The 255,488-nt window shown below is 36.1% G+C and overlaps 7 protein-coding genes, 1 long non-coding RNA gene and 156 other non-coding genes across 164 annotated transcripts; 3 read left to right on the top strand and 161 right to left on the bottom strand.

Annotated features, from left to right (window-relative positions):
• Window positions 1-46,904: 46,904 nt before the first annotated feature.
• Window positions 46,905-58,057, bottom strand: LOC100375249 (armadillo-like helical domain containing protein 1). Its single transcript, XM_002741362.4, has 11 exons — window positions 57,614-58,057; window positions 55,393-55,461; window positions 54,595-54,761; window positions 53,415-53,611; window positions 52,848-52,932; window positions 52,489-52,608; window positions 51,684-51,756; window positions 51,379-51,508; window positions 50,762-50,839; window positions 49,547-49,628; window positions 46,905-48,558 (listed from the first exon to the last, which is right to left on the bottom strand). The coding sequence occupies exons 1-11, from the start codon at window positions 57,817-57,819 to the stop codon at window positions 48,539-48,541; spliced, it is 1,227 nt and encodes a 408-aa protein (XP_002741408.1). The 5' UTR covers window positions 57,820-58,057; the 3' UTR covers window positions 46,905-48,538.
• A 274-nt stretch (window positions 58,058-58,331) lies between these two features.
• LOC100376297 (transmembrane protein 53-like) lies at window positions 58,332-60,479 on the top strand. Its single transcript, XM_002741368.4, has one exon. It carries the CDS (start codon window positions 58,345-58,347, stop codon window positions 59,224-59,226), a length of 882 nt encoding a protein of 293 aa, XP_002741414.1. The 5' UTR covers window positions 58,332-58,344; the 3' UTR covers window positions 59,227-60,479.
• Window positions 60,480-63,588: 3,109 nt separating this feature from the next.
• Window positions 63,589-77,309, bottom strand: LOC102805183 (sodium-coupled neutral amino acid transporter 7-like). The gene is made up of 7 exons (XM_085503795.1): window positions 76,862-77,309; window positions 74,338-74,536; window positions 69,650-69,788; window positions 67,127-67,277; window positions 65,807-66,069; window positions 64,704-64,903; window positions 63,589-64,060 (listed from the first exon to the last, which is right to left on the bottom strand). Exons 1-7 carry the CDS (start codon window positions 77,144-77,146, stop codon window positions 63,870-63,872), a joined length of 1,428 nt encoding a protein of 475 aa, XP_085359921.1. The 5' UTR covers window positions 77,147-77,309; the 3' UTR covers window positions 63,589-63,869.
• A 3,063-nt stretch (window positions 77,310-80,372) lies between these two features.
• LOC102805301 (HAUS augmin-like complex subunit 8) lies at window positions 80,373-129,766 on the bottom strand. The gene is made up of 18 exons (XM_085504044.1): window positions 129,685-129,766; window positions 126,815-126,921; window positions 125,276-125,372; window positions 124,945-125,074; window positions 123,899-124,065; window positions 122,063-122,217; window positions 118,161-118,302; window positions 117,230-117,288; window positions 114,268-114,365; window positions 112,862-113,003; window positions 107,863-107,940; window positions 104,684-104,745; window positions 101,009-101,092; window positions 100,278-100,316; window positions 99,489-99,608; window positions 96,172-96,313; window positions 81,723-81,873; window positions 80,373-80,926 (listed from the first exon to the last, which is right to left on the bottom strand). The coding sequence occupies exons 1-18, from the start codon at window positions 129,744-129,746 to the stop codon at window positions 80,788-80,790; spliced, it is 1,974 nt and encodes a 657-aa protein (XP_085360170.1). The 5' UTR covers window positions 129,747-129,766; the 3' UTR covers window positions 80,373-80,787.
• Window positions 129,767-136,103: 6,337 nt separating this feature from the next.
• TRNAR-CCU (transfer RNA arginine (anticodon CCU)) lies at window positions 136,104-136,187 on the bottom strand. The gene is given in 2 exon segments: window positions 136,104-136,139; window positions 136,151-136,187. It is a non-coding gene; the product is annotated as a tRNA-Arg (tRNA).
• Window positions 136,188-136,323: 136 nt separating this feature from the next.
• On the bottom strand, window positions 136,324-136,407 carry TRNAR-CCU (transfer RNA arginine (anticodon CCU)). Its single transcript is given in 2 exon segments — window positions 136,324-136,359; window positions 136,371-136,407. It is a non-coding gene; the product is annotated as a tRNA-Arg (tRNA).
• Window positions 136,408-137,219: 812 nt separating this feature from the next.
• On the bottom strand, window positions 137,220-137,303 carry TRNAR-CCU (transfer RNA arginine (anticodon CCU)). Its single transcript is given in 2 exon segments — window positions 137,220-137,255; window positions 137,267-137,303. It is a non-coding gene; the product is annotated as a tRNA-Arg (tRNA).
• Window positions 137,304-137,439: 136 nt separating this feature from the next.
• TRNAR-CCU (transfer RNA arginine (anticodon CCU)) lies at window positions 137,440-137,523 on the bottom strand. Its single transcript is given in 2 exon segments — window positions 137,440-137,475; window positions 137,487-137,523. It is a non-coding gene; the product is annotated as a tRNA-Arg (tRNA).
• Window positions 137,524-137,659: 136 nt separating this feature from the next.
• TRNAR-CCU (transfer RNA arginine (anticodon CCU)) lies at window positions 137,660-137,743 on the bottom strand. Its single transcript is given in 2 exon segments — window positions 137,660-137,695; window positions 137,707-137,743. It is a non-coding gene; the product is annotated as a tRNA-Arg (tRNA).
• Window positions 137,744-138,555: 812 nt separating this feature from the next.
• On the bottom strand, window positions 138,556-138,639 carry TRNAR-CCU (transfer RNA arginine (anticodon CCU)). Its single transcript is given in 2 exon segments — window positions 138,556-138,591; window positions 138,603-138,639. It is a non-coding gene; the product is annotated as a tRNA-Arg (tRNA).
• A 136-nt stretch (window positions 138,640-138,775) lies between these two features.
• Window positions 138,776-138,859, bottom strand: TRNAR-CCU (transfer RNA arginine (anticodon CCU)). Its single transcript is given in 2 exon segments — window positions 138,776-138,811; window positions 138,823-138,859. It is a non-coding gene; the product is annotated as a tRNA-Arg (tRNA).
• Window positions 138,860-138,995: 136 nt separating this feature from the next.
• Window positions 138,996-139,079, bottom strand: TRNAR-CCU (transfer RNA arginine (anticodon CCU)). Its single transcript is given in 2 exon segments — window positions 138,996-139,031; window positions 139,043-139,079. It is a non-coding gene; the product is annotated as a tRNA-Arg (tRNA).
• Window positions 139,080-139,451: 372 nt separating this feature from the next.
• Window positions 139,452-139,535, bottom strand: TRNAR-CCU (transfer RNA arginine (anticodon CCU)). The gene is given in 2 exon segments: window positions 139,452-139,487; window positions 139,499-139,535. It is a non-coding gene; the product is annotated as a tRNA-Arg (tRNA).
• Window positions 139,536-139,671: 136 nt separating this feature from the next.
• On the bottom strand, window positions 139,672-139,755 carry TRNAR-CCU (transfer RNA arginine (anticodon CCU)). The gene is given in 2 exon segments: window positions 139,672-139,707; window positions 139,719-139,755. It is a non-coding gene; the product is annotated as a tRNA-Arg (tRNA).
• Window positions 139,756-139,891: 136 nt separating this feature from the next.
• TRNAR-CCU (transfer RNA arginine (anticodon CCU)) lies at window positions 139,892-139,975 on the bottom strand. Its single transcript is given in 2 exon segments — window positions 139,892-139,927; window positions 139,939-139,975. It is a non-coding gene; the product is annotated as a tRNA-Arg (tRNA).
• Window positions 139,976-140,111: 136 nt separating this feature from the next.
• Window positions 140,112-140,195, bottom strand: TRNAR-CCU (transfer RNA arginine (anticodon CCU)). The gene is given in 2 exon segments: window positions 140,112-140,147; window positions 140,159-140,195. It is a non-coding gene; the product is annotated as a tRNA-Arg (tRNA).
• A 371-nt stretch (window positions 140,196-140,566) lies between these two features.
• TRNAR-CCU (transfer RNA arginine (anticodon CCU)) lies at window positions 140,567-140,650 on the bottom strand. The gene is given in 2 exon segments: window positions 140,567-140,602; window positions 140,614-140,650. It is a non-coding gene; the product is annotated as a tRNA-Arg (tRNA).
• An 811-nt stretch (window positions 140,651-141,461) lies between these two features.
• Window positions 141,462-141,545, bottom strand: TRNAR-CCU (transfer RNA arginine (anticodon CCU)). The gene is given in 2 exon segments: window positions 141,462-141,497; window positions 141,509-141,545. It is a non-coding gene; the product is annotated as a tRNA-Arg (tRNA).
• A 1,047-nt stretch (window positions 141,546-142,592) lies between these two features.
• Window positions 142,593-142,676, bottom strand: TRNAR-CCU (transfer RNA arginine (anticodon CCU)). The gene is given in 2 exon segments: window positions 142,593-142,628; window positions 142,640-142,676. It is a non-coding gene; the product is annotated as a tRNA-Arg (tRNA).
• Window positions 142,677-143,269: 593 nt separating this feature from the next.
• Window positions 143,270-143,353, bottom strand: TRNAR-CCU (transfer RNA arginine (anticodon CCU)). The gene is given in 2 exon segments: window positions 143,270-143,305; window positions 143,317-143,353. It is a non-coding gene; the product is annotated as a tRNA-Arg (tRNA).
• Window positions 143,354-143,723: 370 nt separating this feature from the next.
• Window positions 143,724-143,807, bottom strand: TRNAR-CCU (transfer RNA arginine (anticodon CCU)). The gene is given in 2 exon segments: window positions 143,724-143,759; window positions 143,771-143,807. It is a non-coding gene; the product is annotated as a tRNA-Arg (tRNA).
• Window positions 143,808-144,399: 592 nt separating this feature from the next.
• On the bottom strand, window positions 144,400-144,483 carry TRNAR-CCU (transfer RNA arginine (anticodon CCU)). The gene is given in 2 exon segments: window positions 144,400-144,435; window positions 144,447-144,483. It is a non-coding gene; the product is annotated as a tRNA-Arg (tRNA).
• A 356-nt stretch (window positions 144,484-144,839) lies between these two features.
• TRNAR-CCU (transfer RNA arginine (anticodon CCU)) lies at window positions 144,840-144,923 on the bottom strand. Its single transcript is given in 2 exon segments — window positions 144,840-144,875; window positions 144,887-144,923. It is a non-coding gene; the product is annotated as a tRNA-Arg (tRNA).
• A 591-nt stretch (window positions 144,924-145,514) lies between these two features.
• TRNAR-CCU (transfer RNA arginine (anticodon CCU)) lies at window positions 145,515-145,598 on the bottom strand. The gene is given in 2 exon segments: window positions 145,515-145,550; window positions 145,562-145,598. It is a non-coding gene; the product is annotated as a tRNA-Arg (tRNA).
• A 593-nt stretch (window positions 145,599-146,191) lies between these two features.
• On the bottom strand, window positions 146,192-146,275 carry TRNAR-CCU (transfer RNA arginine (anticodon CCU)). Its single transcript is given in 2 exon segments — window positions 146,192-146,227; window positions 146,239-146,275. It is a non-coding gene; the product is annotated as a tRNA-Arg (tRNA).
• Window positions 146,276-146,866: 591 nt separating this feature from the next.
• TRNAR-CCU (transfer RNA arginine (anticodon CCU)) lies at window positions 146,867-146,949 on the bottom strand. Its single transcript is given in 2 exon segments — window positions 146,867-146,901; window positions 146,913-146,949. It is a non-coding gene; the product is annotated as a tRNA-Arg (tRNA).
• A 136-nt stretch (window positions 146,950-147,085) lies between these two features.
• Window positions 147,086-147,169, bottom strand: TRNAR-CCU (transfer RNA arginine (anticodon CCU)). The gene is given in 2 exon segments: window positions 147,086-147,121; window positions 147,133-147,169. It is a non-coding gene; the product is annotated as a tRNA-Arg (tRNA).
• A 136-nt stretch (window positions 147,170-147,305) lies between these two features.
• On the bottom strand, window positions 147,306-147,389 carry TRNAS-ACU (transfer RNA serine (anticodon ACU)). The gene is given in 2 exon segments: window positions 147,306-147,341; window positions 147,353-147,389. It is a non-coding gene; the product is annotated as a tRNA-Ser (tRNA).
• A 371-nt stretch (window positions 147,390-147,760) lies between these two features.
• TRNAR-CCU (transfer RNA arginine (anticodon CCU)) lies at window positions 147,761-147,844 on the bottom strand. The gene is given in 2 exon segments: window positions 147,761-147,796; window positions 147,808-147,844. It is a non-coding gene; the product is annotated as a tRNA-Arg (tRNA).
• Window positions 147,845-148,389: 545 nt separating this feature from the next.
• On the bottom strand, window positions 148,390-148,473 carry TRNAR-CCU (transfer RNA arginine (anticodon CCU)). The gene is given in 2 exon segments: window positions 148,390-148,425; window positions 148,437-148,473. It is a non-coding gene; the product is annotated as a tRNA-Arg (tRNA).
• Window positions 148,474-148,609: 136 nt separating this feature from the next.
• TRNAR-CCU (transfer RNA arginine (anticodon CCU)) lies at window positions 148,610-148,693 on the bottom strand. The gene is given in 2 exon segments: window positions 148,610-148,645; window positions 148,657-148,693. It is a non-coding gene; the product is annotated as a tRNA-Arg (tRNA).
• A 136-nt stretch (window positions 148,694-148,829) lies between these two features.
• Window positions 148,830-148,913, bottom strand: TRNAS-ACU (transfer RNA serine (anticodon ACU)). Its single transcript is given in 2 exon segments — window positions 148,830-148,865; window positions 148,877-148,913. It is a non-coding gene; the product is annotated as a tRNA-Ser (tRNA).
• Window positions 148,914-149,284: 371 nt separating this feature from the next.
• Window positions 149,285-149,368, bottom strand: TRNAR-CCU (transfer RNA arginine (anticodon CCU)). Its single transcript is given in 2 exon segments — window positions 149,285-149,320; window positions 149,332-149,368. It is a non-coding gene; the product is annotated as a tRNA-Arg (tRNA).
• A 356-nt stretch (window positions 149,369-149,724) lies between these two features.
• TRNAR-CCU (transfer RNA arginine (anticodon CCU)) lies at window positions 149,725-149,807 on the bottom strand. The gene is given in 2 exon segments: window positions 149,725-149,759; window positions 149,771-149,807. It is a non-coding gene; the product is annotated as a tRNA-Arg (tRNA).
• Window positions 149,808-149,943: 136 nt separating this feature from the next.
• Window positions 149,944-150,027, bottom strand: TRNAR-CCU (transfer RNA arginine (anticodon CCU)). The gene is given in 2 exon segments: window positions 149,944-149,979; window positions 149,991-150,027. It is a non-coding gene; the product is annotated as a tRNA-Arg (tRNA).
• Window positions 150,028-150,163: 136 nt separating this feature from the next.
• Window positions 150,164-150,247, bottom strand: TRNAS-ACU (transfer RNA arginine (anticodon CCU)). The gene is given in 2 exon segments: window positions 150,164-150,199; window positions 150,211-150,247. It is a non-coding gene; the product is annotated as a tRNA-Ser (tRNA).
• Window positions 150,248-150,618: 371 nt separating this feature from the next.
• On the bottom strand, window positions 150,619-150,702 carry TRNAR-CCU (transfer RNA lysine (anticodon CUU)). The gene is given in 2 exon segments: window positions 150,619-150,654; window positions 150,666-150,702. It is a non-coding gene; the product is annotated as a tRNA-Arg (tRNA).
• A 525-nt stretch (window positions 150,703-151,227) lies between these two features.
• Window positions 151,228-151,311, bottom strand: TRNAR-CCU (transfer RNA arginine (anticodon CCU)). Its single transcript is given in 2 exon segments — window positions 151,228-151,263; window positions 151,275-151,311. It is a non-coding gene; the product is annotated as a tRNA-Arg (tRNA).
• Window positions 151,312-151,887: 576 nt separating this feature from the next.
• Window positions 151,888-151,971, bottom strand: TRNAR-CCU (transfer RNA arginine (anticodon CCU)). The gene is given in 2 exon segments: window positions 151,888-151,923; window positions 151,935-151,971. It is a non-coding gene; the product is annotated as a tRNA-Arg (tRNA).
• Window positions 151,972-152,342: 371 nt separating this feature from the next.
• TRNAW-CCA (transfer RNA tryptophan (anticodon CCA)) lies at window positions 152,343-152,426 on the bottom strand. Its single transcript is given in 2 exon segments — window positions 152,343-152,378; window positions 152,390-152,426. It is a non-coding gene; the product is annotated as a tRNA-Trp (tRNA).
• A 136-nt stretch (window positions 152,427-152,562) lies between these two features.
• On the bottom strand, window positions 152,563-152,646 carry TRNAR-CCU (transfer RNA arginine (anticodon CCU)). The gene is given in 2 exon segments: window positions 152,563-152,598; window positions 152,610-152,646. It is a non-coding gene; the product is annotated as a tRNA-Arg (tRNA).
• Window positions 152,647-153,239: 593 nt separating this feature from the next.
• TRNAR-CCU (transfer RNA arginine (anticodon CCU)) lies at window positions 153,240-153,323 on the bottom strand. The gene is given in 2 exon segments: window positions 153,240-153,275; window positions 153,287-153,323. It is a non-coding gene; the product is annotated as a tRNA-Arg (tRNA).
• Window positions 153,324-153,694: 371 nt separating this feature from the next.
• TRNAR-CCU (transfer RNA arginine (anticodon CCU)) lies at window positions 153,695-153,778 on the bottom strand. The gene is given in 2 exon segments: window positions 153,695-153,730; window positions 153,742-153,778. It is a non-coding gene; the product is annotated as a tRNA-Arg (tRNA).
• Window positions 153,779-153,913: 135 nt separating this feature from the next.
• TRNAR-CCU (transfer RNA arginine (anticodon CCU)) lies at window positions 153,914-153,997 on the bottom strand. The gene is given in 2 exon segments: window positions 153,914-153,949; window positions 153,961-153,997. It is a non-coding gene; the product is annotated as a tRNA-Arg (tRNA).
• Window positions 153,998-154,353: 356 nt separating this feature from the next.
• TRNAR-CCU (transfer RNA serine (anticodon ACU)) lies at window positions 154,354-154,437 on the bottom strand. The gene is given in 2 exon segments: window positions 154,354-154,389; window positions 154,401-154,437. It is a non-coding gene; the product is annotated as a tRNA-Arg (tRNA).
• A 592-nt stretch (window positions 154,438-155,029) lies between these two features.
• On the bottom strand, window positions 155,030-155,113 carry TRNAR-CCU (transfer RNA arginine (anticodon CCU)). The gene is given in 2 exon segments: window positions 155,030-155,065; window positions 155,077-155,113. It is a non-coding gene; the product is annotated as a tRNA-Arg (tRNA).
• A 372-nt stretch (window positions 155,114-155,485) lies between these two features.
• On the bottom strand, window positions 155,486-155,569 carry TRNAR-CCU (transfer RNA arginine (anticodon CCU)). Its single transcript is given in 2 exon segments — window positions 155,486-155,521; window positions 155,533-155,569. It is a non-coding gene; the product is annotated as a tRNA-Arg (tRNA).
• A 136-nt stretch (window positions 155,570-155,705) lies between these two features.
• TRNAR-CCU (transfer RNA arginine (anticodon CCU)) lies at window positions 155,706-155,789 on the bottom strand. Its single transcript is given in 2 exon segments — window positions 155,706-155,741; window positions 155,753-155,789. It is a non-coding gene; the product is annotated as a tRNA-Arg (tRNA).
• A 1,015-nt stretch (window positions 155,790-156,804) lies between these two features.
• On the bottom strand, window positions 156,805-156,888 carry TRNAR-CCU (transfer RNA arginine (anticodon CCU)). The gene is given in 2 exon segments: window positions 156,805-156,840; window positions 156,852-156,888. It is a non-coding gene; the product is annotated as a tRNA-Arg (tRNA).
• Window positions 156,889-157,260: 372 nt separating this feature from the next.
• TRNAR-CCU (transfer RNA arginine (anticodon CCU)) lies at window positions 157,261-157,344 on the bottom strand. Its single transcript is given in 2 exon segments — window positions 157,261-157,296; window positions 157,308-157,344. It is a non-coding gene; the product is annotated as a tRNA-Arg (tRNA).
• Window positions 157,345-157,480: 136 nt separating this feature from the next.
• On the bottom strand, window positions 157,481-157,564 carry TRNAR-CCU (transfer RNA arginine (anticodon CCU)). The gene is given in 2 exon segments: window positions 157,481-157,516; window positions 157,528-157,564. It is a non-coding gene; the product is annotated as a tRNA-Arg (tRNA).
• Window positions 157,565-157,936: 372 nt separating this feature from the next.
• On the bottom strand, window positions 157,937-158,020 carry TRNAR-CCU (transfer RNA arginine (anticodon CCU)). Its single transcript is given in 2 exon segments — window positions 157,937-157,972; window positions 157,984-158,020. It is a non-coding gene; the product is annotated as a tRNA-Arg (tRNA).
• A 136-nt stretch (window positions 158,021-158,156) lies between these two features.
• On the bottom strand, window positions 158,157-158,240 carry TRNAR-CCU (transfer RNA arginine (anticodon CCU)). Its single transcript is given in 2 exon segments — window positions 158,157-158,192; window positions 158,204-158,240. It is a non-coding gene; the product is annotated as a tRNA-Arg (tRNA).
• Window positions 158,241-158,839: 599 nt separating this feature from the next.
• TRNAR-CCU (transfer RNA arginine (anticodon CCU)) lies at window positions 158,840-158,923 on the bottom strand. The gene is given in 2 exon segments: window positions 158,840-158,875; window positions 158,887-158,923. It is a non-coding gene; the product is annotated as a tRNA-Arg (tRNA).
• A 136-nt stretch (window positions 158,924-159,059) lies between these two features.
• Window positions 159,060-159,143, bottom strand: TRNAR-CCU (transfer RNA arginine (anticodon CCU)). The gene is given in 2 exon segments: window positions 159,060-159,095; window positions 159,107-159,143. It is a non-coding gene; the product is annotated as a tRNA-Arg (tRNA).
• A 1,001-nt stretch (window positions 159,144-160,144) lies between these two features.
• TRNAR-CCU (transfer RNA arginine (anticodon CCU)) lies at window positions 160,145-160,228 on the bottom strand. Its single transcript is given in 2 exon segments — window positions 160,145-160,180; window positions 160,192-160,228. It is a non-coding gene; the product is annotated as a tRNA-Arg (tRNA).
• Window positions 160,229-161,041: 813 nt separating this feature from the next.
• Window positions 161,042-161,125, bottom strand: TRNAR-CCU (transfer RNA arginine (anticodon CCU)). Its single transcript is given in 2 exon segments — window positions 161,042-161,077; window positions 161,089-161,125. It is a non-coding gene; the product is annotated as a tRNA-Arg (tRNA).
• A 1,494-nt stretch (window positions 161,126-162,619) lies between these two features.
• Window positions 162,620-162,703, bottom strand: TRNAR-CCU (transfer RNA arginine (anticodon CCU)). Its single transcript is given in 2 exon segments — window positions 162,620-162,655; window positions 162,667-162,703. It is a non-coding gene; the product is annotated as a tRNA-Arg (tRNA).
• An 812-nt stretch (window positions 162,704-163,515) lies between these two features.
• TRNAR-CCU (transfer RNA arginine (anticodon CCU)) lies at window positions 163,516-163,599 on the bottom strand. The gene is given in 2 exon segments: window positions 163,516-163,551; window positions 163,563-163,599. It is a non-coding gene; the product is annotated as a tRNA-Arg (tRNA).
• Window positions 163,600-163,977: 378 nt separating this feature from the next.
• Window positions 163,978-164,061, bottom strand: TRNAR-CCU (transfer RNA arginine (anticodon CCU)). Its single transcript is given in 2 exon segments — window positions 163,978-164,013; window positions 164,025-164,061. It is a non-coding gene; the product is annotated as a tRNA-Arg (tRNA).
• A 136-nt stretch (window positions 164,062-164,197) lies between these two features.
• TRNAR-CCU (transfer RNA arginine (anticodon CCU)) lies at window positions 164,198-164,281 on the bottom strand. Its single transcript is given in 2 exon segments — window positions 164,198-164,233; window positions 164,245-164,281. It is a non-coding gene; the product is annotated as a tRNA-Arg (tRNA).
• Window positions 164,282-164,417: 136 nt separating this feature from the next.
• On the bottom strand, window positions 164,418-164,501 carry TRNAR-CCU (transfer RNA arginine (anticodon CCU)). Its single transcript is given in 2 exon segments — window positions 164,418-164,453; window positions 164,465-164,501. It is a non-coding gene; the product is annotated as a tRNA-Arg (tRNA).
• Window positions 164,502-165,092: 591 nt separating this feature from the next.
• On the bottom strand, window positions 165,093-165,176 carry TRNAR-CCU (transfer RNA arginine (anticodon CCU)). Its single transcript is given in 2 exon segments — window positions 165,093-165,128; window positions 165,140-165,176. It is a non-coding gene; the product is annotated as a tRNA-Arg (tRNA).
• An 818-nt stretch (window positions 165,177-165,994) lies between these two features.
• Window positions 165,995-166,078, bottom strand: TRNAR-CCU (transfer RNA arginine (anticodon CCU)). The gene is given in 2 exon segments: window positions 165,995-166,030; window positions 166,042-166,078. It is a non-coding gene; the product is annotated as a tRNA-Arg (tRNA).
• An 812-nt stretch (window positions 166,079-166,890) lies between these two features.
• Window positions 166,891-166,974, bottom strand: TRNAR-CCU (transfer RNA arginine (anticodon CCU)). Its single transcript is given in 2 exon segments — window positions 166,891-166,926; window positions 166,938-166,974. It is a non-coding gene; the product is annotated as a tRNA-Arg (tRNA).
• A 378-nt stretch (window positions 166,975-167,352) lies between these two features.
• On the bottom strand, window positions 167,353-167,436 carry TRNAR-CCU (transfer RNA arginine (anticodon CCU)). The gene is given in 2 exon segments: window positions 167,353-167,388; window positions 167,400-167,436. It is a non-coding gene; the product is annotated as a tRNA-Arg (tRNA).
• Window positions 167,437-167,572: 136 nt separating this feature from the next.
• On the bottom strand, window positions 167,573-167,656 carry TRNAR-CCU (transfer RNA arginine (anticodon CCU)). Its single transcript is given in 2 exon segments — window positions 167,573-167,608; window positions 167,620-167,656. It is a non-coding gene; the product is annotated as a tRNA-Arg (tRNA).
• A 136-nt stretch (window positions 167,657-167,792) lies between these two features.
• Window positions 167,793-167,876, bottom strand: TRNAR-CCU (transfer RNA arginine (anticodon CCU)). Its single transcript is given in 2 exon segments — window positions 167,793-167,828; window positions 167,840-167,876. It is a non-coding gene; the product is annotated as a tRNA-Arg (tRNA).
• A 137-nt stretch (window positions 167,877-168,013) lies between these two features.
• TRNAR-CCU (transfer RNA arginine (anticodon CCU)) lies at window positions 168,014-168,097 on the bottom strand. The gene is given in 2 exon segments: window positions 168,014-168,049; window positions 168,061-168,097. It is a non-coding gene; the product is annotated as a tRNA-Arg (tRNA).
• An 812-nt stretch (window positions 168,098-168,909) lies between these two features.
• On the bottom strand, window positions 168,910-168,993 carry TRNAR-CCU (transfer RNA arginine (anticodon CCU)). The gene is given in 2 exon segments: window positions 168,910-168,945; window positions 168,957-168,993. It is a non-coding gene; the product is annotated as a tRNA-Arg (tRNA).
• Window positions 168,994-169,371: 378 nt separating this feature from the next.
• Window positions 169,372-169,455, bottom strand: TRNAR-CCU (transfer RNA arginine (anticodon CCU)). The gene is given in 2 exon segments: window positions 169,372-169,407; window positions 169,419-169,455. It is a non-coding gene; the product is annotated as a tRNA-Arg (tRNA).
• A 136-nt stretch (window positions 169,456-169,591) lies between these two features.
• TRNAR-CCU (transfer RNA arginine (anticodon CCU)) lies at window positions 169,592-169,675 on the bottom strand. The gene is given in 2 exon segments: window positions 169,592-169,627; window positions 169,639-169,675. It is a non-coding gene; the product is annotated as a tRNA-Arg (tRNA).
• Window positions 169,676-169,811: 136 nt separating this feature from the next.
• On the bottom strand, window positions 169,812-169,895 carry TRNAR-CCU (transfer RNA arginine (anticodon CCU)). Its single transcript is given in 2 exon segments — window positions 169,812-169,847; window positions 169,859-169,895. It is a non-coding gene; the product is annotated as a tRNA-Arg (tRNA).
• Window positions 169,896-170,266: 371 nt separating this feature from the next.
• Window positions 170,267-170,350, bottom strand: TRNAR-CCU (transfer RNA arginine (anticodon CCU)). The gene is given in 2 exon segments: window positions 170,267-170,302; window positions 170,314-170,350. It is a non-coding gene; the product is annotated as a tRNA-Arg (tRNA).
• A 1,069-nt stretch (window positions 170,351-171,419) lies between these two features.
• TRNAR-CCU (transfer RNA arginine (anticodon CCU)) lies at window positions 171,420-171,503 on the bottom strand. Its single transcript is given in 2 exon segments — window positions 171,420-171,455; window positions 171,467-171,503. It is a non-coding gene; the product is annotated as a tRNA-Arg (tRNA).
• Window positions 171,504-173,488: 1,985 nt separating this feature from the next.
• Window positions 173,489-173,572, bottom strand: TRNAR-CCU (transfer RNA arginine (anticodon CCU)). The gene is given in 2 exon segments: window positions 173,489-173,524; window positions 173,536-173,572. It is a non-coding gene; the product is annotated as a tRNA-Arg (tRNA).
• A 136-nt stretch (window positions 173,573-173,708) lies between these two features.
• On the bottom strand, window positions 173,709-173,792 carry TRNAR-CCU (transfer RNA arginine (anticodon CCU)). Its single transcript is given in 2 exon segments — window positions 173,709-173,744; window positions 173,756-173,792. It is a non-coding gene; the product is annotated as a tRNA-Arg (tRNA).
• A 592-nt stretch (window positions 173,793-174,384) lies between these two features.
• On the bottom strand, window positions 174,385-174,468 carry TRNAR-CCU (transfer RNA arginine (anticodon CCU)). Its single transcript is given in 2 exon segments — window positions 174,385-174,420; window positions 174,432-174,468. It is a non-coding gene; the product is annotated as a tRNA-Arg (tRNA).
• A 593-nt stretch (window positions 174,469-175,061) lies between these two features.
• Window positions 175,062-175,145, bottom strand: TRNAR-CCU (transfer RNA arginine (anticodon CCU)). The gene is given in 2 exon segments: window positions 175,062-175,097; window positions 175,109-175,145. It is a non-coding gene; the product is annotated as a tRNA-Arg (tRNA).
• Window positions 175,146-175,517: 372 nt separating this feature from the next.
• Window positions 175,518-175,601, bottom strand: TRNAR-CCU (transfer RNA arginine (anticodon CCU)). Its single transcript is given in 2 exon segments — window positions 175,518-175,553; window positions 175,565-175,601. It is a non-coding gene; the product is annotated as a tRNA-Arg (tRNA).
• Window positions 175,602-175,737: 136 nt separating this feature from the next.
• On the bottom strand, window positions 175,738-175,821 carry TRNAR-CCU (transfer RNA arginine (anticodon CCU)). Its single transcript is given in 2 exon segments — window positions 175,738-175,773; window positions 175,785-175,821. It is a non-coding gene; the product is annotated as a tRNA-Arg (tRNA).
• Window positions 175,822-175,957: 136 nt separating this feature from the next.
• On the bottom strand, window positions 175,958-176,041 carry TRNAR-CCU (transfer RNA arginine (anticodon CCU)). Its single transcript is given in 2 exon segments — window positions 175,958-175,993; window positions 176,005-176,041. It is a non-coding gene; the product is annotated as a tRNA-Arg (tRNA).
• Window positions 176,042-176,418: 377 nt separating this feature from the next.
• TRNAR-CCU (transfer RNA arginine (anticodon CCU)) lies at window positions 176,419-176,502 on the bottom strand. Its single transcript is given in 2 exon segments — window positions 176,419-176,454; window positions 176,466-176,502. It is a non-coding gene; the product is annotated as a tRNA-Arg (tRNA).
• Window positions 176,503-177,093: 591 nt separating this feature from the next.
• On the bottom strand, window positions 177,094-177,177 carry TRNAR-CCU (transfer RNA arginine (anticodon CCU)). The gene is given in 2 exon segments: window positions 177,094-177,129; window positions 177,141-177,177. It is a non-coding gene; the product is annotated as a tRNA-Arg (tRNA).
• A 136-nt stretch (window positions 177,178-177,313) lies between these two features.
• On the bottom strand, window positions 177,314-177,397 carry TRNAR-CCU (transfer RNA arginine (anticodon CCU)). The gene is given in 2 exon segments: window positions 177,314-177,349; window positions 177,361-177,397. It is a non-coding gene; the product is annotated as a tRNA-Arg (tRNA).
• A 1,487-nt stretch (window positions 177,398-178,884) lies between these two features.
• TRNAR-CCU (transfer RNA arginine (anticodon CCU)) lies at window positions 178,885-178,968 on the bottom strand. Its single transcript is given in 2 exon segments — window positions 178,885-178,920; window positions 178,932-178,968. It is a non-coding gene; the product is annotated as a tRNA-Arg (tRNA).
• Window positions 178,969-179,777: 809 nt separating this feature from the next.
• TRNAR-CCU (transfer RNA arginine (anticodon CCU)) lies at window positions 179,778-179,861 on the bottom strand. Its single transcript is given in 2 exon segments — window positions 179,778-179,813; window positions 179,825-179,861. It is a non-coding gene; the product is annotated as a tRNA-Arg (tRNA).
• A 372-nt stretch (window positions 179,862-180,233) lies between these two features.
• TRNAR-CCU (transfer RNA arginine (anticodon CCU)) lies at window positions 180,234-180,317 on the bottom strand. The gene is given in 2 exon segments: window positions 180,234-180,269; window positions 180,281-180,317. It is a non-coding gene; the product is annotated as a tRNA-Arg (tRNA).
• Window positions 180,318-180,453: 136 nt separating this feature from the next.
• Window positions 180,454-180,537, bottom strand: TRNAR-CCU (transfer RNA arginine (anticodon CCU)). Its single transcript is given in 2 exon segments — window positions 180,454-180,489; window positions 180,501-180,537. It is a non-coding gene; the product is annotated as a tRNA-Arg (tRNA).
• A 372-nt stretch (window positions 180,538-180,909) lies between these two features.
• TRNAR-CCU (transfer RNA arginine (anticodon CCU)) lies at window positions 180,910-180,993 on the bottom strand. Its single transcript is given in 2 exon segments — window positions 180,910-180,945; window positions 180,957-180,993. It is a non-coding gene; the product is annotated as a tRNA-Arg (tRNA).
• A 136-nt stretch (window positions 180,994-181,129) lies between these two features.
• On the bottom strand, window positions 181,130-181,213 carry TRNAR-CCU (transfer RNA arginine (anticodon CCU)). Its single transcript is given in 2 exon segments — window positions 181,130-181,165; window positions 181,177-181,213. It is a non-coding gene; the product is annotated as a tRNA-Arg (tRNA).
• Window positions 181,214-181,812: 599 nt separating this feature from the next.
• On the bottom strand, window positions 181,813-181,896 carry TRNAR-CCU (transfer RNA arginine (anticodon CCU)). The gene is given in 2 exon segments: window positions 181,813-181,848; window positions 181,860-181,896. It is a non-coding gene; the product is annotated as a tRNA-Arg (tRNA).
• A 136-nt stretch (window positions 181,897-182,032) lies between these two features.
• On the bottom strand, window positions 182,033-182,116 carry TRNAR-CCU (transfer RNA arginine (anticodon CCU)). The gene is given in 2 exon segments: window positions 182,033-182,068; window positions 182,080-182,116. It is a non-coding gene; the product is annotated as a tRNA-Arg (tRNA).
• Window positions 182,117-182,487: 371 nt separating this feature from the next.
• TRNAR-CCU (transfer RNA arginine (anticodon CCU)) lies at window positions 182,488-182,571 on the bottom strand. Its single transcript is given in 2 exon segments — window positions 182,488-182,523; window positions 182,535-182,571. It is a non-coding gene; the product is annotated as a tRNA-Arg (tRNA).
• A 354-nt stretch (window positions 182,572-182,925) lies between these two features.
• On the bottom strand, window positions 182,926-183,009 carry TRNAR-CCU (transfer RNA arginine (anticodon CCU)). The gene is given in 2 exon segments: window positions 182,926-182,961; window positions 182,973-183,009. It is a non-coding gene; the product is annotated as a tRNA-Arg (tRNA).
• Window positions 183,010-183,381: 372 nt separating this feature from the next.
• On the bottom strand, window positions 183,382-183,465 carry TRNAR-CCU (transfer RNA arginine (anticodon CCU)). Its single transcript is given in 2 exon segments — window positions 183,382-183,417; window positions 183,429-183,465. It is a non-coding gene; the product is annotated as a tRNA-Arg (tRNA).
• Window positions 183,466-183,601: 136 nt separating this feature from the next.
• TRNAR-CCU (transfer RNA arginine (anticodon CCU)) lies at window positions 183,602-183,685 on the bottom strand. Its single transcript is given in 2 exon segments — window positions 183,602-183,637; window positions 183,649-183,685. It is a non-coding gene; the product is annotated as a tRNA-Arg (tRNA).
• Window positions 183,686-184,057: 372 nt separating this feature from the next.
• Window positions 184,058-184,141, bottom strand: TRNAR-CCU (transfer RNA arginine (anticodon CCU)). Its single transcript is given in 2 exon segments — window positions 184,058-184,093; window positions 184,105-184,141. It is a non-coding gene; the product is annotated as a tRNA-Arg (tRNA).
• Window positions 184,142-184,277: 136 nt separating this feature from the next.
• Window positions 184,278-184,361, bottom strand: TRNAR-CCU (transfer RNA arginine (anticodon CCU)). The gene is given in 2 exon segments: window positions 184,278-184,313; window positions 184,325-184,361. It is a non-coding gene; the product is annotated as a tRNA-Arg (tRNA).
• Window positions 184,362-184,960: 599 nt separating this feature from the next.
• TRNAR-CCU (transfer RNA arginine (anticodon CCU)) lies at window positions 184,961-185,044 on the bottom strand. Its single transcript is given in 2 exon segments — window positions 184,961-184,996; window positions 185,008-185,044. It is a non-coding gene; the product is annotated as a tRNA-Arg (tRNA).
• Window positions 185,045-185,180: 136 nt separating this feature from the next.
• On the bottom strand, window positions 185,181-185,264 carry TRNAR-CCU (transfer RNA arginine (anticodon CCU)). The gene is given in 2 exon segments: window positions 185,181-185,216; window positions 185,228-185,264. It is a non-coding gene; the product is annotated as a tRNA-Arg (tRNA).
• A 371-nt stretch (window positions 185,265-185,635) lies between these two features.
• On the bottom strand, window positions 185,636-185,719 carry TRNAR-CCU (transfer RNA arginine (anticodon CCU)). The gene is given in 2 exon segments: window positions 185,636-185,671; window positions 185,683-185,719. It is a non-coding gene; the product is annotated as a tRNA-Arg (tRNA).
• Window positions 185,720-185,856: 137 nt separating this feature from the next.
• Window positions 185,857-185,940, bottom strand: TRNAR-CCU (transfer RNA arginine (anticodon CCU)). The gene is given in 2 exon segments: window positions 185,857-185,892; window positions 185,904-185,940. It is a non-coding gene; the product is annotated as a tRNA-Arg (tRNA).
• A 372-nt stretch (window positions 185,941-186,312) lies between these two features.
• On the bottom strand, window positions 186,313-186,396 carry TRNAR-CCU (transfer RNA arginine (anticodon CCU)). The gene is given in 2 exon segments: window positions 186,313-186,348; window positions 186,360-186,396. It is a non-coding gene; the product is annotated as a tRNA-Arg (tRNA).
• Window positions 186,397-187,434: 1,038 nt separating this feature from the next.
• TRNAR-CCU (transfer RNA arginine (anticodon CCU)) lies at window positions 187,435-187,518 on the bottom strand. The gene is given in 2 exon segments: window positions 187,435-187,470; window positions 187,482-187,518. It is a non-coding gene; the product is annotated as a tRNA-Arg (tRNA).
• A 1,489-nt stretch (window positions 187,519-189,007) lies between these two features.
• Window positions 189,008-189,091, bottom strand: TRNAR-CCU (transfer RNA arginine (anticodon CCU)). Its single transcript is given in 2 exon segments — window positions 189,008-189,043; window positions 189,055-189,091. It is a non-coding gene; the product is annotated as a tRNA-Arg (tRNA).
• Window positions 189,092-189,469: 378 nt separating this feature from the next.
• On the bottom strand, window positions 189,470-189,553 carry TRNAR-CCU (transfer RNA arginine (anticodon CCU)). The gene is given in 2 exon segments: window positions 189,470-189,505; window positions 189,517-189,553. It is a non-coding gene; the product is annotated as a tRNA-Arg (tRNA).
• Window positions 189,554-189,689: 136 nt separating this feature from the next.
• Window positions 189,690-189,773, bottom strand: TRNAR-CCU (transfer RNA arginine (anticodon CCU)). Its single transcript is given in 2 exon segments — window positions 189,690-189,725; window positions 189,737-189,773. It is a non-coding gene; the product is annotated as a tRNA-Arg (tRNA).
• Window positions 189,774-189,909: 136 nt separating this feature from the next.
• On the bottom strand, window positions 189,910-189,993 carry TRNAR-CCU (transfer RNA arginine (anticodon CCU)). Its single transcript is given in 2 exon segments — window positions 189,910-189,945; window positions 189,957-189,993. It is a non-coding gene; the product is annotated as a tRNA-Arg (tRNA).
• Window positions 189,994-190,584: 591 nt separating this feature from the next.
• TRNAR-CCU (transfer RNA arginine (anticodon CCU)) lies at window positions 190,585-190,668 on the bottom strand. Its single transcript is given in 2 exon segments — window positions 190,585-190,620; window positions 190,632-190,668. It is a non-coding gene; the product is annotated as a tRNA-Arg (tRNA).
• Window positions 190,669-191,486: 818 nt separating this feature from the next.
• Window positions 191,487-191,570, bottom strand: TRNAR-CCU (transfer RNA arginine (anticodon CCU)). The gene is given in 2 exon segments: window positions 191,487-191,522; window positions 191,534-191,570. It is a non-coding gene; the product is annotated as a tRNA-Arg (tRNA).
• Window positions 191,571-192,382: 812 nt separating this feature from the next.
• On the bottom strand, window positions 192,383-192,466 carry TRNAR-CCU (transfer RNA arginine (anticodon CCU)). Its single transcript is given in 2 exon segments — window positions 192,383-192,418; window positions 192,430-192,466. It is a non-coding gene; the product is annotated as a tRNA-Arg (tRNA).
• Window positions 192,467-192,844: 378 nt separating this feature from the next.
• TRNAR-CCU (transfer RNA arginine (anticodon CCU)) lies at window positions 192,845-192,928 on the bottom strand. The gene is given in 2 exon segments: window positions 192,845-192,880; window positions 192,892-192,928. It is a non-coding gene; the product is annotated as a tRNA-Arg (tRNA).
• A 136-nt stretch (window positions 192,929-193,064) lies between these two features.
• Window positions 193,065-193,148, bottom strand: TRNAR-CCU (transfer RNA arginine (anticodon CCU)). The gene is given in 2 exon segments: window positions 193,065-193,100; window positions 193,112-193,148. It is a non-coding gene; the product is annotated as a tRNA-Arg (tRNA).
• A 136-nt stretch (window positions 193,149-193,284) lies between these two features.
• TRNAR-CCU (transfer RNA arginine (anticodon CCU)) lies at window positions 193,285-193,368 on the bottom strand. The gene is given in 2 exon segments: window positions 193,285-193,320; window positions 193,332-193,368. It is a non-coding gene; the product is annotated as a tRNA-Arg (tRNA).
• A 137-nt stretch (window positions 193,369-193,505) lies between these two features.
• Window positions 193,506-193,589, bottom strand: TRNAR-CCU (transfer RNA arginine (anticodon CCU)). The gene is given in 2 exon segments: window positions 193,506-193,541; window positions 193,553-193,589. It is a non-coding gene; the product is annotated as a tRNA-Arg (tRNA).
• A 136-nt stretch (window positions 193,590-193,725) lies between these two features.
• Window positions 193,726-193,809, bottom strand: TRNAR-CCU (transfer RNA arginine (anticodon CCU)). Its single transcript is given in 2 exon segments — window positions 193,726-193,761; window positions 193,773-193,809. It is a non-coding gene; the product is annotated as a tRNA-Arg (tRNA).
• Window positions 193,810-194,400: 591 nt separating this feature from the next.
• Window positions 194,401-194,484, bottom strand: TRNAR-CCU (transfer RNA arginine (anticodon CCU)). The gene is given in 2 exon segments: window positions 194,401-194,436; window positions 194,448-194,484. It is a non-coding gene; the product is annotated as a tRNA-Arg (tRNA).
• Window positions 194,485-195,977: 1,493 nt separating this feature from the next.
• On the bottom strand, window positions 195,978-196,061 carry TRNAR-CCU (transfer RNA arginine (anticodon CCU)). The gene is given in 2 exon segments: window positions 195,978-196,013; window positions 196,025-196,061. It is a non-coding gene; the product is annotated as a tRNA-Arg (tRNA).
• A 378-nt stretch (window positions 196,062-196,439) lies between these two features.
• On the bottom strand, window positions 196,440-196,523 carry TRNAR-CCU (transfer RNA arginine (anticodon CCU)). Its single transcript is given in 2 exon segments — window positions 196,440-196,475; window positions 196,487-196,523. It is a non-coding gene; the product is annotated as a tRNA-Arg (tRNA).
• A 136-nt stretch (window positions 196,524-196,659) lies between these two features.
• Window positions 196,660-196,743, bottom strand: TRNAR-CCU (transfer RNA arginine (anticodon CCU)). The gene is given in 2 exon segments: window positions 196,660-196,695; window positions 196,707-196,743. It is a non-coding gene; the product is annotated as a tRNA-Arg (tRNA).
• A 136-nt stretch (window positions 196,744-196,879) lies between these two features.
• Window positions 196,880-196,963, bottom strand: TRNAR-CCU (transfer RNA arginine (anticodon CCU)). The gene is given in 2 exon segments: window positions 196,880-196,915; window positions 196,927-196,963. It is a non-coding gene; the product is annotated as a tRNA-Arg (tRNA).
• Window positions 196,964-197,100: 137 nt separating this feature from the next.
• On the bottom strand, window positions 197,101-197,184 carry TRNAR-CCU (transfer RNA arginine (anticodon CCU)). Its single transcript is given in 2 exon segments — window positions 197,101-197,136; window positions 197,148-197,184. It is a non-coding gene; the product is annotated as a tRNA-Arg (tRNA).
• An 812-nt stretch (window positions 197,185-197,996) lies between these two features.
• TRNAR-CCU (transfer RNA arginine (anticodon CCU)) lies at window positions 197,997-198,080 on the bottom strand. The gene is given in 2 exon segments: window positions 197,997-198,032; window positions 198,044-198,080. It is a non-coding gene; the product is annotated as a tRNA-Arg (tRNA).
• A 378-nt stretch (window positions 198,081-198,458) lies between these two features.
• Window positions 198,459-198,542, bottom strand: TRNAR-CCU (transfer RNA arginine (anticodon CCU)). Its single transcript is given in 2 exon segments — window positions 198,459-198,494; window positions 198,506-198,542. It is a non-coding gene; the product is annotated as a tRNA-Arg (tRNA).
• Window positions 198,543-198,678: 136 nt separating this feature from the next.
• Window positions 198,679-198,762, bottom strand: TRNAR-CCU (transfer RNA arginine (anticodon CCU)). The gene is given in 2 exon segments: window positions 198,679-198,714; window positions 198,726-198,762. It is a non-coding gene; the product is annotated as a tRNA-Arg (tRNA).
• Window positions 198,763-198,898: 136 nt separating this feature from the next.
• TRNAR-CCU (transfer RNA arginine (anticodon CCU)) lies at window positions 198,899-198,982 on the bottom strand. The gene is given in 2 exon segments: window positions 198,899-198,934; window positions 198,946-198,982. It is a non-coding gene; the product is annotated as a tRNA-Arg (tRNA).
• A 592-nt stretch (window positions 198,983-199,574) lies between these two features.
• TRNAR-CCU (transfer RNA arginine (anticodon CCU)) lies at window positions 199,575-199,658 on the bottom strand. The gene is given in 2 exon segments: window positions 199,575-199,610; window positions 199,622-199,658. It is a non-coding gene; the product is annotated as a tRNA-Arg (tRNA).
• Window positions 199,659-200,036: 378 nt separating this feature from the next.
• Window positions 200,037-200,120, bottom strand: TRNAR-CCU (transfer RNA arginine (anticodon CCU)). The gene is given in 2 exon segments: window positions 200,037-200,072; window positions 200,084-200,120. It is a non-coding gene; the product is annotated as a tRNA-Arg (tRNA).
• Window positions 200,121-200,256: 136 nt separating this feature from the next.
• TRNAR-CCU (transfer RNA arginine (anticodon CCU)) lies at window positions 200,257-200,340 on the bottom strand. The gene is given in 2 exon segments: window positions 200,257-200,292; window positions 200,304-200,340. It is a non-coding gene; the product is annotated as a tRNA-Arg (tRNA).
• A 136-nt stretch (window positions 200,341-200,476) lies between these two features.
• On the bottom strand, window positions 200,477-200,560 carry TRNAR-CCU (transfer RNA arginine (anticodon CCU)). Its single transcript is given in 2 exon segments — window positions 200,477-200,512; window positions 200,524-200,560. It is a non-coding gene; the product is annotated as a tRNA-Arg (tRNA).
• Window positions 200,561-201,151: 591 nt separating this feature from the next.
• Window positions 201,152-201,235, bottom strand: TRNAR-CCU (transfer RNA arginine (anticodon CCU)). The gene is given in 2 exon segments: window positions 201,152-201,187; window positions 201,199-201,235. It is a non-coding gene; the product is annotated as a tRNA-Arg (tRNA).
• A 357-nt stretch (window positions 201,236-201,592) lies between these two features.
• TRNAR-CCU (transfer RNA arginine (anticodon CCU)) lies at window positions 201,593-201,676 on the bottom strand. The gene is given in 2 exon segments: window positions 201,593-201,628; window positions 201,640-201,676. It is a non-coding gene; the product is annotated as a tRNA-Arg (tRNA).
• Window positions 201,677-202,267: 591 nt separating this feature from the next.
• On the bottom strand, window positions 202,268-202,351 carry TRNAR-CCU (transfer RNA arginine (anticodon CCU)). The gene is given in 2 exon segments: window positions 202,268-202,303; window positions 202,315-202,351. It is a non-coding gene; the product is annotated as a tRNA-Arg (tRNA).
• A 357-nt stretch (window positions 202,352-202,708) lies between these two features.
• On the bottom strand, window positions 202,709-202,792 carry TRNAR-CCU (transfer RNA arginine (anticodon CCU)). Its single transcript is given in 2 exon segments — window positions 202,709-202,744; window positions 202,756-202,792. It is a non-coding gene; the product is annotated as a tRNA-Arg (tRNA).
• A 592-nt stretch (window positions 202,793-203,384) lies between these two features.
• Window positions 203,385-203,468, bottom strand: TRNAR-CCU (transfer RNA arginine (anticodon CCU)). The gene is given in 2 exon segments: window positions 203,385-203,420; window positions 203,432-203,468. It is a non-coding gene; the product is annotated as a tRNA-Arg (tRNA).
• Window positions 203,469-203,605: 137 nt separating this feature from the next.
• TRNAR-CCU (transfer RNA arginine (anticodon CCU)) lies at window positions 203,606-203,689 on the bottom strand. The gene is given in 2 exon segments: window positions 203,606-203,641; window positions 203,653-203,689. It is a non-coding gene; the product is annotated as a tRNA-Arg (tRNA).
• A 136-nt stretch (window positions 203,690-203,825) lies between these two features.
• TRNAR-CCU (transfer RNA arginine (anticodon CCU)) lies at window positions 203,826-203,909 on the bottom strand. Its single transcript is given in 2 exon segments — window positions 203,826-203,861; window positions 203,873-203,909. It is a non-coding gene; the product is annotated as a tRNA-Arg (tRNA).
• A 137-nt stretch (window positions 203,910-204,046) lies between these two features.
• Window positions 204,047-204,130, bottom strand: TRNAR-CCU (transfer RNA arginine (anticodon CCU)). Its single transcript is given in 2 exon segments — window positions 204,047-204,082; window positions 204,094-204,130. It is a non-coding gene; the product is annotated as a tRNA-Arg (tRNA).
• A 136-nt stretch (window positions 204,131-204,266) lies between these two features.
• TRNAR-CCU (transfer RNA arginine (anticodon CCU)) lies at window positions 204,267-204,350 on the bottom strand. The gene is given in 2 exon segments: window positions 204,267-204,302; window positions 204,314-204,350. It is a non-coding gene; the product is annotated as a tRNA-Arg (tRNA).
• A 371-nt stretch (window positions 204,351-204,721) lies between these two features.
• On the bottom strand, window positions 204,722-204,805 carry TRNAR-CCU (transfer RNA arginine (anticodon CCU)). The gene is given in 2 exon segments: window positions 204,722-204,757; window positions 204,769-204,805. It is a non-coding gene; the product is annotated as a tRNA-Arg (tRNA).
• Window positions 204,806-205,874: 1,069 nt separating this feature from the next.
• Window positions 205,875-205,958, bottom strand: TRNAR-CCU (transfer RNA arginine (anticodon CCU)). The gene is given in 2 exon segments: window positions 205,875-205,910; window positions 205,922-205,958. It is a non-coding gene; the product is annotated as a tRNA-Arg (tRNA).
• Window positions 205,959-207,941: 1,983 nt separating this feature from the next.
• On the bottom strand, window positions 207,942-208,025 carry TRNAR-CCU (transfer RNA arginine (anticodon CCU)). The gene is given in 2 exon segments: window positions 207,942-207,977; window positions 207,989-208,025. It is a non-coding gene; the product is annotated as a tRNA-Arg (tRNA).
• A 136-nt stretch (window positions 208,026-208,161) lies between these two features.
• Window positions 208,162-208,245, bottom strand: TRNAR-CCU (transfer RNA arginine (anticodon CCU)). Its single transcript is given in 2 exon segments — window positions 208,162-208,197; window positions 208,209-208,245. It is a non-coding gene; the product is annotated as a tRNA-Arg (tRNA).
• A 592-nt stretch (window positions 208,246-208,837) lies between these two features.
• On the bottom strand, window positions 208,838-208,921 carry TRNAR-CCU (transfer RNA arginine (anticodon CCU)). Its single transcript is given in 2 exon segments — window positions 208,838-208,873; window positions 208,885-208,921. It is a non-coding gene; the product is annotated as a tRNA-Arg (tRNA).
• Window positions 208,922-209,293: 372 nt separating this feature from the next.
• TRNAR-CCU (transfer RNA arginine (anticodon CCU)) lies at window positions 209,294-209,377 on the bottom strand. The gene is given in 2 exon segments: window positions 209,294-209,329; window positions 209,341-209,377. It is a non-coding gene; the product is annotated as a tRNA-Arg (tRNA).
• A 137-nt stretch (window positions 209,378-209,514) lies between these two features.
• Window positions 209,515-209,598, bottom strand: TRNAR-CCU (transfer RNA arginine (anticodon CCU)). Its single transcript is given in 2 exon segments — window positions 209,515-209,550; window positions 209,562-209,598. It is a non-coding gene; the product is annotated as a tRNA-Arg (tRNA).
• A 372-nt stretch (window positions 209,599-209,970) lies between these two features.
• Window positions 209,971-210,054, bottom strand: TRNAR-CCU (transfer RNA arginine (anticodon CCU)). Its single transcript is given in 2 exon segments — window positions 209,971-210,006; window positions 210,018-210,054. It is a non-coding gene; the product is annotated as a tRNA-Arg (tRNA).
• Window positions 210,055-210,190: 136 nt separating this feature from the next.
• TRNAR-CCU (transfer RNA arginine (anticodon CCU)) lies at window positions 210,191-210,274 on the bottom strand. The gene is given in 2 exon segments: window positions 210,191-210,226; window positions 210,238-210,274. It is a non-coding gene; the product is annotated as a tRNA-Arg (tRNA).
• Window positions 210,275-210,651: 377 nt separating this feature from the next.
• Window positions 210,652-210,735, bottom strand: TRNAR-CCU (transfer RNA arginine (anticodon CCU)). The gene is given in 2 exon segments: window positions 210,652-210,687; window positions 210,699-210,735. It is a non-coding gene; the product is annotated as a tRNA-Arg (tRNA).
• A 591-nt stretch (window positions 210,736-211,326) lies between these two features.
• TRNAR-CCU (transfer RNA arginine (anticodon CCU)) lies at window positions 211,327-211,410 on the bottom strand. Its single transcript is given in 2 exon segments — window positions 211,327-211,362; window positions 211,374-211,410. It is a non-coding gene; the product is annotated as a tRNA-Arg (tRNA).
• A 136-nt stretch (window positions 211,411-211,546) lies between these two features.
• Window positions 211,547-211,630, bottom strand: TRNAR-CCU (transfer RNA arginine (anticodon CCU)). Its single transcript is given in 2 exon segments — window positions 211,547-211,582; window positions 211,594-211,630. It is a non-coding gene; the product is annotated as a tRNA-Arg (tRNA).
• Window positions 211,631-213,115: 1,485 nt separating this feature from the next.
• On the bottom strand, window positions 213,116-213,199 carry TRNAR-CCU (transfer RNA arginine (anticodon CCU)). Its single transcript is given in 2 exon segments — window positions 213,116-213,151; window positions 213,163-213,199. It is a non-coding gene; the product is annotated as a tRNA-Arg (tRNA).
• Window positions 213,200-213,791: 592 nt separating this feature from the next.
• Window positions 213,792-213,875, bottom strand: TRNAR-CCU (transfer RNA arginine (anticodon CCU)). Its single transcript is given in 2 exon segments — window positions 213,792-213,827; window positions 213,839-213,875. It is a non-coding gene; the product is annotated as a tRNA-Arg (tRNA).
• A 137-nt stretch (window positions 213,876-214,012) lies between these two features.
• On the bottom strand, window positions 214,013-214,096 carry TRNAR-CCU (transfer RNA arginine (anticodon CCU)). Its single transcript is given in 2 exon segments — window positions 214,013-214,048; window positions 214,060-214,096. It is a non-coding gene; the product is annotated as a tRNA-Arg (tRNA).
• An 810-nt stretch (window positions 214,097-214,906) lies between these two features.
• On the bottom strand, window positions 214,907-214,990 carry TRNAR-CCU (transfer RNA arginine (anticodon CCU)). Its single transcript is given in 2 exon segments — window positions 214,907-214,942; window positions 214,954-214,990. It is a non-coding gene; the product is annotated as a tRNA-Arg (tRNA).
• Window positions 214,991-215,583: 593 nt separating this feature from the next.
• TRNAR-CCU (transfer RNA arginine (anticodon CCU)) lies at window positions 215,584-215,667 on the bottom strand. The gene is given in 2 exon segments: window positions 215,584-215,619; window positions 215,631-215,667. It is a non-coding gene; the product is annotated as a tRNA-Arg (tRNA).
• A 136-nt stretch (window positions 215,668-215,803) lies between these two features.
• On the bottom strand, window positions 215,804-215,887 carry TRNAR-CCU (transfer RNA arginine (anticodon CCU)). Its single transcript is given in 2 exon segments — window positions 215,804-215,839; window positions 215,851-215,887. It is a non-coding gene; the product is annotated as a tRNA-Arg (tRNA).
• An 813-nt stretch (window positions 215,888-216,700) lies between these two features.
• Window positions 216,701-216,784, bottom strand: TRNAR-CCU (transfer RNA arginine (anticodon CCU)). Its single transcript is given in 2 exon segments — window positions 216,701-216,736; window positions 216,748-216,784. It is a non-coding gene; the product is annotated as a tRNA-Arg (tRNA).
• A 591-nt stretch (window positions 216,785-217,375) lies between these two features.
• On the bottom strand, window positions 217,376-217,459 carry TRNAR-CCU (transfer RNA arginine (anticodon CCU)). Its single transcript is given in 2 exon segments — window positions 217,376-217,411; window positions 217,423-217,459. It is a non-coding gene; the product is annotated as a tRNA-Arg (tRNA).
• A 4,381-nt stretch (window positions 217,460-221,840) lies between these two features.
• On the top strand, window positions 221,841-231,733 carry LOC102805410 (uncharacterized). Its single transcript, XM_085504043.1, has 2 exons — window positions 221,841-223,753; window positions 230,109-231,733. The coding sequence occupies exons 1-2, from the start codon at window positions 222,078-222,080 to the stop codon at window positions 231,202-231,204; spliced, it is 2,772 nt and encodes a 923-aa protein (XP_085360169.1). The 5' UTR covers window positions 221,841-222,077; the 3' UTR covers window positions 231,205-231,733.
• Window positions 227,041-229,394, top strand: LOC146739022 (uncharacterized). The gene is made up of 2 exons (XR_014930415.1): window positions 227,041-227,128; window positions 229,128-229,394. It is a non-coding gene; the product is annotated as an uncharacterized LOC146739022 (long non-coding RNA).
• Window positions 231,734-235,149: 3,416 nt separating the features above from the next.
• LOC144342849 (tyrosine-protein kinase SRK3-like) lies at window positions 235,150-246,894 on the bottom strand. Its single transcript, XM_078005718.2, is given in 7 exon segments — window positions 235,150-236,255; window positions 236,768-236,905; window positions 237,023-237,237; window positions 237,368-237,451; window positions 237,675-237,859; window positions 238,364-238,512; window positions 246,881-246,894. Coding segments are annotated over 7 exon segments (1,212 nt in total). The 3' UTR covers window positions 235,150-235,828.
• LOC100376602 (chitinase-like protein 3) lies at window positions 238,650-246,723 on the bottom strand. The gene is made up of 10 exons (XM_085503532.1): window positions 246,696-246,723; window positions 244,442-244,499; window positions 243,960-244,153; window positions 242,676-242,933; window positions 242,360-242,484; window positions 241,814-241,937; window positions 241,452-241,634; window positions 241,100-241,219; window positions 239,760-240,087; window positions 238,650-238,921 (listed from the first exon to the last, which is right to left on the bottom strand). Exons 2-10 carry the CDS (start codon window positions 244,497-244,499, stop codon window positions 238,650-238,652), a joined length of 1,662 nt encoding a protein of 553 aa, XP_085359658.1. The 5' UTR covers window positions 246,696-246,723.
• Window positions 246,895-255,488: the final 8,594 nt, after the last annotated feature.

Below are 255,488 nucleotides of genomic sequence, written 5' to 3'. Positions count from 1 at the left end.
AAGTGTTGAAATGCATCCTGGGTAAAACGTGAAGTCACACACACTGACAGAATATGTTGTGTAGTGTCCTCTCCGGTATTTTATAAAATAACTTGTTACATTTAAATGTTTTATTCAGGCTGTGAAAAACAAAACAAAAAAATTAAAGCTTAAATTTGTTTTTGGCTATTGATGTTTGGTCGGCTCTGGTGGTTATATCGTACCCGCATATGCCGCTGTTCAGCATTTGGAAGGTGCTGTCAGATCCAGGTACCTAAAAAATTACAAAAGCACATGGCAATAGACATGGTGTATTTTATGCGCTCAAAAACCAATTCTGAGATTTTCTTTGAGCTGTATTGTTTTTCTGGGTTTTTTATTCTGACGTTTGTTATTTCACTCAAATTCCACTTGGTAAGGACAGTGACCGTTAGTCCGTGTCATGTCGAACAAATTACCGGGCACTAAGATCAGAGATTATATTACAGAGTCGGACCACATATAACTGAACTGTTATTCATAGCTATTTTAAAAACAACTTTCGAGTCAAGGACGTGGATCGAAAAACCTCGCAAAGGAATATGATCCCGAAGCTCGTAGTTTATACATACTTGGTCACAAGACCTATTTTTGTCGAGGGAGGGTAGTTTACTCACAGTAATAAATATGCCTTCGCGAGACTAGAAAGAAGTAGGTGACTTTGCGTTTTTTTTCTGTCGCTAAAAAGTTAACGTACATCGTCGCTAGGTTAAGAAATTGGAGTTGTTGATCTACGTATATCCGATTTGCACATGCGCAGTATTTGTTTATAAATATAAATACATCGGGAAGAAAAGGACAACACGTTTCTATTTTAAGCTGGTGTTGTTCCTTTTAATGTTGTTTTCATCCAGTGAACCGTAGCGAGTCGCATGATTCTGGAGGTAGAATTACGAACGATTGTATGCAGATTAGGCTGGGGGAAGGGTAGCTGATGAATTACTGTTTATAAACACGCCATAGTATTTGATTTTGCAAATTCTGTTGCCACAAGTTGACTGGCCCAACTGTCGTCAGAATTTGTTGAAAAATAAGTTTGAAATCAAGATCATGTTTTTTTTTAAGTTCACAGTGACCGTAACTGTTCATGACCGACTCGAAGTTTGTCGGGTCAGTGAGCTGGGACGGGTGTGTCCAGGGCTGGTAACGAGAACGTTGCGGTATCAGCATATATTAATCGGCTTAGTGTATCTTTTCGAATGTTTTTAACTAGAAAACAGGGGTTCTAGATTTCAAGTGCCACATCGTGCTGTACATTCTGGAACAACGCACACTATACGATCGTTTAATAGCTCAACATATTTGGTATACTGCTAGGAGTTATCGAGATGAACAACGGCAGTGATGTGCAAACCAGATGCCGGGTCATGCAACTGACACCGCGTGTACAATATCTTATGCGAGTGGTTGCTGTGTCACTAATTTCCGTAGCACAGTAGTTGCTTGTATGTAGAGGTGAACAAGTATAGATATGTAATATTCGACATGATTTATTGAATATGTTAACATAAATTGTGTATATTTATTAATTGACCTATGATTTTTTGTAAATGATGATATATTCGCTATAATATTGTATATTGGCCTTGTAGACATAATGTATGAATGTTCTGATTTTAACCAAGATTACGGCATAAGACAGTGTCCAAAGTACGGCAAGTCTTTAATGCAGAGACTGAGCCGGGAGTGCAAAGCGGCAACCTGTTTGTCCCGGTGCGAGAGACGTTGCATATGCCTCCAACAGAATACGAGTATTTTTTAATTGACTAACAATGTGAATTTGAAAAAAATCTAATTCGCTCATCGACGTGTAAACAGTTCCCTTCTAGAGAACTCAGGTCAGCGTGACCTTAGCAGTCTCGGACTAGGACTAAATTTATTGCATGTACTTATGTGGGGCATCGTAACTCATATATGGGAAATTTCCATTTTTACGATTGCTAGTGTTTTCTGCGATTGATAGCGTACCATGAGCACATTTGTTAGAATATTCCCCAAAGTGGTATTTTAAGAAAGAAAAAAAAGAAAAAAGAATGGAATTATCACAGAAGCCTGAGGTCGACGACACACACACACTACGTACATACCCGTGGAAGGAGTGATTTTCACACATTTTCAACAACAGCCCTTATCAAATGTTTAAATCGCCGTGCACATGTCCAGGTTATAGTGTACATACTTTTGTGCTGGCATGCTCGGCCCAATTAAACATCGTGAGACACAATTTGAATTAACACTACCCCGCTGACATGTATGTTGCTGTAAATCTCATACATGAGTTAGAGAGAATTGACGGATCAGTATCCCATCATGATTGTTTTGAGCTGCATTCAACCCGAATAGCACAGTGACAAGTTCGCCCCCAAACAAAACGATCCAGTGAAGCTATAAATTAAGTCGATTTCGAAATAGGATTATCCGATCCTTTGGGCACCTATGCTAGCGTTCAAGCGATTTCTGTCAGAATTGTCTAGTGAGGTACTTGCTGTTTATTTAAGACATGTACGATATTAGTATTGTCACTACCCCCCCCCCCACCCCGTGATCTCACCGGTCACCCTCTGCCGGTTCTAATATAACCACATAACGAATGTCCATGTTGCTATGGCAACCCATTAAAACTTGTCCCTTCAATTACAATGTTTTAATAGTCGTACGATTGAACACACCAAAACCCATCTAATTTACATACAATGCTGTTACTTTCGCCATGACTACACAATACATTGTAAACGTTCTTTTTCCCACATGCACTTGAATCGCATTTGAAGGTCAGATTAACTGCACAATAGTTAAAAAAACATTTTGAATAAGGCTATGCATACAAATCGCTTCTACATATATTATGTGTACACATTTCAGTGATCCCTATGCTCAACTTATTAAAGATAATTCAATATTAAATACAAGAATGTGCCTTGCGATTGGTTCGGCGTTGAATTGCATTGTGAATGTTGGAAAATCATTTACTGCAATTAATTCACTACTATGAAAAATATCGCATTTCTTTTATTTAAATTTTCAGAAAAACAAGACGGACTTGTAATAATGTATATGGCGATGATTCGTATAATATATTACTTATATAATATTAATATGTGCATAATTATTCTCTCTTGTGATCTCACGTTTTCCATTAACTAATCATTATCTCAATTTTTTTGCTGACTCAGTTCCCTTTTCTGATCAACGTAACCTCCAGTATTACTACGCACATAAAGCCAAATAAACAAATAAATAAATACTGCCCTGAATAATGTGAGAATGTAAAAGTTAATTTAAAGTTGCATACGGCGTATTAATAAAAAAATGGCATAAGGTGTTACGGGCGCGCTGTGTTTTAATAACTATGGGCCTGTAAAAGTTTCTTGACCTGAGATATGACCTCATGACACGAGCACGTATGAAGGTTTTGTGGGTGCACCATTTTTTATTTCAGTATTTTAAATCATTTAACACTATTCACAAGTTTTCACTCATGTGTATTATATTCATTGAATTCGCATATTTAGTCACGTGATTGATAAACACACAAGGGCGGAATAAACGTGTTAACAACTTTAAAAACTTTAATTACAGTATCTTTAATTTTTAAAAGTTTAGTTAATTTAACTAATTTTTTAAAGTAAGTACAAAATGTATGAATTATAAATACAAATCAAAATGTTTAATGTTAATTGTTTTCGTCTCATAATAAAGGCACGTACAAATTTCAGGAAATTATAAAGAGACACTAAATTTACTGCGCGTTTATTAGAACACAAAGAAAAACAACAACACCACACTGAAAAGGAGCCATACTTAAAACGAGCCGTCCCTTATCATAAAACTATTTTTAATTAATGTAACTTAGACATATACGTGTGTGATGGTCCTCTTCTATGATTGAGTCCGGTAGTGGACGGTTCTATGTGCTGTTGTACATTAAAGACACAGAAAGACGCTTCATTTTGTGTTCCAGCTACATTATTTTGATAATACTTATTATATGAATGAATCCTTTCCAATACCCAATAGTAAAATTTGTAGACTGGTGTGTTCTTCTGTGTTGATTAGATAACGTGCATTGAATCAACGTCCTCGACATTTAGTGTAAAACACCACAATCTATTTAATTTAATTTCTTGAATATACATCTCATTTTTTGTTCGCTCTTTTTGTGTGTGAGTAGGTAGTAGAGCCTAACATTGATTTAAGATGGCCATGTTTGAGAAGAACTCAAATATGTCACAAATACACGCACGGGTACAGGTAATTAGACAACATGACAAATACTCGTAATTTAGTATGAAACAAATTTATGACATGATTTATTAAATGAACTATTTGAATACTTTGAACTACTCGGCTGTAGCATGAATCGGTACGACTGTGTCCCTACCAAGGACAGTGAGTCATTCATACGATGTCGACCGTCATACAGAGTGTCTTGGCTATAATAACACTATAATAGTTGGCCGAATTAGACAACATTATAGATAAAATATTGTACATTTCTTACAAAGCGTGTCCCCACCTCCAGAGGAAACAGATGCACGAACAACCAAACCAGGTGTCATATACACATTTACACAGAAACACTGTGTAAATTGGATGGCGTCCGAATCTCAGTATTTCTTTCTTTTTAGTAAAAATATTGTCATTCTCTTTACTTTTACATATTTGATATATCATGTTACAAGGACGAAGAACGTGAATTAAGTATGGGAAATTGACCAATAAAATATCATAGGGTATTTTACCATAGTTTTCTCAATATCTCAAAATTGTACTTAGAGACATATGGTGAAATAAGACATACAGTGCCTGGCAGGATATTGTTTTAAGTATTAAACAATTGTCAATACAATTTTAATGAGTTTTTGTGTTTTTATTAGGATCTGTGGAAACCGCGCTAAGAAGTAATATTATTTTACCAATTGTCTAAGAAGAAAAAAAGGTTTGTAAATTGTTCACTATTTAATACTAAAACAAATAATTGTAGATAGGTTTGGGGACGAACCATTGGCAAATATATATGAGCTAAAATATTCGCCCATGTAAAAAGGAGCAGCATTATACCTTAGGTGATAGCCAGTGATATGCCGTGACGACTCGGTTATGGTGTTCTTCCAAACTCCGCCATAATTTAAATACACAAACCGATCACTAATCAAATAATGAATTCCTGCTGGGTCAATGGCCAGTTAGGTACATTGTCTACAGGTGTGTAGATACACAGCAACAGTAAGGGATGGACCAATAGAAAATACAGAAGAAGTGATAGCAGAAATGGGAAACAAATTAACAGGAAAAAACATGCATGGATCAATAACAGAAAAAAAACTATTTACACCTAAATCTCTGGGATGCAATATTTGACACAGTGGAAAAACATTTCAATAAATTCATCAGAAATAGTCTAAGTGAAGAAAAATTTACTTGTACAGTTTTCCTGCTATTGATCCCCGGGTTTCTAATGGTCCACCCCTGACAGTGTTCAGTGTCATGGGGTATATACTGAGCATAGGTTGCTGACAATTTACGAAAACTAAGGCTGAGAAAAAAATATATCTCTGTTTCTCGTTTCTCGTTATTATTTTGAACTATGCGCCTCGGACTTTTTTCTCCTTCTAAAGCATTCCAAAATGCGCTTGTACTCGTACTTGTCTCAAATTTCCCCTATTTTAGCTCAGTATTCAAAAAACAAAAAAAATCTTCTCGCCGACTCATTTTAAAATTGCTATGGAACGAGCGAGAAACAGAGATTTTTCCTGGCCTAAATAAACTAGTGCTCTTGAATCATGAAAAGACATTTTTTGATGAGAAAAACATTATAAATATAATCAACTCACGCAAATATGTAGTCTATATAAATTAAGTTATAATACATGATTTTTGGCGAAATTATGTAAAAGGAGATGCATCCACCCAGAGGGCAACATGTACGCACACATACAAATGCTTGTATATTGAATATCAAAATATATGAGCAAAATGGAAATCTTTGTCAAAATGATGTCTACATAACATATTGGCTGCTACCACAATGATTATAACACGTTGTCCACATTTTAACACAATCCCCACAATATACCAAAGTATGAAACTGTCAAATGCATATGTATGTAAGCTGGTACAATTCTGCCGTCCATATCTAAGTGAGTATATCAGGTTATTCATAGATGTGAGGCATGCAGTCATCGGAGTCGAATATTTTAGAATAAAATTGTGTCACAGTCTCTGTCCTGAGCTGTAATCTTATTCATCGATCTGGTCATGCCTTATCGTGACGCCATTTGTGAAGCACTGCAATAAATCTTGATCATTGCAAGTCCATTGTGTTAGCTCTGATTGACACATGAGACCCCGTGACCTCTGTGATAACCATTTGACCCGCAAATCAGTTGAAAATGGTAAAAACAAGATCACAAGCCCTTGAAGGAAATAAATGTGAGGTTTTCGAGTACGTGTTTTTTTAATTGTCAAAATGACATCACTAAGACTTTTAATGAGCTATCACGGATTTTATTCGTAGTTTAAAACTTTATAATTTTGTTGGGATGTATATATGCAATAATATCTGAGATCGTGTAAACCATCGTCTCTCAAGCAATTTGCTGGTAGCAAAATTATTTGTTCTCATTGTTCTAGAATCGACTGCGATTACCGCTGGTTTGTATTGTAAATTTATGCTAGGATACCATGGAAACCAAACAAGGAGTAAGATTATAGAACATGACGCGAGTTGCAATAATATGATATGGTATGTGTGATTCATAACACATTGAGTTGTCTTTTTTACGCCAAAGTTTGTCCTCATTCCAGGTTGGGACCTGGTCCGCTTTATAAAGTATCTCTAAAATAGATTTGATTAAAATACATTTTGACGGATTCATAGCCAATATAAAGTATGTATAAAATCATAGTTTTAAATATTTTCAGTGTTGTTACAAGATGGATTCCTTGAGTACATGCTGCAGCAGGCATGTGTCCTCGAAAACACAATCATATTTTTTTTATTATCAGTTTTATGGATATTTATGCACCATTGTTTTCTAAAATTTGACATTGCTTTTGTAGAAGTATATAAAGGAATGGTAATAAATTATAAGGCAATGTCTGTCTCAATGTACTATGTAATCGCCAAGGGAATTCCTGTTTTCCCGTATTTTCTTTTTTTTTTAATTTGGAACATTTAGATTTGTGAAAACATGGACTCTCAGTGATTACAGTAAGTTTTGCTATTCAACTCACATTAAAAATTTGCGAGAATCGTGTATAGGAATAGTCAATTATATTTTAGTTAGCAAAACCAATATTATACAAAGTAAAGCTCTATAATTGTAAATTTCTACGCAATAGCGATCAAACCTTCTAAAAATATTGATTCAACTGGCATTAGAGTGTTATAGTGAAATGACGAGTATAGTCTGAGAGATTTCATCCTATCGAATATAAGCACATGTAAATATGTTTAAAGTTTAGTTGCAATCGACTGATTTCTGTGGACCGGTCCTCAAGGTGACGACAAGGGAAACACAACAACAAAAAATATATAGTTTTCAATGTTTGATTGTGTAACATTATACTGCATTTCGTCTTTATATTAAATCAAAATGTACTGTGTATGGTGCATTGTATGTTTATTTCCACACTGATAAGGTTGTTTCACATAAAAAAAGGCGTTGAATATATTAGGTACGCGATGCACCATCTTGTAAAAAAACAACAACAGTCATTATCCATTGCATTGCTCAATTATTTGGAGACAATCTACCACCGTGTGGTAAAATAACAGTCCTCGTATATCATATATTTATATAAATAAAGTATGATAGCTATTAAATAGATTTTATAGTGAATCAGATGTTTTCTCCCAACTAAATAGGACGAAACTTTTCAACATAGATAAAAACTGTAATTACCTTGAAATAGTTCCGGGTGTCAATAACACAAATCAGGAAACTATAAAAACTGTGAACAGAATCCCAAAAAACCCAGTTGTCTTAAAAACACTGCACCCACACAAGACATGCAATTAACTACATTATTATCATTGTTAAAATAAAATAATTAAACCATGAGTATATTTTCATTATACACATTTAGTAAAAACCAATTAGCAAAATATTAATAATGTGTTGTAAATTAGCTGGCGAGAGAAACAGCCTCAGAAAATAAACAACTAAAACACAAAATTGTAAAATGTAATAACGGTTAGCCAGTTAGTCAAAATCATCCAAACAAAATTTGATTTACAAATGACAAAAAAGAATCACAAATACAACATCTAAAACTGGTTATGATTAAACTTAAAGGCTACCGGAAATGTAAAAACAATTTCAAACTTAAAAACATGTCATATAACAATAAACATGAAGGTCAAGTTTTGTCTGAGTAATCGACACATAATAATAGTTGACTATATGTAATTGAGAAGGGTACAAACAGATATGTGTTCAGAAACTGGAAGGTAAAAAACTGTTATACCATTATTTGAATAACAACCAAATAAATTACTGAAAAAACTGTTTTTTTTAATATCCTTTATTTTATGAATTTGAAGATTAAAATTGAGTATGGATTTGTATTTATCTGTTTTTTATTTTACATATTCTCGGGGCGGACATCTTGGCGTTTCATCGCCTGGAAACCATCACGGGAACAAGGGTAGAAAACTGTACTTTGTGTTAGTTATTGAGATTCTCTTTAACAGTGTAACAAGGTTTTCCTTGCGTGTGCGGCATATATAAATCTGGTTGTTCAGGATTACTTCAAAATTGAGTTTGTGGTTTGACCAGCATTGAATTCGTAGATATTTTGTAAACCTATCACATATACCCGTAATAGAATGGGTAGATATTTTGTAAATGTACCACATATACCCGTAATAGAATGAGTAGATATTTTGTCAATCTACCACATATACCCGTAATAGAATGAGTAGATATTTGTAAATATACCACATATACCCGTAATAGAATAGGTAGATATTTTGTAAATCTACTACATATACCCGTAATAGAATGGGTAGATATGTTGTAAATCTGCCACATATACCCGTAGTAGAATGGGTAGATATTTTGTAAATCTACTACATATACCCGTAGTAGAATGGGTAGATATGTTGTATATCTGCCAGATATACCGCAAAAGAATGGGTAGATGTATTGTAAATCTGCCACATATACTGGTAATAGAATAGGTAAATATTTTGTAAATTTACCACATATACTGGTAATAGAATAGGTAGATATTCTGTAAATATACCACATATACTGGTAATAGAATATGTAGATATTTTGTAAATATACCACATATACTGGTAATACAATGGGTAGATATTTTGTAAATCTACCACATATACTGGTAATAGAATAGTAGATGTTTTGTAAATCTACCACATATACTGCTAATAGAATAGGTAGATATTCTGTAAATATACCACATATACTGGTAATAGAATAGGTAGATATTCTGTAAATATACCACATATACTGGTAATAGAATAGGTAGATATTTTGTAAATCTACCACATATACATGTAATAGAATGAGTAGATATTTGTAAATATACCACATATACCCGTAATAGAATAGGTAGATAATTTGTAAATCTACTACATATACGCGTAATAGAATGGGTAGATATGTTGTAAATCTGCCACATATACCCGTAGCAGAATGGGTAGATATTTTGTAAATCTACTACATATACCCGTAGTAGAATGGGTAGATATGTTGTATATCTGCCAGATATACCGCAATAGAATGGGTAGATGTATTGTAAATCTGCGCATATACTGGTAATAGAATAGGTAGATATTTTGTAAATTTACCACATATACTGGTAATAGAATAGGTAGATATTCTGTAAATATACCACATATACTGGTAATAGAATATGTAGATATTTTGTAAATCTACCACATATACTGGTAATACAATGGGTAGATATTTTGTAAATCTACCACATATACTGGTAATAGAATAGGTAGATATTTTGTAAATATACCACATATACTGGTAATAGAATAGGTAGATATTTTGTAAATCTACCACATATACTGGTAATAGAATGGGTAGATATTTTGTAAATCTACCACATATACTGGTAATAGAATAGGTAGATATTTTGTAAATCTACCACATATACTGGTAATAGAATAGGTAAATATTCTGTAAATCTACCACATATACTGGTAATAGAATAGATAGATATTTTGTAAATCTACCACATATACTGGTAATAGAATGGGTAGATATTTTGTAAATCTACCACATATACCCGTAATAGAATGAGTAGATATTTGTAAATATACCACATATACCCGTAATAGAATAGGTAGATATTTTGTAAATATACTACATATACCCGTAGTAGAATGGGTAGATATGTTGTATATCTGCCAGATATACTGGTAATAGAATAGGTAGATATTTTGTAAATTTACCACATATACTGGTAATAGAATAGGTAGATATTCTGTAAATATACCACATATACTGGTAATAGAATATGAAGATATTTTGTAAATATACCACATATACCGGTAATACAATGGGTAGATATTTTGTAAATCTACCACATATACTGGTAATAGAATAGGTAGATATTTTGTAAATATACCACATATACTGGTAATAGAATAGGTAGATATTTTGTAAATCTACCACACATACTGGTAATAGAATAGGTAGATATTTTGTAAATCTACCACATATACTGGTAATTGAATAGATAGATATTTTGTAAATCTACCACATATACTGGTAATAGAATAGGTAGATATTTTGTAAATCTGCCACATATACTGGTAATAGAATAGGTAGATATTCTGTAAATCTACCACATATACTGGTAATAGAATAGGTAGATATTTTGTAAATCTGTCACATATACTGGTAATAGAATAGGTAGATATTTTGTAAATCTACCACATATACTGGTAATAGAATAGGTAGATATTTTGTAAATCTACCACATACACTGGTAATAGAATAGGTACATATTTTGTAAATCTACCACATATACTGGTAATAGAATAGGTAGATATTTTGTAAATCTACCACATATACTGGTAATTGAATAGATAGATATTTTGTAAATCTACCACATATACTGGTAATAGAATAGGTAGATATTTTGTAAATCTGCCACATATACTGGTAATAGAATGGGTAGATATTTTGTAAATCTGCCACATATACCCGTAATAGAATGGGTAGATATTTGTAAATCTACCACATATACTGGTAATAGAGTGTGTAGATATTTTGTAAATCTACCACATATACTGGTCATAGAATAGGTAGATATTTTGTAAATCTACCATATATACCCGCAATAGAATGGGTAGATATGTTGTAAATCTACCACATATACCCGTAGTAGAATGGGTAGATATTTTGTAAATCTACTACTATACCCGTAATAGAATGGGTAAATATTTTGTAAATCTACCACGTATACTGCTAATAGAATAGGTAGATATTTTGTAAATATACCACATATACTGGTAATAGAATATGAAGATATTTTGTAAATATACCACATATAATGGTAATACAATGGGTAGATATTTTGTAAATCTACCACATATACTGGTAATAGAATAGGTAGATATTTTGTAAATATACCACATATACTGGTAATAGAATAGGTAGATATTTTGTAAATCTACCACACATACTGGTAATAGAATAGGTAGATATTTTGTAAATCTACCACATATACTGGTAATTGAATAGATAGATATTTTGTAAATCTACCACATATACTGGTAATAGAATAGGTAGATATTTTGTAAATCTGCCACATATACTGGTAATAGAATAGGTAGATATTCTGTAAATCTACCACATATACTGGTAATAGAATAGGTAGATATTTTGTAAATCTGTCACATATACTGGTAATAGAATAGGTAGATATTTTGTAAATCTACCACATATACTGGTAATAGAATAGGCAGATATTTTGTAAATCTACCACATACACTGGTAATAGAATAGGTACATATTTTGTAAATCTACCACATATACTGGTAATAGAATAGGTAGATATTTTGTAAATCTACCACATATACTGGTAATTGAATAGATAGATATTTTGTAAATCTACCACATATACTGGTAATAGAATAGGTAGATATTTTGTAAATCTGCCACATATACTGGTAATAGAATGGGTAGATATTTTGTAAATCTGCCACATATACCCGTAATAGAATGGGTAGATATTTTGTAAATCTACCACATATACTGGTAATAGAGTGTGTAGATATTTTGTAAATCTACCACATATACTGGTAATAGAATAGGTAGATATTTTGTAAATCTACCACATATACCCGTAATAGAATGGGTAGATATTTTGCAAATCTATCACATATACCCGTAGTAGAATTGGTTGATATGTTGTATATCTGCCATATATACCCGCAATATAATAGGTAGATATATTGTAAATCTGCCATTTATACCCGCAATAGAATGGGTAGATATGTTGTAAATCTACCACATATACCCGTAGTAGAATGGGTAGATATTTTGTAAATCTACTACTATACCCGTAATAGAATGGGTAAATATTTTGTAAATCTACCACGTATACTGCTAATAGAATAGGTAGATATTTTGTAAATATACCACATATATCCGCGAGAGGGTTGGTAGATATCTTGTAAATATACCATGTATACTGGTAATAAAATGGGTAGATATTTTGTAAATCTATCACATATACTGGTATTAGAATGGGTATAGATATTCTGTAAATATACCACATATACCCGTAATAGAATGGGTAAATATTTTGTAAATCTAACACGTATACTGGTAATAGAATAGGTAGATATTTTGTAAATATACCACATATACCCGTAATAGAATAGGTAAATATTTTGTAAATCTACCACGTATATTGGTAATAGATTAGGTAGATATTTTGTAAATATACCACATATACCCGTAATAGAATAGGTAGATATTCTGTAAATATACCACATATACCCGTAATAGAATGTGTAAATATTTTGTAAATCTACCACGTATACTGGTAATAGAATAGGTAGATATTTTGTAAATATACCACATATACTGGTAATAGAATAGGTATATATTTTGAAAATCTACCACATATACTGGTAATAGAATAGGTAGATATTCTGTAAATATACCACATATACTGGCAATAGAATAGAATATGTAGATATTTTGTAAATCTACCACATATGCTGGTAATAGAATAGGTAGATATTCTGTAAATATACCACATATACTGGTAATAGAGTAGGTAGATATTTTGTAAATCTATCACATATACTGGTAATAGAATAGGTAGATATTTTGTAAATCTACCACATATACTGGTAATAGAATAGGTAGATATTTTGTAAATCTACCACATATACTGGTAATAGAATGAGCAGATATGTTGTAAATCTACCACATATGCCCGTAGTAGAATGGGTAGATATTTTGTAATTCTACTACTATACCCGCAATAGAAAGGGTAGATATTTTGTAATATACCACATATATCCGCGAGAGGGTTGGTAGATATTTTGTAAATATACCACGTGTACTGGTAATAAAATGGGTAGATGTTTTGTAACTCTGCCATATATACTGGTAATATAATAGGTAGATATTTTGTAAATCTACCACATATACTGGTAATAGAATAGGTAGATATCTTGTAAATATACCACGTATACTGGTAATAAAATGGGTAGATATTTTGTAAATCTACTACTATACCCGTAATAGAATGGGTAAATATTTTGTAAATCTACCACGTATACTGGTAATAGAATAGGTAGATATTTTGTAAATATACCACATATATCCGCAAGAGGGTTGGTAGATATCGTGTAAATATACCACGTATACTGGTAATAAAATGGGTAGATATTTTGTAAATCTATCACATATACTGGTATTAGAATGGGTATAGATATTCTGTAAATATACCACATATACTGGTAATAGAGTAGGTAGATATTTTGTAAATCTACCACGTATACTGGTAATAGAATAGGTAGATATTTTGTAAATATACCACATATACCCGTAATAGAATAGGTAGATATTTTGTAAATCTACCACATACACTGGTAATAGAATAGGTACATATTTTGTAAATCTACCACATATACTGGTAATAGAATAGGTAGATATTTTGTAAATCTACCACATATACTGGTAATTGAATAGATAGATATTTTGTAAATCTACCACATATACTGGTAATAGAATAGGTAGATATTTTGTAAATCTGCCACATATACTGGTAATAGAATGGGTAGATATTTTGTAAATCTGCCACATATACCCGTAATAGAATGGGTAGATATTTTGTAAATCTACCACATATACTGGTAATAGAGTGTGTAGATATTTTGTAAATCTACCACATATACTGGTAATAGAATAGGTAGATATTTTGTAAATCTACCACATATACCCGTAATAGAATGGGTAGATATTTTGCAAATCTATCACATATACCCGTAGTAGAATTGGTTGATATGTTGTATATCTGCCATATATACCCGCAATATAATAGGTAGATATATTGTAAATCTGCCATATATACCCGCAATAGAATGGGTAGATATGTTGTAAATCTACCACATATACCCGTAGTAGAATGGGTAGATATTTTGTAAATCTACTACTATACCCGTAATAGAATGGGTAAATATTTTGTAAATCTACCACGTATACTGTTAATAGAATAGGTAGATATTTTGTAAATATACCACATATATCCGCGAGAGGGTTGGTAGATATCTTGTAAATATACCATGTATACTGGTAATAAAATGGGTAGATATTTTGTAAATCTATCACATATACTGGTATTAGAATGGGTATAGATATTCTGTAAATATACCACATATACCCGTAATAGAATGGGTAAATATTTTGTAAATCTACCACGTATACTGGTAATAGAATAGGTAGATATTTTGTAAATATACCACATATACCCGTAATAGAATAGGTAAATATTTTGTAAATCTACCACGTATATTGGTAATAGATTAGGTAGATATTTTGTAAATATACCACATATACCCGTAATAGAATAGGTAGATATTCTGTAAATATACCACATATACCCGTAATAGAATGTGTAAATATTTTGTAAATCTACCACGTATACTGGTAATAGAATAGGTAGATATTTTGTAAATATACCACATATACTGGTAATAGAATAGGTATATATTTTGTAAATCTACCACATATACTGGTAATAGAATAGGTAGATATTCTGTAAATATACCACATATACTGGCAATAGAATAGAATATGTAGATATTTTGTAAATCTACCACATATGCTGGTAATAGAATAGGTAGATATTCTGTAAATATACCACATATACTGGTAATAGAGTAGGTAGATATTTTGTAAATCTATCACATATACTGGTAATAGAATAGGTAGATATTTTGTAAATCTACCACATATACTGGTAATAGAATAGGTAGATATTTTGTAAATCTACCACATATACTGGTAATAGAATGAGCAGATATGTTGTAAATCTACCACATATGCCCGTAGTAGAATGGGTAGATATTTTGTAATTCTACTACTATACCCGCAATAGAAAGGGTAGATATTTTGTAATATACCACATATATCCGCGAGAGGGTTGGTAGATATTTTGTAAATATACCACGTGTACTGGTAATAAAATGGGTAGATGTTTTGTAACTCTGCCATATATACTGGTAATATAATAGGTAGATATTTTGTAAATCTACCACATATACTGGTAATAGAATAGGTAGATATCTTGTAAATATACCACGTATACTGGTAATAAAATGGGTAGATATTTTGTAAATCTACTACTATACCCGTAATAGAATGGGTAAATATTTTGTAAATCTACCACGTATACTGGTAATATAATAGGTAGATATTTTGTAAATATACCACATATATCCGCAAGAGGGTTGGTAGATATCGTGTAAATATACCACGTATACTGGTAATAAAATGGGTAGATATTTTGTAAATCTATCACATATACTGGTATTAGAATGGGTATAGATATTCTGTAAATATACCACATATACTGGTAATAGAGTAGGTAGATATTTTGTAAATCTTCCACGTATACTGGTAATAGAATAGGTAGATATTTTGTAAATATACCACATATACCCGTAATAGAATAGGTAGATATTCTGTAAATATACCACATATACCCGTAATAGAATGTGTAAATATTTTGTAAATCTACCACGTATACTGGTAATAGAATAGGTAGATATTTTGTAAATCTACCACATATACTGGTAATAGAATAGGTAGATATTCTGTAAATATACCACATATACTGGTAATAGAATAGAATAGGTAGATATTTTGTAAATCTACCACATATGCTGGTAATAGAATAGGTAGATATTCTGTAAATATACCACATATACTGGTAAGAGAGTAGGTAGATATTTTGTAAATCTATCACATATACTGGTAATAGAATAGGTAGATATTTTGTAAATCTACCACATATACTGGTAATAGAATAGGTAGATATTTTGTAAATCTACCACATATACTGGTAATAGAATGAGCAGATATGTTGTAAATCTACCACATATGCCCGTAGTAGAATGGGTAGATATTTTGTAATTCTACTACTATACCCGCAATAGAAAGGGTAGATATTTTGTAATATACCACATATATCCGCGAGAGGGCTGGTAGATATTTTGTAAATATACCACGTGTACTGGTAATAAAATGGCTAGATGTTTTGTAACTCTGCCATATATACTGGTAATATAATAGGTAGATATTTTGTAAATCTACCACATATACTGGTAATAGAATAGGTAGATATCTTGTAAATATACCACGTATACTGGTAATAAAATGGGTAGATATTTTGTAAATCTACTACTATACCCGTAATAGAATGGGTAAATATTTTGTAAATCTACCACGTATACTGGTAATAGAATAGGTAGATATTTTGTAAATATACCACATATATCCGCAAGAGGGTTGGTAGATATCGTGTAAATATACCACGTATACTGGTAATAAAATGGGTAGATATTTTGTAAATCTATCACATATACTGGTATTAGAATGGGTATAGATATTCTGTAAATATACCACATATACTGGTAATAGAGTAGGTAGATATTTTGTAAATCTACCACATATACTGGTGATAGAATAGGTAGATATTTTGTAAATATACCACATATACCCGTAATAGAATAGGTAGATATTCTGTAAATATACCACATATACCCGTAATAGAATGTGTAAATATTTTGTAAATCTACCACGTATACTGGTAATAGAATAGGTAGATATTTTGTAAATCTACCACATATACTGGTAATAGAATAGGTAGATATTCTGTAAATATACCACATATACTGGTAATAGAATATAATAGGTAGATATTTTGTAAATCTACCACATATGCTGGTAATAGAATAGGTAGATATTCTGTAAATATACCACATATACTGGTAAGAGAGTAGGTAGATATTTTGTAAATCTATCACATATACTGGTAATAGAATAGGTAGATATTTTGTAAATATACCACATATACTGGTAATAGAATAGGTAGATATTTTGTAAATCTACCACATATACTGGTAATAGAATGAGCAGATATGTTGTAAATCTACCACATATGCCCGTAGTAGAATGGGTAGATATTTTGTAATTCTACTACTCTACCCGCAATAGAAAGGGTAGATATTTTGTAATATACCACATATATCCGCGAGAGGGCTGGTAGATATTTTGTAAATATACCACGTGTACTGGTAATAAAATGGCTAGATGTTTTGTAACTCTGCCATATATACTGGTAATAGAATAGGTAGATATTTTGTAAATCTACCACATATACTGGTAATGGAATAGGTAGATATCTTGTAAATATACCACGTATACTGGTAATAAAATGGGTAGATATTTTGTAAATATATCACATATACTGTTATTAGAATGGGTATAGATATTCTGTAAATATACCACATATACCCGTAATAGAATGGGTAAATATTTTGTAAATCTACCACGTATACTGGTAATAGAATAGGTATATATTCTGTAAATATAGCACATATACTGGTAATGGAATAGGTAGATATTTTGTAAATCTACCACATGTACTGGTAATAGAATAGGTAGATGTTTTGTAAATCTACCACATATACTGATTATAGAATAGGTAGATATTCTGTAAATATACCACGTATACTGGTAATAGAATAGGTAGATATTTTGTAAATATACCACTTATACCCGTAATAGAATGGGAAAATATTTTGTAAATCTACCACGTATACTGGTAATAGAATAGGTAGATATTTTGTAAATATACCACATATACCCGTAATAGAATAGGTAAATATTTTGTAAATCTACCACGTATATTGGTAATAGATTAGGTAGATATTTTGTAAATATACCACATATACCCGTAATAGAATAGGTAGATATTCTGTAAATATACCACATATACCCGTAATAGAATGTGTAAATATTTTGTAAATCTACCACGTATACTGGTAATAGAATAGGTAGATATTTTGTAAATATACCACATATACTGGTAATAGAATAGGTAGATATTTTGTAAATCTACCACATATACTGGTAATAGAATAGGTAGATATTCTGTAAATATACCACATATACTGGTAATAGAATAGAATAGGTAGATATTTTGTAAATCTACCACATATGCTGGTAATAGAATAGGTAGATATTCTGTAAATATACCACATATACTGGTAATAGAGTAGGTAGATATTTTGTAAATCTATCACATATAGTGGTAATAGAATAGGTAGATATTTTGTAAATCTACCACATATACTGGTAATAGAATAGGTAGATATTTTGTAAATCTACCACATATACTGGTAATAGAATGAGCAGATATGTTGTAAATCTACCACATATGCCCGTAGTAGAATGGGTAGATATTTTGTAATTCTACTACTATACCCGCAATAGAAAGGGTAGATATTTTGTAATATACCACATATATCCGCGAGAGGGTTGGTAGATATTTTGTAAATATACCACGTGTACTGGTAATAAAATGGGTAGATGTTTTGTAACTCTGCCATATATACTGGTAATATAATAGGTAGATATTTTGTAAATCTACCACATATACTGGTAATAGAATAGGTAGATATTGTGTAAATCTACCACATATACTGGTAATAGAATAGGTAGATATTTTGTAAATCTACCACATATACTGGTAATAGAATCGGTAGATATTTTGTAAATCTACCACATATACTGGTAATAGAATGGGTAGATATTCTGTAAATATACCACATATACTGGCAATAGAATAGAATATGTAGATATTTTGTAAATCTACCACATATGCTGGTAATAGAATAGGTAGATATTCTGTAAATATACCACATATACTGGTAATAGAGTAGGTAGATATTTTGTAAATCTATCACATATACTGGTAATAGAATAGGTAGATATTTTGTAAATCTACCACATATACTGGTAATAGAATAGGTAGATATTTTGTAAATCTACCACATATACTGGTAATAGAATGAGCAGATATGTTGTAAATCTACCACATATGCCCGTAGTAGAATGGGTAGATATTTTGTAATTCTACTACTATACCCGCAATAGAAAGGGTAGATATTTTGTAATATACCACATATATCCGCGAGAGGGTTGGTAGATATTTTGTAAATATACCACGTGTACTGGTAATAAAATGGGTAGATGTTTTGTAACTCTGCCATATATACTGGTAATATAATAGGTAGATATTTTGTAAATCTACCACATATACTGGTAATAGAATAGGTAGATATCTTGTAAATATACCACGTATACTGGTAATAAAATGGGTAGATATTTTGTAAATCTACTACTATACCCGTAATAGAATGGGTAAATATTTTGTAAATCTACCACGTATACTGGTAATAGAATAGGTAGATATTTTGTAAATATACCACATATATCCGCAAGAGGGTTGGTAGATATCGTGTAAATATACCACGTATACTGGTAATAAAATGGGTAGATATTTTGTAAATCTATCACATATACTGGTATTAGAATGGGTATAGATATTCTGTAAATATACCACATATACTGGTAATAGAGTAGGTAGATATTTTGTAAATCTACCACGTATACTGGTAATAGAATAGGTAGATATTTTGTAAATATACCACATATACTGGTAATAGAATAGGTAGATATTTTGTAAATCTACCACATATACTGGTAATAGAATAGGTAGATATTTTGTAAATCTACCACATATACTGGTAATTGAATAGATAGATATTTTGTAAATCTACCACATATACTGGTAATAGAATAGGTAGATATTTTGTAAATCTGCCACATATACTGGTAATAGAATGGGTAGATATTTTGTAAATCTGCCACATATACCCGTAATAGAATGGGTAGATATTTTGTAAATCTACCACATATACTGGTAATAGAGTGTGTAGATATTTTGTAAATCTACCACATATACTGGTAATAGAATAGGTAGATATTTTGTAAATCTACCACATATACCCGTAATAGAATGGGTAGATATTTTGCAAATCTATCACATATACCCGTAGTAGAATTGGTTGATATGTTGTATATCTGCCATATATACCCGCAATATAATAGGTAGATATATTGTAAATCTGCCATATATACCCGCAATAGAATGGGTAGATATGTTGTAAATCTACCACATATACCCGTAGTAGAATGGGTAGATATTTTGTAAATCTACTACTATACCCGTAATAGAATGGGTAAATATTTTGTAAATCTACCACGTATACTGCTAATAGAATAGGTAGATATTTTGTAAATATACCACATATATCCGCGAGAGGGTTGGTAGATATCTTGTAAATATACCATGTATACTGGTAATAAAATGGGTAGATATTTTGTAAATCTATCACATATACTGGTATTAGAATGGGTATAGATATTCTGTAAATATACCACATATACCCGTAATAGAATGGGTAAATATTTTGTAAATCTACCACGTATACTGGTAATAGAATAGGTAGATATTTTGTAAATATACCACATATACCCGTAATAGAATAGGTAAATATTTTGTAAATCTACCACGTATATTGGTAATAGATTAGGTAGATATTTTGTAAATATACCACATATACCCGTAATAGAATAGGTAGATATTCTGTAAATATACCACATATACCCGTAATAGAATGTGTAAATATTTTGTAAATCTACCACGTATACTGGTAATAGAATAGGTAGATATTTTGTAAATATACCACATATACTGGTAATAGAATAGGTATATATTTTGTAAATCTACCACATATACTGGTAATAGAATAGGTAGATATTCTGTAAATATACCACATATACTGGCAATAGAATAGAATATGTAGATATTTTGTAAATCTACCACATATGCTGGTAATAGAATAGGTAGATATTCTGTAAATATACCACATATACTGGTAATAGAGTAGGTAGATATTTTGTAAATCTATCACATATACTGGTAATAGAATAGGTAGATATTTTGTAAATCTACCACATATACTGGTAATAGAATAGGTAGATATTTTGTAAATCTACCACATATACTGGTAATAGAATGAGCAGATATGTTGTAAATCTACCACATATGCCCGTAGTAGAATGGGTAGATATTTTGTAATTCTACTACTATACCCGCAATAGAAAGGGTAGATATTATGTAATATACCACATATATCCGCGAGAGGGCTGGTAGATATTTTGTAAATATACCACGTGTACTGGTAATAAAATGGCTAGATGTTTTGTAACTCTGCCATATATACTGGTAATATAATAGGTAGATATTTTGTAAATCTACCACATATACTGGTAATAGAATAGGTAGATATCTTGTAAATATACCACGTATACTGGTAATAAAATGGGTAGATATTTTGTAAATCTACTACTATACCCGTAATAGAATGGGTAAATATTTTGTAAATCTACCACGTATACTGGTAATAGAATAGGTAGATATTTTGTAAATATACCACATATATCCGCAAGAGGGTTGGTAGATATCGTGTAAATATACCACGTATACTGGTAATAAAATGGGTAGATATTTTGTAAATCTATCACATATACTGGTATTAGAATGGGTATAGATATTCTGTAAATATACCACATATACTGGTAATAGAGTAGGTAGATATTTTGTAAATCTACCACGTATACTGGTAATAGAATAGGTAGATATTTTGTAAATATACCACATATACCCGTAATAGAATAGGTAGATATTCTGTAAATATACCACATATACCCGTAATAGAATGTGTAAATATTTTGTAAATCTACCACGTATACTGGTAATAGAATAGGTAGATATTTTGTAAATCTACCACATATACTGGTAATAGAATAGGTAGATATTCTGTAAATATACCACATATACTGGTAATAGAATAGAATAGGTAGATATTTTGTAAATCTACCACATATGCTGGTAATAGAATAGGTAGATATTCTGTAAATATACCACATATACTGGTAAGAGAGTAGGTAGATATTTTGTAAATCTATCACATATACTGGTAATAGAATAGTTAGATATTTTGTAAATCTACCACATATACTGGTAATAGAATAGGTAGATATTTTGTAAATCTACCACATATACTGGTAATAGAATAGGTAGATATTCTGTAAATATACCACATATACTGGTAAGAGAGTAGGTAGATATTTTGTAAATCTATCACATATACTGGTAATAGAATAGGTAGATATTTTGTAAATATACCACATATACTGGTAATAGAATAGGTAGATATTTTGTAAATCTACCACATATACTGGTAATAGAATGAGCAGATATGTTGTAAATCTACCACATATGCCCGTAGTAGAATGGGTAGATATTTTGTAATTCTACTACTCTACCCGCAATAGAAAGGGTAGATATTTTGTAATATACCACATATATCCGCGAGAGGGCTGGTAGATATTTTGTAAATATACCACGTGTACTGGTAATAAAATGGCTAGATGTTTTGTAACTCTGCCATATATACTGGTAATAGAATAGGTAGATATTTTGTAAATCTACCACATATACTGGTAATGGAATAGGTAGATATCTTGTAAATATACCACGTATACTGGTAATAAAATGGGTAGATATTTTGTAAATATATCACATATACTGTTATTAGAATGGGTATAGATATTCTGTAAATATACCACATATACCCGTAATAGAATGGGTAAATATTTTGTAAATCTACCACGTATACTGGTAATAGAATAGGTATATATTCTGTAAATATAGCACATATACTGGTAATGGAATAGGTAGATATTTTGTAAATCTACCACATGTACTGGTAATAGAATAGGTAGATGTTTTGTAAATCTACCACATATACTGATTATAGAATAGGTAGATATTCTGTAAATATACCACGTATACTGGTAATAGAATAGGTAGATATTTTGTAAATATACCACTTATACCCGTAATAGAATGGGAAAATATTTTGTAAATCTACCACGTATACTGGTAATAGAATAGGTAGATATTTTGTAAATATACCACATATACCCGTAATAGAATAGGTAAATATTTTGTAAATCTACCACGTATATTGGTAATAGATTAGGTAGATATTTTGTAAATATACCACATATACCCGTAATAGAATAGGTAGATATTCTGTAAATATACCACATATACCCGTAATAGAATGTGTAAATATTTTGTAAATCTACCACGTATACTGGTAATAGAATAGGTAGATATTTTGTAAATATACCACATATACTGGTAATAGAATAGGTAGATATTTTGTAAATCTACCACATATACTGGTAATAGAATAGGTAGATATTCTGTAAATATACCACATATACTGGTAATAGAATAGAATAGGTAGATATTTTGTAAATCTACCACATATGCTGGTAATAGAATAGGTAGATATTCTGTAAATATACCACATATACTGGTAATAGAGTAGGTAGATATTTTGTAAATCTATCACATATAGTGGTAATAGAATAGGTAGATATTTTGTAAATCTACCACATATACTGGTAATAGAATAGGTAGATATTTTGTAAATCTACCACATATTCTGGTAATAGAATGAGCAGATATGTTGTAAATCTACCACATATGCCCGTAGTAGAATGGGTAGATATTTTGTAATTCTACTACTATACCCGCAATAGAAAGGGTAGATATTTTGTAATATACCACATATATCCGCGAGAGGGTTGGTAGATATTTTGTAAATATACCACGTGTACTGGTAATAAAATGGGTAGATGTTTTGTAACTCTGCCATATATACTGGTAATATAATAGGTAGATATTTTGTAAATCTACCACATATACTGGTAATAGAATAGGTAGATATCTTGTAAATATACCACATATACCCGTAATAGAATAGGTAGATATTCTGTAAATATACCACATATACCCGTAATAGAATGTGTAAATATTTTGTAAATCTACCACGTATACTGGTAATAGAATAGGTAGATATTTTGTAAATCTACCACATATACTGGTAATAGAATAGGTAGATATTCTGTAAATATACCACATATACTGGTAATAGAATAGAATAGAATAGGTAGATATTTTGTAAATCTACCACATATGCTGGTAATAGAATAGGTAGATATTCTGTAAATATACCACATATACTGGTAATAGAGTAGGTAGATATTTTGTAAATCTACCACATATACTGGTAATAGAATGAGCAGATATGTTGTAAATCTACCACATATGCCCGTAGTAGAATGGGTAGATATTTTGTAATTCTACTACAATACCCGCAATAGAAAGGGTAGATATTTTGTAATATACCACATATATACGCGAGAGGGTTGGTAGATATTTTGTAAATATACCACGTGTACTGGTAATAAAATGGGGAGATGTTTTGTAATTCTGCCATATATACTGGTAATATAATAGGTAGATATTTTGTAAATCTACCACATATACTGGTAATAGAATAGGTAGATGTTTTGTAAATCTACCACATATACTGGTAATAGAATAGGTAGATGTTTTGTAAATCTACCACATATACTGGTAATAGAATAGGTAGATATTCTGTAAATATACCACATATACTGGTAATAGAATAGGTAGATATTTTGTAAATCTACCACATATACTGGTAATAGAATAGGTAGATATTTTGTAAATATACCACATATACCCGTAATAGAATAGGTAGATATTCTGTAAATATACCACATATACCCGTAATAGAATGTGTAAATATTTTGTAAATCTACCACGTATACTGGTAATAGAATAGGTAGATATTTTGTAAATCTACCACATATACTGGTAATAGAATAGGTAGATATTCTGTAAATATACCACATATACTGGTAATAGAATAGAATAGGTAGATATTTTGTAAATCTACCACATATGCTGGTAATAGAATAGGTAGATATTCTGTAAATATACCACATATACTGGTAAGAGAGTAGGTAGATATTTTGTAAATCTATCACATATACTGGTAATAGAATAGGTAGATATTTGGTAAATCTACCACATATACTGGTAATAGAATAGGTAGATATTTTGTAAATCTACCACATATACTGGTAATAGAATGAGCAGATATGTTGTAAATCTACCACATATGCCCGTAGTAGAATGGGTAGATATTTTGTAATTCTACTACTATACCCGCAATAGAATGGGTAGATATTTTGTAATATACCACATATATCCGCGAGAGGGCTGGTAGATATTTTGTAAATATACCACGTGTACTGGTAATAAAATGGCTAGATGTTTTGTAACTCTGCCATATATACTGGTAATAGAATAGGTAGATATTTTGTAAATCTACCACATATACTGGTAATGGAATAGGTAGATATCTTGTAAATATACCACGTATACTGGTAATAAAATGGGTAGATATTTTGTAAATATATCACATATACTGTTATTAGAATGGGTATAGATATTCTGTAAATATACCACATATACCCGTAATAGAATGGGTAAATATTTTGTAAATCTACCACGTATACAGGTAATAGAATAGGTATATATTCTGTAAATATAGCACATAAACTGGTAATGGAATAGGTAGATATTTTGTAAATCTACCACATGTACTGGTAATAGAATAGGTAGATGTTTTGTAAATCTACCACATATACTGATTATAGAATAGGTAGATATTCTGTAAATATACCACGTATACTGGTAATAGAATAGGTAGATATTTTGTAAATATACCACATATACCCGTAATAGAATGGGTAAATATTTTGTAAATCTACCACGTATACTGGTAATAGAATAGGTAGATATTTTGTAAATATACCACATATACCCGTAATAGAATAGGTAAATATTTTGTAAATCTACCACGTATATTGGTAATAGATTAGGTAGATATTTTGTAAATATACCACATATACCCGTAATAGAATAGGTAGATATTCTGTAAATATACCACATATACCCGTAATAGAATGTGTAAATATTTTGTAAATCTACCACGTATACTGGTAATAGAATAGGTAGATATTTTGTAAATATACCACATATACTGGTAATAGAATAGGTAGATATTTTGTAAATCTACCACATATACTGGCAATAGAATAGGTAGATATTCTGTAAATATACCACATATACTGGTAATAGAATAGAATAGGTAGATATTTTGTAAAGCTACCACATATGCTGGTAATAGAATAGGTAGATATTCTGTAAATATACCACATATACTGGTAATAGAGTAGGTAGATATTTTGTAAATCTATCACATATAGTGGTAATAGAATAGGTAGATATTTTGTAAATCTACCACATATACTGGTAATAGAATAGGTAGATATTTTGTAAATCTACCACATATACTGGTAATAGAATGAGCAGATATGTTGTAAATCTACCACATATGCCCGTAGTAGAATGGGTAGATATTTTGTAATTCTACTACTATACCCGCAATAGAAAGGGTAGATATTTTGTAATATACCACATATATCCGCGAGAGGGTTGGTAGATATTTTGTAAATATACCACGTGTACTGGTAATAAAATGGGTAGATGTTTTGTAACTCTGCCATATATACTGGTAATATAATAGGTAGATATTTTGTAAATCTACCACATATACTGGTAATAGCATAGGTAGATATCTTGTAAATATACCACGTATACTGGTAATAAAATGGGTAGATATTTTGTAAATCTACTACTATACCCGTAATAGAATGGGTAAATATTTTGTAAATCTACCACGTATACTGGTAATAGAATAGGTAGATATTTTGTAAATATACCACATATATCCGCGAGAGGGTTGGTAGATATCGTGTAAATATACCACGTATACTGGTAATAAAATGGGTAGATATTTTGTAAATCTATCACATATACTGGTATTAGAATGGGTATAGATATTCTGTAAATCTACCACGTATACTGGTAATAGAATAGGTAGATATTTTGTAAATATACCGCATATACCCGTAATAGAATAGGTAGATATTCTGTAAATATACCACATATACCCGTAATAGAATGTGTAAATATTTTGTAAATCTACCACGTATACTGGTAATAGAATAGGTAGATATTTTGTAAATCTACCACATATACTGGTAATAGAATAGGTAGATATTCTGTAAATATACCACATATAATGGTAATAGAATAGGATAGGTAGATATTTTGTAAATCTACCACATATACTGGTAATAGAGTAGGTAGATATTTTGTAAATCTATCACATATACTGGTAATAGAATAGGTAGATATTTTGTAAATCAACCACATATACTGGTAATAAAATAGGTAGATATTTTGTAAATCTACCACATATACTGGTAATAGAATGAGCAGATATGTTGTAAATCTACCACATATGCCCGTAGTAGAATGGGTAGATATTTTGTAATTCTACTACTATACCCGCAATAGAAAGGGTAGATATTTTGTAATATACCACATATATCCGCGAGAGGGTTGGTAGATATTTTGTAAATATACCACGTGTACTGGTAATAAAATGGGTAGATGTTTTGTAACTCTGCCATATATACTGGTAATAGAATAGGTAGATGTTTTGTAAATCTACCACATATACTGGTAATAGAATAGGTAGATATTCTGTAAATATACCACATATACTGGTAATAGAATAGGTAGATATTTTGTAAATCTACCACATATACTGGTAATAGAGTGTGTAGATATTATGTAAATCTACCACAAATACTGGTAATAGAATAGGTAGATATTTTGTAAATCTACCACATATACTGGTAATAGAATAGGTAGATATTTTGTAAATCTACCACATATACTGGTAATAGAATAGGTAGATATTCCGTAAATATACCACATGTACTGGTAATAGAATAGGTAGATATTTTGTAAATCTACCACATATACTGGTAATAGAATAGGTAGATATTCTGTAAATATACCACATATACTGGTAATAGAATAGGTAGATATTTTGTAAATCTACCACATATACTGGTAATAGAGTGTGTAGGTATTTTGTAAATCTACCACATATACTGGTAATAGAATAGGTAGATATTTTGTAAATCTACCACATATACTGGTAATAGAATAGGTAGATGTTTTGTAAATCCAGCACATATACTGGTAATAGAATAGGTAGATATTCCGTAAATATACCACATGTACTGGTAATAGAATAGGTAGATATTTTGTAAATCTACCACATATACTGGTAATAGAATAGGTAGATATTTTGTAAATCTACCACATATACTGGTAATAGAATAGGTAGATGATTTGTAAATCTACCACATATACTGGTAATAGAATAGGTAGATGTTTTGTAAATCTACCACATATACTGGTAATAGAATAGGTAGATATTCTGTAAATATACCACATATACTGGTAATAGAATAGGTAAATATTTTGTAAATCTACCACATATACTGGTAATAGAGTGTGTAGATATTTTGTAAATCTACCACATATACTGGTAATAGAATAGGTAGATATTTTGTAAATCTACCACATATACTGGTAATAGAATAGGTAGATGTTTTGTAAATCTACCACATATACTGGTAATAGAATAGGTAGATATTCCGTAAATATACCACATGTACTGGTAATAGAATAGGTAGATATTTTGTAAATCTACCACATATACTGGTAATAGAGTGTGTAGATATTTTGTAAATCTACCACATATACTGGTGATAGAATAGGTAGATATTTTGTAAATCTACCACATATACTGGTAATAGAATAGGTAGATATTTAGTAAATCTACCACATATACTGGTAATAGAATAGGTAGATATTTTGTAAATCTACTACATATACTGGTAATAGAATGGGTAGATATTTTGTAAATCTACCACGTATACTGGTAACAGAATGGGTAGATATTTTGTAAATCTACCACATATACTGGTAATAGAGTGTGTAGATATTTTGTAAATCTACCACATATACTGGTAATAGAATAGGTAGATATTTTGTAAATCTACTACATATACTGGTAATAGAATGGGTAGCTATTCTGTAAATCTACCACATATACTGGTAATAGAATAGGTAGATGTTTTGTAAATCTACCACATATACTGGTAATAGAATAGGTAGATGTTTTGTAAATCTACCACATATACTGGTAATAGAATAGGTAGATATTCTGTAAATATACCACATATGCTGGTAATAGAATAGGTAGATATTTTGTAAATCTACCACATATACTGGTAATAGAGTGTGTAGATATTTTGTAAATCTACCACATATACTGGTAATAGAATAGGTAGATATTTTGTAAATCTACCACATATACTGGTAATAGAATAGGTAGATATTTTGTAAATCTACCACATATACTGGTAATAGAATAGGTAGATATTTTGTAAATCTACCACATATACTGGTAATAGAGTGTGTAGGTATTTTGTAAATCTACCACATATACTGGTAATAGAGTGTGTAGATATTTTGTAAATCTACCACATATACTGGTAATAGAATAGGTAGATATTTTGTAAATCTACCACATATACTGGTAATAGAATAGGTAGATGTTTTGTAAATCTACCACATATACTGGTAATAGAATAGGTAGATATTCCGTAAATATACCACATGTACTGGTAATAGAATAGGTAGATATTTTGTAAATCTACCACATATACTGGTAATAGAGTGTGTAGATATTTTGTAAATCTACCACATATACTGGTGATAGAATAGGTAGATATTTTGTAAATCTACCACATATACTGGTAATAGAATAGGTAGATATTTAGTAAATCTACCACATATACTGGTAATAGAATAGGTAGATATTTTGTAAATCTAATACATATACTGGTAATAGAATGGGTAGATATTATGTAAATCTACCACGTATACTGGTAACAGAATGGGTAGATATTTTGTAAATCTACCACATATACTGGTAATAGAGTGTGTAGATATTTTGTAAATCTACCACATATACTGGTAATAGAATAGGTAGATATTTTGTAAATCTACTACATATACTGGTAATAGAATGAGTAGCTATTCTGTAAATCTACCACATATACTGGTAATAGAATAGGTAGATGTTTTGTAAATCTACCACATATACTGGTAATAGAATAGGTAGATGTTTTGTAAATCTACCACATATGCTGGTTATAGAATAGGTAGATATTCTGTAAATATACCACATATGCTGGTAATAGAATAGGTAGATATTTTGTAAATCTACCACATATACTGGTAATAGAGTGTGTAGATATTTTGTAAATCTACCACATATACTGGTAATAGAATAGGTAGATATTTTGTAAATCTACCACATATACTGGTAATAGAATAGGTAGATGTTTTGTAAATCTACCACATATACTGGTAATTGAATATGTAGATATTCCGTAAATATACCACATGTACTGGTAATAGAATAGGTAGATATTTTGTAAATCTACCACATATACTGGTAATAGAATAGGTAGATATTCTGTAAATATACCACATATACTGGTAATAGAATAGGTAGATATTTTGTAAATCTACCACATATACTGGTAATAGAATAGGTAGATATTTTGTAAATCTACCACATGTACTGGTAATAGAATAGGTAGATGTTTTGTAAATCTACCACATATACTGGTAATAGAATAGGTAGATGTTTTGTAAATCTACCACATATACTGGTAATAGAATAGGTAGCTATTCTGTAAATCTACCACATATACTGGTAATAGAATAGGTAGATGTTTTGTAAATCTACCACATATACTGGTAATAGAATAGGTAGATGTTTTGTAAATCTACCACATATACTGGTAATAGAATAGGTAGATATTCTGTAAATATTCCACATATGCTGGTAATAGAATAGGTAGATATTTTGTAAATCTACCACATATACTGGTAATAGAGTGTGTAGATATTTTGTAAATCTACCACATATACTGGTAATAGAATAGGTAGATATTTTGTAAATCTACCACATATACTTGTAATAGAATAGGTAGATATTTTGTAAATCTACCACATATACTGGTAATAGAATAGGTAGATATTTTGTAAATCTACCACATATACTGGTAATAGAATAGGTAGATATTTTGTAAATCTACCACATATACTGGTAATAGAATAGGTAGATATTTTGTAAATCTACCACATATACTGGTAATAGAGTGTGTAGGTATTTTGTAAATCTACCACATATACTGGTAATAGAGTGTGTAGATATTTTGTAAATCTACCACATATACTGGTAATAGAATAGGTAGATATTTTGTAAATCTACCACATATACTGGTAATAGAATAGGTAGATGTTTTGTAAATCTACCACATATACTGGTAATAGAATAGGTAGATATTCCGTAAATATACCACATGTACTGGTAATAGAATAGGTAGATATTTTGTAAATCTACCACATATACTGGTAATAGAGTGTGTAGATATTTTGTAAATCTACCACATATACTGGTGATAGAATAGGTAGATATTTTGTAAATCTACCACATATACTGGTAATAGAATAGGTAGATATTTAGTAAATCTACCACATATACTGGTAATAGAATAGGTAGATATTTTGTAAATCTAATACATATACTGGTAATAGAATGGGTAGATATTATGTAAATCTACCACGTATACTGGTAACAGAATGGGTAGATATTTTGTAAATCTACCACATATACTGGTAATAGAGTGTGTAGATATTTTGTAAATCTACCACATATACTGGTAATAGAATAGGTAGATATTTTGTAAATCTACTACATATACTGGTAATAGAATGAGTAGCTATTCTGTAAATCTACCACATATACTGGTAATAGAATAGGTAGATGTTTTGTAAATCTACCACATATACTGGTAATAGAATAGGTAGATGTTTTGTAAATCTACCACATATGCTGGTTATAGAATAGGTAGATATTCTGTAAATATACCACATATGCTGGTAATAGAATAGGTAGATATTTTGTAAATCTACCACATATACTGGTAATAGAGTGTGTAGATATTTTGTAAATCTACCACATATACTGGTAATAGAATAGGTAGATATTTTGTAAATCTACCACATATACTGGTAATAGAATAGGTAGATGTTTTGTAAATCTACCACATATACTGGTAATTGAATATGTAGATATTCCGTAAATATACCACATGTACTGGTAATAGAATAGGTAGATATTTTGTAAATCTACCACATATACTGGTAATAGAATAGGTAGATATTCTGTAAATATACCACATATACTGGTAATAGAATAGGTAGATATTTTGTAAATCTACCACATATACTGGTAATAGAATAGGTAGATATTTTGTAAATCTACCACATGTACTGGTAATAGAATAGGTAGATGTTTTGTAAATCTACCACATATACTGGTAATAGAATAGGTAGATGTTTTGTAAATCTACCACATATACTGGTAATAGAATAGGTAGCTATTCTGTAAATCTACCACATATACTGGTAATAGAATAGGTAGATGTTTTGTAAATCTACCACATATACTGGTAATAGAATAGGTAGATGTTTTGTAAATCTACCACATATACTGGTAATAGAATAGGTAGATATTCTGTAAATATTCCACATATGCTGGTAATAGAATAGGTAGATATTTTGTAAATCTACCACATATACTGGTAATAGAGTGTGTAGATATTTTGTAAATCTACCACATATACTGGTAATAGAATAGGTAGATATTTTGTAAATCTACCACATATACTTGTAATAGAATAGGTAGATATTTTGTAAATCTACCACATATACTGGTAATAGAATAGGTAGATATTCTGTAAATATACCACATATACTGGTAATAGAATAGGTAGATATTTTGTAAATCTACCACATATACTGGTAATAGAGTGTGTAGGTATTTTGTAAATCTACCACATATACTGGTAATAGAATAGGTAGATATTTTGTAAATCTACCACATATACTTGTAATAGAATAGGTAGATGTTTTGTAAATCTACCACATATACTGGTAATAGAATAGGTAGATATTCTGTAAATATACCACATATACTGGTAATAGAATAGGTAGATATTTTGTAAATCTACCACATATACTGGTAATAGAGTGTGTAGATATTTTGTAAATCTACCACATATAGTGGTAATAGAATAGGTAGATATTTTGTAAATCTACCACATATACTGGTAATAGAATAGGTAGATGTTTTGTAAATCTACCACATATACTGGTAATAGAATAGGTAGATATTCCGTAAATATACCACATGTACTGGTAATAGAATAGGTAGATATTTTGTAAATCTACCACATATACTGGTAATAGAGTGTGTAGATATTTTGTAAATCTACCACATATACTGGTAATAGAATAGGTAGATTTTTTGTAAATCTACCACATATACTGGTAATAGAATAGGTAGATATTTAGTAAATCTATCACATATACTGGTAATAGAATAGGTATATATTTTGTAAATCTACTACATATACTGGTAATAGAATGGGTAGATATTTTGTAAATCTACCACGTATACTGGTAACAGAATAGGTAGATATTTTGTAAATCTACCACATATACTGTTAATAGAATAGGTAGATATTTTGTAAATCTACCACATATACTGGTAATAGAATAGGTAGATATTCCGTAAATATACCACATGTACTGGTAATAGAATAGGTAGATATTCTGTAAATATACCACATATACTGGTAATAGAATAGGTAGATATTTTGTAAATCTACCACATATACTGGTAATAGAATAGGTAGATGTTTTGTAAATCTACCACATATACTGGTAATAGAATAGTAGATGTTTTGTAAATCTACCACATATACTGGTAATAGAATAGGTAGATATTCTGTAAATATACCACATATACTGGTAATAGAATGGGTAGATATTTTGTAAATCTACCACATATACTGGTAATAGAGTGTGTAGATATTTTGTAAATCTACCACATATACTGGTAATAGAATAGGTAGATATTTTGTAAATCTACCACATATACTGGTAATAGAATAGGTAGATGTTTTGTAAATCTACCACATATACTGGTAATAGAATAGGTAGATATTCCGTAAATATACCACATGTACTGGTAATAGAATAGGTAGATATTTTGTAAATCTACCACATATACTGGTAATAGAGTGTGTAGATATTTTGTAAATCTACCACATATACTGGTAATAGAATAGGTAGATATTTTGTAAATCAACCACATATACTGGTAATAGAATAGATAGATATTTAGTAAATCTACCAAATATACTGGTAATAGAATAGGTAGATATTTTGTAAATCTACTACATATACTGGTAATAGAATGGGTAGATATTTTGTAAATCTACCACGTATACTGGTAACAGAATGGGTAGATATTTTGTAAATGTACCACATATACTGGTAATAGAGTGTGTAGATATTTTGTAAATCTACCACATATACTGGTAATAGAATAGGTAGATATTTTGTAAATCTACTACATATACTGGTAATAGAATGGGTAGCTATTCTGTAAATCTACCACATATACTGGTAATAGAATAGGTAGATGTTTTGTAAATCTACCACATATACTGGTAATAGAATAGGTAGATGTTTTGTAAATCTACCACATATACTGGTAATAGAATAGGTAGATATTCTGTAAATATACCACATATACTGGTAATAGAATAGGTAGATATTTTGTAAATCTACCACATATACTGGTAATAGAGTGTGTAGATATTTTGTAAATCTACCACAAATACTGGTAATAGAATAGGTAGATATTTTGTAAATCTACCACATATACTGGTAATAGAATAGGTAGATGTTTTGTAAATCTACCACATATACTGGTAATAGAATAGGTAGATATTCCGTAAATATACCACATGTACTGGTAATAGAATAGGTAGATATTTTGTAAATCTACCACATATACTGGTAATAGAATAGGTAGATATTCTGTAAATATACCACATATACTGGTAATAGAATAGGTAGATATTTTGTAAATCTACCACATATACTGGTAATAGAGTGTGTAGGTATTTTGTAAATCTACCACATATACTGGTAATAGAATAGGTAGATATTTTGTAAATCTACCACATATACTGGTAATAGAATAGGTAGATGTTTTGTAAATCTACCACATATACTGGTAATAGAATAGGTAGATATTCCGTAATTATACCACATGTACTGGTAATAGAATAGGTAGATATTTTGTAAATCTACCACATATACTGGTAATAGAATAGGTAGATATTTTGTAAATCTACCACATATACTGGTAATAGAATAGGTAGATGTTTTCTAAATCTACCACATATACTGGTAATAGAATAGGTAGATGTTTTGTAAATCTACCACATATACTGGTAATAGAATAGGTAGATATTCTGTAAATATACCACATATACTGGTAATAGAATAGGTAGATATTTTGTAAATCTACCACATATACTGGTAATAGAGTGTGTAGATATTTTGTAAATCTACCACATATACTGGTAATAGAATATGTAGATATTTTGTAAATCTACCACATATACTGGTGATAGAATAGGTAGATATTTTGTAAATCTACCACATATACTGGTAATAGAATAGGTAGATATTTAGTAAATCTACCACATATACTGGTAATAGAATAGGTAGATATTTTGTAAATCTACTACATATACTGGTAATAGAATGGGTAGATATTTTGTAAATCTACCACGTATACTGGTAACAGAATGGGTAGATATTTTGTAAATCTACCACATATACTGGTAATAGAGTGTGTAGATATTTTGCAAATCTACCACATATACTGGTAATAGAATAGGTAGATATTTTGTAAATCTACTACATATACTGGTAATATAATGGGTAGCTATTCTGTAAATCTACCACATATACTGGTAACAGAATAGGTAGATATTTTGTTAATCTACCACATATACTGGTAATAGAGTGTGTAGATATTTTGTAAATCTACCACATATACTGGTAATAGAATAGGTAGATATTTTGTAAATCTACTACATATACTGGTAATAGAATGGGTAGCTATTCTGTAAATCTACCACATATACTGGTAATAGAATAGGTAGATGTTTTGTAAATCTACCACATATACTGGTAATAGAATAGGTAGTTGTTTTGTAAATCTACCACATATACTGGTAATAGAATAGGTAGATATTCTGTAAATATACCACATATACTGGTAATAGAATAGGTAGATATTTTGTAAATCTACCACATATACTGGTAATAGAGTGTGTAGATATTTTGTAAATCTACCACATATACTGGTAATAGAATAGGTAGATATTTTGTAAATCTACCACATATACTGGCAATAGAATAGGTAGATGTTTTGTAAATCTACCACATATACTGGTAATAGAATAGGTAGATATTCCGTAAATATACCACATGTACTGGTAATAGAATAGGTAGATATTTTGTAAATCTACCACATATACTGGTAATAGAATAGGTAGATATTCTGTAAATATACCACATATACTGGTAATAGAATAGGTAGATATTTTGTAAATCTACCACATATACTGGTAATAGAGTGTGTAGGTATTTTGTAAATCTACCACATATACTGGTAATAGAATAGGTAGATATTTTGTAAATCTACCACATATACTGGTAATAGAGTGTGTAGATATTTTGTAAATCTACCACATATAGTGGTAATAGAATAGGTAGATATTTTGTAAATCTACCACATATACTGGTAATAGAATAGGTAGATGTTTTGCAAATCTACCACATATACTGGTAATAGAATAGGTAGATATTCCGTAAATATACCACATGTACTGGTAATAGAATAGGTAGATATTTTGTAAATCTACCACATATACTGGTAATAGAGTGTGTAGATATTTTGTAAATCTACCACATATACTGGTAATAGAATAGGTAGATATTTTGTAAATCTACCACATATACTGGTAATAGAATAGGTAGATATTTAGTAAATCTATCACATATACTGGTAATAGAATAGGTAGATATTTTGTAAATCTACTACATATACTGGTAATAGAATGGGTAGATATTTTGTAAATCTACCACGTATACTGGTAACAGAATAGGTAGATATTTTGTAAATCTACCACATATACTGGTAATAGAAGAGGTAGATGTTTTGTAAATCTACCACATATACTGGTAATAGAATAGGTAGATATTCTGTAAATATACCACATATACTGGTAATAGAATAGGTAGATATTTTGTAAATCTACCACATATACTGGTAATAGAGTGTGTAGATGTTTTGTAAATCTACCACATATACTGGTAATAGAATAGGTAGATATTCTGTAAATATACGACATATACTGGTAATAGAATAGGTAGATATTTTGTAAATCTACCACATATACTGGTAATAGAGTGTGTAGATATTTTGTAAATCTACCACATATACTGGTAATAGAATAGGTAGATATTTTGTAAATCTACCACATATACTGGTAATAGAATAGGTAGATGTTTTGTAAATCTACCACATATACTGGTAATAGAATAGGTAGATATTCCGTAAATATACCACATGTACTGGTAATAGAATAGGTAGATATTTTGTAAATCTACCACATATACTGGTAATAGAATAGGTAGATATTCTGTAAATATACCATATATACTGGTAATAGAATAGGTAGATATTTTGTAAATCTACCACATATACTGGTAATAGAGTGTGTAGACATTTTGTAAATCTACCACATATACTGGTAATAGAATAGGTAGTTATTTTGTAAATCTACCACATATACTGGTAATAGAATAGGTAGATGTTTTGTAAATCTACCACATATACTGGTAATAGAATAGGTAGATGTTTTGTAAATCTACCACATATACTGGTAATAGAATAGGTAGATATTCTGTAAATATACCACATATACTGGTAATAGAATAGGTAGATATTTTGTAAATCTACCACATATACTGGTAATAGAGTGTGTAGATATTTTGTAAATCTACCACATATACTGGTAATAGAATAGGTAGATATTTTGTAAATCTACCACATATACTGGTAATAGAATAGGTAGATGTTTTGTAAATCTACCACATATGCTGGTAATAGAATAGGTAGATATTCCGTAAATATACCACATGTACTGGTAATAGAATAGGTAGATATTTTGTAAATCTACCACATATACTGGTAATAGAGTGTGTAGATATTTTGTAAATCTACCACATATACTGGTAATAGAATAGGTAGATATTTTGTAAATCTACCACATATACTGGTAATAGAATAGGTAGATGTTTTGTAAATCTACCACATATACTGGTAATAGAATAGGTAGATATTCCGTAAATATACCACATGTACTGGTAATAGAATAGGTAGATATTTTGTAAATCTACCACATATACTGGTAATAGAATAGGTAGATATTCTGTAAATATACCACATATACTGGTAATAGAATGGGTAGATATTTTGTAAATCTACCACATATACTGGTGATAGAGTGTGTAGATATTTTGTAAATCTACCACATATACTGGTAATAGAATAGGTAGATATTTTGTAAATCTACCACATATACTGGTAATAGAATAGGTAGATGTTTTGTAAATCTACCACATATACTGGTAATAGAATAGGTAGATATTCCGTAAATATACCACATGTACTGGTAATAGAATAGGTAGATATTTTGTAAATCTACCACATATACTGGTAATAGAATAGGTAGATATTCTGTAAATATACCACATATACTGGTAATAGAATAGGTAGATATTTTGTAAATCTACCACATATACTGGTAATAGAGTGTGTAGGTATTTTGTAAATCTACCACATATACTGGTAATAGAATAGGTAGATATTTTGTAAATCTACCACATATACTGGTAATAGAATAGGTAGATGTTTTGTAAATCTACCACATATACTGGTAATAGAATAGGTAGATATTCCGTAAATATACCACATGTACTGGTAGTAGAATAGGTAGATATTTTGTAAATCTACCACATATACTGGTAATAGAATAGGTAGATATTTTGTAAATCTACAACATATACTGGTAATAGAATAGGTAGATATTTTGTAAATCTGCCACATATACTGGTAATAGAATAGGTAGATATTTTGTAAATCTACTACATATACTGGTAATAGAATGGGTAGATATTTTGTAAATCTACCACGTATACTGGTAACAGAATAGGTAGATTTTTTGTAAATCTACCACATATACTGGTAATAGAGTGTGTAGATATTTTGTAAATCTACCACATATACTGGTAATAGAATAGGTAGATATTTTGTAAATCTACCACATATCCTGGTAATAGAATCGGTAGATATTTTATAAATCTACCACATATACTGGTAATAGAATAGGTAGATATTTTGTAAATCTACCACATATACTGGTAATAGAATAGGTAGATATTTTGCAAATCTACCACATATACTTGTAATAGAATAGGTAGATATTTTGTAAATCTACCACATATACTGGTAATAAAATCGGTAGATATTTTGTAAATCTACCACATATACTGGTAATAGAATTGGTAGATATTGTGTAAATCTACCACATATACTGGTAATAGAATAGGTAGATATTTTGTAAATCTACCACATATACTGGTAATAGAATCGGTAGATATTTTGTAAATCTACCACATATACTGGTAATAGAATAGGTAGATATTTTGTAAATCTACTACATATACTGGTAATAGAATAGGTAGATATTTTGTAAATCTACCACATATACTGGTAATAGAATAGGTAGATATTTTGTAAATCTACCACATATACTGGTAATAGAATAGGTAGATATTTTGTAAATCTACCACATATACTGGTAATAGAATGGGTAGATATTTTGTAAATCTACCACATATACTGGTAATAGAATTGGTAGATATTGTGTAAATCTACCACATATACTGGTAATAGAATAGGTAGATATTTTGTAAATCTACCACATATACTGGTAATAGAATCGGTAGATATTTTGTAAATCTACCACCTATACTGGTAATAGAATAGGTAGATATTTTGTAAATCTACCACATATACTGGTAATAGAATAGGTAGATATTTTGTAAATCTACCACATATACTTGTAATAGAATAGGTAGATATTTTGTAAATCTACCACATATACTGGTAATAGAATAGGTAGATATTTTGTAAATCGGCCACGTATACTGGTAATAGAATAGGTAGATATTTTGTAAAGTTACCACATATACTAGTAATAGAATAGGTAGATATTTTGTAAAGCTACCACATATACTTTTAATAGAATAGGTAGATATTTTGTAAATCAACCACATATACTGGTAATAGAATAGGTAGATATTTTGTAAATCTACCACATATACTGGTAATAGAAAGATGTTATTTCTGTCCATCCTGTAGTACGCATGCTAAGTTATTTTTCCTATACATGTATCACGTGACATCGGTGGGAATAGTGCCATATTGTGTGTGCGTTTGTTAAATGTTAGAATAGTGTTTGTCGATTCGAGTGAGGGCACCTGATATTTTGACCAAATTCAAGAATAACAACTTATTAATCATGCTATGTGCCAGTCATTGTGATGTATATGTGTCCATCAAGCATTCCTGCCAAAATACTGACAGATAGAATCAGAATTGATGAGGGTCTATCGTGATTACAAAAGATTAATTATCGTCAAGACTACAAATAAGTGTGATAAATTCGATGTACATCTGTATCTTGTGACGATTTCTGCCAAAAACTGTCCATCACAAGATTTTGGTCTCGTCAGTCAATTCATTAGTCTGTGTTTACAGCTGAACGTGTGTGGCGGCGAAGGACAATAAACATTACCGGTTTAATTAGTGTGCAGAATTACTGGGGATATTCAACAAATTGGCTGTTGTAACTTAATTGTGACTTCAATGGTCTGTAGAATACTTATCTAATAAAAGTAAAATAAGTAAGATGTATATTTAGTGTTCATTATTTGGTAATTCCGATTAATTTTGGATGAGACGTACTAGTTTTCCGTTAATACAGAAGTTGTCGTGTTACAGTGCTTCTCCTGCAAAAGTGCATCTGTGATAGGCAAGCCGTAATCTTTATTATAGTTTGATGATGAAAATAACGAAGCCCACTGCCTCCATATTATATGTCTGTACTACATGTGGTTATATCGTGATTGCATTCGAGTAATTGAAATTACGATGTCAAAAGGTATCCACTGCATGTTGAATATCTGGCGAGTTATCGTTGTAGTGTGAATAACACACACGCACTGACACGGACACATTGTGTTTTTGTCCAATGTAAGATACAATAGTCGGGACCCCCTTTTCAAGATCACATTTTTTTCAACCGTTATTTCTAGAGTAGTTAATTAAATTATACAGATATCCGGATAATAATATAACAGATCAGTACTTTGTGTTAAATTAGGGGAAAATTTCCCAATGATATTGCGAGTATCTGAAAATGACTCGGTAGTGAGATTTTGACTACTGTGTGTATAGAAAAAAAATCAGAAAAGGACATTAGTTTAATTTCATACAATCTTAAATCTTAAAAAACAAAAGACATATCTTCTGTACCACAGTGTGTCATACTAAACACGTGAGGCTATAGTTGAGGTCAAGGTATCGCGAGAGACTACACCGTGAAAGCACGTTATCTTGTCTCATTGATTGACACATATCGATTATATTTATATCTATTGATAGGCAAACCACAGTGACTACATTGTGATAAATCGATGATAAGTTCAAAATCTAAATGCTTTTCAGTACGACGTAAATGACAATGGGCGAAGTTTCCAGAATTTATCATTATTCGTCCTGAACTGAGCATGGGTACGTATACTAAACATGGATTTCTATAAAAGATTCTAAATACGTACAAACATTTGCAAAAATTAACCCATTCTCAAATTACAAAAACATCAAAATCAAACCCTATGTGCGAAGGAATTCCCCGTGAATTCGAAACGGTGTGTATTCACCTAAGAGATTAACCGGGCTCACCGGGAAATTCATATACACGTAAAAATTAAGACATAAATATTTTAAAATGTTCCTTTTTTTTCTTTATCTTATTATTTTTAGAAAAAATATACCCTTATTTTGTTTTGTTTTCCGATTTTAATAATCCGAAACATCTTTAATACGTGCATCTGTTCGAAAACCATGTTGCAGCTTGCGTACCGAGTTCAAGGGACCTTCCCGGGTACTGTTGATTCGGTATCTTTGCTATAAACGCTAAAAACTGGGCCTCGCATGTTCGAATACAAGTAATGTGCATCCAGAGAGCTTCACAACTATGTACCGTTGTGTCAAGTCAATACGCTACCCCTGTATCCCATGCAGTTTCAACCGACTAGTGGTTTAACTTCGTTTAGCGTGAACATACATGATATTGTCGATCCATGTTTGGTGTGCGATCTCACGAATTAGTTTAACTTGAGCCTTCAGCCACTGTGCTGCGGTGGTCGTGTAGTGATTTAATTTATTTCGGGAGGAGGGGGGGGGGGTAATCGACGCATGTTATAGTTTACTATGATTTCAAAATGGAGGCTTTCAGTGGTACTAATCGGTACACTCACGCTGTATAGACACAAGTAAGAATACAATATACACTCGAGGATCGACTTTGCCGCAATTTCGGTATGTTATATATGTTAGCGTGGATGGTGATTTTCGTCGTCGTATGAACCAAAGTTACAAGAAACTCCAACGCCACAGCTGTAATAATTACACATACCCCTTCTATATCGACAGGCGCAGTGCACCGCAGACTACAGACAGTCACATATCAGTAGACACTCAGTCAATCATCTTATCGTGTTGCATTTATTCACAGTGTCAAGTCGAGGAATGACCTCGAACCATGATCAATCTAGGATGTTCCTTTGTGTTTTATAAACCAACGGAAATAGGGTACTACAAGCAGAGTTCCTCTATCATGAAGGACTGTGGGAATGGTATTCTTTGAAATTACGGTTTTCAATAAGCCAGCACCTGATTCATCCCATGAATGTTACAAATTTTGATTTCAGAATCATGGTTATTTCAATAAATCAGAAAAAAATGTTTATGATAGTCCCCGAGGCTAACAGAAATACGAAATGAACCGGTATCAATGACAGTTTTATTGAACATACAGCGTTGTAGTTCGTTACATTCGTAATGCCATGACTTTTGCATGTCAGTGCTTTAACCACATATCTCCTCACGATAACGCTATCTTATCAAGGCCGCATGTAGATGCTGAGTCTACTCACTCAAATAGTTTACTTAGACGCACACTGACGTGACCGCAAAGTGATATTGATCAACGAGAGCTGTCAAAGTCTGAACAGTGTGATAACTGCATCGCACTGGACAGCGCCAACACCGCCACAGCAATATGCAAATTCGTGGGAAGCCCCATACGTGACAGGTGAAATATAGTACAGAGAAATGTAAAAAGCATATAAGCGTGATAGAGAACGAGAGAGGGAGTGGCGTGGGAATTTTTTGTTAATTTATTTGCCAAAAGCATTGTTATTTGCACTTTGTGAGTTCTTTCGCTATGCGTAAAGTGAAAAGAAAAATATTACTGATTTTGCCATCCGTTTCTATATTTAGCGTTGCTATATTATCTGTATGTCGAATGGGAGGGGTACTTGTGCAGTAAGTCTAGCAGTATTGGACACGTGATGAAGGGCGTTCATTTTCACCACTTGTGTGACAACGGGGACAACTGTTTAAAATGATAAAATATATAATGAGAATACGAAAAGTTGCAACGAAACACTGCGAGTTTGTGTTAAACGAACTTTGTGTTGTACTTCTAAACCCAGCGGTCATTAAAACATACACCAATATCAGTTCCCGCAGCTTTAAATAATGTGAGAAACAGGACACCAAGAAACAATACAGCTCGAAAACGTTTTTGCCAGAATAAACAAAACTGGTTTACACATATTTACAGTCTTTCTGTATATTTTTACAATATATTGTGATAATTGTTCAATACTGAAACCAATAAATTTAATTTGAACTGTGGTCAGATTCACATTCAATTTGTCACGTAGAGCTTGACATTTGACATTAGAAGTTTGCTTTGGAAGTGGAATTCCACCCACAGGGATATATCTTTTGCACAATTCACGTTAACAAAATACTCTCTTGCAAAAATTGCAGCTAATATTGAATTTGAAATAATATTGTCATTTGAAAATTTCTCATTATAGAACTGTACATTCCACCTCAATGCGGAGACGACACCAATATCGTCTCGTGCTCAGAGATGATAAGAATTTGCTGACATCAAACATTAGTGGGGCAAAAGCTGCAGACAGGAATTAAATTTGAACAATAGACCATTTTGGGATAAGGTCAATGTTCACGTGCACAATTCGTGAAGTGCGTTAAAAAATGACAATTTGTGAGTTTCAAGTGCGCGTGATATTTTGTTCGATTACATTAGCACCATTCTCGAAGCGTCAACTGAACTCCCTGACTGACTCTGGAAGGGACTAATTCTCAGGGCTAATTCTGGTCCCTTAACTACGCCACCAACGGCAGAAATCGATCAAGGCTTACGCCTTTCGTTTACCCATTATTGTCTGATTTATTCAAATCGCGTTACTAAAAGCCGAACGTTTACCAGAAAGCACTTAGTTTTATATCAAATAAAGACTTGGAGAATTATTTTAGTTGTTTTGTAACAACCAACTACGATATATAGCAAGTGACACCGAAACTCGCAATTGGTCTATTTGCAATTTCTACAGAAAATTATTTCGCATTAACGGGAAATTATATTTCAATCCAGAAAAAAAAAACTTCGTTCACCTCTAGCTTGACATCACATGTCTATTTCGTCGTCATGTTATTCGGTTGCATGGTTTCAAACGAGTATACAAAGAACACACTGTATTGACTACAGAGCGACCCTTGACCGATGATATTCCAGATAGCATTCGACGGGAAATCTAACAAGATCGTAGGAACCCCCTAAAATTTGAAGCTGTGTATGAATTTTGCTATTTATTTTCTGGACGTTTAATTCAGGATTCATCCCTGGGGAAGGATGATATTCAGAATAAATTCCCGAAATAATTTAGGCTTTCAAGTTGTGGTTCCTTCGTACTGTGCTAGACAAGAGGTTTTGTTCATTTTAGACAATTACACCAGTAAAAAAATAAGATGTATTAAAACATTATTTTATATTTTTAGTTGCTGAAAATGTTGAACACAGACCTTGCCCGATACGAGAACCGACAATACAATCAGTCACAACCTTTGCCTTCTGAGACAGTCAAGTTCAAGCCCAGAGTGACAATTGCCGTGGGTTCACATCAATGTCATCTGGTCGTTCAGATAGTTCTATTATCTCACATTGTCACGGTCACATGCAAAGAGTGGACGCGGTCAATACACTTTTCACACAGGGATTTCCCGACATGTTGTCAGTAAGACATCCCCCGTGACTGCAGGAAGTCTGAAAATTTGCCGTAAACGATCTATTTTTTTTTTTATTTTGAGCCTCAGTTTCATGAATTCCGATTAATTTTCAACTAAAAATGGCCACCACTTACGATCACATAGACATTGATTTATTTAATGGGATTTTTTTGCTCAGCAAAACATTAACAATCTGTAAAGCTTTTAAATTTCTTACAATTTTCACAATTTAGTCGCACCAATTGTCAGTATTACGGTCAATTCTATCATATACCATAACAAACAGAAACAGCCAATTGTGGTTATTCCTTTTATGTAGCCTTAGTTAAAAATCCTCTACCAAATTCACCCCGGGGGGGGGGTCACCCTATATTAAAACCTTACACCATGTGCATTCTTGCTAAAGAATAATATGCCCTTAGGGCTGGCAGTATATTGGCAAATCATACCCCCTATTGCGGACGCAATGTGAATTTAGTACCCCCTAGAACAGACGAATTGAAGAAAAACATCCTGCCCTCTATTGCAAGCATTCTCTGTCACTTTTTTTGCATTCAAGTGGAGTGTGATCAACTCAAACAAGCTACTTATGGTTGCTGTGTATGCAACTGCTGTTGGTGTCATTATTTGTTTTATGGGTTCGCCAATTCGGGGCCTAGGGTGGTGTATGGGAGTGGTTGTTGCGAGAAGGGGCCTACAGCGGGCGCAGCAGCCCTTTGAGTTTAGTCCTGGGGGCCTATTGCAGACATAAGCAATTTAAAGGGGGCCTATTTACCTCCAGCGCAGGCCCGCTTTAGAAGGTGAAAGACACACAAAATAATGCAACTTTGTGGTTGGAATACAATCAGAATAATCATATTTTATTAAAACTGAATGGCCATGTTTATTTTATTGATACGAGATTGTAACAATTTTTATAAGACATGCTCATACATAAACAAAGGCTGTTTGTTTCCTTCTTCTTAAATAAGGTTGATCTGACACAACCGCAGACTTTTTGACCAAAGGTACTCACATTTATTTATTGCTAAATCTAGTTACAGACAGACGCAATTAATTTAAATTCATTTGCTAATACAGTACCTTGTACATTACAAGCACGGTTTACTTATATTCAATATTTCATATTTATTTATTATACTTTGAAACATACACGTTATTAGTATATACATGTAGTTATAAATACACTGTGCTTACAATGTACAAGTTATGTTACATAGATTTATGAGTAAAGACCATTTGTGTCCAAAAATAACGTCAGATCAGCCTTGTTATTAAAGAATACATATAAAATTTGAACATAATCAGTCAAGGAATGTCAGAGATATGGTCCTAGAACCGCTTTCATTAAAACAAAATGGCCACCAGTCAGCCATTTTGAGAAAGATGATGTGCATCAAAGAGCCATAGTGTTTACTGTACGTACCAAGTTTGAACAAAATCCATCCAAAAATGACCAAGATTCAGTTCCGGAATGCTTATTTTTGAGCACAAAATGGCCACCATTCAGCCATTTTTAAACATCATTAAACTGATACATCAGTATATCTATGACATGATGTATAAATGAATATTTAAAATTTGAACACAACCAGTCAAAGTCTATCAGAGATATGTCACTCGATCCGCCTTCATCAAAACAAAATGGCCGCCAGTTGGCCATTTAAAATCCGATCTGAAAAAAATTTGAACAAAATCCATCTGTAACCACCAGAGATTCAATTTTCGAATGCCACAATTGCTTGATTTTGATGACTTTTCAGCAAGCATGTCTAAAATATAGGTCTGGGAGAATGAACGCATGCATTTCATAAGTCTGTTTTCAGAAAATGTTATTGAAATAAAAATTTTTTTTACAAGTACTGTACACAACAATGCTGTGTTATTTTAATCAACAATTATTAACATACATGTATTTTATACAGTTGATTTAATAGTTATAACGTTCTTTACAATAAAAAAAGGCATGTTGAGTTTCCACTAACAGTATATATTGTAAATATTTATAGCTTCATTGGTTAATACTACCGGTATATTGTTTTCCTTGTATCCACTTGTTTTGGCAAACAGGAAGAAGATAACATTATGAAAGGTTACACAATATTTTTCAATTGAAATATGAAACACACACTTATTTAATACACAATATGTTTTTCTGATGTTTAATTATCTTTCTTGGGGCAATGACTGTTTTGTCCGATATACAATATTTGCTTTAAAACTTTCCATTGATGGTAAAAGTGACATCATCTGTAATAGTAAAATCCAACTCAGGAACTGGAAAGGCTTAGTGGAGAACCAGGTATCATGAGCAATTTAACAAATACAGATGATATTTGTGTCAAAACAATTCATTGGTACATCCAGTCTTCTTAAAACCAATTTCTAGCTCAACACGAAGGGAATTATCTATACTGGCATCCTTGAATTTGAGTAGATAATTAATGTGATCACACATCTTTACTCTACTGTCTCTACAACTATAAAGAAAAAAAAGAATCAAATGGTTTTACTTATATAAATTGTTCAATACAATGTTTCACTGCATAACAATTCTACTAGCTGATAAACATGTTTATTGCTAATTGCATTCTCATCAGGTAAACAAAGCAATAACCCCTGTATTTGTAAAAAAATACACCATGTGTGTGCATTCAGTATAATACACTTTAAGTAATATACATTGTATTGTTGAACACATGAGATTATTCCTGACTTTGTATTGTGGTCTTGGGACTATTATGTGAATTTTGGATAACCTGAATTTGCATGAACTGCAATTTTTTCTTTTAATAATTTTCAGTGTCTGAATGCTTCAGTTCCCAATTTTTTTTTCATGTGTTCAATATATTTGCTAATACATTTGAGTAGTGTTTCAACACACATGAAGACTCACTTCACTCAACAAAGCATGAACCACCATATATTTTCTGCATACTAAAATATTTCACATAATAGCCCCATGGGACAAATGCAGCTTTAAGAATGATCTCAAGACTGGAATTTTAACTTAGATGCAAACAATCATTACAGAGGACCAACAAGCCCCACATACATCATTCCTATAAGTGGCACACTCTAGAGACAGATTAGCATTTGATGTCATCATAAAATCCAGTATATTTTGACTTATAGAGACAATAACATTTTTGATTACATTTTTTCACTGGAGGTTAATTTAATTTCAATACGAAAAGTTTGCATTGTGGCTCACAGTATTACTCTCTTGTGGTTCTCAAGATGATAAAACAGTTATGCCTAGATTTTACCAACATAAAGAGTTATCGGCCACAGAGTGGCTGTTATTGGCTGAAGCTAAACTGAACATTCCTTTCTATTGTTGGATAACAACAGATCAACACTACAGTAGCAATTCTTTTCATCCATTTACACGGCATAAACATATTACCGCTGGATAGTGCGACTTATATCAACAGTGTATCAGCAATAAGAATTGATTTGACTTACTTCCTGGGATGTTGACCTTATTTGACCTCAACACATCAGCCTGCACTGCATCCATACTGAGGTACAGGGCTTCAGGATTGGTCTGCAATATCAAACAGTAGGAATAATGATTAACAGCAAGAGGCGGGCATTCTCAAAAGTGTGAAAATATCAAAAAACAACAATAATCATGGACAATAGACAGTTAACAATGCTATTATTATTCACTAGTATCACAATTTTATGTACCTAGTTTGAAATTTATTTTTATTTGATCTCATGCACGATTCAGATCAGCTTCCAGAATGGTGAAAATGTGTGATTTTGAGTCCTTTTTGGCCTTAAAATGGCTGCCAATGGGCAATTTTCGATCATATCATGAAACAAATGCATGTGTAATGTATATGTCCAATATGATGTATAATATATGTGTGAAGTATCAACTTTATTGGTCAAGACATGTCAAATACATGAATCAAAAACTTCAGTCTTTTTTGGCAATCTTGAATCAGATCATGAAACAAATGTATATGTATATGTCTGATATAATGTCTGATACATGCGAGAAGTTTTAACTTGATCAGCCCAAGCAAGTGTGATATATGGCGAAATATGAAAGGATGGATGAACACACACACACACACACGTACAGGCCAATCCATAAGTCCCTGTTTTCAGACTTCATTCGAACGGGGACTAATAAAGGATGGGCTTATACACAGGAAAGTATGGTATGAGAAGTCCCTTGAAATTGTGCTTATATGACTATATCACATAAAATATACAAAATAATTCATAATTTTCATATTATTTTGTATATAAACACAGTAAAAGATAATTGCGCTACAATCTTTTCATTGCGGTATAATTGTACAAACAAACTGAATATATGATTGACCTAAACTTTGTGTTTTATGGGTAAGTAATTAATTAACTAGCCTATTAGACTAGCAGTCAGAGTGTTTCTACTAGACCTACCAATAATTCACTAGCCTCAGACTATAGAATTTGTGGAAATGTTCGCACAGCCGACAGACACTAGTAAATACTGTAAACCATTTTTAATTTAACAAGAGACAATTTTTCGTGAGTCAGTGAAAATTCCTCGTATGATCAGGAGTATTGGTGACTTTCACAAAATTGTCTTCACGAATGGCATAAAATTATATATAGCAGTGAAAATTGAATGGTTTACAGTAATCAACAATATACATGTAGAAAAAAGATGATACTTACAATAAACATTTGATATAATGATTCACCCATAGCATCTCGTGCGTGTTCATCAACAAGTGGAAAGGTGGTCGATAAATACTGTAACCAATCAAAACATTGATTACATTGGTGTCCATAAATTGCTACAGCGCCACCTTCAGTCAAATACAGCACTTACATTAGATCTTTGTCACCAAGGGTGTACTTAAGGAAAGACCAGTTTTATACTATGCTATACTATAATTGTGATTAGGGGCTAATGGCCATATATAATATGTAATTGGAAATGTCATAAATTTGCATTTTTGAACTGGTTACTATGGTGAAATTATTTCTTTATGCCTCAAAATTGGGCTTGGTGTCATCATAGACCCTCTAACAGAGGGTCTATGGTGTCATGGGATTAAAAAGCCATATATAATTATTTGTATAAACTTGTAATATTGTTCTAACATTTCAAGAAATTGACATTTAAATGAATGAGATTGCAGTGTGGTAATAGTTTTACATTATATACAATAGTTCTCTCCCATAATGCATTGCATATATATACAATAACATGCTCAGTAGTACAAAATTTGAACAAGGCTCAAGCTCACCTAAATGATGAAACTAACATATCCTTGTTATATTCTTACCTCTAATGTAATACTTGCTTGTCTTTGACTATCGGCATGGTCCTCATTACCCATAGCTATCATTAAATTATGCACGACTCGTAGTTGTATCATTTTCTCTGCTATTTCATCATATTCTCTAGCAAGGATACTGTAATAAACATAAGTCAAGTCACTAAAGTTAATTAAAGATGGGATTTTTTTTAATCCAAGATGTTTTTGAAAATAGTACCAATAGCAATGACAACACCATCCAAAGAAAACATAATATGTATATATGTTGACATTTGACATGACATGTGGCTGTAAATGACTTTCTTTCTTACCCAATGACTTTAGCAGAGGCAGCTTGTTGGACAAACACTGGTAGAGGGCGCTTTAGTTCAGGTGCATCAGGATCTATCAAGACAATACACAGATACCAATTTTACAACCATATAAACTATTTGTTGAACAAAACTATGTTATTGCTATTTTCAATCCAAAATAAATGTCATTTTCATTTTTTTTTTACAGTGATAGGGATAGTAGCACATAATCTGTGATAGTCTGAAATACACCTAAGAGGGCGCTACACAAGGTTTTGGCCAGTTTGGCCAATGCACTTATTCACCATACAAACCAACCGAGTTACTGTTTCCATTTTTGGCTACTTTTTCAATTAACTTTTCAATTACTGCTTTTGTAAAATGATTATCCTACTCAAAAGCTTAGTCCAATCCCTGCATCACCACTTTTTTTATATGTGTGACCATGCAACAATTGCAAATAGACTGCAACATGAAATAAAGTTTTTGTTTGTCCAACAGTCAGTTAAACAAATAAGCAGCATGTCGATTTATATAGCTCAGTTGTTTCATGCATAATGAGAAAGATGTATCAAATCAACTTAACTATTTTTAAGACAACAAAAATATTCATTAAAATGAGAAAAAGAATTATCAACGCTAATGGAATTAATCTGATTAAATCAAATTAATCTAGCAATGGTCCATTAAAGGTACTTACAATATAAAATATTAAATCAGTGGGGGCTGGTGTTTTTCAAAACATGTAAAAAAGAACAATATACAATGCATGTTGACTTCACTTGGTTAAATATTTTACTCAAAAACAAGAAAGACTGGTTACCATCAAGTATCTCTGGTCTTCTCAACATATCTTCTCTAGCTGGTACCAATACTTGTACCAATCCTCTCAATAACTGGTCCTGCACATCATACTTCATTAGATCTTTAATTAATTCAATTGCTAAGAAAACAATGAATAGGAGAATGGTTTATAATTTAACAATAAACACATTGACTCATAAACTCCTGTACAATGCTGAAATTTTCACTGAAAATACTTGAATCTAATAGATATGAAAAACGAATCTGTTTGCTGGATTTTATTTTCACTGAGTTATACCTTCACTGAAAATAAAGTATTGTACAGTATTGGGGAGGGCTATAGTTACCATGGTGACCGGAGGATGAAATCTACCTTACCTTCATATTGTACTTCTAGATGTAGAGTTCTCAATAAATTCAGCACTGGTTCCACAATGCTCGGATTGGCCTGTCCAACAATTGGCTGTGATAATAACAGGTTTATATAGTAAATATTTACTCACAGTCAAAATATTTTACTAAAAATTATGTCATTTTTGGTACCAATGCAAACCAATTATTATTCTGATAAATTCATCATCATTTAAAAAAAGGTTGACAGACAAATACGTGTTTGTATGTACTGTAGTCTCAAATTACCAATACTACAAGTATATGCATTTCGATTCACTACATGAATATGAAAAAGTATCATGATCTTCCACTTTTGAACATTGTCTTCCCTCTCTGTTCAAACTGGCTAAGAAAAGTTGGTAACTCGGTGTGACAAAAATCTAGTACAAGTCAAGAATGATAACACTGGAAGCCCACCATGTAGTGTTAATTTCTTAACATGGATCATAACCTGGTCCATCTGGGATCACTGTTGGATGTGTTTAGGCATAATAGCATAACCTATGGTGGCCACAGTATTTCCATACAAGCGTGTACTGACTGCACATTTACCTGCACTATCCTGAGTGTTTGTGATGCCATTTGTTGTGCTTTTGGTGATGTGGATGGTAACAACGCAATAAGACCTTTGTATACTTGTACTTCGTACTTAGGATTGCCTTGTGCCAACATCTGTAATAAATTCCTAGCACAGTCTTGTGTTTCTTCTGACTTTGATCTAGCGAGGCATTCTGCCACTGCTCTGATACCTAGAATAGAATAGAAATGACAGCTATTCTACAGTTATTGGATTTTTCTAACCCAATTTTGTGTTACTCTAAAAAAAAATGTTTTCAATGAAATTAATGCCAAACAATGGTACTGAAACTGATAAATAACATTAAACGCTATTCAAAAATTTCTGATTTCATTCAACTGAAACCGTCCAGCATTTTGATTGGCTATGACTTGATCTATGAAGTCAAATGACACAGTTTCAGGTCAACTCTTGCATTTTAGTCTGAATTAATGATGATGATTGTTTTTGTTTCCTAATTGAGTTTTTGTTCAAATTTGTATTTGTATTATTGAAGTGTGTAGATTCAGAATAATTCACCTTAGTTGTGAATACCCCCAATAATTTCTTGCAAATTGTGTATATTAATACCATTGAATATGCAACACAATAGTCTAAAAATACAAATAAATATAAGAATTTTGTTCTAGCTCAATAAAATGGAATGGTTCTCAGTGAAAGCAATGAACAAACTGTAGAACAGTGATTCACATTCTCACTGAAACAACAGCATTTTGCTGTTTTTTTTTTTTTTAAATTTCCAAAATTTTGTTCAATCACTTAGACAAAGGGTCAATATGTTTTGTGTTTAATTACTTTTCGAACCCACAATAAAGCAAGTAATTATAAATGTCACATGATGCTAGTTGCCCATTTGGACAATACCGTTATGTGTCCTAGGCTAACTTTGAGACAACAGAATTTCTGTAAAAGCATAAATATTTGCAAGTATTTATTGTCATTAAATTGATAATTGAAGCAAATTCACTGGATTTTACTGATTTCTCATTTCTATTGTAATTTGACATGTTCGTGCAGATTTAATTTGAGTGGATTTCAGTTATCAGCGAAATTAGCAAAATTAAAACCAATTGAAACTGAATGTGTTTATAGCAATGAAAGTAGACAGTAGAAGCTACCCTATACTGACTCAGTACATCCATGATGAAAACATACCATAACTTTCACAAATGAGTTCCTTGTATTTCCTTCCAGCATTGCCAATACACTGTAGTAGTCTCAAAGCCTGAGTCTTGTCTTCCTCCTTGGCTTGTTTTAACCCTAAGATTTCAAGTACTGTTAACACGCCACCAACCTCTAAAAATTCGGCTAAGAACTTGTGACTGAAAGAATGAGATTATATACAATAAAAAAAAGGTTACTGTGAGTTAGACTCAGTTGCAAAAATATACCATAAATATATTTATAGTTGCAAAGAGAATCTTGTTTTCATTATTATTATTAGTAATATCTTGCCAGAATCATCGTGAGTGAAGTTGAAGATTGCACTGTTTTGGGTAATAAAAAGACGAATGAAACTTATAATTTGACCACAGAGGGAGCTCTATAGTGCTTCTAAAGCCTATCCTCGGGGGCGGACATCCGGGCATTTTCACCGCTTGGCAACCCTGGCGGTGAAAACAAAGGCCAAAAACACGCAGAAAACGGTACTTTGGGATGGTGGTTGAGACTCCCCTAACAGTATAACAAGATTAGCCCTACGTGTGTAACATATATAAATTTGGTTGTTCAGGATTACTTCAAAGTTAGTTTGTGTTGTTTTCTCAAATTTTCACCGGCTCGACCGGCGTTCTACAGCAGCGCAAAAAGAGCCCATAGAAATGCATGTACAGTGGTGCACGTCTTAGCATCGTGGAACGTCTTGTGACGTAGCTCCGCCCCCGAGGATATCGATACACACTTTCTATGAATGGTTAAGACTTTGCTGATGTATTTGTTGTGATATTAACTTACCCACTTGATGATGACAAGAATATAGTGAGAGCTTTGAGCTGCAAATTAAGACATGTACCAACCATGTATCTGAGAGATACAGTTAAAGAAAGTAATAATACATAACAATTCAAAACGTAATAAATCATTTCATTTAGTTGATATTTAATGACAGCATGCATCGTGATTAAAATTACATTCAAAAACAAAAAGCCCATAGGTTTGTTGTTTAAATTATTAATGAGTACCGTTAAATCCCTATTAGAAACTGCATCCCTAATAGAAGTCACATCCATTCTTTTTGAACGATTGAAAATAAAAATTCATCATTTCTCATATGTGTAGATGCTCTAATAGAAACCACATCCCTTCTGTTGTATTGTAACCATGGTATTAGAAGCCCGCTCAAGCCATAGCCGCTAATACAGATTTTACAGTAGTCATTGTAATTGCAGCAAATATTACGAAGGTTGGCAATGTATGTAAGGTGTATAAGGCACTGAATAAGAAAGCTTTTATTCATATTAAAGATATGATACCTTTACAGCAAGTCTCAGAAGTATTGGGGCAGCCAATTTGCAAACTCGCTAGCAAATTGGCTAACTGCTTTGGTTTTGACTAAACGGTTGGCTTTCCAATCTCACTAGCGCCGGCTTGTGATCGCGTCCGCTCTTGGCGAGTCTATATTGCATTAGGGGATAGCCTGGTACATGTCTGGTTTCCCCTGAATGATTTGAGCCTGAAACTGGTCACAGTCAGCTGGCATACAAGTGATGATATGATAATACGATTAATCCACCAATATTCATTATATGAGGGTAACCACCCTGAACACTGCATGAAACTAAATAGATATGTTGAGAAACAGTTTCCTACAAATCAGGGAGCAAAATAACAAACTTTCACACTCAAATGGTCCATTGGGGTAACAATAAGCCAACCGCTGGAAAAATCGACCTCATTCGTCGTTTTTGTGTACACAAAGAGCATAGAACACTTTCCCTGGTATATTTCAAAGCGAAATCGCCACCCAACTGTAAGGCCGTCGCTGATTAGCTCCTAAAGTATGAGGATAGTCCCCTACTGTTACATACATTCGTCTTAAGTGGGCGACGCCAGCGAGATTCGAAAGCCAACCGTTTAGTCAAAACCAAAGCAGTTAGCCAATTCGCTAGCGAGTTTGCAAATTGGCTGCCCCAATACTTCTGAGACTTGCTGTAGAAAAAAATAAAAGTGCATTCATTTACATAGCGTGCTTCTAGAATGTGGAATCAGCTTGATGTAGGCATCAAATCAGCTGACAACCTTAATACTTTTAAAAGAAAGATTTGCCTATTTTGATTGCAATTGTAAATAATAATTTGTCAAGCATGAATAATATTTTTTTCTTTCATTCTAGTTTTGGTTATTTCATAATTTGTGATGTAAATGATAATTACTTCTCATGAGCGATTTTGGCTGTTCCAATTTCATTTGGAATGATGGAGCGAGTGCTTTGCGGAGTGCCTCTCCATCGCCAATTGCCTCATTTGGATTTGAATGAGAATGACTTTAAATAAAAAAAGTTTGAATGGGTGTATAAATATTACAAGGTTATCAAGAGTGTGCTACAAAGTATGCATGACAGCATTATGGTGATCGTATCATGTTTGACAATAAAAATTGTATTGCGGTGCACAAATTTTGCATTTACTAACAGGATTGTTTCCTGATAAGAACAAAGTTAATGTTTGAGTCAGAGTGTGACGTATATACTCTGGGATGTGTTCAATGTTGATGACAGAGTTTATCTTTAATAAATGAAATTTGTAATTAGTGCAAGTATTTTTAGAAAAAATAAAAGAAGAGCATCACAGAACTTAATGAACGCTTGGAGTGGCAAACAGTAATTAGCAAGATGATTATCATCTATTCAAAAACGAAAAATTTGCAAATAACAAAAAAAAAAAAAAAGCAAAAGTGGCTGTGACAAACACAAACTAGTTGATTGACAGGCCTATCATTTGTATCATAATGTCTTGAGATTTTCAGGCCGTATTGCAATTCTTGTGAATTCTAGTTGCATAGACCCTCATTTTCTTAATCCTAAATTTATTCCATCTACCGGTACCACTCACTCCCAAGCAGTGTAATTTGAAAAAAACAAAAAGAAACATTGCCATCTTCGCATGTGAGTAAATAACCCAGACATGTGAAAGTAAGAAAATAAAGTGTACACAACATTATGCTACTCAGAGGATACGTTAACCGGAGCCATGCTGTCAGCCGAGCTAAAAACAAACTGGCGGCCTGTGCAAACTCAGCTTCTAACTCGGGTGCTGTTTTGTTCGTGTTCTGGGACACAAAGTTTGATAATATCTGCCCTCTTACGGATTTTGAACCTTTGTCCCATTGCTGTAAAAGTGACATTACTTTGGTAACTGCTGTTTGTTGTTTAGCACTTGCCATGGTTCTGGTTTTATCGAACAATTTCTGATAGAAACAGTATCATGTGGATAAGCAGGTTTTGCACAGGATCCTGGTGACAGCAAACACCTACAACAGCAGATTCATTCTGATCCTATCATTCCCAGCGGTGTCAAATCGGTATACATGTATTCCATCGATCAGCTATATTCATAAATTGTAACCAATCCAGGCAATGACATATGCAGCAAAATAATGTCGAAAATTAGTTTGTTATGGATTGTTGCTACCGTAATCAGTTAGCATGCGCGAGCTCTTGCATTGTGGGTCTGTTTTTGGGCCAAACCATTGTATAAAGGTGAGGATGTTATATTTACACTATACAATTTCATTGCAGAGTATCTATTTGGGTACTCTGTCATTTTTACCAAATTATCTTAAAGAAATTATAGTTCTTTTTTCTCTCCTGATATTTAATCTACAAAAATGTTAATGACAACTAGATGATAGGTAATTTTATAGACACCTATAAGTGAATGGTTAGTTCTTACAGAGACAGCGTTCAAAATGGCGGACGAGGACCTAGAATTTCATGTTATTTTCCCACCTGCGCTTTCTCCCGAAGAGAGGCCCAAAGCGGAAGATAGCATCTACCTGGACGACAACAAGGAACCTGTCGTAATACTACTGGGATGGACAGGCTGTCAGAACAAACATCTTGCGAAATACAGCGCAATTTATCAACAGCGACGACTGACAACAATTCGCTACACACTACCGATAGAAAATGAGTTTTTGCGACAACATAAAGTCAAGGAGATTGCTGTTAAACTTCTGGAATTGTTGGTTGATCTCGGACTAGAGAATAACATTATATTCTTCCATGTATTCAGCAACGCTGGTGTGTTTCTTTATCACAGCATAACTGAGGTTCTTAATTCTCCTATTGAGCTTCATGATTCGTCACACACAGATCAGACATTTAACCGGCTGGTGGCAGGCATGCAAGTCGGCGGGGTTGTTTTTGATAGTTCTCCTACCACAGCAACCTCCTTGACCGCTGGCAAGTTGATTGCATCTGGGGCACCATATAACACGTTTATAAGATACACATTCGCGTTCTTTTACGCGATAGGGATGTGGTTTTTGGTGTTATTGGCATTCTGCATTCCTGTGCTCGCGCGGTGTATCGCTCCATACTCCACCTTTTACACCTCTTTGCAAAATGAGAGAGGGCGCTACCCTCAACTGTTCCTCTACTCAAAAGCTGACAGTATAGTGGATTTCAAAGACATCGAACGATTTGCAGAGCTGCGTAAGAAAATGGGTGTCCCTGTCCGAAAAGTCTGCTGGGAAGACTCTGCACATTGTTGCCACCTTGTGAGCCACCGAGAAGAGTACATAAACCAATGCGTCCAATTCATCAATGACTGCTTGAAAATGAACTAAAGCAGACACTGTAAAACATTAGGAAAGAGTTCCTTTTGTACCTACACCCCTAAATCTACCTCTACCCACAGCACTTACCAATTTAATTGTATATGCTCCTCCTAGGAACACTTATAGTTATCTATAATGGGCATTTCCAATTGAATGGGGGGGGGGGCACTTCGGGTGAGCCGGAGGGGTGTGTGAGTGTTTTCCTCTTTTAAATATACATGTAGCTGCTTGGTTATAATGTAATGTACACAGTACTGTTTGACTGCCCCAAATAATGGTATAGATCAATGACAGAAGTTGAAAATGAATATCAGTGTTCTTCCCAGGTACAAAAAAAATATAAATATTCAAGTATAACTAATTTGCGATATGTATTTTGTTACAATAGTAATAATTAACATATCTTCCATTGTTCCTTGAAAGTTCATAAATGGCAAAACTGCATTGCTTGGGCAGAACACTTAGTTACCATACGACTTGTTATTTTGTTGAAATTGTTTGACCAAATGCTACTTCTGAACTTCTAAATCCATGCAAACAACTGATAAAGCAGTAAAACCATTTTGTCTATGTATTCATTAAAATGAAAAAATTTAAATTCCTATGCAGAATATGCGCTGTTAACAGCACTCAAGTTGCCGTCCTCCTGAAATTTATTGACAGAACAGTTTTTTTATACAGAAGTACAAAATTATTAATTATTTTTTAAAAAGAAACTCATATTTTCAAAATTTGATATCAGAATTATGATCATTTGTGTAGTTGTGAATCTATGTAATAATTGCAGCAAACAATACTTTCGTGCTGTGTCAAGTTTTTATGTTCCATTCAAAATATAATACTGTCATGTTTTTAGCTAAAATCTGGACATTATAGAAACATTGAATTATTTACAAATTTGTATAAAAAATAGCTAAAATTGAATGATCAAAGTCTAAATAGAGTAGTTGATTATCAATCTATCTTACTGAATTACAGTGAACATGCGTTGCTTGCTTTGGACCTATATGCTAGCCATGTACTGGTTTGTTTGCAGAGGCTGTAGATAAATAACAAAAATGGATACACACAAGCATAATTTCACTCTAAATCAGTGTACACATTTGATTGTACTTAAACTGTGAAAGTAGTTAATGAAAGTTTGTATATATGGTATGTAGTTCAACCCTTTTGCTTATACGTGTGCTTTTTGTCACAAATTTACATATTTTCATGTTAATATTATGCAGTGTATTGTCTCGAAATAAACGAAAATGACCAAAGATGTGTGATTCACTTCAACCACTGTCAGGAAGACTGCTGCAGCAATCTCAACCACGTTTGTGTAATTTCTGGGAATGGCTCATTGTCCATATCTTTGGGGTCCACCAGAAAAACCATTTGTTTGATCAACTGTTTTTTGCCTCCTGTTTGTGCTTTGTACAGACAGAAGGCAGAAACAGTGATGTTGTACAGATGTCTGTCAGTCAAATCCTGTTACAACCGTATCTAAAGAACCAATGGGTGAATTGGGATGTATTTTTGTACAGATACTATGTGATGAACTCCAGACTCTGTACATACTAATTAACTCCTTTGTTGATATTCTAGTAGCTCCAAGTAAATTACAACTGCGTATATACACATTCTTTTGTAGTTGAATGTCCAGCTACTTGAAGCAGTTGGCACCTGCGCACGAGTCAGATGGCGTGTCAAGCGTCTACCCATGTGCCTTTGCGTATTTAGGTGCATTATCGTTAGGGACTCAATTCCCGCATGTACACAGGTGAAGACCCTCTCGCTTTAATTTTTTGAATTGATCAATACAGCAGCATGTGCATGCCAAGACAGAAACGGTTACATGTACAGAAAATGTCACATTATTGAATTCACTTCAAACAAGATTCTGGGAATTTACAAGCATCTCTAGTGTAAGTTGGACAAAGACAAGACAGTGATTACAAACTTTAACTGTCTTGTTAGTTTGATACCCTTAATTGGGTTAAAAGATTTTTATACCACTGTCACGTGACCCATTGTTCCGATCGTAAGTTTATTTTATGCAGATTGTAAACCGCTACGGTTGTTTTCCTTTACAGCGTGTCAATCACAAGAGTTGTATTCATATCTAAATGTTACAGGTAAGTATACACAACTTGTAAACCGACAATGCCTCAGCTACATAATCAATATATATTTTATGAACTGCTATTGTAAATCATACCTTGCAATTGCAGAGCCTCTTACAACTGACCTATTGCAGATTTCAATTGAGGTATTTGATAATTACTGTTATTCTAATAATACTTGGGTTATATGCCATGCTGGAAATTCCCCATAAACATGTGATCTCCACTGGTAAATAGAACGCAATATTTAACCAATAATATCAACGGTCTCATTGCAATGATATACAACGAGCATTCAAAGCATTAGTGCAATGGTGCTTAGATTATAGATCTAAAAGACGCTCAATACTTTTGTAGAGACGATGTTTTGGGTAGAGAACCATCAATGTACAAAGAACATGCATCAGATTGAATTGTTTTTCAAAATATGAACATGGCTCTGCTTAAGCTGCTGTGGAACACTGGTGGGAGAGTCGGTAATAACAGCTAAACAGAAGTAAAGTAGCACAAACTGAACTATAAGACAATCCTGAACAACCAAATTGATATATGTTGTACATGTAGGAAAGTTTCGACCATTCATTTGTTTCCACCGGTTGTGGTTGCCAAGTGGTGAAAATGTTCATATATTCACTCCCGGTGCTTACTATGGTATTTTTTGTATGAAATTTTGCTTTAACATGAATTCCTATTGTAAATAACTCCAAAACTGCTCATTTTTACAAGTATTCAGACTAGTTTTCTCCAAAGAAATATTTTGATTTTGATAAAAAATCCTATTTAACAGGCTGAATACTGTAAAATGACTAATTTTCACTGGGTTTAAATTTCATTGATTTGCCATTTCGAGCATTTTCAGTGGGTTTTAAATTCACGGTTTCGTCATTTAGATAATGTGTTCTATGCTAAGTTTTACATATTCACTGGGTTTTAGTGCATTTTCCAGTCAGCGAAATAAGCTAAATTAAAACTCAGTGAACAAGTCATTGAAAATGACACAGTCCCCGTTAAGTTCTTTTTGTGCTCGTCATATTAAAGCGGAGGAGTTGTCGCGAGAGTGTCCTTGAAACTTGAGTTCCAAGTGGCGTATACAACAGATTGTTTATTTACATCAAAACACGCGTTTTGTGTCATAGTAATATGGCCAAAATAAAAACAGCCGTTATTCAGCCATCTTTGATCTGATTATGAAACACACTGATATGTATGATGTATGTTCCAAATACGAATGAAAATGGTACATAAATTGTGGAAATATAGTAGTAAGGCCAAAAAGTCAGATGACTTTCAATCGGCCATCCTTGACCAGATTTTGAAACAAATTGTCATGGACATGCATCCTAACATGTATAAAGTACATGTATGTGCCAAATTTGAATGAAAACTGACAGAGCACGTCCAAGATACCGCATAAAAAAACAAAAACAAGATGGCTGCCAGTCGACCATCTTTCATCCAATTGTAAAATAAATCATCATGGACATGTATCCGAACATGTAGTACCAAGTTTGAATGAAAACTGACAAAGCATGTCCAAAATACAACATTTTCAAAAAACAAGATGGCTGCCAATCGGCCATTTTGAATCGAATCGCTAAACCACTGCATGTGCATATGTCCCACATAAAGTACTAGGCACATGCAAAGAATGAACGGAATCAGTCCAAAGGATTATGAGATACGACTCCGAACGGACGCACGGACACATGGACACATAATTACCCCTTTTACAGTACCTACAAACGACTTTAAACAATCACTGTCCCAATTCTTCAACAGATTTATTTCAACACTTGGCAAACACTTTCATAGAGTGAAAGTTAACTAGAAAAATAACTAAAACTAAAATAATGTAAATGACATTTGTAAAAATTAATATAATAAAGAAAAATACAAAAATTATCAGTAATATAAATGAAACACAGTATGGTTGTATGGGATTTGTTAAACCTGTTACCCCCCATTCATGTACATACGCCATCTACAGCAAGTTATGTGACCGTTTAGAGAGAAATTTCATGCCACAAGTTATCATGTACAACTGTTAGCACACAATAACCACAAAAATAGTGATTTTTTTCAATCATTTACAATTGGCTGCTATGGTAAAAACGTTTCATCATATCTCAAATTTTGGTCAAGTACATGTGGCAAAAACAAATCATATGTATTATTACCCATATATATATATATATATATATATATATATATATATATATATATATATATAAGATGGGTAAGGTTGTTTTGAATTACTGGAAAATTCATTGTACGTACTATTTATTTTTTTATGAAATAATGCTTCCATATTTTTCACACAGTATTTCTCTGAAAAAATATTTAATAATGGGGTAAAAAGCCCCAGAATTGATGACTTGTGTCTAAACCAATAATTATATAACATTTTCGAAGCATGATTTGTTTTCAATCAAATATGTTGAATACCCCAGGACGATAATATCTCATATGCTTTAAAATGTATACAATATGCAAATAAAATAAAATTCTTGAATTTCTATCCATTCGTCGTGAACGGTGATGTTACTATGGACACTGTGATGCTGCTTTAGCTCCAGGATAAGTACCATGGACATCATTGAGTATTGCCATACTAAGACTTTCACCGAAAACAAAGGCCCCGAACACTGTATATACAACACCTAATGCCAGTAGACAGTTATTCCTCTGCTTAGTTTTGGCTTTGCCTTGAAGACCGCATTGTATAAAACATAGACCTGTAAATAAATATACAACTATTTTTAGTGTTTTCTGGTCCTTCATGATTGATGCTTACATGGAGCCAATTATTATTGCATTATCTGCTGAAGCTGCCCCCCCCCCCCCATGATTCATTTAAGTTATCTATGGAGCCATGCAACAGACGATGTGTTTAACCTGTGAACTTTTTTTCCTGCCCCAAATTTTGTTGCAATATTTTAGAGATTGTTTCTACAATTTCTTTGTTAATTGCTAATTGTCTACATATTTAGATCACATTATGCAGCTATATTTTGTAAAGATTGCAAAGAACTAATGTTAATTTTAGCATTCACAAGGTTAAACATCTTTTCATTATACATCATGTCATAGATATACTCGTGTATTGGTTTGACGATCTGATTCAAAATGGCCGAATGGTGGCCAAAGCAGCAAGGACATAAAATGTTTATTATTCTATTTATTATGGCATTAAAATTGCTAAATTAAAATCATTCAAATTCATGCAGCCAATTTATCCCTATTTTTTGTTTAAAAAATTGTAACAAACATTTTTACTCAATCCTAGGGTGAAAAGCAAATTTTTTGTCATTGACAATTTCTGTAACGACATGAAATAAAGAAAGTTTGTTTACAAAAGATGCTAGCTCTAATACATACCTGGAAAAAACAACATAAAAGCAGCAGCAAATGCACCAGCAACAGATATGACCATGCCAATACTAGGAATGAATAGTGCAACTACTAATGTAACACTAAACCATAAGATGGTAGCTGAAAGTCGAAAGTATTTCTCTTTGTACATTATGATGTACGTCAATACGCCACCACAGTCCTTCAACATGCCTTGTAAAGCAGCTCTGTAATAAAATTAAACATTACATCTGTGTGTAATTTATATTGATAAATCCAATTATGCTTGTAACAAAGATGTTAGCATCAGATAGAGATTCTCTTAATTAATCTTTTAATTAATGAGGTCAAATAAAAATATTCAACTATTTGGAACCAAATATGAATAAATGAGTTTTAATGACACGCAATCACTATATTTCAGTGAGATTTGCACAAAACTGTATGGCTAAAATAGGAGGATTTTTACTTTAAACATCATTAAACACAGGACTTGTTAACTGATCGGCATGCTAGATCGAAAAAAAACCTACCCAACCTGTTTTGAGATATAATTAAATGATTGTATATAGTGACTGCTTATTTCTGATCACTTTTCTCAATTCTGGGATAATTGTGTTGTTTTGTGTCTTTAATGAAATATGTTAATTTGGTGATGTCAACTTATCCAGACAGTACTTTGATAGTTTAGCTGTTATGTGTTATAACACATGAGTCAGCTTTCAATGTGGAGATGTTGACCTTCATACGTGATGCATAATACAGGCTATTAAAGTAAAGTATTAAAGCCATTTTTTTTTTCATTAAAGCTAGTGAACCTTCAGTACTCGTTACTTCAGAACAAAGCAGAAAGGTCAGGAAAGAATATATATTTCATAATTTTTTTTTAGCAATTTTTACAAATTTGTTCTGAGAGTGACATTTTGCATATTTGAAAAGGATGAATGCAACTTTCAATTATTCAAAATCCCAATTCAAACACAAATAACATCAATAACAACAAAACAACATTTTAAGAGAGTGAATCTAAGCTACATGTTACATATACGTGAACCAAATCACTGACTCAAGTGTCCTAGATATGACTAGTCATATACTGCACAGAAGTAGAATTGATTCCAGGAACATACCTCGCACAGAAGTGTAGTATTGGATATACTGTCAATAACGATATGGTTATCATAATTCTGGCTACAGTCACTCTGATATCATTGTATCCATATGATAACAGTATATCACTGTTCACAGAATCACCAAATGTGAGGTAACCATAAATACCAATGACTGCATAAAGAGTAAATATCACAGCCATGCTTGGAATTACTACTTTTGCATACTGACCAACGGTTTTCTTCTTCAGTGTGCAGTATATTGGAACAGAGCTCAAATGACACTGAAAACAAAAATATTTAATAATGAGTAAACATTAGATTTGTGCAAAGCTTGGTGAAAACTATAACTGGTGTGATTAAAAAAATATGCCGATAATTTTCACCCCTCCCCTAAATGTCACACATCCTGGTACTTGCAGGGAAGGGGCAAAAAAAGCACCTTCGATATCTCAAACTACTCAGCAAAAAATTCAGATTTGCTAATTACAAGCAATTAGCGCAAAAATATATTGTCAGGTAATCAAATTAACTATATTTTGACATTTTGGGAGATTGTGGCATTCTAATAATGCATGCATCAACACATCTAAGTGTTGCCGGAGTGTGGTATTGGGAGTATGAAATCAAAACAAGCAGCTGGTCGGCTGAGATAGCGGAGCTGTTAGCAATGCACATTTCAATTAAAGAACAGAAGATATCATTAGAAAATGAACAATATGTATAGTATCAAAGCAATGGGACTTGCTGTTTTCAACAAGGAGTCAAAAATATCACTTTTCACCAACAATGACAAAAATAATCATCAAAATTAGATAAAATCTGAAAGAGGTCCACACATGTAGTACCTATATATGTACAATGTAATATCAAAGCAATTGGACTTGCGGTTTTTTACAAGAAGTCGAAAATATCACTTTTACCAAAAATATTCACCAAATTTAGAGAATTAAAGATATCACTGCAAAATGAACAAATCTGAGTGAAGTCCACATGTAGTACCTATATACATGTATGTAATATCAAAGCAATTGCACTTGCGGTTTTTAACAAGAAGTAGAAAATGTCCCTTTTTACCAAAAATGACAAAAATATTCACCAAAATTAGAGAATTGAAGATATCAACATGAAATGAACAAATCTAAGAGAGGTCTACCCAAGGTACATATACACCAAGTATCAAAGCATTCAGGCTAGTAGTTTTCAAGAAAAAGTTGAAAAAGTAAAACACTGATGACGACAACGACGACGACGGACAAACACTCATATAATAAGCTCCGCTCGACAAAGTCGACAGCGGAGCTAAAAATATCACACGATGAATATAAAATACAGTCCTACCTGGAATGAGAAGCATATGACAGGTACAGCGATAAAGACGTCCATCCAGGACGATGGTTCCGTAGTGATTGGACCTGGCTGTATGTCTGCAGTGTAATACTGTACAACCACTATTCCTACTACATAGAGATTGGCCAATGCACCAAAAAAACTGAAATAAAAATTTTGATATATCAGGTACTGTAAACTACTTTATTTTAGCTGGAATTAATTTTCGCTGAAATGACTTTTTGGGTGTTTTGCATGGAACTTATTTTCACAGATCTGACAAGTTGAATAAGTTGTAAAATATAGGAAAAAAAGTATATTTGCAGAATTTTATTTTCACTCCTTCAGCGAAAATGAATTCAAAGCGAAAATTAAAAGTATTTTACAGTATGGTGGTTGATATCATATAAATCTGATCAAAATAAACGTTTATGGAAACAATTGTAAACGCAGAGTGAGCACCTTCATACAGGAAAGAACTGGACAATGGAAACTGATAAAACAGATAACAGTGAGAAGGCATAAACATGTAATCAGAAAGAAGTATGTTGGACCAAAGAAAGACTGGAGCGGATACCACACAATGGGGAAAAAGGGTAGACCTGAATTGGCATACAAGAATGGTGTAGAAGATTTAATTGGAATCAGCTGCACAGAGCAATTGGAGATCAACAGCATTCTGTTATGTACTATGTGTGATGAACTATGGGGAGAATTAACTATTACTGTAGAATACTTTATTTTTGCTTGGAATTTATTTTCGCTATTTTCGCTGAAGGGATGATTCTGTGAAAATAAAATCCAGCGAATATATCTTTTTTCCTATATTTGACATTAAGCTCATCAAAAATCAGTGAAAATAAATTCCATACAAAACGCCTAAAAAGCCTTTTCAGCGAAAATTAATTCCAGCGAAAATAAAGTATTCCACAGTATATAAACTAACTACAGTGGTGGGTCTTGGCTACCCAATTATGTCGAATCACATTTTCAATTTTGACATCAAATTTAGAATACATGAACATGAACTTGAGGGATTACAAAAATAATCAAAGAAAGCTTAGAAAGAACTCCCATGTGCTGAGAGTATTGAAGACACATTAAAAATTACTTATACTTGAGATATTGATGGAATAGCTGAAAACTAATTATGCAAATCAGGTAACGGATATGAAGAGATTTGAGTGTAAAACTAATAAGGCCTGCGTAATGTAATATCTAGTATGTACCAAGTTTTATTAAAATGTGATTAGAACAAAAAAACTATGAATTATTATTAGAGAATTAATATGAAAAAATTTCAACCCAAAATTAATCAGACCTGTCTATAGTTCTAGAGCATTTATGTACCAAATTTTATTCAAATGTGATGATCAGTAATTGAGATATCAGTGTTAATTATTTTAATTAGGTGATTAATAAGCATAAATATTTACCAAAAACTAATTGTGTCTCTGCATAGTCCTAGGTTCATTAAAATGTGATGATGAATACTCTATAAAAGTTTCATTAAAATCCAATTAGTGGTTCTTTATATATCAGTGGAACATTCATGGGAAAAATTAACTAATTATGCAAATTGGGTAATTCATATCCACAATTATTTACCCTAAAACTAATCAGGTCTCTGCATAGTCCTAGAGGATCTATGTAGCAAGTCTCATTAAAATATGATGATCAGTACTTGAGTTATCAGGCAAAAAGCTGAAATAACTAATTATGCTAATAAGGTGATTAATATGCACAAATATTTACCCCCAAACTAATCAGGTCTCTGCACAGTCTTTAAGTAACTATGTACTGATATTACCCTAAAAACTATCAGGTCTGTGCAGTGTCATATGACATCTATGTACCAAGTTTCATTGAAAGGTGATGATTACTACTTGAAATATCAAAAGCTGAAAATTAATTAATTATGCAAATTAGGTAATTAATATGTACTAGTATTACCCTAAAAATATCAGGTCTGCGTAGTGTCATGTACCAAGTTTTATTGAAATGTGATGATTAGTACTCGAGATATCAGTGGAAAAGCCAAAAATTGATTAATCATTATGCAAATTAGATAATTAATATTGTATAGATTTTTACCCAAAACTAATCAAATCTGTGCACTAGTTCAGAGCATCTATGTGCCAAGTTTCATCAAAATCCAATGGGTGGTTCTTTAGATATCAGTGGAACAATCATGGAACAGCTAAAAATCAGCTAATTATCATGCAAATTAGGTAATCAAATCTGCGCATTGGCCCAGAGCATCTATGCACCAAGTTTCATAAAAAATCAATGTATGGTTCTTGAGTTATCGGTGGAACAGACACACCAACTGCAAAGACTCCCTTTTTGTGCTTCGCACACGAGAGTCAAAAATTAAGTTTGATTTGGTGATTACTGTCATCACGACAGCCATGTTCTGCATAAGTGGGAATTCAACTTTAACAACCAAATGCTGCAACATTCTTGATAAAAGAGAAATATGCCTATCATCCAAAACAAGGTTTATTTACCCACACAAGACACTCAAGCACTTACCTGGAATATTTAAGGAATTCCATTTTAGCAGGAATGCACAGTGGTAATATAAAGAGAATTGATGTCACTGATATTGTTAATCTTCTCTGTAAATACCAATGGTTACAAAAATATTCAACATCTGAAATGAGGATCATCACTGAAAAACAACATAAAAATTAATAATAAACAATAAAATATTTACCCATCTTTTAGCCAGCCACCTGTCTACCCATCCTTTAGCCTGCCAACTGTCCACCTATTTCTTTGCCAGCCACATGTCTGCCCATTATTAGCCAGTTACCTGTCTACCCGTATTTTAACCAGTCACCTGGCTACCTGAATTTTAACCTGCCAGCTCTTTTCTACCCGTCTTTCAACCAGCCACCTGTCTACCCATCTTCTAGCCAGTAACCTGTCTGCTTGTCTTCCAGCCAGCCACCTGTCTACCCATCCACCAGTTTACCCATCCTTTAGCCAGCCAACTGTCCACCCATTTCTTAGCCAGCCATATGTGTACCCTTTTTCAGCCAGCCACATGTCTATCCATATTTTAACCAGCCACTTGGCTACCAGAATTTCAACCAGCCAGCTCTTTTCTCCCCATCTTCTAGCCAGTCACCTGTCTACCCATCTTCTAGCCAGTAACCTGTCTGCTTGTCTTCCAGCCAGCCACCTGTCTACCCATCCACCAGTTTACCCATCCTTTAGCCAGCCAACTGTCCACCCATTTCTTAGCCAGCCACATGTCTACCCTTTTTCAGCCAGCCACATGTCCATCCATATTTTAACTAGCCACTTGGCTACCATAATTTTAACCAGCCAGCTCTTTTCTCCCCATCTTCTAGCCAGTCACCTGTCTACTCGTCTTCCAGCCAGCCACCTGTCTACCCATCTTTTAGCCAGCCACCTGTGTGCTCTCATGTCCCAAATAAACATACCCCATAACAAATCTTCAAAATCTAATAAACATACCTCTCGGAAAATTTCAAAAATGACCGGTAAATTGTTCCCTTGCACCTAAAATGTGCTCTTACTGGTGTATATGCAAACTTTTCATTCTCCTTGTAATTAAGAATATAAATTGACAACAAATGATGCATTTCTAGCAAAACACTTTATTAGGTACTTTGCTACACGGAGTGTTGGACCACTGTTGTTTAGCAAGGCTATGAATTGTACCTTTGGTGACAAATTTTGAAAGTTTTGGATTTTGGTTTTTGCCATTTCAAATAAGACATTTCTTTTGGGGGTATGTCTTTTGCATGACATCATTAGGTGATACTCATCTTCTACTTCGTTCTGATCACAAAGATTGCATAATCTATTTGCAAGGGGTATTTCTTTATGTCTGCCAATCTCAATTTTCAAGTTATGGTCACTGAGGCAGAATTTAGTTAAATTTTCACGCATCTCAATATTTTGCAGGGTAACAAGGTAGGTTTCAAAAGCAAAATTGGTTTTTAATTCTCTATGTTCTTAAATACGAAACCTGTAACAAACCTGGTTGGGAAACTTTCCAGCTAATCAGCCACAGTACAATGGTGACGTATTGTGCGAAATTGTTTTAAGAACAAAACTTTTCTTGATTTTTGTGCCACCGTGCGTCGATAAATATGCACAGGATGGCCGACAGCATTGATCAAGTTCGTCTAGTGTGACCTTCGTGGCTGGCGAAAAGCAAGAAGTCTAGGTGGCCATAATTTGTTTTTACAATAGGCGTCACGAAATGTTGAATCAAAGAAAGCTTAGAAAGAACTCCCGTGTGCTGAGAGTTTTGGAGACGCATTAAAAATTAATTCAAAATTACTTATACTTGAGATATTGATGGAATAGCTGAAAACTAATTATGCAAATAAGGTAACTAAAGGTCTGCACAATGTACCAAGTTTCATTGAAATGTGATTAGAACCAAAAAAATAATTATATTTATATAATAATTATTAATTATTATGCTAATTAGAGAATTAATATGAACAGATTTTAACCTAAAATTAATCAGGCTGTCTATTGTCCTAGAGCATTTATGTACCAAGTTTTATTCAAATGCGATGATCAATACTTGAGATATCAGTATTAATTAATTATGTTAATTAGGTGATTAAGAAGCATAAATATTTACCAAAAACTAATATGGTGCATGGTCTGAGGTTCATTGAAATGTGATGGGTACTCTTTAAAAGTTTCATTGAAATCCAATGAGTGGTTTTTATACATCAGTGCAACAGCCATAGAACAGCAAAAAATTAACTAATTATGCAAATTAGGTAATTAATAGGCACAATTATTTATCCCAAAATTAATCAGGTCTCTACATAGTCCTAGAAAAAATGTCGCAAGTCTCATTGAAATGTGATGATTAGTACTTGAGATATCAGGTGAAAAGCTGAAAATTAACTAATTATGCTAATAAGGTAATTAATATGCACAAATATTTTACCCAAAAACTAATTAGGTCTCTGCACAGTCCTCAAGTAACTATGTACCAAGTTTCATTGAAACGTGATCAATATTACTCGAAATATCAAAAGCTGAAAATTAATTAATTATGCAAATTAGGTACTTAATATGTACTGATATTACCCTAAAAACTATCAGGTCTTTGCAGTGTCATATGACACCTATGTACCAAGTTTTATTGAAATGTTATGATTAGTACTTGAGATATCAGTGGAAAAACCGAAAATTGATTAATCATTATGTAAATTAGGTAATTAATAATATTAACAGATTTTTACCCAAAACTAATCAAATCTGCGCATTAGTTCAGAGCATCCATGTGCCAAGTTTCATTGAAATCCAATGAGAGGTTCTTCAAAAATCAGTGGAAAAGCTTATAATCAGTTAATTATCATGCAAATTAGGTAATTAATATTCATAGATTTTTACCCAAAACTAATCAAATCTGCGCACTAGTTCAGAGCATCCATGTGCCAAATTTCATCAAAATCCAATTAATGGTTCTTCAGATATCAGTGGAACAGTCTTGAAACAGCTAAAAATCAGCTAATTATCATGCAAATTAGGTAATTAATATTCATAAATTTTTACCCAAAACTAATCAAATCTGCGCACTAGTTCAGAGCATCCATGTGCCAAATTTCATCAAAATCCAATGGTTCTTCAGATATCAGTGGAACAGTCTTGAAACAGCTAAAAATCAGCTAATTATCATGCAAATTAGGTAATTAATATTCATAAATTTTTACCAAAACCTAATCAACTCTGCGCATTATCCCAGAGTATCTATTTACCAAGTTTCACCAAAATTTGATTAGTGGTTCTTGAGATAACGGTGGAACAAAAAAAGTGACATACATACATACATACATACAGACATACAGACAGGGTAACTGCAAAGACTCCTTTTTGTGCTTCGCACACGGGAGTCAAAAATTACAGTCAATCAAAAAAACTGTTTACATGACAACAATATGCATTACTATTTTTAATTTTGTTGGCAACGAAAAGTATATTTTAAAAGAAGTTTCGAATAAAATACAGACATTGCTTAGTAGCAAACGATCACGGTATGGTAGCGAAATCCAATCATGCTGTATTTCACAAGAGAATAACTTTACTTGTTTTGAAGTTGATCAGTACTCAGTAGTGATTATAATAACGTACAAAAAATAAATTTGTTGAATTGTTATGAAATGCAAGCAAAATTCAACTTAGTTTCATCATAAGCAAATGATTTCAGTCACATGTAAACGCTTGATGTGATACAATATCTGCCATGTTTTCCATGCGCACGAGACCTGAAACAACTGTGTTTATTGGTCAAGTTGCCAATTAACCAATCAAAACGCTGGAGGGTGCCAACGTGTTTGAATTACCATAGGTCATTTAAATATTTTAATTAATGACAGTTCAGTGACTTCATGGTGAATGCAACATAGAAGAGATTTACCGATGTTTTAGTGCGATCTTTTGACTTGATTTTGATGGGAAAACAGCATGATTTTTTTTTAATCGGCAACCGTGCGTAAACTATGCTTGGACAATAACCTGTTAATAAAAGTAAAATGCGGTACATAGTTCATGCCATATTCAGTTTACAGGTACCATTTAAAAAATAAAACCATGTCATTTATTTACCGCAATCAATTCCAACAGATTGTATTTCTACATCAATAATTTATTTCCGCATTGCGTTATCAGAAATTCTTCTGAAATTCCTGAAGAATTGTGTTGACACAACACAGCATTCTGATTCTTCATTGTAAAAGTCAATGACATCGCAACTAATTTCACAATTTTATTTTACCCTCAAAGATGAAATATTCCCCTCGCATGGTGAATTAAAATTGGTCTTTGTACTCTTTTCCCGGGGGGGGGGTTGCTCGGGTAAACTTCCACCCCTAAAAAATCATGATTTTCTGAACTGCATTACAACGGCATAACACTAATCATACAGATATGGGAACACTATGTATTGTCTGTAAATATAATCTTTATAGACTGGTTATGGCTTTTTTGGCACGAAGACATGCAACAGAAGTGCTCAAGTTAACAAGAATACAAGAAATCATTGATAGGGTGCATTTACCATAGCACTACAAGGCTGGGCAATAATATGTATAAGATTAACCCTATTATCGCCTTGAATAAATATATAATGAAGAAAGAATTACATTCCAGAATGTCAAATTCCAGGTGCAATACTAACAATAACAAATGACAGTATTATACTGCACAATCCTTACCTTCATCAAGCTGGTCTCCGAGAATGACCAGGAATGTTATACATCCTCCAAGACCATAAACCATCACAAGAACAAGAGCCGCCATCTTGGTTTTATGACCGCACAGTGATGCAATGGCCAATTCAAACGTACTTGTGTTATGTATAGAGGAACAGTAAGCTAACACTATCAGACCAATGCAACTAAAAATTGAAAATACCTGGAAATAAATAAAAAGTAGCTTTACTGTAAATAGTTGAACCTTGAAAATGTTGGGCGAATTGTTAAAATGGTCAATGGTAGTGGATACCATGCAGTGTGTGTTCGAATTTATGTAAACAAACATTATATTATAAACGTGTGTACGCTGCGAGTGCCATATTGTCCATAAGGTGCAACACCCACTTCTCTTTAATTTGTTTTAGGCCTAACTAAAAACAACTTTCCCAAAGAAGAGTACTGGGTGTTAAATTACTTGCATGTACAAGTTCTTTTGTTTAAAGGGGAACCTCTCAATCCCATGGATTGCACCACGTGCTCATGGGTAATTAACTCCGCCCCTGTCCACTAAGTGAATGAATGCTAATTATGCTCGCTTACTCAAACTGTGATTGACAGGCATTTTGCATACAATAGCCGCCATTTTAAACTCAGGATTTTTACTTTTCACTGCACGTTTCGACCGAAAAAAACATTTATACGTCAAAAGCACAACCAGACGAGTGTAATCGCTAGCGTACATATTCATGCCCCCGTAGAAATGTATTTGGAAACACAGCTTGATCTCTAAACATAGTAAATGGCACATTTCACGGAGCTCCCGTCACAATGTGAGCGGCTTGGTTCGGATTAGCATACTAATTGCGGTGGCCATCTTGCCCCTATTTATAATATCGGTTCCCTTTAAATTTTGTTTGTTTATTTTGTTTATTTTGTTTCAATGTACATTAATTCTAGAACATAAAGAGATGCTGAATTGTTTGATTTACAAACAGTGAGTTATGAACGTTGAGTCAAAGTTGGTATTCAATTAATAGTCACCAAGGAACTGAACTTTGAGTTATGGACAATATAGTTTGTGTTAACAGGCAATTATTTTTGTTGTTTCGCAAATACACGCAGGGACAGTAGCCTAAAGTTGAAACAAACTTGCTCATCGCATTATCAAAAATGTATTACAGCACATCGATGTCTACTTTATGTTTATTTTCGCTTGGAATGAATTTTCGCTGAAGGAATAATTCAGTGAAAATAAAACCAGTGAATATACACTTTTAGGTGATTAATATGCATGAATTATTACACAAAATTAGTTAGGTCTGTGCATAGTCCTTGAGCACTGATGTACCAAGTTTCAATGAAATGTAATGATAAGTACTTGAAATATCAGCAGAAAAGCCAATAATTTACTAATCGTGCAAATTATGTAATTAATACCGTATGCACAGATATTAACCCAAAACTTATCAGGTCTGTGCATTGTCCTATGACATCTATATACCAAGCTTCATTGTAATGGGATAATTAGTACTTAAGATATCAATAAAAAAATATGAAAATTGACCAATCATTATATACAAATTAGGTAATTAATATATGTACAGATTTTGGGGGCTGGGGTAAGGGTTAGAGATGGTGTTAAGGATGAACTCTTCCCGGATATTATTGGTCTAATTTCTGATCAGTGTCATGATGCCAACCTCTCCAAATCTGATGCCAACACTTTTTGTTAGCTAAAATACCAACAGTATAGCCATCAGGGTGTTAGCCAGCCACCAGTCTACCCACCAAACAGACTGGCACCTTTGATTTTGAACTGGCAACTTTTTCCCATTTTTTTTTCTATTGTTCTTTTATAATTTTACCAAAATATATCCAAATCCATTTACATTTTTTCATTAAGTTGGATCGTTTTGGATTGGCAGTTGCAACTTTCAGGCTAATAGCATGATAGCTGTAGAATAACACATGCTACTAATCCATACTAAAAATGTCAAACTTGATGCCAGTGAAACAAAATATGAAATTGGCTATAATTTTAAACTTGTTGATGTCAGAGATGTCATTCATGATTTTGACAGCCAATCAATACAGCTGGTTAGAACTCAAGACTGGTCTTCTTTATTCCTGAAGACCAGTCTAATTTAACTTAATTTTCTTCATAAATAAGTTTTCTCCTGCCACATAAATCTATAGTTGAGTAAAAGCATATATAATGTCAGACTATAGGCGCTACAGTAGGGTAGCTAATCAGGTACAATCTTGCAAGTCGATTGAGCGTCGAGGGTAGCGCTCTCGAAAAAAAAATTGGGGGGGGGTCGCCCCTCTAAAATAGAGCTGAAACCCTTTGTGCAGGAAATAGCGTTTTAAGATGGTCGAGATTTTTTAATTTTGAAGGGGGAGCATGCCCCCGCACCCCCAAGTAAGGTAAGAAGATCTCGCCCCCCGCATGCAAATTTTCATGCCGCCGCTCTGAATCTATACAATTCGATTGGACAGCGGGTTCAAGTGAAGTTGACTTCTAAAATGAAACTACAAAACTTACCACTTGCATTATAATCGTTACAACAATTCCACCAGCTGCGCCGAACGTTGCCGGATATGCTAGCATGCCAGCCCCGCAGCAAGCTTTTATCATGATGATAGAAGCCCCAATAACCGAGTTCTTACCAGCGGCGTTATTTTCCCGCGTACTCTCTGTAAACGAACTTGATATATCGATCGTTCGTGCTTCTGACGTTGACCAAGAATATACCCCATGGTTGTGATCGGGAGTGTCGTCGACGTACACTTTGCTAACCGAGTCGTTCAGCGACGCTTGTACGGACATCACTATTATTATTATTACAATATCACAGTCAAAGTCCGTGAAAACATTTGAAATGAACCAAGTCCATGTGTACAGTCACTGACGAAGAACTTTGCATGTCGTTTCTGTTACGAGTCTGCTTGGACTGCACGATGCATCAGGCTGACCGGTCTCCCACACGTCCCCGCATAAGTCTCACTTTTCTCGGAACTGTTCGGGTCAAAGTGTGGTCGCGCCCTCAAGCGTCGTTATAACGAGACCCGGGTCATGATCATGATGATGCGCATATTTACGTGTAAGTGTATATATCAGCGACAATAGTTCGTGTCAAAATCCGTCTAGAACACATTATCTAAATGATAAAACCGTGAATTTAAACCCCACTGAATATGACTGAAGTGGTAAATCAGCAAAATTTAAACCCAGTGTAAATTAGTCATTTTACAGATAGTATGCACATTTTTTAGTTCACTGTCAACCTGTTTTTGTTGAGAAAAATGGAAAATAATATGCATAAAATGCCATTTTAGCAGCGATAGACCATAATGAAAACACATATTCTCATCTACTGCTACCGGTAGACATCAAAAAGTACCTTGTAAGACACTATATATCTTTTTCTCACGGTATGTTACTGAGCTAAATTTTGAGATACCATAGAAAACATTGGTAAATGCCTTAAAACAGACAAGCTATTTTATCTTTGATTTGTACATCGAATTTCTCCGAACAGAATACAGTGTCCCCATTTGTTTAATACATTTGCTTTCATCCTTGTATCCATAATCCATCCATAATATAAAACAAGTGTAAAAATAAATAAAATGACAATATTTTTACTTTTGTGTAGCGTAAAATGAAACTTACACAAAAAATTCAGGACAACAAATCTCATTCAAGCTTATACAGTGGATTTGACGAAGGCATGGATATTCTTTATTTAAAATTTTCATAAATGTTTAATAAATGAACCATTTTTCATTATGCGTAAAAACAGTACAAACCTGCGAAAGTATTTTGGGGAAATTTAGGGTAATGGTATCTCATTTCAAAATAACATTAACAACTTTACCAATCACAACACTGAAATGGATCCATGGCAGTAAATCGCCAATGATTGAAGCAAACCCCCAATGACTCGTTGGTGATGGACATTACCGAATGGTTTCTACAGTCACTGAAAGCATGTTTGAATGAAATGAGAGGGTCTTCTCGGGTAGGGTGTTTTATAAATTTCCATATATCGTGTGTGGTTTACCAAAGAGCAGCTTTGTAAAAAGTTCCATTAAAATCAGACTAGTGGTACTTGCAATATCATTGACCAATTTATGGAAATTAGGTTATTAATATGCACAGTTTCTATCCTAAAATAATCAAGAATTCCCCCGGAATGTACTGTATGTATCAATTAGAATTCTAAAGCGTGTTTTTTGAGATAGCAATAATTTGTGCAAACTAGGTAATTAATATGCACAGTTTCTATCCTAAACGAATCATGGATTACCCCATGTATCAAGTTGAATTCTGAAGCGTGTTTTTTGATATAGCAATTAAAAATAGGCTAATTTGTTCAAATTAGATATTCATTATGCACTGATTGCAACCCAAAACTAAACAGGCTTGTGAATTAGCCCAGAGCATTTATGAAATTGTAATCTTTCTGGTGGTTCTCGAGAAATAAGGGAAAAGGCTTAAATAATTTTATTTAAAAACGAATCACACAGTCATGTCATGACATAGTACCTGTTGATTCAATAGTAAACAAAATATGAAATGAGTCAGTATTTAGAATTAGAACATGAAACAAATGACATAATGTAGTTGTGAAATTTGATTGCGATCAGCATTAGAACAGCATTTGCATTCTGCTACTTTGAATCTGATCTGAAAAAGAACATCTTGAATTGGATCTGCAAAACAAAGTATGTATCAAATTTAAACCATAGCTGTCCATGTCAAATCAAAATCATCAAATAAATACATGTGTGACATGATATATATGTAAGTTAAGTTTAAAATTATAAACACAAAACACTTTCATGTGTGATTGGAATTTTTTATCACTTTTTCAAATTTGCAGATAATGGAAATTATATATATAAATATTCTTCTCAAATATATACATTATCTGTGATGAGATATTGCATAGTCAACAATACATACATGTACAATGTATATTTTAAAAAATGTGCCAACAAATCTTTTACCAAACTTCATTTTATTTACCAATTTAAGATGCGGTTTAATTATAAATCAAGTCCTTACACTAGGCCATCATTTGTCACTGTGAACAGGATTACTGGTATGAAAGTAAATTTAGGTATTTCCTATCTGAAAGAAGGTGCCTGACAAAATTGGAAACAATTGAATTTTTTGTAACGGTAAATTGAGTTAATAATATAAATTTGAACATAATAATAAAAGTAAAAAATAGTGATCTATGTACATGTATTACAATATATACCCATGTCAAAATAAATGCACTGTTAAGGGTTCACTGGGTTTTAATATCGCTATTTTTGACGACCAGTGAAATCTGCTATTATAATATTAAATCCATGTTAACATGCAATATTACAATAGAACTCATTATCTTACAGCCAAATCTGTTAATTAAAAAAACTTAATGAATATGCACAGAATATTAAAATATCACATATCAAAATAATGAAATTAAATACCAGTGAAATTTAATGCTTTTACAGTAATATATACAACCTGGTCGTAATGTTATACTAGAATTTTTAAGTCATTGCCAACAAGCAACTGTACGTGTGTAATGTATTTACTAATATTATATATCTCCATAAGTAACAGTGTATCCTAACTTTGTGGCATTGCATCTGTTTCCTACCTTATTAGTAAGGCAAATTCTGAATATAATTATGATTTATGCCTCATTTCGGAGATGATGGCCATATTACTCCATTTTGCTCAGTTGTGGGCATCATACACCAATCAATTGGATCAGAGAAATCTATAATATTAAGGAATTTAAAAGGATGCCACAAAGTATGGATTCAGACAGTACATGGACATGGATCATCTTTCTTGATGTTTCACAAAATCACAGAAACACATTAGTTGCATGAGATGTCGCAGTAAATCACAACACTCAATGAATAAATGTTTACACACGAAACATCACTCCTAAAACAAGCTAAAAACATGATATGTATTAAAATGATGCCATATTTAAAAAGTACAGAAGATTATCCTGACCTCGCTTTCTGTTTTTTTTTTTTTTGAGAGTGCTGGAGAGTCTTATCCTTTAGACAAAACATACATACAATGTAATCAACTTTCAACTCAATGAGTGTGTATTGCTTACAATTGAATACATACTCTGTTGTTGATTTCTATATTTCCCCATAGTCTGATCATTTGATGGTGTATACAAAACAATGTTAAGTTGTCAGGGGATGGGCACCTCACAAATTTGCAAAGTGGGAACGCCGCTTTAACATGGCACCAATTGATAATATTAAAAATACACAAATGCTGGCACATAAATGAAGTGATCTTGGATCTTGCAGGATAGCAAAAGATAAAACTTCCTATACTACACAGGTTCAAGCCGTGTAAATACACACTCAGGTACAACTGTGTCCAACTTTGTGATTTCGGGGAAAAATTATTGATTAAACATCAACAAGACATTTTTACTGTTCCAGAACTGATTTAGTTATATCAAGTTGATTCAGCTCAGCAGCACGAGGGTCTTTGAGATCCATGTGTTGTATTTTCAGTGATGTTTCATGGGTTGTCAACGTTGACACAGCAGCCATCACTTCATTTAACCTGCAAGATAAAAACATATAGCCATTGACCTCTCTCTTTCTGTATTAACACATTCACAGCAATGGTAGCAATGATAAAAAAACCACACAGGCTGGCAACAGCAAGAGTAATATCTCTTGAATGTCAGTTATATAGGCAGCTGTTTGTTAGTCATTCAAGACAGAATCTGCTCCCTCCCTTCCTCCCTGGGAAGATAGGATTACAAAAAGCAACAACTCAGAACCATGTAGCTAAATGAAATATTATATTGTAACATACACATTATATTAAAGCAGCTCTAGTCATCAAAACTGTGCACATGCACAGAGAGGACTCACACAAGATTACAAGATCAATGTTTACATATTGATGGAAGCCAGTTTTTAGAAATCTCCTGAGGGGACATGGTAGTTATAGATTTACAGGCAAACTAGTATTAAATTCAAACAATATGTGTGATGTGTAAAGTCTTTTGGTAATGATAAAGTACTGTTATATTGTACAACTGTATTCCCCGGCGGTAGGCAATATTTATGTTTTGAATTACGTATAGCAAGCAATGTAAGTAGTAGCCAATCAGAGAACAGCACAACATTAATAGAAGTGTAGAATACACAATGAATGTGACAGTTTATAGCAAAATGTTTTACAGATTAATGAAATTTTTTCAACCAAAAGCACAGTCATTTTATGACAAGTTGTTAGATGATGAATTATTTTTAAATTATTAAAACTTCCTCAAAATAATTCAGGGTTCTGTCTGGAATACAAAAAATTGAAACTACGATCATTCAAGCAGCCATTGTTGGGTACTCACCTGTACAATTCCACCCCTTCATTAAGTGTTGCATCTTTCAGGGCACCTATTGACTTTGCACATTCCTTCACTTGTGGTTGGTGTTCCCGTGTCAACATGTGAATCTCACCAAGTAACTGTTCTGTTTCATTCAAGGCTTTGCCCATATCCACTGATTAGTGAACACAAAAATCAGTTAGTAAAACACTACACGTAGTTTAAAATTTATGCAGCATTCTTATCACTATACACAATTCCTTAGTATCTATTCACCATTCCCCTTGCTATACACCACTGCCTAGAATTTATACACCATTCCCCTTGCTATACACCACGGCCTAGAATTTATACACCATTTCCCTTGCTATACACCACTGCTTAGAATTTATAAAACATTCCCTAGAATCTATACAGCATTCCTCTTGCTATACACCACTGCCTAGAAATTATACAGCATTCCTCTTGCTATACAACATTCCCTAAAATCTATACAGCATTCCCAGTGCTATATAGCATTCCCTAGAATCTATGCAGCATTCCCCTTGCTATACAGCATTCCCTAGAATCTATGCAGCATTCCCCTTGCTGTACACCACTGCCTAGAATCTATACAGCATTCCTCTTGCTATACAACATTCTCTAGAATCTATACGGCATTCCCATTGTTATACAGCATTCCCTAGAATCTATGCAGCATTCCCCTTGCTGTACACCACTCCCTAGAATCTATACAGCATTCCTCTTGCTATACAACATTCTCTAGAATCTATACGGCATTCCCATTGCAATGCAGCATTCCCTAGAATCTATGCAGCATTCCCCTTGCTGTACACCACTCCCTAGAATCTATGCAGCATTCCCCTTGCTGTACACCACTGCCTAGAATCTATACAGCATTCCTCTTGCTATACAACATTCTCTAGAATCTATACAGCATTCCTCTTGCTATACAACATTCTCTAGAATCTATACAGCATTCCTCTTGCTATACAACATTCTCTAGAATCTATACGGCATTCCCATTGCAATGCAGCATTCCCTAGAATCTATGCAGCATTCCCCTTGCTGTACACCACTCCCTAGAATCTATACAGCATTCCCCTTGCTGTACACTACTCCCTAGAATCTATGCAGCATTCCCCTTGCTGTACACCACTGCCTAGAATCTATACAGCATTCCTCTTGCTATACAACATTCTCTAGAATCTATACAGCATTCCTCTTGCTATACAACATTCTCTAGAATCTATACGGCATTCCCATTGCAATGCAGCATTCCCTAGAATCTATACAGCATTCCCCTTGCTGTACACCACTCCCTAGAATCTATACAGCATTCCCCTTGCTGTACACCACTCCCTAGAATCTATACAGCATTCCTCTTGCTATACAACATTCTCTAGAATCTATACGGCATTCCCCTTGCAATGCAGCATTCCCTAGAATCTATGCAGCATTCCCCTTGCTGTACACCACTGCCTAGAATCTATACAGCATTCCTCTTGCTATACAACATTCTCTAGAATCTATACGGCATTCCCATTGCAATGCAGCATTCCCTAGAATCTATGCAGCATTCCCCTTGCTGTACACCACTCCCTAGAATCTATGCAGCATTCCCCTTGCTGTACACCACTGCCTAGAATCTATACAGCATTCCTCTTGCTATACACCACTCCCTAGAATCTATACAGCATTCCCATTGCAATGCAGCATTCCCTAGAATCTATGCAGCATTCCCCTTGCTGTACACCACTCCCTAGAATCTATGCAGCATTCCCCTTGCTGTACACCACTGCCTAGAATCTATACAGCATTCCTCTTGCTATACACCACTCCCTAGAATCTATACAGCATTCCCATTGCAATGCAGCATTCCCTAGAATCTATGCAGCATTCCCCTTGCTGTACACCACTCCCTAGAATCTATACAGCATTCCTCTTGCTATACAACATTCTCTAGAATCTATACGGCATTCCCATTGTTATACAGCATTCCCTAGAATCTATACAGCATTCCTCTTGCTATACAACATTCTCTAGAATCTAAACGGCATTCCCATTGCTATACAGCATTCCCTAGAATCTATACAGCATTCCTCTTGCTATACACCACTCCCTAGAATCTATACAGCATTCCCCTTGCTATACAACATTCCCTAGAATCTATACGGCATTCCCATTGCAATACAGCATTCCCTAGAATCTATGCAGCATTCCCCTTGCTGTACACCACTCCCTAGAATCTATACAGCATTCCCCTTGCTGTACACTACTCCCTAGAATCTATACAGCATTCCTCTTGCTATGCAGCATTCCCTGGAATCTATACAGCATTCCTCTTGCTATACAGCATTCCCTAGAATCTATGCAGCATTCCCCTTGCTGTACACCACTCCCTACAATCTATACAGCATTCCCATTGCTATACAGCATTCCCTAGAATCTATACAGCATTCCTCTTGCTATACAACATTTCCTAGAATCTATACAGCATTCCCATTGCTATACAGCATTCCCTAGAATCTATACAGCATTCCCATTGCTATACAGCATTCCCTAGAATCTATACAGCATTCCTCTTGCTATACAACATTCCCTAGAATCGATACAGCATTCCCATTGCTATACAGCATTCCCTATAATGTATGAAGCATTCCCATTGCTATACAGCATTCCCTAGAATCTATACAGCATTCCCCATGCTTTACACCACTCCCTAGAATCTATACAGCATACCAATTGCTATACAGCATTCCCTAGAATCTATACTGCATTCCCATTGCTTTACACCACTCCCTAGAATCTATACAACATTCCTCTTGCTATACAGCATTCCCTAGAATCTATACAGCATTCCCATTGCTATACAGCATTCCCTAGAATCTATACAGCATTCCCATTGCTATACAGCATTCCCTAGAATCTATACAGCATTCCCCATGCTTTACACCACTCCCTAGAATCTATACAGCATACCAATTGCTATACAGCATTCCCTAGAATCTATACAGCATTCCCATTGCTTTACACCACTCCCTAGAATCTATACAACATTCCTCTTGCTATACAGCATTCCCTAGAATCTATACAGCATTCCCATTGCTATACAGCATTCCCTAGAATCTATACAGCATTCCCATTGCTATACAGCATTCCCTAGAATCTATACAGCATTCCTCTTGCTATACAGCATTCCCTAGAATCTATACAGCATTCCCATTGCTATACAGCATTCCCTAGAATCTATACAGCATTCCCATTGCTATACAGCATTCCCTAGAATCTATACAGCATTCCCATTGCTATACAACATTTCCTAGAATCTATACAGCATTCCTCTTGCTATACAGCATCCCCTAGAATCTATACAGCATTCCACTTGCTATACAACACTCCTTAGAATCTATACAGCATTCCTCTTGCTATACAACATTCCCTAGAATCTATACAGCATTCCCTAGAATCTATACAGCAATCCTCTTGCTATATAGCATTCCCTAGAATCTATACAACATTCCTCTTGCTATACAACACTCCTTAGAATCTATACAGCATTCCCATTGCTATATAGCATTCCCTAGAATCTATACAACATTCCTCTTGCTATACAACACTCCTTAGAATCTATACAGCATTCCCATTGCTATATAGCATTCCCTAGTATCTATACAGCATTCCTCTTGCTATACAGCATTCCCTAGAATCTATACAGCATTCCCATTGCTATACAGCATTCCCTAGAATCTATACAGCATTCCTCTTGCTATACAACATTCACTAGAATCTATACAACATTCCCATTGCTATACAGCATTCCCTAGAATCTATACAGCATTCCAATTGCTATACAGCATTCCCTAGTATGTATACAGCATTCCTCTTGCTATACAACATTCACTAGAATCTATACAGCATTCCCATTGCTATACAGCATTCCCTAGAATCTATACAGCATTCCAATTGCTATACAGCATTCCCTAGAATCTATACAGCATTCCCATTGCTATACACCACTCCCTAGAATCTATACAACATTCTCTTGCTTTACACTACTCCCTAGAATCTATACAACATTAATCTTGCTATACAACATTCCCTAAAATCTATACAACATTCCTCTTGCTATACAACATTCCCTAGAATCTATACAACATTCATCTTGCTATACAGCATTCTCAAGAATCTATACAGCATTCCCATTGCTATACAGTATTCCCTAGAATCTATACAGCATTCCCTTGCTTTACACTAGTCCCTAGAATCTATACAGCATTCCCTAGAATCTATACAGCATTCCCATTGCTATACAGCATTCCCTAGAAGCTATACAGCATTCCTCTTGCTATACAGCATTCCCTAGAATCTATGCAGCATTCCCTTGCTTTACACTAGTCCCTAGAATCTATACAGCATTCCCATTGTTATACAGCATTCCCATTGCTATACAACACTCCCTAGAATCTATACAGCATTCCTCTTGCTATACAACACTCCCTAGAATCTATACAGCATTCCTCTTGCTATACAGCATTCCCTAGAATCTATACAGCATTCCTCTTGCTATACAACATTCCCTAGAATCTATACAGCATTCCTCTTGCTATACAGCATTCCCTAGAATCTATACAGCATTCCTCTTGCTATACAACATTCCCTAGAATCTATACAGCATTCCCATTGTTATACAGCATTCCCTAGAATCTATACAGCATTCCCATTGCTATACAGCATTCCCTAGAATCTATACAGCATTCCTCTTGCTATACAGCATTCCCTAGAATCTATACAGCATTCCTCTTGCTATACAGCATTCCCTAGAATCTATACAGCATTCCTCTTGCTATACAGCATTCCCTAGAATCTATACAGCATTCCCTAGAATCTATACAGCATTCCCATTGTTATACAGCATTCCCTAGAATCTATACAGCATTCCTCTTGCTATACAACACTCCCTAGAATCTATACAGCATTCCTCTTGCTATACAGCATTCCCTAGAATCTATACAGCATTCCTCTTGCTATACAACATTCCCTAGAATCTATACAGCATTCCTCTTGCTATACAACACTCCCTAGAATCTATACAGCATTCCTCTTGCTATACAGCATTCCCTAGAATCTATACAGCATTCCCTTGCTTTACACTAGTCCCTAGAATCTATACAGCATTCCCTAGAATCTATACAGCATTCCCATTGCTATACAGCATTCCCTAGAAGCTATACAGCATTCCTCTTGCTATACAGCATTCCCTAGAATCTATGCAGCATTCCCTTGCTTTACACTAGTCCCTAGAATCTATACAGCATTCCCATTGTTATACAGCATTCCCATTGCTATACAACACTCCCTAGAATCTATACAGCATTCCTCTTGCTATACAACACTCCCTAGAATCTATACAGCATTCCTCTTGCTATACAGCATTCCCTAGAATCTATACAGCATTCCTCTTGCTATACAACATTCCCTAGAATCTATACAGCATTCCTCTTGCTATACAGCATTCCCTAGAATCTATACAGCATTCCTCTTGCTATACAACATTCCCTAGAATCTATACAGCATTCCCATTGTTATACAGCATTCCCTAGAATCTATACAGCATTCCCATTGCTATACAGCATTCCCTAGAATCTATACAGCATTCCTCTTGCTATACAGCATTCCCTAGAATCTATACAGCATTCCTCTTGCTATACAGCATTCCCTAGAATCTATACAGCATTCCTCTTGCTATACAGCATTCCCTAGAATCTATACAGCATTCCCTAGAATCTATACAGCATTCCCATTGTTATACAGCATTCCCTAGAATCTATACAGCATTCCTCTTGCTATACAACACTCCCTAGAATCTATACAGCATTCCTCTTGCTATACAGCATTCCCTAGAATCTATACAGCATTCCTCTTGCTATACAACATTCCCTAGAATCTATACAGCATTCCTCTTGCTATACAACACTCCCTAGAATCTATACAGCATTCCTCTTGCTATACAGCATTCCCTAGAATCTATACAGCATTCCTCTTGCTATACAACATTCCCTAGAATCTATACAGCATTCCTCTTGCTATACAGCATTCCCTAGAATCTATGCAGCATTCCCCTTGCTGTACACCACTCCCTACAATTTATACAGCATTCCTATTGCTATACAGCATTCCCTAGAATCTATACAGCATTCCTCTTGCTATACAACATTTCCTAGAATCCATACAACATTCATCTTGCTATACAGCATTCTCTAGAATATATACAGCATTCCCATTGCTATACAGTATTCTCTAGAATCTATACAGCATTCCTCTTGCTATACAGCATTCCCTAGAATTTATACAGCATTCCCATTGCTATACAGCATTCCCTAGAATCTATACAGCATTCCCATTGCTATACAGCATTCCCTAGAATCTATACAGCATTCCCCTTGCTTTACAGCATTCCCTAGAATCTATACAGCATACCAATTGCTATACAGCATTCCCTAGAATCTATACAGCATACCAATTGCTATACAGCATTCCCTAGAATCTATACTGCATTCCCATTGCTTTACACCACTCCCTAGAATCTATACAACATTCCTCTTGCTATACAGCATTCCCGAGAATCTATACAGCATTCCCATTGCTATACAGCATTCCCTAGAATCTATACAGCATTCCCATTCCTATACAGCATTCCCTAGAATCTATACAGCATTCCTCTTGCTATACAACACTCCCTAGAATCTATACAGCATTCCCCTTGCTATACAACATTCCCTAGAATCTATACAGCATTCCCCTTGCTATACAGCATTCCCTAGAATCTATACAGCATTCCCTAGAATCTATATAGCATTCCCTAGAATCTATACAGCATTCCCCTTGCTATACAGCATTCCCTAGAATGTATACAGCATTCCACTTGCTATACAACACTCCTTAGAATCTATACAGCAATCCTCTTGCTATACAACATTCCCTAGAATCTATGCAGCATTCCTCTTGCTATACAGCATTCCCTAGAATCTATACAGCATTCCTCTTGCTATACAGCATTCCCTAGAATCTATGCAGCATTCCCCTTGCTGTACACCACTCCCTACAATTTATACAGCATTCCTATTGCTATACAGCATTCCCTAGAATCTATACAGCATTCCTCTTGCTATACAACATTTCCTAGAATCCATACAACATTCATCTTGCTATACAGCATTCTCTAGAATATATACAGCATTCCCATTGCTATACAGTATTCTCTAGAATCTATACAGCATTCCTCTTGCTATACAGCATTCCCTAGAATTTATACAGCATTCCCATTGCTATACAGCATTCCCTAGAATCTATACAGCATTCCCATTGCTATACAGCATTCCCTAGAATCTATACAGCATTCCCCTTGCTTTACAGCATTCCCTAGAATCTATACAGCATACCAATTGCTATACAGCATTCCCTAGAATCTATACAGCATACCAATTGCTATACAGCATTCCCTAGAATCTATACTGCATTCCCATTGCTTTACACCACTCCCTAGAATCTATACAACATTCCTCTTGCTATACAGCATTCCCTAGAATCTATACAGCATTCCCATTGCTATACAGCATTCCCTAGAATCTATACAGCATTCCCATTCCTATACAGCATTCCCTAGAATCTATACAGCATTCCTCTTGCTATACAACACTCCCTAGAATCTATACAGCATTCCCCTTGCTATACAACATTCCCTAGAATCTATACAGCATTCCCCTTGCTATACAGCATTCCCTAGAATCTATACAGCATTCCCTAGAATCTATATAGCATTCCCTAGAATCTATACAGCATTCCCCTTGCTATACAGCATTCCCTAGAATGTATACAGCATTCCACTTGCTATACAACACTCCTTAGAATCTATACAGCAATCCTCTTGCTATACAACATTCCCTAGAATCTATGCAGCATTCCTCTTGCTATACAGCATTCCCTAGAATCTATACAGCATTCCTCTTGCTATACAACATTCCCTAGAATCTATACAGCATTCCTCTTGCTATACAGCATTCCCTAGAATCTATACAGCAATCCTCTTGCTATACAACACTCCTTAGAATCTATACAGCATTCCCATTGCTAAATAGCATTCCCAAGAATCTATACAACATTCCTCTTGCTATACAGCATTCCCTAGAATCTATACAGCATTCCTTTGCCATACAGCATTCCCTAGAATCTATACAACATTCCTCTTGCTATACAGCATTCCCTAGAATCTATACAGCATTCCCCTTGCTTGATAGCATTCCCTAGAATCTATACAGCATTCCCATTGCTATACAGCATTCCCTAGAATCTATACAGCATTCCTCTTGCTATACAACATTCACTAGAATCTATACTGTAACAGCATTCCAATTGCTATACAGCATTCCCTAGAATCTATACAGCATTCAAATTGCTATACACTACTCCCTAGAATCTATACAACATTCCTCTTGCTATACAACATTCCCTAGAATCTATACAACATTCCTCTTGCTATACAACATTCCCTAGAATCTATACAACATTCCTCTTGCTATACAACATTCCCCAGGATCTATACAACATTCATCTTGCTATACAGCATTCTCTAGAATCTATACAGCATTCCCATTGCTAGACAGCATTCCCTAGAATCTATACAACATTCCCTTGCTTTACACTAGTCCCTAGAATCTATACAACATTCCTCTTGCTACACAGCATTCCCTAGAATCTATACAGCATTCCCATTGTTATACAGCATTCCCTAGAACCTATACAGCATTCCTCTTGCTATACAACATTTCCTAGAATCTATACAGCATTCCCATTGCTATACAGCATTCCCTAGAATCTATACAGCATTCCTCTTGCTATACAACATTCCCTAGAATCTATACAGCATTCCCATTGTTATACAGCATTCCCTAGAACCTATACAGCATTCCTCTTGCTATACAACATTTCCTAGAATCTATACAGCATTCCTCTTGCTATACAACATTTCCTAGAATCTATACAGCATTCCCATTGCTATACAGCATTCCCTAGAATCTATACAGCATTCCTCTTGCTATACAACATTTCCTAGAATCCATACAACATTCATCTTGCTATACAGCATTCTCTAGAATCTATACAGCATTCCCATTGCTATACAGCATTCCCTAGAATCTATACAGCATTCTGCTTGCTATACAGCATTCCCTAGAATCTATACAGCATTCCTCTTGCTATACAGCATTCCCTAGAATATGCAGCATTCCCCTTGCTGTACACCACTCCCTACAATCTATACAGCATTCCTATTGCTATACAACATTTCCTAGAACCTATAAAGCATTCCCATTGCTATACAGCCTTAACTAGAATCTATACAGCATTCCCATTGCTATACAGCATTCCCTAGAATCTATACAGCATTCCTCTTGCTATACAACATTTCCTAGAATCTATACAGCATTCCTCTTGCTATACAACATTCACTAGAATCTATACTGTAACAGCATTCCAATTGCTATACAGCATTCCCTAGAATCTATACAACATTCCTCTTGCTATACAACATTCCCTAGAATCTATACAACATTCCTCTTGCTATACAACATTCCCCAGGATCTATACAACATTCATCTTGCTATACAGCATTCTCTAGAATCTATACAGCATTCCCATTGCTAGACAGCATTCCCTAGAATCTATACAACATTCCCTTGCTTTACACTAGTCCCTAGAATCTATACAACATTCCTCTTGCTACACAGCATTCCCTAGAATCTATACAGCATTCCCATTGTTATACAGCATTCCCTAGAACCTATACAGCATTCCTCTTGCTATACAACATTTCCTAGAATCTATACAGCATTCCCATTGCTATACAGCATTCCCTAGAATCTATACAGCATTCCTCTTGCTATACAACATTCCCTAGAATCTATACAACATTCCCATTGTTATACAGCATTCCCTAGAACCTATACAGCATTCCTCTTGCTATACAACATTTCCTAGAATCTATACAGCATTCCTCTTGCTATACAACATTTCCTAGAATCTATACAGCATTCCCATTGCTATACAGCATTCCCTAGAATCTATACAGCATTCCTCTTGCTATACAACATTTCCTAGAATCCATACAACATTCATCTTGCTATACAGCATTCTCTAGAATCTATACAGCATTCCCATTGCTATACAGCATTCCCTAGAATCTATACAGCATTCTGCTTGCTATACAGCATTCCCTAGAATCTATACAGCATTCCTCTTGCTATACAGCATTCCCTAGAATCTATACAGCATTCCTCTTGCTATACAGCATTCCCTAGAATATGCAGCATTCCCCTTGCTGTACACCACTCCCTACAATCTATACAGCATTCCTATTGCTATACAACATTTCCTAGAACCTATAAAGCATTCCCATTGCTATACAGCCTTAACTAGAATCTATACAGCATTCCCATTGCTATACAGCATTCCCTAGAATCTATACAGCATTCCTCTTGCTATACAACATTTCCTAGAACCTATAAAGCATTCCCATTGCTATACAGCCTTAACTAGAATCTATACAGCATTCCCATTGCTATACAGCATTCCCTAGAATCTATACAGCATTCCTCTTGCTATACAACATTCCCTAGAATCTATACAGCATTCCTTTTGCTATACAACATTCCCTAGAATCTATACAGCATTCCCATTGCTATACAGCCTTAACTAGAATCTATACAGCATTCCCATTGCTATACAGCATTCCCTATAATCTATAAAGCATTCCCCTTGCTTTACACCACTCCCGAAAATCTATACAGCATTCCTCTTGCTATACAGCATTCCCTAGAATCTATACAACATTCATCTTGCTATACAGCATTCCCTAGAATCTATACAGCATTCCCTAGAATCTATACAGCATTCCTCTTGCTATACAACATTTCCTAGAATCTATACAGCATTCCTCTTGCTATACAGCATTCCCTAGAATCTATACAGCATTCCCTAGAATCTATACAACATTCATCTTGCTATACAGCATTCCCTAGAATCTATACAGCATTCCCTAGAATCTATACAGCATTCCTCTTGCTATACAACATTTCCTAGAATCTATACAGCATTCCTCTTGCTATACAACATTTCCTAGAATCTATACAACATTCATCTTGCTATACAGCATTCTCTAGAATCTATACAGCATTCCTCTTGCTATACAACATTCCCTAGAATCTATACAACATTCATCTTGCTATACAGCATTCCCTAGAATCTATACAGCATTCCCTAGAATCTATACAGCATTCCTCTTGCTATACAACATTTCCTAGAATCTATACAGCATTCCTCTTGCTATACAACATTTCCTAGAATCTATACAACATTCACCTTGCTATACAGCATTCTCAAGAATCTATACAGCATTCCCATAATGATTGCTATACAGTATTTCCTAGAATTTATACAGCATTCCCATTGCTAGACAGCATTCCCTAGAATCTATACAGCATTCCCATTGCTATACAGCATTCCCTGGAATTTATACAGCATTCCCATTGCTATACAGCATTCCCTAGAATCTATACAGCATTCCCTAGAATCTATACAGCATTCCCTTTGCTATACAGCATTCCCTAGAATCTATACAGCATTCCCTAGAATCTATACAGCATTCCCTTTGCTATACAGCATTCCCTAGAATCTATACAGCATTCCTCTTGCTATACAACACTTTCTAGAATCTATACAGCATTCCTCTTGCTATACAACATTCCCTAGAATCTATACAGCATTCCTCTTGCTATACAACATTCCCTAGAATCTATACAGCATTCCCATTGCTATACAGCCTTAACTAGAATCTATACAGCATTCCCATTGCTATACAGCATTCCCTGGAATTTATACAGCATTCCCATTGCTATACAGCATTCCCTAGAATCTATACAGCATTCCCTAGAATCTATACAGCATTCCCTAGAATCTATACAGCATTCCCTTTGCTATACAGCATTCCCTAGAATCTATACAGCATTCCTCTTGCTATACAGCATTCCCTAGAATCTATACAGCATTTCCTAGAATCTATACAGCATTCCTCTTGCTATACAACACTTTCTAGAATCTATACAGCATTCCTCTTGCTATACAGCCTTAACTAGAATCTATACAGCATTCCCATTGCTTTACAGCCTTAACTAGAATCTATACAGCATTCCCATTGCTTTACAGCATTCCCTAGAATCTATAAAGCATTCCCCTTGCTTTACACCACTCCCTAGAATCTATACAGCAATCCCCTTGCTATACATCATTCCCTAGAATCTACACAGCATTCCCATTGCTATACAGCCTTAACTAGAATCTATACAGCATTCCCATTGCTTTACAGCATTCCCTAGAATCTATAAAGCATTCCCCTTGCTTTACACCACTCCCTAGAATCTATACAGCAATCCCCTTGCTATACATCATTCCCTAGAATCTACACAGCATTCCCTAGAATCTATACAGCATTCCCTAGAATCGATACAGCATTCCCCTTGCTTTACACCACTCCCTAGAATCTATACAGCATTCCAATTGCTATACAGCATTTCCTAGAATCTATACAGCGTTCCCATTGCTTTACAGCACTCCCTAGAATCTATACAACATTCCTCTTGCTATACAGCATTCCCTAGAATCTATACAGCATTCCCTAGAATCTATACAGCATTCCCATTGCTATACAGCATTCCCTAGAATCTATACAGCATTCCCATTGCTATACAGCATTCCCATTGCTATACAGCATTCCATAGAATCTATACAGCATTCCCATTGCTATACAGCATTCCCTAGAATCTATACAGCATTCCCATTGCTATACAGCATTCTCTAGAATCTATACAGCATTCCCATTGCTATACAGCATTCCCTAGAATCTATACAGCATTCCTCTTGCTATACAACATTCCCTAGAATCTATACAGCATTCCTTTTGCTATACAGCATTCTCTAGAATCTATACAGCATTCCCATTGCTATACAGCATTCCCTAGAATCTATACAGCATTCCTCTTGCTATACAACATTCCCTAGAATCTATACAGCATTCCCATTGCTATACAGCCTTAACTAGAATCTATACAGCATTCCTTTTGCTATACAGCATTCTCTAGAATCTATACAGCATTCCCATTGCTATACAGCATTCCCTAGAATCTATACAGCATTCCTCTTGCTATACAACATTCCCTAGAATCTATACAGCATTCCCATTGCTATACAGCCTTAACTAGAATCTATACAGCATTCCCATTGCTATACAGCATTCTCTAGAATCTATACAGCATTCCCATTGCTATACAGCATTCCCTAGAATCTATACAGCAATCCCATTGCTATACAGCATTCCCTAGAATCTATACAGCATTCTACTTGCTATACAGCATTCCCTGGAATCTATACAGCATTCCCTGGAATCTATACAGCATTTCCTAGAACCTATATAGCATTCCTCTTGCTATACAGCATTCCCTAGAATCTATACAGCATTCTGCTTGCTATACAGCATTTCCTAGAATCTATACAGCATTCCCATTGCTATACAGCATTCCCTAGAATCTATACAGCATTCCTCTTGCTATACAGCATTCCCTAGAATCTATACAGCATTCCTCTTGCTATACAACACTCCCTAGAATCTATACAGCATTCCCTAGAATCTATACAGCATTTCCTAGAATCTATACAGCATTCCTCTTGCTATACAGCATTCCCTAGAATCTATACAGCATTCCCTTGCTTTACACTACTCCCTAGAATCTATACAGCATTCCTCTTGCTATACAGCATTCCCTAGAATCTATACAGCATTCCCATTGCTATACAGCATTCCCTAGAATCTATACAGCATTCCTCTTGCTATACAGCATTCCCTAGAATCTATGCAGCATTCCTCTTGCTATACAGCATTCCCTAGAATCTATACAGCATTCCTTTTGCTATACAACATTCCCTAGAATCTATACAGCATTCCCCTTGCTATACACTACTCCCTAGAATCTATACAGCATTCCCATTGCTATACAGCATTCCCTAGAATCTATACAGCATTCCCATTGCTATACAACATTCCCTAGAATCTATATAGCATTCCCCTTGCTATACAGCATTCCCTAGAATCTATGCAGCATTCCTCTTGCTATACAGCATTCCCTAGAATCTATACAGCATTCCCATTGCTATACAGCATTCCCTAGAATCTATACAGCATTCCCCTTGCTATACAGCATTCTCTAGAATCTATACAGCATTCCTCTTGCTATACAACACTCCCTAGAATCTATACAGCATTCTTCTTGCTACACAGCATTTCCTAGATTCATACTCCCTGCCTCATGCAATTCACAATAAAAACTTGTTTTGAACAACTAAGCAGCTAAGGATATTTTACACTTACCTAGATAATCCCTCTCATTAACAGGTATATTAATTCCCTTCGTTGGCACATGGTGTCTGGTTGTATCAACAGCTTGGGCTAATGTATTGTGTTGTTTTTTGAGCTGATCAAGACCAGATACAATAGGGCCGAGACCTTCACGCTGAGAATAAAAATAAATGACAGTGAAGAGAAAGACAGTTGGATATTTATCAAGTTCACTCTAGTTGTGGAAAATAAAAAAAAACTGTATGTAATGATATCCAGCATTTTTTTATTGATTTGGATTTGATGGGCATACACATGGAATGTCCGAGGATCTTGTATTTGTGCAATAGATAAAGGTTGATTTTGGCACTCAAGCAGTTAAACAAATGATAGTTTCAAGTGTAGTGTTAAAATGCATGTTGAACAAATTGAATCAAAAGAAAACAGCATAACTTTTACAACTTTGCCCAAGTCTATTATTGAAGCATAGTACAACTATTACAACCTTACCATGGTAGGTGATTTTCCGTACAACTGGAAGATTTTGCGAATTGCATGTGTAACATGCACACCGAATGTCTGTCACAAAAATCAAACGATTTGATTTTGAGCTTGAACTTCTTTATTTCGTAGCTCACATCGAAAAGTTGATCTTTGACAAGAAAATATGGAGTTTGAATGCCCTTACCTCACCGAAATTGACTATCATCAAATGTGTACAGCACATTATTAAGCATGGAAATATCACCCAAAATACTTTCACATTTGTTTAATCCCACGCGATGTTTGACGCCACTGAGACGCTATGACCTGTGTTTGCCCTTTTTTTTAGTTCGATTTCATGCATAAAGCGGGATCTCGCAGTGAACAGAAAATAGTCTATTGTAGTCTAGATATAAATAACTACCGTAAAAACCCTGAAATAAGAGCCACTTTGTAACACTTTCATTTCTGGGTGGTGCTTATTTGAGGTAACATTTTGACAACTTTGTAGCCAATGGCTCTTAAACCAGGGTGATCAAACTTTTTCACTGTGAAATGGGAAAGGGATAGGCAAACACACACACAACCAAAACAGACAAATAATTATTAATGATGTATCATTGCAATTAATTTATTCTGTAAAAATACTGTTATGGGAATAACAAATGTCAAATAAATAAGAACGGCTGCTCGCTGACCGTGCTGCTTAGCGTACACGACGATTCGACGTTTCACCGACAATGTGTAGCGATGCCTGAAGTCATGTTTCACTGACAATGCGTAGCGATGCCTGAAGTCGGATTTGTAGCACTCTCAGGGTCTGACCCACACTTGTACTTCCGTTGTACAATTGTTTACCAAGTCTGGTACGGCAAACTCTAATTTTTTTCTTGAAAACTGGGAATAACTTGCGTGGCTGTGGCTGGCGTGGTGGTTGATTTGGTGACGATATAAAATAGTTTCGATAGAATTTGTCTGACCAGCAGCGACAGGAGCATGGAATGAATGAAAAAAAATATGCCCAATCATTTGTATTTATGGCAAAAACAATAAAGAAAAACACGTTTTTCTATAGATTTTTACAGCTTGGGTACTTGGGCATTGTTTTAATTGCGCTAGACGTCTGAAAGTACAGCTTTGGTTTATATATTTCCTGTTTCATAATCAAGCCAGCTTATAATGATATGTTAATGATATTCACGTACTTCACTGTCCAGGCTAACGGGGTCAAACTATAGCCCCACCCCTATATAACCAAATACGAAACGATACTGAGAAAGTAACAATTACATGTATTAAAAATAATTTCCTGTGACCAATCGGAGACTAAATCATTTACGAAAGCCCAGGCCTGTTACAAGGCATTTTCTAATTGGTACAAGTCCAGATTATTTTCAATTCTCACAAATAGCTAATTTAAATATTTGGGTCAGGCGGGTCACGTCGACTTCGCTTTGCTGTAAAGACAAGTTGATCGCGCAAGTTTGTGGAACTAATCCATTCGACATCAATTTTGATTATTTTCGGCAAGAGAGTCCTCTCCAAACTAATGCCAGTTATTTTGTCACTTCCCTGAACATTTTGTCTCGAATCACCCCAAAACGAACGTCTCAAATGAAATGCCAAAAATAACCCAAAGTCACGATCCCTCAAATGTTGCCAGGACCGGATTAACACCTCTGTTTCCCCCCACGCTAACCAAATTTCCCCCACGCTAAGGAAAAAATCTTTTGTTTTCTATTGACTTCCTGTTCCGGTCCGTCTGTGAGAAAGTATTTTCGATACCTTCGATTTTCCGATAAAGGCGTTCTAAAATCGTGACGTTTTTTACTTGGTTATAAAGACAACATTGGCAATGAAAATCTCAACGTGTCCTTCGGTGTTTCGGCAAAAAACATAGTTACTACTAAATAAATGCCAGTTATTTTGTCACTTCCCTGAACATTTTGTCTCGAATCACCCCAAAACGAACGTCTCAAATGAAATGCCAAAAATAACCCAAAGTCACGATCCCTCAAATGTTGCCAGGACCGGATTAACACCTCTGTTTCCCCCCACGCTAACCAAATTTCCCCCACGCTAAGGAAAAAATCTTTTGTTTTCTATTGACTTCCTGTTCCGGTCCGTCTGTGAGAAAGTATTTTCGATACCTTCGATTTTCCGATAAAGGCGTTCTAAAATCGTGACGTTTTTTACTTGGTTATAAAGACAACATTGGCAATGAAAATCTCAACGTGTCCTTCGGTGTTTCGGCAAAAAACATAGTTACTACTAAATAGTTTGTGAATTGGTCGATTGTGTGTCAGAAATTTAAAATAGACAAGTTGACAGTCACATTCACGCTCTCAACGTATTTCTTTCGTCTGTCATTCTTCCGTTCTCAATTATACTGGACATCAGGCAAGCTATGGGGGTAATCTTTATTTGTCTCGCACCTTCTGTGGGGCAATAAACAATGCAGCGTGGAAGTGAGGCACGACAAGCTTGTGTCTGCCTGATTGTAAACAACCGGGCGGTTGGCGCTTATTTCTGGTTTCTTATTGACAAAACCACTCAACTCTTGGTGGCTCTTAATGGAGGGTCAAATGTAACAAATTTTCACTGAGTGGCTCTTAATTGAGGGTGGCGCTTATTTGCGGATTTTTACGGTAACAAGAATTCTGGATGGATATAAACTAGACTGTTGTTACATGTGTATCACTTTTAAATAAATGCTAAGACTAAGTCATGTATTACTCGTTAATGTATATTTCATCTCATATTCGATAAAAAAAGAGTTCCAATGGAATTGAGAACAGAAATTTTACCCCTCAGATCTCATGGCGGAAAATAACTTCTTCCACAATAGCATATTGTTTGGGACTTACCTGTACTTTCAAAAGCTCATCTAACTTGTTCTTATAATGTAAATCCACTAATTCTGTCTCCAGTTCAGCTTTTCGAAGTGAAAGCATTTCGTTTTCATTCCATATCCAGTAGATTTCTGACTGAAAATTCAGAATATACATAAAGCACTATTTTAATGATCATCGAACGCAACTTTAGAGTAAAGTTTTCTAATCCTTTATATAAAGTTTACTGTCCCAATAAAATTTACTTGTAAAGTCTACTCCATATTAAGACCACACAGTCCAATGAGACCAGTGATCACCATGATGGCACAAGTTTGTTCAATTGAATTTGTGTATAAAAGTCAAAACAATTGAAGATGTTTACATGATGGTTTTTATGCTTATCTTTAAATTTAACAATTTAATCAAGCAAAGTATTATTTATTTCCCTATCATGTTCAGGTAATACCTGATGAGAAAGCACAGCTTAGAAACTGATTTACTGAGAATAAAATTGAGTACGCATAGAATGTTATAACACTTAGGGATTCAGCTTTTCGTATACGAGTTGTTTCAAGATGGCGACACATTTGTTAATTTACCAAAAACATAACAATGGAATGTTGTATCACTTAGCGCTTCAGTCGTCCACGTGCGAGTTGAGCATGTTTCAAGATGGTGGCTGATCAGTTGTCATTTGCCAATGTATACGATGTCATCTTAACAAATTTTGATCATTGGCAAGCCTGACCATAAACTGTTGCTTGGCAAAAATAACAAGTTACATGTATCACATCAAAACTGGAATTACTGGGCTTATCTTACCATGGCATCTTTTTCTCGTTCTTCCATCACCTTGTCCATCTGAAATAATATAAACATGTGATCAATCATCAAATTGCCTTAAAAAGAATACAATTATATTCTTTTTTTTATAAATGTAACATCAATATAAATAGATGTACATAAGATCCAACATCTAACCATAGAGTGAAAAAAACCCACTGATTTATGGTAGCAATAGGGAAAAAGTTAGAAGTTGATCTGTGATTCAGATATTCATTAAATGTTACTGAAAGTGACATTACATGACCGCCATGTTAGTTCAGTTGACAGTTGTTGATGTAAATGAAACACATTTCATTTTTTGGCGTTCATTCAGCTGACTTTTTAAAACTGACGACCGACTAGAATTGGCTGATGAGTCGGCTGTGTAGTTTCACCTTATGCATGCCAATATAACTACTTATGCATAATCTGAAAGCTTAGATATAGGCTAATATGGTAATGCAATTGTAGTATCAATGTTTGTTTAAATCTGAAGGTGTTTTTTTAGTTTTGTGAGATTTTCAATATTTATTGTTTGTTGTTTTTCTGAGAGCAGTTTTTCATCATAATCAGCAAGAAACCTGCATCCAGATTGTTTTTCCCATCTATGCTTTAGTTTAGTTTTCTAACTGTAGCGATGTGCCTGTGTATACCATTATGTTTTACTCAATAATAATGTCATCAGCAATGTCTAAATATGGAATATTGTATTATAAGAGAAGTCCTACCTTGGAAGAGAAAAACACCCATTGTATATATCTGGCATAGAGCACATTCAGATAATCCTGTGTGATTTCCTGTGGGGCTGCCACCTACAACAATATACACATAATACATACATTACATAGTGTGGTACTGATGTCTATAACAATGTACACATAATACATACATTACATAGTGTGGTACTGATGCCTATAACAATGTACACATAATACATACATTACATAGTGTGGTACTAATGCCTATAACAATGTACACATGATACATTACATTAGATACTGTGGTACTGATGCCTATAACAATGTACACATAATACATACATTACATACTGTGGTACTGATACCTATAACAATGTACACATAATACATACATTACATACTGTGGTAGTGATGCCTATAACAATATACACATAATACATACATTACATACTGTGGTACTGATGCCTATAACAATGTACACATACTACATACATTACATACTGTGGTACTGATGCCTATAACAATGTACACATGATACATTACATACTGTGGTAGTGATGCCTATAACAATGTACACATATAATACATTACATTAGATACTGTGGTACTGATGCCTATAACAATGTACACAAAATACATACATTACATACTGTGGTAGTGACGCCTATAACAATGTACACATAATACATACATTACATACTGTGGTACTGATACCTATAACAATGTACACATAATACATACATTACATACTGTGGTAGTGATGCCTATAACAATGTACACATAATACATACATTACATACTGTGGTACTGATACCTATAACAATGTACACATAATACATACATTACATACTGTGGTAGTGATGCCTATAACAATATACACATACTACATACATTACATAGAGTGATACTGATGCCTATAACAATGTACACATAATACATACATTACATACTGTGGTAGTGATGCCTATAACAATGTACACATGATACATTACATTAGATACTGTGGTACTGATGCCTATAACAATGTACACATATAATACATTACATTAGATACTGTGGTACTGATGCCTATAACAATGTACACATAATACATACATTACATACTGTGGTACTGATGCCAATAACAATGTACACATAATACATCCATTACATACTGTGGTACTGATACCTATAACAATGTACACATAATACATCCATTACATACTGTGGTACTGATACCTATAACAATGTACACATAATACATCCATTACATACTGTGGTACTGATGCCAATAACAATGTACACATAATACATCCATTACATACTGTGGTACTGATACCTATAACAATGTACACATAATACATACATTACATACTGTGGTACTGATGCCAATAACAATGTACACATAATACATCCATTACATACTGTGGTACTGATACCTATAACAATGTACACATAATACATACATTACATACTGTGGTAGTGATGCCTATAACAATGTACACATAATACATACATTACATACTGTGGTACTGATGCCTATAACAATGTACACATGATACATTACATTAGATACTGTGGTACTGATGCCTATAACAATGTACACATATAATACATTACATTAGATACTGTGGTACTGATGCCTATAACAATGTACACATAATACATACATTACATACTGTGGTAGTGGTGCCTATAACAATATACACATAATACATACATTACATAGTGTGGTACTGATGCCTATAACAATGTACACATAATACATACATTACATACTGTGGTACTGATGCCTATAACAATATACACATAATACATACATTACATACTGTGGTAGTGATGCCTATAACAATGTACACATGATACACTCATTACATACTGTGGTACTGATGCCAATAACAATGTACACATAATACACTCATTACATACTGTGGTACTGATGCCTATAACAATATACACATAATACACTCATTACATATTGTGGTACTGATGCCTATAACAATGTACACATAATACATACATTACATAGTGTGGTACTGATGCCTATAACAATGTACACATGATACATTACATTAGATACTGTAGTACTGATGCCTATAACAATGTACACATAATACATACATTACATACTGTGGTACTGATACCTATAACAATGTACACATAATACATACATTACATACTGTGGTAGTGATGCCTATAACAATATACACATAATACATACATTACATACTGTGGTACTGATGCCTATAACAATGTACACATACTACATACATTACATACTGTGGTACTGATGCCTATAACAATGTACACATATAACACATTACATTAGATACTGTGGTACTGATGCCTATAACAATGTACACATAATACATACATTACATACTGTGGTAGTGATGCCTATAACAATGTACACATAATACATACATTACATACTGTGGTACTGATACCTATAACAATGTACACATAATACATACATTACATACTGTGGTAGTGATGCCTATAACAATGTACACATAATACATACATTACATACTGTGGTACTGATACCTATAACAATGTACACATAATACATACATTACATACTGTGGTACTGATGCCTATAACAATATACACATAATACATACATTACATAGTGTGGTACTGATGCCTATAACAATGTACACATAATACATACATTACATACTGTGGTAGTGATGCCTATAACAATGTACACATGATACATTACATTAGATACTGTGGTACTGATGCCTATAACAATTTACACATATAATACATTACATTAGATACTGTGGTACTGATGCCTATAACAATGTACACATAATACATACATTACATACTGTGGTACTGATGCCTATAACAATGTACACATAATACATACATTACATACTGTGGTAGTGATGCCTATAACAATGTACACATAATACATACATTACATACTGTGGTACTGATACCTATAACAATGTACACATAATACATACATTACATACTGTGGTAGTGATGCCTATAACAATATACACATAATACATACATTACATAGTGTGGTACTGATGCCTATAACAATGTACACATAATACATACATTACATACTGTGGTAGTGATGCCTATAACAATGTACACATGATACATTACATTAGATACTGTGGTACTGATGCCTATAACAATGTACACATATAATACATTACATTAGATACTGTGGTACTGATGCCTATAACAATGTACACATAATACATACATTACATACTGTGGTAGTGATGCCTATAACAATATACACATAATACATACATTACATACTGTGGTACTGATGCCAATAACAATGTACACATAATACATTCATTACATACTGTGGTACTGATACCTATAACAATGTACACATAATACATACATTACATACTGTGGTAATGGTGCCTATAACAATATACACATAATACATACATTACATAGTGTGGTACTGATGCCTAAAACAATGTACACATAATACATACATTACATATGTGGTACTGATGCCTATAACAATATACACATAATACATTACATTACATACTGTGGTACTGATGCCTACAACGATGTACACATAATATACTCATTACATACTGTGGTACTGATGCCTTGATCAGTAACAGAATTTTACATTTTCTCACGACTATGCTGAACAATGTGTAGCCATACAACCTTGGCAACACATTAATAATAAGGAAATACACAATTGGTATAAGCTTTGGAACCTACCTCCACATCTATGAACGAAGCAGGCGTCTTAGAGGTGATGTCCATTGGTGACGGTAAACCCACTAAAAAAAATCAATGGCATTGAATAATAGTTTTTGACATGATTATGTTAATGACATTAATGCTGATTCAGAGATACATCTGAACATAATGAAAATAACAAAATAGACATCCCATTGCCCATCTGGAATCAAATCTCAAAAGAAAAATAATGTGCATCGACTACCCAATATGTATTGTTATAATCTCATACCTGATTATTCGGATATCAGTCGATAAGTTAAAAATTGGCTAATTATTATGCAAATTGGATAATAATTAAAACTAATGGATAACAACCAAACCCTGTAGATTATCCAAGAGCAAAGTGTTATTGACATACATTTGTAAATGTATGTTGATTGCTTTTTTTTAATTTGGTTCAATATTATGCAAATTACCACAGAAAAGGGAATTGGAGAATAATAATGGAATACATCGTTTGCAAACAGTTGGTGGGAAATCACTTAAATTTAATCAGTTTAAAAAATCACTTCAGTTGATTATGTTCTCATTATTCATAAGAATAAATCTGTTTTAACAGCAGTAATATGGAAAAGACATTCCCACCCACCAATCGCACCAAATGCAATTTTAATACTCTCATTCGATTACAATTCTAGAACACATATGTATAATCAATGTACAGGCCATGGCACTTGTTTAAGTTTTGTATGCATGCACAGTGACTGGTTGGCATAAATCAGTTATTTGCACCCTAAGATAAAAAACTGTTGTTTGCTGCTGTTGTGGTTGTTATTAATAAATATATATGTACGTGTCCCTGTTAATACAACAATTACGGGTAACATTGTCACAATAGAAGCCTATTTATAATTTTTTGACAAAATTGGTCATAAATCACACAACAATGTTCATTAGTTTATTATGTACAATTATAAAGCTAGTGTCTCATGGTACAATTAAATAGCATTGTTTTGTGTGTTACAGTTATGCGTTTTGAGGAACGTGTCCTAATATTTTTTGAAAATTGTTAGAACAATTCCATAGAACACAATATTAAAGAAAAATTGCATTTTTTGACACTTTTTAAAACCCAGATTTTTAAATAATTCAGAACAACAAAAAGTACTCCATCATTAACAATATAATGTTATAATAGTGTCAAAATGGTAAGTTTTCGCTAAAATACAACCATCAATTTCTCAAACAAGTCATTGTCAATGACACGTCCCCGTTCCGTTCATATTTGCGTGACATATATATTCAAAGCAGATCATGACCGAAATGCACCTGCATATGTACAACACATTGTGCTAAATCTGAACAAAATCCATCCATGCATGACTGAGATCCGGTTCTGGAATTGTGAAAATACGTGATTTTGATGCATTTTCGGCCTTAAAATGGCCATCATTTCGCTATTGTTAAGCAGATCATGAAATAAAGGCACATATCTATTTGTGACATGATGTACCATGTGTGTGTGAAGTTTGAACTTGATCAATCCAGACATGTCTTGGATACGGATCCAGAACTGAATTCTTTAACAAAATGGCCGCCAGTCGGCCATTTCGAACTTGATCCAAAAAAAAAAAGACGTGCATCAAGGTCCTATTATGTTTAATGTATGTACCAAATTTGAACAAAATCCATCCATGCATAACTGAGATACGGGTCCGGAATGGTGAAAATGTGCGATTTCAATGCATTTTCGGCCTTAAAGCGGCCGCCATTTGGCTATCGTTAATGAGATCATGAAACAAATGCACATACATATTTGTGACATGATGTACCTTGTGTGTGTGAAGTTTGAACTCGATCAATCCAAGCATGTCTCGGATACGGATCCAGAACTGAATTCTTTAAAACAAAATGGCCGCCAGTCGGCTATTTCGAACTTGATCCGAAAAAAAAAATGACGTGCATCAAGGTCCTATTATGTTTAAAGTATGTACCAAATTTGAATGAAATCCGTCCATGCATAACTGAGATCCAGGTCCGGAATGGTGAAAATGTGCGATTTCAATGCATTTTCGGCCTTAAAGCGGCCGCCATTTGGCTATCGTTAATGAGATCATGAAACAAATGCACATACATATTTGTTACATGATGTACCTTGTGTGTGTGAAGTTTGAACTTGATCAATCCAGACATGTCTCGGATACGGATCCAGAACTGAATTCTTTAAAACAAAATGGCCGCCAGTCGGCTATTTCGAACTTGATCCGAAAAAAAAAATGACGTGCATCAAGGTCCTATTATGTTTAATGTATGTACCAAATTTGAATGAAATCGGTCCATGCATAACTGAGATCCGGGTCCGGAATGGTGAAAATGTGCGATTTCAATGCATTTTCGGCCTTAAAGCGGCCGCCATTTGGCTATCGTTAATGAGATCATGAAACAAATGCACAAACATATTTGTGACATGATGTACCTTGTGTGTGTGAAGTTTGAACTCGATCAATCCAAGCATGTCTCAGATACGGATCCAGAACTGAATTCTTTAAAACAAAATGGCCGCCAGTCGGCCATTTCGAACCCGATCCAAAAAAAAAAATGACGTGCATCAAGGTCCTATTATGTTTAATGTATGTACCAAATTTGGACAAAATCCGTCCATGCATAACTGAGATCCGGGTCCGGAATGGTGAAAATGTGCGATTTTGATGCATTTTCGGCCTTAAAATGGCCGCTATTCGGCTATCGTTAATCGGATCATGAAAAAAATGCATGTGCATATGTCCCATATAATGTGTGATGTATGAGTGAAGTTTGAACTTAATCGGTCCATGCATGTTCGAGATACAGGTGATCACGGATGGACGGACGGACGGACGCACACAGGGCAAAACATAAGTCCCCATTTTCGGACTGCGTCCGAACGGGGACTAAAAAAGGCTGGTGACCCCCAACTTTTTTTAGGTCAATATTCTTATACTGCCTTGGAGTACAGTTTATTGCAAAATAAATAAATTAACCTTAAGAGTCCAATAACAGGTCTGGAATAAGAGCAAATTCCACTGTGACAAGAATGCTGTCATTGTTTTATGAACTGAGGAACAGCACATTAATTTGATTCCACGCCCTGCATGAATTTACTTATGGATGGCTTATTGTTCTGGGCAATGGTCATGATCATAGCCATGTTAGCATACTGTGTACAATATACAAACCTGCTTGTCTCGACTTGGGTCTTGCTTTCTTGCTGTCAGTCTTTATGGCAGACGGTGGCTGGAAATAGGAACCATCCCCTAAAAATAATACATAATAATGACACAATGTGTTTTATAGCCTTTATAGAGGTATGTAAATGTGTCGAAATGGGTGTAGTGCGAGTGGTTAGTGCTAGTAGCACTAATCCGAAAAAGTACTAGATCTAGTGCTAAAACGGCACTAGATCTAGTGCTATAAAATTGTTGTATCTTTCATTCATTGGAAATGTGCTGCAGTGGGAAAATTGAGAATGTACATGAATGTCATGTCATTGTCCACGTTTGTTGTAATAGACCTTTGAAACAATGCGATCAGTCGGGAAACTAGCTCCATGGACAGTGAAGCAATTTTTACAAATTGTGAATAGATACACGACCTGTGAATGGGTATGTTGCTCAGTACCGCTGGGAACCAGACAGAAAATGAACCGTTGTCTGGTTGTCATGACATTGACCCTTGCAGACATAATCAACCAATGGTAAAAGTGGATTCACGCAATCCTGTTGTTACATTGTACCATGGAGGTACTAACGGAAGGAGCCACAACGCCTCTCAAGTGGCCATTTAAGCCTTTTAAGTGGCTTATTTCCTTTTGTTTCAACCCAAGTTAATTCTGTCTAGCTCATCTTTGATGTCGATGATAGTTTTCGATTGCTTACACAAGTAACCAGTTAGCGGAATATGATATAACCTCGTCGATTTTTTAACGTGACCATATAATACAGTACAGTTCTCGCGGAAGCTTTGGCTTTTGTGGCATCATTGTCGCCTACGCATGGCTTCATTGTCGCCTCAGCATCGCATCATTGTGGCATCAGCTTCGCGTCATTGAAAATTGAAGCTGTGTTCGCCTCGCTATTTTGTGGCATCATCGTGGCCTCAGCTTCGCAGTCTCATGGCATCAACATGGCATCAGCTTCAAAGTATTGTGACATGAGTATGACCACATTATTTGCACGCAGAAGGGCAGTAGACAAAAACATGTACAGAAGTTCGATATGTAATCGATTTGAAATTCAAGGCGAATAAAATAATATGATCAAGAGTAAAATGACATTTTAAAAAGATATCTTGTTTAATTATTTTAGTGTTGCGAGTATTGGGCACCAAAAACTTTGCGAAGTACATTACAATCGGCAAGGTGACGAGTTTCATATTGACTGGAAGGAAAATCGTGATAAATTCAAATCACACGATGCAATCGTCGTTCTGATACAACACAATTTGCTGTATACGAAGTGAAACTGTTCTTGTTATAAAATTTACCTTTTTTCGCTCATTTTATTTGCTGCTAGAAGAGCAGATTCAGATTCCTCATTTCGGTGGTATTTTTCTGTGTTTCGTTTAGTTTTAGCCGAGTCCGACCCCATGCCCGGACTACTAAAACATGCAACACACACGTACGCCGCCGGGTGCGTCGGCGTCGTCGCCAGTCATCTTGATACAAAGTTCCAAAACAAGTGCGTACATTTCCAACATATGATTGGATGGTTGTGGTGGCGTCGGTCTGGTAAAATTTGACAACCAATTCTCAAAATTAAGTCACGATCAGTGATCTGAGCTCGATCTATACGTACTTTAAAATTATTCTCACAAACATATTTTCGAATGAAAACGAGCCATGCCCTGTAAAAAATCGAATAGCACTTGACATGCAGGAATAATTTATTGGGCTTCAGAAAAAAAAAACGTGTCCATTTAGTGTGGCCGTAAATATTTGGTCACCAGCCGATGAACAATTTGAAAATCATGATTCACACGGAAGTCTTTCGATACTGAAAATCATCGACCCCAGTCTGGTTTACCTTATTTCCCAACTTGCAAAACTGATTTGTATCTCAGCCCTGTTTGTTTTGTTTTTTCTTTTTTTTGAACTGAGGTAAAATCCCATCCGTTTGTCAAAATATACCGATGTTTTCCAGTGAATAATTGCGAAGCCTGTCACAGCACACAAAAAAACTTTGTGAATCGACGATGGAGATTGGATGGTACGACGACCCTTCAATTTGCGTTAAATATGTTTTGTTACAACATCATTGATTGGCTGAGAGTCACCTGATCGGAGCACGACCTGGGTCACAGAACCATATTAGTCCGTATTATCAACAGGACTTTGCGAGAAAACCACACCCACATTTTCAACCATTTTAGCGCGGAAGTTGCCAACAAATGTCAAAAACTCGTGAATTGTATAAATTCGAATAAAATAAAGCTAGCGATTCGTAAGACTGGTTAATAATATATCCCCCGATGCTCTTCGATTTTTTTATTTCAAGGTGAGAAATGGATACTAGTAGTTGAAGTTCCATCGATTTCAAGGCGACTATTTAACCGCGACAACTCTACGCTCTGTTGTAGTTTCGCGAGGTAAAACAAAAATACAATAATTAGTACTTGTTTAATTATTTGGTTTTACAGCCCGCAAATTACGGGACATGATCCCCATGAATTGCGATAAATAAATGCTGATTGTGTTGAATGACGGACGTCGGGACCGTTTGGGGAAACAAATTACGGTCGGTAGACATTTCAAACAAATGAAATTATTAACGAAAGACGAGATTATTCTAGGTATTTACGATCATTCAGTCATACCAAATATATACAAAATTGACAAATACACAAAGATGTGTAATAGTAGGCCATTTTTATTTTAGCCTTAGAAATATTTTCTTTCACTCAGTCCACGTCCATGCGTGGGAATTCTATTTAGCTTCATGGTCCTTCGGCTTGTCTTCTGCTTGGGGGGAAACAACAATAATTATACAAATCGTAAACTCAACACAATCAGGAAAAGAAACCCAGACAACCATGTTGTACTTCTGTTGAATACATTTTGTAGCAGTGAGTCACGTTGGAATATTGTCTAAAATAAAATATTCAATCCCATCCAAATCTAGGTCAAAAGGTCAGATTGCGTGCATATAATTATAGATAGTTAAAACAAAAAGTATTTGAACTTTTGACGGTTGTTCAACATCTATGCACGGTTACTAAACTAGTAACCGTGATCTATGAAAACCAGAAAATTTTTAGTAGTCCGAATTGTTGTACGGTCGAAAATGAAACGGAAATTGATCGGTCAAAAGCGGAAGCGGTCAAGAGGTTTGGGGGAAATGAGTACAGTACTTCTTTGTTTGATGAAGCGATGCTGATGCCACATTGTCGCCATAATGAGGCCACAATGAAGCGAAGCGATATTCGCCTAACTTTTTAATGTCGCGACATTGAAGCGATGCTGAAGCCATAACAATGCCATAATGATGCGATGCTGAAGCGAAGGTGAAGCTGAAGTGAAGCCAAAGCTTCCGCGAGAACTGTACTGTATATGTCCAGACACTTTCTCAGCAATAATATTTTTTAGGATTCTTAGGATTGTTTGTTGTAGACTCACGAAATCTTGTTCTTGTTACAGTTGCTAACATATGAAATCTGTGAAGTTACAAGTTCCAATTCTTACAAGTTTAATTTCCGGTTGTGAAATGTGTATTTTATCCCTTCACAGCTAAACAAACCCAGTGCGCATATATGATGACCGTAGTTTCATAATGCGCATATATTTTATGGTCACGTTTTTTTTTTAAATATTTTGGCATAATTTTTCGGACATTTCAATCTTTCCTGACGCCTAAAATAGACTATTTAAGTTTTTATTCAAGAGCATGTTTATTGTTACTAGCGTGAACGGGTAAGCTTCGTTTGGACAAAGAGCTGTTATCACTGTAAACAATGTTAATTTATTCTTTTAATGCTCAGTTCATCTTTTGAAAACAACTTTTTTTTTATTTTAAAAAAAAATCATGCCATTTTCCCATCAAAATCCAAGCCAAAAGATCGTACTACAACATCAGCAATCTCTTCCGTGTTGCGTTCAACATATTTAAATGAGCTATGATGATTCAAACACATTGGCATCCTCCAGCATTTTGATTGGTTAATTAGCGATTTGACCCGTTAGCTCAAGTCATGCAAAGAAACATGGTGGATACCCAACAGCATCTTGTGTTTATATGCGATCGGAATCATTTGCTTACGAAGAAACTAAGTTGAATTTTATTTGAATTTCATAACAATTCAACGAATTTATTTTTTGTGCGTTATTATAATCACTACTGAGTAATGATTGTGAAATGCAGCATGACTGGATGGCGCAACCATGATCATTTGCTACTACGCAATGCAGTTGTGTTTAGAATATACTTTCGTTACCAATAAAATAAAAACAAATGTATTTGAAAAATTACACTTGGTAACACTTATGAAATTTCAGGCGGTCTACTTTTTAATTCAGCAAGAATTATTAATTATTGTTAATTCTGCAATAGTTTCTTTCGTCTTGGGTGGCCCAACTGACGGCGTTGAAAGTCGGCGTAGTTAGATACTTCAATGAAAATCGGAGTCCCCAAAAAATATTTGATGACTATTTTTTGAAATTTTAGCACTAGATCTAGTACTTTTTCGGATTAGTGCTACTAGCACTAACTACTCGCACTACACCAATTTCGACACATTTACATTACATGCTTTATAGTTATATCATAGGAAGTGCAGGTCACTTGTTATGGTCAAATGTTATGGTAACCTGAACATAGGGGTGATTGTCTTCAGTGCTGCCTAAGTACATATTTTACATAATTCTCAAGATAACCTTATTCTTTGTATTCCTCCTTGTAGTAGTAATTTAAAATAAGATAAAGACACAAAAATGTTTTATGTTTATGAGGTTCGTGTTCAGTCATGGTACATGTATTTCACATCATGCATACCACGAAAATTTTTCAAATGTGACTACAATTATCACGAATTCATACAAAGTTTCTGAAAGGGTTCACCCCAAATAAGGAACGTTGAAACAAAAACAAAATATGCTATGAACTAATGCAGATACAGCTATGCACAGAATTCCAAATTGCTAGATGTATAACAATACATTGGGATAAACTTATGGCATGCACAAACCTGAAAACATTGGGGAATTGACTGGTATAGTACCGAGCGTCCCAGCGAATGGTGTAGACGTCACTAAAGATCTCCTTGGTTTCGTGTGTAGCTTAGATACGGGGCGTCCTTTACTGGAAGTTGTTGCAGTTTTCCTCATCATCTGTACAACAAAAGATACATTCAGTAAAATTATCTACAATATCACTTCACATGCTTGAAGTTTCCATTTCTGATTGGTCATTAACAGGTCACATGACTGACAGCAAATTAAAACTGTCATAATGTGAAATTACAGCCTTTTTTGAACTTTTTAATCATTTATGGAGGCCATCGGTAGTCAAATTTATGTTTTTTGTAGTCACTGACGCCTATTCAGGAATATTTTTTTCACTGTGAAAAATCAACTGTTTCAAAACATTATTTTAGAAGCAAAAGACGGCCTAGCAATCTAACCTGACGCCTAAATCAGAGTGACAGCAATTCTCAGAAGTATTGGGGCAGCCAATTTGCAAACTCGCTAGCAAATTGGCTAACTGCTTTGGTTTTGACTGAATGGTTGGCTTTTGAATCTCGCTGGCGCCGTCCTGTGGTCACGCCCACTCTGGGTGAATCTATACAAGTCATGTATAACAGTAGGAGGTGGTCATACTTTAGTTGGATGGCGATTTCGCTTTCAAGTATACCAGGGAAAGTGTTCTATTTTTTTCGTGTAATGAAGTGTTCGTATACAAGGGATTGTCCACGTAAACACGATGCATGAAGTCGAATTTTATTAGCAGTTGGTTTAAGGTTACCCCAACGAATCGTTTGGATGTGAAAACTGTTATCTCTTTATTTAGTTTTAATCAGTGTTCAAGATAACTACCCCTATTTAGTAATAAATATCGGTGGACATTTATCATATTATCACTTGTACGCCAGCTGACTGTGGCCATTCTCTGGCTCACCTGAGAAACTATTTTAACATCACACCTCGCAAAGCAAATCATTCAGGGGAATCCAGACATGTACCAGGCTACGTAAAAGCATTCTATGTTCCCTAATGCAATATAGACGTGACCACGAGTCGCCGCCAGCAAGAGTCAAGAGCCAAATGTTTAATCAAAACCCAAGCAGTTAGCCAATTCACTAGCGAGTTTGCAAATTGGCTGCCCCAATACTTCTGAGACTTGCTGTAAGTATAAATTCAAATAATGACTATATGAGAACACATAGTTACATAAGTTTATTTTTTGTGAATTTGACAAATTGACTTTGAATTATTGAATAGAATATGGTCAGTGAAAGAAGAGGTTACAGAAAATACATTTACTGTTAGTAGTTTTACTAACTAGACTATCAATATTTTATTTTCACAATTCACTTATAAATACTATCTAAGAAAGCTACAAAAACTTATACATGTCTGAGATAATGTACTTTACCTTTGAGTGAGTTTCAGAGTCTCTATTGGTGGTGACATTAGGTTTGGAAGGGAGAGTAGTGTTAAAACCCTGCATATATCTGGAGGACACAATACGACCTAGACACAATGAAGAGATGCTATTAACTATGATATTAACATTTTTTGACAGAACAAAACATGCTCTTAGTTGTGAGTATTTGTAGATTGTCAACGTAAATTTAAATTGGAAACTACAGGTCACCCAACCTCCCATCAGTTTCCAGATTTTGATCACTTTTTTTTCGCTCGTTTTGTTCAATTTGACCGGACAATTTGCTTGCTCACCTGACAGGGCAACCTCCCACATTCACAGTTCATTACCTATTGTCTCATGTATCAGTTTTGTTTTTATGATGTTAAAAGAAGAATAAATACAATCAGAAATTTATAGAATGACCGTTGAAAACATACGGTGGATCGCACTGCCATAAAAAATTGGTAACTTACATATGCGTAGTAATAATGTCCACCATAAACAAGATTGGACCAAACATGTGAAATCAAATACGGCACTGACACAGACTACTGTAAAAACTCGATTAATTCGCGGTAGTAAAAATAATTATTTTTTCAAGTGCACGAATTAATAGCGTAAAAACGAAAAGTATTGGTTTTTGGTGCACGAATTAAAAGAGTACTTTTAGATCGATTCAAAAAGGAGCTGTTTTCATAAATTTATCAGTGATTTGTTTTGTTTTCCAATGAACACGCTTACAGGACGGTTTTTTAGTGCCTCTGAGACTCGTGGCTAGCGAAATTCATGGCGTATAGTCGGGCAGAGAACACCCACTGCGTCAAGGACCACGCACCATGTTACACTTGAAATGAAATGGTGAAATGGCAAAGCTCACTCTGTACACAAACAAACAATAAACATGTGGCTACGAAGTAGCCGTCTGGCTGCACTGCCCTTTTTTATTTTTCTAGGCATCGCCCGGGAGATGTTATGGCAGATATTACGAAGCCCATCTTGTCTGGAAAAATAACCCTGCGTTGATAAAAATGATCTCAGAAAATGTTTAGAAAAAATAATGTTTCGCGTTGACCAAATATAATCATGCAAAGTATAAATTCAAAGTGTTTCAATACATTGGCGAGAAGTCGCATTTTACGTGAACAAGAACATGCACTAAGAAGGAAAAGCAAGCCAAAGTCAAAACAGGGTGCATCATGGACATGACACAACACACGCTGCGACAACTGAGTGATCAGCGACATCATTTTGGAACGCACCTGAACTTCCAGTACTTCTTTGCGAAACTTGCTGCGCAGCGATGCTGACATCAAGTGTGTGTTGATCGAAGTTTGACCTCAAGTCACGCACTGAACTGGCGCGTTACCTTAGCAACTTTTTTCTTTTGTGTCCCGCACGTCTATCTAGTAAAATTGTTATTATATCCGAAGGTACTGTAATTACGCAACTTGTTGTATGCAACTCTGTACTGGCTTTGAATATATCAACGTCATTTACTTAGTGCACTGCTTTTCTAATTACGCAGATTTGTTCACAATATTCTACCGGCTCTGAATATTTCAACTTCGTAATGTATTGCTTTCATGATAATTAGTTTTTTTTAACCACGCGTTTGAATTACGCGCGGCATTGGGCAATGACCTCCAGAGTTCATGCATTGATATTTAAATTCTGGCCACCCAGCTTGACGCAAATCAATATAGTTACTTGTCATTTGTTCAAAAAATCTTTCAACTCTTACAAATACCATGGACGCGAAGAGTTAACTGGGGGTTAAATGAAAATGAACGTCTTTCTTGGACAAAAAATACGTCAGTACAAGATTATGTGTGCAAGGTTAGATTTATAGAACGTACATGACCGCTTAACTCTGTGTTTTTTACCGAATCCGGTATAATGTAACACGAGGTCAATCGCACAACCAATCAAAAATGTCAATTTACGCACCATAGGGCGGTTCACTTAAATGACATAATAGGATAATGGCGGACACATGGTCGATGCAACCCTGTGGACCAGCGACGAAAAAGCCCTGTACTAAGCTTTCCATCACGGAAATTCGTACTCGATGTGCAGACTGATGGATATTTATCGACTAAGTAATAATCTTGCCCAACATCTGTAGTGTCGTGGGGGAATGATTTTTTTCAGGTCAAATCTTTACCGAACCTAAACTGCTTGCTAACTGAAAGGCTGTGATGACTGAGATCATCTGTGATTGCGGCTACACCAAGTACTGATAACATAACAACTCAAACAAAATGTATATTTTTAATGTCTTCATGCAATATATTCTGAGTTATCCACTTTATTCTGGCCCGCGAATTATTAGGATACAATTTTAAACATGTTTTGAATGCCGCGAATTAAAAGGATACATTTAAAAATTAGCGTTTGAAAATAAAATGGGTGCGCGAATTAATATGAAATAAAACCATCTATTTTTGTATGCACCGCCAATCCAAGTATTTTATTAGAAGTTATACATAAGTTTTAATTTTATAAATTATGCCGTAATATATAGTTCCACTGTTACTATTATTTTAGCTGTAAATATTTGTAAATTGACAACGTAGTAGGGTTTTACAGTGGAAACTTGTACATTATCTAATGTTTTGAAATAGACACTAATGTCATGGAAACGGTATTGGTATTGCATGAATCTGAAAAAGTCACCAACATAAGTTTGAACTGTCAACCTTGATTTTACAAAAATGATTGGTTAATTTTGTTTTGCTTGCTAATTATGAGTTTTTATTCCAGTGTAATACAATAGTTCATTTCAATTGGAGAATATTTTTTTTATTTGAACATTCCTGCATACCGGGAAATTTGCATCTAGCATGAAGCTGATTGGAGCTTCACCTGGCAGGACTCTGCTGGTTTGATTGTGATTATAGCTATTGTTAGATAGTAAGTTAGTTAGATTGTTAGTGTAGTAATATTTGTATTCAAATGTTAACATTACCTTTAGGTTTCTTCTTTTTTACACCATTGCCACTCTTCTCATCAACACTTTTCAAAGTACTGAAAATAAAAACATACCATACATTGTATGATGCTAATATAATTTGTGAAAACAAGAAAATTTTTCAAGCCTCAGACTAATCTGCATACAAAATCAGTGTTCTCACAAAAAGAATGAGCACATGAGCATAGCTGATATGCATAACAATATAACATAATCATCATCATCATCATCTCTATTGTATATATTATTAACTAATTTGCGTTAATTTAGTGTTTTTTGTGATAGTGAGGTCTTGGAAAAACATCTTTGACGGAGAAAAATGACAAAATGAAAAATAGTTTCCTTTGTGTGATCACAACATCTTACGAGTAACTGCAGAAATACAGTACTTTTGTATTTTTAAGTAGTATATCGTTGTGCTGGATGATGGTTTCTCCTGGAAGTGTATAAACAGTATTTGTTCTATTAGAAGCACATCCCAAAATAGAAGTGCACATAAGATTTATCAAGCATTGAAGAAGCTTTTAACAGTTTTTACGGCAATATAACAGCTCATGAAACAGAGTTCACCAATTCATGCTAATCACAGTAAACAATGTACTCTTGAATAGGCATCAGTGACTACCAAAAGTCTAAATTAAATTGTAATTTAGACACCAAGAAAGATTAAAAACGTTTGAAAAATTATGCCTAGTATTCTACACAATAAATTGCAATAATGCCATGTTGATAGGAAGATGGTTACAGCCCTGTCACATAAATATGGAATATCAGAGGTTTCTGGCAAAACGCAATATACATGCATATGCAGAGTTCACACAAATTCAGACAGTGACATGTTCTGGACACAACACTATTGGACTGATGAGTAGACGTCATGTCCATGCAATTCAAAATATTTGTAAATTCTAATAAATGTGATTATTACCTCGACCTATTAGCAGATGTCTCAAGGGGTAAAACCGCCTGTTCTCCAAAATCTGGTAACATAACAATATCTTCCATCCCACTTATATTATCTGGTGATTTCATTTGTCTGGCACCACTAGAATGTCTGGGTCGTAGTCCATCTGTAAAGATAAAACAGTTGTAAGTCAGTGTTTTAAGACCACGGTCGTTAAGAAACATGCATTAAAAATTCATGTAAATAGACACGAAATTTTATACACACCACATGGGATCCATATCAAACACAACATGCGGCAACGATCGCCTACTTTTAATTATTGAAACTTACCACACTGGCTTTTATTACTTTCACCTAATTTTGTTTGCAATTTTTTTTTTTTTTTTTTTTGGATCCCCAAACTAACCCAGTAAGCCAAACCAGCATTGAAGTGTTATTTTTGTGACCAAAGTCGTAAAAATATGCACAATAAAAAGATTTAAATACTCTGAAATACCGTTACTTTAACCTATAATTTTATATATAATTTTTTCCTGCTAAAATTGACAAGCAAATTTATTTCTTTGTTGAACTTAATAGTCATAATTTATTATCAGCTAAAGGTATTGATCAAAATTTTCAAAAAAAATCCGCAAAAAATTAAAACCTTCAATTTGTGAAAGTTGTCGAAAGTTTAATTATGCGTTAAACAGCTTTATTCATTTTGTGAGACAATTTTTTATAAATTTTGCTTGTCATAGAAATTTAAAACATTTTAAAGGTATCAAAAGTTCATTGGAATTGTAAGTTGTGAAGCTGCTTCATCACAACATAGAAAACTACAAAATTAAACATTTTCATCAGTGTTTGAAATTTTACCAGCTTTGCCAAACGCATTACCAAAGCTGCATTAAAGAACCACTTAAAATAATCTTTTTCCCATTCAAAGAAATTACAACAAAAACACAACATTCTGCTACTACAAAAAAAAGGAAAAATTTACCAATTTTCATTGTTACATTTTTGGTTTTATGATCTTTGTATCAGCCATCAGGTGTATACCTTGATCAAATAAAGTTTTTATTATTATCAGCCCAACGGAAAATTTATCTGTCTTAGTGAAATTTTAAACAGTGTATTTTGGAGAGGGCAACGTGCAACAAAAACATTACTACCTTGGTACACAGCATGTCCATGTAGAGTGATATATCTACATATTACCGTTAAAGTCCTATTATAAACCGCGGTTTATATTACAATGTATCAATTTAAAAATTGGGATCAAAAGCTCAAGTTCGGGGTGCGGTTTCTATTACGTACATAATGCAATCACTAAATGGGCGTGGTCATTTTTTGTCCACAACACATGAACAAAACAAACAATACACCGTACAATCTCTTGAATAGGCGTCGGGGAAGAGTGAAAGGCCTTATTTTGGTTCTAAAATAGGCGTTACGAAATGTTGAAAAATTACAGTCAATCAAAAAAAAATTCAACATTATACAAAAAATACTCGGTATTTTTAATGTAATATGCATTTATTTTTTTAATTTTCTTGGTAACGAAAAGTATATTCTAACAGAAGTTTCAAATAAAAACACGAATGCACTGCTTAGTAGCAAATGATCACATAATAGCTCGATCCGGCCGGCTCGATCCGGGTCACAAGTGAATAACTTACTTGTTTTCGAAGTGTTGATATTCGTGATTATTATTTAGTAGTGATTACAATAACGCACGAAAAATAAATTGTTGATTTGTTATAAAATGCAAGTAAAATTCAACTTAGTTTCCCCGTAAGCGAATGATTTCAGTCACATGTAAACAGCCGATACGATATCCGCCATGTTTTTGAATGCTCACGGGACGTATTATTCAGTGTTCTCCACAATCCAAATTAGCTGGTGGGCGGTCTAATTAGCATAAATTTGCATATTAATTTGCATATCATTTACATACAGCATTCTTGCATTTAGGACATGAACTGCAATACACACTAAGTTATTTACTATTCTCTGTTTAATTTAATTTAATTTAATTGGAACATGTTACAATTTTTTGAAATACAAACAGATTGGTCACTATCAATATTTACGAAATGCAAAATGTTTGAAATCGGTGATTTATGCGTTCGCAAATTATTCTGCGTTCATGAAATGCAATTCGAGTAACCAAGAGTAAGTACAAAACATAATTGAGTTATAATGTAGAAAATTTACGAGATGATTTGCCCACGAAGCCAAAACGGACAATTTGTCAAAACAAAATCCATAACATTTTTATTTGTGGCATCAGTACTCACCCGTGCCGACGGACGGTAAGATGCATTTACGCATGTACGGCCACAATACGTTGCGTTTTCACACATTGTTTTGGAATTCAAGAAAAAAATGCTAGCAATCGGCAAAATAAAAGAATCTGATATGTTCTCGAAAGATTAGACATAAAAAATAGATAAATTGAAAAAAGTACGTGGAAAAGATAACTAAAATATTATTCAATTACAAATACTCGCGGTAAACTAATCCAGCAGCCATGTTTGATGTTTATTACCGCTTTCCGAATTCAGTACACGAACACCCAGAATGCGCTGTTCCCCTATGCAACTTAGATACTAAATCGTTACAGCGCCAACAGCGGTGGGTAGCAGACGGTCGTTGAATGGGGTAGGCCAAAAGGTCATCAGTTTGCCTTCTCCATGCTGTTTTCACAATGAAAATCGAGCGAACTTTGTAAATACGGCTAGAATTTAAATTTTTGTTCGAGTTTACATGCAATCTGCTAATATATTTGTTTATTTTCTGTGCATATACATTTCGTTCGTATTTACTTCTTTCTTTCATGATCGGAAGACGATTATTAAAAATACAGCTGTAAATTGAAACCACTGTAGTTGCGTATCGTGAGCAATAAGTGGCAACAATGTCGGGCGACAATGAATTCAAGCGATTGACACATTGCCATGAATACACTTGATAACTGCTTGCAGACTTCCAATGGACATTGTTTATGTTTGGACAGTTGAAACAATAGCAAAATAAAGGGTTGGGCAACTACTCTTTTGTTTAGGCTTGGGAAGAACAATGCAAGCTTTTTACAAATAATTTCAGCTGGATGTACGTTGGTGGGCGGGTGTTGAGAGTTACTGGGCGGCCGTAAAACTTGATGGGCGGGCCGCCCGCCTAAAACCCCTTGTGGAGAACACTGTTATTGATCGGATAGGTCAAGTCGCTAATTAACCAATCAAAATGCTGGATGGTGCCCACGTGTCTAAATTACATAGCTCATTTAAATATGTTAATGACAGTTCAGCGACCTCATGGTGAACACGGAAGAGATTTACCGATAATGTAGTGCGATCTTTTGCCTTTGATTTCCATGGGAAAACGACATGATTTTTTTTTTAAATCAAGAAATTATTTGTTTTCAAAAGATAAATTATTCTTCAATGCTCAGTTTAACACTTTTACGGTGATAAAGCTCATTGTCTAAAACTTACGAAACACCGACGTATTCAGAAAGAGTATTGACAGAGGTCGCCGCCAGAACAAAAGCAGTTTCATTGCCTGTCTGACATCTTATCACCGCTGAACAATAAATAGGTGTGAATATTTTTAGCCATGTTGTCGAAACAAATGAATAGGATTAGGAACAATGCCGTTTTGGAACAGCTGGTTGAAACAATGAAGTCAGTCACGGCCTTGTTGAATTGGGGGTGCGGTTAGTAATAGGTACTTTTCAAGTTTTCAATTTTTGTTAAGAACTCTTCAACCCTGAAGCCGGAATTGGGGGTGCGGTTACTATTACGTATGCGGTTTATATTAGGACTTTAACGGTAGATGTTCACTTGAAATTGCACAATACCTATGAGCTACTCGAAGAAGCAATCTACATGTTAAAAGTGCTACAGCACAGAGATTAACTTTGAGATTAACTAATTTACCTGCAAGAATTGTTTCTCTGACAACCAAAGGTTGGGTTTTTTTGGTAGTTTTCTTCGTCTCTGTATTCTCTGTAAAGTCTTCATCACCAAGAAGACTGTAGCTAGGTAACCCATCCATCTTAATTTTAGCATTTGTTTCTGTGTACCCAGTGTTCCTATTAAAAATACTATAATCAACTTCATTGCTGTTGGCATGAGCACAATGGTCTATAGTGAATTTGCATACAAAATGTTACTAATTATCATAAGTACTGATATATACTTTCTATTATTTGGACCATAATTAGTATAGCAATTACTGAATAAAACAAGACATGAATATCACAGTCCCCATCTTTGAAAAAGAAAAACATGACCATACAGATATCCTAAATAACGAAATAAAAAAGGATACATGTATTGTATTGTATCATATTGTATTGTAAATAAGAGATGAAATTTGTCCCATTCACATGCAAGATTGGCTGTGTAAACGCCACATTTAAATAATAAAAAAATAATAATAAAAGGAAACCTGCATAGGCATTCACACCAATATGGTTTGCCTTTCTGAAACAGGTAGGATGAACCAATTAAATCATAAAAATAAATGACGTGCAGGAAAAGCATGGGACAGGTACTAACCTGAGATCACTGGCTATGACAGCCGGTGAATGACAAGACACTTTGGCTGGACTTGGAATCACACCTCATTTCGTGAGGGAAAGCATGAGAGGGGTACCAACCTGAGATCACTGGCTATGACAGCCGGTGAATGACAAGACAATTTGGCTGGACTTGGAATCACATCTCATTCTGTGAGGGAAAGCATGAGTGGGATACTAACCTGAGATCACTGGCTATGATAGACAGTGAATTACAAGACACTTTGACTGGACTTGGAATCACATCTCATTCTGTAAGGGAAAGCATGAGAGGGGTACTAACCTGAGATCACTGGCTATGACAGCCGGTGAATGACAAGACACTTTGGCTAGACTTGGAATCACAACTCATTCTGTGAGGGAAAGCATGAGAGGGGTACTAACCTGAGATCACTGGCTATAACAGCCGGTGAATGACAAGACCTTTTGGCTGGACTTGGAATCACATCTCACTCTGTGAGGGAAAGCATGAGAGGGATACTAACCTGAGATCACTGGCTATAACAGCCGGTAAATGACAAGACACTTTGGTTGGACTTGGAATCACATCTCATTCTGTGAGGGAAAGCATGAGAGGGGTATCAACCTGAGATCACTGGCTATGAAAGCCGGTGAATGACAAGACACTTTGGCTGGATTTGGAATCACATCTTATTCTGTGAGGGAAAGCATGAGAGGGGTACCAACCTGAGATCACTGGCTATGAAAGCCGGTGAATGACAAGACACTTTGGCTGGATTTGGAATCACATCTCATTCTGTGAGGGAAAGCATGAGAGGGGTACTAACCTGAGATCACTGGCTATGACAGCCGGTGAATGACAAGACATTTTGGCTGGACTTGGAATCACATCTCATTCTGTGAGGGAAAGCATGAGAGGGGTACCAACCTGAGATCACTGGCTATGAAAGCCGGTGAATGACAAGACACTTTGGCTGGATTTGGAATCACATCTTATTCTGTGAGGGAAAGCATGAGAGGGGTACCAACCTGAGATCACTGGCTATGAAAGCCGGGGAATGACAAGACACTTTGGCTGGATTTGGAATCACATCTCATTCTGTGAGGGAAAGCATGAGAGGGGTACTAACCTGAGATCACTGGCTATGAAAGCCGGTGAATGACAAGACACTTTGGCTGGATTTGGAATCACATCTCATTCTGTGAGGGAAAGCATGAGAGGGGTACTAACCTGAGATCACTGGCTATGACAGCCGGTGAATGACAAGACACTTTGGCTGGACTTGGAATCACATTGCTCTGAGCTGTAACTTCTGAAGTGTTCAGATCTTTTCTTCCACCACTGGCATCAACAATTTCAACCAATGGAATATTACTTGTCACATGTTTGAGTGGTGTCTATAAGAGACATACAGATAATTGGAATATTGGTTTAAGATAGTGATCAAGGAAAACCTTAGAAAGAAATAATCTTTAATTCAATCAGTCTCTGTTTTGTATGTACATGAAGTAACTACATACATTTCTTGAACAATCACGTGACAGAATATTATATTTTACTTTTTGCACTTTTACATAACCTGCAGGTCACTGCATTTGTTTTGTGAGATGTTAAAGTCTAGATTTGAAAAGAAAAACGCATACTGTGAAAAGTTTAATTATTTTCACTCATTTCGATGAAAGCCAAATGTTAGTATCAGAACCTGAACTCCTCCATAAACCAGTGAAGTTAGAAACCTTGTGTGTGTCCTAGCAACATTAAATTCACTGAAATTAAACCCAGTGAATACTTCTACAGTGACACAAAAAATTGTAATTTAAAAACAATTTCAAACAAATAATTTTTACATTATATTATATCCGACATAATGGTCAGTAAGTAACACTGACTTATAGCATTGTGGAACAAATCTATCCAAAAAGCAATAGGAAGAATTTATTATTCAATTCCTTTCAACAGTAACTGTTTTGAACAGGTGTTGTTGTTTATTGTTGTATTGTGTATGAATGTTTGGTGATGATTTTGTTCCTAATTATTAACTAATGAAGGGTAGTTACCCAAAACAAAGTCTTTTTTTAACTGGCAGAGAGTGATTTCATGAAAAAAAATGTCAGTTATTAGCATTTTCCTTGTCACAACACTGTTGAAACCAGTGAAGAGATATGAGCGTAAACTATGGCACATTGTGTTAAACATTCATTGCAACTGTCAGTAAAAGTTTTCAGCAGCTGATGTAATACATCACAAAAATATCATGACAAGACAATTAAACCCACCTTCTTTTTATGAAATGTAATTTCTTCATCTGAATCAGAGAGTTCTAGGAGTTGCTCTGGTTTGGGCTTAGCTGGTGACCGTGTCAGGCTGTCTGAAATTGGTGTGTCAATATAACTTGCTGAGGACATACTGGAAAAAAAACAAGCATTTACTAATATAAAAGTAATATTTATTGTACGATAGCAGGTAGAATTGCAGAAACAGCAATAATAGGATACAGGATTTACAACACGTGTGTATACATGTACTGTTCTCTATTCTGGGTATAATGACCTCTGCTTTGCATTACAATAGTATGTGTATATACTTATCAGGATTGAGTATACTGACCTCTGCTGAGGACTATGCACATATGCTGCCATCTGTTGTCTTGGTGATAATGACCCATCATCAATTGGTGCATGCGATATAATAGTACTGGCATCACCTAAGCAAAATGTACAAGATATGTCATACATGTAAACATAATTATGTTCTCTCTCATCTGCCAAGACAAACAGAGGTGTTATATGGCATTGTTGAGGGTAATTATGTATCAAAAGTAAGAGCTGAAATTCAGAAATGTCAGGAAAACCTGGTGAACATTCACTGCCATAATTTAACACTATGTACAAGAAGGAAAACATGTCAATGAAGTTGTACATATTTGTTAAAATATCATGTAAAGTGCTGGGCTTCCACTAGTTTTACATCAGTCACCAATACTGAATTTCATTTGGATTTAGCTACAAAAAATAAATTATATTGTAGCTAAGAGCAATTATAAACAATAAACTATTCTGTGAAATTGGTCATCATTTAAAAGCAGGTCATCATTGATAGAAAACAAGAAACAGGAAGGTACACAAAACCAAAAACACTGATAAAAGACAGAGTATGCACCCACTGTAAAGAGATAGAGGATGAATTACATCATTTACTAGAATGTAAACTGTACACAGAACACAGAGATGACATATATAATATCCTTAAAGAAATTAACAGTGATTACCAAAACTTAAACAAAAAAGAACAATTTAAACTTGTACTACAGTCACCAAATACAAACCATCTTATCACTCTCTGCAAATATTTAGTTAAATATAAACAAGACTAATTCTTTTATTTTGTCATGTTCTTTTATATTTCATACATATTCTGTGCTACATACAGATATACTTACATATCACAGTATTATAATATTTCTTATATTATTAATAATTGTATTTTTGTTGTTCATCAATTTTGAGTTCTTTTTTAAATCAATTTTTACATTTCATGTACTTTTATTATTTACTTTTTTATTCTGAAAATCTAAAAAGAAATGTTAACTATTTCTTTTCGGTATTAATAAAGCATTCTATTCAATTCTATTCTATTCTACTCTATTCTATTCAATGCTTGTACATGTACATTACAATATTCTACACAAATCTAACAAATTTCAAATTTTTCATTTCTCCCTTTTGCAAAGTTGCTAAACAAGTTTGAAATGTGGTCAATATGGCAAAAACTATTTGACAGAGGTGTGTTCATCACAAAAACAACTGGGCTCAGGATTACATGGATTAAAAAATAAAAAAAATTCTACAAGAAATTGGACCTATACATATTCCATGCTTCAAGAATTAATGCTTCTCAAAGACATATATCAAGGGACAAAATATGGCAAGCTTAGTAACTTGAGTTCCTAACTTTATGTTCAAAAGATGGCTCACACTTTAATTTTAACCGTGTCCATGTCATGATTTGCTTCTAAATAATATCATCAGCAGTCTCAATGAACATTCCTTTTCCCCCATGCCAATGCAAAATCTGTCTGCTATCGTCATACTCTCTAGTAATCAAGTTTGACAACCTGATGGAGTCTTAGTAATGATGGTGACCTACCTCCTTCATCCGCTAATGGTCGCTGTAAATGATGTGGTGATGCATATACTGTGAGAGAATCTGGCAATGATGGTTTGGTTGTAAGACGTCCTTGTGCTAAAAAATGACTGTCAATAAAAACATTAACAAATAAAGACAGTGTGAAGATGCAAAAACCTAGCATCATCACAGATAATTAATGATAATGTTTATCATTTATTTACAGGTGCCACCGAGCTAATCTGAGTGCGAGTTGTGCCAGCACGCAGATGCCACAACACTGATGTGTGTGTGTGTTGGTCTGCAGGTAAACTCTGTGGGGACGCAGATGCCACGCAAGTCAAGTATATGTGTACTACTGTTTCTTTTGTATGTCTTCACATGACATTCAGTCAGAAGAAACAGATTCTATGCACATATGTACCAACCAACACTGAAAATATATTATTATCAAGTACTGTAAAATAATTTATATTCGAGCGTGTTTAATTATAGACCTTCTCATTCTAAGGTCTATGGTTTAATTTCGCGGTTTTGAACTGTCCAAGCTTTTGAACTTCAACTTTCAAAATTCAACTCAGTTTCATCGTAAGAGAATGATTCTGGTTGCGTTTAAATGCTCAATGCGATACGATATCCACCATCCACCATGATCTGATAGGTCATATTGCCAATTAACCAATCAAAATGATGGATGATGCCAACGTGTTATCTTATCATAGCTCATTTAAATATGTTAATGTTAATGAACACAACACAGAAGAGATTTGCTGATGTTGTAGTACAATCTTTTGGCTTCGATTTTGATGGAAAAACAGCATGATTTTTTTTAATAAAGAAATTAGTTGTTTTCAAAGATATTGGAAGATATTGGATATTGGAGCATTGGAAGACTAATTCAACATGGCAAATGCATGAAACTGTCAGTATACAACACGAACAATTAGACTGATCATATTTCAAACACTTTTCACAAAAATAATTTGTTTAGCCATTAAACGAGCCACGGTTTGGCATTTGAGGATACTAGTTGGTGATGTCACAATATCAAATTGTGTGTAAGGACCAATCAGATTTGCCATTCAGATTGTGAAATATGGAAAAATATTACATGGCTTTATCTCACTGTTACTGCATGATACCAGATAGACGGTACAAAATAAGATATTGATATTACCATAAATGAGATGAGCTGAAAGAAATTGCAATAAAGTTGTGGGCGAAAGAAAAAAAAATTGAAAATTTACCACAGAATGAAAAATTTAAAATACAAATTAAATGTCAGTGAACACAATATTTGCAACAAAAACAACAACGCAATTCCTGAAGCCCCTAAGGGCAACCTCGAATATTACAAAATCGAAAGTTATGAACATTAAATCTCATTTATTAGGATATTAGTCACAGCCAAAATAATCCTCCTAAACTTTTTTTGTTTTAGTTTAATCCCATAATTCCCTTTGTCTTATCGTCCTTTCACCCCAGGATAGTTGCCGACGCTTCATTTACCCTCAAGCGTTGCTGCGTACAGTACACACTCCAAGGTTTTGTTTTACGCTGTAACAGTAAATGTCAAAGGACGTAAAGCATGCGCAGATCTTTTATACGTAGAGGAATCGTGTTTGTGAGAACGGGAAAGTTGGAATTTTGAAAATCAGAGAATTTCTTATTAAGTTTATGTAATTTTTCGTTTTTCAGCACATTGTTCGTTGTATTTTTGAATCGGTAATATTGTAATGTTTCGAAACCTTGCTAGTACTGTTTTTTAGTCCAAAATAAAGATCGTTTAATGTTCTTTGCAATGGTGCATGGCATAGACCGCACCGCGTTGTACCAGAGACTGAATTTTGAGGTTCGAAATGATGCTTTTTGAAGTTGATATCCCGTGTACTAGTATGTCCTACTTCCTATGGCAGTGCGTCAATTTTCTTTATATACCATGTACAAGAAATTCGCTGCATTTTTTTGTTTTCGTGCAATCATTTCGTTCATAGCATATACAAAACAATTCATCGTCTGTAATATATGCTCTTTGATTTCGTTTACGTCTTCAGAATTTAAGGATATAGCAGTTTCAGCATTGTAGTCAAACTCGTGCGTGTTATCGATCGTCACCATATTTGTTTATAAGAATTTGACTAGAATTGTCACGAAAATCGCTGAGTGCTGCCGAAGGCATCCGTAGTATGCTAATACATGGTAATCCTCACTGCGCTAAGAGGAAACTGTCCTCCTTGATCCGTTCGGCAAATAAACTCCATGATCTATGCACAAACAGCGGCGACCATCCTGGTACCTTTGATCTAAGCTTGGCTGTGACTCCTTCTCTTTTTACCTCCATGGTCCGTGGTTTTGACATAAATCGCCCTGAGAACCAAAATCGCCTTAAGTTATACAAAACTTTTAACAAACTTCGTGCACACGCGCATATGAACTGCGTTTGACAAGATAACATTATTGTCAGGAGTATATATACAGGATAAAGATAAGCAAAGGTAAATAAAGATTGATCGATCGATAGACTAGAAATGAATTTGTTGTCATTCGTTGCGAGTTTTAATGGTAATGATTTTTTTTAAATGTTATTTATTTATTTTGACGGACGAAGGTTTCCTACCTTGTGTATTTCTTAAGTTCTAGGAGTGTATAACTTAGGGCGATTTTGGTTCTAGGGCCGATTTATGTCAAAACCACGAACCAAGCAACGTAAAGACTGCCCAGTGGCAGAGCGATCACACAAGTCAAAACACGATGAAGTCCTGTGCACATTTCGAAAATGACAAGTAAACACGATTTACAAACATATTCATTTCGATCGAATAGGTAAATCCTGCGATTATGAAGGCTAGTTTTACGCAGAAAACAGGGAATTGTTGATGTTTGACACTCACCGAGTCTGTTTGCTGGTAACATTTTCAGGAGCAGGTCTGTAGAGCGATCGCTTAGACGCCATGTTGAAATTGAAAAGCCCCGCGAGTTACCTACCCGTTGGGGGCGCTTCGACAAATCAAGATAATTGAATATCCTGGAGGTCAGGAGGTCAGCCTTAACGATGAACAAATAGTGCTACACATTAAAGGGCGGCGGTCGTCGCGCTTCGCGTGTAAGACAGTTGTATCGATAAATATTTATTTTCCTACAATCCAATGCGTCATTTTAATGTAAATCGGAAGTACGATTTTGACATGCGCGCAACGTGAACCACCGGTGACTTCGATAACTTCCAATCACCAAAGAAATTACCTAATTAAAGCTTAAAAACGCTTTAGTTTGTACTCGTTGGTCGACGCAACAACCAACGTCGCCATCTTTGTTCATATCAGAATCCTATCTCGCGCATGCGTGGCGCGACGACCATCACCCTTTAAGAAAAACCCTAATTAATAGTGATTTGTCTTAAAATTGAGGCAAGGAGTGCTGTCAGCACCTGAGGGCTCAAAGAAATCGATCAGTGCTATTTATTAAAAAATTATTTATTAAAACACGGTACATTTATTTTCATGGTTGATACATTTTTCATATTTATTTCATTAGAACTGGTTTTAAAACATTCGCGTTCCAAGAAAATAAATCGAAATGCATTTTTGGAAAATTACGACTACGGAGGCAGAAGACATGCTTGGTCTGGTATGTCGAAGTAAATAAAAGAAAGAAAATTCGAAACGTATTTTATTGAAAACATACTTATTGAGAATGAACTGATATTAATAATGTGAAGATTAAAATAATATTCTTTCACTATGAGATTTACATACAACATGTGATGATGGGTGAGCTCGTTTTAAAGAAATAAACGTAACTGTTTATGTTAGTTCATGTTTCACCCACAATCTTCAGACTGGGACGACTTCAAACTAATATACGCCAGATCCATTAGGCCACAGAGGCAGTCGACATGTAAATACCTTAACACAATTTTGACAAATTTATCTTGTTTGTTTTATTAAACATATGTGTCAAGTAAATTGCATGTTTTGGTTTCATGACGGAGTTGAAATGAGTATATCTGCGATTCTGGAAACAGCCGAATGACAGATATACTTGATTTTGACCATTCTGTCATTTTCAGTTGATTATGGGAAACAAACTTGTGCATTTGTGTCTATGAAATTTTATTGTAATCGGTACAAGCATGTCCGAGATACAGGAGCGGATGGACGTTGAATCAACAAGTCAGGGTCTTTCAGCCATTCCTGAAGGGGTTTTAAAATACCCCTGGTGGGACTTGAACCCACAATTTTCGGTTGACTTCACAAATAGGAGACCGACGCCTTATCCATTAGGCCACTGAGGCAGTTGACATGTAAATGCTTTATCACAATTTTGACAAATTTATCTTGTGTGTTTTATTAAAAACAAGTGTCAAGTAAATTGCATGTTTTGTTTTCATGACGGAGTAGAATGAGAAATTATCTGCGTTTCGTAGATTAGCAGATAATTGCTACCTATTCGTATGTAAATTATTCAGGTGTCATTGCACCTGCTCCGATTGGTTAGTGGCTAAGTAGCCAGGTGCTCATGAGTATATAGTAAGAAGAGTATTCTATTGTATTCAGTCTCGGTTGCAAACAACTCAAGATGTCCACACCGACGGAAGGCCTCAGTGAACCGATTTGGGTAGGGCACAGTGAATGAATACATTTTTGATGAGTTGGCCTCTGACACTGATGACGAAAAACGTATTCAGCGTTCCGAAAAACGTGCAGGGACAAAAATCAAACAAAAGAAGCGCTATCGCCGAACCCAACCCAGTCAACAGAATTTGAATACTAGTAGCAATTTGTTCAGAGATGCACGTCACGGATCACAAGCTTTTGAATTCCGGATTGGTCCCCGTTTCAGGTGCGGAGATTTTGGACACTTGCAGAACAGATGCTTGCGGCTTGCCGACAAAAAGTCTACCGTCCGAATCCAGGGAGGCCACCCATCCTAATTCGGCGACACTTGGCTTGGGCAATATTGTTTTTTCTCATCCCAATGTTCCGGCTTCGCCTAGCGTTTATAACATGGAGTTAAATGCATGCAATTTTGAGCAAATATTGTCACGGTCTGTGGTCGGGCGGCTAAAGAGCTCATTGTCTTTCTAGCAAAATTCTTTGTCCTGCCCAGTTTGTGTACGTTCATTAATTGCATTTGGTTACCATTTACCTTTCTCAAATTATCCCCCGCAGTTTGTGAAAAAAAAAAAAAAATTGTCCAGCAGGAAGCCCCCCCCCCCCCCAATTCGTTCGTCAAGCAATCAATACATTACTTGCCAATGGCTGTGTTTCACGCCAGTTTTCTCGACAGTTCTCCGACAACTTTTATTTTTTTGTTTGGGATCTTGAATCCGGCTATCACCATGTTGATATTTGGCATGAACATCGCAAGTTTTGGCGTTTTTGTTGGAATTTTGACGGTGAGATCAGGTATTTTACATTCAATGTGTTGCCGTTCGGCTTGAGCACTGCCTGTTATTGTTTTACTAAGCTTCTAAGGCCGTTGGTTAAGAGATGGCGTAGTATGTCACACGCGTCAATAGTGTATGTAGACGACGGTATTTCTGGTCACGATTGTCTGACATCTGCTAGAGCAGCTAGTACAGTATTGTTCAACGAACTGATTTGCATAAATATGGTCTTAAAGTTAACGAGCAGAAAAGTCGCTGGGACCCCGCTCAAATCGGTGAATGGTTGGGGCTCGCATTGCCGGTTTTTTGATATCTTTGTCCATCGCTGTTGCTCCGATTACTCGTCTATTTACGAGGCAAGTGTATTTTACTATTGAGAATCGATCGTCGTGGTCGCAGATCGTTAATATATCTAGACCTGTGCTTCAGGAACTTTTGTTTTGGTTGAGTACTGTGGACGCTCTAAACGATTTTCGTATCAAACCCAAATTCTCGGCAACTGCGGTTGTATTTTCAGACGCAAGCGACACTGGTTATGGTGGTCACTTTAGTTATAATTCAGAATTCTTTATTCTAACAGGTTGTGGGATGAAACAGAACGCGTACAGAGCTCCACATTTCGCGAGTTAAAAGCTGTACTTTATGTATTAACTTCGTTTTTGTTGACCTTGAGGCATAGAAAAGTTAGGTGGTTTTCGGATAACCAGAATGCTTGTAGAATAATTTCTGTCGGTAGTGCAAAGCCATCTCTTCAGAAGTTAGCCATTGAAATTTTTCAAATCTGTTGTCAGAATGATATTCAACTCCATGCAGGCGACTTGGCTACCGAGATCCGAGAATGAACAAGCGGATATGCTGAGTAGAATTGTTGATACCGACGATTGGTCACTAAATCCCAAGATTTTCGGCATGTTGGACAAAATATTGGGCCCGCATAGCATTGACAGATTTGCGTCTTGTCACAACGCTCAGCTGCCACGTTTCAATTCAGCAGCTTGGAACCCCGGTACAGAGGCCGTTGACGCATTCTGTCAGAATTGGTCCACTGAAAATAATTGGGTATGTCCTCCCGTCAGTCTTGTAATTCCCGCTATTCGTCATCTTCAGAGTTGCAGAGGAAAGGCAACTTTAATATTGCCAGAATGGCCATCTGCCGCTTTCTGGCCGGTGTTGCGTCCGCAGCCTGGTTGTTTTGCTGACTTTGTTAAGTTTGTTCCCGTCCTTCCCCGTATCCCCGGTTTGCTAGTGAGAGGAAGGGGTCAAACATTCAATTTGGTTAAAATTCTCGAGACATCCAGTCTTGTTGGTTGTCCGAATTTCAATATGTTGGCTTTAAGACTCCCATTCAATCCAGACCCACATGATGCGCGGGAAGCGAGCAAACTTCAGTCCACAGGGACTGGTTAAATTGGAATTGCCAAATTATGTAATTGCATATTGTAATGTCGCTTGGTGTACGTTTACTATTGTATGATTAATGTTGCAGTCCGATATGTCATGACTAAGGATTCTTGTAAATGGGTATTTAATATGAATAAATTTATGTCGCATCATTTTGTATGCTAGTTTACTTTTCTACAGGATATGTAGCTTTTCTGCATGTCTGTATATATATATATATATATTCGCCTTTCGGCGTGTGTCAGTATAGATATTCGCCTTTCGGCGCGTGTCGGTATATATTCGCCTTTCGGCGCGTGTCGGTATATATTCGCCTTTCGGCGCGTGTCGGTATATATTCGCCTTTCGGCACGTTGCTGGCGCTATGGCAGTGCGGCCATTTGCTGACGCAGTTCTTGAGTGACAGCAGTGTTCGATGTGAGTAGACAATTCGTTATTTCCAATTCGCGGTTAAATGTCGGTATATTATTGCGTCGTGTCAATTTTGTTGTATAAAGTATAGTTCTGGTTTCTCGTCGTATGATGCTTATCAAGCTTGCCGATAAAAGCAAATTTGGGTGGCGACACAGTCCGATCTGTCATGACTAAGTAATGTTGTAAACATGAATTTAACGTAAATAATTTATGTCGCATCATTTTGTATGCTTGTTTACCTTTTTGCAGGGTATGTAGCCTCTCAGCATATTCGCCTTTCGGCATGTCTGTATATATTCGCCTTTCGGCATGTCTGTATATATTCGCCTTTCGGCATGTCTGTATATATTCGCCTTTCGGCATGTCTGTATATATTCGCCTTTCGGCATGTCTGTATATATTCGCCTTTCGGCATGTCTGTATATATTCGCCTTTCGGCATGTCTGTATATATTCGCCTTTCGGCATGTCCGTATATTTTTGGCATGTTGCGTGTGGCCCTTTGCTGCTGTTCTTGTGCGACAGCAGCGTGCGATGTGAGTAGACAATTCGTTATTTCCAATTCGCGGTTAAATGTCGGCATATTATTGCGTCGTCGCATCAATTTTGTTGTATAAATTGTGTAGTTTTAGATGTCTTTCAGATACAGGATTGGAAGGCCGAACTTAGCAAACCAGGACTGGATGACTTCTGCGACACTCTGCCCGGTGTGATGTTGGCGTCTAGATCCGGTAATACTTTGAGCAAGTACACCGGCAGTTGGCTCAGATGGAAACAATGGTGCAAGTCAAATTTGTCAGAGGACGTCGCCTATCCACCTAAGACGTTGCACATTGCTATGTCTTCAGATTTCGTTAGAAGACGCAAATACAGCTTCGCCCCTGGATTCTACTTTGTGAAACCACAACTAAATTTTTGGCTCTCCTGGGTGCTGCAACCACCGCATACCGCATTTCATGCTTGTTGTATAATTTGTTTGAATAATTGAAGTTAAGTATAGATTGAGAAATTATCTGCGTTTCGTAGATTAGCAGATAATTGCTATCTATTCGTATGCAAATTATTCAGATGCCATTTCACCTGCTTCGATTGGTTAGTGGCTAACTAGCCAGGTGCTCATGAGTATATAGTAAGAGTATTCTATTGTATTCATTCTCGGTTGCAAACAACTCACGATGTATTTTTTATTTCATTTTTATAAATGTATAGTATTCTTAATATGGACGACTCCCGACGTCCACCCCTAGGTACATCTGACATTGCGTCGGGTACAGGTTTCCAGATGTTTTTCTCCCCTGACGGGTTTTTATATCTGTTTTTTCCTGGGCGGTCAATATATTCACTGTGTCTGTGAAGTGTTAATGTATTCAGTACAAGCATGTCCGAGATACAGGTGCGGATGGACGTTGAATCAGCAAGTCAGGATCTTTCGGCCATTCCTGAAGGGGTTTTAAAAATACCCCAGGTGGGATTCGAACCCACAATCTTCGGTTGACTTCACATGTTTGCACAAATGCACAAGTTTGTTTCCCATAATCCAACTCAAAATGACAGAATGGTGGCTATTTAAATGGTAATTACGCATCACAATCAAGTATATATGTCATTCGGCTGTTTCCAGAATCGCGTATCAGCCACACGCAGATATATTCAATTCTACTCCGTCATGAAAACAAAACATGCAATTTACTTGACACTTGTTTTTAATAAAACACCCAAGATAAATTTGTCAAAATTGTGTCAAGGTAATTACATGTCAACTACCTCTGTGGCCTAATGGATAATGCGTCGGTCTCCTACATGTGAAGTCAACCGAAGATTGTGGGTTCGAGTCCCACTAGGGGTATTTTTAAAACCCCTTCAGGAATAACCGAAAGACCCTGACTTGCTGATTCAACGTCCATCCGCACCTGTATCTCGGACATGCTTGTACTGAATACATTAACACTTCACAGACAGTTTGCACAAATGCACAAGTTTGTTTTCCATAATCCACTCAAAATGACAGAATGGTGGCTATTTAAATGGTAATTACGCGTCAAAATCAAGTATGCATGTTTTATTTTCATGACAGAAGAATTGAATATATCTGAAGGAGATTTAAAAATACCCCTGGTGGAACTCGAACCCACAATCTTCGGTTGACTTCACATGTAGGAGACCGACGCCTTATCCATTAGGCCACAGAGGCAGTTGACGAGTAAATACCTTAACACAATTTTGACAAATTTATCTTGTGTGTTTCATTGAAAACAAGTGTTAAGTAAAATGCATGTTTTATTTTCATGACGGAGTAGAATTGAATAAATCTGAAAGGGTCTTAAAAATACCCCTGGTGGGACTCGAACCCACAATCTTCGGTTGACTTCACATGTAGGAGACCGACGCCTTATCCATTAGGCCACAGAGGCAGTTGACAAGTAAATACCTTAACACAATTTTGACAAATTGATCGTGTGTGTTATATTAAAAACAAGTGTCAAGTAAATTGCATGATTTGTTTTCATGACAGAGTAGAATTGAATATATCTGCGTGTGGCTGATACGCGATTCTGGAAACAGCCGAATGACAGTTATACTGGATTTTGATGCGAAATTACCATTTAAATGGCCACCATTCTGTCATTTTGAGTGGATTATGGAAACAAACTTATGCATTTGTGCAAACTGTGTCTGTGAAGGGTTAATGTATTCAGTACAAGAATGTACGAGATACAGGTGCGGATAGACGTTGAATCAGCAAATCAGGGTCTTTCGGCCATTCCTGAAGGAGTTTTAAAAATAACCCTGGTGGGACTCGAACCCACAATCTTCGGTTGACTTCTCATGTAAGAGACCGACGCCTTATCCAATAGGCCACAGAGGCAGTTGAAGTATAAATGCCGTAACACAATTTTGACAAATTTATCTTGTGTGTTTTATTGAAAACAAGTGTTAAGTAAAATGCATGTTTTATTTTCATGATGGAGTAGAATTGAATATATCTGAAAGGGACTTAAAAAATACCCCTGGTGGAACTCAAACCCACAATCTTCGGTTGACTTCACATGTAGGAGACCGACGCCTTATCCATTAGGCCACAGAGGCAGTTGACGAGTAAATACCTTAACACAATTTTGACAAATTTATCTTGTGTGTTTCATTGAAAACAAGTGTCAAGTAGAATGCATGTTTTATTTTCATGACTGAGTAGAATTGAATAAATCTGAAAGGGACTTAAAAATACCCCGGGTGGGACTCGAACCCACAATCTTCGGTTGACTTCACATGTAGGAGACCGACGCCTTATCCATTAGGCCACAGAGGCAGTTGACAAGTAAATACCTTAACACAATTTTGACAAATTGATCGTGTGTGTTATATTAAAAACAAGTGTCAAGTAAATTGCATGATTTGTTTTCATGACGGAGTAGAATTGAATAAATCTGAAAGGGACTTAAAAATACCCCTGGTGGGACTCGAACCCACAATCTTCGGTTGACTTCTCATGTAGGAGACTGACGCCTTATCCATTAGGCCACAGAGGCAGTTGAAGTATAAATGCCGTAACACAATTTTGACCAATTTATCTTGTGTGTTTCATTGAAAACAAGTGTTAAGTAAAATGCATGTTTTATTTTCATGACGGAGTAGAATTGAATATATCTGAAATGGACTTAAAAACACCCTTGGTGGGACTCGAACCCACAATCTTCGGTTGACTTCACATGTAGGAGACCGACGCCTTATCCATTAGGCCACAGAGGCAGTTGACAAGTAAATACCTTAACACAATTTTGACAAATTGATCGTGTGTGTTATATTAAAAACAAGTGTCAAGTAAATTGCATGATTTGTTTTCATGACAGAGTAGAATTGAATATATCTGCGTGTGGCTGATACGCGATTCTGGAAACAGCCGAATGACAGTTATACTGGATTTTGATGCGAAATTACCATTTAAATGGCCACCATTCTGTCATTTTGAGTGGATTATGGAAACAAACTTATGCATTTGTGCAAACTGTGTCTGTGAAGGGTTAATGTATTCAGTACAAGAATGTACGAGATACAGGTGCGGATAGACGTTGAATCAGCAAATCAGGGTCTTTCGGCCATTCCTGAAGGAGTTTTAAAAATACCCCTGGTGGGACTCGAACCCACAATCTTCGGTTGACTTCTCATGTAAGAGACCGACGCCTTATCCAATAGGCCACAGAGGCAGTTGAAGTATAAATGCCGTAACACAATTTTGACAAATTTATCTTGTGTGTTTTATTGAAAACAAGTGTTAAGTAAAATGCATGTTTTATTTTCATGATGGAGTAGAATTGAATATATCTGAAAGGGACTTAAAAAATACCCCTGGTGGAACTCAAACCCACAATCTTCGGTTGACTTCACATGTAGGAGACCGACGCCTTATCCATTAGGCCACAGAGGCAGTTGACGAGTAAATACCTTAACACAATTTTGACAAATTTATCTTGTGTGTTTCATTGAAAACAAGTGTCAAGTAAATTGCATGATTTGTTTTCATGACGGAGTAGAATTGAATAAATCTGAAAGGGACTTAAAAATACCCCTGGTGGGACTCGAACCCACAATCTTCGGTTGACTTCTCATGTAGGAGACTGACGCCTTATCCATTAGGCCACAGAGGCAGTTGAAGTATAAATGCCGTAACACAATTTTGACCAATTTATCTTGTGTGTTTCATTGAAAACAAGTGTTAAGTAAAATGCATGTTTTATTTTCATGACGGAGTAGAATTGAATATATCTGAAATGGACTTAAAAACACCCTTGGTGGGACTCGAACCCACAATCTTCGGTTGACTTCACATGTAGGAGACCGACGCCTTATCCATTAGGCCACAGAGGCAGTTGACATTTAAATACCTTAACACAATTTTCACAAATTGATCTTGTGTGTTTTATTGAAAACAAGTGTTAAGTAAAATGCATGTTTTATTTTCATGACGGAGTAGAATTGAATATATCTGAAAGGGACTTAAAAACACCCCTGGTGGGACTCGAACCCACAATCTTCGATTGACTTCTCATGTAGGAGACCAACGCCTTATCCATTAGGCCACAGAGGCAGTTGACAAGTAAATACCTTAACAAAATTTTGACAAATTGATCTTGTGTGTTTTATTAAAAACAAGTGTCAAGTAAATTGCATGATTTGTTTACATCACGGAGTAGAATTGAATATATCTGCGTGTGGCTGATACGCGATTCTGGAAACAGCCGAATGACAGTTATACTGGATTTTGATGCGAAATTACCATTTAAATGGCCACCATTCTGTCATTTTGAGTGGATTATGGAAACAAACTTGTGCATTTGTGCAAACTGTGTCTGTTAAGGGTTAATTCTATTTAGTACAAGCATGTCCGAGACACAGATGCGGATGGACGTTGAATCAGCAAGTCAGGGTCTTTCGGTTATTCCTGAAGGGGTTTTAAACGTACCCCTGGTGGGACTCGAACCCACAATCTTCGGTTGACTTCACATGTAGGAGACCGACACCTTATCCATTAGGTCACAGAGGCAGTTGAAGTATAAATGCCGTAACACAATTTTGACAAATTGATCTTTTGTGTTTTATTGAAAACAAGTGTCAAGTAGAATGCATGTTTTATTTTCATGACGGAGTAGAATTGAATAAATCTGAAAGGGACTTAAAAATACCCCTGGTGGGACTCGAACCCACAATCTTCGGTTAACTTCTCATGTAGGAGACTGACGCCTTATCCATTAGGCCACAGAGGCAGTTGAAGTATAAATGCCGTAACACAATGTTGACCAATTTATCTTGTGTGTTTCATTGAAAACAAGTGTTAAGTAAAATGCATGTTTTATTTTCATGACGGAGTAGAATTGAATATATCTGAAATGGACTTAAAAACACCCTTGGTGGGACTCGAACCCACAATCTTCGGTTGACTTCACATGTAGGAGACCGACGCCTTATCCATTAGGCCACAGAGGCAGTTGTAGTGTAATTACCTTAACACAATTTTGAAAAATTGATCTTGTGTGTTTTATTGAAAACAAGTGTCAAGTAGAATGCATGTTTTATTTTCATGACGGAGTAGAATTGAATAAATCTGAAAGGGACTTAAAAATACCCCTGGTGGGACTCGAACCCACAATCTTCGGTTGACTTCACATGTAGGAGACCGACGCCTTATCCATTAGGCCACAGAGGCAGTTGACAAGTAAATACCTTAACACAATTTTGACAAATTGATCTTGTGTGTTTTATTAAAAACAAGTGTCAAGTAAATTGCATGATTTGTTTTCATGACGGAGTGGAATTGAATATATCTGCGTGTGGCTGATACGCGATTCTGGAAACAGCCGAATGACAGTTATACTGGATTTTGATGCGAAATTACCATTTAAATGGCCACCATTCTGTCATTTTGAGTGGATTATGGAAACAAACTTGTGCATTTGTGCAAACTGTGTCTGTGAAGGGTTAATGTATTCAGTACAAGAATGTACGAGATACAGGTGCGGATAGACGTTGAATCAGCAAATCAGGGTCTTTCGGCCATTCCTGAAGGAGTTTTAAAAACACCCCTGGTGGGACTCGAACCCACAATCTTCGGTTGACTTCACATGTAGGAGACCGACGCCTTATCCATTAGGCCACAGAAGCAGTTGAAGTATAAATGCTGTAACACAATTTTGACAAATTTATCTTGTGTGTTTCATTGAAAACAAGTGTTAAGTAAAATGCATGTTTTATTTTCATGACGGAGTAGAATTGAATATATCTGAAAGGGACTTAAAAACACCCCTGGTGGGACTCGAACCCACAATCTTCGGTTGACTTCACATGTAGGAGACCAACGCCTTATCCATTAGTCCACAGAGGCAGTTGACATTTAAATACCTTAACACAATTTTCACAAATTGATCTTGTGTGTTTTATTGAAAACAAGTGTCAAGTAGAATGCATGTTTTATTTTCATGACGGAGTAGAATTGAATATATCTGCGTGTGGCTGATACGCGATTCTGGAAACAGCCGAATGACAGTTATACTGGATTTTGATGCGAAATTACCATTTAAATGGCCACCATTCTGTCATTTTGAGTGGATTATGGAAACAAACTTGTGCATTTGTGCAAACTGTGTCTGTTAAGGGTTAATCTATTTAGTACAAGCATGTCCGAGACACAGATGCGGATGGACGTTGAATCAGCAAGTCAGGGTCTTTCGGTTATTCCTGAAGGGGTTTTAAACGTACCCCTGGTGGGACTCGAACCGACAATCTTCGGTTGACTTCTCATGTTGGAGACCGACGCCTTATCCATTAGGCCACAGAAGCAGTTGAAGTATAAATGCAGTAACACAATTTTGACAAATTTATCTTCTGTGCTTCATTGAAAACAAGTGTTAAGTAAAATGCATGTTTTATTTTCATGACGGAGTAGAATTGAATATATCTGAAAGGGACTTAAAAACACCCCTGGTGGGACTCGAACCCACAATCTTCGGTTGACTTCACATGTAGGAGACCGACGCCTTATCCATTAGGCCACAGAGGCAGTTGACATTTAAATACCTTAACACAATTTTGACTAATTGATCTTGTGTGTTTTATTAAAAACAAGTGTCAAATAAATTGCATGTTTTGTTTTCATGACGGAGTAGAATTGAATATATCTGCATGTGGCTGATACGCGATTCTGGAAACAGCCGAATGACAGTTATACTGGATTTTGATGCGAAATTACCATTTAAATGGCCACCATTCTGTCATTTTGAGTGGATTATGGAAAACAAATTTGTGCATTTGTGCAAACTGTGTATGTGAAGGGTTAATGTATTCAGTACAAGAATGCACGAGATGCAGGTGCGGATGGACGTTGAATCAGCAAGTCAGGGTATTTCGGCCATTCCTGAAGGGGTTTTAAAAATACACCTGGTGGGACTCGAACCCACAATCTTCGGTTGACTTCACATGTAGGAGACCAACGCCTTATCCATTAGTCCACAGAGGCAGTTGACATTTAAATACCTTAACACAATTTTCACAAATTGATCTTGTGTGTTTTATTGAAAACAAGTGTCAAGTAGAATGCATGTTTTATTTTCATGACGGAGTAGAATTGAATATATCTGCGTGTGGCTGATACGCGATTCTGGAAACAGCCGAATGACAGTTATACTGGATTTTGATGCGAAATTACCATTTAAATGGCCACCATTCTGTCATTTTGAGTGGATTATGGAAACAAACTTGTGCATTTGTGCAAACTGTGTCTGTTAAGGGTTAATCTATTTAGTACAAGCATGTCCGAGACACAGATGCGGATGGACGTTGAATCAGCAAGTCAGGGTCTTTCGGTTATTCCTGAAGGGGTTTTAAACGTACCCCTGGTGGGACTCGAACCGACAATCTTCGGTTGACTTCTCATGTTGGAGACCGACGCCTTATCCATTAGGCCACAGAAGCAGTTGAAGTATAAATGCAGTAACACAATTTTGACAAATTTATCTTCTGTGCTTCATTGAAAACAAGTGTTAAGTAAAATGCATGTTTTATTTTCATGACGGAGTAGAATTGAATATATCTGAAAGGGACTTAAAAACACCCCTGGTGGGACTCGAACCCACAATCTTCGGTTGACTTCACATGTAGGAGACCGACGCCTTATCCATTAGGCCACAGAGGCAGTTGACATTTAAATACCTTAACACAATTTTGACTAATTGATCTTGTGTGTTTTATTAAAAACAAGTGTCAAATAAATTGCATGTTTTGTTTTCATGACGGAGTAGAATTGAATATATCTGCATGTGGCTGATACGCGATTCTGGAAACAGCCGAATGACAGTTATACTGGATTTTGATGCGAAATTACCATTTAAATGGCCACCATTCTGTCATTTTGAGTGGATTATGGAAAACAAATTTGTGCATTTGTGCAAACTGTGTATGTGAAGGGTTAATGTATTCAGTACAAGAATGCACGAGATGCAGGTGCGGATGGACGTTGAATCAGCAAGTCAGGGTATTTCGGCCATTCCTGAAGGGGTTTTAAAAATACACCTGGTGGGACTCGAACCCACAATCTTCGTGTTGACTTCTCATGTAGGAGAGCAACGCCTTATCCATTAGGCCACAGAGGCAGTTGAAGTATAAATACATTAACACAATTTTGACAAAATGATCTTGTGTGTTTTATTGAAAACAAGTGTCAAGTAGAATGCATGTTTTATTTTCATGACGGAGTATAATTGAATAAATCTGAAAGGGACTTAAAAATACCCCTGGTGGGACTCGAACCCACAATCTTCGGTTGACTTCACATGTAGGAGACCAACGCCTTATCCATTAGGCCACAGAGGCAGTTGACAAGTAAATACCTTAACAAAATTTTGACAAATTGATCTTGTGCGTTTTATTAAAAACAAGTGTCAAGTAAATTGCATGATTTGTTTACATCACGAAGTAGAATTGAGTATATCTGCGTGTGGCTGATACGCGATTCTGGAAACAGCCGAATGACAGTTATACTGGATTTTGATGCGAAATTACCATTTAAATGGCCACCATTCTGTCATTTTGAGTGATTATGGAAACAAACTTGTGCATTTTTGCAAACTGTGTCTGTTAAGGGTTAATCTATTCAGTACAAGCATGTCCGAGACACAGATGCGGATGGACGTTGAATCAGCAAGTCAGGGTCTTTCGGTTATTCCTGAAGGGGTTTTAAACGTACCCCTGGTGGGACTCGAACCCACAATTTTCGGTTGACTTCTCATGTAGGAGACCGACGCCTTATCCATTAGGCCACAGAAGCAGTTGAAGTATAAATGCTGTAACACAATTTTGACAAATTTATCTTGTGTGTTTCATTGAAAACAAGTGTTAAGTAAAATGCATGTTTTATTTTCATGACGGAGTAGAATTGAATATATCTGAAAGGGACTTAAAAACACCCCTGGTGGGACTCGAACCCACAATCTTCGGTTGACTTCACATGTAGGAGACCGACGCCTTATCCATTAGTCCACAGAGGCAGTTGACATTTAAATACCTTAACACAATTTTCACAAATTGATCTTGTGTGTTTTATTGAAAACAAGTGTCAAGTAGAATGCATGTTTTATTTTCATGACGGAGTAGAATTGAATATATCTGCGTGTGGCTGATACGCGATTCTGGAAACAGCCGAATGACAGTTATACTGGATTTTGATGCGAAATTACCATTTAAATGGCCACCATTCTGTAATTTTGAGTGGATTATGGAAAACAAATGTGTGCATTTGTGCAAACTGTGTCTGTGAAGGTTTAATGTATTCAGTACAAGAATGTACGAGATACAGGTGCGGATAGACGTTGAATCAGCAAATCAGGGTATTTCGGCCATTCCTGAAGGGGTTTTAAAAGTACCCCTGGTGGGACTCGAACCCACAATCTTCGGTTGACTTCTCATGTAGGAGACCAACGCCTTATCCATTAGGCCACAGAGGCAGTTGAAGTATAAATGCCGTAACACAATTTTGACAAATTGATCTTGTGTGTTTCATTGAAAACAAGAGTTAAGTAAAATGCATGTTTTATTTTCATGACGGAGTAGAATTGAATATATCTGAAAGGGACTTAAAAACACCCCTGGTGGGACTCGAACCCACAATCTTCGATTGACTTCTCATGTAGGAGACCGACGCCTTATCCATTAGGTCACAGAGGCAGTTGAAGCATAAATGCCCTAACACAATTTTGACAAATTGATCTTGTGTGTTTTATTGAAAACAAGTGTCAAGTAGAATGCATGTTTTATTTTCATGACGGAGTAGAATTGAATAAATCTGAAAGGGACTTAAAAATACCCCTGGTGGGACTCGAACCCACAATCTTCGGTTGACTTCACATGTAGGAGACCAACGCCTTATCCATTAGGCCACAGAGGCAGTTGACAAGTAAATACCTTAACAAAATTTTGACAAATTGATCTTGTGTGTTTTATTAAAAACAAGTGTCAAGTAAATTGCATGATTTGTTTACATCACGGAGTAGAATTGAATATATCTGCGTGTGGCTGATACGCGATTCTGGAAACAGCCGAATGACAGTTATACTGGATTTTGATGCGAAATTACCATTTAAATGGCCACCATTCTGTCATTTTGAGTGGATTATGGAAACAAACTTGTGCATTTGTGCAAACTGTGTCTGTTAAGGGTTAATCTATTTAGTACAAGCATGTCCGAGACACAGATGCGGATGGACGTTGAATCAGCAAGTCAGGGTCTTTCAGTTATTCCTGAAGGGGTTTTAAACGTACCCCTGGTGGGACTCGAACCGACAATCTTCAGTTGACTTCTCATGTTGGAGACCGACGCCTTATCCATTAGGCCACAGAAGCAGTTGAAGTATAAATGCAGTAACACAATTTTGACAAATTTATCTTGTGTGATTCATTGAAAACAAGTGTTAAGTAAAATGCATGTTTTATTTTCATGACGGAGTAGAATTGAATATATCTGAAAGGGACTTAAAAACACCCCTGGTGGGACTCGAACCCACAATCTTCGGTTGACTTCACATGTAGGAGACCGACGCCTTATCCATTAGGCCACAGAGGCAGTTGACATTTAAATACCTTAACACAATTTTGACTAATTGATCTTGTGTGTTTTATTAAAAACAAGTGTCAAATAAATTGCATGTTTTGTTTTCATGACGGAGTAGAATTGAATATATCTGCGTGTGGCTGATACGCGATTCTGGAAACAGCCGAATGACAGTTATACTGGATTTTGATGCGAAATTACCATTTAAATGGCCACCATTCTGTCATTTTGAGTGGATTATGGAAAACAAATTTGTGCATTTGTGCAAACTGTGTATGTGAAGGGTTAATGTATTCAGTACAAGAATGCACGAGATGCAGGTGCGGATGGACGTTGAATCAGCAAGTCAGGGTATTTCGGCCATTCCTGAAGGGGTTTTAAAAATACACCTGGTGGGACTCGAACCCACAATCTTCGTGTTGACTTCTCATGTAGGAGAGCAACGCCTTATCCATTAGGCCACAGAGGCAGTTGAAGTATAAATACATTAACACAATTTTGACAAATTGATCTTGTGTGTTTTATTGAAAACAAGTGTCAAGTAGAATGCATGTTTTATTTTCATGACGGAGTAGAATTGAATAAATCTGAAAGGGACTTAAAAATACCCCTGGTGGGACTCGAACCCACAATCTTCGGTTGACTTCACATGTAGGAGACCAACGCCTTATCCATTAGGCCACAGAGGCAGTTGACAAGTAAATACCTTAACAAAATTTTGACAAATTGATCTTGTGCGTTTTATTAAAAACAAGTGTCAAGTAAATTGCATGATTTGTTTACATCACGAAGTAGAATTGAGTATATCTGCGTGTGGCTGATACGCGATTCTGGAAACAGCCGAATGACAGTTATACTGGATTTTGATGCGAAATTACCATTTAAATGGCCACCATTCTGTCATTTTGAGTGGATTATGGAAACAAACTTGTGCATTTGTGCAAACTGTGTCTGTTAAGGGTTAATCTATTTAGTACAAGCATGTCCGAGACACAGATGCGGATGGACGTTGAATCAGCAAGTCAGGGTCTTTCGGTTATTCCTGAAGGGGTTTTAAACGTACCCCTGGTGGGACTCGAACCCACAATCTTCGGTTGACTTCACATGTAGGAGACTGACCCCTTATCCATTAGGTCACAGAGGCAGTTGAAGTATAAATGCCGTAACACAATTTTGACAAATTGATCTTGTGTGTTTTATTGAAAACAAGTGTCAAGTAGAATGCATGTTTTATTTTCATGACGGAGTAGAATTGAATAAATCTGAAAGGGACTTAAAAATACCCCTGGTGGGACTCGAACCCACATCTTCGGTTGACTTCTCATGTAGGAGACTGACGCCTTATCCATTAGGCCACAGAGGCAGTTGAAGTATAAATGCCGTAACACAATGTTGACCAATTTATCTTGTGTGTTTCATTGAAAACAAGTGTTAAGTAAAATGCATGTTTTATTTTCATGACGGAGTAGAATTGAATATATCTGAAATGGACTTAAAAACACCCTTGGTGGGACTCGAACCCACAATCTTCGGTTGACTTCACATGTAGGAGACCGACGCCTTATCCATTAGGCCACAGAGGCAGTTGTAGTGTAATTACCTTAACACAATTTTGACAAATTGATCTTGTGTGTTTTATTGAAAACAAGTGTCAAGTAGAATGCATGTTTTATTTTCATGACGGAGTAGAATTGAATAAATCTGAAAGGGACTTAAAAATACCCCTGGTGGGACTCGAACCCACAATCTTCGGTTGACTTCACATGTAGTTGACCGACGCCTTATCCATTAGGCCACAGAGGCAGTTGACAAGTAAATACCTTAACACAATTTTGACAAATTGATCTTGTGTGTTTTATTAAAAACAAGTGTCAAGTAAATTGCATGATTTGTTTTCATGACGGAGTGGAATTGAATATATCTGCGTGTGGCTGATACGCGATTCTGGAAACAGCCGAATGACAGTTATACTGGATTTTGATGCGAAATTACCATTTAAATGGCCACCATTCTGTCATTTTGAGTGGATTATGGAAACAAACTTGTGCATTTGTGCAAACTGTGTCTGTGAAGGGTTAATGTATTCAGTACAAGAATGTACGAGATACAGGTGCGGATAGACGTTGAATCAGCAAATCAGGGTCTTTCGGCCATTCCTAAAGGAGTTTTAAAAACACCCCTGGTGGGACTCGAACCCACAATCTTCGGTTGACTTCACATGTAGGAGACCGACGCCTTATCCATTAGGCCACAGAAGCAGTTGAAGTGTAAATGCTGTAACACAATTTTGACAAATTTATCTTGTGTGTTTCATTGAAAACAAGTGTTAAGTAAAATGCATGTTTTATTTTCATGACGGAGTAGAATTGAATATATCTGAAAGGGACTTAAAAACACCCCTGGTGGGACTCGAACCCACAATCTTCGGTTGACTTCACATGTAGGAGACCGACGCCTTATCCATTAGTCCACAGAGGCAGTTGACATTTAAATACCTTAACACAATTTTCACAAATTGATCTTGTGTGTTTTATTGAAAACAAGTGTCAAGTAGAATGCATGTTTTATTTTCATGACGGAGTAGAATTGAATATATCTGAAGGCGATTTAAAAATACCCCTGGTGGAACTCGAACCCACAATCCTTATCCATTAGGCCACAGAGGCAGTTGACGAGTAAATACCTGAACACAATTTTGACAAATTTATCTTGTGTGTTTTATTGATAACAAGTGTTAAGTAAAATGCATGTTTTATTTTCATGACGGAGTAGAATTGAATATATCTGAAAGGGACTTAAAAAATACCCCTGGTGGGACTCGAACCCACAATCTTCGGTTGACTTCACATGTAGGAGACCGACGCCTTATCCATTAGGCCACAGAGGCAGTTGACGAGTAAATACCTTAACACAAATTTGACAAATTTATCTTGTGTGTTTCATTGAAAACAAGTGTTAAGTAAAATGCATGTTTTATTTTCATGACGGAGTAGAATTGAATATATCTGAAAGGGACTTAAAAATACCCCTGGTGGGACTCGAACCCACAATCTTCGGTTGACTTCACATGTAGGAGACCGACGCCTTATCCATTAGGCCACAGAGGCAGTTGTAGTGTAATTACCTTAACACAATTTTGACAAATTGATCTTGTGTGTTTTATTGAAAACAAGTGTCAAGTAGAATGCATGTTTTATTTTCATGACGGAGTAGAATTGAATAAATCTGAAAGGGACTTAAAAATACCCCTGGTGGGACTCGAACCCACAATCTTCGGTTGACTTCACATGTAGTTGACCGACGCCTTATCCATTAGGCCACAGAGGCAGTTGACAAGTAAATACCTTAACACAATTTTGACAAATTGATCTTGTGTGTTTTATTAAAAACAAGTGTCAAGTAAATTGCATGATTTGTTTTCATGACGGAGTGGAATTGAATATATCTGCGTGTGGCTGATACGCGATTCTGGAAACAGCCGAATGACAGTTATACTGGATTTTGATGCGAAATTACCATTTAAATGGCCACCATTCTGTCATTTTGAGTGGATTATGGAAACAAACTTGTGCATTTGTGCAAACTGTGTCTGTGAAGGGTTAATGTATTCAGTACAAGAATGTACGAGATACAGGTGCGGATAGACGTTGAATCAGCAAATCAGGGTCTTTCGGCCATTCCTAAAGGAGTTTTAAAAACACCCCTGGTGGGACTCGAACCCACAATCTTCGGTTGACTTCACATGTAGGAGACCGACGCCTTATCCATTAGGCCACAGAAGCAGTTGAAGTGTAAATGCTGTAACACAATTTTGACAAATTTATCTTGTGTGTTTCATTGAAAACAAGTGTTAAGTAAAATGCATGTTTTATTTTCATGACGGAGTAGAATTGAATATATCTGAAAGGGACTTAAAAACACCCCTGGTGGGACTCGAACCCACAATCTTCGGTTGACTTCACATGTAGGAGACCGACGCCTTATCCATTAGTCCACAGAGGCAGTTGACATTTAAATACCTTAACACAATTTTCACAAATTGATCTTGTGTGTTTTATTGAAAACAAGTGTCAAGTAGAATGCATGTTTTATTTTCATGACGGAGTAGAATTGAATAAATCTGAAAGGGACTTAAAAATACCCCTGGTGGGACTCGAACCCACATCTTCGGTTGACTTCTCATGTAGGAGACTGACGCCTTATCCATTAGGCCACAGAGGCAGTTGAAGTATAAATGCCGTAACACAATGTTGACCAATTTATCTTGTGTGTTTCATTGAAAACAAGTGTTAAGTAAAATGCATGTTTTATTTTCATGACGGAGTAGAATTGAATATATCTGAAATGGACTTAAAAACACCCTTGGTGGGACTCGAACCCACAATCTTCGGTTGACTTCACATGTAGGAGACCGACGCCTTATCCATTAGGCCACAGAGGCAGTTGTAGTGTAATTACCTTAACACAATTTTGACAAATTGATCTTGTGTGTTTTATTGAAAACAAGTGTCAAGTAGAATGCATGTTTTATTTTCATGACGGAGTAGAATTGAATAAATCTGAAAGGGACTTAAAAATACCCCTGGTGGGACTCGAACCCACAATCTTCGGTTGACTTCACATGTAGTTGACCGACGCCTTATCCATTAGGCCACAGAGGCAGTTGACAAGTAAATACCTTAACACAATTTTGACAAATTGATCTTGTGTGTTTTATTAAAAACAAGTGTCAAGTAAATTGCATGATTTGTTTTCATGACGGAGTGGAATTGAATATATCTGCGTGTGGCTGATACGCGATTCTGGAAACAGCCGAATGACAGTTATACTGGATTTTGATGCGAAATTACCATTTAAATGGCCACCATTCTGTCATTTTGAGTGGATTATGGAAACAAACTTGTGCATTTGTGCAAACTGTGTCTGTGAAGGGTTAATGTATTCAGTACAAGAATGTACGAGATACAGGTGCGGATAGACGTTGAATCAGCAAATCAGGGTCTTTCGGCCATTCCTAAAGGAGTTTTAAAAACACCCCTGGTGGGACTCGAACCCACAATCTTCGGTTGACTTCACATGTAGGAGACCGACGCCTTATCCATTAGGCCACAGAAGCAGTTGAAGTGTAAATGCTGTAACACAATTTTGACAAATTTATCTTGTGTGTTTCATTGAAAACAAGTGTTAAGTAAAATGCATGTTTTATTTTCATGACGGAGTAGAATTGAATATATCTGAAAGGGACTTAAAAACACCCCTCCACAGAGGCAGTTGACATTTAAATACCTTAACACAATTTTCACAAATTGATCTTGTGTGTTTTATTGAAAACAAGTGTCAAGTAGAATGCATGTTTTATTTTCATGACGGAGTAGAATTGAATATATCTGCGTGTGGCTGATACGCGATTCTGGAAACAGCCGAATGACAGTTATACTGGATTTTGATGCGAAATTACCATTTAAATGGCCACCATTCTGTCATTTTGAGTGGATTATGGAAAACAAATTTGTGCATTTGTGCAAACTGTGTCTGTGAAGGTTTAATGTATTCAGTACAAGAATGTACGAGATACAGGTGCGGATAGACGTTGAATCAGCAAATCAGGGTATTTCGGCCATTCCTGAAGGGGTTTTAAAAGTACCCCTGGTGGGACTCGAACCCACAATCTTCGGTTGACTTCACATGTAGGAGACCAACGCCTTATCCAATAGGCCACAGAGGCAGTTGAAGTATAAATGCCGTAACACAATTTTGACAAATTTATCTTGTGTGTTTTATTGAAAACAAGTGTCAAGTAGAATGCATGTTTTATTTTCATGACGGAGTAGAATTGAATAAATCTGAAAGGGACTTAAAAATACCCCTGGTGGGACTCGAACCCACAATCTTCGGTTGACTTCACATGTAGGAGACCAACGCCTTATCCATTAGGTCACAGAGGCAGTTGAAGCATAAATGCCCTAACACAATTTTGACAAATTGATCTTGTGTGTTTTATTGAAAACAAGTGTCAAGTAGAATGCATGTTTTATTTTCATGACGGAGTAGAATTGAATATATCTGAAAGGGACTTAAAAACACCCGTGGTGGGACTCGAACCCACAATCTTCGATTGACTTCTCATGTAGGAGACCGACGCCTTATCCATTAGGTCACAGAGGCAGTTGAAGCATAAATGCCCTAACACAATTTTGACAAATTGATCTTGTGTGTTTTATTGAAAACAAGTGTCAAGTAGAATGCATGTTTTATTTTCATGACGGAGTAGAATTGAATAAATCTGAAAGGGACTTAAAAATACCCCTGGTGGGACTCGAACCCACAATCTTCGGTTGACTTCACATGTAGGAGACCAACGCCTTATCCATTAGGCCACAGAGGCAGTTGACAAGTAAATACCTTAACAAAATTTTGACAAATTGATCTTGTGTGTTTTATTAAAAACAAGTGTCAAGTAAATTGCATGATTTGTTTACATCACGGAGTAGAATTGAATATATCTGCGTGTGGCTGATACGCGATTCTGGAAACAGCCGAATGACAGTTATACTGGATTTTGATGCGAAATTACCATTTAAATGGCCACCATTCTGTCATTTTGAGTGGATTATGGAAACAAACTTGTGCATTTGTGCAAACTGTGTCTGTTAAGGGTTAATCTATTTAGTACAAGCATGTCCGAGACACAGATGCGGATGGACGTTGAATCAGCAAGTCAGGGTCTTTCGGTTATTCCTGAAGGGGTTTTAAACGTACCCCTGGTGGGACTCGAACCCACAATCTTCGGTTGACTTCTCATGTTGGAGACCGACGCCTTATCCATTAGGCCACAGAAGCAGTTGAAGTATAAATGCAGTAACACAATTTTGACAAATTTATCTTGTGTGCTTCATTGAAAACAAGTGTTAAGTAAAATGCATGTTTTATTTTCATGACGGAGTAGAATTGAATATATCTGAAAGGGACTTAAAAACACCCCTGGTGGGACTCGAACCCACAATCTTCGGTTGACTTCACATGTAGGAGACCGACGCCTTATCCATTAGGCCACAGAGGCAGTTGACATTTAAATACCTTAACACAATTTTGACAAATTGATCTTGTGTGTTTTATTAAAAACAAGTGTCAAATAAATTGCATGTTTTGTTTTCATGACGGAGTAGAATTGAATATATCTGCGTGTGGCTGATACGCGATTCTGGAAACAGCCGAATGACAGTTATACTGGATTTTGATGCGAAATTACCATTTAAATGGCCACCATTCTGTCATTTTGAGTGGATTATGGAAAACAAATTTGTGCATTTGTGCAAACTGTGTATGTGAAGGGTTAATGTATTCAGTACAAGAATGCACGAGATGCAGGTGCGGGTGGACGTTGAATCAGCAAGTCAGGGTATTTCGGCCATTCCTGAAGGGGTTTTAAAAATACACCTGGTGGGACTCGAACCCACAATCTTCGTGTTGACTTCTCATGTAGGAGAGCAACGCCTTATCCATTAGGCCACAGAGGCAGTTGAAGTATAAATACATTAACACAATTTTGACAAATTGATCTTGTGTGTTTTATTGAAAACGAGTGTCAAGTAGAATGCATGTTTTATTTTCATGACGGAGTAGAATTGAATAAATCTGAAAGGGACTTAAAAATACCCCTGGTGGGACTCGAACCCACAATCTTCGGTTGACTTCACATGTAGGAGACCAACGCCTTATCCATTAGGCCACAGAGGCAGTTGACAAGTAAATACCTTAACAAAATTTTGACAAATTGATCTTGTGCGTTTTATTAAAAACAAGTGTCAAGTAAATTGCATGATTTGTTTACATCACGAAGTAGAATTGAGTATATCTGCGTGTGGCTGATACGCGATTCTGGAAACAGCCGAATGACAGTTATACTGGATTTTGATGCGAAATTACCATTTAAATGGCTACCATTCTGTCATTTTGAGTGGATTATGGAAACAAACTTGTGCATTTGTGCAAACTGTGTCTGTTAAGGGTTAATCTATTCAGTACAAGCATGTCCGAGACACAGATGCGGATGGACGTTGAATCAGCAAGTCAGGGTCTTTCGGTTATTCCTGAAGGGGTTTTAAACGTACCCCTGGTGGGACTCGAACCCACAATTTTCGGTTGACTTCTCATGTAGGAGACCGACGCCTTATCCATTAGGCCACAGAAGCAGTTGAAGTATAAATGACGTAACACAATTTTGACAAATTTATCTTGTGTGTTTCATTGAAAGAAGTGTTAAGTAAAATGCATGTTTTATTTTCATGACGGAGTAGAATTGACTATATCTGAAAGGGACTTAAAAACACCCCTGGTGGGACTCGAACCCACAATCTTCGGTTGACTTCTCATGTAGGAGACCGACGCCTTATCCATTAGGCCACAGAAGCAGTTGAAGTATAAATGCCGTAACACAATTTTGACAAATTTATCTTGTGTGTTTCATTGAAAGAAGTGTTAAGTAAAATGCATGTTTTATTTTCATGACGGAGTAGAATTGAATATATCTGAAAGGGACTTAGAAAACACCCCTGGTGGGACTCGAACCCACAATTTTCGGTTGACTTCACATGTAGGAGACCGACGCCTTATCCATTAGGCCACAGATGCAGTTGACATTTAAATACCTTAACACAATTTTGACAAATTGATCTTGTGTGTTTTATTAAAAACACGTGTCAAGTAAATTGCATGTTTTGTTTTCATGACGGAGTAGAATTGAATAAATCTGAAAGGGACTTAAAAATACCCCTGGTGGGACTCGAACCCACAATCTTCGGTTGACTTCACATGTAGGAGACCGACGCCTTATCCATTAGGCCACAGAGGCAGTTGACGTTTAAATACCTTAACACAATTTTGACAAATTGATCTTGTGTGTTTTATTAAAAACAAGTGTCAAGTAAATTGCATGTTTTGTTTTCATGACGGAGTAGAATTGAATATATATGCGTGTGGCTGATACGCGATTCTGGAAACAGCCATATGACAGTTATACTGGATTTTGATGCGAAATTACCATTTAAATGGCCACCATTCTGTCATTTTGAGTGGATTATGGAAAACAAATTTGTGCATTTGTGCAAACTGTGTCTGTGAAGGGTTAATGTATTCAGTACAAGAATGTACGAGATACAGGTGCGGATAGACGTTGAATCAGCAAATCAGGGTATTTCGGCCATTCCTGAAGGGGTTTTAAAAATACCCCTGGTGGGACTCGAACCCACAATCTTCGGTTGACTTCTCATGTAGGAGAGCGATGCCTTATCCATTAGGCCACAGAAGAAGTTGAAGTATAAATACATTAACACAATTTTGACAAATTGATCTTGTGTGTTTTATTGAAAACAAGTGTCAAGTAGAATGCATGTTTTATTTTCATGACGGAGTAGAATTGAATAAATCTGAAAGGGACTTAAAAATACCCCTGGTGGGACTCGAACCCACAATCTTCGGTTGACTTCACATGTAGGAGACCGACGCCTTATCCATTAGGCCACAGAGGCAGTTGACAAGTAAATACCTTAACACAATTTTGACAAATTGATCTTGTGTGTTTTATTAAAAACAAGTGTCAAATAAATTGCATGATTTGTTTACATCACGGAGTAGAATTGAATATATCTGCGTGTGGCTGATACGCGATTCTGGAAACAGCCGAATGACAGTTATACTGGATTTTGATGCGAAATTACCATTTAAATGGCCACCATTCTGTCATTTTGAGTGGATTATGGAAAACAAATTTGTGCATTTGTGCAAACTGTGTATGTGAAGGGTTAATGTATTCAGTAAAAGAATGTACGAGATACAGGTGCGGATAGACGTTGAATCAGCAAATCAGGGTATTTCGGCCATTCCTGAAGGGGTTTTAAAAATACCCCTGGTGGGACTCGAACCCACAATCTTCGGTTGACTTCACATATAGGAGACCGACGCCTTATCCATTAGGCCACAGAGGCAGTTGACAAGTAAATACCTTAACACAATTTTGACAAATTTATCTTGTGTGTTTCATTGAAAACAAGTGTCAAGTAGAATGCATGTTTTATTTTCATGACGGAGTAGAATTGAATAAATCTGAAAGTGACTTAAAAATACCCCTGGTGGGACTCGAACCCACAATCTTCGGTTGACTTCACATGTAGGAGACCGACGCCTTATCCATTAGGCCACAGAGGCAGTTGACGAGTAAATACCTTAACACAATTTTGACAAATTTATCTTGTGTGTTTCATTGAAAACAAGTGTCAAGTAGAATGCATGTTTTATTTTCATGACGGAGTAGAATTGAATATATCTGAAAGGGACTTAAAAACACCCCTGGTGGGACTCGAACCCACAATCTTCGTAGGAGACCGACGCCTTATCCATTAGGCCACAGAGGCAGTTGACATTTAAATACCTTAACACAATTTTGACAAATTGATCTTGTGTGTTTTATTAAAAACAAGTATCAAGTAAATTGCATGTTTTGTTTTCATGACGGAGTAGAATTGAATATATCTGCGTGTGGCTGATACGCGATTCTGGAAACAGTCGAATGACAATTATACTGGATTTTGATGCGAAATTACCATTTAAATGGCCACCATTCTGTCATTTTGAGTGGATTATGGAAACAAACTTGTGCTTTTGTGCAAACTGTGTCTGTTAATGGTTAATCTATTCAGTACAAGCATGTCCGAGACACAGATGCGGATGGACGTTGAATCAGCAAGTCAGGGTCTTTCGGTTATTCCTGAAGGGGTTTTAAACGTACCGCTGGTGGGACTCGAACCCACAATTTTCGGTTGACTTCTCATGTAGGAGACCAACGCCTTATCCATTAGGCCACAGAGGCAGTTGAAGTATAAATGCCGTAACACAATTTTGACAAATTTATCTTGTGTGTTTCATTGAAAACAAGAGTTAAGTAAAATGCATGTTTTATTTTCATGACGGAGTAGAATTGAATATATCTGAAAGGGACTTAAAAACACCCCTGGTGGGACTCGAACCCACAATCTTCGGTTGACTTCTCATGTAGGAGACCGACGCCTTATCCATTAGGCCACGAAGCAGTTGAAGTATAAATGCCGTAACACAATTTTGACAAATTTATCTTGTGTGTTTCATTGAAAGAAGTGTTAAGTAAAATGCATGTTTTATTTTCATGACGGAGTAGAATTGAATATATCTGAAAGGGACTTAAAAACACCCCTGGTGGGACTCGAACCCACAATCTTCGGTTAACTTCAAATGTAGGAGACCGACGCCTTATCCATTAGGCCACAGAGGCAGTTGACATTTAAATACCTTAACACAATTTTGACAAATTGATCTTGTGTGTTTTATTAAAAACAAGTGTCAAGTAAATTGCATGTTTTGTTTTCATGACGGAGTAGAATTGAATATATCTACGTGTGGCTGATACGCGATTCTGGAAACAGCCGAATGACAGTTATACTGGATTTTGATGCGAAATTACCATTTAAATGGCCACCATTCTGTAATTTTGAGTGGATTATGGAAAACAAATTTGTGCATTTGTGCAAACTGTGTATGTGAAGGGTTAATGTATTCAGTAAAAGAATGTACGAGATACAGGTGCGGATAGACGTTGAATCAGCAAATCAGGGTATTTCGGCCATTCCTGAAGGGGTTTTAAAAATACCCCTGGTGGGACTCGAACCCACAATCTTCGGTTGACTTCACATGTAGGAGACCGACGCCTTATCCATTAGGTCACAGAGGCAGTTGAAGTATAAATGCCGTAACACAATTTTGACAAATTGATCTTGTGTGTTTTATTGAAAACAAGTGTCAAGTAGAATGCATGTTTTATTTTCATGACGGAGTAGAATTGAATATACCTGAAAGGGACATAAAAACACCCCTAGTGGGACTCGAACCCACAATCTTCGGTTGACTTCACATGTAGGAGACCGACGCCTTATCCATTAGGCCACAGAGGCAGTTGACGTTTAAATACCTTAACACAATTTTGACAAATTGATCTTGTGTGTTTTATTAAAAACAAGTGTCAAGTAAATTGCATGTTTTGTTTTCATGACGGAGTAGAATTGAATATATCTGCGTGTGGCTGATACGCGATTCTGGAAACAGCCGAATGACAGTTATACTGGATTTTGATGCGAAATTACCATTTAAATGGCCACCATTCTGTCATTTTGAGTGGATTATGGAAAACAAATTTGTGCATTTGTGCAAACTGTGTCTGTGAAGGGTTAATGTATTCAGTACAAGAATGTACGAGATACAGGTGCGGATAGACGTTGAATCAGCAAATCAGGGTATTTCGGCCATTCCTGAAGGGGTTTTAAAAATACCCCTGGTGGGACTCGAACCCACAATCTTCGGTTGACTTCTCATGTAGGAGAGCGACGCCTTATCCATTAGGCCACAGAGGCAGTTGAAGTATAAATACATTAACACAATTTTGACAAATTGATCTTGTGTGTTTTATTGAAAACAAGTGTCAAGTAGAATGCATGTTTTATTTTCATGACGGAGTAGAATTGAATAAATCTGAAAGGGACTTAAAAATACCCCTGGTGGGACTCGAACCCACAATCTTCGGTTGACTTCACATGTAGGAGACCGACGCCTTATCCATTAGGCCACAGAGGCAGTTGACAAGTAAATACCTTAACACAATTTTGACAAATTGATCTTGTGTGTTTTATTAAAAACAAGTGTCAAGTGTCAAGTAAATTGCATGATTTGTTTTCATGACGGAGTAGAATTGAATATATCTGCGTGTGGCTGATACGCGATTCTGGAAACAGCCGAATGACAGTTATACTGGATTTTGATGCGAAATTACCATTTAAATGGCCACCATTCTGTCATTTTGAGTGGATTATGGAAACAAACTTGTGCATTTGTGCAAACTGTGTCTGTGAAGGGTTAATGTATTCAGTACAAGAATGTACGAGATACAGGTGCGGATAGACGTTGAATCAGCAAATCAGGGTCTTTCGACCATTCCTGAAGGGGTTTTAAAAATACACCTGGTGGGACTCGAACCCACAATCTTCGGTTGACTTCTCATGTAGGATAGCGACGCCTTATCCATTAGTCCACAGAGGCAGTTGAAGTATAAATGCCGTAACACAATTTTGACAAATTTATCTTGTGTGTTTTATTGAAAACAAGTGTTAAGTAAAATGCATGTTTTATTTTCATTATAGAGTAGAATTGAATATATCTGAAAGGGACTTAAAAAATACCCCTGGTGGGACTCGAACCCACAATCTTCTGTTGACTTCACATGTAGGAGACCGACGCCTTATCCATTAGGCCACAGAGGCAGTTGACGAGTAAATACCTTAACACAATTTTGACAAATTTATCTTGTGTGTTTCATTGAAAACAAGTGTCAAGTAGAATGCATGTTTTATTTTCATGACGGAGTAGAATTGAATAAATCTGAAAGTGACTTAAAAATACCCCTGGTGGGACTCGAACCCACAATCTTCGGTTGACTTCACATGTAGGAGACCGACGCCTTATCCATTAGGCCACAGAGGCAGTTGAAGTATAAATACCTTAACACAATTTTGACAAATTGATCGTGTGTGTTATATTAAAAACAAGTGTCAAGTAAATTGCATGATTTGTTTTCATGACGGAGTAGAATTGAATATATCTGCGTGTGGTTGATACGCGATTCTGGAAACAGCCGAATGACAGTTATACTGGATTTTGATGCGAAATTACCATTTAAATGGCCACCATTCTGTCATTTTGAGTGGATTATGGAAAACAAATTTGTGCATTTGTGCAAACTGTGTCTGTGAAGGGTTAATGTATTCAGTACAAGCATGTCCGAGATACAGGTGCGGATGGACGTTGAATCAGCAAATCAGGGTCTTTCGGCCATTCCTGAAGGAGTTTTAAAAATACACCTGGTGGGACTCGAACCCACAATCTTCTGTTGACTTCTCATGTAGGAGACCGATGCCTTATCCATTAGGCCACAGAGGCAGTTGAAGTATAAATACATTAACACAATTTTGACAAATTGATCTTGTGTGTTTTATTGAAAACAAGTGTCAAGTAGAATGCATGTTTTATTTTCATGACGGAGTAGAATTGAATAAATCTGAAAGGGACTTAAAAATACCACTGGTGGAACTCGAACCCACAATCTTTGGTTGACTTCAAATGTAGGAGACCGACGCCTTATCCATTAGGCCACAGAGGCAGTTGACGAGTAAATACCTTAACACAATTTTGACAAATTTATCTTGTGTGTTTCATTTAAAACAAGTGTCAAGTAGAATGCATGTTTTATTTTCATGACGGAGTAGAATTGAATATATCTGAAGGCGATTTAAAAATACCCCTGGTGGAACTCGAACCCACAATCCTTATCCATTAGGCCACAGAGGCAGTTGACGAGTAAATACCTAAACACAATTTTGACAAATTTATCTTGTGTGTTTTATTGATAACAAGTGTTAAGTAAAATGCATGTTTTATTTTCATGACGGAGTAGAATTGAATATATCTGAAAGGGACTTAAAAAATACCCCTGGTGGGACTCGAACCCACAATCTTCGGTTGACTTCACATGTAGGAGACCGACGCCTTATCCATTAGGCCACAGAGGCAGTTGACGAGTAAATACCTTAACACAAATTTGACAAATTTATCTTGTGTGTTTCATTGAAAACAAGTGTTAAGTAATATGCATGTTTTATTTTCATGACGGAGTAGAATTGAATATATCTGAAAGGGACTTAAAAATACCCCTGGTGGGACTCGAACCCACAATCTTCGGTTGACTTCACATGTAGGAGTCCGACGCCTTATCCATTAGGCCACAGAAGCAGTTAACATGTAAATACCTTAACACAATTTTGACAAATTGATCTTGTGTGTTTTATTAAAATCAAGTGTCAAGTAAATTGCATGTTTTGTTTTCATGACGGAGTAGAATTGAATATATCTGCGTGTGGTTGATACGCGATTCTGGAAACAGCCGAATGACAGTTATACTGGATTTTGATGCGAAATTACCATTTAAATGGCCACCATTCTGTCATTTTGAGTGGATTATGGAAAACAAATTTGTGCATTTGTGCAAACTGTGTCTGTGAAGGGTTAATGTATTCAGTACAAGCATGTCCGAGATACAGGTGCGGATGGACGTTGAACCAACAAGTCAGAATCTTTCGGCCATTCCTGAAGGAGATTTAAAAATACCCCTGGTGGGACTCAAACCTACAATCTTCGGTTGACTTCACATGTAGGAGACCGACGCCTTATCCATTAGGCCACGGAGGCAGTTGAAGTATAAATGCCGTAACACAATTTTGACAAATTTATCTTGTGTGTTTTATTGAAAACAAGTGTTAAGTAAAATGCATGTTTTATTTTCATGATGGAGTAGAATTGAATATATCTGAAAGGGACTTAAAAAATACCCCTGGTGGGACTCGAACCCACAATCTTCGGTTGACTTCACATGTAGGAGACCGACGCCTTATCCATTAGGCCACAGAGGCAGTTGACGAGTAAATACCTTAACACAATTTTGACAAATTTATCTTGTGTGTTTTATTAAAATCAAGTGTCAAGTAAATTGCATGTTTTGTTTTCATGACGGAGTAGAATTGACTATATCTGCGTGTGGCTGATACGCGATTCTGGAAACAGCCGAATGACAGTTATACTGGATTTTGATGCGAAATTACCATTTAAATGGCTACCATCCTGTCATTTTTAGTGGATTATGGAAAACAAACTTGTGCATTTGTGCAAACTGTGTCTGGGAAGGGTTAATGTATTCAGTACAAGCATGCTCGAGATACAGGTGCGGATGGACGTTGAATCAGCAAGTCAGGGTCTTTCGGCCATTCCTGTAGGGGTTTTAAAAATACCCCTGGTGGGACTCGAACCCACAATCTTCGGTTGACTTCTCATGTAGGATACAGACGCCTTATCCATTCGGCCACAGAGGCAGTTGACATGTAATTACCTTAACACAATTTTGACAAATTGATCTTGTGTGTTTTATTTAAAACAAGTGTCAAGTAGAATGCATGTTATCTATACTTAACTCCAATTATTCGTACAAATTAAACAACAAGCATGAAATGCGGTATGCGGTGGTTGCATTACCCAGGAACCACACGCGTTTATTACAAGTATCCCCCCTTACATATGTAAATATTCACGGAATAATCGATGATAAATCCCCATCGCGAATACATTGACCGCCCAGGAAAACCAGATATAAAAAACCCGTTAAGGGGAAAAACATCTGGAAACCTGTACCCGACACAATGTCAGATGTATCTAGGGGTGGATGTCGGGAGTCATCCATATTAAAATTGGACATGTATTAAATAAGAAAAAATACATCGTGAGTTGTTTGCAACCGAGACTGAATACAATAGAACACTCTTCTTACTATATACAAATGAGCACCTGGTTATTTAGCCAATAACCAGTCAGAACAGGTGCAATGGCACCTGAATAATTTACATACGAATAGATACCAATCATCTGCTAATCTACGAAACGCAGATAATTTATCATTATTTTCATGGCGGAGTAGAATTGAATATATCTGAAGGCGATTTAAAAATACCCCTGGTGGAACTCGAACCCACAATCTTTGGTTGACTTCAAATGTAGGAGACCGACGCCTTATCCATTAGGCCACAGAGGCAGTTGACGAGTAAATACCTTAACACAATTTTGACAAATTTATCTTGTGTGTTTCATTTAAAACAAGTGTCAAGTAGAATGCATGTTTTATTTTCATGACGGAGTAGAATTGAATATATCTGAAGGCGATTTAAAAATACCCCTGGTGGAACTCGAACCCACAATCCTTATCCATTAGGCCACAGAGGCAGTTGACGAGTAAATACCTGAACACAATTTTGACAAATTTATCTTGTGTGTTTTATTGATAACAAGTGTTAAGTAAAATGCATGTTTTATTTTCATGACGGAGTAGAATTGAATATATCTGAAAGGGACTTAAAAAATACCCCTGGTGGGACTCGAACCCACAATCTTCGGTTGACTTCACATGTAGGAGACCGACGCCTTATCCATTAGGCCACAGAGGCAGTTGACGAGTAAATACCTTAACACAAATTTGACAAATTTATCTTGTGTGTTTCATTGAAAACAAGTGTTAAGTAAAATGCATGTTTTATTTTCATGACGGAGTAGAATTGAATATATCTGAAAGGGACTTAAAAATACCCCTGGTGGGACTCGAACCCACAATCTTCGGTTGACTTCACATGTAGGAGTCCGACGCCTTATCCATTAGGCCACAGAAGCAGTTAACATGTAAATACCTTAACACAATTTTGACAAATTGATCTTGTGTGTTTTATTAAAATCAAGTGTCAAGTAAATTGCATGTTTTGTTTTCATGACGGAGTAGAATTGAATATATCTGCGTGTGGTTGATACGCGATTCTGGAAACAGCCGAATGACAGTTATACTGGATTTTGATGCGAAATTACCATTTAAATGGCCACCATTCTGTCATTTTGAGTGGATTATGGAAAACAAATTTGTGCATTTGTGCAAACTGTGTCTGTGAAGGGTTAATGTATTCAGTACAAGCATGTCCGAGATACAGGTGCGGATGGACGTTGAATCAGCAAATCAGGGTCTTTCGGCCATTCCTGAAGGAGTTTTAAAAATACACCTGGTGGGACTCGAACCCACAATCTTCTGTTGACTTCTCATGTAGGAGACCGATGCCTTATCCATTAGGCCACAGAGGCAGTTGAAGTATAAATACATTAACACAATTTTGACAAATTGATCTTGTGTGTTTTATTGAAAACAAGTGTCAAGTAGAATGCATGTTTTATTTTCATGACGGAGTAGAATTGAATAAATCTGAAAGGGACTTAAAAATACCACTGGTGGGACTCGAACCCACAATCTTCGGTTGACTTCACATGTAGGAGACCGACGCCTTATCCATTAGGCCACAGAGGCAGTTGACATTTAAATACCTTAACACAATTTTGACAAATTGATCTTGTGTGTTTTATTAAAAACAAGTGTCAAGTGTCAAGTAAATTGCATGATTTGTTTTCATGACTGAGTAGAATTGAATATATCTGCGTGTGGCTGATACGCGATTCTGGAAACAGCCGAATGACAGTTATACTGGATTTTGATGCGAAATTACCATTTAAATGGCCACCATTCTGTCATTTTGAGTGGATTATGGAAACAAACTTGTGCATTTGTGCAAACTGTGTCTGTGAAGGGTTAATGTATTCAGTACAAGAATGTACGAGATACAGGTGCGGATAGACGTTGAATCAGCAAATCAGGGTCTTTCGGCCATTCCTGAAGGAGTTTTAAAAATACCCCTGGTGGGACTCGAACCCACAATCTTCGGTTGACTTCTCATGTAGGAGACCAACGCCTTATCCATTAGGCCACAGAGGCAGTTGAAGTATAAATGCCGTAACACAATTTTGACAAATTTATCTTGTGTGTTTTATTGAAAACAAGTGTTAAGTAAAATGCATGTTTTATTTTCATGATGGAGTAGAATGAATATATCTGAAAGGGACTTAAAAAATACCCCTGGTGGGACTCGAACCCACAATCTTCGGTTGACTTCACATGTAGGAGACCGACGCCTTATCCATTAGGCCACAGAGGCAGTTGAAGTATAAATGCCGTAACACAATTTTGACAAATTTATCTTGTGTGTTTCATTGAAAACAAGTGTTAAGTAAAATGCATGTTTTATTTTCATGACGGAGTAGAATTGAATATATCTGAAAGGGACTTAAAAACACCCCTGGTGGGACTCGAACCCACAATCTTCGGTTGAATTCACATGTAGGAGACCGACGCCTTATCCATTAGGCCACAGAGGCAGTTGACAAGTAAATACCTTAACACAATTTTGACAAATTGATCTTGTGTGTTTTATTAAAAACAAGTGGCAAGTAAATTGCATGATTTGTTTTCATGACGGAGTAGAATTGAATATATCTGCGTGTGGCTGATACGCGATTCTGGAAACAGCCTAATGACAGTTATACTGGATTTTGATGCGAAATTACCATTTAAATGGCCACCATTCTGTCATTTTGAGTGGATTATGGAAACAAACTTGTGCATTTGTGCAAACTGTGTCTGTGAAGGGTTAATGTATTCAGTACAAGAATGTACGAGATACAGGTGCGGATAGACGTTGAATCAGCAAATCAGGGTCTTTCGGCCATTCCTGAAGGGGTTTTAAAAATACCCCTGGTGGGACTCGAACCCACAATCTTCGGTTGACTTCTCATGTAGGAGACCGACGCCTTATCCATTAGGTCACAGAAGCAGTTGAAGTATAAATGCTGTAACACAATTTTGACAAATTGATCTTGTGTGTTTTATTGAAAACAAGTGTCAAGTAGAATGCATGTTTTATTTTCACGACGGAGTAGAATTGAATAAATCTGAAAGGGACTTAAAAATACCCCTGGTGGGACTCGAACCCACAATCTTCGGTTGACTCCACATGTAGGAGACCGACGCCTTATCCATTAGGCCACAGAGGCAGTTGACATTTAAATACCTTAACACAATTTTGACAAATTGATCTTGTGTGTTTTATTAAAAACAAGTGTCAAGTGTCAAGTAAATTGCATGATTTGTTTTCATGACGGAGTAGAATTGAATATATCTGCGTGTGGCTGATACGCGATTCTGGAAACAGCCGAATGACAGTTATACTGGATTTTGATGCGAAATTACCATTTAAATGGCCACCATTCTGTCATTTTGAGTGGATTATGGAAACAAACTTGTGCATTTGTGCAAACTGTGTCTGTGAAGGGTTAATGTATTCAGTACAAGAATGTACGAGATACAGGTGCGGATAGACGTTGAATCAGCAAATCAGGGTCTTTCGGCCATTCCTGAAGGAGTTTTAAAAATACCCCTGGTGGGACTCGAACCCACAATCTTCGATTGACTTCTCATGTAGGAGACCAACGCCTTATCCATTAGGCCATAGAGACAGTTGACATGTAATTACCTTAACACAATTTTGACAAATTGATCTTGTGTGTTTTATTGAAAACAAGTGTCAAGTAGAATGCATGTTTTATTTTCATGACGGAGTAGAATTGAATATATCGAAGGCGATTTAAAAATACCCCTGGTGGAACTCGAACCCACAATCTTAGGTTGACTTCACATGTAGGAGACCGACGCCTTATCCATTAGGCCACAGAGGCAGTTGACGAGTAAATACCTTAACACAAATTTGACAAATTTATCTTGTGTGTTTTATTGATAACAAGTGTTAAGTAAAATGCATGTTTTATTTTCATGACGGAGTAGAATTGAATATATCTGAAAGGGACTTAAAAAATACCCCTGGTGGGACTCGAACCCACAATCTTCGGTTGACTTCACATGTAGGAGACCGACGCCTTATCCATTAGGCCACAGAGGCAGTTGACGAGTAAATACCTTAACACAAATTTGACAAATTTATCTTGTGTGTTTCATTGAAAACAAGTGTTAAGTAAAATGCATGTTTTATTTTCATGACGGAGTAGAATTGAATATATCTGAAAGGGACTTAAAAATACCCCTGGTGGGACTCGAACCCACAATCTTCGGTTGACTTCACATGTAGGAGTCCGACGCCTTATCCATTAGGCCACAGAAGCAGTTAACATGTAAATACCTTAACACAATTTTGACAAATTGATCTTGTGTGTTTTATTAAAATCAAGTGTCAAGTAAATTGCATGTTTTGTTTTCATGACGGAGTAGAATTGAATATATCTGCGTGTGGTTGATACGCGATTCTGGAAACAGCCGAATGACAGTTATACTGGATTTTGATGCGAAATTACCATTTAAATGGCCACCATTCTGTCATTTTGAGTGGATTATGGAAAACAAATTTGTGCATTTGTGCAAACTGTGTCTGTGAAGGGTTAATGTATTCAGTACAAGCATGTCCGAGATACAGGTGCGGATGGACGTTGAATCAGCAAATCAGGGTCTTTCGGCCATTCCTGAAGGAGTTTTAAAAATACACCTGGTGGGACTCGAACCCACAATCTTCTGTTGACTTCTCATGTAGGAGACCAATGCCTTATCCATTAGGCCACAGAGGCAGTTGAAGTATAAATACATTAACACAATTTTGACAAATTGATCTTGTGTGTTTTATTGAAAACAAGTGTCAAGTAGAATGCATGTTTTATTTTCATGACGGAGTAGAATTGAATAAATCTGAAAGGGACTTAAAAATACCACTGGTGGGACTCGAACCCACAATCTTCGGTTGACTTCACATGTAGGAGACCGACGCCTTATCCATTAGGCCACAGAGGCAGTTGACATTTAAATACCTTAACACAATTTTGACAAATTGATCTTGTGTGTTTTATTAAAAACAAGTGTCAAGTGTCAAGTGTCTTGCATGATTTGTTTTCATGACCGAGTAGAATTGAATATATTTGCGTGTGGCTGATACGCGATTCTGGAAACAGCCGAATGACAGTTATACTGGATTTTGATGCGAAATTACCATTTAAATGGCCACCATTCTGTCATTTTGAGTGGATTATGGAAACAAACTTGTGCATTTGTGCAAACTGTGTCTGTGAAGGGTTAATGTATTCAGTACAAGAATGTACGAGATACAGGTGCGGATAGACGTTGAATCAGCAAATCAGGGTCTTTCGGCCATTCCTGAAGGAGTTTTAAAAATACCCCTGGTGGCACTCGAACCCACAATCTTCGGTTGACTTCTCATGTAGGAGACCGACGCCTTATCCATTAGGCCACAGAGGCAGTTGAAGTATAAATGCCGTAACACAATTTTGACAAATTTATCTTGTGTGTTTTATTGAAAACAAGTGTTAAGTAAAATGCATGTTTTATTTTCATGATGGAGTAGAATGAATATATCTGAAAGGGACTTAAAAAATACCCCTGGTGGGACTCGAACCCACAATCTTCGGTTGACTTCACATGTAGGAGACCGACGCCTTATCCATTAGGCCACAGAGGCAGTTGAAGTATAAATGCCGTAACACAATTTTGACAATTTTATCTTGTGTGTTTCATTGAAAACAAGTGTTAAGTAAAATGCATGTTTTATTTTCATGACGGAGTAGAATTGAATATATCTGAAAGGGACTTAAAAACACCCCTGGTGGGACTCGAACCCACAATCTTCGGTTGAATTCACATGTAGGAGACCGACGCCTTATCCATTAGGCCACAGAGGCAGTTGACGAGTAAATACCTTAACACAATTTTGACAAATTTATCTTGTGTGTTTTATTGATAACAAGTGTTAAGTAAAATGCATGTTTTATTTTCATGACGGAGTAGAATTGAATATATCTGAAAGGGACTTAAAAAATACCCCTGGTGGGACTCGAACCCACAATCTTCGGTTGACTTCACATGTAGGAGACCGACGCCTTATCCATTAGGCCACAGAGGCAGTTGACGAGTAAATACCTTAACACAAATTTGACAAATTTATCTTGTGTGTTTCATTGAAAACAAGTGTTAAGTAAAATGCATGTTTTATTTTCATGACGGAGTAGAATTGAATATATCTGAAAGGGACTTAAAAATACCCCTGGTGGGACTCGAACCCACAATCTTCGGTTGACTTCACATGTAGGAGTCCGACGCCTTATCCATTAGGCCACAGAAGCAGTTAACATGTAAATACCTTAACACAATTTTGACAAATTGATCTTGTGTGTTTTATTAAAATCAAGTGTCAAGTAAATTGCATGTTTTGTTTTCATGACGGAGTAGAATTGAATATATCTGCGTGTGGTTGATACGCGATTCTGGAAACAGCCGAATGACAGTTATACTGGATTTTGATGCGAAATTACCATTTAAATGGCCACCATTCTGTCATTTTGAGTGGATTATGGAAAACAAATTTGTGCATTTGTGCAAACTGTGTCTGTGAAGGGTTAATGTATTCAGTACAAGCATGTCCGAGATACAGGTGCGGATGGACGTTGAATCAGCAAATCAGGGTCTTTCGGCCATTCCTGAAGGAGTTTTAAAAATACACCTGGTGGGACTCGAACCCACAATCTTCTGTTGACTTCTCATGTAGGAGACCGATGCCTTATCCTTTAGGCCACAGAGGCAGTTGAAGTGTAAATACATTAACACAATTTTGACAAATTGATCTTGTGTGTTTTATTGAAAACAAGTGTCAAGTAGAATGCATGTTTTATTTTCATGACGGAGTAGAATTGAATAAATCTGAAAGGGACTTAAAAATACCACTGGTGGGACTCGAACCCACAATCTTCGGTTGACTTCACATGTAGGAGACCGACGCCTTATCCATTAGGCCACAGAGGCAGTTGACATTTAAATACCTTAACACAATTTTGACAAATTGATCTTGTGTGTTTTATTAAAAACAAGTGTCAAGTGTCAAGTAAATTGCATGATTTGTTTTCATGACCGAGTAGAATTGAATATATCTGCGTGTGGCTGATACGCGATTCTGGAAACAGCCGAATGACAGTTATACTGGATTTTGATGCGAAATTACCATTTAAATGGCCACCATTCTGTCATTTTGAGTGGATTATGGAAACAATCTTGTGCATTTGTGCAAACTGTGTCTGTGAAGGGTTAATGTATTCAGTACAAGAATGTACGAGATACAGGTGCGGATAGACGTTGAATCAGCAAATCAGGGTCTTTCGGCCATTCCTGAAGGAGTTTTAAAAATACCCCTGGTGGGACTCGAACCCACAATCTTCGGTTGACTTCTCATGTAGGAGACCGACGCCTTATCCATTAGGCCACAGAGGCAGTTGAAGTATAAATGCCGTAACACAATTTTGACAAATTTATCTTGTGTGTTTTATTGAAAACAAGTGTTAAGTAAAATGCATGTTTTATTTTCATGATGGAGTAGAATGAATATATCTGAAAGGGACTTAAAAAATACCCCTGGTGGGACTCGAACCCACAATCTTCGGTTGACTTCACATGTAGGAGACCGACGCCTTATCCATTAGGCCACAGAGGCAGTTGAAGTATAAATGCCGTAACACAATTTTGACAAATTTATCTTGTGTGTTTCATTGAAAACAAGTGTTAAGTAAAATGCATGTTTTATTTTCATGACGGAGTAGAATTGAATATATCTGAAAGGGACTTAAAAACACCCCTGGTGGGACTCGAACCCACAATCTTCGGTTGAATTCACATGTAGGAGACCGACGCCTTATCCATTAGGCCACAGAGGCAGTTGACAAGTAAATACCTTAACACAATTTTGACAAATTGATCTTGTGTGTTTTATTAAAAACAAGTGGCAAGTAAATTGCATGATTTGTTTTCATGACGGAGTAGAATTGAATATATCTGCGTGTGGCTGATATGCGATTCTGGAAACAGCCGAATGACAGTTATACTGGATTTTGATGCGAAATTACCATTTAAATGGCCACCATTCTGTCATTTTGAGTGGATTATGGAAACAAACTTGTGCACTTGTGCAAACTGTGTCTGTGAAGGGTTAATGTATTCAGTACAAGAATGTACGAGATACAGGTGCGGATAGACGTTGAATCAGCAAATCAGGGTCTTTCGGCCATTCCTGAAGGAGTTTTAAAAATACCCCTGGTGGGACTCGAACCCACAATCTTCGGTTGACTTCTCATGTAGGAGACCGACGCCTTATCCATTAGGCCACAGAGGCAGTTGAAGTATAAATGCCGTAACACAATTTTGACAAATTGATCTTGTGTGTTTTATTTAAAACAAGTGTCAAGTAGAATGCATGTTATCTATACTTAACTCCAATTATTCGTACAAATTAAACAACAAGCATGAAATGCGGTATGCGGTGGTTGCAGTACCCAGGAGCCACACGCGTTTATTACAAGTATCCCCCTTACATATGTAAATATTCACGGAATAATCGATGATAAATCCCCATCGCGAATACATTGACCGCCCAGGAAAACCAGATATAAAAAACGCGTTAAGGGGAAAAACATCTGGAAACCTGTACCCGACACAATGTCAGATGTATCTAGGGGTGGATGTCGGGAGTCATCCATATTACAATTGGACATGTATTAAATAAGAAAAAATACATCGTTAGTTTTTTGCAACCGAGACTGAATACAATAGAACACTCTTCTTACTATATACCCATGAGCACCTGGTTATTTAGCCAATAACCAGTCAGAACAGGTGCAATGGCACCTGAATAATTTACATACGAATAGATACCAATTATCTGCTAATCTACAAAACGCAGATAATTTATCATTATTTTCATGACGGAGTAGAATTGAATATATATGAAGGCGATTTAAAAATACCCCTGGTGGAACTCGAACGCACAATCTTTGGTTGACTTCAAATGTAGGAGACCGACGCCTTATCCATTAGGCCACAGAGGCAGTTGACGAGTAAATACCTTAACACAATTTTGACAAATTTATCTTGTGTGTTTCATTTAAAAGAAGTGTCAAGTAGAATGCATGTTTTATTTTCATGACGGAGTAGAATTGAATATATCTGAAGGCGATTTAAAAATACCCCTGGTGGAACTCGAACCCACAATCTTCGGTTGACTTCACATATAGGAGACAGACGCCTTATCCATTAGGCCACAGAGGCAGTTGACGAGTAAATATCTTAACACAATTTTGACAAATTTATCTTGTGTGTTTTATTGATAACAAGTGTTAAGTAAAATGCATGTTTTATTTTCATGACGGAGTAGAATTGAATATATCTGAAAGGGACTTAAAAAATACCCCTGGTGGGACTCGAACCCACAATCTTCGGTTGACTTCACATGTAGGAGACCGACGCCTTATCCATTAGGCCACAGAGGCAGTTGACGAGTAAATACCTTAACACAATTTTGACAAATTTATCTTGTGTGTTTCATTGAAAACAAGTGTTAAGTAAAATGCATGTTTTATTTTCATGACGGAGTAGAATTGAATATATCTGAAAGGGACTTAAAAATACCCCTGGTGGGACTCGAACCCACAATCTTCGGTTGACTTCACATGTAGGAGTCCGACGCCTTATCCATTAGGCCACAGAAGCAGTTAACATGTAAATACCTTAACACAATTTTGACAAATTGATCTTGTGTGTTTTATTAAAATCAAGTGTCAAGTAAATTGCATGTTTTGTTTTCATGACGGAGTAGAATTGAATATATCTGCGTGTGGTTGATACGCGATTCTGGAAACAGCCGAATGACAGCTATACTGGATTTTGATGCGAAATTACCATTTAAATGACCACCATTCTGTCATTTTTAGTGGATTATGGAAAACAAATTTGTGCATTTGTGCAAACTGTGTCTGTGAAGGGTTAATGTATTCAGTACAAGCATGTCCGAGATACAGGTGCGGATGGACGTTGAATCAGCAAGTCAGGGTCTTTCGGCCATTCCTGAAGGAGTTTTAAAAATACACCTGGTGGGACTCGAACCCACAATCTTCTGTTGACTTCTCATGTAGGAGACCGACACCTTATCCATTAGGCCACAGAGGCAGTTGACGAGTAAATACCTTAACACAATTTTGACAAATTGATCTTGTGTCTTTTATTTGAAACAAGTGTCAAGTAGAATGCATGTTATCTATACTTAACTCCAATTATTCGTACAAATTAAACAACAAGCATGAAATGCGGTATGCGGTGGTTGCAGTACCCAGGAGCCACACGCGTTTATTACAAGTATCCCCCCTTACATATGTAAATATTCACGGAATAATCGATGATAAATCCCAATCGCGAATACATTGACCGCCCAGGAAAACCAGATATAAAAAACCCGTTAAGAGGAAAAACATCTGGAAACCTGTACCCGACACAATGTCAGATGTATCTAGGGGTGGATGTCGGGAGTCATCCATATTAAAATTGGACATGTATTAAATAAGAAAAAATACATCGTTAATTGTTTGCAACCGAGACTGAATACAATAGAACACTCTTCTTACTATATACCCATGAGCACCTGGTTATTTAGCCAATAACCAGTCAGAACAGGTGCAATGGCACCTGAAGAATTTACATACGAATAGATACCAATTATCTGCTAATCTACGAAACGCAGATAATTTATCATTATTTTCATGACGGAGTAGAATTGAATATATCTGAAGGCGATTTAAAAATACCCCTGGTGGAACTCGAACCCACAATCTTTGGTTGACTTCAAATGTAGGATACCGACGCCTTATCCATTAGGCCACAGAGGCAGTTGACGAGTAAATACCTTAACACAATTTTGACAAATTTATCTTGTGTGTTTCATTTAAAACAAGTGTCAAGTAGAATGCATGTTTTATTTTCATGACGGAGTAGAATTGAATATATCTGAAAGGGACTTAAAAATATCCCTGGTGGGACTCGAACCCACAATCTTCGTTTGACTTCACATGTAGGAGATCGACGCCTTATCCATTAGGCCACAGTGATGCAGTTAACATGTAAATACCTTAACACAATTTTGACAAATTGATCTTGTGTGTTTTATTAAAATCAAGTGTCATGTAAATTGCATGTTTTGTTTTCATGACGGAGTAGAATTGAATATATCTGCGTGTGGTTGATACGCGATTCTGGAAACAGCCGAATGACAGTTATACTGAATTTTGACGCGTAATTACCATTTAAAATAGCCACCATTCTGTCATTTTGAGTTGGATTATGGGAAACAAACTTGTGCATTTGTGCAAACTGTGTCTGTGAAGGGTTAATGTATTCAGTACAAGCATGTCCGAGATACAGGTACGGATGGACGTTGAATCAGCAAGTCAGGGTCTTTCGGCCATTCCTGAAGGGGTTTTAAAAATACCCCTGGTGGGACACGAACCCACAATCTTCGGTTGACTTCTCATGTAGGAGACCGACGCCTTATCCATTAGGCCACAGAGGCAGTTAACATGTAATTACCTTAACACAATTTTGACAAATTTATCTTGTGTGTTTTATTGAAAACAAGTGTCAAGTAAAATGCATGTTATATTTTCATGACAGAGAAGAATTGAATATATCAGAAAGGGATTTAAAAATACCCCTGGTGGGACTCGAACCCACAATCTTCGGTTGACTTCACATGTAGGAGACCGACGCCTTATCCATTAGGCCACAGAGGCAGTTGACATGTAAATACCTTAACACAATTTTGACAAATTTATCTTGTGTGTTTTATTGAAAACAATTGTCAAGTAAATTGCGTGTTTTGTTTTCATGACGGAGTAGAATTGAATATATCTGCGTGTGGCTGATACGCGATTCTGGAAACAGCCGAATGACAGTTATACTGGATTTTGATGCGAAATTACCATTTAAATGGCCACCATTCTGTCATTTTGAGTGGATTATGGAAACAAACTTGTGCATTTGTGCAAACTGTGTCTGTGAAGGGTTAATGTATTCAGTACAAGAATGTACGAGATACAGGTGCGGATAGACGTTGAATCAGTAAGTCAGGGTCTTTCGGCCTTTCCTGAAGGAGTTTTAAAAATACACCTGGTGGGACTCGAACCCACAATCTTCGGTTGACTTCTCATGTAGGAGACCGACGCCTTATCCATTAGGCCACGGAGACAGTTGAAGTATAAATACATTAACACAATTTTGACAAATTTATCTTGTGTGTTTTATTGAAAACAAGTGTTAAGTAAAATGCATGTTTTATTTTCATGACGGAGTAGAATTGAATATATCTGAAAGGGACTTAAAAAATACCCCTGGTGGGACTCGAACCCACAATCTTCGGTTGACTTCACATGTAGGAGACCGACGCCTTATCCATTAGGCCACAGAGGCAGTTAACATGTAAATACCTTAACACAATTTTGACAAATTGATCTTGTGTGTTTTATTAAAATCAAGTGTCAAGTAAATTGCATGTTTTGTTTTCATGACGGAGTAGAATTGAATATATCTGCATGTGGCTGATACGCGATTCTGGAAACAGCCGAATGACAGTTATACTGGATTTTGATGCGAAATTACCATTTAAATGGCCACCATTCTGTCATTTTGAGTGGATTATGGAAAACAAACTTGTGCATTTGTGCAAACTGTGTCTGTGAAAGGTTAATGTATTCAGTACAAGCATGTCCGAGATACAGGTGCGGATGGACGTTGAATCAGCAAGTCAAGGTCTTTCGGCTATTCCTGAAGGGGTTTTAAAAATACCCCTGGTGGGACTCGAACCCACAATCTTCGGTTGACTTCACATGTAGGAGACCGACGCCTTATCCATTAGGCCACAGTGACAGTTGAAGTGTAAATGCCTTAACACATTTTTGACAAATTTATCTTGTGTGTTTTATTGAAAACAAGTGTCAAGTAAAATGCATGTTTTATTTTCATGACAGAGAAGAATTGAATATATCTGAAAGGGACTTAAAAAATACCCCTGGTGGGACTCGAACCCACAATCTTCGGTTGACTTCACATGTAGGAGACCGACGCCTTATCCATTAGGCCACAGAGGCAGTTAACATGTAAATACCTTAACACAATTTTGACAAATTGATCTTGTGTGTTTTATTAAAATCAAGTGTCAAGTAAATTGCATGTTTTGTTTTCATGACGGAGTAGAATTGAATATATCTGCATGTGGCTGATACGCGATTCTGGAAACAGCCGAATGACAGTTATACTGGATTTTGATGCGAAATTACCATTTAAATGGCCACCATTCTGTCATTTTGAGTGGATTATGGAAAACAAACTTGTGCATTTGTGCAAACTGTGTCTGTGAAAGGTTAATGTATTCAGTACAAGCATGTCCGAGATACAGGTGCGGATGGACGTTGAATCAGCAAGTCAAGGTCTTTCGGCTATTCCTGAAGGGGTTTTAAAAATACCCCTGGTGGGACTCGAACCCACAATCTTCGGTTGACTTCACATGTAGGAGACCGACGCCTTATCCATTAGGCCACAGAGACAGTTGAAGTGTAAATGCCTTAACACAATTTTGACAAATTTATCTTGTGTGTTTTATTGAAAACAAGTGTCAAGTAAAATGCATGTTTTATTTTCATGACAGAGAAGAATTGAATATATCTGAATGGGATTTAAAAATACCCCTGGTGGGACTCGAACCCACAATCTTCGGTTGACTTCACATGTAGGAGACCGACGCATTATCCATTAGGCCACAGAGGTAGTTGACATGTAATTACCTTGACACAATTTTGACAAATTTATCTTGTGTGTTTTATTGAAAACAAGTGTCAAGTAAATTGCATGTTTTGTTTTCATGACGGAGTAGAATTGAATATATCTGAAAGGGATTTAAAAATACCCCTGGAGGGACTCGAACCCACAATCTTCGGTTGACTTCACATGTAGGAGACCGACGCCTTATCCATTAGGCCACAGAGGCAGTTGACATGTAATTACCTTAACACAATTTCGACAAATTGATCTTGTGTGTTTTATTGAAAACAAGTGTCAAGTAGAATGCATGTTTTATTTTCATGACGGAGTAGAATTGAATATATCTGCGTGTGGCTGTTATGCGATTCTGGAAACAGTCGAATGGCAGTTATACTGAATTTTAACGCGTAATTACCATTTAAATAGCCACCACTCTGTCATTTTGAGTTGAATTATGGGAAACAAACTTGTGCATTTGTGCAAACTGTGTCTGTGAGTGAAATGTTAATGTATTCAGTACAAGGATGTCCGAGATAGAGGAGCGCAGGGACGTTGAACCAACCAGTCAGAATATTTCGGCCATTCCTGAAGGAGATTTAAAAATACCCCTGGTGGGACTCAAACCCACAATCTTCGGTTGACTTCACATGTAGGAGACCGACGCCTTATCCATTAGGCCACAGAGGCAGTTGACGTGTAAATACCTTAACTCAATTTTGACAAATGTATCGTGTGTGTTTTATTGAAAACAAGTGTCAAGTAAAATGCATGTTTTATTTTATTGTCAGAGAAGAATTGAATATATCTGAAAGGGATTTAAAAATACCCCTGGTGGGACTCGAACCCACAATTTTCGGTTGACTTCACATGTAGGAGACCGACGCCTTATCAATGATGGCACAGAGGCAGTTGACATGTAAATACCTTGACACAATTTTGACAAATTTATCTTGTGTGTTTTATTGAAAACAAGTGTCAAGTAAATTGCATGTTTTGTTTTCATGACGGAGTAGAATTCAATATCTGCGTTTGGCTGATACACGAATCTGGAAACAGCCGAATGACAGATATACTTGATTTTGATGCGTAATTACCATATACATGGCCACCATTCTGTCATTTTGAGTTGGATTATGGGAAACAAACTTGTGCATTTGTGCAAACTGTGTCTGTGAAGTGTTAATGTATCCAGTACAAGCATGTCCGAGATACAGGTGCGGATGGACGTTGAATCAGCAAGACAGGGTCTTTCGGTAATTCCAGAAGAGGTTTTATATATACCCCTGGTGGAACTCGAACCCACAATCTTCGGTTGACTTCACATGTAGGAGACCGACGCCTTATCCATTAGGCCACAGAGGCAGTTGACGAGTAAATACCTTAACACAATTTTGACAAATTTATCTTGTGTGTTTCATTGAAAACAAGTGTTGTGTAAAATACATGTTTTATTTTCATGACGGAGTAGAATTGAATATATCTGAAGGAGATTTAAAAATACCCCTGGTGGGACTCGAACCCACAATCTCCGGTTGACTTCACATGTAGGAGACCGACGCCTTAACCATTAGGCCACAGAGGCAGTTGACATGTAAATACCTTAACACAATTTTGACAAATTTATCTAGTGTGTTTTATTAAAAACAAGTGTTAAGTAAAATGCAAGTTTTATTTTCATGACGGAGTAGAATTGAATATATCTGAAAGGGACTTAAAAATACCCCTAGTGGGACTCGAACCCACAATCTTCGATTGACTTCACATGTAAAAGAGCGACGCCTTATCCATAAGGCCAGAGAGGCAATTGACATGTAAATACCTTAACACAATTTTGACAAATTTATCTTGTGTGTTTTATTGAAAACAAGTGTCAAGTAAATTGCATGTTTTGTTTTCATGACGGAGTAGAATTCAATATATATGCGTGTGGCTTTTACGCGATTCTGAAAACAGCATAATGACAGATATACGTGATTTTGACGCGTAATTACTATTTAAATGGCCACAATTCTGTCATTTTGAGTTGGATTATGGGAAACAAACTTGTGCATTTGTGGAAACTGTGTCTGTGAAGTGTGAATGCATTCAGTACAGGCATGTCCGAGATACAGATGCGGATGAACGTTGAACCAACAAGTCAGGGTCTTTCGGCCATTCCTGAAGGGGTTTTAAAAAAACCCTGGTGGGACTCGAACCCACAATCTTCGGTTGACTTCTCATGTAGGAGACCGACGCCTTATCCATTAGGCCACGGAGACACTTAAAGTATATATGCCGTAACACAATTTTGACAAATTGATCTTGTGTGTTTTATTAAAAACAAGTGTCAAGTAAATTGCATGTTTTGTTTTCATTACGGAGTAGAATTGAATATATCTGCATGTGGCTGATACGCGATTCTGGAAACAGCCGAATGACAGTTATACTGGATTTTGATGCGAAATTACCATTTAAATGGCCACCATTCTGTCATTTTGAGTGGATTATGGAAAACAAACTTGTGCATTTGTGCAAACTGTGTCTGTGAAAGGTTAATGTATTCAGTACAAGCATGTCCGAGATACAGGTGCGGAAGGACGTTGAATCAGCAAGTCAAGGTCTTTCGGCTATTCCTGAAGGGGTTTTAAAAATACCCCTGGTGGGACTCGAACCCACAATCTTCGATTGACTTCTCATGTAGGAGACCAACGCCTTATCCATTAGGCCATAGAGGCAGTTGACATGTAATTACCTTAACACAATTTTGACAAATTGATCTTGTGTGTTTTATTGAAAACAAGTGTCAAGTAGAATGCATGTTTTATTTTCATGACGGAGTAGAATTGAATATATCGAAGGCGATTTAAAAATACCCCTGGTGGAACTCGAACCCACAATCTTAGGTTGACTTCACATGTAGGAGACCGACGCCTTATCCATTAGGCCACAGAGGCAGTTGAAGTGTAAATGCCTTAACACAATTTTGACAAATTTATCTTGTGTGTTTTATTGAAATCAAGTGTCAAGTTAAATGCATGTTTTATTTTCATGACAGAGAAGAATTGAATATATCTGAAGGAGACTTAAAAATACCCCTGGTGGGACTCGAACCCACAATCTTCGGTTGACTTCACATGTAGGAGACCGACGCCTTATCCATTAGGCCACAGAGGCAGTTGACGATTAAATACCTTAACACAATTTTGACAAATTTATCTTGTGTGTTTTATTGAAAACAAGTGTCAAGTAGAATGCATGTTTTATTTTCATGACGGAGTAGAATTCAATATATCTGCGTGTGGCTGATATGCGATTCTGGAAACAGTCGAATGACAGTTATACTGGATTTTGATGCGAAATTACCATTTAAATGGCCACCATTCTGTCATTTTGAGTGGATTATGGAAACAAACTTGTGCTTTTGTGCAAACTGTGTCTGTTAATGGTTAATCTATTCAGTACAAGCATGTCCGAGACACAGATGCGGATGGACGTTGAATCAGCAAGTCAGGGTCTTTCGGTTATTCCTGAAGGGGTTTTAAACGTACCGCTGGTGGGACTCGAACCCACAATTTTCGGTTGACTTCTCATGTAGGAGACCAACGCCTTATCCATTAGGCCACAGAGGCAGTTGAAGTATAAATGCCGTAACACAATTTTGACAAATTTATCTTGTGTGTTTCATTGAAAACAAGAGTTAAGTAAAATGCATGTTTTATTTTCATGACGGAGTAGAATTGAATATATCTGAAAGGGACTTAAAAACACCCCTGGTGGGACTCGAACCCACAATCTTCGGTTGACTTCTCATGTAGGAGACCGACGCCTTATCCATTAGGCCACGAAGCAGTTGAAGTATAAATGCCGTAACACAATTTTGACAAATTTATCTTGTGTGTTTCATTGAAAGAAGTGTTAAGTAAAATGCATGTTTTATTTTCATGACGGAGTAGAATTGAATATATCTGAAAGGGACTTAAAAACACCCCTGGTGGGACTCGAACCCACAATCTTCGGTTAACTTCAAATGTAGGAGACCGACGCCTTATCCATTAGGCCACAGAGGCAGTTGACATTTAAATACCTTAACACAATTTTGACAAATTGATCTTGTGTGTTTTATTAAAAACAAGTGTCAAGTAAATTGCATGTTTTGTTTTCATGACGGAGTAGAATTGAATATATCTACGTGTGGCTGATACGCGATTCTGGAAACAGCCGAATGACAGTTATACTGGATTTTGATGCGAAATTACCATTTAAATGGCCACCATTCTGTAATTTTGAGTGGATTATGGAAAACAAATTTGTGCATTTGTGCAAACTGTGTATGTGAAGGGTTAATGTATTCAGTAAAAGAATGTACGAGATACAGGTGCGGATAGACGTTGAATCAGCAAATCAGGGTATTTCGGCCATTCCTGAAGGGGTTTTAAAAATACCCCTGGTGGGACTCGAACCCACAATCTTCGGTTGACTTCACATGTAGGAGACCGACGCCTTATCCATTAGGTCACAGAGGCAGTTGAAGTATAAATGCCGTAACACAATTTTGACAAATTGATCTTGTGTGTTTTATTGAAAACAAGTGTCAAGTAGAATGCATGTTTTATTTTCATGACGGAGTAGAATTGAATATACCTGAAAGGGACATAAAAACACCCCTAGTGGGACTCGAACCCACAATCTTCGGTTGACTTCACATGTAGGAGACCGACGCCTTATCCATTAGGCCACAGAGGCAGTTGACGTTTAAATACCTTAACACAATTTTGACAAATTGATCTTGTGTGTTTTATTAAAAACAAGTGTCAAGTAAATTGCATGTTTTGTTTTCATGACGGAGTAGAATTGAATATATCTGCGTGTGGCTGATACGCGATTCTGGAAACAGCCGAATGACAGTTATACTGGATTTTGATGCGAAATTACCATTTAAATGGCCACCATTCTGTCATTTTGAGTGGATTATGGAAAACAAATTTGTGCATTTGTGCAAACTGTGTCTGTGAAGGGTTAATGTATTCAGTACAAGAATGTACGAGATACAGGTGCGGATAGACGTTGAATCAGCAAATCAGGGTATTTCGGCCATTCCTGAAGGGGTTTTAAAAATACCCCTGGTGGGACTCGAACCCACAATCTTCGGTTGACTTCTCATGTAGGAGAGCGACGCCTTATCCATTAGGCCACAGAGGCAGTTGAAGTATAAATACATTAACACAATTTTGACAAATTGATCTTGTGTGTTTTATTGAAAACAAGTGTCAAGTAGAATGCATGTTTTATTTTCATGACGGAGTAGAATTGAATAAATCTGAAAGGGACTTAAAAATACCCCTGGTGGGACTCGAACCCACAATCTTCGGTTGACTTCACATGTAGGAGACCGACGCCTTATCCATTAGGCCACAGAGGCAGTTGACAAGTAAATACCTTAACACAATTTTGACAAATTGATCTTGTGTGTTTTATTAAAAACAAGTGTCAAGTGTCAAGTAAATTGCATGATTTGTTTTCATGACGGAGTAGAATTGAATATATCTGCGTGTGGCTGATACGCGATTCTGGAAACAGCCGAATGACAGTTATACTGGATTTTGATGCGAAATTACCATTTAAATGGCCACCATTCTGTCATTTTGAGTGGATTATGGAAACAAACTTGTGCATTTGTGCAAACTGTGTCTGTGAAGGGTTAATGTATTCAGTACAAGAATGTACGAGATACAGGTGCGGATAGACGTTGAATCAGCAAATCAGGGTCTTTCGACCATTCCTGAAGGGGTTTTAAAAATACACCTGGTGGGACTCGAACCCACAATCTTCGGTTGACTTCTCATGTAGGATAGCGACGCCTTATCCATTAGTCCACAGAGGCAGTTGAAGTATAAATGCCGTAACACAATTTTGACAAATTTATCTTGTGTGTTTTATTGAAAACAAGTGTTAAGTAAAATGCATGTTTTATTTTCATTATAGAGTAGAATTGAATATATCTGAAAGGGACTTAAAAAATACCCCTGGTGGGACTCGAACCCACAATCTTCTGTTGACTTCACATGTAGGAGACCGACGCCTTATCCATTAGGCCACAGAGGCAGTTGACGAGTAAATACCTTAACACAATTTTGACAAATTTATCTTGTGTGTTTCATTGAAAACAAGTGTCAAGTAGAATGCATGTTTTATTTTCATGACGGAGTAGAATTGAATAAATCTGAAAGTGACTTAAAAATACCCCTGGTGGGACTCGAACCCACAATCTTCGGTTGACTTCACATGTAGGAGACCGACGCCTTATCCATTAGGCCACAGAGGCAGTTGAAGTATAAATACCTTAACACAATTTTGACAAATTGATCGTGTGTGTTATATTAAAAACAAGTGTCAAGTAAATTGCATGATTTGTTTTCATGACGGAGTAGAATTGAATATATCTGCGTGTGGCTGATACGCGATTCTGGAAACAGCCGAATGACAGTTATACTGGATTTTGATGCGAAATTACCATTTAAATGGCCACCATTCTGTCATTTTGAGTGGATTATGGAAACAAACTTGTGCATTTGTGCAAACTGTGTCTGTGAAGGGTTAATGTATTCAGTACAAGAATGTACGAGATACAGGTGCGGATAGACGTTGAATCAGCAAATCAGGGTCTTTCGGCCATTCCTGAAGGAGTTTTAAAAATACCCCTGGTGGGACTCGAACCCACAATCTTCGGTTGACTTCTCATGTAGGAGACCGACGCCTTATCCATTAGGCCACAGAGGCAGTTGAAGTATAAATGCCGTAACACAATTTTGACAAATTGATCTTGTGTGTTTCATTGAAAACAAGAGTTAAGTAAAATGCATGTTCTATTTTCATGACGGAGTAGAATTGAATATATCTGAAAGGGACTTAAAAACACCCCTGGTGGGACTCGAACCCACAATCTTCGGTTGACTTCTCATGTAGGAGACCGACGCCTTATCCATTAGGCCACGAAGCAGTTGAAGTATAAATGCCGTAACACAATTTTGACAAATTTATCTTGTGTGTTTCATTGAAAGAAGTGTTAAGTAAAATGCATGTTTTATTTTCATGACGGAGTAGAATTGAATATATCTGAAAGGGACTTAAAAACACCCCTGGTGGGACTCGAACCCACAATCTTCGGTTAACTTCAAATGTAGGAGACCGACGCCTTATCCATTAGGCCACAGAGGCAGTTGACATTTAAATACCTTAACACAATTTTGACAAATTGATCTTGTGTGTTTTATTAAAAACAAGTGTCAAGTAAATTGCATGTTTTGTTTTCATGACGGAGTAGAATTGAATATATCTACGTGTGGCTGATACGCGATTCTGGAAACAGCCGAATGACAGTTATACTGGATTTTGATGCGAAATTACCATTTAAATGGCCACCATTCTGTAATTTTGAGTGGATTATGGAAAACAAATTTGTGCATTTGTGCAAACTGTGTATGTGAAGGGTTAATGTATTCAGTAAAAGAATGTACGAGATACAGGTGCGGATAGACGTTGAATCAGCAAATCAGGGTATTTCGGCCATTCCTGAAGGGGTTTTAAAAATACCCCTGGTGGGACTCGAACCCACAATCTTCGGTTGACTTCACATGTAGGAGACCGACGCCTTATCCATTAGGTCACAGAGGCAGTTGAAGTATAAATGCCGTAACACAATTTTGACAAATTGATCTTGTGTGTTTTATTGAAAACAAGTGTCAAGTAGAATGCATGTTTTATTTTCATGACGGAGTAGAATTGAATATACCTGAAAGGGACATAAAAACACCCCTAGTGGGACTCGAACCCACAATCTTCGGTTGACTTCACATGTAGGAGACCGACGCCTTATCCATTAGGCCACAGAGGCAGTTGACGTTTAAATACCTTAACACAATTTTGACAAATTGATCTTGTGTGTTTTATTAAAAACAAGTGTCAAGTAAATTGCATGTTTTGTTTTCATGACGGAGTAGAATTGAATATATCTGCGTGTGGCTGATACGCGATTCTGGAAACAGCCGAATGACAGTTATACTGGATTTTGATGCGAAATTACCATTTAAATGGCCACCATTCTGTCATTTTGAGTGGATTATGGAAAACAAATTTGTGCATTTGTGCAAACTGTGTCTGTGAAGGGTTAATGTATTCAGTACAAGAATGTACGAGATACAGGTGCGGATAGACGTTGAATCAGCAAATCAGGGTATTTCGGCCATTCCTGAAGGGGTTTTAAAAATACCCCTGGTGGGACTCGAACCCACAATCTTCGGTTGACTTCTCATGTAGGAGAGCGACGCCTTATCCATTAGGCCACAGAGGCAGTTGAAGTATAAATACATTAACACAATTTTGACAAATTGATCTTGTGTGTTTTATTGAAAACAAGTGTCAAGTAGAATGCATGTTTTATTTTCATGACGGAGTAGAATTGAATAAATCTGAAAGGGACTTAAAAATACCCCTGGTGGGACTCGAACCCACAATCTTCGGTTGACTTCACATGTAGGAGACCGACGCCTTATCCATTAGGCCACAGAGGCAGTTGACAAGTAAATACCTTAACACAATTTTGACAAATTGATCTTGTGTGTTTTATTAAAAACAAGTGTCAAGTGTCAAGTAAATTGCATGATTTGTTTTCATGACGGAGTAGAATTGAATATATCTGCGTGTGGCTGATACGCGATTCTGGAAACAGCCGAATGACAGTTATACTGGATTTTGATGCGAAATTACCATTTAAATGGCCACCATTCTGTCATTTTGAGTGGATTATGGAAACAAACTTGTGCATTTGTGCAAACTGTGTCTGTGAAGGGTTAATGTATTCAGTACAAGAATGTACGAGATACAGGTGCGGATAGACGTTGAATCAGCAAATCAGGGTCTTTCGACCATTCCTGAAGGGGTTTTAAAAATACACCTGGTGGGACTCGAACCCACAATCTTCGGTTGACTTCTCATGTAGGATAGCGACGCCTTATCCATTAGTCCACAGAGGCAGTTGAAGTATAAATGCCGTAACACAATTTTGACAAATTTATCTTGTGTGTTTTATTGAAAACAAGTGTTAAGTAAAATGCATGTTTTATTTTCATTATAGAGTAGAATTGAATATATCTGAAAGGGACTTAAAAAATACCCCTGGTGGGACTCGAACCCACAATCTTCTGTTGACTTCACATGTAGGAGACCGACGCCTTATCCATTAGGCCACAGAGGCAGTTGACGAGTAAATACCTTAACACAATTTTGACAAATTTATCTTGTGTGTTTCATTGAAAACAAGTGTCAAGTAGAATGCATGTTTTATTTTCATGACGGAGTAGAATTGAATAAATCTGAAAGTGACTTAAAAATACCCCTGGTGGGACTCGAACCCACAATCTTCGGTTGACTTCACATGTAGGAGACCGACGCCTTATCCATTAGGCCACAGAGGCAGTTGAAGTATAAATACCTTAACACAATTTTGACAAATTGATCGTGTGTGTTATATTAAAAACAAGTGTCAAGTAAATTGCATGATTTGTTTTCATGACGGAGTAGAATTGAATATATCTGCGTGTGGCTGATACGCGATTCTGGAAACAGCCGAATGACAGTTATACTGGATTTTGATGCGAAATTACCATTTAAATGGCCACCATTCTGTCATTTTGAGTGGATTATGGAAACAAACTTGTGCATTTGTGCAAACTGTGTCTGTGAAGGGTTAATGTATTCAGTACAAGAATGTACGAGATACAGGTGCGGATAGACGTTGAATCAGCAAATCAGGGTCTTTCGGCCATTCCTGAAGGAGTTTTAAAAATACCCCTGGTGGGACTCGAACCCACAATCTTCGGTTGACTTCTCATGTAGGAGACCGACGCCTTATCCATTAGGCCACAGAGGCAGTTGAAGTATAAATGCCGTAACACAATTTTGACAAATTTATCTTGTGTGTTTTATTGAAAACAAGTGTTAAGTAAAATGCATGTTTTATTTTCATGATGGAGTAGAATTGAATATATCTGAAAGGGACTTAAAAAATACCCCTGGTGGGACTCGAACCCACAATCTTCGGTTGACTTCACATGTAGGAGACCGACGCCTTATCCATTAGGCCACAGAGGCAGTTGACGAGTAAATACCTTAACACAATTTTGACAAATTTATCTTGTGTGTTTTATTAAAATCAAGTGTCAAGTAAATTGCATGTTTTGTTTTCATGACGGAGTAGAATTGACTATATCTGCGTGTGGCTGATACGCGATTCTGGAAACAGCCGAATGACAGTTATACTGGATTTTGATGCGAAATTACCATTTAAATGGCTACCATCCTGTCATTTTTAGTGGATTATGGAAAACAAACTTGTGCATTTGTGCAAACTGTGTCTGGGAAGGGTTAATGTATTCAGTACAAGCATGCTCGAGATACAGGTGCGGATGGACGTTGAATCAGCAAGTCAGGGTCTTTCGGCCATTCCTGTAGGGGTTTTAAAAATACCCCTGGTGGGACTCGAACCCACAATCTTCGGTTGACTTCTCATGTAGGAGACAGACGCCTTATCCATTCGGCCACAGAGGCAGTTGACATGTAATTACCTTAACACAATTTTGACAAATTGATCTTGTGTGTTTTATTTAAAACAAGTGTCAAGTAGAATGCATGTTATCTATACTTAACTCCAATTATTCGTACAAATTAAACAACAAGCATGAAATGCGGTATGCGGTGGTTGCATTACCCAGGAACCACACGCGTTTATTACAAGTATCCCCCCTTACATATGTAAATATTCACGGAATAATCGATGATAAATCCCCATCGCGAATACATTGACCGCCCAGGAAAACCAGATATAAAAAACCCGTTAAGGGGAAAAACATCTGGAAACCTGTACCCGACACAATGTCAGATGTATCTAGGGGTGGATGTCGGGAGTCATCCATATTAAAATTGGACATGTATTAAATAAGAAAAAATACATCGTGAGTTGTTTGCAACCGAGACTGAATACAATAGAACACTCTTCTTACTATATACCAATGAGCACCTGGTTATTTAGCCAGTAACCAGTCAGAACAGGTGCAATGGCACCTGAATAATTTACATACGAATAGATACCAATCATCTGCTAATCTACGAAACGCAGATAATTTATCATTATTTTCATGGCGGAGTAGAATTGAATATATCTGAAGGCGATTTAAAAATACCCCTGGTGGAACTCGAACCCACAATCTTTGGTTGACTTCAAATGTAGGAGACCGACGCCTTATCCATTAGGCCACAGAGGCAGTTGACGAGTAAATACCTTAACACAATTTTGACAAATTTATCTTGTGTGTTTCATTTAAAACAAGTGTCAAGTAGAATGCATGTTTTATTTTCATGACGGAGTAGAATTGAATATATCTGAAGGCGATTTAAAAATACCCCTGGTGGAACTCGAACCCACAATCCTTATCCATTAGGCCACAGAGGCAGTTGACGAGTAAATACCTAAACACAATTTTGACAAATTTATCTTGTGTGTTTTATTGATAACAAGTGTTAAGTAAAATGCATGTTTTATTTTCATGACGGAGTAGAATTGAATATATCTGAAAGGGACTTAAAAAATACCCCTGGTGGGACTCGAACCCACAATCTTCGGTTGACTTCACATGTAGGAGACCGACGCCTTATCCATTAGGCCACAGAGGCAGTTGACGAGTAAATACCTTAACACAAATTTGACAAATTTATCTTGTGTGTTTCATTGAAAACAAGTGTTAAGTAATATGCATGTTTTATTTTCATGACGGAGTAGAATTGAATATATCTGAAAGGGACTTAAAAATACCCCTGGTGGGACTCGAACCCACAATCTTCGGTTGACTTCACATGTAGGAGTCCGACGCCTTATCCATTAGGCCACAGAAGCAGTTAACATGTAAATACCTTAACACAATTTTGACAAATTGATCTTGTGTGTTTTATTAAAATCAAGTGTCAAGTAAATTGCATGTTTTGTTTTCATGACGGAGTAGAATTCAATATATCTGCGTGTGGTTGATACGCGATTCTGGAAACAGCCGAATGACAGTTATACTGGATTTTGATGCGAAATTACCATTTAAATGGCCACCATTCTGTCATTTTGAGTGGATTATGGAAAACAAATTTGTGCATTTGTGCAAACTGTGTCTGTGAAGGGTTAATGTATTCAGTACAAGCATGTCCGAGATACAGGTGCGGATGGACGTTGAACCAACAAGTCAGAATCTTTCGGCCATTCCTGAAGGAGATTTAAAAATACCCCTGGTGGGACTCAAACCTACAATCTTCGGTTGACTTCACATGTAGGAGACCGACGCCTTATCCATTAGGCCACGGAGGCAGTTGAAGTATAAATGCCGTAACACAATTTTGACAAATTTATCTTGTGTGTTTTATTGAAAACAAGTGTTAAGTAAAATGCATGTTTTATTTTCATGATGGAGTAGAATTGAATATATCTGAAAGGGACTTAAAAAATACCCCTGGTGGGACTCGAACCCACAATCTTCGGTTGACTTCACATGTAGGAGTCCGACGCCTTATCCATTAGGCCACAGAAGCAGTTAACATGTAAATACCTTAACACAATTTTGACAAATTGATCTTGTGTGTTTTATTAAAATCAAGTGTCAAGTAAATTGCATGTTTTGTTTTCATGACGGAGTAGAATTGAATATATCTGCGTGTGGTTGATACGCGATTCTGGAAACAGCCGAATGACAGTTATACTGGATTTTGATGCGAAATTACCATTTAAATGGCCACCATTCTGTCATTTTGAGTGGATTATGGAAAACAAATTTGTGCATTTGTGCAAACTGTGTCTGTGAAGGGTTAATGTATTCAGTACAAGCATGTCCGAGATACAGGTGCGGATGGACGTTGAATCAGCAAATCAGGGTCTTTCGGCCATTCCAGAAGGAGTTTTAAAAATACACCTGGTGGGACTCGAACCCACAATCTTCTGTTGACTTCTCATGTAGGAGACCGATGCCTTATCCATTAGGCCACAGAGGCAGTTGAAGTATAAATACATTAACACAATTTTGACAAATTGATCTTGTGTGTTTTATTGAAAACAAGTGTCAAGTAGAATGCATGTTTTATTTTCATGACGGAGTAGAATTGAATAAATCTGAAAGGGACTTAAAAATACCACTGGTGGGACTCGAACCCACAATCTTCGGTTGACTTCACATGTAGGAGACCGACGCCTTATCCATTAGGCCACAGAGGCAGTTGACATTTAAATACCTTAACACAATTTTGACAAATTGATCTTGTGTGTTTTATTAAAAACAAGTGTCAAGTGTCAAGTAAATTGCATGATTTGTTTTCATGACTGAGTAGAATTGAATATATCTGCGTGTGGCTGATACGCGATTCTGGAAACAGCCGAATGACAGTTATACTGGATTTTGATGCGAAATTACCATTTAAATGGCCACCATTCTGTCATTTTGAGTGGATTATGGAAACAAACTTGTGCATTTGTGCAAACTGTGTCTGTGAAGGGTTAATGTATTCAGTACAAGAATGTACGAGATACAGGTGCGGATAGACGTTGAATCAGCAAATCAGGGTCTTTCGGCCATTCCTGAAGGAGTTTTAAAAATACCCCTGGTGGGACTCGAACCCACAATCTTCGGTTGACTTCTCATGTAGGAGACCGACGCCTTATCCATTAGGCCACAGAGGCAGTTGAAGTATAAATGCCGTAACACAATTTTGACAAATTTATCTTGTGTGTTTTATTGAAAACAAGTGTTAAGTAAAATGCATGTTTTATTTTCATGATGGAGTAGAATGAATATATCTGAAAGGGACTTAAAAAATACCCCTGGTGGGACTCGAACCCACAATCTTCGGTTGACTTCACATGTAGGAGACCGACGCCTTATCCATTAGGCCACAGAGGCAGTTGAAGTATAAATGCCGTAACACAATTTTGACAAATTTATCTTGTGTGTTTCATTGAAAACAAGTGTTAAGTAAAATGCATGTTTTATTTTCATGACGGAGTAGAATTGAATATATCTGAAAGGGACATAAAAACACCCCTGGTGGGACTCGAACCCACAATCTTCGGTTGAATTCACATGTAGGAGACCGACGCCTTATCCATTAGGCCACAGAGGCAGTTGACAAGTAAATACCTTAACACAATTTTGACAAATTGATCTTGTGTGTTTTATTAAAAACAAGTGGCAAGTAAATTGCATGATTTGTTTTCATGACGGAGTAGAATTGAATATATCTGCGTGTGGCTGATACGCGATTCTGGAAACAGCCTAATGACAGTTATACTGGATTTTGATGCGAAATTACCATTTAAATGGCCACCATTCTGTCATTTTGAGTGGATTATGGAAACAAACTTGTGCATTTGTGCAAACTGTGTCTGTGAAGGGTTAATGTATTCAGTACAAGAATGTACGAGATACAGGTGCGGATAGACGTTGAATCAGCAAATCAGGGTCTTTCGGCCATTCCTGAAGGGGTTTTAAAAATACCCCTGGTGGGACTCGAACCCACAATCTTCGGTTGACTTCTCATGTAGGAGACCGACGCCTTATCCATTAGGTCACAGAAGCAGTTGAAGTATAAATGCTGTAACACAATTTTGACAAATTGATCTTGTGTGTTTTATTGAAAACAAGTGTCAAGTAGAATGCATGTTTTATTTTCACGACGGAGTAGAATTGAATAAATCTGAAAGGGACTTAAAAATACCCCTGGTGGGACTCGAACCCACAATCTTCGGTTGACTTCACATGTAGGAGACCGACGCCTTATCCATTAGGCCACAGAGGCAGTTGACATTTAAATACCTTAACACAATTTTGACAAATTGATCTTGTGTGTTTTATTAAAAACAAGTGTCAAGTGTCAAGTAAATTGCATGATTTGTTTTCATGACGGAGTAGAATTGAATATATCTGCGTGTGGCTGATACGCGATTCTGGAAACAGCCGAATGACAGTTATACTGGATTTTGATGCGAAATTACCATTTAAATGGCCACCATTCTGTCATTTTGAGTGGATTATGGAAACAAACTTGTGCATTTGTGCAAACTGTGTCTGTGAAGGGTTAATGTATTCAGTACAAGAATGTACGAGATACAGGTGCGGATAGACGTTGAATCAGCAAATCAGGGTCTTTCGGCCATTCCTGAAGGAGTTTTAAAAATACCCCTGGTGGGACTCGAACCCACAATCTTCGATTGACTTCTCATGTAGGAGACCAACGCCTTATCCATTAGGCCATAGAGACAGTTGACATGTAATTACCTTAACACAATTTTGACAAATTGATCTTGTGTGTTTTATTGAAAACAAGTGTCAAGTAGAATGCATGTTTTATTTTCATGACGGAGTAGAATTGAATATATCGAAGGCGATTTAAAAATACCCCTGGTGGAACTCGAACCCACAATCTTAGGTTGACTTCACATGTAGGAGACCGACGTCTTATCCATTAGGCCACAGAGGCAGTTGACGAGTAATTACCTTAACACAAATTTGACAAATTTATCTTGTGTGTTTTATTGATAACAAGTGTTAAGTAAAATGCATGTTTTATTTTCATGACGGAGTAGAATTGAATATATCTGAAAGGGACTTAAAAAATACCCCTGGTGGGACTCGAACCCACAATCTTCGGTTGACTTCACATGTAGGAGACCGACGCCTTATCCATTAGGCCACAGAGGCAGTTGACGAGTAAATACCTTAACACAAATTTGACAAATTTATCTTGTGTGTTTCATTGAAAACAAGTGTTAAGTAAAATGCATGTTTTATTTTCATGACGGAGTAGAATTGAATATATCTGAAAGGGACTTAAAAATACCCCTGGTGGGACTCGAACCCACAATCTTCGGTTGACTTCACATGTAGGAGTCCGACGCCTTATCCATTAGGCCACAGAAGCAGTTAACATGTAAATACCTTAACACAATTTTGACAAATTGATCTTGTGTGTTTTATTAAAATCAAGTGTCAAGTAAATTGCATGTTTTGTTTTCATGACGGAGTAGAATTGAATATATCTGCGTGTGGTTGATACGCGATTCTGGAAACAGCCGAATGACAGTTATACTGGATTTTGATGCGAAATTACCATTTAAATGGCCACCATTCTGTCATTTTGAGTGGATTATGGAAAACAAATTTGTGCATTTGTGCAAACTGTGTCTGTGAAGGGTTAATGTATTCAGTACAAGCATGTCCGAGATACAGGTGCGGATGGACGTTGAATCAGCAAATCAGGGTCTTTCGGCCATTCCTGAAGGAGTTTTAAAAATACACCTGGTGGGACTCGAACCCACAATCTTCTGTTGACTTCTCATGTAGGAGACCAATGCCTTATCCATTAGGCCACAGAGGCAGTTGAAGTATAAATACATTAACACAATTTTGACAAATTGATCTTGTGTGTTTTATTGAAAACAAGTGTCAAGTAGAATGCATGTTTTATTTTCATGACGGAGTAGAATTGAATAAATCTGAAAGGGACTTAAAAATACCACTGGTGGGACTCGAACCCACAATCTTCGGTTGACTTCACATGTAGGAGACCGACGCCTTATCCATTAGGCCACAGAGGCAGTTGACATTTAAATACCTTAACACAATTTTGACAAATTGATCTTGTGTGTTTTATTAAAAACAAGTGTCAAGTGTCAAGTAAATTGCATGATTTGTTTTCATGACCGAGTAGAATTGAATATATTTGCGTGTGGCTGATACGCGATTCTGGAAACAGCCGAATGACAGTTATACTGGATTTTGATGCGAAATTACCATTTAAATGGCCACCATTCTGTCATTTTGAGTGGATTATGGAAACAAACTTGTGCATTTGTGCAAACTGTGTCTGTGAAGGGTTAATGTATTCAGTACAAGAATGTACGAGATACAGGTGCGGATAGACGTTGAATCAGCAAATCAGGGTCTTTCGGCCATTCCTGAAGGAGTTTTAAAAATACCCCTGGTGGGACTCGAACCCACAATCTTCGGTTGACTTCTCATGTAGGAGACCGACGCCTTATCCATTAGGCCACAGAGGCAGTTGAAGTATAAATGCCGTAACACAATTTTGACAAATTTATCTTGTGTGTTTTATTGAAAACAAGTGTTAAGTAAAATGCATGTTTTATTTTCATGATGGAGTAGAATGAATATATCTGAAAGGGACTTAAAAAATACCCCTGGTGGGACTCGAACCCACAATCTTCGGTTGACTTCACATGTAGGAGACCGACGCCTTATCCATTAGGCCACAGAGGCAGTTGAAGTATAAATGCCGTAACACAATTTTGACAATTTTATCTTGTGTGTTTCATTGAAAACAAGTGTTAAGTAAAATGCATGTTTTATTTTCATGACGGAGTAGAATTGAATATATCTGAAAGGGACTTAAAAACACCCCTGGTGGGACTCGAACCCACAATCTTCGGTTGAATTCACATGTAGGAGACCGACGCCTTATCCATTAGGCCACAGAGGCAGTTGACGAGTAAATACCTTAACACAATTTTGACAAATTTATCTTGTGTGTTTTATTGATAACAAGTGTTAAGTAAAATGCATGTTTTATTTTCATGACGGAGTAGAATTGAATATATCTGAAAGGGACTTAAAAAATACCCCTGGTGGGACTCGAACCCACAATCTTCGGTTGACTTCACATGTAGGAGACCGACGCCTTATCCATTAGGCCACAGAGGCAGTTGACGAGTAAATACCTTAACACAAATTTGACAAATTTATCTTGTGTGTTTCATTGAAAACAAGTGTTAAGTAAAATGCATGTTTTATTTTCATGACGGAGTAGAATTGAATATATCTGAAAGGGACTTAAAAACACCCCTGGTGGGACTCGAACCCACAATCTTCGGTTGAATTCACATGTAGGAGACCGACGCCTTATCCATTAGGCCACAGAGGCAGTTGACAAGTAAATACCTTAACACAATTTTGACAAATTGATCTTGTGTGTTTTATTAAAAACAAGTGGCAAGTAAATTGCATGATTTGTTTTCATGACGGAGTAGAATTGAATATATCTGCGTGTGGCTGATACGCGATTCTGGAAACAGCCTAATGACAGTTATACTGGATTTTGATGCGAAATTACCATTTAAATGGCCACCATTCTGTCATTTTGAGTGGATTATGGAAACAAACTTGTGCATTTGTGCAAACTGTGTCTGTGAAGGGTTAATGTATTCAGTACAAGAATGTACGAGATACAGGTGCGGATAGACGTTGAATCAGCAAATCAGGGTCTTTCGGCCATTCCTGAAGGGGTTTTAAAAATACCCCTGGTGGGACTCGAACCCACAATCTTCGGTTGACTTCTCATGTAGGAGACCGACGCCTTATCCATTAGGTCACAGAAGCAGTTGAAGTATAAATGCTGTAACACAATTTTGACAAATTGATCTTGTGTGTTTTATTGAAAACAAGTGTCAAGTAGAATGCATGTTTTATTTTCACGACGGAGTAGAATTGAATAAATCTGAAAGGGACTTAAAAATACCCCTGGTGGGACTCGAACCCACAATCTTCGGTTGACTTCACATGTAGGAGACCGACGCCTTATCCATTAGGCCACAGAGGCAGTTGACATTTAAATACCTTAACACAATTTTGACAAATTGATCTTGTGTGTTTTATTAAAAACAAGTGTCAAGTGTCAAGTAAATTGCATGATTTGTTTTCATGACGGAGTAGAATTGAATATATCTGCGTGTGGCTGATACGCGATTCTGGAAACAGCCGAATGACAGTTATACTGGATTTTGATGCGAAATTACCATTTAAATGGCCACCATTCTGTCATTTTGAGTGGATTATGGAAACAAACTTGTGCATTTGTGCAAACTGTGTCTGTGAAGGGTTAATGTATTCAGTACAAGAATGTACGAGATACAGGTGCGGATAGACGTTGAATCAGCAAATCAGGGTCTTTCGGCCATTCCTGAAGGAGTTTTAAAAATACCCCTGGTGGGACTCGAACCCACAATCTTCGATTGACTTCTCATGTAGGAGACCAACGCCTTATCCATTAGGCCATAGAGACAGTTGACATGTAATTACCTTAACACAATTTTGACAAATTGATCTTGTGTGTTTTATTGAAAACAAGTGTCAAGTAGAATGCATGTTTTATTTTCATGACGGAGTAGAATTGAATATATCGAAGGCGATTTAAAAATACCCCTGGTGGAACTCGAACCCACAATCTTAGGTTGACTTCACATGTAGGAGACCGACGCCTTATCCATTAGGCCACAGAGGCAGTTGACGAGTAAATACCTTAACACAAATTTGACAAATTTATCTTGTGTGTTTCATTGAAAACAAGTGTTAAGTAAAATGCATGTTTTATTTTCATGACGGAGTAGAATTGAATATATCTGAAAGGGACTTAAAAATACCCCTGGTGGGACTCGAACCCACAATCTTCGGTTGACTTCACATGTAGGAGTCCGACGCCTTATCCATTAGGCCACAGAAGCAGTTAACATGTAAATACCTTAACACAATTTTGACAAATTGATCTTGTGTGTTTTATTAAAATCAAGTGTCAAGTAAATTGCATGTTTTGTTTTCATGACGGAGTAGAATTGAATATATCTGCGTGTGGTTGATACGCGATTCTGGAAACAGCCGAATGACAGTTATACTGGATTTTGATGCGAAATTACCATTTAAATGGCCACCATTCTGTCATTTTGAGTGGATTATGGAAAACAAATTTGTGCATTTGTGCAAACTGTGTCTGTGAAGGGTTAATGTATTCAGTACAAGCATGTCCGAGATACAGGTGCGGATGGACGTTGAATCAGCAAATCAGGGTCTTTCGGCCATTCCTGAAGGAGTTTTAAAAATACACCTGGTGGGACTCGAACCCACAATCTTCTGTTGACTTCTCATGTAGGAGACCAATGCCTTATCCATTAGGCCACAGAGGCAGTTGAAGTATAAATACATTAACACAATTTTGACAAATTGATCTTGTGTGTTTTATTGAAAACAAGTGTCAAGTAGAATGCATGTTTTATTTTCATGACGGAGTAGAATTGAATAAATCTGAAAGGGACTTAAAAATACCACTGGTGGGACTCGAACCCACAATCTTCGGTTGACTTCACATGTAGGAGACCGACGCCTTATCCATTAGGCCACAGAGGCAGTTGACATTTAAATACCTTAACACAATTTTGACAAATTGATCTTGTGTGTTTTATTAAAAACAAGTGTCAAGTGTCAAGTAAATTGCATGATTTGTTTTCATGACCGAGTAGAATTGAATATATTTGCGTGTGGCTGATACGCGATTCTGGAAACAGCCGAATGACAGTTATACTGGATTTTGATGCGAAATTACCATTTAAATGGCCACCATTCTGTCATTTTGAGTGGATTATGGAAACAAACTTGTGCATTTGTGCAAACTGTGTCTGTGAAGGGTTAATGTATTCAGTACAAGAATGTACGAGATACAGGTGCGGATAGACGTTGAATCAGCAAATCAGGGTCTTTCGGCCATTCCTGAAGGAGTTTTAAAAATACCCCTGGTGGGACTCGAACCCACAATCTTCGGTTGACTTCTCATGTAGGAGACCGACGCCTTATCCATTAGGCCACAGAGGCAGTTGAAGTATAAATGCCGTAACACAATTTTGACAAATTTATCTTGTGTGTTTTATTGAAAACAAGTGTTAAGTAAAATGCATGTTTTATTTTCATGATGGAGTAGAATGAATATATCTGAAAGGGACTTAAAAAATACCCCTGGTGGGACTCGAACCCACAATCTTCGGTTGACTTCACATGTAGGAGACCGACGCCTTATCCATTAGGCCACAGAGGCAGTTGAAGTATAAATGCCGTAACACAATTTTGACAATTTTATCTTGTGTGTTTCATTGAAAACAAGTGTTAAGTAAAATGCATGTTTTATTTTCATGACGGAGTAGAATTGAATATATCTGAAAGGGACTTAAAAACACCCCTGGTGGGACTCGAACCCACAATCTTCGGTTGAATTCACATGTAGGAGACCGACGCCTTATCCATTAGGCCACAGAGGCAGTTGACGAGTAAATACCTTAACACAATTTTGACAAATTTATCTTGTGTGTTTTATTGATAACAAGTGTTAAGTAAAATGCATGTTTTATTTTCATGACGGAGTAGAATTGAATATATCTGAAAGGGACTTAAAAAATACCCCTGGTGGGACTCGAACCCACAATCTTCGGTTGACTTCACATGTAGGAGACCGACGCCTTATCCATTAGGCCACAGAGGCAGTTGACGAGTAAATACCTTAACACAAATTTGACAAATTTATCTTGTGTGTTTCATTGAAAACAAGTGTTAAGTAAAATGCATGTTTTATTTTCATGACGGAGTAGAATTGAATATATCTGAAAGGGACTTAAAAATACCCCTGGTGGGACTCGAACCCACAATCTTCGGTTGACTTCACATGTAGGAGTCCGACGCCTTATCCATTAGGCCACAGAAGCAGTTAACATGTAAATACCTTAACACAATTTTGACAAATTGATCTTGTGTGTTTTATTAAAATCAAGTGTCAAGTAAATTGCATGTTTTGTTTTCATGACGGAGTAGAATTGAATATATCTGCGTGTGGTTGATACGCGATTCTGGAAACAGCCGAATGACAGTTATACTGGATTTTGATGCGAAATTACCATTTAAATGGCCACCATTCTGTCATTTTGAGTGGATTATGGAAAACAAATTTGTGCATTTGTGCAAACTGTGTCTGTGAAGGGTTAATGTATTCAGTACAAGCATGTCCGAGATACAGGTGCGGATGGACGTTGAATCAGCAAATCAGGGTCTTTCGGCCATTCCTGAAGGAGTTTTAAAAATACACCTGGTGGGACTCGAACCCACAATCTTCTGTTGACTTCTCATGTAGGAGACCGATGCCTTATCCTTTAGGCCACAGAGGCAGTTGAAGTGTAAATACATTAACACAATTTTGACAAATTGATCTTGTGTGTTTTATTGAAAACAAGTGTCAAGTAGAATGCATGTTTTATTTTCATGACGGAGTAGAATTGAATAAATCTGAAAGGGACTTAAAAATACCACTGGTGGGACTCGAACCCACAATCTTCGGTTGACTTCACATGTAGGAGACCGACGCCTTATCCATTAGGCCACAGAGGCAGTTGACATTTAAATACCTTAACACAATTTTGACAAATTGATCTTGTGTGTTTTATTAAAAACAAGTGTCAAGTGTCAAGTAAATTGCATGATTTGTTTTCATGACCGAGTAGAATTGAATATATCTGCGTGTGGCTGATACGCGATTCTGGAAACAGCCGAATGACAGTTATACTGGATTTTGATGCGAAATTACCATTTAAATGGCCACCATTCTGTCATTTTGAGTGGATTATGGAAACAATCTTGTGCATTTGTGCAAACTGTGTCTGTGAAGGGTTAATGTATTCAGTACAAGAATGTACGAGATACAGGTGCGGATAGACGTTGAATCAGCAAATCAGGGTCTTTCGGCCATTCCTGAAGGCGTTTTAAAAATACCCCTGGTGGGACTCGAACCCACAATCTTCGGTTGACTTCTCATGTAGGAGACCGACGCCTTATCCATTAGGCCACAGAGGCAGTTGAAGTATAAATGCCGTAACACAATTTTGACAAATTTATCTTGTGTGTTTTATTGAAAACAAGTGTTAAGTAAAATGCATGTTTTATTTTCATGATGGAGTAGAATGAATATATCTGAAAGGGACTTAAAAAATACCCCTGGTGGGACTCGAACCCACAATCTTCGGTTGACTTCACATGTAGGAGACCGACGCCTTATCCATTAGGCCACAGAGGCAGTTGAAGTATAAATGCCGTAACACAATTTTGACAAATTTATCTTGTGTGTTTCATTGAAAACAAGTGTTAAGTAAAATGCATGTTTTATTTTCATGACGGAGTAGAATTGAATATATCTGAAAGGGACTTAAAAACACCCCTGGTGGGACTCGAACCCACAATCTTCGGTTGAATTCACATGTAGGAGACCGACGCCTTATCCATTAGGCCACAGAGGCAGTTGACAAGTAAATACCTTAACACAATTTTGACAAATTGATCTTGTGTGTTTTATTAAAAACAAGTGGCAAGTAAATTGCATGATTTGTTTTCATGACGGAGTAGAATTGAATATATCTGCGTGTGGCTGATATGCGATTCTAGAAACAGCCGAATGACAGTTATACTGGATTTTGATGCGAAATTACCATTTAAATGGCCACCATTCTGTCATTTTGAGTGGATTATGGAAAACAAATTTGTGCATTTGTGCAAACTGTGTCTGTGAAGGGTTAATGTATTCAGTACAAGCATGTCCGAGATACAGGTGCGGATGGACGTTGAATCAGCAAATCAGGGTCTTTCGGCCATTCCTGAAGGAGTTTTAAAAATACACCTGGTGGGACTCGAACCCACAATCTTCTGTTGACTTCTCATGTAGGAGACCGATGCCTTATCCTTTAGGCCACAGAGGCAGTTGAAGTGTAAATACATTAACACAATTTTGACAAATTGATCTTGTGTGTTTTATTGAAAACAAGTGTCAAGTAGAATGCATGTTTTATTTTCATGACGGAGTAGAATTGAATAAATCTGAAAGGGACTTAAAAATACCACTGGTGGGACTCGAACCCACAATCTTCGGTTGACTTCACATGTAGGAGACCGACGCCTTATCCATTAGGCCACAGAGGCAGTTGACATTTAAATACCTTAACACAATTTTGACAAATTGATCTTGTGTGTTTTATTAAAAACAAGTGTCAAGTGTCAAGTAAATTGCATGATTTGTTTTCATGACCGAGTAGAATTGAATATATCTGCGTGTGGCTGATACGCGATTCTGGAAACAGCCGAATGACAGTTATACTGGATTTTGATGCGAAATTACCATTTAAATGGCCACCATTCTGTCATTTTGAGTGGATTATGGAAACAATCTTGTGCATTTGTGCAAACTGTGTCTGTGAAGGGTTAATGTATTCAGTACAAGAATGTACGAGATACAGGTGCGGATAGACGTTGAATCAGCAAATCAGGGTCTTTCGGCCATTCCTGAAGGAGTTTTAAAAATACCCCTGGTGGGACTCGAACCCACAATCTTCGGTTGACTTCTCATGTAGGAGACCGACGCCTTATCCATTAGGCCACAGAGGCAGTTGAAGTATAAATGCCGTAACACAATTTTGACAAATTTATCTTGTGTGTTTTATTGAAAACAAGTGTTAAGTAAAATGCATGTTTTATTTTCATGATGGAGTAGAATGAATATATCTGAAAGGGACTTAAAAAATACCCCTGGTGGGACTCGAACCCACAATCTTCGGTTGACTTCACATGTAGGAGACCGACGCCTTATCCATTAGGCCACAGAGGCAGTTGAAGTATAAATGCCGTAACACAATTTTGACAAATTTATCTTGTGTGTTTCATTGAAAACAAGTGTTAAGTAAAATGCATGTTTTATTTTCATGACGGAGTAGAATTGAATATATCTGAAAGGGACTTAAAAACACCCCTGGTGGGACTCGAACCCACAATCTTCGGTTGAATTCACATGTAGGAGACCGACGCCTTATCCATTAGGCCACAGAGGCAGTTGACAAGTAAATACCTTAACACAATTTTGACAAATTGATCTTGTGTGTTTTATTAAAAACAAGTGGCAAGTAAATTGCATGATTTGTTTTCATGACGGAGTAGAATTGAATATATCTGCGTGTGGCTGATATGCGATTCTAGAAACAGCCGAATGACAGTTATACTGGATTTTGATGCGAAATTACCATTTAAATGGCCACCATTCTGTCATTTTGAGTGGATTATGGAAACAAACTTGTGCATTTGTGCAAACTGTGTCTGTGAAGGGTTAATGTATTCAGTACAAGAATGTACGAGATACAGGTGCGGATAGACGTTGAATCAGCAAATCAGGGTCTTTCGGCCATTCCTGAAGGAGTTTTAAAAATACCCCTGGTGATACTCGAACCCACAATCTTCGGTTGACTTCTCATGTAGGAGACCGACCCCTTATCCATTAGGCCACAGAGGCAGTTGACGAGTAAATACCTTAACACAATTTTGACAAATTTATCTTGTGTGTTTCATTTAAAACAAGTGTCAAGTAGAATGCATGTTTTATTTTCATGACGGAGTAGAATTGAATATATCTGAAAGGGACTTAAAAATACCCCTGGTGGGACTCGAACCCACAATCTTCGGTTGACTTCACATATAGGAGACCGACGCCTTATCCATTAGGCCACAGAGGCAGTTGACAAGTAAATACCTTAACACAATTTTGACAAATTTATCTTGTGTGTTTTATTGATAACAAGTGTTAAGTAAAATGCATGTTTTATTTTCATGACGGAGTAGAATTGAATATATCTGAAAGGGACTTAAAAAATACCCCTGGTGATACTCGAACCCACAATCTTCGGTTGACTTCTCATGTAGGAGACCGACGCCTTATCCATTAGGCCACAGAGGCAGTTGAAGTATAAATGCCGTAACACAATTTTGACAAATTTATCTTGTGTGTTTCATTGAAAACAAGTGTTAAGTAAAATGCATGTTTTATTTTCATGACGGAGTAGAATTGAATATATCTGAAAGGGACTTAAAAACACCCCTGGTGGGACTCGAACCCACAATCTTCGGTTGAATTCACATGTAGGAGACCGACGCCTTATCCATTAGGCCACAGAGGCAGTTGACAAGTAAATACCTTAACACAATTTTGACAAATTGATCTTGTGTGTTTTATTAAAAACAAGTGGCAAGTAAATTGCATGATTTGTTTTCATGACGGAGTAGAATTGAATATATCTGCGTGTGGCTGATATGCGATTCTAGAAACAGCCGAATGACAGTTATACTGGATTTTGATGCGAAATTACCATTTAAATGGCCACCATTCTGTCATTTTGAGTGGATTATGGAAACAAACTTGTGCATTTGTGCAAACTGTGTCTGTGAAGGGTTAATGTATTCAGTACAAGAATGTACGAGATACAGGTGCGGATAGACGTTGAATCAGCAAATCAGGGTCTTTCGGCCATTCCTGAAGGAGTTTTAAAAATACCCCTGGTGATACTCGAACCCACAATCTTCGGTTGACTTCTCATGTAGGAGACCGACCCCTTATCCATTAGGCCACAGAGGCAGTTGACGAGTAAATACCTTAACACAATTTTGACAAATTTATCTTGTGTGTTTCATTTAAAACAAGTGTCAAGTAGAATGCATGTTTTATTTTCATGACGGAGTAGAATTGAATATATCTGAAAGGGACTTAAAAATACCCCTGGTGGGACTCGAACCCACAATCTTCGGTTGACTTCACATATAGGAGACCGACGCCTTATCCATTAGGCCACAGAGGCAGTTGACAAGTAAATACCTTAACACAATTTTGACAAATTTATCTTGTGTGTTTTATTGATAACAAGTGTTAAGTAAAATGCATGTTTTATTTTCATGACGGAGTAGAATTGAATATATCTGAAAGGGACTTAAAAAATACCCCTGGTGATACTCGAACCCACAATCTTCGGTTGACTTCTCATGTAGGAGACCGACCCCTTATCCATTAGGCCACAGAGGCAGTTGACGAGTAAATACCTTAACACAATTTTGACAAATTTATCTTGTGTGTTTCATTGAAAACAAGTGTTAAGTAAAATGCATGTTTTATTTTCATGACGGAGTAGAATTGAATATATCTGAAAGGGACTTAAAAACACCCCTGGTGGGACTCGAACCCACAATCTTCGGTTGAATTCACATGTAGGAGACCGACGCCTTATCCATTAGGCCACAGAGGCAGTTGACAAGTAAATACCTTAACACAATTTTGACAAATTGATCTTGTGTGTTTTATTAAAAACAAGTGGCAAGTAAATTGCATGATTTGTTTTCATGACGGAGTAGAATTGAATATATCTGCGTGTGGCTGATATGCGATTCAAGAAACAGCCGAATGACAGTTATACTGGATTTTGATGCGAAATTACCATTTAAATGGCCACCATTCTGTCATTTTGAGTGGATTATGGAAACAAACTTGTGCATTTGTGCAAACTGTGTCTGTGAAGGGTTAATGTATTCAGTACAAGAATGTACGAGATACAGGTGCGGATAGACGTTGAATCAGCAAATCAGGGTCTTTCGGCCATTCCTGAAGGAGTTTTAAAAATACCCCTGGTGATACTCGAACCCACAATCTTCGGTTGACTTCTCATGTAGGAGACCGACCCCTTATCCATTAGGCCACAGAGGCAGTTGACGAGTAAATACCTTAACACAATTTTGACAAATTTATCTTGTGTGTTTCATTGAAAACAAGTGTTAAGTAAAATGCATGTTTTATTTTCATGACGGAGTAGAATTGAATATATCTGAAAGGGACTTAAAAAATACACCTGGTGGGACTCGAACCCACAATCTTCGGTTGACTTCGCATGTAGGAGACCGACGCCTTATCCATTAGGCCACAGAGGCAGTTGACAAGTAAATACCTTAACACAATTTTGACAAATTTATCTTGTGTGTTTTATTGATAACAAGTGTTAAGTAAAATGCATGTTTTATTTTCATGACGGAGTAGAATTGAATATATCTGAAAGGGACTTAAAAAATACCCCTGGTGGGACTCGAACCCACAATCTTCGGTTGACTTCACATGTAGGAGACCGACGCCTTATCCATTAGGCCTCAGAGGCAGTTGAAGTATAAATGCCGTAACACAATTTTGACAAATTGATCTTGTGTGTTTCATTGAAAACAAGTGTTAAGTAAAATGCATGTTTTATTTTCATGACGGAGTAGAATTGAGTATATCTGAAAGGGACTTAAAAACACCCCTGGTGTGACTCGAACCCACAATCTTCGGTTGAATTCACATGTAGGAGACCGACGCCTTATCCATTAGGCCACAGAGGCAGTTGACAAGTAAATACCTTAACACAATTTTGACAAATTTATCTTGTGTGTTTTATTGATAACAAGTGTTAAGTAAAATGCATGTTTTATTTTCATGACGGAGTAGAATTGAATATATCTGAAAGGGACTTAAAAAATACCCCTGGTGGGACTCGAACCCACAATCTTCGGTTGACTTCACATGTAGGAGACCGACGCCTTATCCATTAGGCCACAGAGGCAGTTGAAGTATAAATGCCGTAACACAATTTTGACAAATTGATCTTGTGTGTTTCATTGAAAACAAGTGTTAAGTAAAATGCATGTTTTATTTTCATGACGGAGTAGAATTGAATATATCTGAAAGGGACTTAAAAACACCCCTGGTGGGACTCGAACCCACAATCTTCGGTTGAATTCACATGTAGGAGACCGACGCCTTATCCATTAGGCCACAGAGGCAGTTGACAAGTAAATACCTTAACACAATTTTGACAAATTGATCTTGTGTGTTTTATTAAAAACAAGTGGCAAGTAAATTGCATGATTTGTTTTCATGACGGAGTAGAATTGAATATATCTGCGTGTGGCTGATATGCGATTCTGGAAACAGCCGAATGACAGTTATACTGGATTTTGATGCGAAATTACCATTTAAATGGCCACCATTCTGTCATTTTGAGTGGATTATGGAAACAAACTTGTGCATTTGTGCAAACTGTGTCTGTGAAGGGTTAATGTATTCAGTACAAGAATGTACGAGATACAGGTGCGGATAGACGTTGAATCAGCAAATCAGGGTCTTTCGGCCATTCCTGAAGGAGTTTTAAAAATACCCCTGGTGGGACTCGAACCCACAATCTTCGGTTGACTTCTCATGTAGGAGACCGACGCCTTATCCATTAGGCCACAGAGGCAGTTGAAGTATAAATGCCGTAACACAATTTTGACAAATTGATCTTGTGTGTTTTATTTAAAACAAGTGTCAAGTAGAATGCATGTTATCTATACTTAACTCCAATTATTCGTACAAATTAAACAACAAGCATGAAATGCGGTATGCGGTGGTTGCAGTACCCAGGAGCCACACGCGTTTATTACAAGTATCCCCCTTACATATGTAAATATTCACGGAATAATCGATGATAAATCCCCATCGCGAATACATTGACCGCCCAGGAAAACCAGATATAAAAAACGCGTTAAGGGGAAAAACATCTGGAAACCTGTACCCGACACAATGTCAGATGTATCTAGGGGTGGATGTCGGGAGTCATCCATATTACAATTGGACATGTATTAAATAAGAAAAAATACATCGTTAGTTGTTTGCAACCGAGACTGAATACAATAGAACACTCTTCTTACTATATACCCATGAGCACCTGGTTATTTAGCCAATAACCAGTCAGAACAGGTGCAATGGCACCTGAATAATTTACATACGAATAGATACCAATTATCTGCTAATCTACAAAACGCAGATAATTTATCATTATTTTCATGACGGAGTAGAATTGAATATATATGAAGGCGATTTAAAAATACCCCTGGTGGAACTCGAACGCACAATCTTTGGTTGACTTCAAATGTAGGAGACCGACGCCTTATCCATTAGGCCACAGAGGCAGTTGACGAGTAAATACCTTAACACAATTTTGACAAATTTATCTTGTGTGTTTCATTTAAAACAAGTGTCAAGTAGAATGCATGTTTTATTTTCATGACGGAGTAGAATTGAATATATCTGAAGGCGATTTAAAAATACCCCTGGTGGAACTCGAACCCACAATCTTCGGTTGACTTCACATATAGGAGACAGACGCCTTATCCATTAGGCCACAGAGGCAGTTGACGAGTAAATACCTTAACACAATTTTGACAAATTTATCTTGTGTGTTTTATTGATAACAAGTGTTAAGTAAAATGCATGTTTTATTTTCATGACGGAGTAGAATTGAATATATCTGAAAGGGACTTAAAAAATACCCCTGGTGGGACTCGAACCCACAATCTTCGGTTGACTTCACATGTAGGAGACCGACGCCTTATCCATTAGGCCACAGAGGCAGTTGACGAGTAAATACCTTAACACAATTTTGACAAATTTATCTTGTGTGTTTCATTGAAAACAAGTGTTAAGTAAAATGCATGTTTTATTTTCATGACGGAGTAGAATTGAATATATCTGAAAGGGACTTAAAAATACCCCTGGTGGGACTCGAACCCACAATCTTCGGTTGACTTCACATGTAGGAGTCCGACGCCTTATCCATTAGGCCACAGAAGCAGTTAACATGTAAATACCTTAACACAATTTTGACAAATTGATCTTGTGTGTTTTATTAAAATCAAGTGTCAAGTAAATTGCATGTTTTGTTTTCATGACGGAGTAGAATTGAATATATCTGCGTGTGGTTGATACGCGATTCTGGAAACAGCCGAATGACAGCTATACTGGATTTTGATGCGAAATTACCATTTAAATGACCACCATTCTGTCATTTTTAGTGGATTATGGAAAACAAATTTGTGCATTTGTGCAAACTGTGTCTGTGAAGGGTTAATGTATTCAGTACAAGCATGTCCGAGATACAGGTGCGGATGGACGTTGAATCAGCAAGTCAGGGTCTTTCGGCCATTCCTGAAGGAGTTTTAAAAATACACCTGGTGGGACTCGAACCCACAATCTTCTGTTGACTTCTCATGTAGGAGACCGACACCTTATCCATTAGGCCACAGAGGCAGTTGACGAGTAAATACCTTAACACAATTTTGACAAATTGATCTTGTGTCTTTTATTTGAAACAAGTGTCAAGTAGAATGCATGTTATCTATACTTAACTCCAATTATTCGTACAAATTAAACAACAAGCATGAAATGCGGTATGCGGTGGTTGCAGTACCCAGGAGCCACACGCGTTTATTACAAGTATCCCCCCTTACATATGTAAATATTCACGGAATAATCGATGATAAATCCCAATCGCGAATACATTGACCGCCCAGGAAAACCAGATATAAAAAACCCGTTAAGAGGAAAAACATCTGGAAACCTGTACCCGACACAATGTCAGATGTATCTAGGGGTGGATGTCGGGAGTCATCCATATTAAAATTGGACATGTATTAAATAAGAAAAAATACATCGTTAATTGTTTGCAACCGAGACTGAATACAATAGAACACTCTTCTTACTATATACCCATGAGCACCTGGTTATTTAGCCAATAACCAGTCAGAACAGGTGCAATGGCACCTGAAGAATTTACATACGAATAGATACCAATTATCTGCTAATCTACGAAACGCAGATAATTTATCATTATTTTCATGACGGAGTAGAATTGAATATATCTGAAGGCGATTTAAAAATACCCCTGGTGGAACTCGAACCCACAATCTTTGGTTGACTTCAAATGTAGGATACCGACGCCTTATCCATTAGGCCACAGAGGCAGTTGACGAGTAAATACCTTAACACAATTTTGACAAATTTATCTTGTGTGTTTCATTTAAAACAAGTGTCAAGTAGAATGCATGTTTTATTTTCATGACGGAGTAGAATTGAATATATCTGAAAGGGACTTAAAAATACCCCTGGTGGGACTCGAACCCACAATCTTCGTTTGACTTCACATGTAGGAGATCGACGCCTTATCCATTAGGCCACAGATGCAGTTAACATGTAAATACCTTAACACAATTTTGACAAATTGATCTTGTGTGTTTTATTAAAATCAAGTGTCATGTAAATTGCATGTTTTGTTTTCATGACGGAGTAGAATTGAATATATCTGCGTGTGGTTGATACGCGATTCTGGAAACAGCCGAATGACAGTTATACTGAATTTTGACGCGTAATTACCATTTAAAATAGCCACCATTCTGTCATTTTGAGTTGGATTATGGGAAACAAACTTGTGCATTTGTGCAAACTGTGTCTGTGAAGGGTTAATGTATTCAGTACAAGCATGTCCGAGATACAGGTACGGATGGACGTTGAATCAGCAAGTCAGGGTCTTTCGGCCATTCCTGAAGGGGTTTTAAAAATACCCCTGGTGGGACACGAACCCACAATCTTCGGTTGACTTCTCATGTAGGAGACCGACGCCTTATCCATTAGGCCACAGAGGCAGTTAACATGTAATTACCTTAACACAATTTTGACAAATTTATCTTGTGTGTTTTATTGAAAACAAGTGTCAAGTAAAATGCATGTTATATTTTCATGACAGAGAAGAATTGAATATATCAGAAAGGGATTTAAAAATACCCCTGGTGGGACTCGAACCCACAATCTTCGGTTGACTTCACATGTAGGAGACCGACGCCTTATCCATTAGGCCACAGAGGCAGTTGACATGTAAATACCTTAACACAATTTTGACAAATTTATCTTGTGTGTTTTATTGAAAACAATTGTCAAGTAAATTGCGTGTTTTGTTTTCATGACGGAGTAGAATTGAATATATCTGCGTGTGGCTGATACGCGATTCTGGAAACAGCCGAATGACAGTTATACTGGATTTTGATGCGAAATTACCATTTAAATGGCCACCATTCTGTCATTTTGAGTGGATTATGGAAACAAACTTGTGCATTTGTGCAAACTGTGTCTGTGAAGGGTTAATGTATTCAGTACAAGAATGTACGAGATACAGGTGCGGATAGACGTTGAATCAGTAAGTCAGGGTCTTTCGGCCTTTCCTGAAGGAGTTTTAAAAATACACCTGGTGGGACTCGAACCCACAATCTTCGGTTGACTTCTCATGTAGGAGACCGACGCCTTATCCATTAGGCCACGGAGACAGTTGAAGTATAAATACATTAACACAATTTTGACAAATTTATCTTGTGTGTTTTATTGAAAACAAGTGTTAAGTAAAATGCATGTTTTATTTTCATGACGGAGTAGAATTGAATATATCTGAAAGGGACTTAAAAAATACCCCTGGTGGGACTCGAACCCACAATCTTCGGTTGACTTCACATGTAGGAGACCGACGCCTTATCCATTAGGCCACAGAGGCAGTTAACATGTAAATACCTTAACACAATTTTGACAAATTGATCTTGTGTGTTTTATTAAAATCAAGTGTCAAGTAAATTGCATGTTTTGTTTTCATGACGGAGTAGAATTGAATATATCTGCATGTGGCTGATACGCGATTCTGGAAACAGCCGAATGACAGTTATACTGGATTTTGATGCGAAATTACCATTTAAATGGCCACCATTCTGTCATTTTGAGTGGATTATGGAAAACAAACTTGTGCATTTGTGCAAACTGTGTCTGTGAAAGGTTAATGTATTCAGTACAAGCATGTCCGAGATACAGGTGCGGATGGACGTTGAATCAGCAAGTCAAGGTCTTTCGGCTATTCCTGAAGGGGTTTTAAAAATACCCCTGGTGGGACTCGAACCCACAATCTTCGGTTGACTTCACATGTAGGAGACCGACGCCTTATCCATTAGGCCACAGAGACAGTTGAAGTGTAAATGCCTTAACACAATTTTGACAAATTTATCTTGTGTGTTTTATTGAAAACAAGTGTCAAGTAAAATGCATGTTTTATTTTCATGACAGAGAAGAATTGAATATATCTGAAAGGGACTTAAAAAATACCCCTGGTGGGACTCGAACCCACAATCTTCGGTTGACTTCACATGTAGGAGACCGACGCCTTATCCATTAGGCCACAGAGGCAGTTAACATGTAAATACCTTAACACAATTTTGACAAATTGATCTTGTGTGTTTTATTAAAATCAAGTGTCAAGTAAATTGCATGTTTTGTTTTCATGACGGAGTAGAATTGAATATATCTGCATGTGGCTGATACGCGATTCTGGAAACAGCCGAATGACAGTTATACTGGATTTTGATGCGAAATTACCATTTAAATGGCCACCATTCTGTCATTTTGAGTGGATTATGGAAAACAAACTTGTGCATTTGTGCAAACTGTGTCTGTGAAAGGTTAATGTATTCAGTACAAGCATGTCCGAGATACAGGTGCGGATGGACGTTGAATCAGCAAGTCAAGGTCTTTCGGCTATTCCTGAAGGGGTTTTAAAAATACCCCTGGTGGGACTCGAACCCACAATCTTCGGTTGACTTCACATGTAGGAGACCGACGCCTTATCCATTAGGCCACAGAGACAGTTGAAGTGTAAATGCCTTAACACAATTTTGACAAATTTATCTTGTGTGTTTTATTGAAAACAAGTGTCAAGTAAAATGCATGTTTTATTTTCATGACAGAGAAGAATTGAATATATCTGAATGGGATTTAAAAATACCCCTGGTGGGACTCGAACCCACAATCTTCGGTTGACTTCACATGTAGGAGACCGACGCCTTATCCATTAGGCCACAGAGGCAGTTGACATGTAATTACCTTAACACAATTTCGACAAATTGATCTTGTGTGTTTTATTGAAAACAAGTGTCAAGTAGAATGCATGTTTTATTTTCATGACGGAGTAGAATTGAATATATCTGCGTGTGGCTGTTATGCGATTCTGGAAACAGTCGAATGGCAGTTATACTGAATTTTAACGCGTAATTACCATTTAAATAGCCACCACTCTGTCATTTTGAGTTGAATTATGGGAAACAAACTTGTGCATTTGTGCAAACTGTGTCTGTGAGTGAAATGTTAATGTATTCAGTACAAGGATGTCCGAGATAGAGGAGCGCAGGGACGTTGAACCAACCAGTCAGAATATTTCGGCCATTCCTGAAGGAGATTTAAAAATACCCCTGGTGGGACTCAAACCCACAATCTTCGGTTGACTTCACATGTAGGAGACCGACGCCTTATCCATTAGGCCACAGAGGCAGTTGACGTGTAAATACCTTAACTCAATTTTGACAAATGTATCGTGTGTGTTTTATTGAAAACAAGTGTCAAGTAAAATGCATGTTTTATTTTATTGTCAGAGAAGAATTGAATATATCTGAAAGGGATTTAAAAATACCCCTGGTGGGACTCGAACCCACAATTTTCGGTTGACTTCACATGTAGGAGACCGACGCCTTATCAATGATGGCACAGAGGCAGTTGACATGTAAATACCTTGACACAATTTTGACAAATTTATCTTGTGTGTTTTATTGAAAACAAGTGTCAAGTAAATTGCATGTTTTGTTTTCATGACGGAGTAGAATTCAATATCTGCGTTTGGCTGATACACGAATCTGGAAACAGCCGAATGACAGATATACTTGATTTTGATGCGTAATTACCATATACATGGCAACCATTCTGTCATTTTGAGTTGGATTATGGGAAACAAACTTGTGCATTTGTGCAAACTGTGTCTGTGAAGTGTTAATGTATCCAGTACAAGCATGTCCGAGATACAGGTGCGGATGGACGTTGAATCAGCAAGACAGGGTCTTTCGGTAATTCCAGAAGAGGTTTTATATATACCCCTGGTGGAACTCGAACCCACAATCTTCGGTTGACTTCACATGTAGGAGACCGACGCCTTATCCATTAGGCCACAGAGGCAGTTGACGAGTAAATACCTTAACACAATTTTGACAAATTTATCTTGTGTGTTTCATTGAAAACAAGTGTTGTGTAAAATACATGTTTTATTTTCATGACGGAGTAGAATTGAATATATCTGAAGGAGATTTAAAAATACCCCTGGTGGGACTCGAACCCACAATCTCCGGTTGACTTCACATGTAGGAGACCGACGCCTTAACCATTAGGCCACAGAGGCAGTTGACATGTAAATACCTTAACACAATTTTGACAAATTTATCTAGTGTGTTTTATTAAAAACAAGTGTTAAGTAAAATGCAAGTTTTATTTTCATGACGGAGTAGAATTGAATATATCTGAAAGGGACTTAAAAATACCCCTAGTGGGACTCGAACCCACAATCTTCGATTGACTTCACATGTAAAAGAGCGACGCCTTATCCATAAGGCCAGAGAGGCAATTGACATGTAAATACCTTAACACAATTTTGACAAATTTATCTTGTGTGTTTTATTGAAAACAAGTGTCAAGTAAATTGCATGTTTTGTTTTCATGACGGAGTAGAATTCAATATATATGCGTGTGGCTTTTACGCGATTCTGAAAACAGCATAATGACAGATATACGTGATTTTGACGCGTAATTACTATTTAAATGGCCACAATTCTGTCATTTTGAGTTGGATTATGGGAAACAAACTTGTGCATTTGTGGAAACTGTGTCTGTGAAGTGTGAATGCATTCAGTACAGGCATGTCCGAGATACAGATGCGGATGAACGTTGAACCAACAAGTCAGGGTCTTTCGGCCATTCCTGAAGGGGTTTTAAAAAAACCCTGGTGGGACTCGAACCCACAATCTTCGGTTGACTTCTCATGTAGGAGACCAACGCCTTATCCATTAGGCCACGGAGACACTTAAAGTATATATGCCGTAACACAATTTTGACAAATTGATCTTGTGTGTTTTATTAAAAACAAGTGTCAAGTAAATTGCATGTTTTGTTTTCATTACGGAGTAGAATTGAATATATCTGCATGTGGCTGATACGCGATTCTGGAAACAGCCGAATGACAGTTATACTGGATTTTGATGCGAAATTACCATTTAAATGGCCACCATTCTGTCATTTTGAGTGGATTATGGAAAACAAACTTGTGCATTTGTGCAAACTGTGTCTGTGAAAGGTTAATGTATTCAGTACAAGCATGTCCGAGATACAGGTGCGGAAGGACGTTGAATCAGCAAGTCAAGGTCTTTCGGCTATTCCTGAAGGGGTTTTAAAAATACCCCTGGTCGGACTCGAACCCACAATCTTCGATTGACTTCTCATGTAGGAGACCAACGCCTTATCCATTAGGCCATAGAGACAGTTGACATGTAATTACCTTAACACAATTTTGACAAATTGATCTTGTGTGTTTTATTGAAAACAAGTGTCAAGTAGAATGCATGTTTTATTTTCATGACGGAGTAGAATTGAATATATCGAAGGCGATTTAAAAATACCCCTGGTGGAACTCGAACCCACAATCTTAGGTTGATCACATGTAGGAGACCGACGCCTTATCCATTAGGCCACAGAGGCAGTTGAAGTGTAAATGCCTTAACACAATTTTGACAAATTTATCTTGTGTGTTTTATTGAAAACAAGTGTCAAGTTAAATGCATGTTTTATTTTCATGACAGAGAAGAATTGAATATATCTGAAGGAGATTTAAAAATACCCCTGGTGGGACTCGAACCCACAATCTTCGGTTGACTTCACATGTAGGAGACCGACGCCTTATCCATTAGGCCACAGAGGCAGTTGACGATTAAATACCTTAACACAATTTTGACAAATTTATCTTGTGTGTTTTATTGAAAACAAGTGTCAAGTAGAATGCATGTTTTATTTTCATGACGGAGTAGAATTCAATATATCTGCGTGTGGCTGATATGCGATTCTGGAAACAGTCGAATGGCAGTTATACTGAATTTTGACGCGTAATTACCATTTAAATAGCCACCATTCTGTCATTTTGAGTTGGATTATGGGAAACAAACTTGTGCATTTGTGCAAACTGTGTCTGTGAAATGTTAATGTATTCAGTACAAGGATGTCCGAGATAGAGGAGCGCAGGGACGTTGAACCAACAAGTCAGAATCTTTCGGCCATTCCTGAAGGAGATTTAAAAATACCCCTGGTGGGACTCAAACCTACAATCTTCGGTTGACTTCACATGTAGGAGACCGACGCCTTATCCATTAGGCCACGGAGACAGTTGAAGTGTAAATGCCTTAACACAATTTTGACAAATTAACTTGTGTGTTTTATTGAAAACAAGTGTCAAGTAAAATGCATGTTTTATTTTCATGACAGAGAAGAATTGAATATATCTGAAGGAGATTTAAAAATACCCCTGGTGGTACTCGAACCCACAATCTTCGGTTGACTTCACATGTAGGAGACCGACGCCTTATCCATTAGGCCACAGAGGCAGTTGACATGTAAATACCTTAACACAATTTTGACAAATTTATCTTGTGTGTTTCATTGAAAACAAGTGTTGAGTGAAATGCATGTTTTATTTTCATGACGGAGTAGAATTGAATATATCTGAAAGGGATTTAAAAAATACCCCTGTTGGGACTCGAACCCACAATCTTCGGTTGACTTCAGATGTAGGAGACCGACGCCTTATCCATTAGGCCACAGAGGCAGTTGACAAGTAAATAACTTAACACAATTTTGACAAATTGATCTTGTGTGTTTATTAAAAACAAGTGTCAAGTAAATTGCATGTTTTGTTTTCATTACGGAGTAGAATTGAATATATCTGCATGTGGCTGATACGCGATTCTGGAAACAGCCGAATGACAGTTATACTGGATTTTGATGCGAAATTACCATTTAAATGGCCACCATTCTGTCATTTTGAGTGGATTATGGAAAACAAACTTGTGCATTTGTGCAAACTGTGTCTGTGAAAGGTTAATGTATTCAGTACAAGCATGTCCGAGATACAGGTGCGGAAGGACGTTGAATCAGCAAGTCAAGGTCTTTCGGCTATTCCTGAAGGGGTTTTAAAAATACCCCTGGTGGGACTCGAACCCACAATCTTCGATTGACTTCTCATGTAGGAGACCAACGCCTTATCCATTAGGCCATAGAGGCAGTTGACATGTAATTACCTTAACACAATTTTGACAAATTGATCTTGTGTGTTTTATTGAAAACAAGTGTCAAGTAGAATGCATGTTTTATTTTCATGACGGAGTAGAATTGAATATATCGAAGGCGATTTAAAAATACCCCTGGTGGAACTCGAACCCACAATCTTAGGTTGACTTCACATGTAGGAGACCGACGCCTTATCCATTAGGCCACAGAGGCAGTTGAAGTGTAAATGCCTTAACACAATTTTGACAAATTTATCTTGTGTGTTTTATTGAAATCAAGTGTCAAGTTAAATGCATGTTTTATTTTCATGACAGAGAAGAATTGAATATATCTGAAGGAGACTTAAAAATACCCCTGGTGGGACTCGAACCCACAATCTTCGGTTGACTTCACATGTAGGAGACCGACGCCTTATCCATTAGGCCACAGAGGCAGTTGACGATTAAATACCTTAACACAATTTTGACAAATTTATCTTGTGTGTTTTATTGAAAACAAGTGTCAAGTAGAATGCATGTTTTATTTTCATGACGGAGTAGAATTCAATATATCTGCGTGTGGCTGATATGCGATTCTGGAAACAGTCGAATGGCAGTTATACTGAATTTTGACGCGTAATTACCATTTAAATAGCCACCATTCTGTCATTTTGAGTTGGATTATGGGAAACAAACTTGTGCATTTGTGCAAACTGTGTCTGTGAAATGTTAATGTATTCAGTACAAGGATGTCCGAGATAGAGGAGCGCAGGGACGTTGAACCAACAAGTCAGAATCTTTCGGCCATTCCTGAAGGAGATTTAAAAATACCCCTGGTGGGACTCAAACCCACAATCTTCGGTTGACTTCACATGTAGGAGACCGACGCCTTATCCATTAGGCCACAGAGACAGTTGAAGTGTAAATGCCTTAACACAATTTTGACAAATTTATCTTGTGTGTTTCATTGAAAACAAGTGTTGAGTGAAATGCATGTTTTATTTTCATGACGGAGTAGAATTGAATATATCTGAAAGGGACTTAAAAATACCCCAGGTGGGACTCGAACCCACAATCTTCGGTTGACTTCACATGTAGGAGACCGACGCCTTATCCATTAGGCCACAGAGACAGTTGAAGTGTAAATACCTTAACACAATTTTGACAAATTTATCTTGTGTGTTTTATTGACAACAAGTGTCAAGTAAATTGCATGTTTTGTTTTCATGACGGAGTAGAATTGAATATATCTGAAAGGGATTTAAAAATACCCCTGGTGGGACTCGAACCCACAATCTTCGGTTGACTTCACATGTAGGAGACCGACGCCTTATCCATTAGGCCACAGAGGCAGTTGACATGTAAATACCTTAACGCAATTTTGACAAATTTATCTTGTGTGTTTTATTGAAAACAAGTGTCAAGTAAATTGCATGTTTTGTTTTCATGACGGAGTAGAATTCAATATATCTGCGTGTGGCTTATATGCGATTCTGGAAACAGTCGAATGGCAGTTATACTGAATTTTGACGCGTAATTACCATTTAAATAGCCACCATTCTGTCATTTTGAGTTGGATTATGGGAAACAAACTTGTGCATTTGTGCAAACTGTGTCTGTGAAATGTTAATGTATTCAGTACAAGGATGTCCGAGATAGAGGAGCGCAGGGACGTTGAACCAACAAGTCAGAATCTTTCGGCCATTCCTGAAGGAGATTTAAAAATACCCCTGGTGGGACTCAAACCTACAATCTTCGGTTGACTTCACATGTAGAAGACCGACGCCTTATCCATTAGGCCACGGAGACAGTTGAAGTGTAAATGCCTTAACACAATTTTGACAAATTTATCTTGTGTGTTTTATTGAAAACAAGTGTCAAGTTAAATGCATGTTTTATTTTCATGACAGAGAAGAATTGAATATATCTGAAGGAGATTTAAAAATACACGTGGTGGTACTCGAACTCACAATCTTCGGTTGACTTCACATGTAGGAGACCGACGCCTTATCCATTAGGCCACAGAGGCAGTTGACGAGTAAATACCTTAACACAATTTTGACAAATTTATCTTGTGTGTTTCATTGAAAACAAGTGTTGAGTGAAATGCATGTTTTATTTTCATGACGGAGTAGAATTGAATATATCTGAAAGGGATTTAAAAATACCCCAGGTAGGACTCGAACCCACAATCTTCGGTTGACTTCTCATGTAGGAGACCGACGCCTTATCCATTAGGCCACAGAGGCAGTTGACATGTAATTACCTTAACACAATTTTGACAAATTTATCTTGTGTGTTTTATTGAAAACAAGTGTCAAGTAGAATGCATGTTTTATTTTCATGACGGAGTAGAATTCAATATACATGCGTGTGGCTTATACGCGATTCTGGAAACAGCATAATGACAGATATACATGATTTTGACGCGTAATTACTATTTAAATGGCCACAATTCTGTCATTTTGAGTTGGATTATGGAAAACAAATTTGTGCATTTGTGGAAACTGTGTCTGTGAAGTGTTAATGCATTCAGTACAGGCATGTCCGAGATACAGATGCGGATGAACGTTGAACCAACAAGTCAGGGTCTTTCGGCCATTCCTGAAGGGGTTTTAAAAAACCCCTGGTGGGACTCGAAAACAAAATCTTCGGTTGACTTCTCATGTAGGAGACCGACGTCTCATCCATTAGGCCACAGAAGCATTTGATATGTAAATGCCTAACACAATTTTGACAAATTTATCTTGTGTGTTTTATTGAAAACAAGTGTCAAGTTAAATGCATGTTTTATTTTCATGACAGAGAAGAATTGAATATATCGGAAGGAGATTTAAAAATACCCCTGGTGGGACTCGAACCCACAATCTTCGGTTGACTTCACATGTAGGAGACCGACGCCTTATCAATTCGGCCACAGAGGCAGTTGACATGTAAATGCCTTAACACAATTTTGACAAATTTATCGTGTGTGTTATATTAAAAACAAGTGTCAAGTAAACTGCATGTTTTGTTTTCATGACGGAGTAGAATTCAATATATTCGTGTGGCTGATATGCGATTCTGGAAACAGTCGAATGACAGTTATACTGGATTTTGATGCGAAATTGCCATTTAAATGGCCACCATTCTGTAATTTTGAGTGGATTATGGGAAACAAACTTGTGCATTTGTGCAAACTGTGTCTGTGAAGTGTTAATGTAATCGGTACAGGCACGTCCGAGATACAGGTGTGGATGGACGGTGAAACAACAAGTCATGATCTTTCGGCCATTCCTAGAGGGGACTTTAAAATACCCCTGGTGGGACTCGAACCCACAATCTTCGTTTGACTTAACATGTAGAAGACCGACGTCTTATCCATTAGGCCACAGAAAAGTTGACATGTAAATGCCTTAACGCGTGTAAATGCGTGTTTTGGAGTAGAATTGAATATATCTGCGTACGGTTGATAATCGATTCTAGAAACTGCAGAATGACAGATATACTTGATTTTGACGCGTAATTATCATTTAAATGGTCACCATTCTGTCATTTTGAGTTCGATTATGGGAAACCAAATTGTGTCCATTTGTTTAACTGTAAACAGTATGTTAATATTAATTAACAATTAATTAATTAATAATTATTAAGTGTGTTCCCACAGCCACTGTCATAAACACAAGTACTATATATTGTGTTATTCAGTTCTTATGTTCATTTCACAGTGATTACAGGCAATATAATTTGACCGCTGAGGTTGTTGTAGGTCTTTCTTAGAGATCGATCATTTTAGGATTTGCTGTAGCAAATAATTGCAAGCTAGACACTGGGAGAAACAGATATTTTGGAATTTTGGCTTATGTGGGGAAAAGGTAGGGATTATGAGGTGTTCGGTGGTAATGGAATTTTTATTCGCGTTATTACCGCGTGAAACTAGATACACATATATACGTGGTAATCTCACCAAATACAAACAAAACAAACACATAAATAAATAAAGGTAAGGGATGAACTTTACTTACTCCATTAAATATTAGTCATAAAATAATAAAGAATACTCCAATATTTACAAAAGTAAGAGACAAGAAATGTATTTATATAGTGAATATCAATTTTTGTTTTTTAATTGATTTGTGGTTTTTAGTAACCTTACTGCTGTACTTTTCAAATTCAGTATTGTGTGAATAAATAAAAATGGTATAACCTTGTTGATCTCAGGCTTATAGCCAGCCAACAACAAAAATGGTATACAATGAGGTTCAGGCACCGATGCTGTGCATGTTTGTCGATTTGCCGTAGAGGGCGGTGTTGGACAAACTTCCATTTTGTTTCTTCCGTGTTGTGTTGTTGTTCGATTCTCTGGATTTATAACTATAAATATCTCACGAGATTCAGATTAATTGTCGTAAGTATACTATCTATATATACAATAGGTAAATTGATCATAATAAGTCAAACAATTTGAACCAAGCGTCGAGTTTGACACTTATCGTGGACGTGCTGACAAATGTTAGTCCGCACCTCGGCCTTGAGTTTGAAAATCAGTGCCCACATGGTTACGTGGTGCCCAGTACTCATCTCAGAGTACATGTACTAGGTAGTAGGACGGAATTTGATGTAAAGGGGTTTAAATATACCAACCTGTGCGCCTAACCTGTGGGGTTGGAAGGGGGGGGGGTGTTATCGGCTGATATCCACTGTATCTTGTTCGTTTTCATTTCAAATTGTTTATACCGGTATTACCAGAGGTACGTTACTTGGGGTTTGCAACGCGCATAGTACTGTGTGGCAACATCATGCCAAGATCCCATTCAAGTCTCATCTTGTAGATAGCGAGACTGATGCTACGACCTTCTGACATGACATAGGCGGTTTGTAATAAAACATGTATTACCACAAATGTAATACATCGAAAATGTACAGAAAATATAGCTATCGTAATCCGTCATATCGTGAGCAGCTATTTTAATCCACCTGGACATTCCAGTATCCTAGTTACCTCTCGCATGCGCATATATTTAAACAATAATGTACTCTCCGGTGGCTCATAATGAACGAAAGCACACTTTGCACGACATTATGGAGTGCAAAGTGTGCTTGAGTTCATTATGAGCCACCAGGGAGTACATTGTTGTTATTATTTTGTTGCATTGGCAATGCCAGTGAATTTTCACATGTTAAAACTAAGATAATTTGGAAGAAACGATCAAAAACATTCAACAGAATCGCGTCTACATTGTATGGGCCTTGTAATATGTATTCTGTATATAACATCAACGCGTTCACGCAACAATTCCCATTCACATGCACAAGCACAATACAGTGTGCATCGGTCATTTCAACATAACACGTATACAAAAAATAGAAAAACTCCCTATCCTACATGATGTTAATTTTGCGATAATCGGGAGGACCAGTGATGTGTCGATGGATTGAAGCTTGTTAACCAGACATCGACTGCTTTCTGTAGTGCTTCTGTAAGTGCTTAAATCCTAGACAATGGTTGCCTTTCAACCATCGTGAATAACACTAGATAATCAATGTACGCTACATTTGTGTGACAGTGTTTAACAGGATCAATCCAGACATATCAGATATACTGTAGAACTTGTTGAAACAGCTTCATGCCAGTGAGGCAAATTTGACTCAATGCAAGAATTAACAGAATCTTAATTTAGCTAAAGTGCAAACAATCTAATTGTGAGAATATACTTTATTTTAATTCGCTACATCTTGAATTGGCGAAATTACGGAATAGCTAAAATAATATGCTAGCTAAAAATACATGTTTTACAGTATATCACTACATGTAATACAGACGTATTGAAGTCCCCCTCTTCTGATTTAATCAAAACAGAGACTGAGAATGATGTCAACCATGAAAATTCAAACTAATCAGTAATTATTTACAAAATCAATTAACCTTTTATTCTCAGTTGATATTACATGTACTGTATTAATCATAAGGTCCCTGATAGAATATGACCTACCATAAATTGTATGAAATTACATGTACCAGAATAGTGCAACAATATAACTCATACAATTTTGGTGGAAAATACAAATTATTTCTATTACATAATGAAATATAGACTGATTGTTATGTCTTTATCACACTTGTGATGGACATGCTGAATTGTTTGAGTTAAAAAATGACCCATATTTTGCGAAACTTTGCCTAAAAAACAAGATAACCATATAATCTTTTAAAAAAGGCATCAAGAAGGAGTGTAAGGCCTTAATTTGGTTCTACAATGGGCATCACGAAATGTTGGAAAATTATAGTCAATCAAAAAAACTGTTCACATGACAACAAAAAATACTCATATAATAATAATTTTTTTTTTATTTTGTTGGTAACGAAAAGTATATTCCAAAAGAAGTTTTGAATAAAAACAAACACATTGCTTAGTAGCAAATGATCAGGGTACGGTAGCGCGCAATCCAGACATGCTGCATTTCACAAGTGAATGACTTACTTGTTTTCGAAGTGATGCAATTGTTGATTAGTACTCAGTAGTGATTATATTAATGTACAAAAAATAAATTTGTTGAATTGTTATGAAATGCAAGTAAAATTCAACTTAGTTTCATCGTAAGTGAATGATTTCTGTCACATGTAAACACTCAATGCGATACGATATCCGCCATGTTTTCCATGTACACAAGACCTGAAACAACTGTGTTTATTGACCTGATAGGTCAAGTTGCTAATTAACCAATCAAAATGCTGGAGGCTGCCAACATGATAGTGCATTTAAATATGTTAATGACAGTTCAGCGACTTCATGGTAAAAGCAATATGGAAGAGATTTACCGATGTTTTAGTGTGATTCTTTGGCTTCATTTTCCATGGGAAAATAGCATGATTTTTTTTTAAATCACAAATTTTTCTTTTTAATCGGCCCGATTTAGAAAAATTGCATGTTTAAATCTTATTCACATATTAAAATTGACGAATCACATTGACAAATGACATTGACAAAGCAAAGGCGTATGGCTGTGATAAAATTACTCATTCACACTATCAGAGGTAAAAAAAAGACAGAAAATTTGAAAGAGTTAGTGTTATTCATCCTGTCTAATAAATGTATGTTTTTTTTACAGTTGCAGTCAGCTTGCAACATATGAAACAGATTGGAACATACACAAATTAGGAAGTCTGTTATATCACAGAGTGAGATTAGACCATACAACAATTAGAAAATCTGTTACATCACAGAGTGAGATTGGAACATACAATTAGGAAATCTGTTATATCACAGAGTGAGATTGGAACATACAATTAGGAAATCTGTTACATCACAGAGTGAGATTGGAACATACAATTAGGAAATCTGTTATATCACAGAGTGAGATTGGAATATTTGACAATTAGGAAGTCTGCTATACACAAAGTGAGATTGGACCATACAACAATTAGGAAATCTGTTATATCACAGAGTCAGATTGGAACCTACAACAAACAGTATGAAAAATTGGAAAACACCAGGACAAGACGATGTTTTGTGAACAAGGTGACAAATACTTTGCAAGTTATAAGCAGTGAGTATTGTAAATATGAAACAACATCATTGTACTCATTGTGAGAAAAGTTTTATCCATAAAAGTAAACTCAAAAAGCATGTGCGAACACATACAAATGAAAAGCCTTATCACTGTGAGCAATGTGAGAAAAGTTTTCCCCAGTCAAGTCATCTCAAACAGCATATGCGAACACATACCAATGAAAAGCCATATCATTGTGAGCAATGTAAGAAATGTTTCGCCCAATCAAGTACTCTCAAAGTGCATATGCGAACACATACCAATGAGAAGCCTTATCGCTGTGAGCAATGTCAGAAATGTTTCTCCCAATCAAGTCATCTCATACAGCATGTGCGAACACATACAAATGAGAAGCCATATCATTGTCAGCAATGTGAGAAGAGTTTTCCTCAGCCAAGTACTCTAAAAAAGCATATGCGAACACATACCAATGAGAAGCCATATCATTGTGAGCATTGTGGGAAAAGTTTTGCCCAATCAAGTACTCTGAAACTGCATATACGGATACATACAACCGAGAAGCCTTATTACTGTGAGCAATGTGACAAGAGATTTACTCAGTCAATCCATCTTAAACGACATCTACAAACTCATACCGATGAAAAGGCTTATCAATGTGAACATTGTGAGAAGAGTTACAGCTGGTTAAGTCATCTCATTAAGCATACACGAACACACACCAATGTGAAACGTAATCAGTGTGTGCTATGTGAGAAGAATTTTATTAATGCAAATCATCTTAAACGACATTTACGAACACACACTAATGAGAAGCCTTATCACTGTGTTCTCTGTGAGAAGAGTTTTGCCCAGTCGAGTGCTCTCAAACAGCATATTCGAACACATACAAATGAGAAACCTTATAACTGCAAATATTGTGACAAGAGTTTTGCCCATTCAAGTACATTTTATCAGCATAGACGAACACATACCAATGAAAAACCTTACCATTGTGAGGTATGTGGGAAAAATTTTACTAATTCAAGTAGTCTTAGAAAACATGTGATTTTACATACGAATGACATGCCTTATCACTGTGAACATTGTGGGAAGAGTTTTGCCCAGTCAACTCATCTGAAAGTGCATATTCGAACACATACTAATGAAAAACCTTACCAATGTGAGATATGCGAGAAGAGGTTTACTCAGTCAAGTCATCTAAAAAGACATGCACAAATACATACCAATGAATTACCTTGTGAGAGCAGTCATTCTCATCCACTTTATTCCCAACATCATATGGAAATACATACAATTGAAAAACAATATCTTCATGAGCAATGTTGGAAATTTTATTTGTATAATAGCACGACGAAGAAGAGACAATTTCTTGAAAATGAGCATCAAAATAAACTGAAGAATTTTACTTATGTTGATTCAATTACTCAAACTGCTACTCCAATATCTAATTTCGTAAATCAGTTCAAATGTAAACAGTGTGAGTGTCTATATAGCCACTTATTTAGTCAAAGAAGGACGTTAATTATTCATAGAGGAGAGAAATGTACTTATAGATGGGAGACCTTAAATGATAGCAAACAGTTAACTATCACACTTAACAATCGTGATGAGTGTGCAAGTGAGGAAGAACAGAAACAATTGTTTATTGTGCATGCTGGGTTTATTGTTGAAAAGAGAAGAGATGATAAAATGGAAGAATTCAGATTATACAGCCACATCATTGATAGGCACTGAAGTTTAAGTTCTTCGAATCAACCCAATATGTAGTATTCTCAACCATTTTACAGATTAGAATATAACTTGGTACATATATACTCTAGAATGATTTACAAACCCAGTTAGTTTTTGGTTGCAATCTTGGCCTGTCCGCCCATAATATAACTCTATTAAACTCACTACAAGGAGTTGAATCCATGCAGACATGGAATCCTTTGGTTTTCAAGGTAAATGTTTAATATTGATTAGTTCTGATCTTTTTGGTCGTATACAGAGAACTGTGGTTAATGGAAAATGTTCTCAGTGGGCACCTATTTTGTCGTCTGGTGTACCACAAGGATCTATAATTGGTCCTTTATTATTTGTATTATATGTAAATAATTTGCCACCATGTCAAATAAGGTTCTTTTTGAAGATGACTCAAAAATGTACAGAGATGTTAATTATATGAATGATGCATTGCTATTACAAAAAGACTTGGATAGGGTGATTGCATTTGTGTTCAAAATGGCATTTAAAGCTTAATATGCTTAGATGTTGTGTAATTTCATTCACAAATAAAAAGAACAAGTTTGGTTACAATTATGTAATTCAGGGATTTCCGTTTGAAGCGAGAGACATCGGTCAAAGATCTGGGTATTGAAGCTTGACGGCTCTTTGAAATTTTCCAACCATATCAATATTATTGTTAAAAAAGTTTTTAAAAAAATTGGGGTTTTTGAAACGCCACTGTAAGCATTTTAATAGTATTAGCCTTTTAAAAACATTGTATATTTTAATTGTGAGAAGTCACCTTGAGTATTGTTCCATTTTCTGGAACCTATGCAGAATAAATTAGTTGAAAAAATTTAACGGGTACAAAAGAAATTTATCCAATTTTTATGTTTTAAATATAATAAGCAATTTTTATCTTCAAATCATAATGAGTATTGTAAATTTGTTAGCCCTCCCCCTTTATGGGTTAGGAGAAAGGTTGTTGACCTATGTTTTTTACATAAATGTGTTCATTCAAATATTGATTTTTCGCATTTCTTATTCAAGAATTAATGTAAGGAAATATTTTTTTTTTCCCACGAGTCTTATCGCTTTTTAAAGACATTATTAATGACTCGCCATCAATTGATATTTTTAATAGGTTTAATGTTTTTAAGAGTAGTATATTAAAGTTTTTTAACAAGTAATTATGTTGTTTGTTGGTTTTCTTTATTTGTGTGTAATGTAAGGTTTGTTTAACCCATTTTGTGTATTGCTTTATTTTGCAGCTCTTGTAATTCGGAATTTTGTCCTGAAGGTCATCCGATTGAATAAATAAATAAAAGCTATGATGTTTTTGACTCTTGTTCGAAGCACACATTGGGAGTCTTTGCAGTTAGTATGTCTGTATGTGTGTGTGTCCGTCTTTTCCACTGATATCTCAAGGACCATACATCGGTTTTTGACGAAATTGGTGCATAGATGCAGATTTGATTATGTTTTGATAGAAATCCATGCATATTAATTACCTAATTTGCATGATAATCAGTGTGATATTCACCTCAACCCGGATACTTTTCTGATTGTAAACTATGGTTAAGTGTGGTACAGTATACACCTCAACCTGGGTACTTTTCTGATTGTAAACTATGGTTCAGTGTGGTATACACCTCAACCCGGGTACTTTTCTGATTGTAAACTATGGTTCAGTGTAGTATACACCTCAATCCGAATACTTTTCTGATTGTAAACTATGGTTAAGTGTGGTATACACCTCAACCTGGGTACTTTTTTAATTGTAAACCATGGTTCATTGTGGTGAACACCTCAACCCGGATACTTTTCTGATTGTAAACTATGGTTCAGTGTGGTATACACCTCAACCCGGGTACTTTTCTGATTGTAAACTATGGTTCAGTGTGGTAAACACTACAACCCGGATACTTTTCTGATTGTAAACTATGGTTCAGTGTGGTATACACCTCAACCCAGGTACTTTTCTGATTGTAAACTATGGTTAAGTGTGGTACAGTATACACCTCAACCCGGGTACTTTTCTGATTGTAAACTATGGTTCAGTGTGGTATTCACCTCAACCCGGGTACTTTTCTGATTGTAAACTATGGTTCAGTGTGGTATACACCTCAACCCAGGTACTTTTCTGATTGTAAACTATGGTTCAGTGTGGTATACACCTCAACCCGGATACTTTTCTCATTGTAAACTATGGTTCAGTGTGGTATTCACCTCAACCTAGATACTTTTTTAGCTCCGCTGTCGACTTTGTCGAGCGGAGCTTATTATATGAGTAATTGTCCGTCGTCATCTGTGTCAATGTTTTACTTTTTCGACTTCTTCTTGAAAACTACAAGCCTGAATGCTTTGATACTTGGTGTATATGTACCTTGGGTAGACCTCTCTCAGATTTGTTCATTTTATGATTATGTCTTCAATTCTCTAATTTTGTGAATATTTTTGTAAAAAGTGATATTTTCAACTTCTTGTTAAAAACCGCAAGTCTGATTGCTTTGATATTACATATATAGATACTACATGTGGACATCTTTCAGATTTGTTCATTTTGTAATGATATCTTCAATTCTCTAATTTTGATGAATGTTTTTGTCATTTTTGGTAAAAAGTGATATTTTTGACTTCTTGTTAAAAACCACAAGTCCAATTGCTTTGATATTACTTACATAGGTACTACATGTAAACCACTCTCAAATTTGTTCATTTCATGATGATATCTTCAATATTTTTATCATTTTTGGTAAAAAGTGATATTTTTGACTTCTTGTTAAAAACCACAATCATTTATAGTGAAAAATGTTATTTTTGAATTCTTGTTGAAAACAGCAAGTCCCATTGCATTGATATTATGCATATTCTTCATTTTCTAATGATATCTTCTGTTCTTTAATTGAAATGTGCAGTGCTAACAGCAGAGCTATCTCAGCCGAGAGGCTGCTTGTTGATTGTAAACTATGGTTCAGTGTGGTATACACTTCAACCCGGGTGCTTTTCTGAATGATTCAATCAAGGAGGAACAGAAACAGCAAAATCATTGTCTATCAATAATAATTAATTACGAATGAAAAACAACTGATATGAATAAATTAGAAAACACGATAAAATCTGCAAGATTATTTTTTAGATTAAATATAACTTAACCTTCTTGAGCCATTTTTCACGTAAAGCAAACATTTCTTCAAACGTTTCTTATGCATGATTGCGCAGACTTTTTTAAAATTTGCGTGAATAAACCATCATTTTTCTTATAAAAAAAAAGTTATTAATAGGTTTGTTCATAGAGGGCGATGTTGCCATATCCTCCATTTTGTTTGGTCGTGTTTCATCACATGCATCGTATGGGTATATATTTCTCACCAAAGTCGAATTTATTTATTTACGTAAGTATATTACTTGCATGGATAATAGGTAAGGTGGTCATGATTTGTCAAGCAGTGTCAAACGAGGAGGAGAGCTTGAAATCTCGATATATCGTCGTCGTTTGGTTGAAACACATCTTGTTTTTGAGTTTGAATATCAGCGTAGCGAGAACGGATTTTTCCAGTTCCGAGATAAACACTGCATTTATACTGTCATGCACCACTTGTGTTTGAAGGTTGACAAGCTGCGTCTTGTAGAGAACCCGTAATGTAAACAGAAGTTTTATTCGAATTAAATCCCTGATGAATCCCAGAAGTGTTTACACGTTGTGGGCGCACTTCACAGTAGAAAACTTGCATGCTAAGGGATATCCCATGTGATATATCGGGAGGAGTTTTTTGCTAATATTTTTTACATTTGAATATGAAGTAAAACAAAATTACTATGATTAGAACGTTATATCAAAACATGCAAATTACTACAAAAATCATAGCCAGCATGTAGCACTATGATTACAAATGTACAAATCATTTTTAAAATGTACAAATCATCTATTGTCAGCAATTTTTTTTCCCACCTGACAATTTTTGTTTTGTACTGTAGTCCATTTTTTTTTTAAATGAGGGTTCATAAAATCAAAAGAATTCTTTCCTGATCACATAACATCAAAGTTTATTATTGAAACATCGTCTTGTTTACCATAAATAGATGTGACACTACATCTTACACTACATCGCATTCCCACTTAGTTTGTGAAAGTGGCTTAGTAAAAAAAGCATTAAATTTTTCTATATCAGACCAGGGCATTTGTGTTGTTTTTCTTTTAAACAATTGTCCTGTACAAAGAATGTTACACCTTCAGAGATTACATATACAGAGAGTGTTGCCCCAACAGAGCTTTCACCTACAAATATTACACGTACAAAGTGTGTGACACGTACAGATATTACATGTACAACAGAGTGAAAAATATTCCTAATTCTAACTGTTTTATTTTAGCTCAAATGATGTTATGTTGCAAATATTTCCTAGCTATTGAATACTGAGTACTTAAACACAAGGCTAAAACTAAAATTACTATGAGCACACACAAATGATATCTGAGAGAGGGGTCTGCTTAGCGCTTCAGTTTTTAAACACCTGATCAAAGGGATTTTTTTTTGTATTTAGTAAACTGAACATGCAATGTTTTTTTCTCAAAAACATTTAGTGTGCAATTATTATTTTTATTGTTGTTCTTACTTGCATTTTTGTCCTGTGAGTGTGTGTTTGTAAAATATTTTCCCTTAAATGTTCATGCCCCCTAGATTTTCAAATGGTCAACTGCTTACTTTAATTTCCATATCAATTTATCTCATTAAAAAAAATATGAAATTGACGATATTAAACTGAATACAGAGTAACACATTAATTCTACCACATCTTGCACATATTACAATTTCATGAAGACATGAATGTTTTTTATGGAAATTTATAAAATATTTATAATATTTACCATGGAAAACCATCATGCTTCATTCAAATCCAAAGAATACGCTTTCATTGGTTATTGATAGCATTTGGTAAAACCAATTACCCAGGAGTCTTTGTGGATTTTCTTCAATCAATGGACAATGCACTGTATGTATGGAAAATAAATACTTTATCTAAAAACATTCATCTAGTCTTTGATATTAATTGTAAAATTTTAAAATGTAGTTTAAATGAAATGATAATGACACCAATGTTTTTTTCTTCAAATTGTTTGTTTTGCCATTTTTCAACATTTCCTTTATGAGGAGCTTAACATATTTTTGTCTACATTCTAATTATGTGATTACTTTCTAACTTAAATATATGGTTAATCTGTATACATAGATGACCTTCCTCACCTTATGCTATGATCTTCCAACCATATAGTGTAATCTTCCCTATCCTTTGTAGTCCATCTCTCCATCTTATATGCTATGATCTATCTACCGTTATACTGGGCAAGCCATCTGTAGATTAACTATTTTTTTGTTTTGATTTTTATCATAGAGTGGAATTGGAACTTATAGCAATTAGGAAATCTGTTATATCACTGAGTGGGATTGGAACGTACAACAATTTAGAAATCTGCTTTATCACAGAGTGAGATTGAAACCTGCTATACCACAGAGTGAATTAGCAAATCTGCTATTTCAGTGAGTGAGATTGGAACATACAACAATTAAAAAATCTGCTTTATCACAGAGTGAGATTTAAACATACAACAATAAGGGAATCTGTTATATCACAGAGTGAGATTGGAACATACAACAATAAGGGAATCTGTTATATCACAGAGTGAGATTGGAACATACAACAATAAGGGAATCTGTTATATCACAGAGTGAGATTGGAACATACAACAATAAGGGAATCTGTTATATCACAGAGTGAGATTGGAACATACAACAATAAGGGAATCTGTTATATCACAGAGTGAGATTGGAACATACAACAATAAGGAAATCTGTTATATCACAGAGTGAGATTGGAACATACAACAATAAGGGAATCTGTTACATCACAGAGTGAGATTGGAACATACAACAATAAGGGAATCTGTTATATCACAGAGTGAGATTGGAACATACAACAATAAGGGAATCTGTTATATCACAGAGTGAGATTGGAACATACAACAATAAGGGAATCTGTTATATCACAGAGTGAGATTGGAACATACAACAATAAGGGAATCTGTTATATCACAGAGTGAGATTGGAACATACAACAATAAGGGAATCTGTTATATCACAGAGTGAGATTGGAACATACAACAATAAGGGAATCTGTTATATCACAGAGTGAGATTGGAACATACAACAATAAGGGAATCTGTTATATCACAGAGTGAGATTGGAACATACAACAATTAGAAAACATGCTGTGTTTGTGTTATTTATTAGTAAAGTCATAACCTGCTAGACAATGGTAAAAGATGATGGTTTGTTAAGTGATTTGCTTCAGTCTTTTCAGCCGTGAATATTAAAATATTGAAATGCATCACTGCAAGCATTGTGAGAAAAGTTTTACACAGTCAAGTAATCTCAAAGTACATATAAGAACGCATACCAATGAAAAGCCCTATCACTGTGAGTATTGTGAGAAGAGTTTTGCTCGGTCAAGTCATCTCAAAGAGCATATAAGAACACATACCAATGAGAAGCCTTATCGATGTGAACATTGTGTGATGAGCTTCACCCAGTCAAGTAATCTAAAGCGCCATATACGAACACATACCAATGAAAGGTCTTATCAATGTGAGCACTGTGAGAGGAGTTTTATATATTCCAGTAATTTAAAACAGCATATACGAATACATACCAATGAGAAGCCTTATTATCATTGTGACCACTGTGAGAAAACTTTTATATATTTAAGTAATCTAAGACAGCATGTGCGAACACATACCAATGAAAAACCTTATTATCATTGTGAACATTGTGAAAAAAGTTTTTTATATTCATGTAATCTAAAACAGCATATGCGAGTACACGAGAAGCCTTATCATTGTGAACAATGCAATATGAGGTTTGCCCATTCAAATCATCTAAAATACCATGTACGAACACATGAGAAGCCTCAATATTGTGTGAAGAGTTTGAGTTATCCAAAGTATGTCAATCAGCATATGCAAGCACAGATAATTTACCAAAGATGTCATCATGAACAATGCAGGAGATTTTATTTGTACAGTAGCACAAAACTAAAGAGACACCATGCTGAGATTCAACATCAAAATAAACTAAAGTATTTTACCTACGTTGATTCACATAAACGAATTTTTACTGTAATACCCAATTTCGTAACACAGTTAAACTGTGATCAGTGTGAGTGTATATATAGTCACTTATATAGTCAAAGACACTCATTAATTATTCATAAAGGAGAGAAATATACTTGTAGATGGGAAACTGTAAATGATAGCAAACAGTTAACTGTCACACTTAACCATCGAGATGAATGTTCAAGCAAGGAAAATGAGGACAAATTATTTGTTGTGCATGCTGGCTTTATTATTGAGAAGAGAAGAGATGATGAAATGGAAGAATTTAGATTATACAGCCACAGGGTTGATAAGTGCTGAAGATTTGTTTGCTTCAATGCATTGCAATATTGAATATTGAGGAGTATGAACAATATGATTTGTTTATGTACAGTCATAAATTCTCAGTAATGAGAATAACTGATGTTCAATCCAGGTTGTCATGAACATCAGAAGGCTGCTATGTCAATTTTTGTTTTGTTGATTACAAACTAGAGTTACACAAACAAGATGAAAACTAATTCAAAAGTAGTATCAGTCATTTATCAAAATTAGTAAGCATGTACAAAGTTTCAGCGTATTTGTGCGCAAACGTACAAATATATAAACATAAAAACACCAGTCAATTATTATGTAATTCAGCTAATTAACAATGCACAGATTAGTTTCAAATATTTACCAGTCATGCAACTACACAGGCTGTTAAGTGTTTTAATATCCTGTCATAAACGTTATGATGTACACAACATATGTTGCATTCATTGTCAAACCAATTGATTTTACATTGCATATCTTTGTGCATAATATGAACTGTTTTTTTGTGCATAATATAAATTGGTCTTATATATAATTGTCATAATATAAATTTATTGATCCACGTAACACTAGTAATTGAGCTCCCATCCTCCCCCTCTCATCCCTCTAGATCTCACACTTTTCCTTATGACCCCTTCTGATCACCCTGTTTCATTTACCATCCCTCTCATTTCCCCTCGCTCATGACACCTGCCCCTCTCCCTCTCGCATAAAACATCTCACAGCCTCTTGCTCTCATTTGGGCCCTCTCATAAACAGTCCCTGTTGACCTCCCTCTTGTTTACAACATCTCCCAGCCTCACCCTCTTGCTTATGGCACCTTTTATCTGCAACTCCTTCTGGTCTCATCCATGTTTACAGTACAACCTCTCCCCATCTTGTTTACATCCTCCCTTGACCACCTTTCCACTTAAGGCCGTTTCAGTCCCCTTCTCCCACATACCATCTGACCCCCCATTTCGTTTATCATCCCTCTCTTTTTTCTCCTCTCGTTTTTGACCACCTCCCTGCCTCTTCATGTATGATCCCTCCAGTCCTTCGCTCTTGATAATGACCAAACCTGGTCCCCTCTTCTTACAAACGACCCTCTATCCTCCTCTTCTTGCTAACTGACCCTCCTAGTCTCTCACATACAGATTCTCCCAGCCCATCGTATTTATGGCTTCTTTCTCCTCTCCTCTCCCACCTATTGCTTAAGACCTTCACTGTGTCCCTCTCTCGCTTATTATACCTCCCAGCCGCTTCTCTCTTACCACTACTCCCGGCCTTCTGCTCTTGTGTAAACACCTCCCAGCCTCCTATCAATTATGACCCTTCCTGGCTTATAGTCTCTCCACTCTCGCTTACAGCTTCTCTTGGCTTCTTCCTCTTGCTTCTATCATTTACTTACTCTCATTACAGATCCCCTTCTTGCTTATGGCATCTCCCAGAATTTTCAGTATAGACCCTCCCACGTATATATTTTTACAGCTTCTGTTGACCCACTCTTGTTAACACATTCATTGAACTTTTGTTAAGACCCTTCCCCTCTCTTAATTGTTTACCAAACTCTCAGCCTTCCTATTTTGCCTTTGATCCTTCACGACTCCCTCTCATTTACAAACTCTCCCAAGCTTTCTTCTCATTTACGGCAACCTCCTGCCTCTCTTTTTTACTTACAGCCCTCCCGGGCTACTATTTTTGCTTATGAACCCTCCCTGATTTTTCTTGCTTACAGGCCCTCTCAGATTCACCCCTTGCGTACCACTTCTTGTGATCTACCCTCCTCATTTATGCTTCCTCCTAGCTCCCCGTCTTGCCTATGGCCACTTCCTCTTGTTTCATACCATCCATATCACCCCCTGCTTATTATGATCAATCCCAACACCTTGCAATCATTTACCAACCTCTTTTTGTCAGCTATGGCTTCCCTTGTTCTTTCCATCTCCATCCCGGCCTCTCCTCATGTTTACAGTCCCCCTCAACCACTAATTTTTGGCTTCACATGATCTAACTTCACACCCATGTCAGTCTCTTTCTCTCGCTTATCATTTGTTTCAGCCTGCCCCTTCTCGTGCATGACCTCTTCCCCCTCCCTGGCCTCCTCTCATTACGACCCATCCAGGCCTCTCCAAATTGTTTACTGACTCTTTTTCACCTATGGCCTCCCTTCTTGCTTATGGCTTCTCCTGTCCACCCCTATTTGGTATACAGATCTTCCTGGCCTTCACTCACTCACTTAAGACACCTGCCAGTCTTGTCCGCTTTCTTATTGTCCATCTCTGCCTACCCCTCTTGCTTGCAGTTCCTTTTGGCATTCCACTTTTCATTACAGGTCCTCTCGGCTGCCTCATATTTTTACAACACATTCTTGCCCATCCCAATTGTTAATCAACCTTTCTTTGTTGCCTACATTCCTTCTCAGCCTCACTTTCTTGAATACAGACACTCCCATCCTCCCAACACATTTACGTTCCTTCTCAATCACTTGTTATTATTCTCAAGATCACAGTTCTAGCACCCACAACTATTCTCAGCCTACTTTGTTCCCTTGCTGACACTTCTGGCATGTCCCTCAGTCTTCCTTCTTGTTCATGGCTTTACCTGGTTCTCCATCTCACAACCTTTCTTCTCATTTACATTTTCTTTTTTTCAACTCTTGCTTGCAATCTCTCCTGACAGCCCCATCTCACTTATGGTCCGTCTCAGCCTATCCTTCTCGCTTATCATTCTTTTCGGCCTGTTCCTTCTTGTGTATGGGCCTAGCTCCTCTTCTCGCTCAGCATCTCCTGGCCTCTTCATTTTGCTTATGGACCCCTAAGCTTGCCTCCTCATTTATGGCTGCACCCAATCTCTCGGACATCTACCAGCTCACACAATGTCCCTCCCTGCCTTACCCTCTTGTGACCCCTCTTAGAATTCTGCACTTGCTTACAGGGCCTTATGAAGGTCTCCTATCTCTTGCAACCCATCCTGCCCTCTCCTAATTGAGTCCCCCCCCCGGCACCTCACACATATCTCTCCCGCTTACCATTGCTCCTGGCTCCTGTCCTCTTCTTCTCATTTACGACCCTTCCCCATCTATTTTACAGCCCATATCGAACTTGTTTACGACCCTTTCCAGCCTGCCCCACATGCTTACAGTTCCTCTCCTGGCCTTCACTCCTTATCCATTAGGCCACAGAGCCTTGGTAATTCTTTTCATGTGTGCAATACGTGATGGGTCGTAATCGGACTGGTCACTGAACTCAGTTTATTACTAGTAAATAAATTTATAAATGAGCAAATGAGCTAAAAATCAACTGAACAATCACAGCATGAGAACCCCAAATAACCTCCATGCAAATTGTATGTTTTATTAGAACTGCTCATAATTATTAGAACTATTCAAAAACAAATTCGGAATGTATTCTGTTGAAAACAGACTTTTTCAAAATAATAAGTATTCAAATTACATTGCCAAATCTTGATGATTTTAAAATATGGAATATTTTCCGTGACTTGATCCTCCAAGGAGAATTATATGTACAACGAGACCATAGGTTTGTCTATGTCATAATGCAAATAAATGCATCGGAAATGACACAGTCTGTGTGGTACCTTTTCAAAGTAATTCTGTTATGAGCTTAAACACCACATATATTAACGAAAAAGACTATGTGGGAAAGTAAATAATTTCATGAAATTTCAGTAAAAATCAAATGTGTCAATTTAAGCCGGTGTGGTTTCCAATGTGATGGTAGATTACATCAGTAAAGTGGTGATACAGTTCTTGCTGGTGGAAACAAATGTCAAAAGGGGTAAGACAATCATCATCTATATCTATGCCTAGTACTCATAACAGACAGACAGTTTGACACAGACCGGTGCGAGTTCATTTATGTTTTTGTGTTGAATGTGATCGGCCAATGCAAGTCAGAGATGCGGCTTTGGAATAGCTTTCGTTAAAACAAAATGAGTCTCAGTCGGCCATTTGCAGGGGAAACAAGAATGTTTTATTCATTGTTTTTATCGGACACTTTGTTATTTCATGTATACATATGCTCGTTTATTTAATCAATTCTATTTTTAACTTTAATAATAATAAACGTCATTGATACAATTATTTAAAAACACCGCTAATAATCATCATATAATTGATACATAAATTACACTCGTTAGAGCAGTTAGTTTTGAATGCAGTTTCTGATTTTGAGCCCATCGTTGACTATACAGTTCTATTCTATTATGTCAAGGCGTGTAGAGGAAGACACTCGGAAGGCAATTATTATATACTTTTCAGGTGGAAAGAGTTTGCGCAAGATGGCCAAGGAAGTTGGTCTAGCGACGGTTCAAATGATTGTGAGATTTCCGTTGCAGCGGTTGGTTTCATTCTGACAGGAGTTGCGACCGTCCTTGACTGAAGTCTACACTAGCAATCGGCGAGTTTATCGAATTGTGTCTATTTAGAATATTTGAAACTGGTATATGGTGAGTTGAAGAAGATGAAAATAAAAGTAGAAGATTCTAGGGAAAGATTGACTTGGCGACGAGTGTTCTGGCAAGCTGTCAATAGGACACATTCACAACTCTAATATTCTTAATATAAGTTCAATGACATAACAACAAACGTTATTGTAAACTGTAATTAGTATTAGGAGTAACACGCCTTTTATTTGATGTCATCGTCAAAATAAGTCTGAAAACCTTCGTAATTGTCATCGTCACTGGACATCTCGTTCACACATTCCGGAATGTTTGGCTGCGTAGTGGTTAAATAAGGCACTCTATCGTTAAAACCACTACTGTCAATTTCTTCATCCACGTTTTTTGGAGTCAGATATCCGCAGGTACTAGGATCACCAAAGTAGAATTCCTCGGACGATGCACGTACTCTGCAGGGGTTGTCTTTGGCCATCACGGACAGTTCAATGCTTTCCATGTTTTTATATCCCGCATTTCTTTTTGAGTTTAAAACATGTGGGTTGTTGAAGTAGTCATAAAACTGGCGAAGCATCTCGTCTAATTGATCCCGAAGCTGATCAAAATTCGGCCTCTCATCTGGGTCTTCCCGCCAACATTGCGTCATGAGTCCATACCTGGTAAAATGGATAGTTAAGGTTGGTAATATTATAGTAGATCGGAAATAAGATTTCTTTGTTTTTACCATCTACAGTGAGTACATGTTCGACATTTGTACAATGTAACGATGTATTTCATACCAGCTACATACTTGCATGGAATCCGTATCGATCCCGACGTGATACGATAACCGCGACACTTTAAAACTTTATTTTGTAAATTGCCGCTTCCGGTGAGACGGACAATCACGTTGTTTTAAATATTCAGTACAGAGCTGTTTTTGGTAGCTCATGTTGTCTTATAGGTTGTTATTTTCCCACCGTACCGAGAATGGTCATGTGCAAGTTTTCAGAATTATTAGTTTATTATTTATCTATTATTATTTATAATTTAAGTTACACATATTTCATCAATCTAGGATCACTATTTTGGCGACAAAATAAAGTTTTTGAATTATTCTTCAGGGAACACATTTATCAAATTTAACCTCACAGTTTATTCAGTTCAATTGAATGTATATACAACTTACATCACAGATGAGCAGCCGCGTGGTTTCGACATTCTATATCCGTTTCGCAAGTTTATCAACACTTCTCGTGGAGTCATTCCGGGATATGGTCGACCGCCCCTTGTAACAATTTCATATAGTACAATGCCGAATGACCACCTGAATACAAATTTAAAACAAAAACGTAAACAAAGCATAAACAATAAGCCACTAATAAAGATGCTCTCCATAACACAACGTCGAGTAATAATACAGTCACGTGACATGGTCTCTTACACATCACTTTGCGTGCTACAATTCCCTTCTAGGTTGGTTTCGGGACTAACCCAGTAGATGGGTCTCTTTTTGTCTTCAGGAAGCTCAATCCGACCTTGTAGATACACGTCATCAGTCAGTCCGAAATCAGTTATTTTGATTAGCAATTCTTCACCGACAAGAACATTCCTCGCAGCCAAATCGCCATGCACATACTTCTGGTTGGCCAAATAATCCTGAAAATATGTATAGAAAGATGTAGACGAAGTTCATGAATAACAATTACAAAGCGGACATTCAACGCGTAGTGTATACGGATGGAATATTAAATGTGACTCAATGATATTTATCGAATTATTGCCTTACCATGCCCATAGCGATTTGTCTCCCAATTTGGTAATAGTTCTTCTCACACAAGTTATAAATTGCATCCTCCATTTGGAATTTATTCTTAAAAACAGAGGAATAGAATTTCATCCATATCCGCTATACTATGTTCGTGGTTGGACAGTGTGCTGCATGATATTATATTGGGTCTAAGCCAGCACACTGTTACGATATACAACGACGCCTAGCATTCCTTGTTTCAGCTCTTTCACGGACACTCTCATATACGCTTGCCTCCGGTCCTCCATATAACGAAATAGTTATGGTTATGATACACAAAAGTTACATTTACCTTCTTGGATCGGCAAAGAAATTTCTTAAGATCACCATACTTCATATATTCGGTAATAAGAAGGTATGGCTCTTGTGAAGTGCAACATCCAAGAATACCCAAGATGTGTGGATGCTCCCCTATCTCTTGCATCAATTGAATTTCACATAGCATTTCTTCTTTTTGAGACTTGGCAGAACCTGTCATCGGGAAGGTTTATACAGATTATGGCGTATCAGATGGTCTTCCACTTGAATCATTCATAATCCGGATATTAAGATAGCCTTGTTCGAATGCATTGCATCATTGCCTTGTAGTTTGTTTCACATTGGATTATGGGTTAGTCAAAGTCAACTTTGTATAGTTCAGATAAAAAATTACAAATCTTGAAAATATGGTTATCTATGATTAATTCAAACAATTCTAAAAGACCAAAACATTATTACGCGTGATTTATCAAAATAAAATAAAATATGATAATTTCCCAGAATGAGAAATGACGTAGAGTCTGTCATTAAATATGAGGGTGAGTGACCCATATATACATCCTATTTCTTCCTAAGATTTGTTCTCCGCTAAATTCCTGTTTTAGTTTAAAATGTTCTCTAGACAGACAATTTTGTTGTTTGAATTTCTTTTTCATCTAACAGTGCTTTTGTAACATATCCGTCGTGCATCAGTAATGTCAGTATATTTTTACTCACTTTTCAATTTTTTAACCGCAACAAGAAGATCCCCATCTTTTCCAGCAATACCAGTTGCAACTGCCTTGTACACGACTCCGAAATTACCGCTTGCAAGTTCAGACACATATCGCAGACGATTTAAAGGAAATTCATACTTTGATACAAGACTGTGTCCTTCCCCGATAGATTGTTCATCTAAAATAAATGATAAAATATAAGTTGCGGACAAATTAACGTAGTACATTATAGAGTAAACTGTTGTAAGTGCTTTACTACACCAGTTGTACTAAGTTTGTATAATCATTTACATATCATAAATACCTTGTAATATGTCCGTTGTTCGATTTTGAACGTTTGTCCTTATCAGCCCTAATGCATTGGATCGCCTAGCAACGCATATTACGATTGCAATTAAAGCAATCAATAACGCGCCACCAGCGGCACTCACGCCAACGATGATGGCAGCAATCGGCTGTTCTGTCACGCTATTAGTCTCATTACGGTGTTCAGAATACAGTGATGTAGTTGGATGATTCGTAGGACTAAGTGACACAATGGATTGACGATACGTATGTTCTACAAGATATCAACAAAAACGATACATAATTGCAATCTTTAGATTGATGCATGACGATAAGGTAAAGAGAGTAAAACCAAAGACGCTAGAAATCTTTTTCTAGAAATCTTTTTCCAGTGTCTTTGGTGAACCCGACTTTTTTTTAGAAATGTTAACCTTCATTTTTTGATATTCTCTTCTCCCATATGTTGTCATCATACTGGCATTGACTTACTGGTGTGTTTGACAATCATCGATATATAAGATGAAAGTGCAGCGGAAAAAGAAACTGTGCAGGTCATTGTTGATCTAAATACTCGACAGTCGACTTTGTTGTCTGGGTTTTCTGTGAATTATTTATTTATTTAGTATGTAGTTTATTGTTTGAAAACATAACACTACTACACAGTGGAAAGACAGGACAGGATCAAAGGGAACAGTGGAGTAGAATAAGCAACCAACGCAATTTGCTCGATGGTAGCGCCATGCTGATACAGTACTTGTGTCTCTAATAATCCGTACTAAGTGTTACACTAATGGGTAAATTAAGGTAGACATAGTGTCATTACAAAGGTAACCAAAGTGAACAGATAATAAAACATTAATGTACCTAGTCTGTTATATGTGAATGCAAATGACGCTCCTCCTTTCGTGAAACTGAGCACCATATATAGGACACTGTACTGCACTACTCCCCACGGAAAATAACTTTCTTCCACTTTGAATTATTATGCAATCCAATAATGTAGTGAACGTATGCAATTTCTTACGCAATATGAGTATAAATAATATTTCCATAAATTAATACCTATTTATTATCCAATTTTTACGATATAAAAAGTTAAATTAATGTATCACCTGTTTTCTTGGCCACGGTTGTTGCATGTTGTGCGGCCGAGTTTCGTTTGTGTGTTGTGGTATACGCTGTTACTGTGTTTCGTTTGTGTGTTGTGGTATACGCTGTCACTGTGTTTCGTTTGTGTGTTGTGGTATACGCTGTCACTGTGTTTTGGTGATTTGTTTTTTTGGATTTCTTAGTAGCTTCATCGTTAGTTACTAACTCATCTTTAATGAGAGATAGCAGCGGATACCTCGAACTTCCTTGGTGGCAATTTGCATTGAAGTCGTCCATGTCAATAGTCCATACCATCGTTCCAGCCAACTGTTCTTGTTTGATCCAATTGATCTATCGCAAAACGAATTAGGAAATAAGTTGACATAATTCAGGGACGCTGACCATTATTGCGCGTTATGAATCACCACTGCAAATTTAGTTTTGACATTATTGATTTACACACATTTTGTCGTTCATCGCATCCGACATGTCACTGTGGGGGATTTATTATTTGTAACAGGGTAAGATAGGGATATGCGCAAGAATGCACGAGACGTAGGCGAGATCATTTAAATTTTTAAGCAAACATCCCTGTTCCATGTTAGTCATTACCTCGTTTAGACCCATCTCCGAAGTTAAGTTATATCAACGGGAAATTTCTTTGAATGAATTCACTTGCAAATAGAGGTTTATATTACCGTAAGAAAATGTAAAGCTATGACGTCATAACAACCTCTAATTTGAATAGTGGTGATTCATAACACGCAATAACGGGAAATGCGTAGTCCTTTATTTCAATTATTAAACCCCAGAACAATTAAATATACATGCAGACGAATTCGACAATGTGGTAGATGGGTTGTAGACGATTCTATTTCACTTACGCTGATAGATAATAATAATAACCAGGATTTCCTAATGTGAAAATTATAGAAAGTTCACAAAGACAGTACAGCGGGACTATCGACCGACGCGTAGCGGAGGTCGATGCGACGGCATACTGTCTGATTTAGAGAACTATTTTACGGGGTATTTTCATCCTACTATATAAGGAAATGCGAATTCCAAATATGGAACGATTACGCACCTAAGCGTCCTCTAATGATAAAAACAAACATGGTGGTCCCCTGGGTTTGACCGGACTCCATACAAAGAAGTGAGCTGATTCTGCTCTAAACCAAGAATTCGGCATTCATATGACGTATCCGTGGAAGGAAAGGGTGTATAATAATAAGTTTATTACGAGGATACCTCAAGGTATGCACTCGGACCTGAAAAGAGGCATGTTCCGAGGAGACATGTCTTTTAACGTTTTGTACTTATAGAAAACATTTTACTAATGAGCATTTGATTTCATACGAACCTTGTTACTGTAACTAACCAAGTCGTCATACCCTATCCATTCATTTCCATTCACAGCATACGGCACACTTTGCTCGGTATCCCAATATCGAGTTGCTCCGCTCTCCAGCAATATGCATATCTAATAGAAATAATTTATATAGATTATATAGAATTAAATTCATTTTTGACCCATAAACAAAAAAATGTTTTTAAGGCCGAAATATATGTTGTAAGCGTCGCAAAAGTGTTTGAATTATCTTGATGAATTTCGACGTTTGAATAATTTCGGTACGCCCTCTAGCCTCTGGATTACTTAGTGAGGTCAGAACGAAGGAGACTGTCACAATGTAGTTGTCATCGATTTAGTTTACCTCATAGTATGCCAGGAATCCTGCCTCGCCAGTGTAAGGACCAGCAGATCCAACTCCGCTAATCGGTGCTCCCATGCCGGTGTTTGATGAAGATAATATGAAATTTCTTCCGTATGTAGGCATGCCTACTAGTAGCTTTTCTCTCGGACAACCACCATTCAGCCAATTATTCACCGCCCATTCCTAGAGATATATAGTTAAGTTGTAGAATTACCCGGTGCTATAAGTCTTACTTTGACGGTTGGTTGGTGTATACAACGCGGGGTGTCCGCCATGTTCGAAGCACGACAAACTATGATCGTATGCTAGCATAATTATTGATTCATAATAATTGTAATAATAATTAATAAACTTGAACATACCACATTTAATGTTGCCGCACTGCCATTAGCCCCACGCTGTGCGTACAGGGGGCTATTATGCCTAGTAGTATATTCTCGTGCTCTGTGTAGATCGTATGACATCACTCCGACCCAGTCTAACACCCTGCAAAATACGCGAGAGTTCATATTCTTATTTGAGGAGATTTAGCTGAACTTTACCACCGCTTACATTCTTAAAATTGTCTGCATCTTTGATTTTACTTAAATGGGGAACACCCCCACTAGAAATCGGCTTTTGGCTTATATTACTGTACCCGTCCACCACACATACATGTGCGTATAGGACCATGTACGCAGGGAATGCGATGCAGTGGGAGCAGTGCAGTTACTATTAATAAATCAGATGTAAATTCACAGTATATATACCATGTGACTATAAGAATATTAAATTCGAAACAATATTTCCAAATTGTAATTAAGTAATTCCCGTGAGCCATTATCGTCACCCATACTTCAGCCCATTTCATCCGAGACAAAACACTATACTCAGAACCGTTCATCGACGATACATGCGTATCTACTCACTGGGATATCTCGTTGATTTCATAACCACCAGAAACGACATCTTCTCCTGCCGCAACGGCAGCGGTCAGCAAAAGTTTATCCTTGCCTGCAGGTATAGTCTCAGTTTCAATAGCATATCTGAATTCCTGGAAAACACAAACATTACGAGATTAATGTTTCAAGATTAAGCATGTATTTTAGTAATTGTATAAAGGAAATCCGATACGGGATTGTTAAAACCTTCTACTCCCTTTGAATTCAAATACAGCCTTTCCAAACGTCATCAATCGGTAGAATAATCCTACTGGTAAACAGTGGAGTATAAATGACTGGTTACCTGTAACAGTAAGGTGAATCTGTGCTTGTCCTCGGGTGGGCTATCTCGTGCTCCAGGGTACATCCAAACAATGTCAAAGCCATCAAAATTGTTATCACGTAAAAAGATGATAGTGGTTGAGATAAAGTGTTGTCGGTTGGCTTGAGTAGACACCATAGCCGATAGTTTCGTCGTGCCAAACGTCCATCCACCAAGAGAAATCAGGGTTCGCAGGTCAGAATTGCTTTGTTTGTGGTCATTAACCTTTTCCCACATGCCCTGAAACAATCAAACGTTAATTAGGTTCAGTATAATTTGTTGACATTATGTTATTTAGGGAATAAAGAACGCAATATTGAATGGGAAGAAAGGGTATGTAGCAAGATGATTAATCTTAATGATAAGTTTGCTTCAAAGCATTAAAACTTACATACATGCTGTTGTAGATAGATCAGGGAAGGATAATAGATTATAATATTCTGTTACCTAATTTGCATATTTATTACAGTTAGCAGATTTTTCTGTATCAGACATATACAAAAAGGTCATTCACGGTATCAAATACCAGACCAGAAATATGCCTTTATTAGGAGTGTTCTTATATTAGTTTTGAATCAATCAACTCAATTAATTTGCATAGTTGGCATGTCCGGTTGTTCATATTTAGCTCATATATCATATATGTTAGAATACATGTCAATGTGAGTTTGTAAAAACTGGCCGACTGGCAGTCATTTCCGTTTTTGGTTCTACAACTACATTTCTGTCACCTATGTAGTGTCGTGTTCTTTGATATTTAGAAAATGTGGCATTAATAGATACATGTTCATATGATTCTCTTTTTGATTTGATTGAAGGCCGTCTAGTGGACATCTTTTTGTTCCGAAAGCTGATATATTAGACATAGTTCTTTTTTAAAATTAGATTAAAATTATACAATTTTACGTGTAATACTTATGCATGCCGATTCGTTAGGTGATCGGACCAAAAATGGTCACTACTGGTAATTCTGCTTTCTGGTCATGCTACTATGTCGCCGATATTCAGTTATCGTTTTTGTCACATACAACAATTAATAGAAGCTATTTACGTGCATGTTTTACTAAAAATAGAGAGTTTCAATGTACACGGCATTAAATCGTTGATTTGTTCTCATCAAATACTTTAAAAAGTAGGTCCTTACCAAAATAATCTGTCTGAAAATGTGCATCTCATTTTTAAATTAAATATTTAATCTACAAACTGGTCCGGTGAAGAAAAACATTAAAAAAGAAATAGTTGTTTCATTTTTTTTAAATTCCTCACCTTCGACCAGTCAGTGGATTCATCGTTCCACTCATAAGCAATAATTTCGTGGTCATTATTCAGTTTGGCAAAGGCATACACGATATGGGTACACAGATAGGGGTCGATGTCCTCAGGTTTGAATGAACCAATCCCAGGACGGTATTGGGCCCAGTTTGAATAATAGCATACTCGCCTGAAATTACCGTTATAATCTGTAAAGAAACATGTTGTAAGATCAATAGAATGTTGACCATTCGAAAAACCCACAGAATCGTATTATGGTATTATGACATGTATTATGGTTCGTGTCTATATGTGTATATACATTGTGCACATGCTTCGAGAATGAACACAACTCATTATTAGAATGTTGAATCAACGATGCAAGGAAGACGCTTATTTAGCCATGCTTTATATGTTGAATTAACCACATTTTCAGGTGTCTGATGTATGTCTTGCTATGATGAATACAAGACATTCGTATTACCATCCGTACTAACCTTGTTGATGGCTAGTAGTAACCATGGCAAATAATAGTAAATATGTCAGCCAAGTCATCTGCAAGAAAACAAAATACAGTCCGTCATTAAACGATGATTTTTCATAGGCTCATGTTATGTCCCACTTCACGCACTTCACACTTCACGCACTTCACACTTCACGGCACTTCAATCAAAATGTTTTGACCACAGTGGTTAGCCTGTACACAATACTTTGTCGTCGGGATAATTGGGACATTCATTGCCAAAGTAACAACAAAAGTATGACACGATTTAATGTCTCGCTTGGAAGTTACAATATTTTACTAAATGCATGTGGATAAATGCAACATATTTAGACAAGGACGTGGACTTGTACACAGACTTGTGTCACAATATTGACAGAGATTCTCATACATGTTGCATTCCCATGATATTTGTCAAGTCATGCATCGTCAATGCAAGTATATTATGGGCATATATCCTACCGAATAGTAAACACATTATGTTTATAAATATGCTGTAGTAAGCATTTGCAGGGCTATTAGTCAGTAGCATGTTCCTTTGCCATCCCTAGATATTTAACAGAGGTTGTAAGTGAGAAGTTAGAGTTGGAAGCCCGGGTACATTTGTGACCGACTGTCTAGTAATAAAGTTTGATTGCTTTAAGTGAGCATTATATGCGTCGATGCAACCGGTACCTCTACAGTCTATAAAAAAACTCATGGTAGACATGCTATTCATAAGACCTGGAAATATAGGGATAGGGAACATGCCATACAAGTCGTGTCATGCCTTGTGTCATTAGCCAAATCTTGTCACATTTTTAGTACAAAAGGTCAAGGTTATACTATGTGTTTTTTTCTCAATATCACCACAATTGTAACAAAAACCAAAACCCTCGAAATTGACACGCGTACCCCCACAACATGGGTACAATTTCGGGTTAGAGTCAATGTCACAGTACGTGTTTAGTATTCAAACTACATGGGAAATACCTAGAGCCTTCAAACACGGCAAACATGCTTACCACTTGATTACATATTCAGTACAACAGGATTACAATTCAAAATATGTGTACCAATTATAACTACAAGGGGAAAATAGTAAATGCTTTCTTAATACTCAGTTACAAGAACAACGAGTCAAAGGTCAATGTCATATCGTGGCAGTGCAGGTGTAATGATCTATATCTCTATACTATGTAATTCAAATCCCGGCAACCTGATTGGTCCATGCAAGCAGACAGGCATTTTGATATCATGACTGGCTGTCGCTCACTATATTTTACAAAATATTTCATAAAATGGATTGATACACGAGATACACAGGATACCAATAAGATGGCTCATAACAAATGAAATTACCACACTCGTTTAATAAATTTGAGTGGCACATAAGATTTCCTTCATAACAGAGAGTTTTCACCTAGAAGGCAGCGAACAATATATAAATATTGCTCTGCGGGCAGGGCATTATCTAGATATTGCATTAATAATGCCTTGCACTGAGACAATCGACTAGAGAATGCCCCACAGAGGGAAAAGTTTATGCGCAGTATATGCGCAGTGTGTACTATATCTCTGAATCGCAATACGGTAAACTAACTATAGTCGGCGCTTATGCAAGACGATCGGTTATGCGAACTACGCTCTACGATCTTGAATACTCTCACGTAAACTACGATCTCTGCTGCGAAATAGACACATGGGATGAATCGGATATCAAATTTACGACCTTGCATTACCAAAAAATTGAACTACGCTCTACGATCTTGAATACTCTCACACAAACTACGATCTCTGCTGCGAAATAGACACATGGGATAAACAGGATATCAGTTCGCGACCTTACATTACTAGATTTTTTAGCACTCGTTTAACAAAGTTGATATAGTAGGGTCACTCATAAGATAACCTTTGTTTCTCAAACCATTGGAACTCTCAACAAATTCAACGAATTTACCACACAGACCGGATGTGGTACTGGTCCGTTCCATATAAAGTATGAAAACATGCAATTCAGGACGTCAACTGTCGGCATATTTAGACTGAAAAGCGAGGAATCTACAAAGACGCGTCCAACTGTCGCCAAGTATTTGAAAGTGGTATTATACATAGAAAACAGCAATTAATTTACTGACAAAAAATAATTAATTAATTATAAAAATAAATAACCAGAGCCGACGGTTACTGAACTGAAAAACACGTGTTCATCTCAATCACATTTTGAAGACACAAGTCGAAAAGAAAAGTTGGCAAACATTTTAACTAACCTGTTAAATTTTTCAACTGGAGTTCTTCTACGTTGTTTCCAAAGGCCAGTCAAGTGGCCAGTCAATCGCCCAGTAATCTTTTATCACGAATGTTATAACTTAATAATAACCTCCACAATTCGAAATAAGACCCGATATCCTCGATGAATATGTCTTGTCCGTATCCTGCTGGATCTTGTCAATACTTTCATCTCCTCATATAGCGCCCTCACAACAACTGGTGTGAGATTAATAATTAGGGATTCTGTCTGCAGAGCAATATTGTCCGTCCGCCATCTTGGTATAAACTCTCGTGTCGATTTTAGAGATTATGAATGTCTAGTAGGATATCTCATAAGCAACAAAAAACTTTTTAAACGAGTGTGGTAATTTGTTCCGAAACTGTACCCAGGTTTTGTGAGTGACATGATAAGTTTGTTTGTCAATTACGAGGGCTAATATGACCTTGAACCTTTGTACTAAAAATGTTATAAGTTCTTATGACACAGGGGACTTGTATGGTATTTTTGAAGTTGCTGAAACTCGTACTCAAGCAAACTAAATGAACGGTTCGACGTGTTTCATTGCTTGCCCCGAGGGTGGTGGTCATTTCAAGCACAATGTTTAAGAGTGTGTCGCCCAATTATATTTGACCTCATCCAATTGCAGACAACTGTTTTAGTCTCACATTTCCTTTTCCACCAAATGTCGTCGGATAAATCTGAGGTTGTGTGGAATCTATAAAAACTCGCCTCACGTGTGACCACTTCATTCTGGTAATTCTGAGTAAAAATCACGCATGCGTACGCTTAACATTGTTTTCAAACCTATCACGTTTCTGATGATTTGATTTATTTCTGGGTATGTACCTTATAACCTTCCTAAGTATGCACCCTATATTTTCAGTTAACATGTCAGTTTCATTCACACAAGAGGGCTTCATTATTTCACAGGTCTGTTATAACGTTTATTAGGATTAGGTTTCCAATAATTTAACTATTTTAGAGGGAGTATAAACAGCTGTCTCCAGTGCATGTCCAGCTCTTTACTGTTAATTCATGAAATAGATACAACAAACGCACATGTCTAACCGCTCGAGAAACATTCATGATGAAGATACTTGACAACATTGTCAAATGTCGTGGCCGATCAGAGAATTACCACTGAGATTACAACTTCGTGTTTCTATTTGAGATAAAATCTCATTATAATCGAATATATACAGAGTATTTAGGATCAAATATATTGCCTGTGTTGATATGGGCTGATTAAAACAACTGTTGAAAAGTACTACTTTATTACCAGATATAAGGGACGGATCAGTTAATATAGCCGGGGCTGGGCCGGCAAATTCCGGAGGGGGGGGGGTCCTTATTTTTTTAAAGTATCAGGAGTTGGGCCAGTTTTTTTCAGACAGCATTTGAGGGGGTCACCTTATTTATGAAATATTGCAAAATATAAGTTACAACATGCCATACTTTCTTGACAGAAGTATAAGCTGTTACTTTCTTTCCAGGCTGGTATTATCTGCAATGTATTTCTATAGCATTTCGAAATTATTACACTAGCAATATCGGTATTTTAATTATAATTTATTGCGGTTCACCACAGAAACAATATATGGCGTATGACAGCAAATGATATAAAAACTTGTGAAATGGAATATTAACAATATTGCAACAATTAATGCCAACACATTAAATGTGAAAAGAACACAACACGCGCTGTTGCTTTAGGGATGTTGTAGAGGTTTTTTTCTTCAAAAATATCAAATTTACTTTTTTTCTATATTCTCTTATACGAATATGTAAAGCATGCATTCAACTAGAAAAAACAATTGTAGCGATGGTTTAGGAGGATAATACATTTTGTGTAAATCTGAGATACAGTGTGTTTTATGTTTTTGTGATTTTTCACGCATAAAAAAAATCGGTATTTGGGGTTAGTCTAGAGAGTTGATCTCGACTGCCAGCTGCTCCACGGCAGTGATTTTGGCATAGGTATTCTCTGATAGCTGCTAATGAAATCTGGCAAAGGTAGATTGTCTACCACTTTGACTTTAGAAAATACGACACAAATCTCCCCTTTGAGAACTGTGATATGGGGTATCATATTTAAAAACAACGCTGACGATGTTTTTAAAAAGTGTTATGAGGTAAAATTCTAGGTCACAACAGTAGACGATCTGGGAAGTTGAATTCAAATCTTTTATAGTTTCTCTAAGTACCACGAACATCATTTCTGTGGCCTTATTTCGGTTTCCACGAAAATAACACCTCTCTATTTGCACAGTGATCACGTGATTACATGGTACCATTTTGTGTTGGAATATTTATCTCATATTATTTGAAAAATAAGCTTTCTAAAAATATATAACTTGATGGGTTTCAAAAAATGAAACATCCTTTTTTTCCTTCTAACTTTGCTCTGCTCCTACTTCTTCATCCTCCTCCCCTCTTCCTCTTCTTCTTTCTTTCTTCTTCCACTGTGAGGACGTGTCTGAGAAGAGCTCTGTCATATTGACTTTTTTCTCAACTCTGCAAAGAGTTTGCCATACAAACTTTCCACTGAGTGTTCAGTAAGTATTTTTCTCTGTTCGTATTTAGTTTTTATTGTATATTGTCATTTCTTTGGTGGTAATTGTTGAATTTATTTTTTCTGGTGGGTTCAGTGCAACGGCGTGCCAAGATGGCCGCCCCCACAAACAAAACACCTGTGGCACTTTCACAAAAACATGCTGTGAGATGCCCGTCCTTTGAAGACTATTCTGTCGAACATATGTTGTAGCTTTGGGTGAGGTGGTCGGAGATGGAAATATTATTGCTGCCTCACGTATGAATCACTCTGTCGTTGTTTATTTGTCCTCAGTGTCATTAGTTGAACAGCCAGTGGCGACTGGCATTGTTATTAAAAGTCAATTGATTAATGTGGAACAAATGGTCAAACCTGCAACAATGGTTATAATTTCGAACGCTGCTCCACCCTTTATTGGGAATAACAGTATTGCGAATGAATTGTCAAAATATGGACGGGTTATGGTGGTTTCCGAACTATCCCACTTGGATGTAAATCGCAATTGCTAAAACATGTACAGTCTTTCAGGAGACAAGTTTTTGTGTTACTGAAAAAAGAATATGAACATCTTAATGGGCTAATACATGTTATGTTTGAAGGTCGTCCATTTTCTGTTTATATCTCCACTGACGAAATGCGCTGCTTTCATTGTAAAAATACCGGGCATGTTAAAAGAAACTGCCCCAATCGCAATACTGAAATCACTGAACAAACCATAGAAAGTGTTACAGAAACAGTCATGGATAAAACTTGCCCCAAAAATCAAAGTTACCTAATGAAAGTGATGATATTGATACGTCTGATAACGAATCAATCTCATCGGAAGTATCCGACGATCACCATGACATCCCAGATGATAAACTGATACAATTCAGCAAACTCATAGAGTTACTGGATAACATAAAAGGTTCAAAGAAAATGCTTGACCGATGCCTGGAGTTTTGCTCAAATGCGCGTTTACTGGGTAAATCATTCAGAAAACTTCGCGAAAATGGTCCTGTATCACTACAGGAAAAAGCGAGAATACATAAAATTGAAATTAAACTGTTGAGACACAGAATGTCAATCCAGAATCAAAAGAAATTATAATGATTAACACAGCTCTTATTTGTTTTTTGATGAGTAGCATAACTATCTCCACCTGGAATGTTAATGGCTGTCTTCAACTATCTCAAGATTATTCACAATGCCGATATTTACTTTTTGCAAGAGACTCATTCTCTTCTTGGTGATGAGGGCAGATGGCAAGTTGTCTGGCGTGGACAGGTATTGTTTTCACATGGCACTTCAACATCTGCGGGTGTTGCTATTTTAGTACCATACAATAAGAATATTTGCATAAATTCATCACAATGTATTGTTCCAGGTCGACTACTGTGTGTTAATGCGTCCGTTAATGGGCAAAGGTACAATTTTCTTAATGTTTACGCTCCAACCAATGGTGTTGAGAGGCTTGTCTTTTTTAATAAATTAAAGAAAACCATTGATGAGCTAACTGGGAATGACCCGATCATACTAGGCGGCGATTTCAATTGTACACTGAACGCCGCTCTTGATAGAAACACGGTGTTTGAGCCACACCCCCCATCATCACAATGTTTGCGCAGTATACTAAGCAGGTTTAAACTTGTTGACGCGTGGCGCCGCTTCCATGGCAACGCAATTAATTATACCTGGAACCGAGGGAGCAGCCACTCTCGGTTAGACACGTTCTTTATCAATAAATCACTCTCTTCAAAAATCACAAATGCTTCTATTGATTCAACATCCTCACTTTCTGATCATAAACCAGTCAAACTTGTTATCTCTCAAAAACAAGCATGCAACCGTTCTCCACATTGGTGTCTTAACTACTGTGATATAAGTGATTTCTGGGTAAAATGGCAAGAGCAAAAAGAAAAATATGCGAACATACAGTTATGGTGGGATATCGGTAAATATAAAATTAAAATACTAAGTAAACAGTACAGTATAAACAAAACACATAACTACAAACACGAAAAAGACAAACTACAAAATGAAATAAAAGATAATGAAAAACAGCTTTCCAATAATGTACACCTCAGTAAAATGTATCACAGTAAAAAGAATGCACTAAGTGAACTTAAAAAAATCGAAACACGCGGTGCAAGTATTCGATCTCGTCATCAGCTTCTAAATGAATCTGATGAGTGTGCAAGTTTTTTTCTTGAACTTGAAAAACAAAAAGGTCATCATAGGTCACTCACACAGTTGCGTGACAATCACAACAACCTCATTGAAACCAAAAGTGGCATTTGTCATATAGTGAGGCAGTTTTATTCTGAGTTGTTCTCTCCAGACCCAGTCAATATAGAGGCCCAAAATGAACTTTACCAGGGACTCCCTCAACTTGACCGCGACTCTGTATCTCTCTGTGATCAGCCAATCTCGTTTGAGGAACTGTCTTTTGCAGTAAAAAAGGTTTCTGATGGTAGGACCCCTGGTATCGATGGGCTACCAGGGGAATTCTATAAACAATTTTGGTCCCTTATAGGACATGATTTGCACTCCGTATTGTTAACATCTATAAGTGATGGAAAACTTCCTTTGTCTTGTCGACGAGCAGTTGTGGCCTTGTTACCTAAAGAAGGAGATAACACACTGATAAACAACTGGAGACCAGACATTGTTATTTATGCAAATGAATCTCATATACCTCTTGGAATTGTGGCCCTGGATCAAACCAAGGCCTTCGATCGTGTAAACCACGATTATCTGCTTAAAACGTTGAATGCCTTTGGCTTTGGGCAACAATTTATTGACTATATCCAATTAAAATATACTGGTACTCAAAGTATTTTCAAAATCAATGACTCTCTTACTGCACCTGTGTCCTTCCTACGAGGCATCCGACAGGGATGCGCCCTCTCTGGCCAGTTATATACCATCGCCATTGAACCCTTACTGTGTAAAGTGCGAAAAGAGAGTGGCATACAGGGCTTATGTATTCCACGATCAATTAAGCGTAAGTGTAAATTATCTGCTTATGCAGACGATATCAGCTTTTTTATTAACAATGAAAATGATTTTGAGAAATTGTCACACTGTATAAATCTGTATGAAAACGCTAGCAATGCCAGTGTAAATAAGGTTAAATCTCAAGGGCTTTGGGTGGGATCATGGAAACACAGAAGTGATTTCCCCCATGGGAATCAGTTGGAATAATGATGGCTTAAAAGTACTGGGAACGTACATTGGTAATAATGATGACTACACAAATAAAAACTGGGTGGAGTCTATTCAGAAAATAAAATCCAAACTGGACTGGTGGGGGCGCTATGCCTCTGCTATCTCATATAGAGGGCGTGTCATCGTCATAAACCAACTTGCAGCTACAAGAGTTTTCCACCGTTTTATGTGTCTTTTACCCCCGGTATCTTTCATAAAAGAAATTGAAACGCTTTTTCTTGATTTTCTGTGGCAAGTACGCCATTGGATCCCAGCCAGTGTTCTCTACCTCCCATTAAAGAATGGTGGGCATGGTCTTGTACATATGTCTAGCCGTCTTAAGGCCTTCCGAATCCAATATTTGCAGCGATCTTTGTATTCCGGAGTTGACCATCCATGCTTTTCATTCACAGATTACTTTCTTAAACAAATTTATAATTTTAACTACGGCAAAGAGCTATTCATTATTAATCTCCCCGATCTACCTCACACTGAAAATAGGTCATTTTATCATAACTTGTTGTCAGCATGGCTTGGTCAAAAACATGTACGTAAAGATGGACCAGTTCATATTAATGATATCTGTGATTAATCATACTTAATGATAAAATAATATATTTTACTGGAGACGAAACACTGTTCATGCAGAAATTTGTTGATGATGGCATAACAACAATTGGGGATCTGATCCACAATAGAGAATGTCGGTGGTTAACAGTAACTGATATAAAAGACAGTGTCACAATCCACTCAACACGTCTCCTAGAAAAAATATTGTTTGACCTAAAATGGTCAATTCCAGATGACATCATAGCCCCAATTAATGCATACTTGGACAGCGGATGCATGCCCTCCGAACTAACAGCTCCATATGCTCTTGACCTAGTATTTGATAATGGTGTTACAGATTTTAATATCTCATTACACAAACAAAATAAAGGTGAAGTATATAAATTCATAACAAGATCACAGCTTCACAGTAAAATGCCCAACTATATTGACACCATATGGAGGGACCTTCTCTCACTTTCTGATATAATAAAGCCCAACTTTAAACTGTGTTATCTACCACCCATAACAAAACGGGAAGGTGACCTTTATTGGCGTATCATTCATGGTTCCTATACAACTGGTCACTATTTGCAGTCATGTAATTATCGTAAAACAAATAACTGCTTCTTCTGCCAAAACCATGATGACTTGCTTCATATTTTATTCCAGTGCCCTAGTTTAAATACACTGTTCAAACTTGTGAATGATCTCTGTAGATCTCTCTTTAATGATGACTTTCGAATACACTACTGGTGGTACATACTTGGACCACCATTTCCAAAGAAAAGCTCCTCAGGCATGGAAAAGCGACTCCATGCATTGACCAATTATAACTTTGCAATGGCTAAAATGGCAACACATTTATCACGTTGCAACGCATTAACTGGAGATAGCATACCAGATCCAACTGCCATATTTAAGCAGAGAATAAGATACAGACTAAATGGAGAACATCTATATTATAGTTTGATAAACAACGTGGATGGTTTCAACGAGAAATGGTGCCTGAAAGAAGCATTAGCCCATGTGGAGGATGGTGAATTGGTGTACACCGAACTAATTCGCGAGTAATTTGAGAGTGATAATGTGAACTTTTTTAAAAATATTTTTTATGCCTTATATCGCAATTATCGTTAATACCATTTTCGTTAATTCATGCTTTTTTTAAACATGCTAATGTAAGTTAGATTTTTAATGATATTAAATGGCACTTTGAAAAATCAAAAAATCTTCTTCTTCTTTATATGAATGAGCATAGTGGGTGTTGCATCAGACTCATGATCGGTACACGCAAGTTCAAATCCTACCTTAGGTTGAACACCTAAAGGGTCGACCCCTACCCTGGTACGCGGTTGACGAGAGATGGCTTGACAACCCTGTCATGTGTGTAGTCCCAAAACATAAATATGGCTTCTGTGGCAAAATGCACTATATGTCAGCACTTGCAACTTTGCACGTAAAAAATGTCAGGAGTGACAACAGTGACATCCAATGTCCAGAAATGTCGCCAGGCCCAAAAACAATTACAGTAAATATGAATGTGTACAAAACCAAAAATGATAACGTTTTATAAAATGGGAATGTGATTTTAGTTTGGCGTTACTAAAAAAAATCGTGATTAAATAGGATGTGTGTCAAAGTCACTGTTTTAGACGCTGGTCGATGTCACTTGGCAAAGTTTAATTTAAAACAATATACTGAGTGATCGCGTTAAACGAATATTCTATCGCACATTATTTGGTGGAAGGCAATAGAGTATTTTCCACTGTTAATCATTTCAGTTTATCATGCTACTGACCAAACATGGATAGATAGATAGATAGATAGATAGATAGATAGATAGATAGATAGATCCTTTTTGATTCTACGGGTAAATAATAAATCAATAACGACTGGACAGTGAGAGATAAAACCAAGAAAACCCCGCGGGCAGGCCAACACCAAGTCGCACCGACAATGGGGGAAACGAACCCCCCTGCCCTGTGCCATCGGGATAACAGTCATCCGTTTGACACATTTCTCGGTTCAAAATAAAAACGATTAAACGATTACAAGTGATTAGTGGAGGTTACAAACAGGTAAACAAGTGACGAGAGGTGAGTAAAAGACATGTACGACATTGAACAATAAAAATAACAAACGGTTGTACACTCAAATAATTACAATTCTAAAAATACTTAAAAGTACAATAAATCTAATAAAAAGCAATTGAAAAGGCGGGTTTGTACAATTAAAAAGGATATTATTCAGCCATTGTCTAAGATATCGGGGATTATCAGAGAGTTGTCATCCAGGATTGCAATGGCGTCATTAATACACCACTGTGTTTCAAAAACATCTAGAGACTTTGTGAGCAGGTGATAGTTGTATTCATTAGTTACCCGATACCTAATTTGGGATTTAAAACACTGTAATACATTTGTTTGTACCCGATCGTTTAACCTTTTATATCGTGTTACGTGAGTTGACACTTTCATAGTTGCAATTATGTGACAGAGC

Source organism: Saccoglossus kowalevskii, chromosome 9 (assembly GCF_978046115.1).
Source record: "Saccoglossus kowalevskii chromosome 9, keSacKowa6.1, whole genome shotgun sequence".
Lineage (NCBI taxonomy): Eukaryota > Metazoa > Hemichordata > Enteropneusta > Harrimaniidae > Saccoglossus > Saccoglossus kowalevskii.
Note: the sequence above shows the minus strand (reverse complement) of the source record. Positions and strands in the feature narration are given on the sequence as shown.

Excerpts from the sequence above, each read along its gene's own strand:
- LOC100375249 (XM_002741362.4), bottom strand. The coding sequence starts at position 57,819 with ATGGCAAGTGCTAAACAACAAACAGCAGTTACCAAAGTAATGTCACTT. Across the intron at positions 49,629-50,761 it reads CATTATATCAAATGTTTATT|ACCAATCCTGAAGCCCTGTA; the intron begins GTAAGTATCATC and ends TTGATATTGCAG. Across the intron at positions 48,559-49,546 it reads TAAGGTCAACATCCCAGGAA|TTGTAGAGACAGTAGAGTAA; the intron begins GTAAGTCAAATC and ends TTTTCTTTATAG.
- LOC100376297 (XM_002741368.4), top strand. The coding sequence starts at position 58,345 with ATGGCGGACGAGGACCTAGAATTTCATGTTATTTTCCCACCTGCGCTT.
- LOC102805183 (XM_085503795.1), bottom strand. The coding sequence starts at position 77,146 with ATGTCCGTACAAGCGTCGCTGAACGACTCGGTTAGCAAAGTGTACGTC. Across the intron at positions 67,278-69,649 it reads GAATTCCTTAAATATTCCAG|TTTTTTTGGTGCATTGGCCA; the intron begins GTAAGTGCTTGA and ends TTTTTATTTCAG. Across the intron at positions 64,061-64,703 it reads TTTTATGTTGTTTTTTCCAG|GTCTATGTTTTATACAATGC; the intron begins GTATGTATTAGA and ends ATTTATTTACAG.
- LOC102805301 (XM_085504044.1), bottom strand. The coding sequence starts at position 129,746 with ATGGCGTCTAAGCGATCGCTCTACAGACCTGCTCCTGAAAATGTTACC. Across the intron at positions 125,373-126,814 it reads ACCATTAGCGGATGAAGGAG|GTGATGCCAGTACTATTATA; the intron begins GTAGGTCACCAT and ends CATTTTGCTTAG. Across the intron at positions 125,075-125,275 it reads GTGCATAGTCCTCAGCAGAG|TATGTCCTCAGCAAGTTATA; the intron begins GTCAGTATACTC and ends TTTTTTTTCCAG.
- LOC102805410 (XM_085504043.1), top strand. The coding sequence starts at position 222,078 with ATGAAACAACATCATTGTACTCATTGTGAGAAAAGTTTTATCCATAAA. Across the intron at positions 223,754-230,108 it reads TACAGCCACATCATTGATAG|TATTGAAATGCATCACTGCA; the intron begins GCACTGAAGTTT and ends TGAATATTAAAA.
- LOC100376602 (XM_085503532.1), bottom strand. The coding sequence starts at position 244,499 with ATGACTTGGCTGACATATTTACTATTATTTGCCATGGTTACTACTAGC. Across the intron at positions 242,934-243,959 it reads AATCCACTGACTGGTCGAAG|GGCATGTGGGAAAAGGTTAA; the intron begins GTGAGGAATTTA and ends TGATTGTTTCAG. Across the intron at positions 241,938-242,359 it reads GAAATCAACGAGATATCCCA|GGTGTTAGACTGGGTCGGAG; the intron begins GTGAGTAGATAC and ends CGTATTTTGCAG.